General features: G+C 39.6%; 17 protein-coding genes and 1 long non-coding RNA gene across 36 annotated transcripts in view; 8 read left to right on the top strand and 10 right to left on the bottom strand.

Moving 5' to 3' along the window:
• LOC306820646 (protein sidekick-1-like) overlaps positions 1-13,836 on the bottom strand; it is a 190,070-nt gene extending 176,234 nt beyond the window's left edge. For 2 of the 3 annotated variants that reach the window (XM_079338555.1, XM_079338556.1), the window contains exon 1: positions 11,688-12,785. In XM_079338555.1, the coding sequence (XP_079194681.1) occupies positions 11,688-11,871 (184 nt within the window). In that variant the 5' untranslated portion in view covers positions 11,872-12,785. Of the gene's footprint in view, positions 1-11,687; positions 12,786-12,892 lie in introns of those variants that run through there. The other variant, XM_079338554.1, reaches the window with a different exon arrangement.
• A 46,971-nt stretch (positions 13,837-60,807) lies between these two features.
• Positions 60,808-82,935, top strand: gna12a (guanine nucleotide binding protein (G protein) alpha 12a). The gene is made up of 6 exons (XM_079337045.1): positions 60,808-61,602; positions 67,411-67,629; positions 76,331-76,381; positions 76,468-76,668; positions 76,967-77,173; positions 80,097-82,935. The coding sequence occupies exons 1-6, from the start codon at positions 61,285-61,287 to the stop codon at positions 80,256-80,258; spliced, it is 1,158 nt and encodes a 385-aa protein (XP_079193171.1). The 5' UTR covers positions 60,808-61,284; the 3' UTR covers positions 80,259-82,935.
• A 5,615-nt stretch (positions 82,936-88,550) lies between these two features.
• Positions 88,551-99,523, bottom strand: ern2 (endoplasmic reticulum to nucleus signaling 2). The gene is made up of 24 exons (XM_079333613.1): positions 99,164-99,523; positions 98,364-98,481; positions 98,250-98,283; positions 98,082-98,154; positions 97,933-98,005; positions 97,008-97,130; positions 96,818-96,919; positions 95,488-95,547; positions 95,158-95,374; positions 94,628-94,706; positions 94,287-94,437; positions 93,946-94,097; positions 93,548-93,736; positions 92,882-93,029; positions 92,554-92,658; positions 92,360-92,450; positions 91,935-92,124; positions 91,732-91,828; positions 91,361-91,560; positions 91,053-91,200; positions 90,688-90,815; positions 90,358-90,481; positions 89,905-89,972; positions 88,551-89,803 (listed from the first exon to the last, which is right to left on the bottom strand). The coding sequence occupies exons 1-24, from the start codon at positions 99,242-99,244 to the stop codon at positions 89,621-89,623; spliced, it is 2,934 nt and encodes a 977-aa protein (XP_079189739.1). The 5' UTR covers positions 99,245-99,523; the 3' UTR covers positions 88,551-89,620.
• A 796-nt stretch (positions 99,524-100,319) lies between these two features.
• LOC306820374 (carbohydrate sulfotransferase 12-like) lies at positions 100,320-106,751 on the bottom strand. Its single transcript, XM_079338194.1, has 6 exons — positions 106,606-106,751; positions 104,147-104,800; positions 103,126-103,268; positions 101,815-101,943; positions 101,465-101,657; positions 100,320-100,935 (listed from the first exon to the last, which is right to left on the bottom strand). The coding sequence occupies exons 2-6, from the start codon at positions 104,687-104,689 to the stop codon at positions 100,663-100,665; spliced, it is 1,281 nt and encodes a 426-aa protein (XP_079194320.1). The 5' UTR covers positions 104,690-104,800; positions 106,606-106,751; the 3' UTR covers positions 100,320-100,662.
• A 1,237-nt stretch (positions 106,752-107,988) lies between these two features.
• On the bottom strand, positions 107,989-115,315 carry eif3ba (eukaryotic translation initiation factor 3, subunit Ba). The gene is made up of 19 exons (XM_079337356.1): positions 115,099-115,315; positions 113,805-113,997; positions 113,591-113,710; positions 113,442-113,499; positions 113,192-113,320; positions 112,929-113,086; positions 112,482-112,613; positions 112,298-112,364; positions 112,166-112,212; positions 111,872-112,082; positions 111,711-111,783; positions 111,495-111,617; positions 111,326-111,404; positions 110,997-111,135; positions 110,764-110,889; positions 109,931-110,008; positions 109,633-109,741; positions 109,416-109,528; positions 107,989-108,528 (listed from the first exon to the last, which is right to left on the bottom strand). Exons 1-18 carry the CDS (start codon positions 115,196-115,198, stop codon positions 109,428-109,430), a joined length of 2,043 nt encoding a protein of 680 aa, XP_079193482.1. The 5' UTR covers positions 115,199-115,315; the 3' UTR covers positions 107,989-108,528; positions 109,416-109,427.
• Positions 115,316-115,459: 144 nt separating this feature from the next.
• Positions 115,460-121,550, top strand: brat1 (BRCA1-associated ATM activator 1). 2 transcript variants are annotated; one of them, XM_079337355.1, is made up of 12 exons: positions 115,460-115,708; positions 115,988-116,136; positions 116,227-116,374; positions 116,501-116,960; positions 118,238-118,357; positions 118,495-118,586; positions 118,675-118,778; positions 118,875-119,061; positions 119,373-119,446; positions 120,027-120,111; positions 120,196-120,479; positions 120,595-121,550. In XM_079337355.1, the coding sequence occupies exons 1-12, from the start codon at positions 115,585-115,587 to the stop codon at positions 121,438-121,440; spliced, it is 2,673 nt and encodes an 890-aa protein (XP_079193481.1). In that variant the 5' UTR covers positions 115,460-115,584; the 3' UTR covers positions 121,441-121,550. The 2 variants fall into 2 exon arrangements, with proteins under 2 accessions (XP_079193481.1, XP_079193480.1); XM_079337354.1 differs by having other exon boundaries at positions 118,235-118,357.
• A 1,846-nt stretch (positions 121,551-123,396) lies between these two features.
• Positions 123,397-128,428, top strand: LOC306820383 (GRB2-related adapter protein-like). The gene is made up of 5 exons (XM_079338206.1): positions 123,397-123,624; positions 123,742-123,839; positions 124,310-124,429; positions 127,325-127,625; positions 127,709-128,428. The coding sequence occupies exons 1-5, from the start codon at positions 123,547-123,549 to the stop codon at positions 127,886-127,888; spliced, it is 777 nt and encodes a 258-aa protein (XP_079194332.1). The 5' UTR covers positions 123,397-123,546; the 3' UTR covers positions 127,889-128,428.
• A 312-nt stretch (positions 128,429-128,740) lies between these two features.
• Positions 128,741-150,424, bottom strand: slc5a10 (solute carrier family 5 member 10). Its single transcript, XM_079338070.1, has 13 exons — positions 150,353-150,424; positions 148,983-149,087; positions 148,327-148,386; positions 147,822-147,926; positions 147,594-147,699; positions 147,114-147,319; positions 143,948-144,083; positions 134,004-134,111; positions 133,764-133,914; positions 133,454-133,622; positions 130,734-130,949; positions 130,152-130,245; positions 128,741-129,987 (listed from the first exon to the last, which is right to left on the bottom strand). The coding sequence occupies exons 1-13, from the start codon at positions 150,365-150,367 to the stop codon at positions 129,794-129,796; spliced, it is 1,665 nt and encodes a 554-aa protein (XP_079194196.1). The 5' UTR covers positions 150,368-150,424; the 3' UTR covers positions 128,741-129,793.
• fam83gb (family with sequence similarity 83 member Gb) lies at positions 135,289-145,839 on the top strand. Of its 3 annotated transcripts, none has more exons than XM_079338068.1 (6): positions 135,289-135,838; positions 136,028-136,743; positions 138,381-138,548; positions 139,499-139,623; positions 142,196-143,552; positions 144,730-145,839. In XM_079338068.1, exons 2-6 carry the CDS (start codon positions 136,213-136,215, stop codon positions 145,099-145,101), a joined length of 2,553 nt encoding a protein of 850 aa, XP_079194194.1. In that variant the 5' UTR covers positions 135,289-135,838; positions 136,028-136,212; the 3' UTR covers positions 145,102-145,839. The 3 variants fall into 3 exon arrangements, with proteins under 3 accessions (XP_079194194.1, XP_079194195.1, XP_079194193.1); XM_079338069.1 differs by having other exon boundaries at positions 135,289-135,860; XM_079338067.1 differs by having other exon boundaries at positions 135,289-136,743.
• Positions 150,425-153,369: 2,945 nt separating the features above from the next.
• Positions 153,370-168,412, top strand: chtf18 (CTF18, chromosome transmission fidelity factor 18 homolog). Of its 2 annotated transcripts, XM_079338281.1 has the most exons (22): positions 153,371-153,638; positions 154,616-154,693; positions 154,777-154,921; positions 155,627-155,816; positions 155,920-156,012; positions 156,751-156,803; positions 156,894-157,035; positions 157,142-157,366; positions 157,442-157,539; positions 157,651-157,774; positions 158,308-158,444; positions 158,561-158,654; positions 158,872-158,970; positions 159,060-159,190; positions 159,788-159,902; positions 160,059-160,283; positions 160,418-160,567; positions 161,641-161,771; positions 164,151-164,295; positions 164,438-164,533; positions 165,809-165,875; positions 168,137-168,412. In XM_079338281.1, exons 1-22 carry the CDS (start codon positions 153,551-153,553, stop codon positions 168,256-168,258), a joined length of 2,748 nt encoding a protein of 915 aa, XP_079194407.1. In that variant the 5' UTR covers positions 153,371-153,550; the 3' UTR covers positions 168,259-168,412. The 2 variants fall into 2 exon arrangements, with proteins under 2 accessions (XP_079194408.1, XP_079194407.1); XM_079338282.1 differs by lacking the exon at positions 154,616-154,693 and having other exon boundaries at positions 153,370-153,638.
• gng13a (guanine nucleotide binding protein (G protein), gamma 13a) lies at positions 168,346-171,809 on the bottom strand. Its single transcript, XM_079338283.1, has 3 exons — positions 171,630-171,809; positions 169,079-169,186; positions 168,346-168,809 (listed from the first exon to the last, which is right to left on the bottom strand). Exons 2-3 carry the CDS (start codon positions 169,174-169,176, stop codon positions 168,704-168,706), a joined length of 204 nt encoding a protein of 67 aa, XP_079194409.1. The 5' UTR covers positions 169,177-169,186; positions 171,630-171,809; the 3' UTR covers positions 168,346-168,703.
• Positions 171,810-172,578: 769 nt separating this feature from the next.
• Positions 172,579-174,382, bottom strand: LOC306819684. Of its 4 annotated transcripts, none has more exons than XR_013778591.1 (6): positions 174,185-174,382; positions 173,714-173,800; positions 173,468-173,518; positions 173,221-173,272; positions 172,941-173,015; positions 172,579-172,787 (listed from the first exon to the last, which is right to left on the bottom strand). It is a non-coding gene; the product is annotated as an uncharacterized lncRNA (long non-coding RNA). The 4 variants fall into 4 exon arrangements; XR_013778592.1 differs by having other exon boundaries at positions 174,194-174,382; XR_013778593.1 differs by lacking the exon at positions 174,185-174,382 and adding an exon at positions 173,983-174,151.
• An 861-nt stretch (positions 174,383-175,243) lies between these two features.
• On the bottom strand, positions 175,244-207,127 carry LOC306819669 (uncharacterized protein). Of its 5 annotated transcripts, none has more exons than XM_079337103.1 (22): positions 206,455-207,127; positions 199,162-199,213; positions 197,233-197,330; positions 193,587-193,732; positions 193,268-193,363; positions 192,537-192,658; positions 192,110-192,218; positions 191,139-191,247; positions 190,909-191,003; positions 190,300-190,414; positions 189,436-189,726; positions 187,332-187,430; positions 187,058-187,242; positions 186,148-186,229; positions 184,786-184,853; positions 183,331-183,438; positions 182,720-182,821; positions 182,427-182,565; positions 180,701-181,491; positions 179,943-180,603; positions 178,252-178,846; positions 175,244-177,196 (listed from the first exon to the last, which is right to left on the bottom strand). In XM_079337103.1, exons 1-22 carry the CDS (start codon positions 206,546-206,548, stop codon positions 177,100-177,102), a joined length of 4,254 nt encoding a protein of 1,417 aa, XP_079193229.1. In that variant the 5' UTR covers positions 206,549-207,127; the 3' UTR covers positions 175,244-177,099. The 5 variants fall into 5 exon arrangements, with proteins under 5 accessions (XP_079193229.1, XP_079193230.1, XP_079193231.1 ...); XM_079337104.1 differs by having other exon boundaries at positions 183,331-183,435; XM_079337105.1 differs by lacking the exon at positions 183,331-183,438.
• Positions 207,128-208,559: 1,432 nt separating this feature from the next.
• On the bottom strand, positions 208,560-214,912 carry socs1b (suppressor of cytokine signaling 1b). Its single transcript, XM_079338138.1, has 4 exons — positions 214,784-214,912; positions 212,372-212,782; positions 210,607-210,794; positions 208,560-209,702 (listed from the first exon to the last, which is right to left on the bottom strand). The coding sequence occupies exons 2-4, from the start codon at positions 212,588-212,590 to the stop codon at positions 209,378-209,380; spliced, it is 732 nt and encodes a 243-aa protein (XP_079194264.1). The 5' UTR covers positions 212,591-212,782; positions 214,784-214,912; the 3' UTR covers positions 208,560-209,377.
• A 1,333-nt stretch (positions 214,913-216,245) lies between these two features.
• LOC306820486 (uncharacterized protein) lies at positions 216,246-220,732 on the bottom strand. Its single transcript, XM_079338337.1, has 4 exons — positions 220,607-220,732; positions 220,446-220,516; positions 216,532-216,624; positions 216,246-216,411 (listed from the first exon to the last, which is right to left on the bottom strand). The coding sequence occupies exons 2-4, from the start codon at positions 220,512-220,514 to the stop codon at positions 216,310-216,312; spliced, it is 264 nt and encodes an 87-aa protein (XP_079194463.1). The 5' UTR covers positions 220,515-220,516; positions 220,607-220,732; the 3' UTR covers positions 216,246-216,309.
• Positions 220,733-227,716: 6,984 nt separating this feature from the next.
• On the top strand, positions 227,717-257,855 carry LOC306819672 (protein kinase C beta type). 2 transcript variants are annotated; one of them, XM_079337115.1, is made up of 17 exons: positions 227,717-228,180; positions 228,615-228,646; positions 238,511-238,593; positions 241,949-242,060; positions 245,670-245,798; positions 246,436-246,592; positions 247,467-247,601; positions 247,756-247,852; positions 247,968-248,108; positions 248,210-248,383; positions 248,508-248,599; positions 249,314-249,376; positions 249,740-249,878; positions 249,956-250,036; positions 250,133-250,240; positions 251,238-251,378; positions 256,841-257,855. In XM_079337115.1, the coding sequence occupies exons 1-17, from the start codon at positions 228,017-228,019 to the stop codon at positions 256,991-256,993; spliced, it is 2,001 nt and encodes a 666-aa protein (XP_079193241.1). In that variant the 5' UTR covers positions 227,717-228,016; the 3' UTR covers positions 256,994-257,855. The 2 variants fall into 2 exon arrangements, with proteins under 2 accessions (XP_079193241.1, XP_079193240.1); XM_079337114.1 differs by lacking the exon at positions 256,841-257,855 and adding an exon at positions 251,811-254,854 and having other exon boundaries at positions 227,926-228,180.
• A 3,061-nt stretch (positions 257,856-260,916) lies between these two features.
• Positions 260,917-265,552, top strand: cacng3a (calcium channel, voltage-dependent, gamma subunit 3a; the record flags this gene model as incomplete). The annotated part of the gene is made up of 4 exons (XM_079338327.1): positions 260,917-261,127; positions 264,466-264,549; positions 264,648-264,788; positions 264,962-265,552. The coding sequence occupies 4 exons, from the start codon at positions 260,917-260,919 to the stop codon at positions 265,528-265,530; spliced, it is 1,005 nt and encodes a 334-aa protein (XP_079194453.1). The 3' UTR covers positions 265,531-265,552.
• A 2,253-nt stretch (positions 265,553-267,805) lies between these two features.
• LOC306819666 (uncharacterized protein) lies at positions 267,806-281,649 on the top strand. Of its 5 annotated transcripts, none has more exons than XM_079337098.1 (21): positions 267,806-267,964; positions 268,750-268,866; positions 269,197-269,296; positions 269,413-269,452; positions 271,774-271,815; positions 271,922-272,010; positions 272,153-272,249; positions 272,369-272,511; positions 272,627-272,799; positions 273,204-273,307; positions 273,639-274,000; positions 274,087-274,150; positions 274,313-274,370; positions 275,225-275,279; positions 275,363-275,692; positions 275,933-276,031; positions 276,167-277,769; positions 277,990-278,822; positions 278,949-279,019; positions 279,145-279,232; positions 279,358-281,649. In XM_079337098.1, the coding sequence occupies exons 2-21, from the start codon at positions 268,800-268,802 to the stop codon at positions 280,346-280,348; spliced, it is 5,409 nt and encodes a 1,802-aa protein (XP_079193224.1). In that variant the 5' UTR covers positions 267,806-267,964; positions 268,750-268,799; the 3' UTR covers positions 280,349-281,649. The 5 variants fall into 5 exon arrangements, with proteins under 5 accessions (XP_079193224.1, XP_079193223.1, XP_079193221.1 ...); XM_079337097.1 differs by having other exon boundaries at positions 267,806-268,009; XM_079337095.1 differs by having other exon boundaries at positions 267,806-268,866; positions 275,936-276,031.
• Positions 281,650-285,636: the final 3,987 nt, after the last annotated feature.

The raw sequence follows: 285,636 nt of genomic DNA, 5'->3' as shown, positions 1-285,636 counted from the left end.
TTCGACTCAATGGACAGGAAGACCAGGGTAAGAGGAGAGAAGGTAAAAGGAGAGAGGGAGACGGAAATCAACATCAAGTCACAATGAAAGAGAAACTATACAGACTGTGTGTGTGTGTGATGTGAGAGAGAGAGAGAGAGAGAGAGAGGGAGAGTTGTGATGGGGAGGGACTGGAATTCTTTCAGCAGTGATTGTGTCAATGTGTTGAAAGCAGGTGGTTTAAAAGCCTATTCACTTTCTAACACACAGACACTGCAATTATCTGCACACCTGAGGCACAGATAAACAAGCTACGAACACAGCCCACACACACACACACACACACACACACACACACACACACACACATAGATGTGCAAGTGACAGCCTAATAAGCTCCTCTGTCAGATCAAGTGACTGTGAAAAACACATAATCAAGTACATTTTTTTTTTTTTGCCAAGAACTATGAGAAATGCTCATTTTGAACACAGACACACATAAAGACTGTTTTTGCCTGGCATGAAGAGCTGTTTTGATACGATGGCTGCAGAAATCAGCATATTGTTCGCCTCGAGCCGCGGACTGACATTTAGTGAATTGGTTTATTCGAGCAAAACCCACAAACAGCACCCTTCACACAACACAATGATATCATTACACAGCGCTATTACAAGGGGTGGAAAGTTTCCGGTAAATTTCCGGAAACTTCGGTACTGTATGGGAATAAATGAGAATGTATGGGTATTAACTGGAAATGGAGGGTAATACAGTCTAACTGTATCACATCCAAGCATAAAAATAAATATTTTGCTTTGTCCTAACATGACATTTCAACAAATTCTCATCCCATATTACCCTATAATATAAAACACAGTGCATGGGGGGGGCGTGGCCTCAGTAGCCATGCATTAAGCAGTGGTTAATTCTAACAGTTACAGATTATCGTTATAAAGCTAATGTTACAGCGCCTGCATGACAATTCGAAATTTCAATCTATAATAGTAATAGAGACTCTGTGAATGGACTGGTACAGGTAAGATCTCCAGAACTGAGCATGTGGGTGTCAGCATAAAGAGCCTCCACTGATACAGATCACAGTTGATCAGTGATCCGTTCGGATCAGCTCCACGGTTCCAGGCTCAATTGATCCACAGGTTGATGATTCATGTAAAGCAGTGGTGTCCAAACTTTTTTTCTAGCGGGCCAAAATTGTCGCGTTAGAATCGCTCACAGGCCACAGGGTTTTTTTGTTTGTTTTTTTTAAATATTGGAAGGAACTTTTTGTATTTTGACCTCTTCAAAAAATAATGTAAATACACAATAACTAATTGCAGTGGGAAACTGTTGTGTTCTAATTTTTTGGAAAGAATAGTCAGGCTTTTATAGGTCTGACTCGCTAACATGAAAAAGAAAAAAAGAACGAAATATGCCATCTGATGAGGCCTGAGGCCAAAATCTTCTGATTCTTCGATTTGAAGTCAAGGGCCACAAAAAATCCACTCAAGGGCCACAAATGGCCCCCGGGCCGCACTTTGGACACCCCTGATGTAAAGGCTGGGGGGTGATGTGCTTTTGCCCCCATACAAGTGCATCATCATGTTTGAAGAAGCTGACCCTTTTTGTCGATCAATCAGTCAAATATTATCTCAAGACACTTTGCAAAAGTCCTTACTCACTGTTATGTTATTTATAAAGAGCCAACGTTAATCCACCTTGAGCACTGGGCAGCATTCAACAAAGTGACAGTTATTAGTGAGAAAATGTTGACAGGAAACGATCAACACGAACCATCTTAAAAAGCAAATGGTACGTTTTTGACTCACAGCTTAGTTAGTGTCTAATAAACCCTCCATATAAAGCAGGCTCTGTGCACGCTGCCACTGGAGAACAAAGACGTTCAGGCGTTAAATCGTCTTAGAAACGTTCCTGCCCAGTCAGCTGCCTCATTTTGTGCCTAATTTTGGTCTTTTGTTTCACAAGTCATACTTTTCTTCAACTTTGCATAAGATCATTAAACGGAAAATTCATTCAAAACTTTTTTTTTTTTTTACGCTATCCTGCTGCTACTTTCAAACTAAACGATGCATCACAATGCATACACAGTTATAAATGTTACATTTCAGTTTAACAGCATTGTAATTAAATATTATTGCTTATTATTATAATAATAGCATGAATAATTCAATCTTAAATATCATGTCTGGTGTGGTGGTTGAAAGATAAGAAGTCAAACCAAGCGCTGCGTGCCATTGTTGCCTGTGAGTAACATTCTGCTGAGTCAAACATGGCAGCCATTGCTCCACACAGCGTAGCCTCCAGGTTCCACCATAATTCAACATGACTGAGGGTATTAGTGTGTCTGTATCGTCGTGTCTACGATTGTGTGTGTGTGTGTGTGTGTGTGTGTGTGTGTGTGTGTGTGTGTGTGTGTGTGCGTCCTGAGATGCTCGCTTGTGTGAGAAAGCATACAACAGCAGCTCGGCCCAGGAATACTGACGGCTTTGCACCGACAGGCAAACAGGAAAAATTAATTTCTCTTTTTCACTCCAACGCGTTCGTTTTATTTTCATTTGTTTGCCTTTCTCTCTTTCTGCTCCCACATTCACAAGATGAAGTGAATCCTGCTGGAGATCACTGGAAGTTCCCTCAACACACACACACACACACACACACACACACACACACACACACACACAACCATGGTGCTACAGGATAACAATGTGTGTGTGATATGTGTACCTAAAGAATGAATGAGTGTACACCTCTCTTCACAATTACAGAAAGTGGAAGAGAGACAGAAGAGAAGGGAGGGAAGCAGAGAATCATTTTGTGCAACGATTAGGATTAAAGATGAACGTAGGAGAAGCTGAATACGAAGTATGGTAAATGCACTTTCGCTCTCTTCTCATCTTTCCCTTTGTTGGACTCACTTCATCAACTTTTGCAAACCGAGTTTGATTAACTCTGTTAAAGTCTGCGCTGTCTTTACTTATCCATCGTTCTACTTTAGTGACACAGCTGACAGACTATTATCGCTTTCCACCTACTTTCTCTTTGAATTACTTTGACTTCTTTTCTTCATAACTGCATATCTTTTCATCTACCTGGACTGTGTCCATTCATTTCATCAGCCATCAATCAACACCACCTTCCGTCTCACTTGTGAGACGCAAAAGTTCATCCTGATCTGCTCGACTTCGAGTCCGTCCAAGCATTTCTTTTAGGATGTATGCAAAAGACAGTTGAGTACTCACAGAGGCTTAGCCATTGGTTTTCATCATGCCTTGAAAGTCATCATGTATTTTTCGTTGGCTTGAGTCCACTCAGGGTTCAAGAGTATATTTAACAAATGATCAACGTTTTCAGAATCAATTATCAAGTTATGGAAATTGAAGATGGATTCAAGCTGACTCATTAGCAGACCTGAAAACATGAGTTTCCAAACAAAGTGCAACGAAGGTAATGAATACTTGAAGTGTTCAATGGACACTGACTTGTCATTTACAAACTAACTAATTGGAACCAAACAAGAGCCTTTTAGTCAGGATGTCCCAAGCTGCTTCTTGGTAATAATAGTTATCATTGTAATCACTGAATCTGTCTATTAGGCTCTTTTACATTTACAAAGTAGAACATGGTCTCTGGAGCATTATGGGTGTGTTGTTTTAAGCACCACATTTACATACTCTGCTCTACGTGGACGAATGCCTCCTGATGCTGCTGTGCTTCACTTCAGTGTTTTTCTTGTTGCATAGTTTGTTTACCGGCTACAAAGTGCCCATCTTTTCCATTCGCTTTACTTTTAGGAACACCTTTTTTTCAGCCAGGCTAAGCAACACTCACTGGGTGCAGTGTTCCTGCACTGCAAGCCATCGCCTTTCAACAACTCTGCTGTAGATTCCTGCAGGTTTCAAACGTGGCAACAGTAAAGTAAAATCCCCCTTCATGTACATAAAGGATCCCAGTCTGACTCGTCTCAAGATTTTGTAATTGTCTTATTGGAACGTGATTGGTGCTTATGATTACTGGTAGTAAGAGTGAGGTCATACATGTGATGGTGTGCACAGTTTCAGAGCTCTAAAGCAGAGCTTCATTTTTGTCTAAAGCCTCTTATCCCTGCATGGAGCTCAGAAGTGGAATTAAGGCAGTGGTGTGTGTGTGTGTGTGTGTGTGTGTGTGTGTGTGTGTGTGTGTGTTTGTGTGTGAAATTGCAGCTACACCAACTTAAGCCAATGACGGAACTAAATCATCGGACAGCTCGTGTACTGTTTTTGTTTCATTTAGTGAAATCAATTAAAACAGTGTTTATAAAAAAGCAGCAAGTCTCAATACAGTGAAATAAAGTGTATTACCTTGAACAACCAGTGCAGCACCTTCAGTTCCTTAAGACAAAGGCAATATGAACATTGATGTCCCTGAGTTGAGAACGAGACCCCCTGAGATGATCCCATCCCGGGGCTTTTACAAATGAGACGTCTAAGGATTTGGTGCTCTGTTGAATATCTGCTTATATTTGTTTGTATTAAACTCTCCTAACAATTACAAGAAGTCACTATTTCCCTAAAGCTATTTTAGATAACAAGCACTGTATGAGGCAGACACTGTGAAACAGTGTGGAAAATTAGTTGAATGAAGACATCAAATTATTGATGAGGCTTATCCCAAAATGCAAATCAGCAGGGATTTGGCTGAGTTCTGCAGACGCACTGATGCACACCTATGCATGCAATTTAAAAACAAGAGGACAGCGTTCGATTCAGGCTGTGCACCGAGATGTCCAGTGCACTCACACAAGTGCACACACACACACACACACACACACCTTTAGCACAGGCTAAGTCAACATCCTGTTGGTCGGCTTCACAGAGAAGTATGCCCACCTTTGGTGTGGATCAAAGGACTCTGGTAAAAACCTCTAGCAAGACACACACACACACACACACACACACACACAGCACACTTGCACATATACAGTAGAGTACTGCCTGCCTTTTCTTGAGTGAGATCAAAAAGGACTCGAAGCAAAAACCAGTGTACATACACACACACACACACACACACACACCCTTCCAAACACCTGTGGCAGATCAAACTCAGCAAGATGAGAAGACACACCTGCAGCAGGTTAAATCCCGTGCACTGAACAAGTAAATCATACTGCTCTGGTGCAGACACCACTCTCACCAGGTCAGCGCAGCCCTGACTTCAGTAATGTTCCGTGACTGGCGACTCACTATGCAAAGATCACATACAAATAGTCTGAAGGCCAAACCACAGTCAAACAAAGACATTTAAGCCAGGTGCTGAGGCTGGCCACTGTATGGAGAACACAGAGTTGGGGCAGGGGCATATTTGACTAACTAAAGAAGGAACAGTCTTTACTTCATGCCCTGCAAATGTCACTGTAAAAATGGCTGAAGCTACACTGAAAACAGAGGGGAAAAGCACGTCTGAGGCAAAGGGGAGATACGATCCAGTGCAAAGTTGTCAGCTAGCATTTAAACACAGACAAAGAGTCAGTGAAGAGAGAGGACAGAGTCACAGTGTTTGACCCCCGCTGATGAACATCAGACACATAAGTTTACTTCTTCACACAATTATGAACGATCTATTGTAACATAATTACATTTTTGTCATTTTATAGCAGTCAGATTTTTTATTATGGTCATTTTTAGGATTTAGTAGTAGTGTGACCTGACATGATGACTTTCTTCATTAATTCTTCCTTAAATGGATTCAACAACTTTGCAAATCCATCATCTGGCGCTACAAGCGAATGACAACCAGGAGTCAATAATAACATTAGAAAAATACATGTATTTGTTAAAAGAGAACACTTTGCATTGAATGAATGACTACTGAATAGACCAAAATTCGTCCCATCCCTACTTGCAATCCTCTAAAGCACAAAAGAAGAAGCAAGAATTCAAAAACAGTAGATACATTTATTTTTTACAGTCAACTCTGGTATCTTTTTTATCCTCCTGAAAGAATCTGAAAAACTGACTTTAATGAAATGTACTTGATGGCATGTTTTCCAGAATGTACCATATTCAAACGCATGTAAACATTTCTCGGAGGCGGTAGCTGAAAAAGCTGCACTCAACTATTTCTTTCAACATCTGCAAAAATCAACATGTCCACAGTTAAGTGTCTCGTCTCTTCCACGGAAAGGAGGAGGCTGCAAAGAAATAAAAGAGAGGCAAACAGAAAACATGGATGTGTTTTTGTTGGTGATAAATAAGTCAACAGGTCATGTTTCATATAAATGTGGAGCAAACAGCAGATTAAACAGCCTGCAATGATTTGGGCAAAGTTAGTCTCAAACATTTCTCCACATGGAGAGGCCACGTAGTCATTGCCTTGATTAAAGATTAATCCTCATGTTTCTGTCTTTGGTCGCGTACACATCCTGGCTCTGCGTTCTACTCTGCGCTCCACTTCAAAGTCCTTATTAAGCTCCATAAAATATATGTTATAGTTTGTATTTACATCTGTGACTCATTGAAGTAGTTTTGACAACAACAACAAAAAAAGAGAAGACCATGACGTTTTCACTTTTTACAGACAAAAAAAAACTGGACTCATATTTGGAGTTGTTGTTGATCAGATCAAGACAAAAACCAATAAGGACTTCGATGTGATTAAAACTGATGAGTATTTCCTGAGACGAAGACAAAAATTAAAAGAGCGGGAAAAAATTGACTCTCAAAACGAGGTCAGAGTGAAGACACTTAGCGAGGAAGGAAAAGTATCTGTTAAAAAAGACGTCGAGCATATATCTGTTATGTGTCAGTTCACGAACTGTCGTTAAACCCATTCCACGATCCTGTCGACATTTAGTTTGTCATTGAGTTGTTTCTTTAATCATTAAGCTAATTTAGTTTAAACTCCAACAACGTGTCGTTTGTGCACTTTCTATAACAGCTGTCTTTGTAATAATGTTCTGTATTAGACTTTTTTTTTTTTTAAATGATCACTGGTTCTTAACTGGTCTAGACCAGGACCCAAATTTCTGATATTTTTTCAACCAATCAGGTCCTTCTAAAGAAACAGGTAAGTACAGGTGTTTTTTTTATTCTTGAGCTGCTAAACCTGCCATAAAGAAAAACATAATAATTATCAGCCATCCATGTCTAAAAGAGACAAGACTGCATCCAGTAAGAGACTTTACTGACATCATTGACATTCAACGTACTCACTTCACAGCTGACAGCCAGTGAGCGTACAGTCCTCTCTTTCTATTGCCTGCCAGTTTTGATATTTGTCTGTCTGTCTTTTCGCTTTGCGATGTCTTGCAGCTCAGTCAATCGATAAGAGTTCATGTTTTGCAAGTGTTCCGCTTAACTTGGATCTCTCGCTGCAAAACCATCTTGAAAAGTACAAGATAAGCTTTTGTGCAATTTCCCCCATCCCACCCGCTCATCCCTCACACATGTACAAACAGCGGATCAATAGAAACGTCCTCCCCCCTGTCTTTAATAAAAGACACAGAGACCTAAATAGCAGCTTTTTCTACGTGTGCGGCCTGCAGCAACGGATTCTTTGGTTTCCTTAAGTCGAGTGAGAAATAAAGAGGAAGAAGAAAACAAGACAAAAAGATGGAGCTGATGTGCAAAAAGGAGCCTGTATGAAAAAAGAAAGAGACCTGAGTGAATCCTGGCTGGCACATATTTCAGCTTTCTTTAAGCAGAAACGTCCACCACGTCTCACATTGAAGAGTTTAGGTTAATTAACGTTTAATATGGAAGTGACGGGAATCGCAAAAACATTTCAGCTGCAGCTCAACTCTTTCAGACCTCATCAACAAAACGCACAGTCAAAGTCATATCAACTACTGTAAGAAGTGTGTGTGTGTGTGGGCACAATAAAAAAGAATGATGGATAGGATAGATGCACTTGCTGCACTCCTCTGCACACACAAACACACTTCTGTCACACACAGATTATTATTTTGCATTAGGAGACTCTGGATGCTTCTATAAAGCTGACACTTCTATTGCTGTGCGAAGAACACACTTAGAGCTGAGAGAGGGTTAGCAGCATCACTGTGACACACACACACACACACACACACACCTGCTGGCAACACTTTCTCAACGCATTCTGAAATCCTGTCACAGACTCAAATCTCTTTCTCGGTCCATACACTAGACAGGTAGAGTCAGACACACACACACACACACACACACACACACACACACACACACACACACACACTGTGTCCCACTCAAACATACAGATGATTGCACACACACACACACACACACACACACACACACACACTCTGAAAAGTGTCAGCCAGCTGTGGACATTTGGTGATTTGATTCTCCCCCTGACAGACAGAAAATTAGAGAGCTGACCAGGGATCTCACTTCCTCTTCGAGCTGCCCAGCCTGACGTCTATTACACACACTGATCTCACGCTGTCTTCTCCTTGTTGCTCATTCCGCTCGTAAATATGCACCTGCGCTCCATTCATTGGAAAGGCTGTCCCCAGGTCAGGACTCAAAACTCTCTGAAAGAGGGATTCAATTAGCAAAAGCATCTGTGAGCAATGAAAGAACATGTAAACCTCTCAGACAAATGTGTTTAATAACATCACAACCTTCAGTAATGAAGCCTTACAAACTGTTCTCAAACAGAATGGGTTCATACAAGAAATACAAACAGCTGCTGCAAAAAAAAAGGATGACAATAAGTGAAAAATGAAAAAGAAAGACATAAGATTTAGTGTCCAAGCAGAGCGACAGTCACGCAATGGTTGTTCACTACAGGATGAAAATCAGTTAAAGAAGGTTTTTAAGTGCTCCTGTCCTTTTTAAAAGATGACCTTCAACAGTTTGATAATAATGATTTGTGTGTGGGTACATGTGCAATGTTTCAAATGGCAGGTTTCTATTTACGTTTGAAGACTGTCCCAGCGCACAGACCACCACACTGATCAGTGGGCTAAATTAGCTTAAGGATGTTTCCAAACAGGATCTATCTCTGACTTAGAGGGTAGAACAGGCACACCAAGCCTCATCACAATGATGATGATGCACTGATTTGCTTGGCTGCAAACTTCAAGAAAGTCAATTCATCTTTCTTTCTTTCTTTTTTTTTTACTTTTGGTTGTTTGACCTCAATTGTTATCCTTATTAAAAACCTGACAGAATGTGTTGCTTTTTAAAGCTAATGGCGTCCGTTTTCATGTGAACATCAGGCCAGTTTGAATCAAATGTTAACATTTAAGTCATCTATTACTTGGATTTGGAAAAGTGTCGTTGAGATTTCCAGTTAAATGAAAGTAAGGATAGAAAATCATGATGGACCACGTTTGGTGAGAATATTCTTTACAATGTGACAAAAAGTAAATGCTGCCCCCCGTGTTAACGTCAGTCTATAAATGAAGTCGAGAACGAGGCTGTCTCTGTGGCCACACTTGAAAACGAAGTCAAACAGCTGTGGAGCAGAACCCGCTACATAACAAGGAGGCACTTGAGGTGTGGAGTTGGGGGGGAGGGGGTGCTGAGGGATAGCTTCTGAATGCAGAAGGGAGGGTGGAGAGGTGAGCATATGAGAAGCGGAGGAAGAGAGGGAGGAGGAGGAGGAGGAGGAGGAGGAGGAGGAGACAGAGACGGTAAAAGGCTGCCATCACTTAAACTCTAAAATGAAAGATCGATGAGCTTATTTAAATGTGCTCCCAGTGAGGAGAGCTGGCTCCTATAAAACCTTGCATTTATGAGGACGGGTGGGGGCATTGATTGACTAAGAGACAAGGGAGGGAGAAGATGGAAAAAGAAAAAAGAAAAAGGAGGGAGAAGTTTTGAAGGGGAGAGAGAAGGAGAGAGAGTGGGGTGAGGGATCAGGGAGATAAGCCTTTGCTCATGAATTTCATCCTTTTTCTACTAAAATAAAACATCCTAATAGATGCTGGGGATAGCGGGGTCAGAACATAGAAAATCTACAGCCTTCGATTGGCTGCTTGGCACAGATTATCAAGTCAATAACCCCAGTCCACCCCCTCATCACCTCCACCGCAAGCCCATCTCCTATATCTGCTTCACTAATTTCAAATTCACCTCCTATACCCTGCCTAGACACTATAAACAGAAGGCCTGACAGTTTTCCATGGGCAGCAAGACACCTCCACCACTCTAGTGGAGACAGCTGGAAAGTTGGTGCATGAGCGTCCAAGGGTTCGAGTGTTTGCATAGTAACTTGGGTGAGTACGCTGAGACCTTGACACAAGAGGGAGGACGGAAGGAGCTGACTCTGCAGCCACACCATCCCTCCATCTCCCCATCTCCTCAGCACCTGAGAAGGGAGGGAGGGAGAGTGTGACGACTGGAGGAAGAAGGGGAAAGACAGCACCTTCTGACACACACAGAGGTGTTGTCATGCTGTCTCCATCGATTGAACTGCAGGCACAGTTTTGTGAGTGACAAGCATGCTGCATCACACACCCCCCCCCCAACCCTGCCTCACTCATTTTCTTTTACATCTCACCCCCCCCCCCCCCCCGCCGCTCCCCCCTTCCGTGCCGCTCCCCTCTTACACCACAGCCTTATATCTGCCACACTCCCTCCCTCCTCGTTCCTCTTCTACCTGTGCCCCCTCTTTTCACACTTTCACTTCACTTAAAGGGCACACAGGCATTCTCCATGTGTTCCCAAATAGCTCACCCCCACCTCTGACAGACAGACACGTACACACACACACACATAGACCGAGACATTCCTAAGACCCCCTCCTCCACATGACCCCGAGTCTCAGCCGCACATTCTGCCCGACAACGCCATCTGTGACCCAGAGAAAACCGAGAGCCGACACCAGCCTGACCTTTACTGAGCCTTTGTTTTGCCTCTTTGACACGATCCCAGAGGTACACGCAAACATACAAAGAGACAAGCACACACACACACACACAGAGATTCACACAACATGCACTGTTTCTCTCCCAGCAATATGAAAGCTTCTAAATACACGCCAACCCAGAATGTCCACAAACAGCTCTGGTCAAGAATCAATATCTCATCATACTCCTCTTCTTTCACTGTATTCAACAATTACCCAACACAGTTAACCCCTCAGCAGCCACAAGTTTCACAATGATCTGGACACCCAGAAGGGACAACAACACAGTACCACTCGAAGCCAACTTAAATTAATACACTTAATGCAGCTGTGTGTGTTTGTGAATTTGTGTCTAACCAGGAGATGTAGTTAAGCAGGTCATTGACTAAGAGGGGGATTATCAATGCTTGGAAACTGTAACAACCCCTCCCCATACACATGCTCAATACCTTAATCCTACAATCATCATAACAATAAGAGTAATTTTATAAATGCAAAGCACTATTTCCCCCCTAATCTGTCTGCTTTTAACAAGCCATCAACCTCCGTCAATTCACCAACATAACATAGTTATTCTCTGATCTAAAAAAAAACACCCACCTCGTTATACCCTTCCAATAATATAAGGACAGGCACAAACTAAGAGGAAAAATGGCTACTTGCTCTAATGAATCACACCCCTTCTCTCCACTTGAAGAGTCATTATTTCACTTTCCCCTCTTCATCATGGTCTCAGTGACAAACGAGTCTGGCATTCATGGTTTTCCAACTAATTACACAAAATGCAGTGGGTGAATCTAGATGTAGCCTACAATCATTCCTTGGTGGATCATCTGACATATGAACCCTGCAGGTCTCTCCTTACCTTGGCCGTGCAACATGTGGCAGCAGCTGCTGAGAAGAAGAAGGAGAAGGAGGAGAACAAGAGGCGGAAGACGGTCTCCACTCCGGGTCGACTCTGTCCCCATCCTCTTCTGCCGGTTGGCCGTTCTGGGTCCCTCCGTAAGCTCCGGGTAGCCCTCAGGGCAACGAACTCCCTGATCGTTCATGCAGTGCCCAGGTCCACTTGTGCTTTTATCTGACTCTCTTTTAGCCTACGCACAAATCAGAAGTGCATGTGGAGAGAAAGGGTTACCGCTAATCTCCTTCGGTAAATTTAGAGATCCCAGGTCCGACAGTCCCAGACGAAAAATCTCCCCGGTAGTAACTCCCCAGCTCCGGAGTCCAAAACTCAGCAGCCAGCCGGAGAAAGGAGGGAAGGGAGTCGGCGGGGTAAAAGGGGGCTGTTGCCTCCCCAATAGAGATATTTCCCCCCTCTCTCTCTCTCTCAAGAAGTAACAGCACGGTAATATCCCTCTTCTGCTGCGGAGTCAGTGTGTCCCTGCGTCCAGAGATGCCTCCTTTTCATTTGGATTGATCCGAGTGAGGAATTAATACATTGGAGTGTGTTTTAGACTTATCGGCTTAGTCCCTTGCTATCGACCTCAAATCCGTGCTTGTTTTGATGTCTTCACCGGGGATTTGTCCCGCGGATCATTTGGCTGTCCAAACGGTGCTCATATTAACATAAAAGCAATAAGGACATTTATGTTATTCATCCATGGATCATGCTCTAAAAAAAAAAAACAATCCAGTAATTGATTCTCAAAATGCCTGTGGTTTGTGCCTGCAGACGGACTGGAAAGACAAGCTCAGAGAAACGTGGGTATATAAAGCGTTTACAACTCTGCCACAGAGAGGAGACTCGCTTCTCGGATAGCAGAGAGAGGTTTACTCCGCGTCGGGTTCAGCGTCTCGGATTACACGCGGTTACAACAGGTTGGTAGAAACGAAAAGGCATTTGAAGTTTCTCTGTTGTAAGTTTTTCCTCTTTCTGTGCATGCAGCGGTAAAGAAGAGTTAGCACAAGTCCGAAAGTAAAAGCCCCGTTACAGACGTGTCTCCTCGTCTTCTTTGAACCACGACTCGACGCTCCTCCTGAAATCCTCCGCAGCGAATATGAAGCGGTAACTTCAAAGTGTTTTTTGTTTTTTTGTTAGTTTTTTTTTTTTTCGTCTTTGTTCAAACTTACGCGACGTCGTTTTAGCCTTTCTCGTTGTCGGCGCCCTGTTGAGGCTTGTGTGAAGCTGACCCAGGCGATGTTTCTCCCTCAAATGAACACCTGCCACTCTCTTCCACACAGACTTTTAGGGAGAGGGAGCTGCTGTTGTCTGACCTTATTCAAGTAGCGTCTGGGTTTGAGGGTAAACTTTGAAAGGAGACATTCAGTGTCTCATTACACTTTTTTGGTTTGTACCCTCATTTCTGAATCACTTTCTCTGTTCGATCTCCCTCTCGATCTATCCCAAGCAAAAAGACTAAACTTCTATTCACTATCATCCGTAGTCGCTGATTGGTCGAGGTGAGTGCTCCCGCGGTTTCTATTGGACAGTCCAAACCAGGGGGCGTGAATTGCCAGCACTGACAAGTGTGGTGGACCACCTCTCCCCTAACCATTGTCTGGAGATTTGATGTGGATTGTTTGATTAATCGATTTTACGTTACAGGTCATTTGTGTGACGAGGGAGTTTTTAACAGTCAGAGGTTTTTTCACCTTGCTCACTTAAAGGGGATGTGGCTGTATATTGTTTTACTGAAGAGGACAGACCACTGGTGGTCCAGCTACTCCCACAACCACTTTTTTGTATTACAAAATAACTGCCTGGAGCGATAAGTACAAGTAATAACCTAGTTTCTTCCACAATGATGGACAATTGGCACATTAATATTAAATCCTACAACACAGTGACCTTATCTTTTATTGGCTCAATAAATCCTCTGAGACAGCCTTACCATCCTGAGTGGCCAAAAAGTCTCACTATAAGCTGTCCCCAACACTTTCTCCTTTGGCTCCTTCACCTTAACTCATCCATTTATCTTTCCATCAAGGTTCATTTGGTGATTGGCTTTCAACTTTCTCTTTCAAGTGAACTACAGTATATAACGCAGTTTGGAGTTGCAATGAACACTCAGGTTGCCGTGCAATGCAATCCAAATTATATTAAAAGTTATACAGACTGATTGTAATTGTCACTGTGGGGAATGGGAATGAGAAATACCAATAAATAAAAGAGCGGATGTACTAAAACTACTATTCTGAATCAGTTGTATTGCTTCAAAGTATGTTATGTATTATAACAATGATATTTTGTACTCTTAGTGCATGAGACTTCCGGGAGATAAAGCAAGCTACTCTAAATCTTTAATTGAAATAAACATCTTTGTTTATGCAATTTTGAAAGCTTGTTATATCAAGTTTAAAGAAAGTGTAAAGTGAAATATAATGTGAAAAGGATAAACACTTTTTTTCTCCTCTTTAGAAGAATTTCAGAAAACTTGTAGAAACGTATGCCAACAGCCCTGCACCTTTAATATGATGCTGGTTTTGTCACTCAACTGCATTTGTGTCATAAATTTTAGTGCTTTTCTATATATCCTCATTATGTATTTACTGTACTGCACAACATAACGACTCCTGTCAAATCCCTGCATTTCTTTCCTTTAGGTTTCAAGTTCTCACCTTCTAGGTGCTAAAACTTGAGCAGCTGTACCCACACCTGGCTGACCTGTTCTGACCCTACTACCCATCCGGTGCTCTTTGCACCTTTGGATCCCACCCACCCACACATATACACTCAAATTGTAACATTTGTTGTTTCAACATCTTCAGTCCTCTTTGGATTGCATCTTTTTGTCTTCCTTTAAAGCTTTTAAAATTGTTTATCACACTTGATTTTAAGATATTTTTTTAAATGTGAATGCCTTTTATTCCCACACTCCAAATGCACCGATGTTCACCTGTGACCTCTTCATTGAATTTCCTTATAACTATTTTTTTTTTCAGATTCTCTGCAGTAATCCTCCATAAACTCAAAAATCTAATGCAGCTGTGTAATTTTCTCTGTTCCCTTCTCGGGGAGGCAGGTCAGATGAATGTGGTAACATTATATTATTGAATGTAAGCAGCATTTTAAAATTTTTAGCTGCAGGGGAAATATTCTCTGGAACTGACCTGATTCATAAATTGAAAGGAGGTTTTAAATTCATAAAGGAAAATGTTCAGCGTAATAAGTTGTCCATGTTTTACCCTCTGGTGTATTAGACTTGATTTGATAAAACCCTGTTTTATTAATGAGCTGAAGGAAAGTCTGAAATTCCTGTTCAGTTATTCATGTGTGATATAACTACCCATTGTCTATTTATAAACAGGGAACATTTCATCCAAAGCGTACTGATATACCAAGACGTGGTGGTATACCCAAATAACTAACTTACACTTTCTGCCACTGGGTTCAATAGCCAGACGTGTCACTCTGCTGATGGAGGGCGCACACAAAAAGAAATTACAAATTAAAGGCAAGTACAATAAACTTAAATGCAGCTCCTACACCAGGAAATGAAGTTTTTATTTCTGTCCATGGCCATCCATGGAACAACCTCAGAAGGCAAAGGGTGAAAAAAAAAGAGTGAATATCAACTGACATTAACTCAAGAGCTGTGGGAAAACATTTAGATTTATTTTGCATTATGTCCACTAAATAAGTAAGTTGAAATGTTTTTAACCTGCTTTTATCATTACAAAGAGATTGAAGTGTCAAATTCAAATTGGGATTATGGTACGATATGGAAACGTCAGGTGAAGTGGGGGACAGCAATAAAACATAACAAAACAGTGTTGCACTAAATCCTTTTATTATTCACAATTCTGCCATTATGAATTGAATATGATGACATACACCCACCCAGACACACACAAACACATTGAGTTGGTTATCTTGTTCTAGAATGACTGAAAACTCACAAGTTCTAATTCAGAAGGCAATTTAGCTCCCACTTACCTGTGTATCCAGTTCAATTGCTATTGCACTTTCTGCCTGCGTTCATCTTTTGCTCTATATCAACACAGCGTTCTGTTAAGGCTTCGCACCAAGAGACAGAGACACATAGAGATACAGAACTAAAAACATACATTTGAGCACACAGCATTGATCGTCTTTGACCATCTCAGATTGACATACACGTTGAATCTCTATACTATTTCTCTATGCATCTAGTGCTGTCTCTCGAGAACCCCCCCCCCCCCACACACACACACACCCTCTCTGGACTCAAATTCCAGCTCAGAGATGATCTCTGCAGGGGCCTCTATGATCAGACTGAATGATGACACCAATCTATGTTATTCTCTCAGAGGCAAACACTGGGACTGTCCCCTGTCTCTTTAACACCTGTTTGACTAGGCTAATGCATGCAGTCCCTGTAATCAACACGGACCGGTGCGTACACACACTGACTGAAACACGCATGCACGTACAAGCCCATGCAGAGCTAATGAGCTGCTTCCTGCAGTGGTGGAGGGAGATAATGTCAATATTAACTGACCTGTCATAGCAGTGGATTGCTGGGAGGATTCACACAATAGGAGAGAGTGGTTTCAGATGGAGGTTTTTAAGCAGAGCAATGGGACATTGACTAACAACATCAATTGCTTATCCCTTTTGCTTTTTGAACTTTGGTTCCCATCAACATAATGGCTGTTTTTTCTCTCTTTCACCTACATGTAGTTGCCCTAGGCTACTGGATATGAATCAAGCTTTGACACAGCCTGTGCCACACCTAGTCTGAATGAATAGCCTCCATCAATACCACATATGTCCTCAAATGTGAGTAGAAACATAAATTGGCCATTGTGATTGCCTTTGTGTTGAGGCCTTGCATGTTGCCCGAATGTGGTTGCCAAGGCCGTGTGGCTCTTTAACATGTTTATTCATTGTGAAATTAGCTTCAGTTTGTCTACTAATGCTTGTGTGTCTGCACGCCTCATGAACTATAAAAAATGTCTTCTCTTGTTTATGAAAAAAAATGCTTAAAGGAAAATGATTAACCATGAAAGCTCATCAACTGAATGAATCGAGCAGACTTTGCTATTCTAAACACATTAACAATGGCTTCACCGAGTCTCTCTTTGTGCGCGTTTGTCATGAGGCTGTGAAGTATATTGTTTGGTTTCATAGAAGCCCAGGGTAATGCTGCATTCTTGCATTTCAGATGGTAACTTGATCCCAACAAAACCAGTGGCTCCACCTGTTATCCAAGCTTCTCTTGGGGCTAAAAGACAGTGTGAGGGTGCTCTAAGAAGAAAGAGCAGGGATGAGGGTGAGCTCAGGGTATAGCAGGAAGCCTTTCATGTCAAAAAAGGAGGGAGTAAAAAAAGATGAAGAGGGAATTGTAAGGACTTAGGTCGCACCTGAAGTGGACTCATAGAGAAGGGGAGGGATGTGGGGATTGGTGTAACACTATCAGGAGAAAAGGAAGATTCGGTGTAGCGAGGGATCACTTTTTAGTGAGTCAAGCCGATAGAAAGGGTTGTGAAAATCATAGCCTGGGGTTTCAGGGCTCTTTCATTGAAGGGTAGTGAAGAAAAGTAAGTGAGAAAAGCAGAGGGAGTCAGGCTATTGAAGTTTTGAAAAATATAGCCAATGATTTCAGGGTCACTGTGGGGAACGGGCAGAGAGAAATACCAAACGAAAGGCTCACGCTGTGCGCTAGTGGATGAGTCTGAGTGTCTATGATTTTTTTTGTTTGTTTTACTTTCTTTGTGTGTGTGTGCTTGATCTCTTAGCTCCTGCTGCGTGTCATCCCCACAGCAACAAAGCTGACAGCGGATCTGGAGCTCCACCTCACCTCACGTTGCCTGGCTCCTCATGAGTCTGGCCTGTCTGCGGGGCATCAGGACTGATCTCTGAGGCTATTCTCTATGCACCTGTAATCACACACAAATATCCAGCCTCACACTGAGAAGGAGGAGAAGATGGAGTTGACACTGTACCCTCAGAAATCGCACATAAAAGCAAAGCAAACACTAGAAGAACACAAAAACAGAACTCAAACTGCTCCAAAATCTGCAAAAACATAAACAACCACTTAATTAGTATTTATGTGCATGCCTGTACTTGCAACCGCATGCCTTTCAGAGCATGTGTTCAGCCACACACACTTGTAAAAGAGGACCCCACAGGCACTTTCTCCTGGCTCTTCCAGTCTACAGGGGTGTAGACAATGTTGCAGTGATCTTACAGAAAAGTGATGCTGTGCCCTGAGGGGAAACCCACCATGAGCTTTAATTTCCCTCTTTTTCCATCCCGCTATTTCTCTCTCCACCTCTCCACCGCCACTGCCCTTTACTTGTCCTCCCGCAAGCTTACTTCTTTTCTTACTTTAAATCAATTCCATCTTTCCACCAAATGTAATACATATACTGCATCTTTTCTATTGTTCACTATTATAGTCCCTTCTTCAATTTCTTGTACCTTATCCCTGACATACATGTAAGGATTATATACCATATCCACAGAACAATATAACAGTTAAATTGTTCATCAGCTCGACGTACGGTGCCTGTGCAGACTCTGACCTCTCTCTCCTTGACTTTCTATTCTATTCTATTCACAGTACTCTCAAATAAAGGCATAAAGCCCAAAAATAAATATTCCAACAAACTTTATGGCTTTTATTCCATTCTGTGGGATGCTCCGTCTCCATGGGAAAACACATGAAAAAACAATCAATGCCACATAAAAACATTTGGAAATGCAGCACATTACAAGAATTAATGTCTTCTCAAGTCAGGTACAATTCATCCTGACTATTCGTCTGGCTGACTATTTGTGAGAAGGAATAAGAAAGAAAAACGTTTTCAGGTCTTTAAGGGGAAAGTTAGCTTATTTTTGTTACAAAAAGAATCATTGTGAATGTAGAACAGAGAAAAGTTGGATAAGTCCGAAGTTCCTCAGTGTTCTGCTATTTAAACTCATGTCCAGAATCCAGATCCATCAGTTTTACAAATATTGATTAGCTCAGTGGTAATTATCTGGCTCTCATTAGCCTGGACCATTATATCTCTTCATTTCTTTTTACTCATATCAATATGTTTCTGCACAAACTAGAGCTGCTTAACATGTAGTTTGAACAACTGATCAATAAGTCTGAAAACTAAGACTAGCTGATGGTGTCTAGACAGGGAGGTTACTGGCAAGACGTACAATGCAGACCTTTTTCTATTATAACGCAACTTGATTGAGTTTTTTCATTGACCCTATTATTAAAAGACTATTTTAGTTTGCACATAAGGGAGATGAAATAGATACAAAACAATACTAATGTGTCCAGCACTTGCCAAGAAACCACTTAAGACAACAGGAAGTAACAGACAATAAAAATGTGTTCTTCAGAGAGCTTTAGTGGAGCAGAGAAAATATCACATATACACTTGAGCATCTTGATGTTGTCGTTGTTGATACTGAATGGCTTCTTATAAACCCTTTTGAATTTTAGATTAGCAATTTTATTCTGATTTAAATAAATGTGTCTGTTTTTCCATATTGCATAACAAGTAGTACAACAATGTTTGATGTTATAAAGACTGTGGTAAATGACAATGTTACATTTCTTTTAAGTTTCTAATAACCAGGTTTTTAAAAAAGGGAAAACGATTTTATTTAATGTCATTTGTATCAGGACAGCATTTAAAACAAGTAAAATGATGCTGCACTCTACACAGCACTTGCAGCATAAGCTCATTATCAATGCTCTGACTCTGGATTAGCTTTGAGAGTTCATCACAGTTGACAACAAACAGTCAAATGATAAAGAAAAAATTATAATAATACAGGATATAAAATATTATAAAATAAAACGTTGTAAAATAGAACATGACTAACTCCTCTTTGAAAACGGTTGCAGTTTGAGTTTAAAAAGATACCAGTCAGTATCCACTTTTTATGTTCATGATGTATCAAATCATTACCCCTTGATTCTGACATGCTTGTTTGCATTTTTAGTTTCAAATGGACAGTGTCAGACTGACTAAAATAGCTAAACTAGCGTGCATGTTACAGTGCAGAGGTGAGCGTTGCATCGATTTTTTCATCAACCCTCAGCCAGAAAGCCAATAACCATTGCTCCCAGATGAACAAACTGTTCCTTTCATTCAACCAAGTAATCTGTTATGTATATGTGTGTGTGCACACGCACATGCGTGTCCGTGTGTCTGTGTGTATGCATACGGAAGATGCATGGCTTCAGGGTTAATACCTACACAAACACCAACTGACACATATTTATTTGCAGTGCTTATGCATGCACCTGGCTGAGCTGATCACTGGTGCATGTACACCCCTGACACGCTGTCTACATGTACATCTGTCACTTACTCACATCATGGCACCCTGTAACCCCCACCCCTCACTGTATCAGCAGTAAACATGGCTTCTACCCCTTGAACACACACACACACACACACACACACACACACACACACTCACACACACACACACACACACACACACACACACACACAAGATGCATGTTAAAATGATCTCCTGGAGACGAGCACAGGTTAATGTCTGCCATTTGAATAGTATATATGATAAAGGAAAGAAACTTTATTTTCTGCTCAAGCTGCTGATAAATCATATGAAGAACATGGTCAAAGTCATTTATTTGTTCACCTGTCAAATACTCGTCTTTGATTTATTCTGCCATGAAGACTCAACACAGTATTGTACTTGACCGAAAGTCCTTAAAAGCAACACAAGTTAATACCATCATTTTAGTATCCGAGGGACAAATAGAACTTCTGAGACCTTGAAGGAAGCAAAGGGAAGACTGGTGGGACTGTTTTGACACTGTGCATGTTTAGAGGCAAAACTTTGTGTGACTCCAAGAAAACAGGTTAAAGTAACAAGGCAAGGATATTTATCTGTTATCATCTTGTATCCCACTGGAGCACAGAGGCACACTGCCCCCTGCAGGCCAGACAATCCTCATCCCGATTCAATGTCTGTTGAAATCTGTCTCCTAAGAATGTCTGGAGTATCCTGGATGCATTAAATGTCAACAGGTGTGTTTGTGTTTGTGTGTTGGGCTACTAATCAAAAGCCAGCTTACAGGAGCCAATCAGAGCCCTTTTCTCAGTTCATGACCTGACTCTGAAGGATCAACACTGGGACGACTGGTTGATGGCTGAAGTAATCAGAACATGCCTCATGTGCACACAAACACACAGACACACACACACACCCACGAACGTGCGCACACACACAAGGTCTCTTTGTTTGTTTGATTCAAATTCGGAGTAATAACAACCATGGAGTGTGTCTATCGATGCATGATGGGGTATGTGCAGTTTGAGAATGTGTAAATAGAACTCCTTGTACAGTATGATACAATGTGTTAATTTCAATAATCAGCTTTTTTTCCAACCATCTCTGTTTCTGTAGCATGGTGCTCTCATCTGCACGACTTACACACATTGCGGAAACAAATGCACACACAGTGTGACAGATAAATACCCACTTTTAGCATAGAGAGCAGGACAGCCAGTGGATTTAGTGCTCATCTTTTTTTTCATCTTTTTCATCTCATGCTCTTGTTAGAGCATAAATAGATCAAATCCTACAGTTCAGGATTTTCGGTGTCTGAAGGTGAAAATCAAAAGAGGAAGAGATTAAGTGAAAGACGGACAGAGGGAGAGAGATAGTCGAGTGAGAGGAGGAGATACACAGACCGATAGAAGAAAGACTTTTGAGAGATTTAGATAAAGAATATAATAATAATTAATCGAGCCCAGCAGTGTAGTCTTTTGTCAGTGTAGTTGAAGTCAGGCGCATACATCATTTTCCTATAGGTAAAACAACCTCTTTTTATTTAAGGTATTTTACAGTGTTTAAAGTTAATTGGTTCTGACCCCCAAGATTCACCCGGCTGATATCTCTGTCATGTCTCTCTCTCTACTGATCTTTTTGAACAATCATACATTTCAAAGTTGTGAGGGTTTTAGTAGCCTGAAAGTAATTTTGTAAATCAGAAAACCTATTTCCTGTTTGAGCTCATGTGTTGGCATTGGTAGATTACAACATACCGTCATGTTTTAACTTTGCTGTAAAAGTGTGTGTTTTGTTTGTGTAACCATTGTTTTCCCTTTGCCAGAGGCATCGTGTCATATCTGGCATATGGATTACTGTTGAAACATTTAATAGTTCTGCTAAAACAAGCACAGATGGAGCACATGGAGTTCCCCTTTGTTTTGTAGAGTAGTTGTCAAGAGCCATTGATCTCTCCAAAGCTTTGGCATCTCTGAATACCAATCCACTTCTCTGTAGCTCTTGGCTCCAACACTGCAGAACAGAATTTTCAAGTACTTTTTATTACATACAAAAGACTAAGAAATGCATGTTTCTCCATATGTATCTATGACATGAATAAAATAGATAGATAGATATATTTATATATAGGCTTTAATGTTCGTTGTTGTTGATTTATTAATGTATTTTCTAGTGAGGTCTTCTTAATGTAGCCTTCATAAAGGGAAGCACATATTAGAAAGGATAAAAACAAAATTACACCACTTATCAACTATATACTACGAGAGATCTATACAGAGATCTTGTAACATGTTACTTGCAGTTCCCTGTTTTTGCACACAGTTTTTGTCTTGTCTGTTATCTTCTCACCTCTTTCATTTTCTGTCCATTGGGACACCAAAATGCTTAGACACCTCCAATTTAAAAGATGGTGGTGGTTCCTTAATTCAAAAATCTGCAGCTGCTGCTGTGAATCTTGTCACCTTTGAATCGATTTATCACAATTTTACGATTAATCTTTACATCCCTGGTTGCTGACAAATTCGACAGGACATTCACTTACTTTTTACTATTTTGTGTTTTATAGGGTAAAACACATGTATTTGATTGAATTGAAATGGAAAGTGGCTTTCAAGATGCACGTGCCATCATCATCAAAACAGTCTGTAAACCTCTTGACAAGCTACTAAAGACCCAGCAGCAAGCTACTTGTGGCTGAAGTTGCGAGTGACGTGTTGGAGATTCCTGTCATCAAGTATCTTGGATGAGCCACTAGGCCCTTCAGCGTGTGACAAAGCCCTGTGCAGACACACTCTGACACTTTCTCTGCAACAGGGTGGTAATGGAACTGAAGTGACTTCATTCTTATCTCTCCCTGCTGATCAAAGACTCTTTCACTTTAAATCCCTCAGCTCCACAGCTCTTCCTGAGTATCTGTTTTCTGTCCATACTATGTTTTTCTTTTCTCCTTGCCACTTCCTCTCTCTTTTACTTTAACTGTTTGAAGCCAAAAGTCATCAAAACTATGCTATTAGTAAGTAGCACATTTTATGTAGCTGCAGCTATCCTCCTCTTTCTGTTGCCTCTCTGATCATACAAACACATGCACACAGCATATACACACTTGTCCGTTATACTTGCATGCCCTCACACAAACAAAGAGACACAAGCACACGTCTATACCCACCATTTATATTCCAGTTCTCTCTTAAACAAAACTGCTCTTCATTAAAGAACTCCTAACCTCTCTAGAGGAGATAAAGGGTAATTACGTAGCTATCGTCAATTCAAAGGGGTCTCTTTCTCTGTGAGTGCAGGGACTATAGATAACGCTGTTTAATTAACTTAAGTGCTTCTGTTTCATCACCTCTCAAGCAGGGACCCTCTAACGTCTGATGGAAGTGCAGAGAAGGCTCCATTATACAGACATATTAAATCATTTGTATTGTCACATCTGATCAATTTCACAGTTAAACTTCGGAGTTCAAATTACTCATTGAAGCTATTTCTCTATTGTGTGGAATAGACCGGGGCCAAAGAGGAGCTCGAAATGACATTTGAGCTAAGTAAGAAAATCACATAAAGCAGCGTGATAAAGTCTGACGATGAAATATGATTTCCAAAAATAAGCTTCCAAGTCAGCCGTTGCAATTTGAGTAGGAAATCTTAGTTCAGTTGTTACAACAAAACGTTTTTAAAAGAAGGAAAAGTCACAAGAAGTGGATAAAGTTTGAAACAGGGGTTTCTGGGATGCAGCTTTTTGAAACGTGTTATATTGTTCTGTCTCACAACTGTCTTTGTGTCGTGTTCATTTTTTAAAGTTCAGGTCAGAGGAAAGAACCAAGGCCCCAATACCCTTTATTGGCTGGCCTGGGTGGTTTCAAGGTTTTCCTTTAGTTAATTCTGGCCAGCCCAACAGACTTCCCCTATATGTTGTTGGTAGAACAATAAATGTAGATTTTTGTTATTGAAATGACTTGATACTTTTGGAAATGGTAGTCCCCTTTGCAAATGGGGAACTGCAGCAAGTGTATTTCCCAAAATATAACGACTTCTTTAAAAAGTGTGAACAGCATACAAGCAATTATTGGCCTGGGTGACAGAGAAGAAAAAGATTGCAACTAGGGACTGCTAAAAATATATATTTTTTATCTTTTCATATTCTCAAGAAATCATTGAGGGCAATCCTTCTTTTACAATGATGTCGAAAGTACAAATAAAACGACTTAAAGACAAATACAACAAAGACAGGTACATAGATTATAAGAAGAATAAGGGGCAAAGCAGGCAAATGTAGCTCTCGCGAAAATTCAGTCAGGAAGAATATATTTTGCACGCTCGTTCTATTGTTTATTCTCATACCATGTCAAGTCACTCTTTCAGGCATGCTCACTCGTAATCAGTTATTCACATTACATGGTCACATCTATAGCCTTGCTCCACTCCCTCATCGTCAGCCTATCATAATTGCTGCTGTCTTTTTTGAAAAGTGTCTCTCTCTTCCATTAGTTCATTCATGCATTCATTACGAGCAACCCTCCACCTCCCCATTGCCACCAAGTCTTTGCAAGTTCATCACATTCTTCATCCCATCAGGTCCAGATCACAGCATCAGCCATCGTTCGGTCAACGCAGTCTGCCTCAGGTGACACCATTAACCATCTTCTCATCAACTCCAGTCTTCACAGTTCAATCAACTTCTTCATCCCATCAACCCAGACGACACCATCCGCTAACACCTCCACCACCAGTGTCTGGACTCTATGGGCTCACCCTTTGTTCCGAGAGTTCAAGCGGCAAAGATTCTCCAACCATCATTCAATATAACATGTAAAATAAACCTTTCGTCTTTGAATCATATACTTGTCTCTCCTGACTGAACAACAGGTAACCACATTTACACTCATGAGCACAGTGATTCGTGATCAGATTTTAAAATTGAGTTTTAATGTGATTAGTATTGTGTTCCAAATGAGCAGCACAAAAGGTAGAGGATGTTTTCCCAACATCAGTGTTCACTCGTGGGACCCTCGACATTAACCAGTCACTTGATGTAGTCAGATACTGATTATCAACCCAGATTATTGTCATAGAGAAGTAATAGTGGTTAGTTTACCGGTAAGTGCTTACAAATAAAATCTTTATAAATGTACAGCTGTATTTGAAATGCTTTGCTTTACTGTGGACCATCTATTCTAAATCTTCTCTGAGAAACTCATTTGTGTCTCCACTCTTTTCAATTCTCCTAACTTAATCTCTTCCTTTCTATCTGCTCTCTTTGGGAATAAAGTGGGATTATAGAGGCTTGTCCTGTGTCCTATTAATCCTGACTACATACACCTTTCCAACACCTCCCTCCTGTCACTCCCATCACTTACCGTATCATTCCCTTTGCACCTCTTGTCCTTCCATAATTCATCACGCATATCACTGTCACCATTTCAGACGATCTTTCTTATTTCTCTATTCTTTTCTTACTTTTCAATTCAAAAGGATTAACCGCAGATGCCCTCAACCCTCCTCTACATTTCTTACCTGCCGTCCCACTTTAACTCCCTCTCCTTTAATCACCCTTTCATCTTTCTGCTTGACATACCATGTACCTCCCACTGCCCTAACACCTTCCTACCTTCATTTTCAATCCCTTTGTCTTCCTCTCACACTTAATCTTCCCTATGTTGCTCCATCCAGCCCTCCACCTCTTTCCTGCTAACCTTCTGCCTCACATCCACCCACATTTAACCTTATACTGGGCTGTGTGAGTGTGTTATTGTCTTTGTTTGCATATGTGCCATGGGGGCTTTCTCTCCAGAGGGAGATGTACGTTCTGTGGAGTTTTTAATGATGACACTGGTAATAAAGATAAAAAGCCTTCAGAAATATACTGATCAAGCACCTCCCTGTGGCAGTGTGTGTGCTTACATGTGTGTTTGTGTGTGTGATGTGCCATGTTGCTTTAGTGAAATATTCCCTTTATAAAAGACAGAATTAGAGGCATCCTCTTTTTAAAGTCGTTGAAAATTTACAAGCAAAGAAGTTTGCTATTTTTGGTTTTAGTGCGTGTTGCTGTTAATTGGAGTCGCTCCAGGCATTCCTCAGGCTATTGGAAGTGTACATGTGTGTTTGAGTCTGTATGCATGTAATAGTAGTTGTTAATGAAACACAAGTCACAGGGGACAGAGAGTGAAATTCACAGAGATGCTTCCACCACTGCTTACACACAAAGTGACAGCGGTGTGAGGAAGCTCGCAGCATTGGAAATTATTAGGAAGAAGGAATCACACTTACAATGGAAAAAAAAACAGCACACAGGATTTTAGCAGCACATAACTACAGCAGTCATGCAAGGAAACTAATAATTGTATATCCATTTTTCCATATATATGTTCCTAGATGTGCATAAGCACTTAAGCTATTTGCATGGCTTTTTATTGGCATCAGGTCTAGCATCATCTGAAGAAACCAAAACAAATGCTGGGGGGATGAGAAACCAGCGGCCACTGACTGTCCACTTACTGCAGCACTGAGAGACAGAACTGATGAAATGCTGATGCCACAGGTCAGCTAGAGTATGAAGTGGCTGAGGGCGAATGTTCCTGCTCTCGTCAATGTTGCATCAAATGATTTTCCATATAAAAAAAACAAAAAAAACTATATGCCCCTTATTTTCCTGCACAAACACAAACTGAGAGACGGAATCTGTGAGAAGCTCTCCTGGAGGTGGGAGTTGAAGACCTTACTAACAGAAGGTTCAGCCAGACGTTCCCAACAGACCCTCAGTACAGGTTTGGGCCTGCCAGCACATCCAACTCACCCCGCCCCTCTCTTCACCCGAGTGTCTGAGACACACGGCCGGAGGTCAGATGACATGACCAGGAAAATCTAGAATTCAGAACAACAGGTTCAGATTGGGGAGGCCGTTCATCCCAATTACCCCCCTACAAGTCTCACTGTCATTGCCCTCGTGGGTGTTGAAGTCCCAGAGCAGAACAATGGAGCACTGTCCAGCACCCCTCCCAGGGACTCCAAGAAGGCTGGGTACTCTGCACTGGTGTTCGGTCTATAGGCAGAGACAACAGTCAGAGACCTGTCCCCTACCCGAAGGAGTAGGGACGTAACCCTCTCGTTCACCGGGCAAAATCCAACACATGCGTGAGGTAGTTGTCTTTACAGTATTTACAAATGTGTGTGTAGATGATCATTTAGATTAAATATTCATTCACCGTTTCATTCAACCTCAACACACTCCCTCTAATACTTTCCCTATCTCAGCCTCTGGTGTTTAGCTGACTATGGGCATGTATCATCTAAGTATTTCACCAACCAGACTCTGCCTCAACCTTTCTCAACCAATCCCCCTGCTGCCGTCAAACGCTAAAATCAGTCGCTCTCTCCCACAGCCATTCTGTTGTTTCAGTGCAACCGCTGCAACCATCTTCCGCCCCAGTCACCTCCATCCAGATTCCAGATCCGGATTCAAGTCCAGATTCAAGCTGTAACCCACTCCTTATCACAGCCTCCATTCCCCTTCACCACCACCAGTGTCTAGACTCCAGGGGGTATCATATCCTACACCCCAGTACATGAAGTTGTCATGATGAAGTCTTGTCCCCCAGAAGACTGCACATTTCATTCTAAATTCATTGTTAATAAACAATTGTTGTTGTTGTTTTTTTTAAAGAATCGCACTGCAAAAAGTTTTTTGAATAACCAAAAGCAGAGAGTGAGACACTGGAAAATAATTTATAATCGCATAATAGCTGTGCATAATAGCTGTTCTGATTGTTTGATTGGCAATCACACAGACAGTTTACCTGCTTCCCCCCTGCAGCTAAAGCGTTGGTTGACTAATCAAAGCAGATGTAATCAACAATAAAAAAAGAGGCTGAATGTGTCACTACAGCAGCTGAATTGTTTTTTGAATGACAGCATGAGGTAATTAGACAGTTTTAATGATTACACATGCAGGAAAAGAGCACACCATCAAAGAGTCTTACTAAGAGCACACTGTCAACCTCTTCGGTTGAAGATCAAAGACAATCACCACAATTTATTGCATCATGCTGTCATCCAGCTCTGCAATGGATTTCCTCCTGACTGTATGATTGTTGTGATTGCTGTACTTGGGTGATGGTGAGCCTTGAAAGAAGCCCCTTGGAGTTTTTTTTCCAAAGAGACTAAGGTCAAAGAAAAATATGAAGGCATGTTTTCAATGATTAAAATGTTGATGTTATGGCTCTTCCTTCTACTCTCTGTGTATCAAAGATGTCTTCCTGACAGTGGCCTATTACTTCAATCATTGTCCTTTTTTGTATTTAAAGAGTGTGCAAATGTATAGTTTAAATTAAAGTCAGGAGAAAGGCTGAACAAAGTCTACACATTTGGAGATGATAGCTAAAAATATGTGTATGAAAAAAAATAACCAGTCAAAAATGTATCATCCTAAGTGCTAAGGTACTGACCATAGGCAATATGCCTACCACATTGTTTAACTCTTGATTTTAGATATAACAGAGTAGTGAGTATACAGATTTGAAAATTTGGATGAAAACAAAATTAAAACAGAAATAAAATAGACAGAGGGGTCAGACATTTTCTGAATGCCACATGAACAGAGCAAAACATGTTGCTGGTGTCAAGTGAATGTGATGCATAAATTCTAAAAAAAAAGCTGTAAACACAACACTGGAAGATTATCTCAATGTAGAGTTCAGGAATAAATGTACAAACGTTGATGTTAATTGGCGATTTAGCGATTTATCATAACTGTCTCAAATCTGGAAAAGCAACAAGATCTTGGTCCTAATACAAAAGTTATGAAGACATGCTTATTATATCAGACGTGGTAAGGTTTTTGATACACTTTCAACTGTAGTCTTGATTTAAAACACAAATATTGACACTTTGCATGTAATATATAACTTCTAAACAGCTGTGTGAATATTGTTGACACAACCAAATCCAAATTACATGTCATTCATTCACATTGTTTTTCACTAAAACTGTTGCATCATGAAATTAGGTCTCTGACTTCTGACTCAGTCAGAGTGAAACTGTCTGACTGCAAGACCCCAGAGTCTGTATTCTTCATTCACTTTGAGGATGACCTACTCGGGGAACGTGCAGCCAAGTAATTACATGCATTGCATGAATTTTCTGGAAGTTGTTTAAAGCTCAATTAGGTTAGCTAGCAGGAAAAATAAGTATAACCATAGCAATTGTTGAAATGAGGGTCAGTTGAAGAACTGTGATGCAGTAGTTTTACAGTGTAAAACGTATAAATGGACATTCTTTCAGATTGTGTAGACGTGCAAATTTGATTTCAGGGTATGTGTGCAAACTATATGTTGATGAATAATTGAATATCAAGCCATATGTTTAACATATGCGGATGAGATTCAAACCGGGATGCTAAAGGCTCTGGACAGTGTTGGGCTGTCCCAGTGTGGTGGTTCCCATTCTCAAAAAAGGGTACCAGAGGGTGTGCTCCAATTACCAGGGTATCACACTTCTCAGCCTTCCAGGGAAAGCTTACTTGGCTGAAATGAGCTTCCTCCGGAAGGTGGCTGGGCTCAGCTTTAGAGATAGGGTGAGGAGCTTGGTCATTCAGGGGGAGCTCGGAGTAGAGCTGCTGCTCCTTTGCATCGAAAGGAGCCAGTTGAGGTGGTTTGGGCATCTGTTAGGGATGCCCCCTGGATGCCTCCCTTGCACTCCCAAACTGGAAGGAGACCCCGAGGCAGACCTGGAACACGCTGGAGGGATTAAATATCCTGTCGAGCCTGGGAATACCTCGGAATTCCCCTGGAGGAGCTGGATAGTGTTGCTGGAGAGGGGGAAGTCTGGGTTGACTTAATGCACCTGCTTCCACCGCGACTTGATCTTCGATAAGCGGATGAAAATGGATTGATGGATATTTCTAGATGTGTGTGCCATTCAAAGCACATATATTCCTGTCAGACTTTGAAAGAAAGGCAGCAGATTTTGCTTTCTTTGTAATAGCTGAATTTGATGGGATATATATGTGTGTATATACTGTGTGTGTATATATATATATATATATAAGCAATAGAAAAGAGGGGACAAATATCTTTCAGGTTGATTAACAATGGTCATAAATTGAGACAACAGCTAATTCAAGGAAATTTGAAAATTCAGTGATGCAGAGGGGAGAGCAAAATGTGTTCTCATTATAATCCCAATGTCTGTGTCATGATTTGGTTCGGTTAGTGCCCTCCCACTTGTGTGTGTTGTCTGTTTTCCCATGTCTGTCTGCTACTAATCATCTCCAGTATACAACCCTGCTCTCGACACTCAGTCTCCGCCGGATTATTGTCTCCTCAGTGGTATCGTATCCTGTACTCGGCTCACAATAATTCTGCTCGTTGTAGTTCTTCATTGGATGTTTTGTACTTACCCTCCTCGTGTCTCTTCCCTGCGATCAGCTTCCAACAAGACTCACCTGCTTCCCTGTCAACCTGTCGACCCTCCTGCCAGCTGCTTGTCAAGCCACTCTTCGCCTCACGCGTTTGGGATTTGGAATTTGGAATTTTTCCACGAGGATGACACTCTCACACCGCTCACGGATGAGCGAGGACTTTTGCACATTTCACATCATTTGTGTCACCATCTCGTGTTTGTTAAGTTGCTTTATTCACTGTAAACTTGTCTCTAAGTCGTGCGTCTGGGCCCAACCATTATACACACAGTGTATCGTAACAGTCTGCCCTCTCTGGCAACAAGTTATTGTGAAATCGGTTTTAAATATGGTGCAATTCGAGAAACACCAAATTAAATGTTTTGGTGTTGAGCATGAAGAGTTAAGTAGGTCTTCAAATTTTTCGAAACATAACTCCCTGCTGCTGTTGGATGTGAGGCTGAGCACAGAATGAATCAACACATTGAAGTTGTTGCTGTAAAACCAAAGTAATCAGCTAATACACTACGAAGAGCTGAGAGATACTACAAAGGTCACTTATAACTCATTGTAGAAAAGATCAAGGGCATGATTTTGAGGGTATAAATGTTAGGCTTCATGTAAAGCTGTTAGAAGAGAACATTACTGCTAATTCAATTAAAATCAATTCAGTGTCATCTGCTCTCGAGTTTAAGACTTTTTTCCCCATGGAAATACATCTTCACAGATCTAAAGAAACGCACACTCAGATCATCCTACTCCCTCACAATGCTGCATTATAAAGATTTGTTTTTTATGTTTCAAAACAATGTCAGTTTCCTTGTGTTGGATACAAAATAGAAACATGTTGTTAAATCCTTAAGATTGTAAACCCAGACTACTGCACTACTGACAAACAGATCCTTTGGTTATGTTTCCTCAATTATGTCGTCTTCGTCACCTGCATTGACTGCATTGAGTCTACTGTATTTATTTTTATTTCATCTACTGTGATGCAGTAAATGAACAAACGTTCATCCCCTTTATGAAAAACATCCTTTTTCACACATAGCTGGAAGCCATTTATAGTTTATCCACATTTTCCTTTAATTTGGAAGTTTTAGTTTCCCTTTTTTTCTTTTGATAAAGTTGTGATAATTCTGTTTTGGTATGGTTGTAGGGGTTTTTTTTTTACATGTCTTCTCCCACTCCCTTCTCTGCTCTCTTTCTCCCACAGGTGTGTATGTGTGTGTGTGTGTGTGTGTGTGTGTGTGTGTGGCAGGAGGTGTGGCAGGCTTCTCCTCTCAGCAGCAGACGAGGCACTCCTGGATCCACTCAGCTCATCAACCTGACAACAAAAGCCTGCTCTTTACGCCACTACTCTGCCATAGATAATTCCATCTTGTTCGGTAGTGCTCTGTTTGCTCTCTTTCAGGGTTTCTTGTAGAGCCTGTTCTCATGTTTATCTGCCAATTTTGCAGTATTTTTGTCTCTTGAGATTTTTGTTCTTATCTGGGGTTTTTTCACTTTAAAAGAACCTCTTCCTCTTTAAAAAGAACATTTTCCTAAAAAAACAAACCCTCTTCCCAGCAACCACTGCCCTTAGGTCTTGTTTTATGCTACGGTTTTTTTTTGTCTGCCTGATTTTGTCTATTTTCTATTGTTTTTATGATACTGTTGCACTTTGGAATTTTCTTTTAAAATAAGATCAGATAATCATTTATTCATCTCGCAAGCGGAGAAATTTACAGTGCTACAGCAGGATAGCAGGTTAGCAGAAGAAAATCATACAGTTCAAAAATGTTTTTAAATAAGCTGCATTATAAATAAAATGTATCATTATTATGTACTCGGGTATTCTCCTTCTGTGAGTCTTTCCATCTTCACTTAATTTCTGTCTTTAACATAGAGGGTCAAATTAAACCAAAACCTAACAAACTAGAGTTAAAAAGAAAAGGTTAATATTGGGTTAAAAGTCTTAACACTTTTTACCTGATTTTATTTATTATATTTTATTCTTGACCTTCTCTTTGTTTTGGATTAATCATTACATTTTTGTTTTCAGTGAACAACCATTTGGAATCACATTAAAGCACTTGTAATTTATTTTTTATGCTTAAAATACAACAATTGATATGCATGATTTATTTTTTCTTTGTCAAAATAAGTACAATAAGGGATTGATTGCTTCAAGCATGAAAGGATAATGAGGGAGAAATCTAATAAAGCAGTTGTCAGAGAAGTACGACCATGACTCTGTTTGCGGTCTGTGGGGATATTTTCAAAACACAACTGGTCTGTTTGTCTGGTGCAGAGGCTGTGAGGTTGGTGCAAGTGTTCATACAGATAAAGTTGTGAGACTGTTTCATATTAGAATGTCTCTCACATGCAAACGGTTCATTTCAAATCTCACAAGCCACTGACTCTTTACTCACTTGCCTTATGACTTTGCTCTGTGAGGCAGGTGGTGTATTTCTTCTTTCTATGGGTTGAAAAATGTCATGTACAAGATTTCTGGAAGGCAATTTAAGAGCTGGAGAGGCTCGCCTGACCTGATACCTTTTGCTTCCTCACATATAAAAGGCATGTAGCCTTGCTGTATGGGTTGTATGGACACTGTTGTAGTTTTATTACCCCAATTATAATCTGCTTTCCACTGACTTTAGAATGATATATCTTTGGGGGAGAGCATATAAAATCTTTAATATTGTTTTCGGGCCGCTGTTTCAATCAAAGAGCAATACAAGCACACAGACAAACAAGTGCACACACAAACGCATACACACGTTGATCAAAGCACAGAGATTACTTTTCCTCTACTGTGGAAATCAATGAGAACACTCCATCACTCAATATAATGTGCACACCTTCCCTACCGCCTCAGACACAAATAAACAATACAACAAAAAAAGATGATAGAACAAGGCAGTTAGGTGCATGTAATTGTGTGCACTGTGGTGAAAATGGATAGGAAACATACTATACTGTGACAAAGCACACTTCTATGGTGGCCCTGAAGGTCAACTATCTAAATAGTTCACCTGTTGCGACATATATTTCATAAACCAGAAAGGATATGCCCATAGTTGCTTGTGATTGGACTGAAGTCACGTCAATACAAACATGAGGCTCTCTTCTGCTGTACCGGTGTGTCGTCTCCGGTGCTAATTTATTTGTCCGGCTTCAGGTCTTGACTGTTGACAGGAGGGATTTAGTGTGGGAAGACAGGATTCCTTAAAGTCAATTTTCTAAATAATTGGATACTTGTTGTGCAGCCAGAATTGTTTAGTGCTCCAGTGCAGGACTTGGAGCACCTCAAGCATGAAGGACCCTTCTGCTTAGTTGTTGATAGTTTGGATTATCTGCTACAATTATGCCCAACCACAGTCATCTAGATAAAAGAAAAGCAACCTGATTATGTTGTTGGTTTAACTTTGTTGAAGACAAATTGTAAAAAACCCCTCAAGTCTCGAATCCGACTCATCAAAGTAGAATCTTAAGTCCCCAAAAGCTGAGTCTCTGAGCTATTCTAATAAACAGTAGGCTTCACTTTTCCACTTACGCACATAAGTTTTATTTATTAAAATGATTCATTACTCCAAGCTTAGGCTGTCTTCTCTTCTTTGAATCTTAATGTTTAGACTGTACCTATTTAAGATGTGGTATTGTTAAAATCCAGGGCCATGTGATCCTTACATTATTATAATAAGATGTGCAGGCTTGTCATCTAGATAATTCATTGTTTTGTATCGCTGTATGAAGGTCTTCTTAACTTTAAAGATTAGAGAAGCTGTGCACACAAACTATAAAGATTAGTGTGCAGTAATAGTGCGGGGAATATGATTATATACATAGCCTATTTTGTATTATGGACCTTGTGTGGTACATTTTGGATGTGTAGAAAACAAGTTTCATTTCTTCACATTTGATTCTGATCCTGTCAGGGTTAGCCCCAGCTCTGCTCATGGCAGAAGTTTGTTTTGATTGGCCAGCATGGTGGTATGTGAGTGAGACAGCAGATGATTGATTAAAGAGTACTGGCTCTGTTCTGTGGATTTGTTCACAGTTTTTTGTATTACTATTAATATTGTATTTTTGCTACTCAAATGTTTGATTGAAATATTAAATACAAGTAGGAATGGCTTTGTAACAGAATAAATGCACAGAATGAGGCAATAAAGAGAGCTTCTCATACAAACCACAAACCATTCATTTTTGGTCAAGTTAAGCTAAAACAAGGCTGCAAAAGATCCTAAATTAAGAGCCGACTCTCTGAAAAGAGTCTAACTTCACTACAGTCACATGTTTGTACTGAAGTGACTTATTTAGTCCAGATATTTAGTCACAAATGTAGTATGGGCATACCCTTTTAAGTTTGTGAAATATATTTGAAACAGGTGAAATACTTAGACATTTGAACTTCAGGGCCACCATACACATCAAATAATATTATTTTTGTTTTCTTTCTTTAAGTTAAAACAATTTCTCTGTAACACAGATTTCCTCTGCACTCAACCTGTCTCAACGTATGTTGTATTCCAAGCCACCTCTTCTTTTATTCACTGCCCTTTGCTATGGAGAGTGTGCTGTTACAAGTCATGTGGTGTTCTCAAGTCACTGTGGGTCATCATTGAGTCGTGTGTGTGTGTGTGTGTGTGTGTGTGTGTGTGTGTGTGTGTGTGCGTGCGTGCATGTGTGCGTGCGTGTCAGAAGCACTGAGCCAGAGTAATGGGTTTGTTCAGCCGTCCGTTGCAGTTGTTTTGCCGCTGAATGATCCCGCAAACCAGTCAGAATCCCTAATTTCCCACATGCACACAAACACACACACAATCTCTTTCTCTCTCTTATACGCACACAATTACTCACATATCCCTCATTGTATATAAAAGCGTGTGTAAATAAACCAATACCAAATGTACACATAATGTTGTATTTACAGTTTGTGCCAGAAAAGCTAAATGACATTCAGCAAGACAATAGAGTGTGAAAAGCGGACAGCACTGCACTGTTTGAATAGTCTTCAGTCTTTAAGCTGCATACAGAGTCAGCAGTCCTCCAATATGTACACTTGTGGGGAAAGCAGTCATTTGGGGATCAATCCCTGTAACAATGACATGCACAAATGGAACTCAAGGTATCTTAAAACTATGTTCTTTCATTACAACAGGGAGGATGGAAGTGGTTTTCTTTAACCATTAAATAACCTTTATCAGAGATAGTAGTTTAAGTAAACTTCTTAATGATTGGCTGACAAAATGAATGATCAAAAATCAAATGTTTGTTTAAGTTGAAGAGGAAAGGTGTGTTTTTTGTTGTTGTCGTTAATTAAGATTTCTGGCAACATTTGAAATGTTTTCTGACAAATCTTCCTTGTGATCCCAGTATGTTTAACATTATTACGCTTTTGTATAGTTTGGTTTAGGCAGAAATGGTTAAAATTAGGTTCAGAATATTGATTTTTATTTAAAAAAAAGTTGAGCATTTCTACTGCTTCAGCTTTTGGCCTTAGAGTGTAACTGGTAGTCAATAGTTTGACCTTTTAGCCATCCAGCAGCTACGACCAAAACAGGAGAGTGTGTACAGAGAATTTAAAGAAGCATAGAGCTTCAGAGGAAAGAGAAGGAGAGATGACAAGAGGAAAGAGGGTGCTTGGCTGTTCTTACTAACCCTGTCTCCACAGACTGTCATCTCATTGAATCTCTACTAGGGATGTATCGATTCACTCACCTCACGGTACTGGGTTCACGATACGATTCCTTCTCAATTTTTTGTACAAAATGAGACTGAAAAAGAAATTACGACTGAAAAAAGATGCCTTTAATTTTTAATGAAAACACCGGTGCACCTCGTAATCTCTTTGGCTCTTTGCTTTTGGTTTCTTCTCATTATGTTTTACAGCATACTTCCACTCACCAACACCTTACACTACTGACTTCTGAGATTTTGAAAAACTACAGTACATGATTTGCCAGAAATTCTGGGCCCTGGGGAAACAGAAATCCCCACCCACCCCACCCCCCCAGCATTTTTTACAGATAAAATTTAACCCAATAAAACAACAACATACACATTGAGTGCATGAGGGGCCCTAGCAAATTTAATGTATGTATAAAAAAAGTAAAAGTTTAAAAACCGGTCTGCTCTTCTGGGCCCTTAGAATCATCCTAACCTTCCACCCCATTACTACGCTTTTGGTGAACGGGGTTACAAACCTGCTAGTCTTTGCAGCTACCACGGTAAAGCATGCTTGTTACAACCAACCACCTCTGCTCTACAGCTGCAGACGCTCACCATATTACTGACAGGGTCCCAAATTAACTTATGGACTCATCAGCCAATGTGGCAGGTAGATGAAAAATACAGGCCAAACATGTTTTAATGGCTGAAATAACAGAGTGTTTTTGTGTCACCTACACATCTGTTACAGTACATTTAATTGGGAAAACATTATGTTCTGTTGAATCTATTACAGATTTAAGATTCGGTAATTTTATCAGATCGGGAAATTGAGAAATTTAAAATATTTATTTGCTTGCCTTTATTTATCAAATAGGTAGTTCCCAGAGCCCCCTGCTCTCTGACCCCCATGCAGTAACATTACAGACTAAAAACTAAAATCCATCAGAGAATAATAAATTATTATTCCACAAAACAATTTCTCTCTTAATTTAGCTTCACCAACATTAGACAATTAATACAATCAGCCTGTTCATTATTAGACGTGTATCTCTGTCTGCTCCTGCTGTGCGCTCACAGACTGAGATGAGACAGCTGTGTGCTGATACACTAAAAGTTAAATGTCATGTCTCTCTTCAGGGCAGCCCCTCCTTCTCCTATTGTGGGTTGTCTGTCTTTCCCGGTCTGTCTAATCCTCATGTTTCTCTCCCTGATTGAGTGTGGTGGGTGCAGTTTCTTTCCTCAGGAGGCTCCAGGTGTGCCACATCTACAATCAACCTGGGCTGTACAAAACCCCCAGATTGTCTCTCACTCAGTGCTAGATCGTTCCGTCTACCACGTGTAGGAATTCAACTTTGGCCATAATATAACCTTGAGATGTTTTTTTGAGTTAGTGTGTGGAGCCAACTTTTTGTCTTTGCTCTGCCTCTCAGATTATTTGCTGATCTTCCACTGGAGCACCTCGTCGATTGTACCCCTCACAACTGCTACCCGCCGGATCCTGGGACTTCTCACCACCCCTCCCCTTTGGCACCATTGTTTGAATCACTTTGTAATTAAATCTTGCTCACTTATTCCCTCAGTCTCTGTCGTGCTCTTGGGTCCAAATCAAGACAATTCTTAACATTAAATGTAAAATCTACCCTCATTTGGCACTTGGCTGGTGTTGATTTCGGAGGCTGTTAGTGCAATTCATTTTTTTGCGATTCAAGTATCGATGTGAATCGTGGAAACTTTGAATCGATTTTTAACTGCCCCACCGTTAATCTTTAAATCCCTACTCTCTACAAATAGCAGTGCCTCCATTCTCTCTGACCATCAGCTCATTTGACCCTGAGTGGCACTCTGCAGTCACAACACTGCTGCAGTAATGATCTGCAATCATTGAAGAGCAACCTAACAAAACAAAAACAATGTGCAATAATCTATAATAAGATTGTCTGATTAGTGGAGTGGCTAAATGACACTTGATTAAAAGTTTGTGTCTCTGTCCCTCCCTCCAAAGATGCAATAAGATGTGCTTAGAATGAGCTTTAGAGGCAAGGAAGTCTGCCCATAGTATTCTCGCTCATCAGCCCTCAACTTCCCTCCTCTGTCCTCAATCTTCTCTCCTTCAAGCACCTTTAGGGGCTTTGGAACCCTCCTTAAATGTCACATATTATGGAAAATACACTTTACCATGTGTCCCTACCCTGTCTACAATAACCCCAAATTCTGTTAAAAGTCCGTTCTCTCTGTCTTTTGCCCTTTTCAGACAATTTAAGAAATGCAAATAGTTTAGTTTAATTTATTAGTTTATTATTTTGTGGACCTTTTACATTAAAAGGAGCAGCTTTAGCATTTGCGACTAATTTCTAACTGTAGTCCCCACAACAAAGACAGCACAGTGGAAACATGAGAACAATCACAGAGGCCACATTCAAAATACATACAAGACATAACATGGAGGCGGCAGCAGCAATGACCATGCCACATTGAACATACATATCACGTCTGACAGAGATTAATGTGTGCAATTATACTTGTCAGTAACCCATGTTGTAAGGTGTGTTGTAAAGGTGGAGTTTATCTTTGATAGTGCTGGGCAGTGAATTCCAGTTTTGCACTCTCCATTCTAAAGTAGTATATTGTTAAAAAATCTACTTGGCTGCTTTTCAAAACTTCATCTTTATAAACTTCTTTGTATCAAATCTAAGATCAGAATTCGCAAACCATCTCACAGACTAAACTTGCGGTCATTTGTTTTGTTGTTGGTTATATCACGTAGGATTAGGGCATTTCAAAAACTGCTGGAAAAATATGCTTATGTTTGCTCACTTGCTCAATACCCGACACAAATAATATATAAGATAAATGAAAGATGCATAAACATTACATTCATCAATACATCAGTACATTTAGTAAACATATCTCTTAAAGGCTCCAGGATTAAACATTTCTACAAGGAAGATCTTAGCGTTTTCACAGAAAGGGAAGCTCAGGCAGTGAGCCTTATTGTGAATAAGAGGTATTTTTCCAACAATGTCTAGAAGTGAGGGTTGTGTTTTCTTGGGTTCGATACCCAAAAACTTTAACTTGCCTTTGTTTCTCCAAAGTTGTCTTCCCCTGAGAGCCTGAAATACACCAAAAAAGGTTTAAGCTACTTTGAGGATTGTTTTTATTCATTATGAAATGCATCTCCAACAGACAGGGAAGAAGATAGAGAATGTGTTTATGCCTTTTAAAGCTGCCTCCAGGTAAGGTGTGGGTGAGCAACCCAAAACACCCTCATTTCCCATACAGGAAATGTTCCCAATGAGAAATACCTTGGACTGTTTAAAAACAGTATTAGATGATGTGTCAAAAAACACACCTTCATTTTAATTTTACCTTTATTTATTCTCGAGAAATCATTTACAATGCCTCATTTACAAAGCTGCAGAGAGTACCCAAATAAACGACAAAACAACAAAGACAAATACATAGAATATATAATAATAAAAAACAGCAAAGCAGGCAAATACAGTTAATAACATTTACACTCATGAGCAATTTGTGATCATGTTTTCAAATTGACCTATGTAAACCATTGTACTGAGTTTCATTGTGTTTTGTATTGTGTTCCAGGTGTGTGCAGCACAAAAGGTGAAGCCTGCTTTCCCAACATTAGTGTTTACTCGTGGAACCTTGTCGTACAGGATACAATGAGTGGAATATTTATCAGCAGTGATAAATCTGATGGGCCTAATGATTTTAAGGTGGTGGCAAAGGCATATCTATAAATGACATCTACGTAGTCCAGAACAGACAGGAATCTTACACATGTATCAGTTTTACAGCCTGGCTCTTACTCTGAGACAAGATACTTCGTAAATCAGTAAATTATTGACAAGAAAATGATCGAAACTAACAAATCATGTACTGTAGTTTTTAAAAATCTCAGAAGTCAGTAGTGTAAGGTGTTGGTGAGTGGAAGTATGCTGTAAAACATAATGAGAAGAAACCAAAAGCAAAGATGTTTTGTCAAATGAGGTCTCTTTCTCTCTCTCTCTCTCTCTCTCTCTCTCTCTCTCTCTCTCTCTCTCTCTCTCTCTCTCCCTCTCTCTCTCTCTCTCTCTCTCTCTCTCTCTCTCTCACACACACACACACACACACACACACACAGCCCTAAAGACAGAAACAGCACCAGAGTGTATAATGCAGAGGGGCCCTCACACAGAAAACCAATAGCAAAGAGAGACAACTGCCTCTACAAACTGAGCCACACCTGCTCCCAGGAGGAGAACAGAAATAAACAGTTTTTTAGATGTTTAATTTAAACCACAGCTGCTCTATTACACCACTGTTAAGACAAAGGATAAAACAGAAAAGGGAAGTCAAACATTGTTCCTGACTGTGCAGGTCTCTGCACTCAACTGCTTTTACAATATTAACAACCACTGTCTCTTGTATTCATGATTGAACTGTAGCCGTGGTGCTCATTCGTCCAGTCAACTCTTCTGCTCAGTGTTGCCGTTGACACAGCAGACCTGATCTGAGAAACTGACACCATTGATCCTGATACCAGTTCTCTGCTGCTGCTGCTGCTGCTGCTGCTGCAAAAAAAAAAAAAAAAAAAGTTAGACCTTAGACCATGTGGAGGGCAAAGGGAATCTTTGATGATGAATGGTAGCAGTAGCAGTGGAAGCATAAACATTACATGCAAATAAGAGCATCTGTCTGCTGACTTCTCAAGTGTTAAGAGCACAAATGAATTCCTGCACATACACAAACATAGCACAACAAGCAAAAATAAAAAAGGAAACACGCAGAAAATGTGATAAAACACACATGCACATGTGCACAGTAGAGGCAATACGATGATGCATGAGAGCTCTTAAGCCCTGATCCAGAGCCTCCTTTACTTCCACTGGTCTTTCTACCCAAGAGCGTGACTGTTTGTTTCTCTGTTTCCATCATTTCTCTTTTCATGTCTCCCTTTCTCCCCTCAGTGGTGTTATGATTTGAACGGGTGGATGTGGGGGTGTTTGGTTGAATCTAATGAAAAGAGGAAAGAAAGAGGCATAAAACAGCTTAACAGCTCTAGCTTTGTGTGTTTACAATCAATGAATAACTTTCAAAAGACTCCTTTTCATCTATTTTTAGTTTTTCTTTGCCTTCCTTATCAGGACATTGAATTTAAGAAACTGATTTAAATGTTATAGTTCATACCTAGATTATACTTTTTAAATGTGCTGTCATCATTTGCAAGAGGAAGACAACGTCGGATGAACAGAGTCAGATGTTAATGATTAAATGGCTAGGGAAGAGGAAAAAATGTTAGATATGAAATTCCATGTTCGGATGAATTCGGATGAAACAATCATAGTGGCTTATAGGAGAAAATCGCAATTTTTTTTAAGTGCTCTCAAATCATTAGACACATTCAACCTGTGACAAGGGTATCATAATCAGACACTGCTACATTTTAAGGGCTACCCAGACAAAAGAGGAGCTAGGACTGGTTCTTTTATACAACAAGTAGGTTTCAGAGAAAGTTCATTTTATAAGGAGGTGACCACAAATGTCTCATTCTTGTGTTTTTCACTGAAAAATGTTTGTACTTTCAAGGCACAATTCTTGTACTCCCTTTACTGCCTGAAGAACTTCTCTGATAGCATATAATGTCCCTCTTAATCAGCAAAAAAAAAAATTAACATTTGACATTCCCTGTTAACCACAGTCAAGGTTGCAAAAAAAAAAAATCTTGACAATCTTTTTTTCTAATTTGGAATCATTTATCTGTGATAAATAAACAAATCAAACCCACAATGGTTCAAAAATAATGCAAGGAGTCATTATTAAATAATTATATAAATTATATACTATTTTTTGTATGTCATGTCATGTCATGTTGTATGTCATGTTAAACACCTTGCATCTCACATAAGTAAAAAGAGTTTTCAGTTTATGTATTTATATATTTTACTTACTTACTTATTTAATCATCAGCTACATAATTTTCATCCACACTGAAATAAATGATTGACAAATTTACATCTAAAAGATCTCACTTCTCTTTGAATCTCATGTACCTATGGAAAGCTCTATTGATAAACCTTGAATCTCTGCACTTATTAATTGTTTTAAGAGACTTATTTTAAAGTCATCATAAAACTAGCAAAGGCAGGACACAATTTTATTGAATTGTACTGTGTATTTAAGTTGTCTTGATTTGTCACTCATGTTGGCGTTGCAGTCATTTTTATGTAGCTGTCAATACTGTTTCAGTTTTATATCAGTTTTTATTGAAAATATTAAGTATTAGTTAAAGACATGCATACATACACTTCAATGTCAATAAGTTAACTGTTAACTTCAAAAATCTGAAGTGATCTGAGAAAAGGATATGAGACACAGAAAGGTAAATCTTCAGTGATTAGACGGTTGATCACAGTTAGTAGATGCAACAATTCTTCCCTTATTCACTGTATGCGCACACACTCAAGCATGCACACACGCACACACACAATGAGGGAAAGAGAGAATGATGTTTTCTTGTTTTTCTTCTCTCGCCCTCTCATTTGGAAGCTGTTTTATTCAAACACATCAAATATTCTGTCAGAAGTTGTATTTCAAGACTTTTGCGCAGCAGCTGCTCTGTTGTCCTTGTTTTGTTGATATTTTTCTTTCAAAATGTTAATGTGACGCTCATGTGCTGTTTGTGCATTAGAATGAGTGGATGTGATCCCTCGGGGTGAGGTTTACAAATACAGCCTGAAACTGCCTGACAACTGTCTTTATCATCATGTTCCAGCAATAATTAAACTCGTAGATAGAAGAAACATGTAATGGACTGTACAGATGATGAAAAAAATTACAAAAAATTAAATCTTCATAGCTTTTTCAAGGACTCATAAAGGAATCAAGAAAATCAAGTGTATACGATATCTGAAATCAAAAGTAAATGTTGCATGTAACAGAAGCTTAAACTAAAGGTTTTGCAAATGTGTGTTATTGAAAATGTGCTGACTTTAAGACAGTGAAGGCCTATATAACCTTTAAAAAGAGACAGACACCTGTATAGGCTATCAGCTAAATTGTTAATTTTAACCAGGGATTTTGTAACTGTAGTATTCCCAGTCAAATTGGAATTAGTAGAACAGTAAAGCCTGGATTCAAAGAAGGCCCCTGGTGTTATACGCTTATTACACAGGATTTATAATGGTTATTATTTGGATAGTTATGAGAATTATTTAAATGATGTGTGGGCATAACTGGCTGCATGTATGTCTAAAGAGACAGGATTATCTTAGATCCCCATAATAACAAAGCGACCCAGTTTCAGGCCGGTATGAAATGATTTTAAAGAGTCAAACTGGGTTCAAGATCCAACTGATGAGCCGAACTCAATATCAGACAATTAAGACAGGTGAAAGGTGGCTCTATTTTAGGTTTCCTTCCTTCAGTATGCAGTGATTTTAAGTTAAGAGTCAATAAGTGACAGTTTCATAGTTAAAACGTTTATTGCACTTTTACTATATTACAGGATGCATTCTGGGTGTTGCTCTCAAACCCATTTCTGTCTCTCTAAGGTCTCATATGTTTGAAAATTGCATCATCTGTGTCTAAGGTGTTCATGTGTGTGTGAGTGTTTGTTAGAATTAAGTAAAAATATATTCAGGATGGCGACAGGCACTAATAACAGACGTGGGTCAGAGACGGGTGTGTTTAAAAATGTTGTGGGTTACTTGGACAGCTGCATTGTGTGTGTTCAGTCATGCAGGAAAACTAAAGCCTTTGCAGAGCAGACAGGGGAAAGAGGTCATACATGTGTTTATATGTGGCACACAGGTCCACAAAAACATGCACACCCACAATGAATACCTAAACCATGCATACGAAGAATGCTTTATAAGTATTAATTGAGTGAAAAATTAGGCTATCAGAGCTGAAACTGATTTCAGCTCCAAAATAAAATTTTCAGAACCTTTAATGAAAACAAATACTGTACAATGAGTCCATACCATTAACTGCCCCATTACACTGTAAGCAATTGCTATTACCATTAACAATGGTGTGATTGTGTTTGATGGGAATTTACACTGCAACAGCCTATCACGGACTGACTAAAAAGAAAGCTCAACTCTGTGCGTCTGGATGAGTTTTTGCCGGCTTACTCATTTAATTTTGCCATGGATATCCGTATAAATCCAGGCTATGCTGACTGTTCTCACAGCACACACCTTTGCCCTAACTTTAGGAGCTTCTACAGCCATGTGTGAAAACTAATTTTCCATGCTCAGAGCATCCGCGCAGTATACTGCTCGGAAGCAAGGCCCAGCTGATTCAGCTTGCTTTTAAAAAGAACCTTAAACAAGTTTAAGTCCGGATGGAAGGATGAGAAGGTTCTCTAACGCTGCATCCAGCTGTACTGACAGGACTGGCGAGAGGACAGCGCTGCACTACTGCCACTCAAAGTACCGGTAGTTTCAAAGTCTGTGTGTATGTGTGTGTCACATGTCAATGCATATCCCTCTGTTGACTGCTTTAAAATGCAATGTTTGAGAGATGCTTCTGGTGTTACATCTAATATGTTGTATTGTCAAGTGTGTTATGGATACTCATCATAACATTGCTATGTGGTGTAGGCTCTAGGCTACACTGTAAAAAGAGATACACATTAACTACTCAATAAAATTGAGGCAGCAGATTGCACACTTTATTATTAATTACATCTAACCTTGTTAAAAGTTGAGTTAATATAACTCAAATCAGTTGCTAAAGAATAACCTGTTTAAATTGAGTAGATAAAAATAAAGCACACAAACAAATTAAACAAATGTAAACAAAAATATTAAGTAGCTATCACGGTAAAGAGCTGGTAGCAAAGACGCCATAAATATATCAAGCATTTGTCTTGATCTGGATAAAAGATGTCAACCAGTCGAGGGATGATAGTGGCAATAATGATGACACCCCTCTGTTTTTTTTGGGGCGACCTTCGTTGAACCCGCCTGCCTCCCACACCCACGATGGAGGACCAGCGGGGAGGTCAGAGGTCGCGGCGACTGTAAAGAACTTTTATGTTACTTCAACTTATCACAGTTTACAACAGATCCACTATAGATAATAAAATAACTAAAGTCTGCATTTTAAAGATTAATAATATCAGTTCAACTAAGAATACAACTTCATTATTCTGTAGACTACACACAACCGCCTAAAATATGCTTTAATGTGATATACAAAATAGGCAATACAAACTTATAAGCGATTTAAATAAAGTTAGTGTTATTTGTAAGGGCAATGTCAACATAAATGCTGCTACTGTCAAATTGAAACAACAACACTGTTCGTCAACTAAAAACTGGCTAATTCTATTGAATTGGATTCATTAAAAAATCTCTGACAAAATTTTTTTAGAATTACATAAATATAAAGATTATATTTAATACAACCAAAATAATCAGATACTATCTGAAACATTTTTGTTTAAAAGTTACTTAAATAATTGCCACAAATATAGTGTATAGTATATTTTATCAGATATATTAAGTTAAATTCACATGACTACAGAATCATTTATTAGTGTACCGGGTCATATTTCTGTTGGTTATGTTTAACATGATGTTTGCGTGCTGCGCGATTACAGTATAGGATTATTAAAATATGCGTACTGGCTGATAATAATTGTGCCCCCCCCCCCCCCCCCCCCCCCCCCCCCCAAGACTAAGGTCTGGCGACGGGTCTGGTGATTCGTTAGGAACTATTAATCTTTTGTTTCTAAAATTATATGCTACTGCTTATTTTTCACAGTTTTCTTTATTAAAATACCCAAAGCCATCAACCAAAGGATCATTTGAATTGCAGTTTTCAGAGGTCACACAATATGGAGGACATGTGCTAAACATCAACGAGACCTGCTTCATCAACATGCATCAGATTTTGAAGCTACAAATAAGACTGTAGATCTTATTGAGATCATATTTTATTTTTTAATATCTATATTGAGGAAGATGTTTGATACAATCAGATTCTCAGGAGCAGTATTTTGTTTAGCTATTGATTATAATATGTAATTTATGAGTGAAGCTGACATATAGTGTAAAATATTACTTCTAGGCAGTTTTTGCTGTTGTATTAATTCAAATTAATACAGCCTAACAGTCAGAGGACCGAAACTCGCTAACCTGGTAAAATACAACATACAGGCCGAGCCTCACAACACTTTAACTCTAGCCTGCTGGTAATGGATTTATTTAAACCAAAATGAAATGAAGTAATTAGAATTAGGTGGAAAGACAGGATGCCTTAAAGTAAATGTTCCAACATGTATCCATATAGTGAAATATGTATAATACAAGGTATAGAACACATATAATCATATTTGCTGCATTATAACTGCACAGAAACTATACAGTTGTGTAAACAGCTTCTCTAAACTTAAAAGTTAGAAGACCTTCATACAGCGATACAAATCAATGAATTAACTAGATAACAAGCCTGCACATCTTATTATAATAATGTAAGGATCACATGGCTCTGGACTTCAACAATATCACATCTTAAATCCACAGATGGGTCCGAGTGTAAATATTTCACAGAGGAACAATTCAATGACACTGCAGAAAAGGATGGAGTTTATCTCATCCACTTCAACAGCAGAAGTTTAAAGAGCACTTTCTGCAATATTAAGGATTATTTGAAGCGGCTGGAGAGGACATTTGATGTCATTGCAATTTCGGAGACATGGTTAAGCAATGATAATGTTGAAGACTTTGGAATAACAGGCTATGAAATGTTCTTTGTAAATCGGTCTTTAAAGAGGGGTGGTGGAGTGGCCTTATATGTTAATACTGCCTTGCAATGCAAGCAGGTGGTATCTATGTCAAAAGAAGGTGATGGGAATTTTGAAATAGTCACTGTGGAAATTGAGATGAAAACAAGTAGAAATATAATAGTTAGCTGTGTGTATAGAGCTCCGGGGACATGTATTGACAAAACAAAGGATCAGTTAGTTTGTATGTTTGAGAAGGTGGTTGGTAAAAAAAAAGTTTTTGTTTGTGGAGACTTTAATGTTGATCTTTTGTATTCACAAGGCCACAAGGGAACTACAGACTTTATTCATACAATGGACAGCTTAGGTTTATATCCAACAATCACAAAGCCAAGTAGAATTACAGCACATAGTGCTACACTAATTGACAATATCTTCTCAAATGTTGTTGATAATAATGTTGTAGGGGGACTGCTGATTGAAGACATTAGTGATCATTTGCCAATTTTTGTTTATTACAATTGTAAAGTAAATGCAGAGGCACTTGTAAGGAGGATGATGGAAAGGAGGCTGAGGACTCCAGAAACCTTGAAAGCTTTAAAGGAAAATTTGTTGAGACAAAAATGGGAAAAAGTTTATGTTAATGATGCTAATGAAGCGTATAGCTGTTTTTTGAATATTTATTTAAAATTATATGAAATTAATTGTCCTTTAAAATTGTACATTAACGAAATGAGGGAACAAAAACCATGGATGACAAAAGGGTTGATTGATGCATGTAAAAAGAAGAATAATCTATATAGGGTCTTTTTAAGACAAAGAACGGAAAATGCTGAGATGAAATACAAGTTGTACAAAAACAAACTAACAAAAATACTTAGGATAAGGAAGGAGACGTATTACAGCAGTTGTTTAGAGGAAAATAGAGGAAATATGAAAGGAACATGGAAAATCATAAATGGCTTAATAAAAAATAAATCAAGTGAAGCTACATATCCTAAATGTATAATGAAAGACAATAAGTGCATAGACAAAAAACAAGAAGTGGCCGAAGAATTTAATGATTTTTTTGTTAATGTGGGACCGAATCTCGCAAGGAACATTGTAGAACCAAAAGAAAAAAATGGATTGGATGAATTAATTGAAAATAATCTGCAAAGTTTGTATCTAAGTGAGGTTAGTGAATCGGAGGTAAGGGAAACGGTTCTAAACTGTAAAAGTAAAAGATCACAAGACTGCAATTGCATAGATATGTCCTTAGTGAAAGAAAAAATAGATGAAATTATCAAGCCATTGACATACATATGTAATATTTCCTTCAGGACTGGAATATTCCCTGACCAGATGAAGGTAGCAAAGGTCATACCGTTGTTTAAAGCAGGTGATAAAAAAGATGTATCCAATTATAGACCAGTATCACTCCTTCCACAGTTTTCCAAAATATTGGAAAAACTTTTTGTTAAAAGGTTGGATAGTTTTATTAATAAATATAATATTTTGACTGAGCAGCAGTATGGTTTTCAGGCCAAGCAGTCTACCGGGCTTGCGATAATAAAACTAATAGATGAGTTAAGTAAGGCCATTGATGAGAAGAAAGTGAGTCTGGGTGTCTTCATTGACCTAAAAAAAGCTTTCGACACTATTGACCACAATATTCTCTTGGGGAAACTGTTCAAGTATGGGGTCAGAGGGGTGGCATATTCTTGGATTTGTTCATATATAAATAACAGAACACAATTTGTTTCAGTTGAAGGAAGTGTGTCAAGTCGCTTGAAAATTCTTTGTGGGGTGCCACAGGGCTCTGTCTTGGGCCCAAAACTATTTATTTTGTATTTAAACGATCTCTGCAAAGTCTCAAGTGTTCTAAAGACTATTCTTTTTGCAGATGATACAATTTTTTTTTATTCTGGTAAAGATTTAAAGGATATGGTGAGACATGTAGAAAGGGAAATGACATTGGTTAAAAAATGGTTTGATATCAATAAGTTGTCACTGAATATGAGTAAAACAAAGTTTATGATTTGGGGTAAAAATAGTGACAAAGATGTGAAAGTAAAAATAGGGGAGGGGGAAATAGAAAGAGTAAATGATATCAAATTTTTGGGTGTTGTATTAGATTCCAAATTGGGGTGGAAAAAGCACATTGATTATGTGAAATCTAAAATCTCAAAGTCAGTCGCAATATTCTATAGGATTGGGAATTTATTAAATAAGCAGGCATTATTTTTGTTATATTCATCATTAGTTGTTCCATATTTAACCTATTGTCTGGAGATTTGGGGTAGTACATACAAGACATACACCCAACCACTTTTTATTTTACAAAAGAGAGTAATACGAATTATCACAAAATCACAATATAGGGATCACACAAACGATTTGTTCTTTAAGTTAAATATTCTGAAATATTATGATTTAGTGGATTATAAGGTTATACTGACAATGTATAAAGCATTTTATAATATGTTGCCTGATAAGATTTTAAGTATGTTTGAAAAACGTGACTGTAAGTATGAGCTAAAAGGAACATGTTTGTTTAAAAAACTGAAAGTAAGAACAAATGTTAGATGTAGAACTATAGCAGTAAGAGGAGTAAATTTATGGAATTGTTTGCATAAAGATCTCAAAGTGATTCAAACAATAAGTGGATTCAAAACGCTCCTAAGAAATAACATGTTACTTTCATATAGATAAATTCGGAAATCAACTTCTAAGACTTATTTTTTATTTAGTGTTTGTAAGAAGAGCATTGAGCACTGTCTGACTGTTGAATATTTGAGAGGGATAGGCGATAATAAGCCTGGAGCTTCAGCCTATACCCTTTGGTTTAAGAAAGTTATGTTGTATGTGATGGGTTGTATATATTTGTTATTTTTTATAAACCAATAAACTCAACTCAACTCAACTCAAAATAGGTACAGTCTAAACATTAAGAAGAGAAGACAGCCTGAGCTTGGAATAATTAATCATTTTAAATAAATACAACTTATGTGTGTAGACACTCAGCTTTTGGGGATGTAAGATTCTACTTTGATGTGTTGGACTCGAGACTTGAGATTTTTTCACAATTTGTCCAAAAAAACCAACAACATAACCAGATTGATTTTCTTTTGTGTGGATGACCGTGGTTCAATCTTTCCCATCATTTTTTTATGGTGTAATCATTCAAGGTATTTGTGATTTGAATAACAAGTTTGATTTCTAATTGGCTACTGCAGCCTTTAATTAATCATGTTGTTAACCATGTTGTGTGTTTGATAACAGTGAAATGTCTTTCAATAAAATCCTTTTAACTGATTAGTCATTATTTTAGGGAACTCTACTGTCTACTGCAGGATTAAACCTCAAGATACACGATTTATTTGCCAAAGAACTTTTAAAGTTGAAGTGGATGTGTGATCAGTACTTACAGATGTTTCCTCAAATGGTTTATAAGACATCTAGTCACAACAATGAAACCAAAAATAGGCAAACGCAATATGTCACAGTGATTACAAATACCTGACAATAATTGACATACAAATATCTGGGTGTTCACCTCAACAATGAACTGGACTGGTCACACAAAACTGACGTCCTGTAGAAGAGGGGCCAAAGTTGACTGCACCCGCTGAGGTGACTGAGGTCCTTTTGGAGTGAGCAGGGGCCTTATTTATAAAACAGTGTGTAGAATCCATTCTAAAAATGTACGTGCGTCAAAAACTCAGAAATGGTGTGTTGTGTTTATGCCTTGTGTTATTTAATTCTATTGTATTTTTTTCCTTTATTTAATTAATATAAACTTGCTCATAGCTGTTTGTGAAACTTGTGAACTGTTTGTATTTCCTGTTCCCTGAAATGTTATTTCATCTTATCAGTTGAGTTAAAGTGGGTTTAAGACGAAATAACATTTCTTCCAGGACGTCTTCAGATATTGTGATATCACAAGAAGCTGAAAACATGATGTCTTAGACCGAGGACGTCGCTGTTTGCAGTCCAACAATAACTTCCTTAACAAGCAAGGAAATGCACAACATTTCCTTAACAGCAAAGCTTCCCTGCTGAGTTTTCTTGTAAATAAACATGTTTTCCTAAAAAATCTCACTCTTTCCAAGAGGTCTATAAGAACAGAATAATGTTTTTTCTTCCAAATAAAAAATGTATGTGTGGAGTCCTATTCTTATCCATATTAAGAAACTTGCAGTCTTCTTATTTCCACAATAAACTCAAGAGAGTATCATGGCATTTATTGTTTGTCCTTGAAGAAGGAGGAGTGCCATGGATTCTAAACATATTTTTTATGTTTACCAGAAGTCTCCTAAACACCTTAACATTTGCTTCCATTGTACATTTCAAAAGAGCATATTTCGAGCTGTTCCTTATATCTAAAGACAAAATAGGTTGGTAATTAGTATCTGTCAAAGGGACCCATGTGACCGAAAAACAACTATTGAGCTCTTTTTTATTAAAAGACAAACTAATGGGTTCATCACATCAGCAGGATGGTGAGGGAGAGACTGCTCCAAGAGCTGGACTGTGGAGGAGGGAACATTGTTTGTACACATGTTTAAGTCTCGATATCCAAGTTCCCCAGGCAACACCCACTGTTTTTTTTAAAAATGTTTTAAAGATTTATTTTTGGCCTTTATTATAGAGAGAGGAAGGTGGATAGAGTCGGAAATCAGGGAGAGAGCGGGGAGAGACATGCGGGACAGGAGCCACAGGCCGGACGCGAACCCGGGCCGCCCACGTGAGGACCACAGCCTCGCTACATGGGACGGACGCGCGCGCTGCGCCACCAGTGCCCCGCAACACCCACTTTTTAACAGGATACTGTAGTGTCCTGTAATTTAAAAAATCATTTGACTGTTCAGGGCCTTGGTCCTCTTGCTTCAAGGTGAGCATCACAGTGCATTGCTCACTACAGTTCTTAACTGTTATAGATCAAAACAGTATTTTAGTGTTAAAAATTGGACGTAAATTAACAGCAATTGCTTACAGTGTACATAGTAAACATAAATGTTAAAAATAACAAATGGACTTCAGCTTGTATAGCGCTTTTATAGAATCAAAGCGATTCTACACGGCAGACCACACCTAACCATTTACTCACTGATGGCAGATCGAGGCTGGCAGTGTTTATTGGTATCAAAAAATTCCATTCATACACATTCACATGCAGCCGATGAAGCAACAGGAGCAACTTGGGATGTATTGTCTTGTCAAAGAACACAACTGACATGTGACTACAAGAGATGAGGATCAACCTTCCAGTTGAGAGAGATTCCAAAGAAGTGTTTGTGTATGTCTAGTCCCTACAAACAGCTCTCATCAATCAAAGTGGAAACACCTGTTTCTCTATCTGTCTGGCCATGTAGAAGCATTTAAACAGCTCTGACTAAATCTCTGGTTTCAGTCTCTTTGGCTTTGTTCAGACTTTTCCCCAGATCAGATTAGAATCCAATCAGAATCAGAATCTGATCCACATTGATTTCTATGGTCACAGATAACACCCAGATAAAACAACAGCAAAATGGATGGTAGAGAAGTGTGATTATTTCTGATGCAAAAAATCTTGTTTAGCAGTCTGTCCGCAGGCTAGTTTTACTACGTTTGTTTGATTCTTGCTGTTGTCTTTCACTGACCAAAGTTAACTTCCGGCTTGCCGGATCTATGTCATTGTTATTTTTCGACGCTGTTGCGTTGAGAGTGACACAGAAGACACATTGAAGCAACCAAGACGTTCAGATTGACTTGGATATGTAGGAATCAGATTTGAAACCACCTCCGTATGTGGTTTGAATCAGATTTGGAAAAATCTGATCTCAAATGGTTTTTTTGAATGTTCAGACTGGCAAAAAATCAAAGAACATACAATCTGGATGTGTTAACAATCAGATTTGGAGGTGCAATGTGAACAAGGCCTAAGTCCCCTTTCCCTCTCAAAGTCACAGAGCAAAATTTGTTTTTTCTTCTTTTCTTTGTTGCATTAAATCAGACGGCTCCACCCAGTCTTGTCTTTTGCATACTCATCATCTTTCAACAAACAAATCCACCAAGGGACACTTCATTTAACTAAAAGCTGTGTCCCTAAGAGGACACTTGACAAACAACATCTCAAAACCCAAATCACATTTGCTTTGTTCTCCTTTTCTTTGTCTTCCTGTGATAAATCAATTGTCTTTTCAAGCACTTTTCCCTTCACTCAGTGGCTGTATCATCACAAATGAAATAGCATGGTAAGAACACAAAGCTCTCACTTTGCATGCCTCTCTTTCTCTTCTCTCTCTTGTGGGTGGTGGATGTTGAAAAATAACGTTCACATGTTTGTGAAGAGTTAGTCAAGAGCTTTTGCTCCTCTGTGAGAAAATCAACCTGTCAAAGTATTCAAAGTTCAGTTTCGATGTTTGAAACAATAGTTATTGTATCAACAAACATACTATCACCAGTGAACATCCACAGACATGAATCTGCATCAAACTACACCATATTGACATATCAATACATCTGCAGCTGAGGCCTATTTTCATACTCCACTTGTCAAATACTTCTCAAATTCATCAATAATCCCCCACTCTATTACAAGCCACTTTAACCGCCACGCCAGTTATATCATATGTTAAACATTTTTTTAGGAATTGTGGACTGAATTTCTCCTGTGATAATTCTCTTTCAATGATGATAGGCTAATTTCCTTTAAAAAGCTTTTTATCTCCCTTATTTCCAATGCCTGCTCATAAATGCCACTAATCTAATCATCTAAACGTTAATTTAACGGAACATAAAGATGCAAATTTCATCTTATCTCTTGATACCTTTAGGGTGCAGCAATGATTTAAAGGCTTGTATTGAAATATTAACTGTCCAAAAAAAATTGGCAGCTATTGCTGTTGTTTTTTGTATTTGTATATTTTTAATTTACTCTAAGCTTGTAAAATAAGCCTCTGAGATGCCAATAAATGTTACCATGTTTCATATTGGTTGTATGCTGCACGCCTTTTTTCAGAACTAAATTACGACTAGATCTGTTAATATTAACTTACCCAAATAACAACTATCCCCATATGACAACTTAGCCTAATTACTTTTGTGAGGTTTTAGCAAAGATGGACACAAAGATGATATAGATTGGCACGTTGAGCTTATTCCCTTGTACAGGCCTCGAGTAATTTGGGCTTGGTGATGCCAAAAATTTGGCGATGAGAGTGGAACATAATCGGGAAACTATGGGTGGAAAAAATTGTGCTTAAAAACACTTGAATGGTGGACCTCCAGTAGAGGTGACTCTTTTCAAATTGCAATTGAGTTTTTTGGCTCATTGTTATTCCAAATATTGTTGAGGAAAGCAATTTTGAATCTGTTTGTACAGTGTCAAAATGATGGGGAAATCCATAAACAAATTGTCCTCTGATGTAAAAACAAACCCTTCAAATTCCAACACAAAGAACAGTTTCTTATCCTCAACCCTGTCTGCCGCTCTGCACCTCTGCCATTAGAGAGAGGAGAAGAGAAGCATGTAGCACTGACTGGAGAGTGGGCCTGTCAATCACCTCTAACAGCTGCATTTGGCATTTCAGTCAGGTACAAAAGGTGTGTTTGGTGCCAAAATAACCAAGTCAGACAGGCATTCAGACAGTGTGCCTGAATAACAATATTTTATCAGAGCAAAGTGGGAAAAACTGACGAAGAAGAGGAGGGGTGAACATAGCTGCAGGACGAAGCTGCAGACGTGTTATGAGCTAAAACAGACACGTCTTCAAGGTTCTCCATCTGTAGTGACTCATGACTTTTTCTCACATACACAGACACACACACACACACACACACACACACACACACACACACACAGAAAGATATAAAGTGAGGGGCTGAACACTAGTCCATGTGCTCTTCCAGATTCATTAGCATTTAAATAACTCATACAAACGAAAAACACACAGCAAGGCAATGGTGCCATTACACAAATGGTTTTTGCAGTAGTATTAAGAGGTGAGTGTGGAATATTAGTGTTTAATGTCGCTGTGGTGGTATTTATTATGCATCGTGTGTGTGTGTGTGTGTGTGTGTGTGTGTGTGTGTGTGTGTGTGTGTGTGTGTGTGTGTGTGTGTGTTTTCCCAGGCTTTCAGGCTAATTACACAGGAAAAGTGTGTGAACCTTGTTCTTTCGTCTTTTTTTTAATCAGTAACAAATAATGTGTTCAGAGTGCAGACACTTGCAGCAATGCTTCAATAGACTACACCAGCTGTCAGATCGTTAAAGTGGGTACTCATTTTAAAAAAATAACTTGTGTCATGGTTTGGTTTTGTATGCGTTATATTGCAGAGTTTTGAGTTCGGTTTTATTTATTCCCTAGTGTTTTTCCATGTTACTGTGTTCCCTGCCTCTCTGGTTTCCCTCCTAAGTTACCTGAAAGTTTATTTCCTGTTTTGTGTTTTAAGTCTAGTCTTTGGTGTTTCCTGTTTTATTTTGTATATCTGGTATTGGTGTTGCCAGTGTTGGGTTTTACTTTGCACTTGTCCTCTAGTGTTCTGGTCTTGTGTTCTTTGTTCCTTGTGTTTCCCGCCTGTGTGATTACCCTGATTGTCCTCACCTGTCTTATTATTAGTCTCACCTGTGTCTGATTACCCCATGTCTATTTAGTCTCTGTGTTCCTTCCCTCATGTTGTTGGATCATTGTCTTTTGGAGTCTGTTAGTGTGGTCATGTTTGTTCTGAGCCTGTCGTTTCATCTCGCTGCTCCCTGGATTTACTTTGTTTCTCCTTGTGGTTTTTGGACTTTTAGATTTTGTTTTTGAGTAAGTTTTGGCTTTTGTTTAATACATTTTTAGCTGCATTTGGGTCCTCCTTCCCTGTTTTCCTACCCGCAAAACGTGACAACTTGTCCTACTTGCGTGTGTATTTGCAGTCTTCCACAACACTAAACTGAAAGATTGAGTCAATAAAGAACAGGATGTTGCTGACTTGTTTGCGTTACGTTTCATTCAACATCCTTCATATTGTTTTTTTTTTTGTTTTAACTTAGGAGTAACAGAAATGATACTACTTTTTTTTTAATTTTTTTTTTATTAAGGGAGGCAACCGCTTGGTTTTGATTTTAAATCTGATCAAACAGCACCCTCTGTCTAGACAAAGTGAAAACTGCAACAGAACTTTTGACAAGTCTGTTTTAATTGGTGCAAAGTCAAATCAGGCAGCATATGTCTCAAACCATGTACGCAGATTTTTGAGCAACGTATAATGCCAAAAAGACAACTTGTTTTCTGGGAAGGCCTAACTTCTTTTAGCAAGATACCGACCCACATTATGGATAATATTACAACACCATGGCTCTGTAGTAAAAGTCAGGGTGATAAAGTAGCCTTCTTGTAGTCCTAAATTGCAACCTTTACAAATGTTTGGAGCATTATGAAGTGTAACATCAGACAAAGGAGACCCTGAATGGTTGAACAGCTGAAATCCTACATTAAGCAGGAGTGGTAAAACTTCCATTCATCCATCCTCAATTCCCAAAAGGCTTACAAAGTGAATTGAAAGGTAAACTTTAAATGATGCAACAGAATAAACTCTTTTAAAATGTGCTGCTGACATGTTAACATTCCAGCCCAATTCAAAATGAGCGAATCATTTTCCCCAAAACAATGACATTTCTGCGACGGTGTGTAAAAAAACAAGTGGATCCAATTGCAACAAATATATTTATTAAACAAAAGATCAAAAAGGCAAAGGATTGATCTGTATAAAAAAAAGGTTCAATGATAAGTCCAACAAGGACCACAAGAAAAGAAGTGGTTGAGACATGAACTGACACAGAAGGGAATGAACATAAACATGGGGTAATCAAATCCAGGTGTGGCAAACAAAACAGGTAAAAATGAGGAAAAACAAAAGGGCATAAGGTTAAACTAGATTATAAAACAAACGTGCTTTCATTGTTTTAGCTCCCACTCTTTGGAATTATCTCCCACAAACCTTCAGATCTGCAGAATATCTACAGAAAGCTGTCCTTTGTATCTAACTTTGTTATTTTGTATTTTAACTGTGTACTAACATCTGGATACTTATTCTTTTGTGACAATTTATTCTTATGACGCTTTATTCTTTGATGAAAAGTGCCCTTGAATTACCCCCCAGGGACAAATAAAGTTTTTTGAATTGAATTGAACTGAATCTTTGGACATTTTCAAGAAGCATGGACAAGCCTTCACATGTAACCTAATACCCCTTTTGTGCATACTTTTTTGCATGTGTGTTTGTGAGTATATGTTTTCCTGTCATTAATCTTGCCTTGATTGTCTCTGTTCCATTTCTCGCACTGTATGACTTGTTTGACTGTTTCCATTTGTGAAGAGCCTTGTAACCAAGTTTTTTAAAACTGCTATATGAATAAAGGCTTACTTAATTAGAAAACAGAACGAGAAGTAATACAGATCAATGAAAATACAAAACTAAACCGGAATTTCTCAGTTTCACTACTTGATATGTTGTATGAAGGAAAACTTCTGGAGCATACTTCGGCAATTTTGTAAAACTGGATTTTGGGGATTTTTTGCATTTATTTAAGAGACAGGATAGTGGATATTTTTAGAAATCAGGGAGAGAGGGACTGGGACATGAGCCACAGGCTGGATTTGAACCTCAACTGCCCACTTTAAGGACAACAAAATGGGGTATGCAAATTTACTACTAAGCTGCTGGCGCCCAAGTTCAGTAATTTCAAAGGGATACTTCACCCATTTGCATGAAGCTTTGGTAGTTGTGTGGATGGTCGTGAATTCAGCCCTCATTTTGCCCTGAGATGAGAAAAACATATTTTTCTTTGCCTGGAAGTTTTCTTCATGTGATGCAATATGACGCTTTTTGTGGCTTGTCCATGTTTCTTGAAACAGCTTCATGTAAATGGGTGAAGTATCCCTTTAATATGATGCAAACACATAGCAGGTATCCTCTTCTGAGAAAAGGGTAGGAGTCTTTCTCCGAGGAAGAAATTTCACTGTTTGTACGATATTAAAATTCTCCATCAGAAGTTTTCCTGCTGTGATTGTATCGCTGTTCTGGGACTGCGCGGCTTGAAATGTTTGTCAGCTGATATGTTGTCTTTGTGCTAGTTTCATTCAATAAGGTTTTTTTTTTAAATGTTTTAAAAATAACCAATTTCTGGTTTGAGTAACATTGTAAACAACATTATGTGTATCACATTATGACACACAACCAATGTGTATCATGTATTTAATAGTTTAATTACCATTAGCTCATCCTACTTCACTGATGATGGTTGGCTGTGACTGTACATTCTCTTATCAAGAAGGGAAAACATTTATGTAAAACTACATCAGTAAACAGTCAGAGGCACAAACAAGGTTGTTTTCAACATATTCAGTCACATTGTTAAACCTAAATCCGATCTATATGGATTTCTAATATCTGATTCCTTTATTTTCAGGGACTGCATTGTCTCCTACCCTGATGACTTCTGTTTTTTCAAGCTTTTGCCACAACTGAGCCATATTTTCTAATTTATTTCTTTATATCTCTGGAAAAAGAAGGGTTTGATATGAAAATGTTTTATATGGACTAGATGAAGCCATGCCAATTCAAATACTCCTAAATAGATTCTGACTGGTGCACCCTTCTCCCTCTCACGCCTCCTCACCTCCATGTCTGGCGCCTCTTCCAGCTGGCTGTCATCTGCAGGGACCACTTTCTTTGGCTACAGCAGAGAGTTAGGTGAGCAAAAAAAAGGAGTCTACCGGAGCATTCAAAGTTTGGAGACCTTGGTGGCACGAGATGTGCAGTTTATTCTTGTACTTTAACTGGCGCTGCAAAAGCCTGGATTCAGCAGATGATTAGTTTCTCTGGCAGGGAGGCTGTCATGCCGAGGGTCTACTGGTGCCTTTGCTTGGTGAGAATCTGAGGAGTTCCAGGGACACAGGCTGTTTTGAACAGGCATGGACTTTTCAGGCTGTTTGAAGGGAAATGTGTAGAGACATGATAAAAAAGTGACGATAAAAAGACATGCTATTGCTTGTGGAACCAGCTTGGAGATACATATAGTTCAAGTCTTCATTTCACTATGTACTCTTTCTTGACCTTTTAATAATCCTGTTGTCATGCTCTCCACAGCTTTGATCACTATCAGACCTAATAAGAACAACCCAGTCGGAGGTCCTATGATTCCTAATGCACTTTGTTCTTATACATTGCATAGATTGTTGATATCCCATTATTTATTAAAGTAAAATGTGCAATATAATTGGAATAAATATTGCATGACAAAGGTCATGTATGATTTTTGTACAGGAAGTAGGAATGTTTTATGCATGTTGCATGCTTAGATTTCCATTTAACATGATTTTTTTGTCATGTTCAACACTTTGAAAAGTTGTGGAAGACACCAAGTGATTATTAGTGGAGAAGTGTTCAATGTTGTGAGTTCTGTTATTAGTTGTGTAGTATGAGCTGGGTTCAGGGCTTGTGGCAGGGTATAAAAACTTAAAACTTTCATACTTGACGGTTTCCATCAAGTTGCTGCAGTAGTCAGGACCATGCAGACCTGATCACAGAGAACATACTAAGGGTCCATGTCTGTTATCACCTACTGTATATATGAGTTCATGGTTCAAATAAACACCTGGTTAGTATGCACTTCTGGTCACACCCCTGCATGCCTCCTGCATTGATAATCCATAGGTCACCTTATATGATTATACTGTATATGTATTATATAATCTTGAAGGCTCTGTAGAGCTGTCTCTTAAATTTGCTTAATTTGATATTGAAACATGTTATTGGTAAAATAGAAAAAACTGAAATATCACGTGGTCATAAGTCAGACCCTTTGCTGTGACACTCATATTTAACTCACATGTTGTCATTTTAATCTGAGCTTCCTTGAGATGGTTCTGCTCCTTCATCGGAGTCCAGCTGTGTTTAATTAAGCTGATTGGACTTAATTAGGAAAGGCAAACACCTGTCTATATCTGTTCCTTACAGCTCACAGTGCATGTCAGAGCAAATGAGAATCATGAGGTTGAAGGAACTGCCCTATAGGAGCTCAGAGACTGAATTGTGGCAAGACACAGATCTGGCCAAGGTCACAGAATAATTTCTGCAGCACTCAAGGTTCTTAAGAGCACAGTGGCCTCCATAATCCTTAAATGGAAGAAGTTTGGGACGACCAGAACTCTTCCTCGACCTGGCCGTCCAGCCAATCGTGGGAGAAGAGCCTTGGTGAAAGAAGTAAAGAAGAACCCAAAGATCTCTGTGGCTGAGCACCAGTCGGGGCTTTATGGCAGAGTGGCCTTAGAGAAGCCTCTCCTCAGTGCAAAAAATCAAAGCCTGCATGAGTTTGCTAAAAAAAAACACAGACTCCCAGACTATGACAAAGAAGATTTGTCATAGTCCAGGAGTCTGCTCATCACCTGCCCAATACAACCCCAACAGTGAAACATGGTGGTGGCAGCGTCATGCTATGGGGGTGTTTTTCAGCTGCAGGGACAGGACGACTGGTTGCAATTGAACGAAAGATGAATGCGGCCAAGTACAGAGATATCCTGGAAGAAAACCTCTTCAGAGTGCTCAGGACCTCAGACTGGGCTGAAGGATTGATTGAATTTGAAATAAGAGATATTCCTTTTTTTGACTGTTGAAGTTGTTTTCAAAAAAGTCCATGTTAATTATTCTTTTGGTGTGCTTTGATTTTAGTCATTCTGTTTTAATTATTTCTGCATTTCTTTACAATCTTTGACTGCATATTGGCATAGTGTTGATTGATTCAAACAAAGTAAATACATTTAATTCCAATTTACCAGAACGTCTCTCACAGACTGGTACAGCACTACAGTTAGCATTCTGTATACTGACCTGAGGGAGGGCGCCATTGAGCCAATGATAAAAATAAAATAAAATAAACATAATTTGTCGTAGTGTCACTAACTTTCTACACTGTAGAGTCCCTTTCTCGTGATACGTCCGCGGGCGCCTCCTGGCGGTGATCCTCAGAAAATCCCCGGCGCCCTCCCGTCAGACCGTCCCTCCTCCGCCCGGAGAAGCTCCACTCTCTCCGCTGCTCAACTTCACAAACTCGCTGGCCGTGTATGGAGAGTTCAAATGGGCCGTGCCAGTGTTTGCGTACCGTCCTTTTTACTTACTTTGGATTGTTAAACTTACCGGTAAACTTCAAATCTTTCCTCCAGGTCCGTGCGAAGACTAAAAACTTTCAAACTTTGTAAACATTTCGCCTTTTCTTTCCTCTTTATCCAGACATATTTGTTGACGGCGCGGTCCAACCAAGATGGACTCGGGTTGTCTGCCGTTCGGAGACTAGATAACGGCGTCACTCATTAAAACTGGATGTAGATTTGATCTAATTATCCGCAGTAAAACGAGCTCTGTATCAACTGGATGTAACTGGACTGGGTCTTTTCCTCCCCAGAAGTCGCATCCTATAATGAACATTTTCCCACCGAAGTTTCGGTGAACTTTACCCACGACTCGCCATGTCGGGAGTGGTCCGCACCCTGAGCCGCTGCCTGCTCCCGGCCGACGCCAGCCGGGACCCGGGCAGCAGCAAGGAGAGGAGCCGGGAGAGGGACGCGGCGCAGGAGCGGGAAGCTCGGAGAAGGAGCCGAGAGATTGACGCGATGCTCGCCCGGGAGAGGAGAGCTGTCCGCCGGCGGGTGAAGATCCTCCTGCTCGGGGCCGGAGAGAGCGGAAAGTCCACATTCCTCAAACAGATGCGCATCATTAATGGACAAGAGTTTGATAAAAAAGCACTTCTGGAATTTCGGGACACCATCTATGAGAATATCCTGAAGGTAAGAACAAGGTTTGATGGAAATAAATAGCCTACAATCAGGCCTGCACTTCAGACAAACTTTACAGCCATGTGTCTAAATGTCTGATTTGTAATTTGTGCTGTCCTCACCTGTTTTGTTATTCAAAATGTTAAATGACATTTCACAGTTTGGAAAACTCTCTGAAATTTTTAAATGGGCTGAAATTGAAATAGTTTTTTTTTTGTTATGACATATTTCAACAGGTTTCAGATTCTTCAAATTATTGATGGGGCGTTTCTCAACCTTGAGTGTTTGAGAACTGATATTTTGAGCTAAATGATCAGATTTTCAAGGATTCAAGCCAACACTTGAGAATAATTCAGCTCGAGTTGTGAAAAATAAGCATTTCTCACCAACAAACAAAGAATTGTTGATGAATGGAGAAAACAATCAGCATATTAATCAACATTTTGAAAGTCATTTTCTGATCTTATACTGACATTTATTCAATAGCTGAGGTTAACTCACTCACATACTCAAACACACAAAGAGGTTTGTTGACATAGTACATATTTTTACCCTGAAGTCTGGTGTGTGTTTGTCTTAGTGTGTAACTATAGTGTGTGCGCAGTCCCTTTGTTTGCTGTCATGGCTGGGCCTCCTTTACCAGCTAACAATACCAGACTATTCCTGAGGGATGAGCACATCCGCCCTGAGTGCCACACAGCCCAGACAAGGATGATAAGAACTGCACTTCTGCACAGACAAGGCATCAGTGTACAATAGACCCCTCAACCCCCCCCCCCCCCCCCAATTCCAACATACAGTGGTGTGGCTGTCTCAAGACTACATCCATCACGAACAGGAGCTCCCCCTTCAACACATTTCACCACTACTTATCCTGCACAATGCATCATGTGGAGAAGGAAACAGGAGAGGCCAAATTAGCAAGAAATCATATGATATGCCTGTCGTCAGAGATATCAAGAAGTGCCCTTATTACACTGAATTTAAGTAAAGTATACCAAAGTCCCGTAAAGCCTTGTTCAACCTTATAGAGATGCAAGTCATAGTTGCGAGTACTCATTTCATTAATTGAATCCACATTTTTTTATAGACTTAGTAAAATATTAAGAAACATAATTAAATATTTCTGAAATTACGTTTTCTTTAGCTTTTTGTTGAAAAAGGTTTGTTGGAAAATTGGACACTTGTTTGGAACTTGAAATAGGCCTAAAGTAACTTAAATGTTTGCGAAACAGTGAAGTGTTTCCCAAAATATTCTGTTTCCTGTTGAAAATGAAGAGAAGTGTTTTTTATGTTGTTGACAAAATGAAACCAGTGGACTCAAAAGAAAGACTAAGGTATTGTCTTTACAGTTGAGGATGTTTTGTTGAGTATTGAATGGTTGTCCTAATAAATCATTTACCTTTGTGTTATGTAGCTTAAAGGTTGTCATCATTCTTCTTTACACTGTCCAACAGTGTTTTATCTAACATTACCCTGAGTTCAGGTTTTGATAGATTACCCGGGTAATCGGTTTATTTTAATTTATACACCGACAGCATAAAACTCAAAGACATTCAGTTCACTGTCACGTAAGACCAAGATAAACAGCAAACCATCACATCCTCCCAACCTCCTGCTCCTGAACCAGAGATTATACTTTGTTAATTTACTTGAAAAATGACTTTGATCATAATTGTTCTGATGATACGTTTTTCGTAAACCAAGTCTTACACAGTCTGCATGAGATATTTCCCACTAAAAGACACTGTGTGTTTTATGACTTCATAAATAACCACAGTACTTTAATGTCTTTATGGCTGTCTTTATGGCTGATAAAAATACTTGCCTTGTATTACGACACCCAACATGTTTGGTGTCTTAAGAAACATTGTGTTTCCATATAGGGCTGACAAGTCCACCTTCGCAGCACTAAAGTCTATGTTTCGTGAGATTACTTTACAGATATGTTTAAATAGACTAAAAAATAATGAATGTCCAGAAAAATCAGGAGTAATGAACGGAGCATCCTCTCTAGGCAGAAAGAGAATGCTGCTTAAATTCGCAAACAAACGCTGCTCCAACGATGATTCAATAAGTCAAGCATTTGGAGTTGGTTGGATGTCGAGTGAACAGTACTATCTGGGATTTGGGATGTTGGTGGAGGATTAAACTCACCTGCCAGTGGTAGGGAAATCCCCTTTTAACCCTTCTCTTTCAGGAGGGTGAGGAAAGAAAGCCAAGCAGGAAGGAAGCTGTGATTTATCTGAAAAGAACACACAGAAATCAGATTATAAAGGTAAACTACACAGGTGTGGTCCTGCTCTCTTTATCCCAGTAATTATACCTCGAGTAACCGACATCTCTGCTGTACTCCTTGTGAAAGATGGATTATTTCTTTCTTGGAATTAAAATGAAACTAAAAAAAACCTCATGTCAAGACTTGTACTTCAAGTCTTGGTTTGATAAAAAAGAAAACAAAAGTGATCTCCATTTCTCTGACTGTATGTGTTCCCAAACAATTCTCCAACAAGGGGGATAACCAAAATGACAGTTTGAACAGCTTGTTGTATACAAATACGACAATTTGCAGATTTAGCTAGACCCCTTATTGGTGTTAGGTGTTAGTGTTAAGAGTAAATAAATCTTGTTATTGCATGCTCTCAGTTATATATACTCTACATAATTCATAAGCTCATCCTGGCAAACTTGTTTTACGACATAAAGATAAGGGCTTACATTTAAAAATTAAACATTTTCTGATTTCAAGTCTTTCTGTGCTGATTATATATTACAGAACAAAATTGTAACAGAATTGGGGAAAGACAAACTTTTCAATATTTTGAAAGTTTTTCATGTCTGATGTCCAAATGGGGATGTTTTCTGTTGCCACATGTTCTGACAAAGGATTGACAATGTTGATACAGGAATTGAGCAACTTTATGATGAACGATAATGTTTAATGTCCCGACTCCCTCTGTGAAGACTCTTATGTGAAACATTGTCAGATACTACAGAGGGTCAGTGACACATGAGACAAATACCAAGAGCCATCATTTTGTCCATGTCGTCTGGCTTACAGGGGACAGTATAGTCCTGCAGAAGTGCTTGTGAGGAGGACTAATAGCTAGTCTGTCCATGTCTCATCAGTCGTCTCAAATTTCCAGAAACTGACAATCCACATACTCCCTTCACACTCTGATTGGTTAGTTTTAATTTATCTCTCTGGCACTCTTCTTTCGAGTCCACACTCGCTGCACGTTCTTGTGAACAATTTGGTGCTCAACCCCATCTCTGAGAAATCAAGTTTGCGAAACTAAACTGCTTTATGTCAAAGGGTTCAGGGCTGGAGTTCAACACTATGGATCTCCTCCTGAAGTGAGTGTCTGAAAATGTGCAACAACATCCCCATATTTAAACATGAACACTTTTTATTTACTAAACTGTTAGACAAACTGGATTCTTTTAATATCCTTAACAGCCAATAGAGCATCTATCAAGAGACGATGAAACAGTCAAGTACACCAACTGCTGTTTCCAAGTTTTTTGTTTTTTTTCAAGGACGGAAGAAGTCACCTCTGATTTGATTATTGTCAAATTGTGAGTGAAAATGTCGGTAGTGTGGCGGGTATTACAGAGTTTCTGGGAAAGATCAGCAATATGCAGTTTGTGAGTCATTTCTAAAGGAGGGACTTCTCACAACAATTTAAATACCTCAAATCCCCTCGCTCATTTAAAAAACGAACAGGCCTGAAGAATAACTTAGAGTTGATGGAAATAAACATCAGTATCGGAATCTGCCTTGATTTTCACAATCATTGCATCTCTAAGGTCAACTGACCTATAAATAGACTAGTCGTTGTAACTCTAACCAGCAAAGCAAGGAAAAAAACAAACAGACAAACATGCAGGCTTACGGAGGGAGATGGTTATGCAACAAATACACAGAGTAGTAAACAGATGAGGTTCAGGTCTGCTCTCAGACAGGAGAGATGGAGATGATTACATGAGTTCATGTGACTCAGAGCGTGCTCACTGTGACTCTCTGTTTGATGTTTTTTCTGCACTTCTCTCTGCATGTGTGCCTCTTTACCGTGGTTACTTGTGTTTCTTTGTATTCAGCACCAGTTTTGATTTGTCAGTCTTACTCATTCAAAGTGCAAAAACAAAGACCAGACAATTCTGACAAAAAGTCTTAAATGAGGGATCAGACAAACTTAGTCATACAACATCAGACTGAACACACACACACCCACACACCTCAATCTGTCACACATAGAAGCTGCCATAGCGAGAAATTCTTCCTTCACATTTTGCTTTTATGTTTTTGTAATTGACTTTTCACACCCTGTTGTATCTGTCTTCAAACGGGGGGATTCTCTCTTTGGGTTTAACGTCTGAGATGTCTTCCAGATTTAGGAGGATTTTTTTTTTCCTCGTCTTTGTAGAGACGGGGCTGAAATAGGATTGCAGCTGTTTCTGTTGTGGGTTTTTAAAGCTCTCCGTATGTGATATTAAGCTATGCAAATGAACTTGAGCAGACTTGACTGTGACTCTCTGACACACACAGATACTCACATCCCTCGACCTATTGTGACCTTTGAAACACTGAGGCGTTCTCTGTGCGTGTTTGCTGCTGAGGCCTCTGTTGTATGGATCCATAAATGAAGCAAACATGCTCTGATAATCGGGCAGACTTTGAACCTAAAGATGCTGTTCAGCATTATTCGAACAGGAGTAAAGTATGAATGTATACATGTATCTTCAGAATAGTGGAAGTATGAAGTCACAAATAACAGAGGACGTTTTCTGTATTGTTATCCAGTTGACTTTTTTTATTAGTGTTGACATCAGATTTTGTTCCACATTTTAGCTTTCACATGAAATGTTTTATCTTGATCTGATGCTATCTTTTATGTCTTGTTTTTGTTTGAGAGGCTCTAAAACAGTCCCTGATGAGATAAATCAAGTTATGTGACAGACTAAATATGCTGAAAATCAAATCATGGTATGTTGAACAGGACAAAGGGAACAAAAAAAAAAAGATGGTTTAAGGCTCCTATCACGTCCTATCATGTGTTTGGTCTGCGTTGAATCTGACGTCCGCTGTGAACAAAGTTGTACATTTCTTTATCTTGTTCTGTGCATATGGAAACAATGTTTTCAGAAAAAAACCCATCTTATCCTGGTTTCTTTGAACAGTCACTCACTGTGAATCAGTCACTCAATCAATCATTATTTGTATAGCGCAAATTTGTAACAACTGTTACCTCAAGACGCTTTACAAAAAAAGCACATGTGATAATATGCTGATGTCGTTCTTCTGTTGTATTCCTCGCGTTCTTGTTATGTATGCAAATTAATTGTCTAGAAATGATCAGCCTTGTGTTAATGGTCTTGTGAGCCTTTGTAGGTCAGGTTGAGGCATCAGTGTTAATTTTGAGCCTGCTTTATAAGCAGATAAAAGCCCTTTTAAAAAGTTTCATTAAATCAAAGGGAAAGAAAAAGGGGACCCAGATTTGAAACATTCAATGTCTTTCTCTCCCTCGCTCTGTGTTGGTTAGTTTGATCACTCAGGAGAAGACCTCCTACAAAGATCACTCCGCATGTTTCTTTGTAGAAAACCACCAGCGAACACACATGCACATCTCAGAATGTGTTTGTGTATGTTTGTGAGACTCAGTGTTGACATTTTTTTCCAGGACAGAACACACGCAGTATACATTTCTTTTTTTCTTCCTCAGTGTGGCTGCTGAATATTGCTGATGTTTGTTGTTTACCACTGCACCACTTTAAGCCTCGTGGGTTCTGAGTGTGCTTTTTTTTTTTTTTTTTCTGCAGGGAATGCGGGTGCTAGTGGATGCACGGGACAAACTGGGCATCAGCTGGCAGAGCTGTGAGAACGAGAAGCAGGGAATGCTGGTGATGTCGTGGGAGGGGCGAGTGGGCGGCTCGGGGGTCGAACCCAGTGAATTTCAGCTGTACGTGATGGCACTGAATGCACTGTGGGCTGACACGGGCGTACAGGAGGCGTACTCAAGACGCTCTGAGTTCCAACTGGTGAGTAAATTGTGCCTCTTCATCAATAGTTTATGTGCCTTTAAGAAGAAGTGATCTGACAATATTTTCCCTGATGTCTCGTGCGTCATTTTCATTACAACACCCTGAAGTTCACATCACAAGAATTCATCTGGTTTTAATGCTAAAGTTGTCTGTTTGCCAGAACAACACATTTGAGCTGTTTTAGGATGATGTGGGTGGTACTCTGACAGGAGATGTTTTTTTGATTAATTCAGGCTCATACGCTCTAAAATGATAAGTACCACTCTTTTTTTTTCTTTCTTTTTTTGCAAAAAAAAAGCAGTCGTGAGGTGGTCTAAGGCAGTGGATCCCAAAGTCAGGGTCAGGACCCCCTGGGGGGGTCAAGAGCTACCAAGAAAGGTTCTCGAGATGTGTGACTGTTTATTAAGTTCATTATGTCCACTCAGTGCTGAGGACTCTACATGGAAACGATATTCCTTCCAATGAATAAAATAGTTTTTTTTTGTTTTTTGTTTTTTTTAGCAGTTTTGTTATTTTGTGTAGTTCTTTTCTTAGCAGTGTTTCAATAAGCCTGTTAGCGCATATGTGTGGCTGTGCGCTACAAGTCATAGCCACCTCCAGGGACAGTGGGGGGGTCCCAGTCCCAGTCTCAGGCACCCTTATTTTAGGGATCACAAGCTGAAAAGTCTACGATACCTAATCACTCAACATTGACACAAAGTCCTTAAAGCTCAATATTTCAAGTGAGACTCTTTAGCTCAGTCATCCCACGACTGTCTGCGTTAAAAGTCCGCCTGCTGTTCATTCTCTGACCAGGAGTCATCATTGATCAAAGATTACACACAGGCTGACCTTATGCTTCACAGTCGCTAGACAAAACATTGAATGAGTGTCATTGTTGGCGAACACATTTCCCTTAGTTTGTTTCAACACAAATCACTACATGCAGATTTAAACAGATACTTTCTGAAGTGACACATAAAAATGTCAACATCTACATACTAAAGGCTCTTCAGAGAAGTTATTATTATTTTTTGGTTGGTGTAGAAAACAGTAAAAATGAATAGCAATAACCTTTTAATGACCTAAAAAAAGATGGCAAGGCTCTCAGGAAGAAGACTGATTATTTCTGTGCAGTCATTTTAAGTTCCTGCAAACCAGTCAGTGTAACAGCACGCTGCTAGGACTGGTTTCTATTTGCATTTTCCACAGCATTGATTTTTATACAGTAGTAGACAACAGTGTATGATTTTTGATGCATAACACTCCTGACACACGTACAAGTACAAGATATAAAGAAGCGCTTTCTCCACAGGGGGCACCAAAAAAGCAAGCAGCACTTCCTCCCTGCAGCTTTCAACATCCCTGGCTGGTCTTAGATTTTCGATCATATCGCGTTTATTCAGACCTGACATGTGCCTGGTTCGGTTACTTATCTTTTAAACAGAAAACGAAGACATGGACATTTGGGTAATTTATTTTGGAACAGAAAAAAGTAGTAGCAGCGAAACTATCAAAGTTGCTGTTTATCTAGGCACACAAACAAACCCCTTTCCTCTTCTCACCACTTGTCTTAAGTGAATCATTCTCTCCGCTGCCTAAACGGAACCAAACAAATAGTAATTTTTTATAGCAGCCATTTCTTGTGGTTTTATGAACTACAGAGCAGCTGGAGAACCACTTCATATAGCAAGCAACAAGTCTACAAATCTGCTGTAAAGGACCGGACAGATTGTCAGTGACACTTACTGGTTCAACAGAATGTCATGAATGATCAGTTACCATGATGTCAACATGTTGAATGTCTCACTGCAGCTGGTCTTAATGAGCTCTGTTTCGAACGTGAGAATGCAGATTGACTTTCCCGTCCAGGACCCTACGTTTTGACCTTTGACCTTCTTGTTACACATTTATCAGTGACAAAACTATCTGGAGTCAGACATAAGCCACTTTGGTCTCTCTCACTTAACATACTGTAAGTGTGTGTATGTTAGACATCACGCACAGCTCTAGGTCAGATTGCCTCATCTTATCTATATGATAAAGCTGCTACTATAGTACAACTGCACAGGCTTTCAGGCTTTTTTCAGGCTTAAATGATTATGCTGGTGATATTGTTTATTTTCCTTATTGTGAGCAAATTCCATTTTAAACCAAAACTAACAAGAAGTTAAAGAATTATCTGAGTATTCAGAACCTGATGAAGCGTGTTCCTCTCTTCTTAAGAGCTTGATAGTTGTATATAATCTTTTTTTTTCTTTTTTCCAAACACATCAGTGACCCTCCCTGTTCTACTATCTGATCCAAGTATTTCAAAATGTGGAAACGTTCCTATTGAATATAGCACAACAGCAGTATATCTCTTCCTGTGGTTCTGTTATCCTTGCTCAATATCGTTTTGCTGCCACACTCAGGAACACTTTTTCAGCGGTTTTATATTCTCAACAATGTTTGTCAAATGTTTACTTACTATCTCCTTTCACACATTCTCTCGTGTGAAACACACATCAGGGAGATTTTTCAATGTCTGGTTGGAAAGCTAACAATGTACTGATGTTGTTCTCCCTGAAACTTACACTTTTTAAATATGTAGTCCTGACCGTTTTCTTGACTTCAGAAGTTGAAATCGCTCAACATATCTTCCACATTATAACATAATTTGGAGAATCAATTTTCCTTTATTCTTAAGCATTTTGAACCATCAAATAGTCCTAAGAAGGGAACAGAGATAACCTTTCACTGACTTGGTCATAGCTAACAACAATAAGCATTGTACTTTTTTCCTTTTCTCTTCAATTTCTGTAGTACAGTATACTCTTATCAAAGTGCCTGTCATCAAATACTGCTCCAACAGCATTTCATCGTACTTGTACAGTGACAATAAAGATGTGTGAAGTTCTTTATAGACTGCTGTAGTTCTGAGCTAATTAAACAACTCCCTGAGGCACACTGTTATTGTGTAAGCTAGCATCATTGGAATCAGGAGTTCTTCGTTAACTTTGGATTGATAAATACAAATGTAGCATCTTTCAGCACATTGTTTTGTTTTTGAAGCCCTTTGGTTTCACTTTGACCATAACCCACTGTACAAAACACCAAACTGCAGACATGAAGTGATGAGAGTATTGGAGCATATAGAGAGACAAAAGGCAATATTCTCCAAAATAAGGTGGTGGAGACTAAAGACAGAGCTAAAAGAACTTTAATTTTTGTACTAACCCACAATCTGTGTTCTTTTAAAAAAAAAAAAAAATTATGCAAAATTTCCCTGCGCTTGTGTCTTGATATGCAATTCTATGTTCCCTTACAATAGAAATTTGTCTGATGAAGAGTAAAACTGGGCTTTTAATACAAGGATCCCTTTGCAGCTCTAAGGCGGAAAATACTTCTCAAATATGATGTATTTGTTTTTTTGTTGCTCATATTTAGGCTGGATTGAAGGCTTTCTTGCAGTGAATACATTGAGTTGGCAGAAACAGGCTTTAGGGAGAAATTGGACACAGTATTAGTGGGTTTTGTTTAACATTAGATTTGTTGACACTAAGAAAAACAGACAGTAACATCAGCCTTATCCTATCAAAGGAAGAAAAAACACTGTGAAGTGAATGTGAGTTTGATATCTCCGTCTCCTCTCTCTCTGCTCTCAGAGGTTTTCCGGGGATACCACAGTCAGCTTTTCCCAGGCACGGCTGGAGCTGGGCCACAGGCTGACAAGAAGAGCCAGGGAAGATAGAAAGACATAAAAAAAAGAGAGGAGGCAGGGGATGAGAGTGGAGGGCGGAGAGAGAAACGCACTGAGGGAGATAGCAGAGAGGAAAATAAACCAAAAGCCAATACATGCAAGAATTTTGTTTACTTGCAGACTTCTCTGTTTTACCACCACACCCAGATAACACACAGTTTGATGTAGGATACACACACCAAAAAAACTTCCACTGCTTTACGAAAAACAGACTGCATGTCCTGCTGTGACAGCAAACTGCTGCTGTTGTCTCCAGCCAGGGAAGCATCCTGATTAAAGGAGGTGCGAGTTTACTGTAAAGGGAACTTTGAAGCCCTACACAGACATAAAGAGGCCATAAATGCTACACACACACTTCCCACATGTGGTCAACTAGATGATCTTACCGCCTGGTAGTCTGCTGTTTTGGCTATGGTGCATATATACGATGTTTAATGTTCAGTGTTGAGTTAGTGGAAAAATCTTTTTTCTGCAAATTCCTGCGTCTGGGTTTGGTTTTGTGTTTCCTTTTTTCACATTGCTAGCTCTTAGCTAGCGTCCTCTCTGTGTGTTTCATGATGTGTGTGTGTGTGTGTGTGTGTTATGGACTAAACGTCGTTTCCAGAGCAACCAAAAATAGATTAATATGTACTGTATTTAAAGAGCAACTTTCCTTTTTTGAGTTACAAAGTTAAAAAAGTTATTATATAGATGACGGATGTTGTTCCAGTCATTTCTCGCAGTTTTGACATCACTGTTCCCACGAAGATAATCGCAGAATTGTGATGCAATGAAGGCCTCATAACACAAAATGAGTGCAAACATACAGAATGGCTGACAGATTGAGTCGCAGTTTTTTGATCGTTTTTGATTTGTTCTATCTCCCTTCAGAAATATGTTAAGTTGTCACTGACAGACCTCTATTGATGTTGTAGATTTGTGCTGATAACCTGGCAATACAATGTTCATCATTACTGAACGAGACAATGACCAAAACTAAGACAACTAGCTTCATGTTTAGGAATGAAAGGATTCACTAAACTCAAGATACGATTCAGGATACGATTCGCTCAGGATTTATTTTACAAAATGAGAGTGTAGACAAATGATGAGTGAAAAGATTCCTTCAGAGGCTGCAAACCCACCTTTCAGTGTGGTTTGGTCTTTTAATGTGTTTTTAATCTCTCAGCAAGGGGAGATGATTGGAGCTTCTCATTGGGGTGTCGATTAAAAGCTGCATCATGTTTGTTGTGCTTTTTGTGTAGTTCGCTGTCTTCTTGCAATATTATACAACATATAATATAATACACACATAGGTGGCAATAATACTGTGCTGAAACAGTCAGTTGAATGTGATTTCTTTCTCAGTCAGTTTACACTTTTTGTCTGTAATTTTGTTTTTTTTAAATGTGTTTTAAGTTTACACTGAACATTTAAAGGGGAGATTTCTGATCATACGGCATTCTTGTCAAATGTAAGAAATAAATTCAGAGATTTCAGATTAAAGCTAAAATTCAAGTTTATAGTCATAGATTACATATCTTTGCAATACATGTTGTTTATTAGCCGAAATATTTATAGATTTAAAAAAAAAGAAAGAAAGAGAAAAGGAATGTAAGACAGCCGTCCCGAAATGTGATAACACAACACATTTTTTTCTAATTGACCTGTTAAATACATGCTGTCCTTGTTAATTTACTATTTGAATGTTGAAATTTGGGATGGATGAAATAAGCAATCTGAATACAGTCTGCACAAGAGGAAATTGTACCCGTGGTCTCACACACACACACACACACACACACACACACACACACACACACACACACACACACACACACACACACACACACACACACACACACACACACAGACACACGGATGCATACTCACAGACAAACACACTCACTGCAAAATGTTAGCTTACTCAGGTCTTTGCTGTGATAAAGCCCCTAATCTGCTCATACACACCATGAATGGAGACATTCCTCTAGCCTTACTCAACCACACACATACACATACACACACACACACACACACACACACACACACACACACACTTACACACACACACACACACACACTCACACACAGCTATACTTAACCATTGTAAAACATATAAATCGAAACAAGGCACTTAAGCTCACTCTGTGTAATGAAAGGAAATGATTCTGATTTAGTTTCATTTATTGCTTATTTGCAGTTTCAGCGTCTGTGGGAATCATGTGTGTACATGTGTGGAGCATGCGTGTCTCTGTCTGTGTTTGCATATCCCTTCATCTATGGGAATTCCCCTCTCCCTGCTTTTCCCTCCGTTCAGCCCCTCACCCTGTTCACGTCCAGCTCAGCCAGTTAGAGACCTCGGCTTTGTATTTCCTCCTGCGGCGAAACTGTAGGTCAGCGGTGGGGTCGCAGGGTCACATCTCACCAGCACAGGGGTCTCATTTCCTGGTTGTTGTGCGACATGTCAGGACTAAAAGAAACCCATTTTGCAACCATGTGAAGAGAAAGATTTCTCTGATTCTGTCTGAAACAAACTAGAAATCAGAAAAAGTTATTTTTTCTATCGCATGTTAAGATAAATACTTCTATATTTAAGTTAGCTTCAAATGTTTTTATGCCAATCTCAAAACGACTTTGTGTCTTTGTTCTGTCCAACTGGCTTATCCCTCCCTCCCCCATTTCTCCATCATCTGTTTTCACACACACACAGCTGTTTCCTGTTGTGTGTTTGTGTGTGTGTGTTTGTATGTGTGTTTAAGACAGAGAGAGGAAGAGAGAGATTCCCTTTTTTATGTCAAATGTGAATAATCAGGAATCACAAGAATAAAGAAGTTAAATGAAGATCGAAGTTGATTCTTTTTGACTTTAAGCACAGTCAACACCTCTGTCACTGCTGGAAACGCCCACTGGTTTCCATTTGTGAAGAGTATGAAAATCAACACCATACTGATGTATACTTTACGTCGAAGATAATCCTGCAGCTCAACGATAGCTCAGTATTGATTTTCACTTTGATGGATCACAGGCTTAGAAAGCCAGCTTATTGAGTTTCACAAATAAACAGAAATAAAAGGAAGTGGACTAGAACCCTGAAATGAAAAGACTCCCAGCTTCATCCCACTGTTTTAGATGAACATATGTGTGTCAAATGTAAGGTTTTCTATTTGTTACGGGTTGACTGTTTATCAGCTTGGCAGTTTCTTCAGCTATTGGCCAATTATCTTGATCAGCGTTTTATTTTACCAATCACCGTTAATAATAATAATTATAATTAAAATTATAATTATTATTATAATTAAAAAGTGTTCTACTTTGGCTCTGCTGCAGGTGTGTGTCCTTCCCATAACACACTGTGATTGGCAACATGTCAGACACATTACAGCCCATCAATATCCCAAAGATCGGCACAAGTCAGAAGTTCCTGACAAGAGCTTCCACTTTGTATTGCAACAGATCAGCTAATTCAGTTTAATTAGCTAATGTAAGCTAGCTATAGTAGGATATAATCAGTTTTCTTTTTTTCCCCCACATGTTTGACACATTGAACAAATGAATAATGGTGCATGCATATTATATTCTGGTCAATAATGAAAAAAAAAGGAAATACATTGCAGGATCTAAACTTTACAGCCTTCTGTAGTCTTGAAGTTATTTTAGGTTAAATACAAATATCAAAACACTTTGACATGTTTATGAATTTAATCCTCAGTGGCTTCTTTGTGGGCAACAATCAGGACACTTGATGGGCTGACCTTAGTTTGTTTTGAGCCTCAGAGCGGAGCAAAACAAGTTGAACAGAGTGCGGTTCAGTCTAGGTCAGAGCGGGCAGACGATCAGCAGATAAAAGAATAAAATGTGAAGCTTTTTAGGATTTTAGTAGATTAAGGTGCTGCTTGTCATTAGCATAAATAATAATGTAAATGTATGCATCCAAGTTTCCTGCTTTCTATATCTATATGGGAGACTTCCTACTGTTTTCTGTAAAGAAACTGGCACAACAACTTTCGATCAGCTCTTTGTTAAGTAAGACTTTTATAGGGGATTTCTGAGGTTTCCTTGTAAAACATTTCATACTATAGTCTTTAGTAATCCACTGTGTGTCAGTAATTTGATAAACTTGCCCTTGTTGCTCTCTTTAATTTTAAAGCTGCATAAATAGTTTTGGGGTACTTAGCAAAGACAGCAGAACAGTGACAGTCAGTCTGTTTTCTGGCCACTTTATGAACACATGTGAATATATGCTGTCTTATTTTGGTTTCTCTTTTGCTGCTGAAGCGCTCCACTTTGTTTACAGACTAGTTGCTTATTCTCTCCCTGCTAGAGACAGAAATGATGCATGATAACTTCGAGAGGCTCTCTTCAAATAGATGTTTGATGTGTTGTTCATATGAATATTAAAAAGTGCAGCTTAAATGTCTGTTTCCAGGTTCATGCCAGTTTTCTGTTTTGCAATGCAAAGAGGTTAACATGATGGGATTATGAAACAGGGACCTAGTTTAGTGCGCGTCCCCACGGATTGAGGCACAGTCCGCGTGCAGATGGCCCGGGTTTGCGTCCGGCCCGTGGTGTTTCACCCGCATGTCTCGTCCCACTCTCTCTCCCACCTTCCAACTCTGTCCTCTGTCCCCTCTACAATAAAAAAGAAAGAAAGAAAGAAGGAAAGAAACTACAGCACTGTTGACGAAGCCTGTCCATGTACTAGAGTTCAAAAGGGGCATTTATTTAACAAGAAAACAACAAAGAAGGATAAGTGTGTGGTTGATGTGCATGGTTTCTGATCGGATTTGAGAGAATGTTTTATTAAACCAATAATGGCAGTGTGACAGCTCCCATGAAAATGCAATTAAGAAGAGATGAAATACACGAAATGAAATTGTTCCAGTAATCAAATGAAGGGTTTTAATGTGATTATTTGGGGCTTTTCAGTTGCATTAATCTATAAAGAAAATGACTCAGTTTCCCATCTGTAATGATTCTCTTTCTTTATCCCTGCAGAGTGAGTCGGTGAAGTACTTCCTGGATAACTTGGATCGCATTGGTCAACTGGTGAGTCACAGTGTTGAGTTAAAACTTTATTTTTATTCACCTCTGTCATTTTTTAACACCCCCCCCCCCCCCCCCTCTTTCTTTAGAACTACATTCCAAGCAAGCAGGACATTCTGTTCGCGAGGAAAGCCACTAAAGGCATCGTCGAGCACGACTTTGTTATCAAGAAGATTCCTTTCAAGATGGTGGACGTTGGAGGTCAGAGATCGCAGAGGCAGAAGTGGTTCCAGTGTTTTGACGGGATCACGTCGATACTCTTCATGGTTTCATCGTCGGAGTACGATCAGGTAGCGCACCGGCATTTCTCATCATGTAAGGCTGTGATATTTAAAGGTTAGTCACACAGCCTGATCATTAATCACTTGACTTGGCTTAGGAAATGCACAAAAAAGATCAGAGAGGGAGAACATCTGAGATTTACACAAAGCTCTCTTTGTGTTATGTTCTGGAAACTTGATTGTTCCCTCAGCCGTGGCAGCAGTTCAGATCGACAGTCATATGATGACGGCTCAATCCATAATTGGTGCACAGATAAAACCTGGAAAAAAAACCCCCCAGAGACAATAGTTGTTGTGTGTGTTTCAGGTCTTGATGGAGAATCGTACAACAAACCGATTGGTGGAGAGCATGAACATCTTTGAAGCGATTGTCAACAACAGGCTCTTCCTTCACGTCTCCATCATCCTCTTCCTCAACAAAACAGACCTGCTGGTGGAAAAGATCCGCACGGTGGACATCCGCAAGAACTTCCCCGAGTTCAGAGGAGACCCCCGCAGGCTCGAGGACGTGCAGGTACACATACACACTGAATGAAAAAAACACACACTAGCTGCATGAAGCAGCAGCAGCAGCAGTTACCTTCCTCATCATAGTGCTTCCTGTCTGCTGCACTTGAGCTCGCTGTGCTTTCTTACACCAACCATCATGTTACAGCCTATCCTGCTTAGAGTCACAGGGGGCTGGAGCCCATCCCAGCTTTCAATGGGTGAGAGGTGGGTAGAGCCTGGACAAGTTGCCTGTTAATCACAGGGCGGACTTACTGAGACAAACATTTACAGGTTGTCTCGATTCACTGATAAACCTAAGAAGCCTGTTTTTTGTACCCAGAGAGACGCCACACATGCACAGAAATAACACACACAAACTCCACACAGGACTTTACTGTACTAAAGGGATTCAAACCAGGAACCTTCTTCAACATACTTACACAATAAAAATAAAAGTGTATTTCACACAGACAAAAACACTTCAGTCAGTCAGTGCTGACATGCAAACGGAAAACCTCCTCTCAGTCGGACGACTCATATTTGTGTTGGTTTTAAAATGTTTATTAAAGCAGAACATAGATTATGTTTGGGGTCCATGCTCTGACTAAATCAATGTTATTCTACATTCAGAACTGATGTCTTGAATCCCTCAGCTGGATGTTGGGGTGCTGATAGTGCTGAGTGCAGTCCTGGTGTAGGTCAGAGCTGGCGACGAAGGAGCAGAGGGAGAAACCGGAAATCTTGCAGCTTAAATAGACCGCTTATTGGAAGGAGCTGTTGTCAGGAGATAGTGTATAATGAGGCATGTCGAGTGTGAAATCAGTGCAGCTCGAGTTGAGGGCTTGAACTAGCTGGCATGCACCGCCTCACTAATTAGGAAATGGAAGCAAGTGTGTGTCGTTGTTGATTGCTGCACCTCAAAATTCAAATCAAATGAGAGTGCAGAAGTTGTTTAAGAAAAAGTGTGACGTCATCCAAGTTGATCAATTTGTTACATTGTTTTTTTTTATCATATCACTTTGTCACTTTTCTGTTCACTTTAATGTAGTTTACTAAAAGAGGTTTCTTCTCCTGCGTGTGATTGTGATCTGTGTAATTACCTTCGCCTTCACATGAGCTCGATCTTTTCTGTCTTCCTCTCTTTCTATAGCGCGTCATCTTCAACCCTTGCCCCTTGCGTTGATGTTTCTTTGTGGCTCCACTCGTTTTCAATTGTTTTTTTCTGGAGGTTATGTAAAACCTTCATGTTCACTACTTTATTGTAGCAGCTAAATACTCTCTAAGGTCTTAAACTATTCAAACTAAAGTAAAGATGACCTTACAAAGGAGCATTACTGCAACATTTCAGAAAGAAATCTCCTTGCCCTAAATGCAGATCATATGACCCATCGCACACATGAATACACTTACAGATTTAAAGAGGAATAATGCTGCTGGTTATTGAAATTGACGCAAACTAAATGAAATTACAGCTTGCCTCCCACGCAGGCATAAAGTCGTTGCATCATTTAATACTGGATTTTACTGGACAACAGCTCCAAACAGAGATAACAAGGCCAATAATGTCTGTGTGTCTCTATCTACGTTGAATAAACAAGTTGAATTCAGGGCTGATGTTTTCCTCAGTGACGTAAAAGAAGCAGGAAGAAACATGTCATGACTGATAAAAGGGAAGCAGATGTGGTTGCGTCATTTCAGGAATATACAAGCATAAAAACATAACTTTGGAGTTGTTGTGAAATAACAGCAGCACCTTCTTTCCAGGGTTACCGGCTGTTGATGCACAGAGAAAGTAATTATCCCAAAAGTGAGCTGTAGCTCTGCAGTCATAGATTGTTTTCATGGAGTGTCGATTTTTTATTATTGATTTAAATTAATGATTATATCATCATCTGTTAAACTAATTCAGTCTCTCAATCTATGTTTGTAAAGATTCATAACAAATTAACCACTTTACAGAAAAGTAGTTCTACACCTTACTCTTTGTTATGCATTACAAACTTAAGCAGTTCATAATACTTGGGTTTTAAAGTTGAATCAAAAAGACAAATGGATTTGATAACATTTCACCTATCATCCTTTTTCATCTTAATTTCATTCAAACTAAGCTTCCTGATTTAAAATGATTAAATTAAAACAATTTAACATGGGGAGAAAAGACCCTTCTGGGACAGCCTTTCCTTTAAACACACATGTACAAGTATACATTTATAAAAGGCTCACTAGTCTACTTTCAGAGCAGATTTTCAGATCAAATATAAATGAGCAGCAGCAGGTGAGTGCTTATAAACTTCTGAAAACAAGATTCGCCTTTCAGTTTTACAAAATGATAAGCATCTCAAAGCTGATGTGGTTGTTATATGTTTGTCTTTTTAGGCAACAGAAACTTCTTTCTTTGGTTTGGAAGGCCTGTTAGTTGTCTTTCAGTTGTAATCGTGTGACAGCACTCCATTATATAATAGTAATAGTCACAGCTTCCCGAAGTGGGCACAGCTGTCTCTCTTCCCCCATGGGGTGGCAGAGCTCATAGTTAGACAGGAAGAGGTTTACTCAACAAAAAACAGCAGTTAGATGAGGTTATAAAACATAAAGGAATCACGTCCCATCCACATGAGCACCGATCTGAGAGAAACAAATCCAGAGGGAGTGAATACACTTTGAGTCTCACATGTCTTCAAGATAGAAATATGCGTGAATGAATTTTAAATTTGTTGTCCTGCTTTGAAGTTTATCACCCATGCACATGGAAAAGAGCAGATTATATACCTGGCCAACAGGCCCAGAGATGGACTTTTCTTCAGAAAAAAAATTGTCTAACCAAAACAGATTTTGTCTAGTCACTCTCCCATATCACAGCTACAGGGTTTTTCCTGTTCATGATGACTTCTAAGAAATGAGATAACTGTCAAAAGCAGACTGTAACTCTGTCTCTGCTCTACTCCGTCTAGGCGTTCTTGGTGCAGTCGTTCAGCCGTAAGAGGAGAAACCGGGGGAAGCCACTGTTCCACCACTTCACCACGGCCATAGACACCGAAAATATCCGTTTTGTCTTCCACGCCGTCAAGGACACCATCCTGCAGGAAAACCTTAAAGATATCATGCTGCAGTGACCTTCACTCTGCAAACATCATTTAAACTGAGAAGATGCCATAAACGGCGGCCCCCGGAGGACTACAGATTAGGCCTGCTTTAATCTGACACTACGGCCCATGAGTGCATGTTAACACTGACCTGTGGAGATTTAACCTGACTCTGAACCTGAGGAACCACGAGGTGACTGTGGACCTGCTGGTCTACCTGTGGAAACTGTGAGGGTCACTGTGGACCAGACCCTGCATCTAACCTTTTTAAATGTGTGTGTGCTGAAAAGACAGTTACCTTCCTGATTTTAGCTCTCAAGTATGTTTTCATACACAAGTTACAAAATGCTTTAAAAAAAAAAAAAAAAAGGAGCGAAAAGCACCGACAACACACAACCTTGGCACTGAAAGTGTGTTGTTTCTCAGATGTATATAGTTTTCTTTTATTTTTAAATGACAACTGTGTCACTAAACAAAGTCAAACTGCTGCCGGTTAAAGTTCAAACTGTGTAAAAAGAAACAGGGAAGACAAAAAAGGGCAGTTTAGAGCGAGTAGAAGAAGAATGCCTTATCTTGATGTACACGTGATGGAGGAGCTGAGGGTTTGGGCTCCGACTGGTCATATGCTGTGTTATGTGATAAGGTTGCACAAGTGTTCCTATCAGTGAACTTCAACAGAAATGAATCCCTCTTTTGGTTCACTGCATTCCTTCTTCTATCTTTACCTCTCCTCCTCTGCCATCGTACAATCATACAAGAAATGAACAGCTGCACAATAGACGGATTATTGGTCTCCTCCTTCTAAAGCAGAAACAGTAGACTCTATATTAAGAGACTGTAATTGAAACACACACACACACACACACACACACACAGCTCCTGCTGTTTCATGAATTATGGTTCTATCCACGTCTTCCTATGTTTTCCACCCGTTAAAGTAGAATAGCAGCCCGGACTTAACCTGAGATATACCGTCAATACCCAAATACGCAAAAACTTTTGGGAATGTTATTCGTTTGGGTCCTTTTTGAGCTTTGACTGTGAAGAGAACAGGATAGTATAGACAGGGTTAAACTGTAAACATCAGTTTGTAGCATACAGCCAGCAGACATCTTTGAACTTCTGTGGAAGTCAGGTGTGCTTTGCTTCGAAGATTAGGGATTCAAAAAAATGCTAAAAATATAATATGTAAAAATGAAAAGTGCTGTACAGTATACTGTATGTATACTGTATACAGGTAATTCTTTTTATCTGTATTTTCTGGTGTAAACTCTGTTCACTTAATAGCAAGCAGTGATTTAATAAAAACTTTAACAGAGCCAGTTTACAATCCCCTTAACAGACCCAAACACAGCTGAAGTGCCTGATAATAATCCTAGGAGTTGGCTGAGATCATGATTTGATTGGTGTTCAAAGGCAATTATGGGTAAAAAAGAAGAATAAAGAAAGAAACTGAAAAACTGAACTGAAAAAACAAAAAGCACTATTCTTTGTTCAAATAATCAGATATTCTGATACGTTTCCCCATACATCTCATCCTCCCTATTTATTGATTTTTTTCTGTTCTAATAGTGGCATTAACATACTGTAGTACAAACCATGGCTAAATAAGGGGGGGATATTGACATAATATTCACGAGTTGAACATTCTGGACATATGAATAAGAAGCTGTTGTCCGATACACTTATTTGATCTTTATCATAGACCTGTTGGCCTCTAATTAGGAGCTGTCCACCTTCTCTCTTATGAGCTTCTCTAATGGCAGCCACTGAATATATTAAAGCGTGCAGACGTGGTAAAGATTGTGGATTGGTTGTTTGAAGTGAACATCAGGGGTCATCACTAGGCGTATGTTACTATTGTATTTACAGTTTGTTGAATAAGGTTTAAATGTGATCACTAAATGATTCATAATTAATTGTCTAATGTAAAAAACAATCACTAGTTGCAGCTGTATTATATCCTGGCACTGATTTATCACGGTGGTTAAACTGTTGACTCGATGTTTTTCTGAGATGACCTGATAGGAAGTTTTAGTGGCCAGCCAAACAGAAACATTCAAATGATGTTAAAATGAGAGTCCTTATCCTCTCCTTTCCTTCAATTCACCTCCTCTTTCAGATGTTTTCAGTCATTGAATTTTATTCCCAGCATTTCATTTCTGGTACGCAGGTAGTACAGGACAAAACTGGGCCACACCCCCCACCCTGAAGATCCCCTCGGGGGGCTTTGAGGCTAATCAGAAGCACTTCCACACTCCTTTTTATTCTTACTGTATAAACTGTCATTTGTAAGTATGTCTGTGGGTTTTCAATTGTGACTAGAGACCTTTATGTTCATGTTTATACATATTGTACATAGAATACTGTAAGTATGTGACTGCCACTGTGTGTATACAATACAAAACCACTCTGTTAAACAGTACCACTGTAACTGTAGAATTGCTGTAAAATGTTGTCCTAAACTAACCTACCTTTCCCACTCACACAAATACTTTTGTAAGTTCATTGCACTGGAAAGAAAACAACCAGAAAAGGAAACAATCTGGAGAACGAAGTTAAAGCAACCAACAGGCAGCGGGCCTTAATGGTTGAGCAGAATGGAGTCAGAAGATGAAAAGAGGGAGGTCTTCTGCTGTATTTTTTTTGTTTGTGTCCCAGTGTCTTGGCTCTGTGCTTTGTGGTGAAATACACTGCCGTTTGCTGACATGCTGTTTCTTTATTTTCTCAGTGTGGGCGTCTGTGTGTGTTTGAGCGTATATGCTGCAAAGTAACGGGTCAAAATCTCCTGAGCTGCAGAGATTAGCAGAGAAGGGACGTCAAAGGAGATGGAACAGAATTTAAAAAATGAACGTCGAGACATGGGGGAAGAGAAAACCCAAACATGTTTTTCTTATGTCCGGGGGAATGCGAGCCCTTTTACAAGACCGGCAAGGAGAGGCTCTTTTTTCCTGTTAACTTGTGTTCGGCTGATGTGCAGTCTGAAGGCTAACCGTAGGCTTTAGTTGCACATAATGTAATATGAGGCTCATCAGCAAGATGTATCAGACGACTGGGTATGAGAGCAGAGCTAGAGTCAGTCGATATCTCAGTTACCAAGCAGAGTCTGACCTTTGCTTTGGCTTTTAATCACAGCAGCTTAGATACATAGCAGACTGAGAGTCTCGAGAGAGGGAGGGAGCCCAGAAACAACCAGAGCAGAGCTTTAATGCTGTTTTAGGAATCACTGGTTAACTTGGATTTATTTTCACAAGATGGGTGCAGAATATCATTTATAGAGACACACAAAAAGACCCTGTGAATGTGTGGGCACAGGCAGGCGGAGGGACAGACAAAGGGAGGAAGAGGGAATACAAGAAAAAAGTAAGAGGAGAGAGGGGGAGGAGGTCATGTTTCCTCTGTTGAGCCCACTTCCTGTCCTGATCCCAAAATGGAGAGACTGTAAGAACGACATCCCTCCGCTTTTCTTAGTCCCCCCCCCCCACACACACACACACACACACAAACATCAGAAAAACCCAAACCCGCCTCCTGCGGTATGATACAAAGGAGATGAGAGGGAAAAGCAGGGAGCAGAAAAATATATCCCCAGTGGTCTCTGAAACATAAGGAAGCCTTGGTTTATAGAGGCAGAGAGGCGCAGGACATTTTGTCCTCAAGTTGCACCACACTATTCATGTGGAAGGCCTGCATGTTTGTGTGCCTGTGTGTGTGTGTGTGCGGTGTTAAATGAAGCTTATCTTTATTTTAGGCTCATCACCAAAACTTAAGAGTTCAAAAGTTCATTTTAACTCAGTCTTTTTTTTTGTTTGTTCCTGATTGTATGTTAAATTAGACAGACTCTTAGCTTGAATTGAACTTAAACAGCTAATATAACAGCTTGTGATAGAGTATGCTAGTGCTAGTCTATGTGTTGTAAAAACATATCTTTATTGCACAAATGTTTTACAAATTAATCTATAAATATTAAAAGATATGAAATCCTTGAGACCTAAATGCACACATAATTCTTGTATGATAAAAAATACATTTAACTTAAAATATATACATTATGTCCAAAGATCTAAAAAAAACTCATTTATGTCCAATAAAGCAGGGTGACAGACACCAGATCAACGCTATATCAATATGGGCGCCACATTAAAAAAAAAAAAAAAATGACACCCCTTTTACAACAGTGCTGGAAAATGTCAACTGCTCAAGAACATCTTGGCGACCACAGAAAGCAGTCATAGAAACTAATAAGGTTTTGTCAGGAACATTAAATGTTTCCGAAAATCCACCTTAAAAATAAATATTTCAAAATTACGAAGAACTGCATCAATAACCATACCTAAAAATTTGAAGAAACTCACCTTTAATTGAAAAATACCAGAAACACCTTTGCAGGCGTCTGCCTTACATTCGGCCTGCACGGAACATGAAAGCCATGTGCCATTACAAAACAGCGATACGAAGATTAAAAATCAAGTTCTAAAAAGTAGATTCTTCTATATTACCTATATTTAAAACATGCCCCTCTTAATGCCAAATACATCTCTTACCTCTTAATGATCACTAATCAATCAGAAGGAAGCAGATGTAGCTTCATCTGACTGCATCAAAAAGTCACGAGAGCATGGTCATTATATTCAGGCCTCCATCCAGTTGGTAAAATGTACACGTGCCAAGTGAGCAAGCATTGCTGGTTTACATTAGACATCAGTTGTCTGATTATTGCAATGAATTCAGACTTTTGTGATGTGTTAATTGCGAGTGCTCTTACTGTGATAATGATGAATTGTGAAATATTGTGCAGACTATATAATGCTCTCAAAAACACCTTGTAGTTTTAAGAATGTAATTGTAATACCAAAGAAGCAGACACAGTTCTGATTGTCCTACAGTCCTTCTAATAAGTGTCTGCCACTATTTAAAGTCTAAAATGTTTTTCCCAAAAAGGAATTCTGCTCAAGTTTTTCTGTCCAGTTCGTCTGCATTTCGGACAAGACAATCCTTTCGACTTGAACACTGCTGAAAAGGTCGCCGTAAAGCATTATTTTTTTGTACCGTTTTGTTACGAAAAGCACAGTAAACTTGACCCTCCAGAGTCTCTCAGAATCAGCCTACAATAAAAGCATGCTAATGCTGGCAACGGCGTCACTGAAGATTGACTATAAACTATTTGCATGAAATCTGACATACAGGCTTCCTCATTTCAACAGGATCAGACTGAAGGACTCTTTTGTGAACCAATCAATCCTAAAATAAAATCAGGAGCACTATCCAGGATCAAGCATTTGTTGGAGGGGCTTTAAATTAAAGTGTTTGGTGTTTAAAATGTGTTTTATCTTTGTATTTTGGCATTAAGAATAACCCCCCAGAAGCCATCACAAACTGTATGTTAGCAAGTAGTCTTACGTTTGAACACCAGATTATCACCTAGCAGACAATTTGGAGCAACCAAAAGTTGAAATCTGATGATGCATTTCCTTATCTGTACATTACCAACCCCTAACAATTATAGTACCTACTAAAGTATAAAATATTCCGTTATTGTAATTGAATTGATTGAAATCATTGAATAAGAGGATAAGAAATGTTTGAGGAATATGAGGATCTGTGGAAATCGTCTCAAGTGTACATTGACCTTAGTTGTTTGTGAATGAGTGTGTGTGGGGGTTTTGTATAGGGCTCAATGTAAGTGAGTAAATTTTGTCTCATGACTTTGGTTATGCTGGTTTCCCTGAGGTTGTTTTGATTGGACCTACAACTGAACTCTTATATTTAATAACAAGACAATTACTCCCTTGGTCTCTGACTTTACCCTCGCGCACGCACGCACGTTCTCTCTCTCTCGCACGCGCGCGCGCGCGCGCGCACACACACACACACACACACACACACACACGCACCAAAGTGAGATATAAACAGCTATGGGTTCATTAGTAGATGATTTGGCCATGACGCATCATTGGACTCCAGGCCTCTACGTCATTAAAAAAAAAAAAATCTTCTTCTGACAGTGAATTTAACTTTATGATTCCTGGCATCTTATCTCTGCAGGAAGTGTTTTCTCTGTTAGAGCAGAGCCTTGTAAACAGATTTATTTGTTAATCCGGGGAGATGATTTATAGATGGATATGATCAAAATTTAGGGTTGATGCATTCACAAATATTCTTACTATAACAATTCAACTGAAGATATTGAATACATTACAATCTGTAAAGTAGCTCTAAACTAACTCTGGTACAATGCATCAAATGACAAAATGTATTTTTTTAATATTCTACACGGTCCCCTAGAAATAAAATGAATGATCGTTCGTTTGTCTTTACACTTACCCTTTTACTTTGTAAGAAAGCTATTGTGGGAACTGGGTGACAGAGAGATACATTTGGTAGATGTCTCCCTCTGATGGTACAAAATGAGTATTGCAACATTTTAACAAATTTGAAGGCTGTCTGGCAGTTTCGGCACTTTCTTTCATAATAAAAAGAAGAATCTCACAGCTCATACAAGAATGGATCACATTATCCTAACCAAACAAACAAACAAACAAAACCCAAACAAAAAGAAGCTGAAATATACACTGTAAAAAGAGATACACATTAACTATTCGATACAATTGAGGCAAGAGATTGCACACATTATTAATTAAATCTAACTTTGTTAAAAGTTGAGTTAATATAGCTCAAATCAGTTGCTAAAGTTGATCAGTTGATTAAATTAAAGCACACAAACAAATGAACCAAATTTAAACAATTTGGCAATAATGATGATACGCCTCTGATATTGTTTTGGGAGACCTTCGCTAAACCCACCTGCCTCCCACACTCATGATGGAGAGCCGGCGGGGAGGACGGAGGTCAAAACTGTAAAGAACTTTTACTTTACTTCAACTTATCACAGTTTACAATAGATACACTATAGATAATAAAAGAACTAAATTCTGCATTTTAAAGCTTTATAATATCAGTACAACTAAGAATACAACTTCATTATTCTGTAGACTACACACAACTGCCTAAAATATGTGTTAAAGGGATACTTCACCCATTTACATGAAGCTGTGTATCATTAGAAACATGGTAGTAGTGTTGAATGGTCGTAACTAACAGAATCAAATGGCTTCAGACCAGTAAGAACATAATAACAGAATAAGTGGAGTAGTGCATCAGACCAGAGTAAACATTATAAACAGAATAAAGTGGAGTAGTGCATCAGACCACTAGTTCACAGCTTTGAGGACAGGAGTGGAGGTAGTTAACCAGTTCGTATGACAGTTATCTGTGCATTTTCTTTTGTCTTATAGTTTTCACTCCTTATTCAATCTGGTGAATAAATCAAAGAACAACTAACTACCTGACTCACTCATCAATAAATGGAGTTTGGCTGACTGTCAAACTATATTAAGAACATAGGGAGGACTGTTACAATAGGCTTCATGTAAGCACATCAGTTATATGAATTGAAAAGCAGAAAAAGGCGCAAAAAAACATGAAGTGCTCGTCAACTGAAAACTGGCTAATTCTATTGAGTTGGATTCATTAAAAATTCTCTTAATTTAGCAAACCAAACCAAACTACACTATCTCTAAAAGAAAGACCTGATGTTTTTGTCCCACGTGGCTATTGTAGAACAATTAAAGCAAACTCAGTCTTCAGAAAGTCTACAGAAGCTGGCCATGTTGAAGAATTAAATGAATCTTTGGCAAACCGAGGGCAACACAAACCTTATCTAAATAAAACAGGTCTGAAATAAAACTTTGCCATTTTCTTGTTGCCATTAAGTGTGTCCAAATATAAGCTACGTGTGAAAAACAAATGTTAGTTCATGCACAGTGGGATCAGTTCCATTGGAGAGAAATTGATGCTTTAGAGGTATTTTGAGAAGAATATTTTATGTGCACTATGGAGTTTTGTTAGAGAAATGTTAAAGTTGGAGCAATTCTGATTCTGTAGTGTACTGTATGTTCAGAACTCAATGCACAAACTATCCTCAGAGATAAATGTGGTCCCTGGAACACTGTTTGAAGATAAAATGCCACACGAGAAGTGATGGTCAGGGTCCGCAACAGTGAAAATGTAACTCTCCTGGTAGCTTAGATCCTAACAGCGTTCAGGGATCCATTTTTTCCTTTCAGATTTTCAAATGTCACTACCAAATCTATATCGTGCAACTTTAAGTTAAGATTAGCCTTCGATATAATTCTGCACTCAAATTTGCCCAAAACTTAAATTATTCAAATATTGTTCTTAATTGATCAACCCATTTATCTCAAATCAGAAATTAATGTTTCCTTTCTTCTGTTGTGTTGACAAAATGACTACAAAACTTCATTAACTTCATTCTTTGGCACAACCAAAGCATCAATTTCATTTATTCATTCAAAAAAGTACAAAAGTTCAGTTCTTCATCATTCGTTGTAATCTAGATACAACCCTTCATCCCTTTGTTACAGGGAGACATTTCACATGGCTCTGAGCATTTAGTGGTATTTTAGGATGCCAAATAAAATCAAGCAATGCCAAAATAAAGGAGTTCTGAAATCTATTTCAACTGTTTTATAAACAGGACTTTAAAAAAAGGTATTCATTTAATCGTTACGGACAATACACTTCCCATTGTTGCATTTGTGGAAAGCAAGTCTCAGTACAATCATCAGTCAGTGTAGCTACATTACATAATGCAGTGTCAGACACACACACACAAACATTAAATTCATAAAAGCAATGTACATTTTGTGGAGTCTTTGGCATTTTCCAAAGGAGTGGAGAAAAATACAGCAGTGACGAGGACATTGAAGAAACACATTCTTAGTCACCTGTTAAACAGAGAATTTCTTTTTTTGACATGCAGCCTTGCAACACTGCATGTGTAACGGAAAAACAAGATCATCTTCAGATAAAACCTGCAGTAGTGCTGGACTTATTTACAGTGCTGTGACAAATTTGGTGCTTCTCACACATGGGCTGTGGTGGTTTTATATAGCCACTGTTTTACATTTGTTCCAAACGAACATATCTTTATAAAATGAGTTTGCCCTCAAACATTAAAGTAACATTATGTCTCATTCTTTTTAAGGTCACACAATGATTCATGTTACACCTCACTCTACTTATCCTTTAATGAATTGGGTCAAAGAAAAGGGAAAATTTGTCCAGTATGGAGCATTTTAAGATTATTCTATTAAATTCCTGCAATTGAGATTTAAAAAGTTGCTTTTATTTGTTTTGGGGTTTTTTATTTACACCTAGGGTGTTTAAAAACTATTTCACAGCACTGCCCCCCCCCCCTTAAAAAGAGTGTTAGCTTTACAAAAGCAATCACATGGCACTGTAAGGAAACACTGTAGCTCAGAAAAACAGTATATACGGTGTATGTTTAGGAGTGCAGGGTCAAGCTAACGCTATTTAGAGTTGGGGGGCAGATAGTAGGGGTGAAACAGTCTCTCCTGTGCGCAGATGTGCAGTGCAGCATGTGTGTGCATCAGTAACCGTGGAAACCGAGAGGTGAAATAGCTGATGAAGCCTTCAGGCAGCTCGCCGAGAGTCTCCTGCACCTCTGGGGGTAACTCATGGTAGTGGTGTTTCTGTAAACGGCAATGTGAACACAAAAAGGTGAAAACATAATGATACTGAAAACCATGTCAATATAAGCATCAACTTCCAGTGTACAAATATGCAAACTGACCTTATTCCTCATGGCTCTCAGCAAATCTCTGACTGAGTTTCCCTTATATGTCCTGAACCGCCTCAAGTCTTGAATGTACACACACAAAAATGGATAACAAAACATTGGTGGTCCTGTAGTTGCAATCAGTGTAGTTTTGTGAAAGTGTATCTGAGTTTCTACAAAATAACCCACTTTTAGTCTCAGGGGTTACTTTTTATGGAAATCAAGTTTTTTTAAGCCAACTTTATTCATTTCCACCAAATCACACCTCTTCCTCTGAACGTTGCAAATGTTGACCAATCAAAAGTGTTCAGTTCAGTTTCATTTTAAAAAGTCCTTGTATTATGTGGAACTACTGTCACATAGCAGAGACTCTTAAGATGGGTAAAACAAAGTCCTCAAGTACCAAGTGAAGCCCCAAATAGCTGCTAAAAGTCCCTTCAAAGGAACCCTGGCTTTTTGTGTTTGTACCTGTCTGAAGCGGCACAGAGATGTGCATTCTCCAGTTAGTTCGAACCACTGATCTTCCAGCTGTCTCCAGTCTGATCACGATTGGACTATCTGCTGGTTCCTTCTCTATGCGGTCACTCACATCCTGAATACACAGAAAAATGCATCTGATGATTGTTTCTGGTGCTAACCCAAAAAGACAAACAGCTAAACAGACTGTATTAAAAAAAAAAAAGAAAAACACACCATACAATGATACGCTCAAAACATTGTTAACATATTTCCTGCTCAAAACGTATCCTAACAGAGGCGGTCTTACTTAGTGTATTCTTGATGAAATGAAAAACACACCTGGAAAAAGAGCAGCTGCTTCTCAGGGCTCCAGAAGAACGGATGTTTGAGCACACAGGCGGTAGAGGGGCGGGACTCGACCTCAGCATGAATCATTTGCTCAATCAGATCCTGCGCTATGACGTCGTCTGTTTAGACAAAGTAACATTGAAGGCACATTAACACCATTATCGATATTATTCATGTGATTTGCTTTGACTGAGCTCATGTTTGTCATGTCTAGGTCATTCAATGCAGGAAAGGGATGTAATGGTGCATTTACAAGCGAAATCTTTCTATTAGATATTTTCGCAGAGGTATTGTGGGATCAAATGCTTCAAATCTTGTGCAAAAAAACCCCCCACATTTATTATGACCCTTCTCACCATGTATATCCTCCATAAAATGTGAGAGTGAATATTCTCCTGACAGGATGTTGACCTGTCTTCTCAATGAATCACCAAAAGGGTGCTGCCCCCTGCTGACCACATAGTAGAACACACAGCCGGCTGAGAAAACGTCCACTGCTGCCGTCTGGAGAGAGAAAACACACAGCCTTGACAACTGAGGAGTGGACTCGCTTCATCATCTTTAAGAAGACTGTATTCATTTCTCAAGAATGGTAGTCTTAGCTTAATAAGTTAGGAACATTGACAGAACAACATTTCCGCTATATTATAAATGTGCATTGTACCGGTTTGTTGCCAGGAGTATCCCGCAGTACTTCAGGAGCTATCCACCCTTCTGTTCCTGGTATTCCTGAGCGCAAAGAGAAACTGCAGCGACCATCTGGTATCTTCTTACAGAGTCCAAAATCAGAAATGAGAGCTCGGACTCGACCCAGCGCACCGGGAACAGAGAGGAGGATGTTTCTGGGCTTCAGGTCACGATGAACTAAACGAGGAGATGATTGAGGGAGAAAAAGGAGGCAGAAATAATAGCTTTTTATCAGTTACGCTGATTTCAAGTAGTCAACTGTTTCCTGGCACTAAGTATTGAGAAACATTACATTTTGTGTGCACATGTTAACATTTTTATATTCTTATTTATATTCTTTATTCAGACCTATGTTAAGTGAGTGGAGATGTGAGAGGCCACACATGGTCTGCTCCAGCAGAGTTATAGGACTCAGCTCTGGAAAGCGAGATGGATCCTCCACGTACTGCAGAGGAATACAAACACACATCAAATCATATCAGTTGTGTTACACAAGGTCTGACTCATTTCAGGAATACTAAGACAACTAAACAGGACTCTTCAGGTCTGACCTGTTGCAGGGTTGCAGCACACAGCTCGATGGCAATGTAAGAGAAGAGGTGGTCTCTCTCTGTGCAGAAATATCGAATGACGTTGGGGTGTGTGTCAGACTCTCTGAGGAGCTGCACCTCACGCTCGGCCACCTCAAAACACTCCGGCAGTATTCTCTTAACCGCGACTTGACGTCCATCAAAGTTACCCCTGCAAAAACAAAGTGTCATAACATACTACAACCGAAGGTGTCGTGGCTTGATGAGAACATACCAGTAAAGCCAAAGATTTGGTCATTTATGCCATAATGCAGGTTCTCCTACAAGCAAATAAAATTGAGACAGTAATAAACATACGCCTACCTGCATGTTACAAGTTGATTTTAAGATATGCACAAAATGTTTGAAACGTGTCTAAAATTAAGCGTTAAAACCACATACAGTACCTGAAGACAAAAGTTCCTGCTGAGCCATGTCCAAGCACTTCAGAGGGAGTGAAGGAGATTTTACCCACAAGCACCTCCTCACTGTTTCCTTCTGAGATACATAGACAAAAAGAACAAGGCAATAAGACATTCATTTATTTAAATAATGAGTACCATCAGAGAATAATGTACACATAAACAGTTCAGTTTCTTACCTTCTGTTGGGTTAAGCCAAGCTGTGCCATTTTTATTGACATCTGGTGTGCTGCTGCAGTGGGAGGGAGGACTCGGTGAAGGGTCAGCACGAGCAGGCAGGGAGTCTGATTATAAAGATATCCAGTTTCATGTGTCTATAGCAAGCATTCCTTAAAACTAATAAAAGGAATTAATAATATTTGTATGATTTTAGACATTTGAATAGTTTTGCGTTTCTCAAAAGCAGTGCATGGCTGCAATAATTTAAAGTAATCCCTCCGGGGAACCCAGCACCACTAAATACAAAAAATGCTGCACTGTAGAGAGCTTGTTTTGCCAGTTACTTACTGTTGGAAAGGTTTGTGTCGGTAGAAATGGTTGTGTCTGAAGAAACCAAGGTCACTGTCTGAGTGTTTGTTTGTGTGTTTGTTCCCCTCAGACGAGACTCCAAGGCCTCCTCCAGCTGCCTTTGAGCTTTAAGCTGCTGCGCTGCTCGCTGCAGAAACAGAGACACACCAGATGTAAGAAGATCCAGTTTGAGGGATAAGTATTGGGAATATTTAGCAGGATAATAAAAATAAAGTTTTTAATTGAGGACAGATTTTGAAAGTTTTCCCCTTGAAAAAAAAAATAAAATAAAAAAAGTGTGGAAAAAAATGAATGAAGTTCAGCATGCCCAACAAAATATAAGACACAGGCTCAAACACAAACAACTGTGACTCATTAAGTGAGCTGATAAATGACGAAAATTATGGTTATTTTACATTTGGTACATTAAACCACCCCTGCAGTCTAGTTTAGTTATCAGCTTGCAATATGTTGACTTCAATAACACTTTACAATAATCTTATAAACACATTTCCATTTTGGCACCTATTATAGCTGCCAAAAACGTTCCACCTCTTCCTCTACTTCTAAATGCCACTACATCAGTGCTGATGCCAGTGTTTTAGCACCACAACTAAACATTAGTCACAGACTAAAAAAACAGCTACGGTGCACACACACACTTACAACAGGGTATGTGAGTGCAAAAGCCAACCATCCTCCCAGCAGAAGAGTCAGAACCGCCAGAGTGATACGATCTTGAGTTATAAAGCCTGGCAGGACAGCTGCCGGTCTTTGCGCCTGCTGAGATTTCTTCCCATACACTCCTTCTCTGTCAGCATCAGTGTCATCTTGGCCACTAGCATCAGTCTGGAACTGAAGGACACGATAACAGGATTAGTACCAATGGAAATACTGTGATTATTCCATTAGTGATATTTTACAACTAAAGTTTAAATTGCTAGCAATAGATGACATCAACACCTCAGGTTATCACTATTTTATCTTAGTCTGATTAGGGGGGTTTGTTATATGACATTAATCCTGGGATTTACAGCCTAGACACACATGTATCTCAGACTCACATAGCGCTTGTGATAGTACGTGGCAGGGGAGATAGGAGAGGAAGGGGAGACGGGTCGTCGAGGGGGGATGACTGCCTCATTAGAGCGCTGCAGGCCGGCTGGGAATTCTCTCAGCATGGTAGTGTGAGCGACCGGGGGGAGCTCGTGATGGCCTAAACCACACAAAATACAGAAACATATTTAAAGATATAAAAAGTAAATGAAGGATATATCTGTTCTGAGGATACTTGAATCTTATGCGATTTTACCTAGCCTACAGCTTTTGAGTTTATGTTGTCAACCATGACATCCATTTAGGGTGGTATGGGAACTGTGTGTGGGCAGTGGGAATAAGTGCTTACCTATGAACAGCCAGTGGTTTTTGTGGCTGTATGTGCTTCCTGGTGGATATCGCACATCGGTGGATGGTGTGATCTCACACTCCCCTCGCTCTCTGACAGTTACCCCAGAAGTGACAGGACCCTCAATTCCAGCCAGCGTTAATCCGCGAGGCTGCAGCGGCAACACAAATGGATCACATAACAGCTAAATTGTAACCGCCTGCATTGTTATCATTACTATCTGACACACTGTAATAACTATCGCTGTGAAGTGCAACAGGAGATATGATCAACACAGATGCAGGACATGGATGTTTCTGGGTGTCTTAACGTTTTTCAGTAAGTTACATATTTCAACTTACCACCAATGAGACCCCATGGTGGACAAGAGAAGTGGAGGCATAGAGGTGAGAGTCCAATTTACCCACATAGAGGGTTGGTCTGAAAGGTAAAAAAAAAGTTTTTTTTTTTCCCTTGAGTTAGTTAAGTGACAAAAACGGACAAGAACTAGATTATTACATAAAATAACAGAAGATCCTCCTTTATTCATCTCACAAACAGAGACATTTACAGTGTTACAGCAGCAATGATAACAGAGGGGAAAAATCACACTGTAACTGGTTCTTTTTTTTTTTTTTTTTTTTTTTTTTTAAAGAACCAGTTACAGCGCTATGGTTGTTAAAGCTGTTATAGTATGAACACTATCTTGCACACAGTGCATACTGTCTAAGGATGGGCATGTTATTGCACAAGTGGTCCCATAAATGATTACTGCAATGCAAAATTAAAAAAAATCAGGTGGCATTTTGGGTCTTTCACATCAATACAGTAAAGCAACTGTATAACAAATTAAAAAAAGAACAGCCAAAGCGGCTCCTGCGATTTCTCTTACACGAGTTGTGTCTGTGCACTGGCCTGCTCCTTCACAAACTGATAGCTCCACTTCAATGTAGAGTGGGCATCTTCCTGGTCGTTGGCAGAGGAGAAGGTGAGGAAGCGAAGAGTCTCCATGGCGAGCGACAAGTGTGGAGCATGTCTTAGTGAATCACCAGAGTACAGGTAAACACCCACAACAGGTGAGCCATAGTTCTGACTCCACAAGACATCACCTGGACAACAATAAAGGTGGACATATTATAATGTCAAGCTCAACATAAAGAAACACTCACACACAAACGAAAAAAAAAAGATATTCATGTAAAAACCACACACCTCCCCCTACCTGACTCTCTGTCAACCGTCACAACCAAACCATCACCGCTCGACACAAGATGAGCCATCTCTGAAAGTGCAACAGACAAGTCAGACAGTGTCATTTTCTGGATTTCTTACGAGATTAAGAGATTTTACAAGTTCTTTTACATACAGTATTTCCTATGTTGAGTCAAGTCCATTTCATAAAACTGCTCATCATAAATCAATGTATGTGGTTATTTATATGAAGCTGAGTATCAAGCTGGAATGTACATTATGTTTCCACACAAACACTGAAAAAAGAGAACATTTTTTGATTTAGGTAGAGGAAACAAAGGATAGAGTCTAGAGCCTGCACACAAACTTACCACTCGGCTACTGAAACCGTATCTATAATGTTTAGATACATTTTTTAAAAGTATCGCATTTCATATAAACTTAAAGGAGTCTAACTAATAATTATCCTGAGAAATCCCTTAAAATCATTATCAGGAAACTGAAACTCTTATTGAAGGCCAGTAAGGACAAAGGCAAAAGCTCATATCCATGTCATCATCTTTTCTCCTTCAGTGAGCATGTCAACAGCCTGGATGCCATCACTGATTCAGATTGAAACTTTCAGAACCAGATTACTGCTATTACAAAGACAGCCTTCAATCATCTGAAGAACGTTCATGACCAAATCTGACACTGAGAAACTGATCCATGCATTCATATCCAGTAGATTAGATCCATGTAATGCCCTCTATGCTGGTCTTAGCTAAAAAAAAAAAAAAACAATAAAAAAAATAATCAATGAACAAATTCAGACTCATCCAAAAAAATGCAGCAGTCATAGTGCAAACTGGGACAACGAAAACAGAACACATTATACCAATTCTGAAAAATCTTCAATGGCTTCCAGTTCAGTACAGAATCAAATCTGTTTGTGACCTGCTCAATGATGAAGCTACAGCCTGGTCGGATCCCTGAGATCGGCAGATATCTAACAGGTGAAAGATCATTCTGGACATTTTAATTAAATCTAACAATGACTTTGTATGTTCATCTTGTATGTAACTTGTAGTTATAGATATTTTTTCAAACTTTCTACATTTTATACAAATTCTCCTCAAATTCATTTTACACACACACACACACACACACACACACACACACACACACACACACACACACACACACACGTATATACATACTTTATAACATGATATTTGCCTTGTTTTTAAAAGCTCTAGCACATAAAAAAGCAGGTTCTGCAAGGCTTTCATCGGTTCATGTTGTAATGTTGTTTAATAACCTGCCCCATCCAGTGTGTGTCTCTGCCAGTGTATGTACAGTGGTGTGTGTGTGAGACGTACTGTAATCTTGTTTCTCGTCATAGGGTGGAGCAGAGTAATCGTTGTATGTAGCATTCCATCGAAGCTCCTGTGTCTTAGTGTCAAACATGGTGACCATGTATTCTGAAAAAAAGCAGATGCATAGATTCACAAGCGGAAACATGTGTGTGTTTGGTTTGTGTGTGTGTGTGTGTGTGTGTTTGTGACATACCTGTGCGTCCAATATAAAGCAGGGGAGTGTTGGGACAGATGGATTCAGAGGCAGATGTGGTTAAACTGGTTTGCTTCTCACCTGTCTCAGGATCCACCACGAACCATACATCCTGCTTTTTACCTTCATGTACACAAAAGACAGACAAAAAGACACACACACACACACACACACACACACACACACACACACACACACACACACACACACACACACACACACACACACACACACACACACACACACTTAGTATCCAATAGCAATGAGGTCATATATAATGAGGTTATGTATAATATCAATTTGAACATGACATTAACTAGAAAAATCCCTCCATGGAAAAAAATAAAAAGATTTCGTATTGTCCCGTTAGAGTTCCGAGGATACACAGGCTACATATTGATCCATTTGTAAATCAGATTAAGCCTGAGCTAGCTGTTGGCTATCCACATGTTTGCTAGTGTCAATGTCATGACAAAAAGGAAAACTAGCGCAAATGATGAAGACCTTTTTGTAATAAGGAGCAGCAACTCAGCTGATTGAATTATTCTGTGTACAAGAGGCAAGGTGTACCAAACACATGCACTTTTTGTATGCATACTAGCAGGGATTTTAAAATACTATTCTGCAGGCCTAGAACAAAAAGCATTGTTCCAATTCCAATTTAAAACACCATTTAGTATGACAGAAGAGATTGAACGTGTCTAAATACATTCATGTCAAATGTAATTTTACAACAAAAAAACATATTTTGGTACAGTTATAGATGGGTAACCCGGGTTGGAGCACAAGCAAGAATTATATGACAAAGTTATACTAAATGTTCTAATCATATTGCATTCAAGCTACATACCCTGTGAGCCAGCGACAGTCATTCATATGGAACAAGAAAAGGTTTGTTATTTGGACAACAGGGTCAGGGTCTCACCTGTATAGAGTATACCGTCAGAGCTCCTGCAGGGTGCTGACTGAACCAGCTCTGGGATAGTAAAGGGCAGTTTCTGCAAATGCATCCAAAACAGGGGTCATTAAATGAAACAGACTAAAAAAAACACACAAATGCACTGCTCTTTTTACCATCAGGCCTTCTTTGTGCTTGCCGCCCAGGATATACAAACTGCCATCGTTCGGGTCTGGGAGGAAACCTGGCCTAAAAGAAAATGTCAAATTGGACCTTTTTTACCTTTCAACCAGTAACCATCTGATCCAGGACACACTTTGTATGTACGCATGTTCATAACTTACTCTGTGAGGTAGACTGGTAACTGAATAATGGGGTCTGCAATAAATCAAAGAGCAATCTCATGAGATTAAGTGAATATGGAATATGGCGTAATGTTGACATGAATGTGTTTGAACCTTCTCTTAGGGTCCACTTGATCTCTCCTGATTGTTTGGAGACAGCATGAAGATTACCATCCAGGGTCGAGACGAACAGGAGGGATTCTGGGAGAGTGACTGACCTGACCCCTTCAACCTGAAGAGTCACCACAAAGAGTTAAGTGACCCTTTTTAGACCAGCTGTCTGACAGGGACTTCAGTCACAGTGTCATGTATCCTACATGACAACGACATGTGATTGTGTGTGTGTGTGTTGGTTTGAGTGGGTGTGTGTGTGTGTGTGTGTGTGTGTGTGTGTGTGTGTGTGTGTGTGTTGGTTTGAGTGGGTGTGTGTGTGTGTGTGTGTGTGTGTGTGTGTGTGTGTGTTGGTTTGAGTGGGTGTGTCAGGGTACCAGTAAAGTATCTCGTCTTTCTGTAGCAGGATATCCTTACACCCCTTACAATGAGCACGTCAGTTTATTTAAGTTTGTTCAGCGCTCCCATATTTACCCACTAACGGATAGCACCTGGAGACAGATCTTTAACTCTGGTTCAAGTACGCCATAGCAAATAAATACTTAGGCCAGACGTGCAGAGAGGCGCGCGCACTCGCAAAAGACGTTTAAACATAAACGCGCGCGCGCACAGGCAGTATTAACTTTCTTCGGGCATTTTGGACTAAACGACCTATCATATCATGGTCTCTTTACTCGAGCCTGAAATAGACACAGAAGTGCAGTGAGATGCCAGTCGTAGAGTTCCCCTCCCTCTCCCAAAAAGCATAAACAAGCAAGAAACAAACAACAAGCAGCAACAGAAACTGACGTTACCAAGTTTACCTGAAATAGTTTGTCTTCCCAGGACAGAAGAAGAAGACAAAGCAGCAGTCGCCTCATGACCCTGAAAACTCTTTCTTTCATGGCTCTGAACAAACGCGAGGACTAAAAGCTATTTAACTAAACAACAGAGGGCGAACCCTCTCTCTCCATTTCCAGAAGCAGAAGTGTCCATTTGTTGGAAAGTTAGCACTGGTCGTTTAACATCATCCAAACCCGCAGCGACGGCGCAAAAACTCTTTAAGACAAGACGAGTTGAAGTGTTATTAACCCACAATCACAGGAACACAACCACAGTCCATATTTCCGTGTTGGGACGGAACCGATGACGTCAGGTGCGAACTGTCAAGCAAAGCGGTAGGCGGGGCTTCACCCTGACTGGCAGCTGAGCCAATAATGCGGAGATATTTCACACATAAGGGGAGGAGCGGTAGAAACGGCTGGAACACGTGGAAAGAGACAACAGGGCAGATGTGAACACAACAAGAGCGACTTTTTTGTGCGATAGAAAGTAGTGGAGGGCGTCATTGTTTGTCCTCTTCACTGTCTGATTCGCAATTCACTTCATTGGTGGAAATTATCTACACACACAGGTACCATATCTCGTTATTATAACTCTATGTAGGCTACATGTAAGAGAGAAATATATATGTGAATTGTACTACACAGATTTAAATTATAATATACATAACATTGTTGCATTGTATCTATGAGATATGTGGGCTACATTAGGTAACTGTTTGACTAACATACTTATATTTACTTTGTGTCAAATATATTTTACTCCTCAATATGATGTATACCTTTAAATAGGTTTCTTTTATTTATTTTACTAATGATATAGTTTAAAGTATTTCTACTTTTTACATTCTTTTGGTTTATACTTTTGTGCATGAAAATGGAGAACAAACAGCCTATATCGTATAAATTGAATGATCGGTATTCACCAGGGATGATCAGAGTCCAAGATATCTGGACTTTAAACCAGAAGATACAAAGCCATTCAAATGTTTTCAAGTTCTTTTCTGGAGAAAGACTGAAACCTCAGATTTTTGCATACAGTTAGCCACTTTTCCATTGTGGTATTCCAAATACTTACAAGTATAGACCAAAATACCTCTTCCCTTTACAAACCATCACATTAAAACAATAAATTCACTCATCTTCTGAAAATTCTTTATTTTTCTGCAACATGTTTCCCTTCAGAAATGTCAGCCAACTGTTGGCCCTGGCCTTGTCCGGCCTATGACTCAAAAAGACATTTCAAAGTACATGGGGAAAACTCACTGGGGGGATGTCAGCAGGTGTGCTTTAGATATGTTTGCTGACCACAAAAATAAAACAATACTGGCAGGCACTTCAGTCATTTGAGGTACACACAAAACAAATAAGACAAACAGCATTATAGACCAGTCTTTAAAGGCATACACAGGTTGTGCACAGATAGGTGAGGTGTGGGCTCTTCACACAGTGCAGTGCCCAGGCCTTTGGCTTGGTGGGGTCTACTGGTGGAGCACACTGTCAGGTTTAGGATATCCAAACAGCTCAAAGTCTGGTTCATACAGTTTGTACAGTTCTCTTTTCACTAAAGTGGGGAACTGCTTAAACCAGTCTCTCTCCCAGCTGGCTGCAGTACGGTTTCGGGCTCCTGAAGGGAAGTGTACAAGATGATCTACCTCTAAAAGCTTCAGTAGGTGCTCTGCGTCTGTTTCCAGGGTTTCTAGTCTCCCAATAAAATCATACTTCACCTGGCAAGGATGGCACAGACGGTACACCTGAAAAACACAGATAGCAAGGAAAGAAAGTTATCGATGGTAAACTACATCAGTTTGTACTCTCTTCTTTGTTTGTTTTTCAACAAAATGTGAAAGTTAAATGGTATTCTCAAAAATATATATGTTCACATGAAAGAATAGACCAGTAGAATAATAATTAATTGCATTTTTTTTTTAAATAAAAGAATACTATTTACTAAATATTAATATTTACCTGTCCCCTCTATATGCATTCACACAAACACTAAGATCATTTTCTTGCCCAAGGACACTTTGGCATGCTGAATGTAGGAGCTGGGATTATACCACCAACATTCCAGTTAAGAGATGACTGACTCTATCACTGAACTACTTGCTGCCCCCAACAAAAAGTAATGCTGGTAGAGTCTTTTAAAATAGACAGGGAAGTGGCATATGACTAAAGGGAAAGTATGCCAATGTGAATCTCTTTAAATCCAACCACCTCAAAAGTAAGGTCAACATTTTATTAGTGTGTGTTTGAGTTCATGCAGCTGCACATCTCACATACCTGCCGCCAGTGTTCGTTAAAGATACTCTCTTTCTCTGTCTCTGGATCCAGCAGGTATTTGATGAACTGCTGAAATGTCGGTTTTATTCCTGCTGCAAATGCCTCAGCTGCTGTCTCTGGCAGACTACCAGAGGAATTACCATAACGACGCAGCATTACTGAGCCAAACTGCCTGTAGAAGTCCTCGTTTGGCCTTAAACACACATGAATACACACACTTTAATTATTCAAGAATGATAAGACTACTCTTTTCACAATTAGCGAAGCACATTCCCCAACTCTTTATACAGGAAACACGCTTAAACACTCACACACCAACTCTCTGTGTATTCCTGCACTAAGACACACACCTTCCAAACTTGTTCCTAAAGGCTGAGATGAGTCGAACAAAGGGGTCCCGTACAAAAAGAAACTTGGTGTAGTGCTGGAGCTTGAGTGCCATTAGGTGGCGCGACAGAGAACCGTAATGGCGCCAAAACCTGTGAAATACAAACAGAAACACAAAGCAGATCTTCCATTTTATTTGTTGTTTGTTTGCTGAAATCCATCTGCTGTCTTTTTTTCTGGTGAGATACTGAACTAGTGAAATAGAGCTGGATTGGTCCTCAAGATGGAAAAAGATTTGTCAGTACAGATGGAAAAACATACACACAAACACAGACAGCTCCCGAGGGGTAGAGAAAGGTCTATCTGTGCTGCAGCACCAAAGCCCCGCCTGTCGTTTCCACTCTCCTTTTCCAAGAGTCAACGCAGTAAATAACTCCATAACCACAGGGATAGTTTCTGCAGTTTCTAATGAATATTAAAATGGAGTTAAAATTACTCTCTAAAAAGTGGAGTATTTCTGAATTATCAACTTTTTTTTTTCATTTTAAACGTAACAAAAACAACAGATTGTCACAGGACTCATTCTTTTGACTGTTTAAAATAAAATAATTCTTGGATTTTTTTTAAAAATTCCGACAAGTCTTTTTCCACACGTTGTAGAAATAGAATATTTTGAAAGAAGAAGATACCATCTGCTTTCATTGCAAAGCAAAGTTGTCTTTTACTTCTGGCTGGACACCCTGATTTAATGGTTGTTTTTTCCTCGGTTATCATTGTGGTAAAGAGGTCAGTTTGTTTGGACTTGATGGGATACATTCTTCACTCTGGTTTCCATGCTGACTTGGTCAGAAGATGTTTCTAGTGAGTTGTTAAACTTTTTTAAAGCAAGTGTTAGTTCCTCTGTGTAGGACATTGGATTGTGATTTTGACTTTGTTTTGCTTTTTTATGTTGAAAGCTCAATTTAAAGACTCTATTCATTGGTTTGCTCTAAAACATTCAAAGTGTAATGTTGCCCAAATCTCGTATAATCAAATGCAGGTGCTCCAATTCATCAAAAAAAAACTATATGGTGGACTGAATATGACGTGGTTACCTCTAAACAAGGTGACTCTGTAAATATCTAGCTCAGATAATGTCTTGATTATTTAAGTATCAGTAAAACTTTCTAAAAAAATAAATGTATTCTTTTCATGTATTATTTATTTTTATAAATGAGCTAATATTCAACATACAAGTAAGTGAAATGAATAACATACAAATGCAATTAAACTTTTTGTCTCTGAATATTTAAATCTATATATTACGTGTATTAAGTGTTTTTTGTGTGTCATACTTGGCAAATGTGAGGTGGAGAGAGGAGTTGTGTACGATGTCAGGAGGTACAGCCTCTGGGTCAGTGTAAGGTTTTCCTGAGGAGGGGGAGATGACAGACTGAGAGAGAACCACCATCACTCTCTTCCAGTTGGTACACGCCACCTGAACCAAAACAACAATGAAAGGAGAGAAAACAGAGAACAAGGTGAGAAGACAACAGCGACTATAAACCTGTGGAGTTGTCTATACTGTAGGCTAATTTCAAAATGCTGCAGGAAATGCTGATGTTCTTGTGTGCTATTTTCCCCAAACAAAACAAAAACAAGGGATGTAGCCAATATGAAATAGACCATTGGTTTCTGAACCCTACTTAACGCTGCCTTTAGAAAAAATTGTTAAATAAATACTTCAATACATTCCTCTTATTAACCACATACGAATACTGCACTAGAAATTTTCTCATATATTGTCTCACTGTCATATTATATTTTAGCTTCTTTGTTGTATGTTTTTCTACTTTTTCTTTGATCTTCTTTTGGGCCTTTTAATGGTTCATTTAAAAAAAATGATTCTCTATCAATCCTATTTTGATTTGATTTTCCTTAAATAAGTGCCTTGTTGCTGAAGTCTGCTGTATAAATAAACTTAATACCTTACTTTGAATAGAAAGAACACTTTGACTGCCTCATCTTGTATTTTTGGAACCGATAGCAAGTGCCCATACTTGTCATCAGATTGGAAATATCTTGTTAGCCTCTATCCTGGCTGACAGGCTGCTGAGGTTTTGTCCTTTCAATCACAGGTAGCCATGGCCTTTTAGTATACCCTGTTTTTATCCCAGATTATTTTCTTACTCTTAAAACAATTATTACATAATTAATAACATAGGCCTAAAGTGCTTAAAAGGACTTGAAAATACTGGAGTCGCCCCCTGTTGGCCATTGAACTTAGTGCAGATTTAATGTGCTTCTGCATTGGCTTTTTTTAAACAGAATGTCACCACCCACAAGTTCACACACACACACACGCAGCAGCTGTACCTTGGGAACATAGCAGTAGATAATTTGGTGAGTGTCATCGACAATCAGGTGATCCAGCTCTCTGTTTGGGATCTGCTCAAATGCCCGAGTCCTACCAGGGAATTCCACTGCATCCTTTCCTGAGCACACATCCATGATCCTCTGCTTCCTCACCTCTTGTTCCCTTTCCTCCTCAGTAGCACTACTTGTTTCCTTCTCCTCATCCTCTCTTATTTCCTCATTCTTCCGTTCTTGTGTTTTCTTCCCTTCATCATTTGTTTGTTCCTCAGCTGCTCCTCCTTTCTCCTCAGGGACCAGTGTTGTATAGGGAGCAGTAGTGTAGCTCTTCAAGGCAAGACTGGTGTTAGCTCTGCTTGTAAACAAAGATCGTGGCTGACGTGTGGTCACCTGAGGGTCAGAATCAGAGTGCAGAGACTCGTGTTTGGGGTCCTGAAGCGGGTAGAGGTTGAAGCCCCCGACGTCATCCCAGTACACGATGATCAGCAGGATCATAAACAAAGACCCAAGAATGAACGCCACTCGGAGACCACGCCATGTTCCCATGGTTACACTAAATCATGAGCGCTGACTGGTAAAGATAAGAGGAGGACGTTATCTCAGCTCCATGGTGGCTGTCTTTGGAGGAAGGAGACGCTTCCTGCTCACCAGTTGAAGCTGAAAGAAACAGGAAATGTGACTAAGACCCCTGTTCCCCTTTCGATGTTTTTTTCAGAAATGGTGATCAAGAAACTACAAAATACAAGAACTAGATACCAAAGAATGTAAAAACAAAGAAGCAGTGCTAAACCAGATTTAGAACTTCTTTAATGGTTTCGTGAGTTAACTGTACTATATTTATACTGCGCTACTTGTACTTCTTCCACATTTTAAACATGATGATTCTACTTATTTATATGATACATTCAGTGTATTATGCATTTTATTTTAAGCATTTCAGCCACTTACAGCTCTGTTAAACAGTATTCTTTGTATTATGCTGTGGTATTCAAACATTATATGCACTTCATAAATCAGTTATATTGGCCATTGTTTGTTCATAAGAACAAATTTGGGGAAGAAAGTTGGCGAGAAATCCAATTGGGCTGGCCTTTGTTCTTTGCGTTGTAATAATGAAGTCACAGCCACTGTGTTAACAAGAAAAGGCAGGCTGTAATGACAGTTTCAAACACACTCAAAAACAAGTTACATTGAGTTGTCATGTTAGTAACTCTTAATGTGACAGGTGCTTTTTTCGCTGAAAACTGGAATGCAAAATGAACAGGTGAGGGAAGGGGGTGTTCATAAATGCCAGCACAGTGAATAAATACACAGCATGAGGGACACGTGGGAGTTGGTATTCTGTTCACAACTGAGCGTCAATAATATTTCGCTGGAGTCATTTTAACCCATTGTTTCCATAACTAATTCACATTCAAATGTAAGCTGCAGGACTTTCACTTTTGCTGTGGTATTTATGTAAACATGGTAATATATTGGTAAAGGACATTACGATCTTTTTTTGGGGGAATCGTTATTTGCTTTTTAAATATGAGTACAATCCTTCAGCGTGTGTCCCGGGGCGTGGGAACCTCACGCTCTGCCCGGGTCGCTCAGCTGTCACGGGGACGTGAACAAACGGGTCTGTGGGGGTGGGAGTTGTTTCAGACCACAGTCTGTTAAGAGGGTTTACCCCACTTATTGTCTGTCCCTTAAAACATCTGCTGTTCGGGATGTGTAGAGGGGGAAAAAATGACGGTTCACAGACAGTGTGTGCAGGTCTGAAGCAGAACAGCAGCCTCCCTTCTTTTGAGGGAGTAGGCTAAATTACCATTTTGACTGTGGTGTTTATTTCCACTAGGTTTTAAATCGTAACTCCACGTTGACTGAAGGGGCCTATTTTGAGGATCCCACAAACTCGACCGTGTCTTGGCACGCGCAGCACACAGACTCAGACGTACACACATACACTATAGACACTATAAAATGGAAATAGACGTTAAAATACTATTTTTGTTTTACTTTTGAATATGGGGTGAGCTATTAATAAGTTGTAGTAATTCATTTGATAAAGGCACTGTGGTTATTAAGTATGGGAGGCATCTATGTTTCAGTTCGGTTAATAATCCTTTTTGTTTGCAGCCAAATCTCCGGTATGAAAACTACAATGCCTTCATGCATACAGTAGCCAACACAGGTAACAATGTGTCCTTTCACCGGGCAGTGCCCCTCTCTCATCTCACTCCTCAACTACAGCACAGGACAAAACCCTTACAAACTTATTCTCCTCTACAGTCTCCACTGCCCTTGTTCTCCACAAACCTCTCGTGCTTCTTTGAGCAGGGAAAAAAAAGCCCGGTTCTGTTCCCTCGGTGCCCTTCACACCGGGAGCATCCCGGCGATAGTTAAGCCCATACTGTCTGAACATGAATCTCTCTGACGAAAATGGAACAAAATGGCCCGGGTGTCATGTTTGGTCTTACCCGGCAGATGAGCTCCATGGTGCAGGGCGGTCAGCCCTTTGTCGCCAACACAGTGACCCTGTCTCTGTCTGTTTCTGTGATACCAGTGATGATGGGACCGGGTGGGCACGACAGAAATGTAGTGGTCTGCGCTCACGCTGAAGCCAAAATCACGCGAGATCTGGGAATCCAGCCACAGATTTTTTTTTTCCACACAGGCTGTCGTTTTACACACTCACAGATTTGGCCCCGAATTGAAGCGATGAAAAAGACCCGCCTTTGTCATCGGTTCCGAAAATAAAATCCTGGGATTATGGCTGCCACAGGAAGGAACACCAAATAAGCACTTTTTTGTAAAATAAAATAAATAAATCACAAGGAAATCACTGAGGACACTGAGAAATCCCCTTCCAATTCAGGAAGGAAAACAGACATGTAGGCTTCAAATGAAATACTTAAGTTTAGGCTATGTCAAAATTAAGATAAACTACGTTAAAGGACAAGCTATGCTCAACGAAGTGAATAATAGCATATATTAAAGTTAAATTAAATTATATATTTATTTTCAATATACCCAAATATTCACATTTTAAAAGTCTGTACACTTTCTTTTCTTTTCCTTATCAAGTTTAACAGTTAACTAAATAATTAAATAACAGAATTTTAAGTAATCCAAAATGAAAACAAGAGTAGCATATCATAGGCTGTCAAAAAGCCTGACATTTTCTGAAGGACTCAGGAACTTTCTTTTAATATCTTTAAAGCAACAGGAAAATGACATGTTGACAGTCCTCTGTCTCCACATCAAAGGTCTCAGCAGCTCAACATCAGGAGCCAAAAGAAAGGACCACACACTGATCATGCAACCAAAAACAGTCAGAAATGTCAGTGAAGGGCTTAACCTGTAGGAAGAAGCTTGAAGAAAAAAATAATCTCAGAAAAGATTGCACTTTAAAAAGTCTGTTTTTCTGAATTGCTGAAAAGCTACAAAGTCCTCTGGTGTCAAGAACATAATTACAATACCAAGTGTTTATGTAAAGTCTAGATTATATCTAGATCAATATCACTAATCACTAAATCAAAATATAAACTGGAATATAAATTGTGTTTGTCTGAATTAGAGCCTTTGTTTGATCGATTTTGAGATTTTAGTCTCATAAATCAAAGCTTTATTTATACTTTTCATGCAATTCTGATATTTAGTAATCCATTTTATTCAGAAAAACAGCTTCTTTGGGATTGAATCTTTTATATATTATCTATTCAACATTATTTCTTTCAGCTCAGATGAAAAAACACCAAGTCTACAACATTCATTATGTACTGAAGTTCAATTTCCCTACAAGGGTTAAACAAAGACAGGTGCCTCTCTCTATATTAAAGAACGACAACAAAAACAGGTAGTACTTTGTTTGATGGTTTATTGAAAGTTTCCCCGCTGCATGCCCTCTCCCTGTGTGAAAGCAGAGTCGGAAAGGAGGAGGATACAGGCCACTATAGCGCCACATCAGCACAATTTTTAAGATGGTTACTTGTTTGGTTAGAAAACCTCCAACCCAGACTGGTATGGCACTCTGTGCTGCCCTAACTAACATGGTGATGTCGAAACAACTCCCCCTAACAAGAAGGTCCAATAAAAGATTAGAGAGTGAGTATCTCCAATTCATGAATAGAAAAAGAAGGCAGTATTGTCATATGTTAAGTTCCAGAGAGAAATAACAAAATGGGGTAGGTGATGGTGAAGAGACAAGCAGAGAATTTTCAACACAAAGTATTATCTCTCTCGTTTCTTGATGTGGCTGCAGTAAGGCGCGCTTTGATGATGTCACTTAAGTTAAACGTTGAGGCTTTTGATTTTGAACCTCAAGATTCACTGGGTGGTCGTCGTCCTTCTCCAATCAATGATGCACTTCTTTCTCCTCCTTCCACACAAAATCGGATGGACTGTGGGATAGAAAGGTCGATTCAGGTCAGTGTCTAGACAGCAAATAATACATAAGCAGTAATTGTCGATCTCAATGGCTCAATTCATGAAACAAGGAGGATGCAGGAATGTAACTTCATGTCTCTCCTGTGAAGCCCAAAGATTTCGTTAGAGCACACAGAAGAATGCCTCCATTCATCCAATTCTGCAGCTGCAAAAGGGCTGAATTAATTGATACCCAACAGATGCAGCTAGTGTCTGTTGAGTCAATATTCAATTCAAATATTGCCGTCATGTTCACGTTGTTATCTGAGGGATGAGAACATTCCTATTGAAAGACATGGCCGTGTTGAAATCTGCTACAGCTCATTGTATTGAACAGCACATTTTAATTTTTTTTTAAAAATGTAACACCCATCTCCTCCATGTGACATCATCAGCAACCATGTCCAAACTGTGGCACTTAAAACTATCAGAGTGGTCAGGTACACATTGTACATGTGTCTGTTCTAAGTCTTGGCTCTTGTTACTGTTATATTTAGCGTACAGATTTTTGGTGATGGACTCTAAATATGTTGAGAAAGAGACCCAGGAATGGAATTGAAAATATGTTATGACAACACTACAAAGCCTGACCGTGTGACAGGTGTTATTCTATTTTTGTAAACAAATAGGTCTTAATTAATTTTACTCCAGCAACTAGAATAAAAAAAGAACTAGAAAAAGCTGGGTACCGCTCTGACGCTGTTTGGTTGTTAAAGCTTCACTGCCAGACTGTAACACACAGTGGCAACAATCAGCTGTCAGCACCAGCAATGTCTGTTTTTTCATCTCGCTTGTGCAATCTAGTTACAGTAACACAGGCAGCTCTTTCAAAGGGTTAGGGTGAGACTGTGAGCTTGTTTACCTGCGTAGGGGACTACAGATCGCCAAGGGGAATGATTTCTTCGTTGATAAAAAACTCAATGGTCTCCTCCTCCCAGTCGTCCACATTGCTGTCCAGTTCATCAGTGTCCACTCCTACATGGCACAAAGGAGTGTCAGTATTTATTTATTTTTTTTTTTAAATTGGAGAGAACAGCCATCAAGAGAGGAGAGCAAAGGTTAAAGGAGACAGTTCCCACCTGCTCTGAGCTCAAGGCGGACGTCCTTCTGTTCCTGATAGGTCTGCAGCGCTGTCTCCCTGTAGCGACGGTAGTCTTCCATCATGGATCTGCGCTTATCCACCAGCTCCTACTCAAACAAACAAACATTTAGCTTCCAAACACTCACTAAGTGATAGGACTGTCTATATGCAGCATGTGTTATGTATTTTACTAAAATATATTTTTTTTTAAAAAAAAGGTGAAAACAGAAACGCTACACATTAAAAAGAGTGAGACATGAGTGGAAACAGTCTGGGTTAGGAAAAACCAAACAAACCTTGGAAGCCTTGGACTGGCTTAGACGATCCTTCTGCTCAAAGATCTTTGAGTACTTCTTCAGATCCTTCTTGATCAGCTGCAAGACACAGAGGGACAGGAACCATAAAGGAACACTTCACAGCCAAAGTCAAAATGTATGACAAATAAAATATCAAGCATGCGTTGAACCAGTAGAGACGATGTAGTATGAGCCTCAGATCAGATTTAGAATCAGAGGCTGCAGTGCAGCTCTCATACGAGGTGTCAGAAAAGTTATTTAGTTTTTGTCATCATTGGCTCCAGGTACACAAACAACTCTTTTCCACTGCATGGCACAGTTTAGAACTGCAGTTTCACTTGTTTTCCATTCGCTAAAAAAAAAAAGATGTCTGGGGTTTTTTTTTGTCCTCATCTCTGTCTGGATCTTTTCTGCAAGGCTGAGTGAAATGTGATCACAGCACAGTAGTGAGGGACAAGCAGCACAGCTGGAGGGGAAATCCACTTTACTCAGAGCCTTCCCATTTTGTACATTCGACTTGGAATTTTTAAGATGTAAAACTGTAAATAAAGGAAGTGCGGACATTTCTCCGTGTTTCTGAAGCACTGACAACAACATCACAGTACTTTGATGTTGTGGTGTGATGATCAGCTCAAATAAAGGATTAAAGTCTGTGTGCATTAGAACAAAGTCACCAATGGGTGCGGCAGTAGCTTATTTCCCTTCAGTTATAAATATCAATCTCCTTCTTTTAAATAACTTTGCACTAAAAGTGTGTTGGGTTGAACTGAACTGTACCACACAGTGGAAACAAGATTATACAGTACAGTATAGAAACAAAAACAAAACAGAACCTTGATTTGGTCTGAGATGAGCAGGGTGGGAGGTCTGGGTCTCCAAAGCAACTGACAGAACCGATCTTTGTTGTTCTTCTGAAGCAGACGGCCCTGGAATGTCCACAGCCAGTACGCATTGTCCACCTAGACACAAAGATGAAAAGGTGAAAAATATATTTTCACCAATTGACAAAAAAATTCTTTTGGGGTTTTTTTAAGCAAGAAAACATAGGGCATGAAGCAGCTCTTACCTTGTGGCTCCACCAGGAGACAGAGGTGACGACGTAGCGACCGGTCGGGTCCCACTCCACATCAGACGCCATGTAGTGCTCTGCTATGTTCATCATGGTGCAGTCTGACGTGTCCACAAATGCAAGAGCTCCATTCATACTGTGCGCACACAACAAAAGAGAGGTTAAACACAGTGAAAGAGGAAAAACAAATGCGACTAAAATAACACTGTGAGCCTCAGAACTGAGATAGAATCAGGAGCTTAGCTCTCATACGAGGTGTCAGAAAAGTTATTTGGTTCGTCATCAGGGGCTTCTTACATCCACAAACACACAAAGATTTAACTGACCTCCTGAGTCCAGCGAGGACCAAAAACTGTCCCTGTGGGCTCCAGAAGATGCTGTTGGCCTGCTGCTTGTCAAACATTTCTGGAGAAAAAGGAAAAAGTGTCACGGTTTTGTCTTTATGTGAGACACATGGCCAATAGGAAATTTAACGCATCGGCTCAATCCACTCACTTATGAGCTCGATCTTGCCGTTGTTTTTGACATGATAGAAGGAGACACTGATTCTGGGAGCCTCTCCATGCAGAACAGCAAACTTGCTGCCATTTGGTTCCCATGCAAATGCAATGATGCCCTCTGGAAAATGGATACATAAGTATTAAATCAATGTTCACTTATCAACATTAACAAATCAATGAAGTAGCTTTGTGTCGTTTGATTTGGCCTTACCCTTCATCTCCACCACATCAACAGGAACCTGCTTCTCTCTCATGCGGAAGATTTCAAAGTTGGTGACCACACCCTGGGAACAGTTTCAAAAGAAAAGTTTACCCTTTGTTTTACATCAGAGAGCTCTGAGCTATTAAGCCTCTTTTTCGTCGCTTGTGTACCTGTGTTCCTTTAGGAGTTCTGTCCACTTTCACACATAGGTAATCTCCGTTTCTCTGCCAGTGCAGTTTGCAGTCGACAACGTTGAAGAGGTTGCGGACGCGGATCTCCTGACGGGACGGCATCTGCATCAGAGTCACTCTGGCTGGAATGTCTTTGTCTTCAGGCACCCAGAACGCTATGATGTTGTCCCCAGGAGACCAGGAGAAGTCCCTGCACACACAGGTGGTTGTTAAAATCGCTATATAGCAGTTTTACATTGAAAGCATTTAACTCAAACAATCATGGACACTTACTTGATCCCGCTAATCTTGAGACTCTTTTTGTCTAGCAGGCCCATGGACTGAGAAGAGCGAAAACACGGCTTTAGTGTCACTTCCACAATTTACAAAAATACAGTCGATGTGTTTTCTTGGAAGTCAACTCACTGGAGTCTCATAGATGCTCAGAGTGTCTGCGGTCATCCTGGCAAAGAACTTCCCATCATGGCTCCATCTGAGAACAAACACAGCTCCTTATGATATATTCATTCACTGCAGGAGTACACTTATGAAGTTTTGAAGACGAGAGGGGAAAAAAAATAAAAGAAGGACAAAAGCAAAGAGAACTGACTTGAAAATTGGCCAGTGTGCAGAGCTCTCGCAATGGAAACCTCTCTTCTTCTGCCCAGTCAGGATGTCCCAGATGATGATGGCCTGAGGGTCCTCTTTGGTGTCCATCAGAGGACTGAAGGTCACCACGTACCTAGAGGGATCATAAGCATAGGTGGAGTGTCAGAGAGATCAAATACTTGTCTTGCAAGCTAAATGTGAGAAAAAAACACATTTAAATTAAGAGTCAAGTCAAATGTGTCTCGTCTTTTGTTTCGACATATGTTGGAAAACTGATGACATAAATGTATCACATAGGGCTCATTAAACTCAAAAATCATTGTTGAAAGCTGCAGATGGGGGGCCACAAATTCAAGTCCTACGTTTAAAAAAATGCAACCATTTTTATCTCTTAGTACTTTATGCTAATACTTTCAAATATCAGTAAAATCTCTCAAGTGTTGATTACCTTTCACACGGCGAGAAGTCAATGAGGGAAACCCCCTGATGACTGAACCTCTGAATCTGCTTGAACTTCTCTCCGCCCCACAATGCAATGCCCCGTTGGTGGAAGGTGGCCAGGTAGGTGCCTTTAGGAGACCAGCGCACGTATGTCTCTGTCCAGCGCTACATCCAAGAAAACACAATTTGTTAGTTCACGAGCAAACTGCAACCAACGCATAACATTTAATGCAACATGAAAAGTGCATTTCAAAGTGGTCTCCTGCTTACTGCTCTCTCTTCACTTATGATTGGGTCCTTTGCGTCGTTGTTGAAAATGGCAGTCCTTTCTCCAGCTTCGTAGATCACGCTGTACTGGTCACGACAATCTGGGTCCTCAATCCAGTGACGCATGTTTCCCTGAGCAGACAAAACATTCAGGGTAAGAGGGGATGGGGTACATAGAGGGCCAGGTTACCAAAACTTGCTAACCTTCTGAAGGGTTAACACTTGTATTTATTAACAACAAAAGCAAACTCACAAAGTCTTTGAAAGGCTGCTTCTCTGGAGTTTCCCACTCATCACTGATGTTCATGTACCTGGACGAGTTGGCACAAAAAATGAATCTAATTGATCCACATTCTTTTGTGTTGCCTTTTGTGCATTTCTTAAGAACAGCTACACACTTACTTGTCAAAGTCGGTGAAGAGATTGACCCTGAACGTATGCTGTTTGTCCAGTTTGTATCCGTCTGCGTTCTTTACAGCCTCAAGGGCCTGAGAAGGTCCACCATACTCCAAAAAGATATACCTGCATGAGAAATGAGTCACAGATGAGTCTTTTTCAACATTATCTTCATATCCTGACATTACAAAGACAGACAGTACAAGAAGAAAACACAAACCCTTTGGTCAAGCCATCAGCCTCTGGGTAGAACTCAGTGGTGATTTTCCCAAATTTGGAGAAGATCTTGTGTATGACATTCTTGAGTTTCTCCAAACGCTCCGGGCCAACCTGAGGGACGTTGTCAACCACAACCACCGAGTCGATGCCATCAGCCTCCAGAGGCTTCTCTTTCAGGATGTCGCCGAGGAGCTCTGAGGAGAAACAAGAGAGGTGGGAAAATCAGGGATGGAAATATAGCATCAATCACTAATTCAAAAGAGGCCTGCTTGTGATCATTGTTGTGATTAACAGCTGATTACTGTGCAAGATTTTCTTTTTAAAGAGTTTAAAGGACAGGGAGAAGAGGACATTCAGGAAACATGAGGACAGAGAGAAGATGCTTCATGCAACAAAGGTCTTCAGCTATCCCAGTCAGGGGTGTTGCAAGATTATTGTGTGAGATTAAACTACTAGTAATACAACAGGAGGCCTCGTACTTTTCTAAAACCTAAGTGAAAAAAACCTCTGACAGATGCACACACATCTGTGCCAGTGTGTTAAAACTTGTGCAATATCATGGTCTAGATTAGTGCTGATCCAATTAATTACAGGTATGTTGACATTGAATTAAATTGGAGGTTTAATTTAAAAGCAGCCGAGTGTGCGCGTATTACCCAATTTCGTTCATTTACATAAACCACTGCCTTCTGTTTTCCACAACAATCCTATTAAAAAAACACGGCTTCACATTAATACATTAAGGGGAGATTCTTTGTACGTTTAAATAAGCTCATGTTTTATATATTTATTGCAAACTTGGGGTAAATCATGAAACATACTCCCCCCAACCCTTTGCTAAAACACTTGAAACTGAAATAAATGCTGGCCTATTTTACCAGCTGATTCATGAAAACCTGACACTGTAATTGTGATCGTATTTGTCGTGGTTCCTGTTATCTATCGAGAAAACGAGAAGATCCTGTGGTCACTTTCAGACATTTCTAAAACGATAATGACAAGGCCTGAGTGAGTGTTTGTCTGAGGTCTGAATGAGGCATGCATTAACGTTCAATCAAACGGTAAGGTTATATCAATGATATGTTACTGCAATATTCAAGGAAGTGGCGATTTAAGTCTTCAAATTCTTCCACTTGGGGGCCCCCCATCATTTGGACATTGAGGCTACAAAGGCAAAACGACAAGATAGCTTTGTAGCATGTCTTGTACTATTACCGCTAAGCCACATTAGTTTAGCTCTTAGCTAACTGTTAGCACCAGGCCTGAAAGCCGGTGTGTTTCCTGCTGCCCCTCACCCTCATCGTCGACGTCATCCTCGTAGTCCTCTGGGTCGCTGAAGGAAGGCTCTTCCTCTTCATACTCTGGGTCGTCCACCATATCCACCGTGTCTTGCATCTATCGGGGCTACGAGACGGATTTCTCGCCACAAATGAGCAGAATCCTGAATGTGAAGAGGCTGGTCGGTCCTCGGCCGGTGCGGCACCATGTGCGAGTATGTGAAAATGGACGACGTGACGGAAACGTAACACCGGAACCAGTTCGTAGGTTAGCGCTAGCTGCACGGAAAATGTAAAGTTGTAAAGCACATGGATGGGCTAAAATAAATAGGATTTAACATGTCCACATATATATCGAACAGTTTGAGACGCAGGTGTCAAAGTTGTAAATCACAATTATACTAAAAAAGAAAGAAGTGGGAAGCCAGGCACCGGTTGATCTGAATCCATTTCCCGCGAATGGCAGTATGATAAACATGGCTCATTAAAACACACGCTAGCATCATGGACAGAGAGTGTGTAAGGCTGCTGCCCAGGGTGTGTAAGGTGCTTGCGGACTCAGGGTCTCTGCCGGATGACACAAGCCTGGAGAAACTTTTGGACTGGTTCACAAAGCTCATGAAGACAGGTCAGTACTGTACAAGCACTTTCTTGTACTTTTTGTTTTGTGGCTTATCCTAGCCACAAGTCGGGTGCATTTAAAACAGCTCCAACTTGTCCCCTTCTAACACCCATGTAAGTGCATGCTAAAAGACTGCATGCACAGTTTCATTACATTTACCCTGCGAGGAGCTCTAAAGGCTAAATTTTATAATCACACAGCCTCTGAAGGTGAACTGATGAATGTATTGATATGTGGAGAGTAGATCTGCAACACTGTCTCACCTCCAACTTCTTCTCTATAAAGGTGAATCTCTGCTGGAGTCCTGCCCATGCCTGATTGAATTCATCTCCACTGTGGTTTGCAACACAGCGTCAGAGCCATGTGTCCTTTCCTTTACTCTCAAACTCACCGGCTTAATTGCAGCTACTGAGGATGGCTTTTTAACACTTCAGGTAGAGTCAAAAACATTTGTACATTAAGTCATTGTTTTAGACTTTTGAACACTGCCTTTACTGTTGCATACAAATGTTTACTTTTTGCAGGAATGCTCTGCTCTGGAGCAGGCCTTCTGCTTACAGCACTGGCAAGGAGCAGGTCTCTGGGAGGATCCCTGTTTAAGGATTGGTTGGATCCAGGGTTTAAAAAACTCTCTTTATCATCCAAAGGCTCTCCGTTTCTTTGTACAATCAGGTAACACTTTATTTTTAAAATGTGACCATCTCTTCTCATATATTTGATACTATAAGGCAAATTGAAGGAATGAATACTTAAAATTGCTCCACTTTGTAACTGCAATCTGTTTTCCCTATTCCCCAGGGTTTATAAAACCACTGCTTCAGCTCCAGACTGACACAAGCTTATTTGTTGCTTCGGCTGCTATTCAAACGCTCGCCCACGTCCTGCTCTTATTCCAGCCGGACTCGTCTTCAAGAAGTAACAGCAAGGATAAAAAAGAAGAAAAAATTAATGGGAGCACACGTGCCACAAACTTGGACTTAGAACAACCAGCTGTCACAGTGGAAACCAGTGCAGAATACACTGCTGTTGTCAAGGTGGTATCACAGTACCTCAAGGAGTCAATTGTTCCTAAAGAAAACACACAGCTCCATCAGAGTATGCAGACCCTTAAGCTACTTGCCCTTCTGCTGGCCCAAGCTGGACCTTCTCTCCGGGATGAGCTGCTCCAGACTGTGTCGGGGTTTCTGGAGGAGGCGGTGACAGCGGGCTACAGTCGGCTCACGCTGCCTCTGTTGGACGTCATTCTTGCTGCATACAGGTAGATTACAGACAGCTTACAAATACAATGACAATTCATGTTATAATTAAACCAACATTTTAGTCACTGCTACAATTAAAATTCAACTAACTTTTTTTTTAACATTTTATTTTGACAAAAGCAAATAGATGCTGGATTTAATTACCGTATCATATAGCGTCAGTGACACAGTTAAGGAGTACAAATCTTGACCTTGATTGAGTAAAGGTTGTTGTGGTTTCAACACAATTTTCTGGGCTTTACTGTATGTGTGGCTCTGATTGGATGCAAGCCATAAAGACAATTCAGAGAGACTTCTGTGACTTTAGAGCAACATTTTCCCCAGTAGGAAAATCTTTTGTACACAGACCTCATCACCCAATATGACCATGAACAATAAATGTAAGAATGCAGTTGTGCTCATATAAAAACTATTAATTTAATTTAATGATTAATTCCAACATAAATACAGCCAAGTGAGGGCTGCAGCAAACCAAAGTAAATTACCTGTATTTGTTAATGGATCCCAATTTTATTAGTTACATGAATAATCATTAGGTTACAATGATATCAGAATATGTATGCTTTATAAAAAATCTGAAAAGCCCTCTGAAGCAAATTGTCTTTTGCATTATCAAAGGCCAAATTAGATTTTTTAATTTTTTTACCAAGCAGGTTTACAAATACAAGGAGGATTAGGTTGCCTTGGTGGTTTGGTGCTCAACAATAACCCCAGCAAGTGAATAATAAAGCAATAAATAAACGTGCATGATATAGTAAAATTATAAACAGTTTCACGTAAAAGAAACGTTGCATGAAATGTGTATAATATATCTTTTTTTTTAAATGTAACATAAGTCATTAAGTTTGTGCAGAAACGTGCTAGATACTTGAAGAAATGTAACAGTACAACATAAAAGTGAAGTCTTTACAAGTAAGAATTGACTTAACTTGAGCCAACAGGGAGCAATGGGTTGGGTAGAATACCAATGGAAGATCAGTATAGATGACAGTTTGAGCTTGTTGGTGTTTACAGTAACACTGCTATTCTACTTTGTCACGCTGCAAATGCTGAAATTGAATGAAAAATGATTGACATCATTGGGGGAAAAAAAAAAAAGTCCTTGAAAGCTTTCATTTATAATGAAATTGATTATGCTGGAAAGTGAAGGCAGGTTGCGAAAGTTTAATCCAGTCGTACACTAACAGAGATCCTGTTGCATAACTGTTCAATGGGATAATGATGTGATATAACTTATCGAGTGTTTGTAGTGTAAAACACAGTTTGTCTTCAGCAGCTCCAGAGCTGAGAGCCTGTTAGTCCAGCGTGTCGGCTCGCTGCTATCACCCCTGTTGAACATTAACAAACCTGCCGACGTCATTCAAGCTGCTGCTGCTTTTCTCCGTAGTGGTCATCAGTGAGTATCTGTACAACACACAACTTCACACCGTCATGCAGAATTCATCACGAGTATACAGTATTAGTGTGTAGAGGCGTTTAAAGAGGTGTTTATTGACCTAGGTTTTCATTGTTCTTATTTATGTTTCTTTGCAGTGATACTACCCACACGCCACAGGCTGTAAGAGTACTACTGCTTCCCCTCGACATTATAACTGGTCACACTCTGTTGGGCGCAGACATATCTGGTAAAATACATACAGGAGGAAAATAGAATAGAAGTATTTTACAGCTAATTATTTTGAAGTTCTTTTTTGTTTTGTTTTTTTCCTGCAGGGGATGATCAGCAGTTTTCAAAGGCAGAGCATCTGATGAATAAAACCTCCTGCATCTCTTTGATCTGTATTTGTCTGACAAACACAATACACATCACAATCCTGGTGAGATTAACTGAAAGCACAGCTGAGGGAAAAAGGCAGTACATGTGATGTGAAGCAGAGTTACATCACAGTCCCTCTTTCTGTTCTCCCCCACAGCCCTCTGGCCTCCTCCCTTGTCCTCCTGCTTTAATTATCACTGCAGTTCTGTCTTTGATGAGGATCTGCAGAGGCTTTTCTACCCCATCCTCCTCTGCTTGTAGGGAAGTTTGCAGAAACGTGATCGGAAGTGGTAAAGTTCAGAAATGTGCTCTGGAGGCGCTGACATTTCTGAGCAGCAGCCCAGGTGAAACTGTCTCTCTATGTGAATCGATCCAATTTTTTTTTAAAAAGAAAGAAACATGTTTTTCTTTCCTAAATGCTTTTTTCTTCAGCTTAATGAAAAAGTTGATAAAAGGCAACTGAACCGACTAGAACTGAAGCAATCAATTTAAAAGTGAAACCGCAAGGAGGAAGTCAACAAATTTTAAATTTTATCAACAACATAGAAGAAAGTAAAATGAAAACATGGTCATATACCGACACAAATTCTACAACATGATGAGCAGTTTGTTTGATGAAACTTAATGCTTGAATCCTTCATCTTGTGGGTTTCAGGAGCGAAGGAGAAGATCACTGAAGTGTTCACAGTTCTGATCACATATCTGGAGAATCCAGATTCTGAGCCCACAGTGAGTACAAAATGTTTTTATTCTGTCACTGATCTTCCATTATTAGCAAACTAAAGACAAAAGAAAAGGATAAGAAAAAACATCATTACTCACATTTCTCCCCCCGAAAAGACTGAAGTTAAAGTATGTTTGGGTAAAATCCTGAAGTTTTCAAAATATATGTGAGGAAAATCCTGTTTTTGTTTTTGGAAAGTCATTATAAGGTTACTGCTTTGATATATATATATATATATATATATATATATATATATATATATATATATATATATATATATATACTTGGATATATTTTTTTAAATGATTTGAATAAAAATGATTCAATATGATATTATACACTTTATTGCCCTCTTGGGGGAATTTGTGCTGCACAAGTTGAAGTGCTTCCACCAAACATCTGTTCAAGATGTTCAAGAGGAGCTTGTGTCCTGTTATTTCATTCTCCCCATGACAGTTTCTCTTGGTTTTAGTCTTTAGTTTGGATTCCTTAGGAGGATTACTTCATGTACTTTATGTAACTAGGTCTGTTAATTGTTGTCTCTTGTTTTTCCCTCTCCTTGTAATGACTGTCGTTCTTTGTTAGGTTCTCCACAAGTCCTACCAGGCCATAGTGAAGTGGATCAGTGTGTGCACAGACCTCTCCTTTATAACAGACCAGCTCAGACGAGGTAAAGTGCATGGCAGATCAATAATGCACTCCTCTTTAAACATTATCTTTGGCTACATGTTGTGTTTCTGTTTATCACGATCAGATCTTGTGGAGGTGGTGAAGAAGCGTGTGTGTGACATGCGCTGGGAAGTGAGAGACTCAACCGTCGAGTTTCTGGGACAGCTGGCAGGTGTCAGGGTCTCTCTTGAATCGGCAGAGGACGCGTGCTCTGCGTCAGAAGCTCTGCTGGGAGGCTGCTGTACCACTCCTGTCCTTAGGGAGGCGCTTCAGGACACAGAGAGTTATGTGAGAGCCAGCGCTGTCTCTTCACTGGCAAAGACCCTGACACACAGCTGGCAGCAGGGAGCAGCACTTACTCAGGAGGAGGTGAGCAGACTGTTTAAACATTCTCAGTATATATATATTTATACAGTAAATGCTTTCTTCTAGCATTGTACCTGTCCCGTCCTCATACTCGTGTATAACTTCTGTTTCCTTTCAGACTGAGATAGTGAGCCGGCTGCTTGAAATCCTCTCTGAAGACACAGAGGGATTCGCCAGGAGGGCTGTGGTACAATACTTCATCTCCTGGTTCTCCACATCCTCCTCCACCTCTAACCGGACGCAGAGCGTTCGCTCCGTCCTCTCACAGGGCAGTGCAGATCTGGACTGGGAAGTCAAATTTCACACTCTGGAGTTGGCTGAACTGCTAATGGATGAAGTTCTTTCAGGTTGGCATGGCTACAGGAAGAACTGGGACACGCATCACAGTGCACAGCACCCTTACGGTGTAGTTTGTGAGCAGCCCTACACCCTCCACACTCACACGAAGGGGTTGGCATCAGACTTGGGCAGAGTGTTGAAGAATCTGGTCGAGCAGGGAGTTGTCTCAGTGCTGTTGAGCGGTCTAGTTGACTGTGATCGGCCCGTGGCACTGAAGGCCTGTCAACTGCTGATAACACTCAGACAGACGGTCTGTCCTCTGTTGCTAGGCAACCAAGATGCTTCCACAGAAACCATTGATAGAGTGTCCTGTGAACTTCCTGGCTGGGGCTGGGGGCAAGAGATCAGAAAAGTACTGGAGATTAAAAAAAAGAGCAGTGAATCCCAAGAGATGGACTTTATGGGAGAGGAGAGTGCGGGTGAGGGGGGTGACAGTGTGTCTGTTGGTTTGTGTGAGGTGTTGGGCTCTCTGGGTTTAGACAACAGGCTGGACATCTTGACGCAAAGCAGCGACCACATCCACAACTCTCCCCTCTCTCTGCTGCAGGACATTCTGACTGCACGGGGAGCGAACACGGATCCAGACAAACAACCAGGGCAGGAGGTCATAGTGGACTGCTACTGATATACAAACACACACACGCGCTTGCTTCCTTATTTTCTGATTTGTAAATCAACACTGTTTCTATTTTTATAACAGGAAGATCAATAAACTGTCAGTGTTTTGTGGGTTTATTTGAAGCTGCACTTGTCTTTGCTTCCATTAGAGGTCAGTCACAACTAACTAATGGACTTATACATGTTCAGAAGAATTCAAATGCATCTTTCAGGACTGAAAAGTCAACAAAGGCAGAAGTATCTTCAATCCACCAGAGATCAACACCACTGGTAAAAAAAAAAAGAATCATCAGCCTATACTGAAGTAGGGTTGTTATAATACCAGAATTTTTAACTTTGATACAATAATAATGGACTTTCATAAAGTCAATCCCTGCTGTAATACCACAGCAACCAAAATTGAATATGAAGCCAATATTCGGTCATTTCTTGTTTTTAATTAGCAAAAAGTGCAGGTAACCTCTTGCATGCTGTCTAAATACTAAAGACTACTGTTTTAACATTTCAGTAGTTATGTGTTTGTTAATTAAGAAAGCTTCACGTCCTCTGCCTGATTGTAAACTACCTCAATTACCGTACAACTTTATAGACATAAATGTTTGTTGTGGGAGTTGGAAGGAACACAACTGGTCATTCATTTGCAGCAGTTTTTGGTTAAAATATGAAGATCTGCATTGTTTTTTAAGCTATATTAAAACTGATTATTAAAACAACGAATATTAAATTGCTTTTGACGTGGTGTTGAAGAATAGAAACCCTAACCCTAAGTATAAAGAGTCCTTGACAACCTGTTTTCAAGGGACAAATGTCATTTTATTTATTGCCTCAGAAAACATTCTCCATGCTGATGTGGATTGCTACCTGTGCTTTACAAAATTCAGTTTAACATGGCCATTAGCCTTTTTGTAAAATGTGTTTCTTCTGACCACTGAAAAAATGAGATAAAGTAGAATGCCAAACTTGAGACTTAAAAATTGCTGTCCAGAAATCCAGGAGTGAAAAATGCATGCATTTAAAATCCTACCTTAGTAAAAGTATTACTTTTAGCAAAAGTATTAGCAAAGTATAAATCATTTGATGTGTGACTGATATATTATTAGATCTGACTAGCACTTGATTATATTGATGCATCAATCGGGAACAACATTTGACTCTGGAAGCAGCCCTGGGGGGTAATTGTTTGGATTTCTTTGGGGCAGCAGTAGCTCAGTCTGTTGGGACTTGGGTTGGGTACTGGCGGGTTGCGGGCTCAAGTCCCGGGGTGGACCATTATACAGGAGTTGATCTGGTAGCTGAAAAGGTGCCTGGTCACCTCTCAAGCACTGCTGAGGACAAACAGCTCCCTATGTAGCAGCACCACTCTGACAACTTTCCACTAATGCATGTCCATGTGTGTGTATTATTACTATTTCTAGTGAGAAGGGAGTGTAACCAGAATTTACATCAGGGATTTCTAAAGTATATAAAATTAAAAAAATCTTTTACAACAATAAACTAGATTGCTCTTCTGTTTCATACCTCCAAACTATACATTAGTACTTTAAAAAAAAGCAAAGCAGTTGAAATAGTTCTTTTTTTTTGTCTAATAAGCTGTAAGAGAAGTTAATTGCTGTTTCAGTTCATTTCAATCATTTAAAACTTGTTAAAAAATAAAATGGTGATAAAAAGCTGTGAGATATATATTATATTGTTATGGAGAAAGTCATAAACACCTCAGGTCATCACACTCTTTTCTGGATTATTTTTATTCCTCCCCTCTTTTCTTCCGCTGTCTCTGATTTCCCCTGAGACAATGCTTTGTTAAAGGAGTTTGAAATGTGTGTAGACTTAAACGATGGAGAGTTACCACGTGTTCACACACTCTCTGAGCAAGTCACATGGAGGAACAGAGGGACACACGCGCAGGGCAAAACTCTCCTCATTAACTAATGAGCAGAATGTGAGCCGCTCAAACACACACACACACAGACACACAATGATTATCACACAACGATTATCTCATCCTGTAATAGAGTGTCATCGTCCTGGTCTTCTGCACTCACACAGCTGTATTGTGTCACTTCATTCATGAAGTCAAACTATTTCTGAAGCTGACTCTTCTCATTTGTTCAGCATGGAGGCGGTGGCTCTTTTCTCCTTCACAGCATCAGAGGCAGACGAGATCAGTTTCCAGAAGGGCGACATCATCAAGGTAATGTGTGTCTTAGTTAGTTTGTGTGTGTAAATGTTTGTTTGATCTGAAGTGGCCGAAGATAAGGAAAAGATTGCATGTTAACAAAATAGGAATAATTCTGCATGTGTGTTTTAGGTGACCGAAATGGAGGATGATTCTTGTTGGTTCACAGCAGAGATCCAGGGGAAGCGAGGCTACGTACCAGAGAACTACATTTCCCTCCTTCCTTATTCGTAAAGAAAATCAATATATTTTTTATAAATTCTAAAAATGTATCCGATTTGGGATAAGGAAATGCTCTTTTGTTACACAGTTACACAGAGTTTTTGCACATGTGCATTGTTTAACTAACACCTTTGATAGTAGTGTTTCCCAAACCTTTGGCTTTTAGCCCTGTAATAAAAAAAGAAGAAGCAATGTCTACTTGTGAAACTTTATCTGCCTTTAGCCGGCATTTTCAGGCCTTAACAGATTAAAGGATTTTACTCTTTCACAAAACAGACAACAGGAAGTTTAACGCTTTTTGGGGTCCCAACCTGAGTTTTGTAACCACTGATTCATTACATGTAGTTCCAAAAGCTACTCATGCTTGATACATATACCTGTTAAAAGTGAACCATGATGCCCTCTAATCCTTAAAGTGTATTTCAGCTCAGGACAAGACAGCCAATGACCTGTTTTTGTGTGGGTTTCTTTTTTTCAGGTGGTTTGCGGGACGGGTGTCAAGACTCGATGCTGAAAAGCGTCTTCGCTGGCAAGACACCGGAGTGTTCCTGGTGAGGGAAAGTGAATCAGCTCCTGGAGAGTTTTCTGTCTCTGTGAGGTCAGTAAACGCAACACAAAAACAAGCACACATAAACAGAAATGAAGTGTGACCAAACCTCACGCTGCAAACTGATGTCACCCTCCTGTGTTGTCTGTTGACACGTTCTGATCTCAATGAGTGATGAATGGTTTCTTTGTGCAGCAGTTATATTTGTCAAATCTGCTGCACTGCTTCCTTCACAGCTGTGTGTCTTTATGACCAGAGAGAAACATCTGCTCTTTGCTCTGATCTTAACAACTCAGTTTAACACCTTAAAGGTAGGATACATTGTACAACCAGATTTATGTGAGAAGAGGCATCTGAATGTTATATTATGTGATGCTCTTAGATTTGTGTTTTACTTCACATAGAGCACATTCGCAAGTCGGAGCATCCACGTGTTTCTGAGTGTGTGTCAGGCTAAGTCAGACTATTTAAATACGCTCTACAAGAACCCAGTGCACTAAAAATATAACAGCGGCACAGTCACTAAGAGTTTGTGTGTGTGTGTGTGTGTGTGTGTGTGTGTGTGTGTGTGTGTGTGTGTGTGTGTGTGTGTGTGTGTGTGTGTGTGTGTGTGTGTGTGTGTGTGTGTGTGTGTGTGTGTGTGTGTGTGTGTGTGTGTGAAAGAGAGAGAGAGAGAGAGAGAGAGAGAGAGAGAGAGAGAGAGAGAGGGGAGGTCTAATGTGGGTCACCAAAGTGACGTGGGACACATTTAATCATTGAGGGTACACTCAATAATCAGGGCATTGCATAACAGCACTCGGTCTTTAATTAAAAAAAGTTCATTATGCAATTGACACTTAACACATTCATGGACAACATGTTTATGACATACTGCTTATATATATATATATATATATATATATATATATATATATATATATATGTATGAATGTTTAATGGGTCAACATCTGTCTGCATAGAGGGCTGAGAGCCAAGATTGGTCTCTTCTTTAGCCCGTGAGCACATCACCAAGTGTAATGCTGAGAAACGTCAATAGAGGGTGACAATGTTCTAGAAGCGTTTGTTGGAGTCACAAGAGTGTGAATTTTATGGTTTAAAGCCGCATGGACTCATTAAAGCAGATTCTTTTAGTTTAAAACACAGCTATGATTTTAATCAGATCCATCCTCGGGTATTTATTTCTGCCCGTTTCCAAATCCCTTTCTCCACACCAATTTTAAAAATGCATCAAGACAAAAAAGTTAAGAGGTCACAAACTCTCTGTGTGCGTATACAAAGATTCATTTTATTATTTACTTGATTTTTGGTGGACACTGATGTCCCTCTGTGTGTTTTCCCCACATGGGAAAATCATGTCATCTTTAACGCAGAAGAAAAATATACATTTTGGAGACTTTTTTTTGTTGCTGTTTTTAATTCCTTTTGTAGTGACAGTTTTATTGATCTTTGGAATTAGAACGTCGTAAGACAATAAATCATTCTGTAAAACACTTATTTGGGCAATTCTGGAATTTAACCAGATGAGAGTCTTTGCATTGGGAAGAAACTGTCGAAAAAAGAAGTTCAAAACTCTACTGAAAGAGGATGGAATCAAACCTAGGACCTTTGTTGACCTCTCTCTTCTCAGCAAACAAACTGTCATGAGAGAACCGGGAGTGGTGTCGCCCTCCTTTCAGAGTTATGAATAGATTATTTCAGGCGTGTAAGGCTGGGACACGAGAGTTCATTGTGCTAAATTGTTTTGAAAATTAAATGCATTTAAATCTTTAGGTCATTATGCAAAAAAACAAAAACAATACAGGAGCAGATACTCCCTAAAAATAGCACAATAGTAAACAAAACACATGTAACAATTAAGTAAAGTGTTGACTGAAGCTTCGGCTCAACTTACATGCTCTTCTTAAAAAACAACAACGGATTTCCCTTTTATTGGGGACAAGAAATGTATACAGTCACAAATGGTATCATCTTTGAAAAAGCATAAAGGTGTTGCAAATCATCACACAAAAATCAATACATCTATTGATGGGACATTTAGCCCAATTTCTCTGATAATTACTTCATGAGGAATGTCATTTTTTTGCAGCAAAAGAATTAAATTTATCATTTGACAACACCAAAACCAGATAGTTCAAGATGTCCGTGTGGACACTGGAATACGTTTTAAATCTCTCTACGCTAAGCTAAATGACCAAATGCACACACACACACACACACACACACACACACACACACACACACACACACACAACACAAACACACACACACACACACACACACACACACATACACACACACACATACAAACACAAACACAACACACACACACACACACACACACACACACACACACACACACACACACACACACTAGGAATATTGCTTCTGTGAACTGTGCTCTCCATGTAGTAAAGTAAAACATTTGATGCAAGAAAAGAGATTAATATAAATCAGACTTAAAGCATAGTTAAGCAACAGATTCCTGTATCTGAGACACTATATTTAGCTTCAGCTTAAAAATAACTAAAAGTCATGAATGGTCAAGATGATTGAAAATGAGTCAGGTTTGTCCATTTGTGAATAATAATGTATTTATTTAGCTGTGCCATAGTCCTCATTCTTTCAGTAGCTTAAGTATGAACTCATTCACATTCATAGTATCAATATAAGACAAACAACTTGCTAACCGCTGAAGTACTGTGAGCTTTTGAAAACCGCTCAGACCAGATTAAAGAGTCTTTATTCCTGTGTTGACGTTTGAGTGCCAGAGCTTTTGAATTTACCGCCTGTGATGATTTAAGACAAGCACCTTTACACACCGTTCACTGTGGTACTATTTCCCACAATGACATAGGTGTGCTCTGTCAGAGGAATGAAAACAACAGTAATCCCATTTTCTGAAGTACTTCATACCTGTTTAACTTCACCATCTGTCTTACTCTACAGCTATGGTGACAGGGTGGAGCATTTCCGGGTGCTGGAGGGGGGCGGTCAGTACTGCATCTGGGATGAGTCCTTCTGCTCTCTGAACCGTTTGGTGGATTTCTACAGAACTCACAGTATTGCTGTGGAGAAAGTGGTCCTTCTCAGAGACCCTCCCATATCCCCCCGCCTGCTCTCCCACCCTGGAAGTAACCCTTACCCCAACCCTTACAAAAGCACCTCTCAGGAGTCCATCCCCTCGGCCCGCCTCTCCTCTCACCCTTCTCACCCAGAGAGAGAGCGTCAACTTGAACCAGTTATGGCGGTACGATGAATCACTGTTCCCCTTAAAATAACAGGCTTGTGTGTGAGGCTTTGCAGCTTAGTTGTCTTTCTTTCTGTGTGTAGAAGCCTCGTCTAGCCCATGCCCTCTGTGACTACACCCCTCCTCACACTGCCCACCTCCACTTCCTGCGTGGTGACATCGTTGACCTACTGGACTGCTCAAGCCATCTGTCCTGGAGGGGGCGCTGCAGAGGTCGAGTAGGAATTTTCCCACCAGAATATGTCCAGCCGCTCTACCACTGACACCATATCAGACTTCAATACCATGGCTGTATCATGATTATTATCCGTCCGTCTGCAGTGACCTTCCTGATTTCTCCAGTGAATGAGATAGTGATGAAACAATAAGTCCTTTAATGAATTAACCAATGACCAGAACTCTTTAAAATATGTCAATTTCTTGATTGAAAGTGTTGAAAATAATTTTTTGGGGCCCAATCCCAGTCTGAACAGTTTGAAGTGGGCTGGTGTTTCATTCAGAAAAAGTTCACATATTTGACAGAAATATAATAACAGAAACAAATGTTCAACCAAACTGTAACAATGGTGTTGCTTTGTAAATAATGTAGGTTGTTTTCAGGTTGTAACAGGAAAAAAGATGTTTTTACTGCTCGATTCTGGGAATTAATGCAGTCGATTTAAAACAAAGCTTTCAGGGGTTTAATATTAATGCCAATCCAAGCATCAGGCAAAAATGAAAGATGCTACCATGAACCTTTTCTTTTGTCCTTCTAAGATAGTTTTATTCAAAATCAGCATTTGAGAATTTTCTCATATGAAGAAATAAAATGATAAAGTCTTAAAGCTATAGAGTGAACCTTTAAAATCATTTAAGCAGTACAGTCCTCTTTTCATGTACAGCTTACATTGACATTCATAAACATTTAATTTACTTCTGCTTTTGTTTCTCTTTTATTTTGACTTTTTTCTCTTAGTTAATGTAAGTAAACTGAACAGAAGAAAAACTAAGAGTTACATGGTTCTAAATCCTCTTCCATGGATTCATTTTTAGACAAACACTTCACACACACACACACACACACACACACACACACACACACACACACACACACACACACACACACACACACACACACCATTTATTATTTTTATTGAATTATGCACACAGACTCACAAAGACATATTTACACAAGTCACATAAAACCAGAACAACACAAATTTATTCTCAATATAGGGTATAATCTTACTTTACTTACTTCACAACTCATTTTATTGACCATAAACAGCATATTTCAGCTTCAGTGTCATTTCTACTACATTTAAAAAAGTTTTAGATTCAGCCACAAAACATGGGAATGGAGTGGTTTCATAAGAAAACCAAAAGTCTATTATACATGAGTTAAAAGAGAAAAATCATAAGAACAATACATGACAGTAGAAATACTATATTGGTGTTTTTACATATGCAATACTTTTCACATCATTTCACACATTTTCACATCTAGTGTTTTTGTTAAGTTTCAGTGAGAAGTTGACTGGTGGTCAACCAGTGTGATTTGACACACTTTACACGCTTTTCTACTTGGCAATATGTTCTTTTCCACTTGTTAGTTGGTACTGTGAATACACACATCATTGTTACAAAGTCATAAACTGTCAACATAGCATCAGGCTTGTGTGAGTGGTCCATTGTTTCCGCACTGCGTTTAGCAAGTGTAAAGGGATTAGGTCTAGTAAAGGTTTTTTTTTTCTTTTTTCAAATACAACCATGCAAATAACAATGTTAGAAGTTTGTGGCACTTGACTTTATGCTACTACTTTATGAAAATATCCACAACGTGATTATTATCTGTCATTATGTTTAATTTGACTGAAATGTGGAGCGGATTAAAGAAAAATGCAACTAAATAAGACATGAGATGTGTGGAGCCCTTAGCAGAGAGGTATGTGCTGTCAGAAACATGTTACATCAGCATGTATGATTCACTTTAAATACAGTATACATTGCCTTGATTTTTGAGAGATATGCATAAAATGTGTACAAAAATCACAGCTTGCTTCTACTCCATAAAGTATCAAAAGAAATCAGAGGCTGCTTGGCAGGCAGGCGGAGTTTTTGGGTTCATTTCAGAGTTTGGCAGAGGTTCAGCAGGAGGGTGGGGCAGGATGTTAAATCGGATCCTTGACTCAGGCAAAGTATGCATACAGAAAAATGTTAATGCTGACCAAAAGGAGAGCGTTAACACAGCAGAACCTGGACCAGAACACACTCTCTCTGACACTAAGCACTCTGGGAGCTGGAGTCTCTTCTGATCGCTGAGCTGCTGACATACACAATCCTGCACCATGACCACATGTCACCCGCCGAGTTGGCTCAGAGCCTGAAAGACACACACGCACACACACACACACACACACACACACACACACACACACACACACACACACACACACACAGGAAGTTACTCAAGCAAAATTTTACAGAGATGACTGTAAATCACATGATGTCTGGTTTTATTCCAAGCTTCACTCTTGAGTATCTTACTCTGGGAGCTACGGTGACTGACAGTGGACACTTTCTGTAGAGGTATTTCTCTTTGAGGTCCCTCAGTTATAGTCCACCATGTCAGGTTACACAACTAAGGGAGAACAAAAAAGACATGTAACCAAATTGAATTAATGAGAAGAAAATCAACTTGTTTTAAAGTATACAATTGTAAAAAAACAAAAAAACAATCAACTTTGTTGACAAATTTATTTTCTATATTTTAGGAAGTATTCTTCTAAAAAGAGTTGGAAGTAATGATGGATTCTATGAAGCTGGAGCTAATAGCACTTTCAGCTTTGCTTAACTTAGCCAAGCACAAAGACTAGAGAAATGGGGATATGATATGGCTAACATGTGCTAGTTATCGTGAGTTTAACAGCAAGTTTTTGTGGTCCTTGTAGGTATTTTTTTCCATTTTGAATGTCTTGGAGACAATCTTTTAGATGATGCTTCTTCCTTTACCTCAGATGTATCTCTTTTTTAATGTTTGCAGATAAAAGTACAGGTATGTCAACTTCAAAATACTTACAGTAAAACTTCCCTATTAGTTCTGTTGTTTTCTGTTTGAAGTTTACGCACCTGTTCATGGCTGGGTGGTGGTGTAAGCAATGATACTATAATTACAACAATGGCAGTTAGCCCACACAGCAAGATGGCAAAATGGAGGTAGTGGACATCACGCAGCACTGCAGGAGCTAAGTCCACAACGCCACATCTGGGAGGTGGGAAGGCAAACTCCAGGACCATCCTACACACACCCACCACCAGACCCACCATCAGGCCCCAGAATGCTCCCTGAATGCACACAAATAAACACACTCAGGTTAGATTGCTTTTCTGGATTGATTTGCTAAACCTTCAGCTTCTAAATGTATCAGTGTAATTCCTGCAACAGGCCTGGCTCGCACTTGGGTGTGGTCGCCTCGCAGCGCTCTCACTTTCCCACCACGGTAATCTGTCATTGTCGTGTCATTTCTCACTTCAGTATACACGTGCTGCAGTGACACAAATAACTTTCTGTCTCCTTTTCTATTCAACCTTCAGCAAAGAATGTGATCTGTGCACATTGACTGAACGCCAGTCAAAAATAATGAGATTTTCAAAACAAAGAGTAAAGAGCAGTGCATTGCACTGTTCTGCTTTCTGGTATCAGTTTCAATATCAAAATGTAAACAAATCCTGCACTTTTCAGAGCAAAATCCTTGACAGAAAGTTTTATGGGTTAGATTTGCAGCTGATGTACTTCAAAGACACGTCATGTTCTCATTAAATAGTTCTTTGTTGTTTGCTCGATGCAGTGTCAGACTAGTCAGCGTGTGACACATCCTGTGCACTTACGAGCATCAACATGAGTCATGGACATCAACTTTCTTACAGCCATATGCTCACTGTGTTTATATGGGTTTAAAGTAAAATGTTAACAGATGACTGTGACATTTAACAACCCCTCTAGTCCAGTCCCAGTTTGGGACTTCCTTTGGCTTAGAGATGTTGGTGCATGCAGATTTAAATTGAGTACTTTTGTAAAATGTATAAATATTAAAGTTTTAAGAAAATTCAGTTAAGTAGTATTTTGTGGCAATTGTATTTCATTGATTCTTTTACATGTGAAACTATATTTTACTTTGAAAAAGCTAGTCATGCTAGCAAGCAGCTGCATGTAAAACTAAGCATTATAGGTCTAATATCAACATCCTCAATCATGTTCACAATGACAATGCTAATCTGGTGTTTAGCAGGAATAATGTTTCTCATCCTCTTGTTTACCGTTTTGCATGTTGAAACGTATATCTATTTAAATGACTATGCTGCTATCCTGTTGTACCACTGTCACATTGTTTTTGTGTTAGCACACAAACCAAGCTTTAACTTCTGGTGTTGAAAAATAAAACCAATGCTGAAAAGTAAAAAAAAAAACTGCAGTTTCATCGAGTTTCCTCTTGAGGCTGCCTGCAAAAGCCAATTGTTAGCCATAATAAAAAGCTCATTTTACAGCAGACATAAATGTGTTTACAGCCTGGTCCAAAAATAAATCCACTTATCATTACATCATAACTTGATACACAATGTACAAGTGTACATTTTTTTTATTACCCTTACATTTTGATTTGAATATATACTGCTCATAAGCACAATGTCAACATCCTGTTTTTAAGTCGTTATTTTATAATGTGTCTATCTTTAATCTAAATTCTAGCAACAACAATTTAGTTTAATATATATCGTTGATTCTTTTGAATATAAAATGAGTAATCCTGTTTAAAGAAAGTGAAAAAAGCTAGAGTGTTTGCTGGGCTCCTGCCATCCCCTGTCATAATGCATTAAACTGTAACCTTACATAGACTCTTTAGGCTTCATTCACAGTAAAAAAAGGAAAATATTTACATTTCATTACAAAAAAGAGTAAGAACCTTTACATTGTGAAAAACCTCAGAAATGATAATAGCTTAACAGCATGTCCACAAGGTGCAGACACACCCAGGACTTGCTCTAATCTGAGTTATTGACTATCCAGCAGACTGGTCTTCACTTGTAGAAAGAAAGATGTTTCAACATGTGTTAGCTCTAGGCTCATACATATTCTTACCACATAAGTATTATCTCTTTTGTCTCTCTCTGTTCATCTTTGTCTTTCAATATATTTGCACTTTGTTATCTGCCAGTATCAATAACTCTCAGTTTTCATGTGAAGGAGCAGAACAACCATGTTGGTGACTACAGAGAGAAAAATAAACAGTACACTTCATAAAATGTATGGGGCTATCACACACACAGATATGCATGTAAGTGAGCACACACACACACACACACACACAGTACTCCAGACCGAGCAGCAAGGGTTGTTGGCAGCTGGAACCCATGTGAGGATAATAAAACCATGCACCAGTACAGGGTGGGAGAATGGACAAGCAGAGCAATCAGGAAAGACTCAAAACACTAAGAAATTCTGACTGTTTTCCAGCATCGAGTACATTTTGTTCTACTGTTTATTACTCTGTGCTGAAAATAGCAGCAGGAGCTGTGTTTGTAGCAGTCTCAAAAAATGTTCATGGAATGAGTTTTATGGCAATTGTAGAGTAATTAATGCTCTTAGTGGGATGTTGAACAAATATTTTTGTTCAAGTGATTTATCAAGTCAAAATATTGAACTTAGTGGTTCCTTTTTCTATTAGGATTTGCTGCAAATTCAAGTCACTCCACTTAGGCATTTTTAACTTAACTCTAAATAAAACTAATGACAAATTAATCCAAAAGGGAAAAAAGGTTAGTTTGAGTACTTAGTGTATCATATGTGTTACCTGCTCGTTGGTCCTTTTCCAAAAGACAGCCAGAGTAAAGACAGCAGTGACAGGTGGGGCGAGGTAGCTTGTCACTGATTGGATGTAAACATATAGCTGACCACTGTTGGCCGATTGCAAGATGGGGATCCACACCACACTCACCACAACCAAGATCACAGTCACGATCCTGTAGCAGACAGAAAACGCCTTTCAATTTCACTGACCACAAATATCCTTTTTCTTTATTGATCCTAGTGCTAAGAGTGAGCTCTAGCATTTACAGAGTGCACATTTGACTTTTGGGTCAGGCAGGCTTAAGAAGTCTTACCTGCCGACCAATAGCAGCTCTCGTTCTGAGGCACGTGTGCGATGTTTCTTCCAGATGTCCATAGTGAAGAGTGTGGAGCTGCTGTTGAAGATGGAGGTGAGCGAGGACATCAGCGCAGCCATCATCACTGCTATCATAAGTCCTCTCAAGCCTGTAATACACACATGCAAATGAACAGACTCAAAAAAATGACACAGTAAGAAAAAAAAATACTTTGTTTAATGAGGGGAATGTTCTCACCACTTGGCATGAGTTCAATGACCAGTTTGGGAAAGGCGATGTTTGAGCATCCCACCTCAGCTCCACACACGCGCACACACTCCTCTGGATCCACACATCCCACAGAGTCTGAAATATGAAGACACAGTCACAAGAGTGGAAGTGGTAACAAAATATTCTACTCATGCACAATTCATGCTTCTTTGCTCCATTTTCTACTCATGCTGAGGCAGGGGCAAAATATTCATTTAAGTTGGACAGCATAAGTAGCTCTCTCTTTATCCTAAATGACCTCTACAAAATTAGTGTTTTCAGCGCTCTTATTCTATTCTCCTTCATCCTGGAAATAGAAAAAAATAGGACAGTCAACACATTTGGGAGTAACAAGTTGTAAAGCTGCACTTTATTAAAGGAAAAAAAAACAATTTAATATATGATGTAGACCTATACCTATTTTACTGTATGCAAAACACACGCATTATTTAAGATATCTGTTTAAACATCCTGAAGTAACTTTTTCAAGTTATGTTCTGTACTGATGCATGAATTGTTTAGTACAAATTATATCATCATTGTTTATTTTCTAACTCCCACTGTTTTTGATGTGGAAAATTAATTAAAGACTCTTTTGGCATCATGCTGTTAATACCTTTTCTGACACCTACCTGGCAGCAGGGGTGACGTGCATATATATTACCAACATCATGCTTATGATATTGTTTGTTTTTATAGTTTGTACAGATGCATCACTTATTGATTTCAGGCCATTTCATTACCATAATTACCAAAAGCATCAAGTTGTTTGCATTGTATTGTCTTGCCTTTAAAAAAAATAAATAAAAAAAAACTGACTACAGACTACTTTCTGTTTTTTTTTTTTTTTTTATTATTATTATTTCATTTCTTGCTGTTACTTGTTTTATCTGTATCTTGTACTGTACCTCAGCCCCTTGCAAATGAGGATTCTCTCTCAATGTGTTTTCTGGGGATTTTAACGAATAAAAAAATAAATGATGAGGATGAAGTAAAGCCTAAAACGTTTCACTTAAATGCACTGCAAACAAGTAAAAAAAAAGGGGTGGGGTAGAATTAGTTGAGAAGGCTTCTAGTTGTACTAGCAGTCACCACTCGACTAATACTCTTAAAACTGTTATTTTCCATCGACAGGGCTTTATTGAAGGCTTCTCCTGTCTGTGTCGATCATTTAAAAAATCAGCCAGTCCTATATGGATGAGTAAGCCTACCGTATTTGATAACATGGTGTTAACTTGTCAAAATGGGTGAGTTCATAAATTTCAAGATTTCTCTTTGTGCAGAGGGTGGAGTTTGAAGCCTTTCTAAACTACCGGGCACTCCGCCTTTTTGTCCCGGTATCAGAACTTCCGCTGGCAAATACCAGGGTCAGACACTCATCGTCTGCTCCACACTGGACCTAGGGGGGGGAGTTTCAAGAGGAAAATAAGGGGAAAGATTAACCGACGTGATATAAACGCAAGGAAGTTTGGGACACTAGCGCCACGTCAGAGATCTGGACGTTTTTGTGTTTCGGGGAACTCATCAGAAGTTTCCATTTTTTGTGCCTGTAACAGCTGCAGCGTTCAACTCCAACAAAACGAAGAAAAGTGACTCGTCAGCGAAAGAGCTTGTCTGAACCCACGCTCTGTTTCAACACATCTTAAGTGGAGGATTAATGACTTATTTCTTTATCTCAAGTATGTTTTCCACTACAGCCTGACTCACTGGCAGACACGCTTAACTTATCAGCCGCCTGTCTCCGTGTTCGCCGCCGCCGGGCCCCGCGGACAGAGTAGCGGACCCGGGTTCTCCGCCGCTTGGAGTTCGCCTGATCCTGTCAGGTGAGAGAGGCGGGGCTCTCAGGTGAAAGGCTTTGTTCTCAAACACCTGAATGTGTGTGTGTGTGTGTGTGTGTGTGTGTGTGTGTGTGAGAGAGAGAGAGAGGGACTGACAAGAGAGCGGGGCTGGAGCACGTTTAGAAGAACGGTGCTGACGGTGTATCTGATTCGCATGTGAATGTTTTCACACAGGGTCTCTTTAACCTACTTTCTCACAGTCCCATGTCACGCGGACACCGTGGACATGGACAGACATGAGAAGTCATACTTTTTCGAAGTCTGACCTTTTGGAGTGACGAATGGAAAGTGGGTCAGAGTGTTTCCAGTAGGCTACTTTACTATTTACTACAAACTAGCCGAGTGGATACATTTGGGCCATGGCGTTGTCACAGATCCAGTGTCTGGACGACCACCACGTCAACTGGCGCGTGAGCGAGAGCAAACCAGAGTTTTTCTACAGTGAGGACCAAAGGCTGGCCCTGGAGGCGCTCATCACCAAGGGCCGCGATGCGTTCACGGACTACACCCGCGAAAATAACATTCGGCAATTCCTCTCGGAACCGGAGCTGGAGCGAATTGCACATATTGTGGAGGCCTACCGACCTGGGCACGAGCACCACCTGAAGCTAGACATATCCAGTCCGGGGAACACTACCCCAGGAGTGGGGAACACTACTCCAGGACTGGGGAACATCACCCCAGGATCCGGGGAAGACGCTGACGGTCCGGTGTCCCTCCAGTACTGGCCAGACCGGTCTGAGGCCTCAGTGGCGGAGTTGGACCTCGGTTGGCCCGAGGCCAATTCTTACAGAGGGGTCACGCGCGTGACCGTATACACCCAACCTCCGACCGACGGACACACGCACATCAAAGAAGTGGTGCGCAAGAGCATTGCATCAGCCCAAAGGGTAAGTATGTTCTAAAAAGCTTGGTTTATGTGAAATAAAGACTATAAAAGTAAGTGTTTGCACTGTGTGAAATAATGTTTAAATATAAAACTTGAGTTGTTGGAGGATTTCCTTATATTTACTAGGTTTTTATTTGACTTGTGTATGCAAATCTTGTGGACAAAACAATCAAATAATGAAAAAAAAAACACCGTTCCTACACCTACTAGAGCCAACACACACAAACTTGCAGAAAATGTCTGACAAAAACTTCATTAAAGTTTAGATTTGTTCTAGTGCAACTAAACCAGGACAACAAAGAGAAAAACACAGTCCACTTTCACTCAAACATAAATTTGTAGAAACTGTTGAAAAAGAAAACCTTTAAGAGACCAACAAAGTTATCTAAGGACACTGTTGAGGTCTGATACTACCTAACTGATTGGTATGTTTGGTTTATTGGAAAATAATCAGCTGATGTTTTGATATCTAGATGTTTGGTGAAAAACACCAAACAAACAATCTCTTGTTCTTGAGCCATTTCAGCTGTTGCAGTTGGCATCTGTTAAATGCAACTTTTTTTATTTTTTTTAAAATTTGGCTGATAGCGAGATAAAGTAATCCCATTGTGTTCTGAGTTATCTAAATATGCATATTTCCCTGATGAAGAAAATAATATTATCACCATTAACATTGCTCCGAGTTATGTCTTTGCACACCAGGCTAAACTGTATCTCCTACTGCTGAAGTTGGACTGTATGTTATATATGTAAATTGTCCACAGACCTACTTCCCTGTCGCTCCTTTCTCACACGCACTCACCAATGCAAACAGCAAAGTTTTAATACAACAAGCCTAATCTTTACACGACAGTGGGGGAAAATGCTGACGTCATTACTTATACCAACCCGCTGTAACATGCATAAATGGCACATGTCACGCTTTGGCCTGGATCAACAAGTACAACAGACTAAATTCCAAGCCAGACTTTTTTTTTTTAATTATTTGGAAGGCATTTAAGGCAAGCGATCCAGGCAATAACTTTCCCTCAACGCAGCTTTATTGCTCAGCTTACCTGAGCTTAAGCTGCTCTTGTTTTTATAGGCATGCACTATTGTGTTACTGTAAATGGGAGCTTCTTTCACCTTCTACTGTTTCTAACTTAATTTACATTGAAACAACAATCTTTCACCACACACAAGTACACTATATAATACAAATTTAAAATCTGGGGTAAAACCTCAACTACACCTTTTCCGGAGCTCTTTTGCTCTTCAGATAATTTGTCAAGTTTCCAGTCTTTGGTGCAACAATTGTTCAGTTCTAAAAATTCAAACTGGGTCAAGTGAGGAGTGAATAGACGGCACTGTGTGAAAAGGTGCCATGCTGTCACTGTGCCCTGTTGTTGAATTCACATTGTCAGCCTCTTCACAGTCTAGAACCAATCTGCAAAGCTCTTTGTGTCTCCTCATGGGACACTCATGTTCGGACAAGTACTCTCACTTTGTTTCATTTACTTCACCATCTAGTTCTCACATATGCAAGGCTTCCTAGAGGAGATGAAATATTGTTTGTAGGAGCAGCACAAATCTAAATAAACCTCACAGACCAGGAAAAACAAACCCTTTTTCTGGTTTCCTCTCTTTGGGTTTTTTTAGGTGATCGCCGTGGTGATGGATGTGTTCACAGATGTGGATATCTTTCGAGACCTGCTGGATGCAAGCTACAAACGCAAAGTTCCTGTTTACATTATCATCGATCAGGCTGCAGTCCCCTGTTTTCTTTCCATGTGTGGCAGAGCTGATATGCACCGTGGACACCTGAAGGTTTGTAAAAACACATACACACAGATGATGTTTTGATGTGTGTGTGTGTGTGTGTGTGGGGGGGGGGGGGGGGGGGGGATAGATGGCTACTTCGACAAGTATGTAATAATAGAGAAGGGTTTAGTTTTAAAAAATCCCTGTGTCAACATTTGAAATGAATTTTTTTCCATTAAAGACAGTTTAAAATAACACGTCTATCACTATAAAAGGTAATTAAATGAAAGTAGGGCAGATGAGGATAAAGGTGTGACATGTTTCAGCCTGCAGGTCTTGGCAAAGTGCATGCACTAGCTTGTCACCATAGGCTGAATTTCTTTATTCTCTGCCTTTAGTTAGAGTTAAACTGGTCCAGGCACTAACAGAAAGTACTTGATATGTAATGGGGGATTTTCTAAATATTCACCAGAGGCCAAAAAAAGACACCAAGCACATTCCCCTCTGTGCTCCAGGCAATTAGCCGAACCATGCACACAATTTGCTCTCTGTGACATTATAATCCTTCCTTTCTCCTTCCTCCTTCCTCATAGCATCAACCGCCAGACCCTCCTTCTCTTTTAACTGCTTTCTTATCTGCCATCTCTCCTGTCATTATGCGCAGTTGCGTCTTCTGTGCTAGCGTCTACTGTGAGACTTCACACAGAAAGTTTACTTTACGAGGTAACGCTGAGCCTGGAACCACACCCTTATCACAGGGCCAAAGACAAACACAGCAGGGTGTGTCAAACAAGCTTGCACTTATATCAATTCAATGTACCATGCTCACACCTGTAAGGTCGTAAGGTTATGGTGGTATTACAGGAGAAGAGCTGTTCTGAAAAACTTGTGCTTTTCTGCCGCCTCATTTTCTTGATGCCTTTATTTGCTTTTGTGCACTCAAATCCTTCCTCCCATTAACAATACACCCCTAAGAGCCTCCCTTTGTACTCCACTTTGTCTTTATGTTTGTGTAGAATCTGCGCGTACGATGCTGTGGAGGGGTGGAGTTCTTTTCACGAACAGCACAGAAGGTGCGTGGATCACTGAGCCAGAAGTTCCTCCTGGCTGATGGAGACAGAGCCATCTCAGGCTCATACAGGTGAGCAGTGTGCTTTACAATGAGTTCTGAATGTCCATAAAAACAGTGACATTTATGTGTAGAAAGGAAGAACTGCAGATAACGCAGATTTTGTGACTTTGACACTATTGTAGTCAAAATAAACCAAGTCATGGCCCCCAATTTCGGGTAATTTCTCAATTTTAATTACAAAAACAAAAATACTGGCAAACATCTGCACACTGTCTTAGTTTTACATACAGTATAGTTGGAATTGCTTAGTACCAAAATCCTGCTCGTGTATTTGTGCCATGTAGACAGGGTTCTTTCTCTTTTGCTCATGCTAGCTTTGGTTATAAATGTGACTGAAGATCAGAATTTATTTTTTAAAGCTTCTGTGCTTTTAGATACTTTAGACCTTTAAACAAAAATTGTACCATTCAAAAACAAGTGGTTTAAAAACATTTAGCAACCGAGATCATTGTTGTTGTTGCTCCAACTCACAAAACAGTAAAAATGTCTTCCTACTGAGCACACCTTCTTGTGCCAGCTGGTTTTTGATAACAAGCGGTCGTGTTCATGATTTAATTTTAGCCTCAGCATCAGATGTTTGTGTAAGTTCTGAATAAAAATGTTTTTCTTCAGTCTGGCACATTATGAGAATTACTTAAAAAGTTAGTGCATGCTTACATATATCCAGAGCTGAGATGTTTTGCTTCAGCTTAGACCAACATAAACAAAAATCTAGACAATATGTAATGGTTGGAGCAAATGCAGATTTTTGTGTCACAGAAGTATGAAGTATTGGTGAGGTGAGTTTCCTTCTTATTTGTGTACTATATTAATGTTTTGGGTTCGTCTTTTCGAGGGTTCTCTGTAAAAGGCTAACCTAAGACCCGATCCTACAGTGTCCCTTTACTCCACTGAGCAGTTTGGTATCTTTCAGTTCTTTGTTTTGATGTTCTGGACAGCAACTCTTCTGTTTAGCTTAACTTTCATTGTTCAGTCTCACACAGTTTTGGTGACAGCTGTTCGGAGGCAAACATGCATCTTATGATCCTATAATCCTTAACTTGATAACAAAAGACGATGTGTCAATATTTACTTTGCAGCATGGCAAAGGCTGCTCCCAACAGGCCAGAATTATGAAACCATACTTGTTGCAGCATGCTGACCTTTATCTTCCAGTTTACATTTCTCATTAAATTGATCTTTCACTATCATGTAGAAAATCAACCTTAACACCTGCACAAACCTTTATTGTGGTCATAATAAGCTACAGCCTTTTCTAACACTCTGTATTACTCACAGACGTTATCCAAGGAAGTTGAGGAATCCCAACTTGAAATAAAGATGAGATCAAAGATAATCATGATCATAATGTGACACATGACTTCAAGGTACACATGTATGGTGGAGTAATGATTAACTTGTCGAGGGTTATTTTGTCAGTAGGAGGCTTGACATAGAAGAACGAGTTGAGATGGAACAAACCTGCAAAGGGGGCGATGTAGCTGATGCATATGAAATCTAAAAACGTTTTTTTGGTCTACTATATTTCGGTGTATTCTCCCCTTTTAGCTGCATTCCTTTTCCTTTCTAAGTACACTAAACTTGACTGGGGAAAAAAAACTCTTGTATCCGCACTTATACTTGGCCAATATTTTTTATGACTACAAAACACCTGTTATGAATTGACGCTATAAAAATAAAGATTGATAAAATAAAGATTGAGTATTTAAACAGGGAGGACCATTGAGCTCAGTCCTTTAGTTCTTCTAACTAGAGTTTCAGAATAGGGGGGAAGTGGGACACAGGTGCGAACCAAGGTGTTTCTTAAAGTTATCCAAGAAGCATAACCACAAAAATTGCAATCGATAGAGTGGAGAGAGGAGGGAACAAACAAAAGTATAGAGCCAAAACACCCTTCTAACCTAAATGAAAATGATAAACAAAACCACTGCTGCCAAGCAGCTGGCTCGAAACTAACCTGTCCAGAAGGCCATAACACTCCCACAAACACTATGGACCCAGAAAGTTATTTGTTTGTGTTTATGAACACACTGACAACAAGAGAAAACACAGTGAGAGACTCTCACTTCCTCTGAAGGTGGGACAACGAGTCGGCACATAGTGCTGCAACTCAAGGGCATATGTAAGTTTGATACACCTGGTCCAAATCAGGGGAGAGGATTACTCTCCCACACTCAGTGAGAGACCAGATTGAGCTCCCTCACACTATATAACAAACAGAGGGGGGCAGGATGGCTTAGCAGTTTGGTCCCTTGTACAGAGGATATAGGTCCAGGTTTGAGTTCGACCTGTAGCTTCTTTCCCTGTCATTTCCCACTTTCTCTACCCGTTTCCTGACACAAACAGATAGCGGTATGGTTGAAAATTACTTTCAATAGTAGAGGCGGTGCATATGAATACATTTCCATTGTACGTAGTGGATTAAAAGGTTATCTCTTATTGCTTTCTGTAGTTCAGAGCATTAAATACTTTATTTGTAGTAATAAACGTCATTTTTGGATTTGGCCAAACAAATTCTAACTATGACCAGTAGGAGAGTCACAGCTATGAATTACTATTTCCATTGTCTGTGTTTTCCCAGCTTCACCTGGTCCTCGTCTCGTTTGGACCGTAACCTCATCACTGTGATCACAGGACAGGCGGTGGAGACCTTCGATTATCAGTTTCGGGACCTTTTCCTCTTGTCCAGAGGTGTGTCTCTCCACAAGGTTCCCATGGAAGATGAACCAATCCCTGACCCTCTACCTCAGATGGCCCCTGCTCCAGTTCCAGCTGCTATTGCTCGGAAATTAGTCAATCCCAAATATGCCCTGGTTTCCACAGGAACTCACCCAAGTCAGGCTTCTTCTGAACAAAATCCGAGCAAACAGACTCCCCCTGGGCTAAAGATTCTCAAGGGACGTTTAAAGAATGTTATTGAAGAGCCACCCATACATCCTGGATTGGCTAATCTGGAGAAAGCATACCTGATCCCGTACCTGCCCACCTGGCCAGAGCCAGATCCACCAAGCGATGTGATTGGATTTATCAACATCAGAGATGAAAAGCGAGCCCATCAGGTTCACCTACAGAGGTCTGAGAGGTTTCAAGTGAGCCAGGCTGTACGCTTCACTTCACCACTGACAGCACCTGCAGCAGCTGAGACGCCTGCTTCAAACCAGGATGTGAACAAAGCTGGAATAGCAGAAAATCCTTCTGGGAAAAAATGTAAAGATACCTCTGCTCCTGTGAGTCCAACCAAGAAACAGCCTAAAAAGCAAACGCAAACAGCTGTGTGTAACGATGAAATAGATGGAACCGATTCAAGAGGACTGCCTCAGCAGCAAAACGCACCTGTAGGGCAAGACACAACCAAACCAAATACAACACAACATACATCACCTACATCACAACCCAGCGTTACTGCTGATTCACAACCAACAGACAATGCTAAACAAACTCCAGAGGACGCACAGACTGCAGCCCCTCCTGTTCCTAAACCACGCACGTTACAGATAGTCTGCCAACCACAAGTCACTCTGATAAAAATTGACCAATCAGATGAGGAGGAGGAGGAGCTGAAACCAAGACTCAGCAATTTAACATTAAAGGACGACGGACCGGACTCAGGCAGCAACGGTGATGGTAGCCAAGATAGCACAAAGGTTATATGTGACCGAGCTGCAAATGATGATCCTTCAAGCACCTCCACAGCATCAGAAGAAGAGTTTTATGATTGTGACCAGCCAGAAACAAGAGACCAAATGATCCAAAGGGTGACGACAGGGTCTGGTCATGGGCAACGTCCTGGAGATGGGATTAACGTGATGGCCCGCTTCTCCCAGAGCATGCTAGACCTACGGGAGCCCAGCAAAACGGATGATAGCACTGATCTAATACGCCAATCACAGCAGCTCCGCAGACAAGGCCACTCCTCACCACACAGGCACATAGGACAGGTGAGCACCCTGCAGATATGTTTTTTACACATGCACTTCTTAACACTTCTCGAAAATGTAGCAGAGCCCTTATAAGTTGAAAATTTGTGAAGTAAAGCAGTTATGTCCCTTGTTAAGTTATCTTAACCTTTGATATCTTAACTATTTCCAATATTCTGTCCTGGAAAATCACTGGAGGAGTGCACAGGATTAACATTTGTTTAGACGGGTAAGAGCACAGAAAGGCTGTCAAACAAACACATTTATACAATCCTGCTGAAAAAGGGTGTGTTGCACCAGAGCTGTCAAAGCAGGTTACTACTTGCTTACAGTAAACATGTCACCCCTTGTGTTTGTGTGTGTGTGTGTGTGTGTATGTTTGTGAAAATTGTCTGCCCACATCTGTGTGCATGCACCTGGATAGAGAGCTCTGCTGATCATGCCAGGAAGGATTATGAAGATGAACGGCAGCATCTTCAGATAGGCAGCCAGGATCGATGCTCCTTTTACATGACTCATGTTTTTAGCAGACAGGGACCTCTGTACAATCACCTACAGAAACAAAAATAAGAAGAATAGTAGTGATCAAAAGTGATCAAACAAAGACATTGTTAATGCGAAGTGTGACTATGACTGCACTTCCCAGCAGGAGACTTTGACTTGTCAGGCGGGAGGAATGCAGGGTTTCAGGAGGGCAGGACATGACATGATGATGAAGTCTGTTAGGATGAATGTTTCTGACTTTATATCACTGCTATTTGTTCAATTTGATGTATTCCAAGCCTGCTTGCTTATGGTGAAAGTACCTGAATATCAGCTGCTGCACAGCTCACCCGGATTTCATGCAGAAATGTTGTTGGGGGGGTTAATAGGAAAGATAATGGGTAAACGGAGAGAAATATTTTTTTAGTATTTACGTGGATGTGTGATTTGTCTCTCTAGTTTCCCAGGACCATTGTTACCAAATGGAAAGTAAACCTAGGAATCAAATACGTTAAAATGGAAAGTTTGGAAGTTTACTTCTCTGTTTATACTGTATCCTATATAGTAATAGTATACAATATATAATAGTATAGTATACAGTACTGTATACTATACAGTATAGGCAGATAATAATGAGGAGCCAAGGATTGATCCCTGAGGTACTATGGGACTCTGTGATGACCTATTTGTCTCTCTTCATCCTCTTTCTGTGTAGTTGTTTCAGACCTCAAAATCTCCGGGTCGTGATGGACGACTGAGGGGAAATAAAGTAGTCCTTGCTAAACCAGGAAGTTTCCACCGCCCTTCCCGAGCAGTTGGCCCTGTGATTGGAGGACATCGTTACTGGCAGGGCCAAACGCTGCAGCCTGATTCGTCTCGGACGCCTGGCGAGACGCGCTCCAGCCGATCACCGAGACGTCACAGCCCTGGTATCAGGAAGGCAGGCCATGCAATGTCACAGCCACCAGCCAATCCTGCTGGCTTACTGGGAGTATCTTTCTCCAAAGTGAACAACTTAAAACATTTAAGGGCAAAGGGTGGTTCACCGCAGAAAAAAACATCTCAAAGTAACATGCCCACCCGGTAGAACTGTGAGCAAGTACCTGCAAAATGGGGATTTGATTTTAAGAAATTAGTGACTCTTCAGTGTGTAAATCTTCTCTATTTCTTGGATGCAAAGTAATTTCCTGTTTTTAAACCTTTAGGCTCAACATTCAGGACTTCTGTAGCTAGGACAGTTTGACAATGTCAACAAGGGTTGGCAGTTTCATTAAAGGAATTGTTTGATTAAGTTTTGCTTGTAAATTAATTACATCTCCTTCCATTGGAGTGTTTATTGTGAAAAACGCACATTTTAGCATACCTTGCGCCAATGTACTCATCCAAGAGTTGTTCTGAGGGTTTTTACCATAGGCAGGGTATATACGTGTAGGTGATAACAAGTCATGTGATATACTGAGTCAGTGTGATAGTATTTCTTTGAGAATTGTAAATAATGGTTTGAAAAAATATTTCTTCATTTACCTCAACTGCTGGTCTTTTTCATGTTTGTACTGTAACCAACACAAACAAAAGTGTTGTGACTATGACATATAACATGAGCAACTCACCCCACTGATACAGGAGTCATGCTCTAATGTTGATACAACTGTGATTGGTTACTGATTTTGCAAGGGTAGGCTACTGTTTTGATTGCTTTGACATATTGTCAGATGTGAAAGATTACATGTGCAGATAATGAGAAGTTGTATGTATGTAATTTAATCATTGATGTGGGACCAAAAGGGAATGTTGTAAATAAAAACAAAGATTGTTGGTGACCAAACGTGGTTATTGTCTCAACCATTTCAAGGGCATCAACAAGGGGTTTTCAGTAACCAGAAAGTTTATCTGGAAAACATTAAGAACAGTAAGATGATGATGACTGATTAGAGCGGCTGTGGCTCAGTTGGTTGAGATGGTTGTCTCTAAACCGGAAGGTTCGGGTTTGATCCCCAGCCACATACTGTATGTCCTTGGGCAAGACACTTAACCCCAATTTATCCTGCTGCTTTGTCTGTGGCATCTGAATGTGTATGAATGGGATTTGTTACTTCTGATGGTCAATTTGGTAGAATGGAGTTGTAGGGCAAATTTTACTGTAACAGTCAAAGTTCAATATTTCCCTTGAAAGCAGTTGTCAAAACAATTTTACCGCAAGGTTTATTTATCACAGTTTACATTTCTTTTGTTGATTTTGACCAACCTAATAACTGTAGTTAATTTTTCTTCCAAAAATATTTTGGACATGCTTTCTTTCTGATAAACTTCCAATTTTTTTTTTAACACAAGACCAAAGGAGTCAAGTATATTTGGAACCCAAGAGGCTTATTTAATCAGAGAAGCATGCAAGCTCATTTTCTATTTGATCAAGTCTCCATCCTTCCTATTTTAAGTTTCTCATGCAGCCTGATTCAAATCAGGCACTCGCAAGTGTGTACAGAGAGGCCCTTTTGAGGGATTTCTGAGAACAACCAAGATGAAAGACCAATTGAAAACAATTACACCTCTCTACTTGGAATTTAACCCTAACATTGATAGATTATGAATTGTCAAAGTACAGCACATATGCAAAAGATTTTTTAAAAATATTTTCCTGCACATTTAGATGCAAATGTTGTGTCAGTGTATAAAAACAAACAGCAAACACACAAATCAGGTGCTGAGTCACCACTAGATAATACGTAGACAGACTTGCAACACTATGGCTCCCAAAGATGTACTTATTTATTCACTATATGCATTAAGGAACAGAATTTCGTGAAGAGCCCGGTTGGGCTCGAAAGGTTTTGTTCTGTAATGCATGCAAGTCATAGTGTGTGTGACACTGTATAGACACTACTTTACATGTGTCACTGCACTTATTGGTTGTAGTGTCCAGTACTCAAACTATTACATTTATTTTGATAACACTTTTTCATTTATCTAAAGTCGAGTGAAACACTTGGCAGGGAGCCTCTCATGGCCATCAGTTGACCTGCATTTTACAGCAGAAGTTCAACAAAAATGTGTTATCCGCACTTTTTGTCTACACATGTTTATGTATGTGTATAAATGTACCTGGTCAGAGCACCAGTACCAGGTGGCCAGTATGGTTAGCCCCAGAGTCATGCCTGGCCAGGGTAAGTCTCCGGTGACGGCATTTCTGAACAGGTGCATGGCGTCCTCACGGGGAAGATGGCAGGTGCTGTTGGGAATGATCTTACTGGGCACCGCCATGCTGTACACACGCTCCAGGTTGCCATAGCCACCAATCTTATTGAATGCTGTGAACCAGGAACAAAGATCTCTGATACAATCCTTCAAATAGCCTAACCGTAATATGTTTAGTATATTATAATAGTAAAAACCTGTGATTGTTAAGATGATTGCACCGATAATCATTACAAATGTCTGCAGAGTGTCGGTGTAGATAACAGCAGCCAGACCACCTGAAATGAAAGTTTGGCATCTTCAATCAAACGTTATCAATCCAGTGATCCCACAAAAGGATAATATTAGTGAAATCTGATCTAACCATCTGTGTGAATGTTTGTGTACCTGCAATAGTGTAGAGAGCAGTGACCACCAGCATGAGGACAGTGGACAAGTAGAGGTTCCATCCGAGGCACACCTGAACAAACAAGGCTCCAGAGTACAGGTCAGTCTGGTGATAGAAACAAACACATCTGTCAACAATGCCGGCATAAGATTCAAGTTTATTGACAAAGAGATGCAAAGTGGTAAAAAAAAAAAAGTTTTTTATTTGCATGTGTGAAATTGTCATACTGATATTTTTGTGAAGACAGACAACAGCAGTGAGAGGACAGCCATGTAGGTTCTGATCCTCTCTCCTCCAAAACGACGGCCAAGGTACTCCGGCATTGTCACAATCTGAACAAACACATTTGAGGAACTTTATATTAGAGCTACACAGAAAGGGCAAAATGAAGAAGCTCCAGACAGTTGTAGGAGCACAGTATGGTCTGTTAATTTTTTTTATTTGATCATACTTCCTGTTTTTAATAAAGTTGTTATGTACCAATAGAGTAAATTATGTTTCCTAGAAGACAGTTGTATGTGTGTAGTATTGTAACACCTTGTTGGGGAATTTTAAAGGCGGGGAATTGTGATGAGAATGTCCCTTGGCAACTAAATGTACCTACTAAACCAGCCTGAACAAGCATCAACAGTATGTGCTTGTCAGAGAGTGTGTGTGTGTGTGTGTGTGTGTGTGTGCGTGCGTGCGTGCGTGCGTGCGGAGGCATGCGTGAGTGTGTGCATGCAAACTAACCCCTGAGGAAATGTAGACGGGTACAAAAACCCAGGCCAGGGCTAGCAGCACATATGTGGCCTAAGAGAAAGACAAAAAAAAAAGAACATCTAAAGAAGTTAAACCACACATTTCCTAACTGACTCCCTATAAAAATATAAAATATAATGGTAAATATATATAAAATATAAATGTTTTCCTGCAGGCTAAATGTTTAGGCTTTTCTACTGTTGTGCCCCTTCCAGTATGCCTGCATGGCTTTTAAAAAAAATGTTCTGCTGCCCCCTGCAGTGGGCAACCTGCTAAAGCTGTTGAAGGAAGAAAATCCAAATGCATCTGCAAAATCAAATTAAAGTCTTTGGTCTACATAGCCTTGTTCATGGCAATAATGTGATTATTGATTTTACAATCATCACAAATAAGTCACTGTGACTGTGTACATGTAGTTGATGTTGATCTAGCCATTCCTATAAATAAGCAGACAAGCCCAGCTCCATTCCAGACTAGGCTGCTTTTATTGAATATTAATAGACTCATGTTGTTTTGCTGAAGCTTTGATGTTTATGGATGTGTGTGTGTGTGTGTGTGTGTGTGTGTGTGTGTGTGTGTGTGTGTGTGTGTGTGTGTGTGTGTGTGTGTGTGTGTGTGTGGGTGTGTGTGTGTGTGTGTCTACTTACATTCCATTCAAAACCAGTGACAGCAATGCCTCCAGCAGCTCCGGTCCCAGCCAGACCAATAAACAACCCGGAGCCCTCTGAACTGGCAAAGAGAGACGCTCCAATCTGTGTACACCAGTGATGGAATCAGTATTAAGGGTATCGAAACAGAAATAAAAAAATATTATGTTATACTTCAGTACAGTACACATAATCTTAATTTAAAGAAAGTATTAGCAGAAAACATCTTTTCAAAGTAGCACTTCTTTCAAAAAAGCACTTATGTACTTTTAATTATTTTTCATGCTGATACATCAATGTAGAATTTCATTGTTGCTACTTGTTGAGGTGGAGCTTGTTTTCAGATGTTCCTCAAACGTTCAGCCCCATCTCAAAGTGTTTTTGAATGTTTAATCTGACAGGAAATAAATAACACATCACATAAATTAAATCTTAAGTTTTGGATTGAATGGTTGGACATTTCCTTTGCATCTGACAATCTCAGTGTTTTGATTAATGTCATGTCAATGCAATGCTATGTACAACAGCCTTGTGTTGCCTGTGTTATATGAACAGTGAGGTCGGGAGAATCTCCGGAGCAGTCCTCTCGTAATTATCCAGATATTATCCAGAGTGAATACTGTACGTGAAAACGGCTTTCATGTCCTCAAGACGCCACAAACACAAGCAAGAATTTAACAATGAAGAATCATAGCAACTCAACCAAATGTATCATGTGAGATTTTAGAGAATAATGACATGACACTTCTGTAACAGATCAGTTCTCTGCATTGTTTTCGCTTCATATTTTAGAATCAGCTTTGCATGCGTGGAACCTCAGCAGAGGAAGTTTGAAAAGATAATTTGGGCTCACAGGTAATGTACACAGCTTGTTCCAATTGAAAACCAAAAACAGCAGATCCAAGCAAATCAAGACAAACTTTTCTTTGAAAAGACGGAGAGAGACATCACAAGGGGCTCTGAACAGTGAGTGGTTGGGGGTCTATTGTTAAGGATCACCATTTCTAAAGGTTAGAAACAGCTTATCTAGTCTTTAATGAGGTCATCCCAAACTAGCTGTCGGATTGATTTTAAGGAGTTAAAGTAGAACATTTCACCCTGAATCATATTGCAATAGAAGAATAAAGTAACATGAAAATAGATCCTTGCAGTAATCAGAGTTCATGTGTGTTTAAGATACATTTGCCAAAGAAATCCCACCAGCAGTTTATCTGTGAATATTCCACAGGCTGTCCAAAAATTAAGTCTCAAATCTTTACAATCAAATTCAGGTGAAATGATGTTTGCAAACAAGGGTAACTGCTTGGTGGGTTGCAAAAGAACAACATATTTTATCTACATAAACACCAGTAGACTCATGTCAGACTCACCGGCCACCAGGCCATGTCTCGTCCAGCCAGGAAATATCCGCTCAGGGTGTTCCTGCTCACCCTGCATGATGACTGACAGAGAAAAGCGTTACACATACACATCAACCCAACATCCACACACATTTACTCCTCCGATTCTCACCCAGATGCCAACAGCGAGGTTGAGAAGAAAGTAGGTTGCTATGACGATAATGTCAGAGATGCTGAAGGACTGAGGCAAGTCATAGAAGTTGGTGGTGGAGTTAGACATCCTCAGGGTTCACAACAGAACAATTACACAATCAAAACTCTCTGAATCACCCACATAGACACATACAAACTTTATGTACCAAACTTTTACACCTGTGCTGTCAGTCTTACTGAATTAACCTTCTCTCATAATCTGACACAGAAGACCAACACATTCCACCAGAAGAAAACTCTAATTTTAAGTTCTCCTACACTATAAAACAAAAGTCTTTCCAATAGGAACACACACACAGTCAAACACACTCCAGTCCTTGCTAAAAGTCCCTTCTCAACTGGTCTACAAGCAGTTACTAGCTTGGGACGTAGTGTTTGTTGTATGCGTGAAGAGGGCCGTCCCCTGGCTGAATTGATGATTAAACACATCACCTTAATGTGGCACCTGCAGCGCTGACACATGTGCTGTGCTAGGGGATAATGGAGTGTGTAGTGTGGCTGAACAGTGGAGTACAGCAGATGCTCTTGTAGACCGGAGTCCATGCTGTTCACACACACACACACACACACACACACATACACACACACATACACACGCACACACTCACACGGATCGCTGGTCAATCATTGGCGATGACAAGTTTATAATCATTAGCGTCTAAACACACAAACATCTCCTGGTAAGTGCTAAGTACAGGGAGTCAAAGTGTGTAAGACACAAACATCAGGTTTATTTAGTTTTAATTATTTCATTCAATAACTGAAGGAATTAATTAATTTAAGGTCTCATTAATAAGACAGATATAAATTAGTTTTGGAAAAATTACAAATTAAAAAAAAAAAAAAATAAACAGCAAAAATCTATAAACAATTAGAACTTGTGTTACAAATGAGAGCAAATACTCTTTTTCAAATTTCTTTTTGGCTCTTTGTGCCTTTATTGGAGAAACAGGACCGTGGATAGAGCTAGAATCAGGGAAGAGAGAGAGAGAGAGAGAGAGAGAGAGAGAGAGAGAGAGAGAGAGAGAGAGAGAGACTTCATCCTTGCTGTAGACTAGATTCTACCTGTACTTCTTCAGATTTTCATGCTTGCTATGCTTCATTTTTGATGAAATGAATAAGATTCACTCTAAACTATCATTTCTTTACTTTTATCACACTCATATTCATATTGAACAACCCTATTCAAAATACTTAAAATTATTAATCAGTACCTACTTGGGTAAATTAAAGAACGTGTATGAATTCTTTTCAGGAAATGTTATGCCTTCAGACTTTTTAAATCATTCACAGGTTTTAATATTTCAATTTACAGTTCTATGGTCCAATAGATTTATCCTTTTAACATGATTTATATGTTCTCATATTTGCAGTCTTATCTGCTTTGTTTTAAAAATATGGCACAACATTTTCTGCAGAGGCTTAATAAAGTTATTGAAGTATCCTAATTCCCCATTATGAAGTATATCTAAATTGTTGTCCGCTTTAATGTAAGTATTCAATAAGTACTTATTGTATTTTCAGGGGCATTGACTTTTGCATATAAAAATTCACTACAAACCCAGTTTTTTCATTATCATAATACACATTACAAGAGAAACAGTGATAGCAACAACACACACAGCTAAAACTATCTTTTTAAAAGTACTTTTCTGTTTTCATATGAAAGAAGATAACATTTTTGTGACTTAATAGACACCACCTTAACAAAGGAAATGATGCATGTTCTGTTAATGTAGGCTATAATGTGATGGTATTACACCACGATATCAAACTGGCCTGATCACTTTTCACAAGAAAAAAAACAACATTTGAGAAGAGAAGTCCGAGAGGAAGACATGAAGACCATAGAATGAGTTCGCTTTTGTGCTCTCTGATGTGAAATGAACTTAGTGCTGCACAGGAACCGCTGTTCAGTGTTTATCTGCTGTAAGGAGCAGATGGTGGCAAAAGAGGCACCCTGACGTCACACACATTATCATCAATCTCTCAAACTAACATACTGGGAACAAACTGTCAATGCCAAAGATTAGCGCATGAGATTTCATGGGCAATGAGACATGTTTGTAAAAGGTTCAGAATGTAATCAAAAGAGAGACATTTAGTCATGTTTTATTACAGTAGTTTGTCATTTTGAACATTGCTTACTCCTGCTTAGTTAATATGTGAATTACTTTCACTGTAATTGATAATACGAGGTTCAAAGATCAGTGTACTGTAAAAATTCATAAATAAATGTCTGCATTCATTATTAAACTGTGTCCATTGTCTCTACTATATGCATGCATACGCCACTGACAAAGCAGGGGGCACAATCCAAGGCTAAGTATCTTGTCCAAGGCCATGTTGGAAATGCTGCTGAAGGAGTTGGGGATCAAAACCTTGAACTTTCATTTGATAGATGACCGTCCAGAGTTACTACATAAAATGCATTAATTAAGAGTTAATGGTTCGACACTAAAGTGAGTATGTTAATTTAGGGCAGACTGGAAATAGTTTGATCAATAATTTAAATGCAAATAAAGCAAGGTTTATATTTTCTTAGGGAAGAAGCTACATTTAGGATTTAAAATATGATGATGAATCATGATATTGATTGTAAAATTGGAGTGTTTACTTTAAATAAAGCAAAGCCATATACCTTTACCATCGTTTTATAAAATGTCTTAAAAGTCTACCGACACCCTCCAGTCAATAATTTCCGTTCACAGATGTCTGTTTGTTTATTCCAGCACTATATCTCTCTATGCAACTCTGGTTTATTCTAAATTAGGCTTTAAAAAAATCCTCGGTGCATTGTGGGAAAAGACGAGAAACCGTTCAACAACCAATCAGAGAACGATAGATTTTGCTAACCCGGAAGTAATACATCACAACAAAGATTTGCCGGGAAATCTGCTTCGTTTTAGCGGCTGGCAAAGTTACGAAGGGAATATTTATGAAGGAAGCAGACAGAGTGTGTTTTTCTTAAGATTTAACAGAGTCTCTGGTTGTATTGAGTATTTTTAAGTCAATATGGATGAATATGACGAACTTTTTGACATACAAGACGACTTTGAGGATCAGTTCGCCGATGAGCTGGAAGTGTTGGCCGAGATTGAGGGTTAGTATCAGTGGGTTAACTTTTGTTTTCTTTTTTGACATTAAGATCTGTTGTAATATCTGTTTTTAAAACTTATTTAAACAGACATGTTCAAAGATTATCAAACTGATTGTTAACCCCTTAAATAACTAAACATAAAGTCACTACCTCTCTCAATCTACAACTTCCTATCGTTATGTACACAACTGAAAATACATGTTTATATATTATTATTATTATTTAGATATCAATATATATGACCAAGATGCTGCTGCACAGGAGTGCTGCATTTAAAGTTTCGTTGTGTTACTAAATAAAATAACAATAAATCGCCTGTTTATTTATTTTGTAAAAAAAAAAATCTAAAACACTTTTTCCTCCTGATGCTTTGGGTTGTGTTAATGGAGTGATCTTTAGTAAGCCCCTACAACACATCTATTTATTCTTGTATTGGGGATTACATCAGGGAATTGCAATTTATTTTATATTCATTCAATTCAAGGAGAACAATACAGTTTTCCTCAAACTGTGTGATAGCTGGTACTGTAGTTTTTCCTGGGTAGAAGTGGGTATACTCTTCATTTCCCCACTAAATGTTTTTTTTAAATGAACCATCCAGTAGAGAAAACAGCGTCTGTTATGAATAATAAAAGGCTACTCTTGCTTATTTAGTAAAAGGCAGGGAGGGTCATCCCTTCACCATCCTTCAAATTGAGGGATAGTACTGAATATTGTCAAGCAATCATCAGTGTAAATCAGAGGAGATTTTAAAGTTTATATATGCTATGGAGACTAAAAAACAAGTGGTATACCTGCATATAACTTGCACTCCACCACTGGTGATATCCATACTTGAGAAGCAGGCAATGAATTTCTGTCACATTTTCTTAGCAGAGACTAAATTGATTAAAAATAAATAATTGCCCTTTTTCTTCATGGGTGACTAACTTCTTACTGAAGAATATGAATATGTGTGTGTCTCTGTTTGAATGGATTAGTGGATAACTCCAAGCCGGCGAAATGCCAGCGGCAGGACATTTCTGAAATAGAGCATCTTCTGGATGATCAGCCCATCAGTGAGTTAACTTTCAAGGCGCCTTTCTCTTTGTTTGTGTGTTTTACGTTTTCTCTCTTTAATGTGACTTCGTCCTCCTCTCAGCCCCTAAGGCAAAGCGTCAGAAGCAGGATGTCGGAGTGGTCAAACGACTTTTCAACTCAACCAAAGAGACCAAACCTGTATCACAGAAAGATGACATCACTCCACCGTCCTCGCCAGAGCAGTATGAACCTTCAGTCCCCATCAGGTAATGGAGATGCATGATGATCACATGGTCATCACAGTGTCAGCAGAGGAGCACATTGTTTTCTGATTTTCCGGACAAGAAACAACGTTTAATATCTTCTGACTTGTGGGGAATCAGAATATTTTGTTTCACAATGATAACGAAAGAAAGAAAATCCAACTATAGACATTGCAGAAGGAGTTTCTAGATGTGAGCAATGGGAAACCACTTCAGTGCAAGTAATTAAAAATGTGTTAACAGTCAAATCAGAATCAAATAAGAAACCCTGGAGAAGAAAATTTTTTATTTTTTAAACTAAAAGACACTATTCTAGGTCTCTGCATGAGAATAGGATACAGCATCATGTATCATCAGAATGCAATGCTTGTCTTTTTTTGTGTGGTCTTCTTTTATGGTTTTCTTTTCATTTGATCAAAAACTAATAATAATCTAGCCAAATTCTTCTAATGAGTTCAACAACTAAAACCTTGACTGTTTTTCTGTTACATGTTAATTATGATTTGATAAATATTATTGGTGTTTTTGGTCATTATTTGTGAGACAAAAGGCAAGAATTTACAGGAACAGAATTGGCTAATTTTAATATGGAATTTACCATTTTTTCATATTTATGGATTTTATGGATATCTTTTACAAAGCACGTATTGCATGTTTGTAACTGGGCACATTGTTTTTTTGACATGTCTGTCTCAACATGTGTTTTAGGACTACCTCAGCCATGTTGGATATCAGCGGCTTTGCTACGATCCCAGACACTCCCGCGCGACCCCCCACAGTGACTCCAGCATCACTGCACGTCCTGAGACGACCTCCTTTAGAGGGAGAGTTCATCACTGTGACAGACTCATCAGGGAGTCGCGTCTACCTCAGACAGAAAGAGGAAACGAGCACAGAGGTGAAACGAGCACACTGTTCATCTGTGATGTTGATGTTATGCACTCACTTTTTTTTTTTTTTTGCTGAAATGTTATAACTCGGTAGTCTGTGCTTTAATCTAGGGGGTGGAATCCAGGATGGTACCAAACTCCCTGGGTTCACTGGGGCTGCTGGCAGTGCCTATAGGAGTGTTGAGAGAACAAGAAGCTGACAGGGTGAGTGAACAGGCTGCTGCTCTTTTGGTTTAATCCTCAAAGTATCCTCAAATAACCACACAGTAATCACATGACAGCTCAATCAGCTAAAGCACGTCCCTATAGCCAGCCATTTAATTATGATAATCCAAATACAGAGAATAATATGAGCATATTGATACAAAGAACTGAGTGTATCCGCAGCACTGTTGCATTATTAGTGAAAGAGTATTTCTCTGATGAACAAAATGTTACACTTGGTAGAGTAATCTCGTATTGTGCTATTGTTTCACATATTTACATAGTAGAAGCCTATAATGCTGAATTATCTGTAGACTTTTATTTTGTTTAAAAAAGTGGTGGTTAGGTTAATAACTTCCACACAAATAGAAATATGAGTATAGGCTTCACACGTAACTTTGTTTTGTTATTTTAGACATCCTGTATCTAAAACTGTACACAGTAAGCTCAGTGAAAAACTATGAAGAGGAGTATATGATGGGAAGGATGTCACTTTCCCTTCAGTCCAAAATGAATCATCTCATCTGACTTAAAGGAGTAAAGATGAGTGCCGATATGTCCGGATTTTTGTTACTTTCTTCCAGTTCAATAAATAGGCTATAATGAAGATATAAACATTATAAAGAGGAATGTATGAAAAGATTCACATGTGAAGTAAACTGTGTTTGCAGAAGGGAACTTGAGGGCGGCAAAAAATGCAAAAGGGGTTTAATTTCTTCTCTCTTTTTTTGTGTGTAGCGTCACCAGCAGGTTGTCGAAGAATCTCAGCGTCTTACGGAGCTGCTAACGAAGTAACTGTCTCTCTGTCTCTCACATTTATACTGGCCAAATAAAAAATGTCAAATTTTTAACTTTGTTTTCTCATTTCTGACACATAACAGTAGTGTGAATGACGTGATTGTTGAGCCTGAGAGCAGAGGAGAGGAAGACAACGATGATCCTGAAGACACAGAGGGCCGAACCTCCAGACTCTGGGTGGACAGATTCTCTCCTCGACACTACACAGAGCTGCTCAGTGATGACGTGAGTTCCTGTGTGTAATTGTTGATGCCCTGTGAGTACATACAGACATACTCCCTGAGAATAGGTCTCCTGCACTGATGTCAGCTATGTGTCTGCTCTGTTTTAGTTTACCAACCGCTGCCTGCTCAAGTGGTTAAAACTCTGGGACACTGTTGTGTTCGGGAGAGAGAGGAAGTCCCGCCCTGTCCGCTCTCAGACACAGGCTCCCAACCAGAACTCATTCAAACCTAATCAGCCCAATCAGAATCCAAATCGCTTCAAGAGTAAGATTGAGATAACTGAGGAGCTGCTGGAGGCTGAGCTGGACCAATACAAACGGCCCAAATTCAAGGTACACCAAGGGAAATATCATTCATGTAACTTTTATATGTTTTGTGAGATATAATTGACTTAGCTCTTTTTGTAGGTGGCGTTGTTGTCTGGTCCTCCAGGCTTGGGGAAGACGACCCTGGCTCATATCATAGCAAAGCATGCTGGGTACAATGTGGTGGAAATCAATGCCAGGTAAGAAAGCCCAAATTAAAAGTGATCAAACTAGAGTAATGAGTGATTTTTAGTTCAGGTGACAAAAGTCCTCCTGTCGGGAACACTGTGGTGCTGTTGATGTCTTTGCAGTGATGATCGCAGCGCAGAGATTTTCCAGAAACGCATCGACACAGCGACACAGATGAAGTCAGTTCTTGGAGCAAATGAGAAGCCTAACTGCCTGATTATTGATGAGATCGATGGAGCACCAGCGGTATGTCCTGGACACTGAACACATCTACTGCAACTCTACATTTTCAAGATCTGCTGACAATTTCCAACTCCATCTTACTACTAAAAGTTGGATTTCTCATATATTGAGCTTGTTGATTTGTGGAACTTTTTTTTCGTCATCTTGCTCCAACCTTTATTATGATAAACTCTGTGTTAAAATAAGTTCTGATTTAAGGACAACAATCACAGATTTTGTAAAATGTCAAATGTGTACTCACAATTACGGTTTAAAAAAAATATAAAAGTACGGAAGTAATTTGAGTAATCATCCTTGAAATGTTTTCCTTATTCAGAAATCCTGACTTTGATTTTCTTTGAAAGTATAGTATTTCATATGATCTGAACCTTTCAGAGTTGTCCAAAGTACTTCTGTACATCATTTGAGGACTGTCGACTAATCAGAACAAATTGTGTAGCAATTATCTTCACACCCTAAATGTTAAAAAGAGTTAGTGTGCTCCTTAAATCCTGCTTAACATTGTTTTTGTTTCCTTCCTCTTTGGGGTTCGTCAGGCTGCGATCAACATTCTTTTAGCAACCCTAAACAAGAAAGACGGACATGGCGGGGAGGCTGGAACTGAACCAACGAAGAAGAAAAAAAAGAAAGAGTTCATGCTACTTCGACCAATCATCTGCATCTGTAACGACCTGTAAGAGAAACTGTGGCGGTTAACAGACGAGTTTCTTTCTGGATGTTTAGTCAGTTAAGTAGCTAAATGTTATTTTCTTATTTATGTATCGTCTGATCACATGTCTTTTCCTTTAGTTATGTTCCAGCTCTCAGACCGCTCAGACAGCAGGCTTTCCTTCTGACCTTCCCCCAGACTCAACCTTCCCGCCTCGCACAGAGACTGGCAGAGGTCAGTTCTCTCGCCCGCACACACTCACTCACACACACTCACACACACTCACACACACTCACACACACTCACACACACACTCTCTCTCACTCTCTCTCTCTCTCTCTCTCTCTCTCTCTCTCTCTCTCACACACACACACACACACACACACACACACACACACACACACACACACACACAAACAAATCCAGGTTTTTATTGAGTGTATGTTTGCAGATCTCCCTCCGGCAGGGGATGAAGGCAGACACGGGGACTTTGATTGCTCTGTGTGAAAAGACAGACAACGACATCAGGTCGTGCATTAACACACTACAGGTGAGTGGCCACACTGAGGGGAAGATCTGTCTATTGAGTGAGGGGTAAGTTATATGTGTATGACAATATATATGCTGTTGTGTCTGCAGTTCCTACATGGCCGTGGGCTTAAGAAGGTGGACACCAGGACCATCCAGTGCGTCTCTGTGGGTCAGAAGGACCAAAACAAAGGCCTGTTCCATCTGTGGCAGGAGATCTTCCAGTTGCAACGTGTTAAACGGTACTTTGTGTCCCGCCACAGTTCGCCATAAATGTTCTACTGTATTTACTGTTAGCCGACAAACTCAAGTGCAGTCAAACATTCTGCAAAGTCGTTTACCATGAAGCTGTGCTCCTGCCACAACACAATACTCTCTGCTTTGTTCAGTGGTATCCATACCAATACATAGGTTTTCTTTTATTTATAAATGTTGACTAAACTGACCTGCAAACTTTTCAGAAATCTATTTTGTCCCTCTAGACCTCCTATGATTATTATTTAATCTTTATATCTTAAACTATTGTACCATTCTGCAGGGAAACGAAACATAAAGTAAATGCACTTGTTCAATTATTCACTTCATACACTACATAAACCTATAAATTCACACATGGTTTAAAAACTGTCTTTAAAGTCTTAAATTCAACTGCAGAAACTTGTTTGTAATCTGGACAACCAAGAAAACAGTGCAGGCTGTCAGAGTAGTAAACCTTCTTTTCTTTCTGTTGTCTGTAAATCCGATTTCATTTGTGGGTTTCATTTTTGCACAACTTAAAAAAAATAAAATAAAAAAAGCAACAGAAAGATGCCGACTTGATTCTTAACTCGTTCTTCCAGGAAACGTATCGGTGAAGGCTTTGAGGAGGCACCGGGTTCAGGAGGTGGAGCTCAGAGGTTTCAGCACATTTTACATTTGGCCTCATCAAGCGGAGAGTTTGAAAAAGTTTCTCAGGTAAAGAGAAGGTCCTCCTCATGAATGAACAAATTTTATTAAAGATGAGTTATTTTCAAATATCCTGTAACAACAAGCATAGCTGCTGCTTATTAATGTTGTGTAAAAGACTGTATGTTATATGTGTGACATCCAGCTGAACGTGTGTGTCCTCAGGGTCTCTATGAGAATTATCTGTCCATGCGTGTGAGGGATCCAAACCTGGAGAGTGTGTGTGACGCTCTGGATTGGTTGTCGTTCTCAGACAGACTGAATTACGTGATTCTGCACGGGCAGAACTTCTCCCTCATGAGATACCTTCCCTTCCTGTCTGTTACATTCCACTTCCTTTTTGCCCACACACACGTTCCCCGAATCAGTTATCCTCACAGCCAGCACGAGGTACAAATCAACCGCTTTCGCAAATGTTGTACGAAAAGAAAAGTTCATGTCTTGATTATTAAAATGACAATATGTGACTTGAAAAGGATAAGAAGTAACAAAATCCTTGAGTCATCGTTCTGTTTCCTTTCCAGGCCTCCGCCCGGCTCCTCAGCGGCAGGAACGCTTTGTCCACCATGTTGGCTGACATCCCAGCATGCATCAGAACGAGGATCAGCCATCTGAGCCTGACCCTCGATGTTCTCACGCTGCTCCTCGACATCATCTGCCCCAAACTAAGGCCTGTACGTCAAAAAACATGCACACTGAACCGCACATCTTTTTTTTGTTTTGTTTGATAACGTAGACTCATCAGCGTTCTGTCATCTCATCAACTTTAAACCTGCGAGAGAAAAAAACACATGACGCTTGATTAAACACTTTAGTTTATTACACGTTTTCCTGAATGTCATTGGCTGTCACTGTGTGTTAACCATGATCTTTAGGTGACTAGAGCTCCGTCCTACTGTAAGTCTTTACACCCAAACTGGAGAACTGTATGTGAGGATAGATTCTTTTCCCTGTGGTCTTCATAGTGAATATTAGTTACAAACACTTTGCAGGAGACATGTTTGGTTTCTTATAGAGGATCTTTGGTTATAGATTTTTTTGTAAGGATCATTTTTTGCTCTTTTTTCCCTGTATTTGATTGCTGTAGAGAGGCAGGTAATGTGAGGGAAAGGAGTCGGGGTTGTCATGCACCATATAGCTTAAGGGCCAGTAATCGAACCTGTGTGACGGGTGCAGAGAGAACTACAGTCTCTGTATATGGAGAGCTTGCTCTACCTCCTGAGCCAAACCAGTTGACTCAGGTTGTAAAATGAATTGTCACATCAAATGATTTAAGCTAAGGCCATAATTAGATAAGCACTTTGCTACTCGACTGTGAGAGTTTTATTTTTCTGTGTTGAGTCTTTTCATCCTGGTCGGCTCAGTTATAGACCAGGCCGTCTCAGGTTTTCATGGTACACTCACTGCTCACTGTATTAGGCCCAATACTACAGCCCTCATATATCGTCTGTCTTCACAGATCATACTGTCACATTTTGATTGACTCAGAAATGATGCTGTTAAATAAAGCAGCCATGTTTTTTTTCTTGGGCTGCTTCAGGTTCATCAACAGAGACAGGACAGTTAAAAATGTTTGGTTGATAAGTCCTCTTTTTTCCCCCGAAGTGCATTGAAGCTCCCACTGGTCTCTACCTCTTTTTGTGTGATCTGTAGCTCAAATAAAAACGGGAAAGGGAAGTAAGTGTAGTCACTTTAAGAAGTCATTAAAACTTCGACTATGATCTAAAGTCTTGTGCCTGTCCTTCAGGTGAATCCTCAGCTCTTCAGCAGCAGAGAAAAGGAGCAGATGCGAGAGCTGATAGACACCATGCTGGCTTACAACCTCTCATACAGGCAGGACCGCACGCCTGAGGGACAGTACACGTACATGCTGGAGCCGTGAGTACGCACACACACGCACACACACACACACACACACACACACACACCTACACCTACACCTGCAGTGCAGATGTGTGTTTCTGGGGTGTTGAAGGTCACTGCTCCTGTCCGGACTGTGGTTCGCTGCATGAGGGCTTAGAGAGTAATCCCTCAACTCCTGGTGTGTCTCGGTGTGTGTGTGCGCGCATTTGATGATAAGAGAGCAAACAGAGCATCAAGCCTCAAAGCCTGTCAGGTGGGGTACAGGTGGATTAACAAGAGACAAAGGGTTGGGAAAAAAGAGGTTTCAATTAGTAGAGGAGAGAGATCGTAGAAAAACATCAATGCTTTTGACAAAACGAGACAAAAACTCATCGTAAGCGAGCGATCCTGGAGACCTAGGAGACTTTTGGTTTTTCTGGAACTGCCTTTTTGTGGTCCCCGAGGACATTTGAGGTGTTGGTAAAATGGGATAAGAAGCTCGCACGTCTCTGCTATGCCGTCCAGGGCCGATCAGCAGCCGTTATCACATGGCGGCTCCTTTCTGCAGGCCCGCTGTGACGAGGTGCTGGTCACAAACGACTGGTGTCTTCCTCTAGTGTTAGCTTTACTGCTTCTTCTCTTGATCTACGCTTTCCTGTACCTGCCCTCTCTGGCTCACCACAACACCACCCTCTGACGCCCCACTGGGATAAACACTCGGAGTAGCTTCATGGATGCCAACTTTCAACATCGCAGGCAGCGGACACGCCAAGCTCCAACTGGATTATTTGTTTGGACTCCTCCCTTTTTTTTTTGGCAATGTTGTTTATTGGTCAGACTGTGGCAGAGGTAGAGTTGTAAGGTTGAGAAATAAAAAATAAAAAGCTGGAATAAATGTTGCAACTTCTTTCAATACTGTTATTCTGTTGAAAGAGCAGTTAGCAGGATGCATAGGGTTTAGGTCATGTGTGTATGTGTTGGACTTTAGGATTCATTGCTGTAGTTCAAGTTTAGCTGTTTTGACACACAAAACAATTCCAAGATTTTTTTTGGATTGTTTTTCAACCATCCCAGGTTTTTTTTGCCAGCTCTCACTGTTTCAGGGTTAAGTCAGGGTGAACGCAGCAGGAACATTCACCTCCAGAAACAGGCAGGTAACAGGGCTTAACACCCCATGATCGGTTCGATCGTTGTGCATAAAGATGCTTTTTTTAATGATTTTATGCTACGCAGTACATGAACTAAACACAGCCAGGTCTCCTGTATGATGAACGATGAATGATGTGTAATTATTATGAAGTACCTGTGTAGCAGAAGAAGAGAGCTAAGTCAGGTGATCTTGAACTGATCTTGAATTCTTTTCAAATTCTGCTTTATCACCAAAGTCATAAGACAAAGTTTATCCTCAAAAACTTTTGTTTTCTCAAAAATAAATAAATAAATGAGGATTTACAAAAAACGTTCCAAATTGAAACTGTATTGTTTGTTAACACAACAAACTAGGATAACATAAAGAAAGCATTTTTTTCTAAATCTTAGTCAATTTATTCTGTACAAGTAGTTCCCTATAGTTTGTCTTCAGAGGGGGGTTGTGGTTGTTAATCTTTTTTTTTTTCATGGTTGGATGTTTGTCGGGCTCTAAGGAAAAAGATTTTGAACCCTTCTTGAGATGACGTGTTAGTCTTTGCTTTCAGTTTTCATATCTAAACAGATACATGGGCTGTAAAGTTCACTGTACTCCTTTATATTGGCTGCACATTGTGTAACCTGTGACGTAAGAAGGAGGATGTGACTCTTCAAAGCATTATCAGAGTCTCCCAAGCTCGGATGGAAACCGCGTCTGATTGTCTCTGGTGACAGTCACACACACTGTTGTTATCTTATCCGTCATATATTTAGGTCGCTGAGGCATTGAGTGACAGTCGATTGGTACATTGGTGTGTGTGTGTGTGTGTGTGTGTGTGTGTGTGTGTGTGTGTGTGTGTGTGTGTGTGTGTGTGTGTGTGTGTGTGTGTGTGTGTGTGTGTGTGTGTGTGTGTGTGTGTGTGTGTGTGTGTGTGTGTGTGTGTGTGTGTGTGTGTGTGTGTGTGTGTGTGTGTGTGTGTGTGTGTGTGTGTGTGTGTGTGTGTGTGTGTGTGTGTGTGTGTGTGTGTGTGTGTGTGTGTGTGTGTGTGTGTGTTGGAGAACGATGGAGATCAACTATAAGAGGATTAAGGTTTTAGAGAGTGACAGAATCAGGGTTTGATTCTGCAAAACGTAAACCACGGCATGAAAACAAAACTCCTTTATGTCCTTTTATTCTTTCATCAAAAGAAGCTTCCCTGTGTGTCCTCCTCGTGCTGCTGTGACTGTTTGTGTCAAAGTTGTACGTTTTGTGTCATGCCACTACATTCCTGCGTATGTGCGTGTTTGCAGGCGTGTGGAGGAGGTGGTGAGGTTCCAAGGCCTACCTACTCGCCGTCAGCTGACCTATCAGGCCAAGCAAACGATCAGCAGAGAGATGGAGCAGGAGAAGATGAGGAGAGCTGAGCAAATGATGCTGCTGAGAAACCCCGCAGGGGTAACACCCCCAAACACACCCAACAGATTGTGGAGTTATGATGCACAGTGCGGCCTGATGTTAAATCAGGTCACCGTGTGTGTTAATAATCCAATGTCTTTTTATAATCCACTGTGTCTGTGTCTGTGTCTGTGTGTGGCAGAGGCAGGGAGAGAAAAAGAGCGCCGGTGCTAAGCCAACAAGGAACCACGAGCAGAGGCTGGAGAACATCGTCAAACAGACCACAGTGGAGAGCAGGGTGAGACGCACGCACGCACACACAGAGCTGCCGGTGATGAGCCTTATCGGGTTGGGCACGAACATAAACCAACCAATCACATGTGAAGTCAACACCCTGACTTTCTGAACAGGTCAGCACTTTCTTAGATTAACCCAACGAGACACATCTGCTTGTGTTGGCTCTATCAGACTGTGATTCCCAGAAACTGGGCCTTCACTCAGGATGTCGGTTAAGTTGCGAGCCCCACACACGAGAGGCTTCTTTGGCACCTTTCCCCTCGTGTCTTTCCAGACTCTTATCTTCCTGATGTCCTACTCCAGCCACTGTCCTGTCCCCTAAATATAAAAAGGCACAAAAAGCCAAAGGAGTACGCAACCATAAAGGACAGAAAACATAAACATGAAACAAATCCATCTGATTGTTCTTTAAGTTCTAACTTCATAGGGATGTTCGAGATTCACTCTGCAGAATGACTCATGAGCAGGAGTTTCTTTCTCCTGACGACGAGGTTTTTTGCCTGCATCTATAGAAATTCTTTGCATCATGAATGTGATTTAATCTGTTCATCATGAGACTATATTAAAGTCAGAGAAGTGCCGCTGTTTGTTATGTGAAATAAACAAATCCCTGAAGTCGGTGGAGATAAAAATGGGTTCAGATTGTTCCGAGTAAAAGACACCACGGGTCTCTTTTGGCAGCGAGAGGCTCATAAAAGCAATTAAACTCAAACACCTTCATTGACCCTTCGAGGGATCATTTTTTAGAGCAGCTTGTACTTAAAAGACTTTAATTTTAAAACAGCCACAATAGACAACAACAAAATATAACATAACATTTGAAAGAAAAAGCAGATTACTAAATGAACAAGTAGACTGAGACTGAACTAAAAGCATGAAAACAAACAAACCTGGGGATCGTTTGGTGTTTTCACTCCCCCGCTGTGTTAGTTCATGCCTTTAGGTGGCGCCAGAGAGGACCGCAGAACAATTCACATTGAATATGAGCGCCTGAGCTGCAGAGTTAGAATAGATCAGTAATGAGTGACAGAGAGGGATGGAACCTCTAGAGGGCAGAAACGAGGATAATGAGGAGCTACTGGGTTAAAGCCCCTGATGGTTAAACTGTGAAATGAGGCTAATGAGAGGTTGTGTGTGTGTGTGTGTGTGTGTGTGTGTGTGTGTCTGTGTGTGTGTGTGTGTGTGTTCATTGTCACTGACCTCTATGGAGGACAAAACTAAAAACTTTATGATCAGCTTGAACCTCTCTGTTTCTTTGTATGTTTGTGTTGTGCAGCCGGAGGTGGATTTCTTCGGACGAGCTCTTGCCCCCAAACTCCTGAAACCCGAGCCGTCTGACTCAGGTACAGTTTGACATATTCCAAGCTTCAGTCATTCAAACCTTCACAGGCTGTTTAGTGGAAAAAAAACTGCCTTGAGGTACATCTGGTCGAAACACACAGCAGAGGTGATTACTGATGTGTGTTATGTAACACTGCTAATTTAAATCTCCCGTGGCTCACTGCAGGCAGGAGATGTGGTCTGTCTTACAGCACTGCTGACTGCTTAATGTAGGAGACATCATATTTCTGTTAGCAACTAAAAGACTTGTCATGTCTGATCTACAGTTTGGCTCTCATATTAGATCCCATCCCACAGAATTCACACTCTTTATGTAACACAAATAAAGAGTAAAAGAGCAACCATAAATTAATTCAGTGATGTATTTCAAAATGCCTGGAGTCATTTAAGCTCTAACATCCGAATGAAAGTTTAGAGATTAGTGGCTGCGGTCTGGACTTCCAGTAGCTTTGTGCCACTGGAAACAAACACGAGTGCTGTGTTCAAATGCATCACAGTTCTAGTCTAAAAATAGCACATTTGCATAAACAATAGAGCTCTTCAACAGAGTCACGTAGCTCCTTCTCTCTCTATCACAGCCAGCTGAGGTATAAAAAAAAAAAAGCACATCATTGGTCCAATGCTCCTGAAATAAATGCAGAAGTTAGCATCCAGTGAATGCATTGTGATGCATTTTAGTGGCATGGGACCAGATTAAGGACTCAGTGGATGTTTAAAATTAATATGTTTAAATCACTCACCCTGCTGAAAGCCCTGCATTACTGAGATTGATCTGATCACGTCTGGAACACATTTTGAAGTAACGTTTTGTTTGGGCTAGATGATCATTCCTCTTCTAACTGTGTTTAATTTTCATTCCTTCTGTACATAATACTGTCCCTAAATGTGTTGGCATTTTCATATACATCCAACATGACAGTGCCGAACAAGAGTAACAAAAAGAGCATTAGAGATCAGAGAAATACAAAAGAGAAAATGCATTATAAGTATGAAGTGGACAAGGGTTCAAATCGGAGAAAGCATGCCTAAAACAGGATCAGTAGTTGTATAATGTAAGATAAGCATGAGAGGAATGGCATTATAGACGGCAGCAGTGCTGACAGTTCAGACACACACCCAGTCTATGCAAACTCTAGGTGACTGATGCTTCATAATGTTCTGTCATATGTTTTCAGTCTGCGACATCCATAAAGCCCGTCCATGCATTAGTCCCATTCCCTCTCTTGCTGTTAGTACAGGTCACGCTCACTCTCTGTTTGTTTGCATTACCTTCCTGCTAGTATTCAGCCTACACCTGTGCTGTGTAGAAAACATCTTTCAAAGGATGAGATAGTTCTATAGAGAGTGAGATTTGTGAATATTTTAGTATTTATTTTCTCAATTATAACTCGAAGACAACTGACGTCTTGTCGGCTTATTTTGTCCGAATCACAGTGACATTTAGTTTAAGTGTTTTAAGCCTTTCTTTTAGAGACAGTACAGTGGATAGAGTTAGAATCCGGGAAGAGAGAGTGAGAGTGGAATGCAGGAAAGGTAATACAGTTCAGATTTTGAACCTGGGCTCAAGGGGTGCACACATTACCCGCTGGGCTACCAGCGTCCCGTGCAGTGTTTGTTTTTTTTAATCCGTCACAAGAGAGTTGAATTATTAATTTTTAAAATAACTGTTTGTTGCAGCCTTTAATTCAACTTTCATGGTTTCCTAAGACTATCCTGTCTTTTCATGGTTCATTGAGGAGTTTAACCTGTTAAGACACTGTTGTTTCTCTTTCTTTTTATCAGCTCTGCACACAATGCTCACCTGTTGAAGTTTAAAGATCTCGTTCAATTCAAAACATTATTATTGATGTTTAAAGCTAAAAACAGACCATTACTTGACAGTATACAGAAGACGTTTGTGTTCGAGGATTTTTAAAAGCCTTGTTGCACATACTTCCTTCAAAACAAATGTATTGAGTCAAACTATTGAATTCTCTGGTTAATTATAATGCGGCTCGAATATTCTTCAATTTACAAGAAGTCTGAAGAAATAGTTATGGGAAGGTTGTGATTTTAAGTAAATGTTGATTGTTTCAGTTGGCATGGTTGACCTGATTTGATTCTGCATTTACACTAATTTATGTCAAGAAAGGAGCTCATAGGTTTCTCTTCTTCAAGCGCCTGTTTGGACTGTGTTGAAGTAATTTGAGTTGTTGTTTAGGAATCACACACTGTAATGAGCCAATACATCAAATATGAAGATGCCCTTATCCCCTCTTTGCAGGTGAGAAGTGTCCGGTTCAGTGCATGGGAACGGCTGTGGGGAACAGCGACGTTTGGTTCCGCTTCAACGAGGGGATGTCCAACGCTGTCAGACGAAATGTTTACATCCGAGAACTGCTGTAACACCCAAATTACACACACACGTACACACTTTGACCTATATTTCTCTGCCCTGTCTAAAGAAATGAAACAAAAAAGAAAATTGCGCTGTTAAATTCAAAACAGTCTTTATTTTGATTGACAGTGTAAAGAGCCAATAAAAACATGTTGTTGAACATTTCTCAGCAGTCCTTCAAAAACAAACCTCGAGAAAGCTACTCAGTGCTGAACGCTCACACGCATACACTCAAACACACGTACACGCACTCATGCATACACACATCCAGTAGTCTAAACATAAATTAAAAGCATTTAGGAGTCGTCCAATAAATAAACATAACAATAGCAACAATGTGTGTGAAGAAGAGAGTTAGTGCAGCGTGAATGTGTTTGTTGGGAGAGCACGATTCTTTCGTTTAGATGCATCCGTGATTGCGTGTGCGTGGGCGTGTCTGTGTGTGTGTGACCATTAGAGGATCACACACTTGCCCTTCTCCACCCAGGGGTTGGCTCTCATCAGCTCCGGGTTCAGAAATGGATCCTCACACACACAACCCTCGATCCACTTCACCAGCCTGCAGAAAAAAAACGAGCACACACAACATCAGCATCAATCTTGTGCTTTAGAGAGATTTTATGAGCTGTGTGTGTGTGTGTGTGTGTGTGTGTGTGTGTGTGTGTGTGTGTGTGTGTGTGTGTGTGTGTGTGTGTGTGTGTGTGTGTGTGTGTGTGTGTGTGTGTGTGTGTGTGTGTGTGTGTGTGTGTGTGTGTGTGTGTGTGTGTGTGTGTGTGTGTGTGTGTGTGTGTGTGTGTGTGTGTGTGTGTGGACACACCACACACTCACTCAGTGACGGTGATGGAGGATTTCTCTCTGTTGATTGCCAGCTGATACTGAAGGCTCTCCACCTCTCTCCTCATCTGTGGAACGTCTAACTCCTCCATGTTGCTTCTGCTGTTCTCACACACAATGGAGAAACGGACCGCTCATTCCCTTTCAAACTGTTTCATTACATTTTTCTCAAAATAAAAAAACATACCGGTAATGAAAAGTCCAAAATATGACCAAGACAAGGAGACGAACGACAAAAACAGCAGACAACAGATTGAATCACTAGAGGATTAAGAGTAAAGACAGGCAACTAACAAATGGAACATTTTTAGGGATTATGAATAATTAAATAACTCTAAGTCACATCTTTGCAAATTTAAGCTGCTGTGTTGTGCTCCCAGAACAACAGAGAAATGACAGCGTAGCAGGTTGCATATGTTTACAGATAAAGTAATTCTCTCATTGTTGGTTTTTTCACAATTTTACGTTTTAATGAGCCAAACGAGCTACACAAGTTTGATTTGGGGATTCAAACCAGTAAAAACATTAAAGCAGAATTAAATTAAATGTTAAAATCTTGTCCCTCCTTTTTCTCCTTGGTGGATCTTTTGGGACTGCTGCTAGATTTAGTGCTGCTTTTTTTTTTTGCCTTAATCTATAGAACAAAACGTGATGACATAAGATTCAGCTGTATGATCTCTAATCAGGTAAAGGATGTGGTTCAAAAGGACAGTGACCTGGTGTCAATCATAATCAGAGCGAGTTGAGATTTTTTCGCAAAGTCGCGCACACACAAGGAATTTGTCTACAATAAGTTACATTTTAAATAAGTTAGAGTAATAAAAGCGAGACCAGAGTGTTAAGGATTACTGATAAAATAAAGTGTTGATGTAAGCACCTCTTTATGCTGTTTTTACATTATTTTCTTTAAAAAAATCATGTTAATTGTTGCCACATTTTGACACTGTAGCATTGAGCTAACCTGAGTCAATAAATAACAAATGTTTCTCTTTTTGGGGGATTAATAATGATCTAGTGCTCAGTTAGATATCATTTACACTATTGTGTATATTGGCGGGACTACAAATAAACTGATGCGCATCAGTCATTCAGTGCAACAGTAAAATAGATTAACTTTATTGATCCCAAACTGGGATTGTGTTACAGCATGGAATAAACTATATAAGACTGAAGCAATTCATTCACTATGGTCATTTATTGGATTTGTTGAAAGAAAGGGGGAAAAAAAAGTGTAGCCTATCCTTTGGATCAATTTATCCAACCAAGAACATGAACTATTACCCGGTATAAATGTCTGACATGACATATAGAAGATTTAAATTGTAACTGATGTGTTATCCTTTACCACAGTTTTCAATGAAAGGTTGTTTTTGGTCCTTTTAGCGTTGACTTCAAGCTTCTCTATAATAGTGTATTTTCTATAAATAAGATTTAAGGTTTTAAGAGAAACAATTATAGATGGATGGATGGATGGATTTATAGAGACATGGGGAAAATAGATCCAGATATAGTAAAAAATGTTTTGTATTTAAATGGTTACCTACCATTGACCATTGCATTAATACAGCAGTTCCGCAATGTCTTATAAATCTTCATGGAGGTGATAATCAAATTGTTTTGTTTTGTTAACACATACGTTTTTAAACCATGTATTCTGAATATTATAAACTGCATGTAGGCTTGACTGCAGTATGTTATACTGGTCATAACTTTATTAACAAGATAGAAACAATGCAGACTTGGCGAATTCTCTCAATGTTTGACAAATAACAGATTGCATATCAGACACATTTAGCACAGTTTACCAAATTCAGAAACATGTTCTCTTTATATTAACGGAGAAACTATAACATCAGGTGTTACACTGAAGAGCTGGTCCACATCAAAATACTCAAAGGCGAATCAAGGTATTTATACTCAGTGTGACCAGAGGAATTTGCACTATGTCGTACATCTGCAGCTCTCCGGAAGAAGCCTACTAATCTATACGTATCTGGGCAGCTTAGACGTTTTATCTTTTACTCCGATTTATTGTAAGTGTGCCCCACCCTGCATCAGACCACATAACATCAGGAAGAGAGAGGGGGACGGTGAGCCTGAGGAGAGTTCAGGACCGACCATATAGATCAGTTCAGTCCTGTGTACTGGAAACAGCCCCTTCCTCCTCCTCCTCCTCCTCATCCTCGTTTAATGGATACTCGTAACTCTGCTACCCTGTGCCCATTTTCCTCCAGTAGCATCCATCCACCCAGCTGGAGCCAACTGTTCTATAAAAAGGCCTCCATCCTCCTCCTCCTCCTCCTCATTTAATTATAACATCCACGGAATGCGCTACAGTGACACATTATCTCCATCACTCAAGCGTAGATATTTGAAGCACATAAGCGCAAATTTATGGTAAAATAAGTCGACTTTCCGTCAATAAAAGGAAATGGCGAGTATAGATGCTAGCTTTGCACTTAAAATATCAAAACCATCGTACAAACGAAGATGTGTCGTGATTCGATGAGCATGAAGACGCGAGAAATCTGCGCTCCGCTCTTACCGTCAGACCTGCTGGAGAGGACCGCTGGAAGATGGTGTTTCACAGGCTGATGGAGGATGTAGACGGTGACAAAAACAGCTGATAGTCGATGGAGTACCCTGGCAGAGCAGTCCAGCTTCTATGCAGGCAGGAAGAAGAGGAAGACGAAGAAAAAGGGGGAGGAGGATGTGTGTGTGTGTGTGTGTGTGTGTGTGTGTGTGTGTGTGTGTGTGTGTGTGTGTGTGTGTGTGTGTGTGTGTGTGTGTGTGTGTGTGTGTGTGTGTGTGTGTGTGTGTGGCGCAGGGCACTCCCCTGCGCTCCTTTCTGCTGGCGACTGGATGCGGGATGCGCAGGGCGGAGTGAAAGCAGCTACGCCGCCTACTTTGACAGTCAAACTCTGCAGCCGAGCACCTGTATGGAAATCTGAGAGCAGCTCAGGGAGCCGAGAGGCATTATGTACGCAAACAAGGACGCGCTCCACAGGGAAAACAAACCCGGAGATCATTTTCCATTCAGATGAGTGGGCCAGATGTTGGTTTCCTTGTTAAGATTCCCAAGAGAGATCCCAGGAAATGAGACGTGAGGTTAAAGACTTCAACTGCTGAAAACACTCACGATTTGTTCGTTTTAATGTTTATATCGGACGAATTTTACGTCGACTCCAATTAATGTGATGAAAGCCCTTTTCAGTGTAACTTACGATATTAAATATTGAATCCCTCCTCCGTCTATGACCTTAATCTTTAACAGCTAATGTGTTTGAGGAAATTCTAACATCACTTTATGTAGGCACTTTTAATTCAAATAGTGATCAAATGGGTTGAAACACAACATGCATATCCTTCTACTCCAACCAAGACTAACATGCATGCAAAATGCAGTAGAGCACTATTAAGTCAATCTTGTGTAATGCATCCTTATTTTATATACTCGTGGTCTTTAACAGTAGTAACACAAACCAAAACAGGCCACTGAGAAAGTAACTTTTATTAAAACAAGTAGTGAATATCTTCAGTAAAGTTACAGAACATAAATTCTTTTACATCGTTTTCACTTCTTTCATGTGCATTTCAATACTCTGTAGGCCGGTTAGGGTTACTTTTCAAATAGTAATCTGGTTAAGCTTTTTTTCTCTCAGTTCAGACGTTCTTTGAAATGTAGTTTCAACCTTTGGATTGCCTGAAAGAGACAAGATCACATGAGAATGATATTTGCAGAAACAGTAATATGATAGATTGTATCATTATAGGTATGAGAAACAATCATGTTACATCAGATAGTTTATTTTATTTGCTTTACCACAAAAAAAAAAAAAAAAAAAAAAAGAATTACCTGCATAATAAACAAGACCACAAGATGTCAGTCACACGCAGAATCACTCGCTCATTTGACTCTTCACACGTCAACCTGTAAGAGTAAAGTTCAGGTTTAATTAATTCTCAAAGAAAACACAAGTCATGTACATGTTTTACTGCAGGAGCCTCAGAATCAAGTTAGAATCAGGAGCTGAAGTTCAGCTCTCATAGTAGGTGTCAGAAAAGTATATTTTAGCTTGTCATCATCAGCTGAAAGAATAACCACTTTCAAAAACAGACATACTTAGAAGACTCACTGACTTTTAGACCCAGAGACGTAGTAGAGCCCAGATTTTGATCCCCAGACCTCTGTGGGAAGAGAAAAATACTTAACTCAAAATATTCAGTTCAAGCAAACACGAGTACAGTAATTGTGAAGCCTCAGAATCAAGTTAGAATCAGGAGCTGAAGTTCAGCTCTCATAGTAGGTGTCAGAAAAGTATATTTTAGCTTGTCATCATCAGCTGAAAGAATGACTTAATGCAAGAATAAATTTAGACTCACCAGCTTTTAGACCCAGAGATGTAGTAGAGACCCCATTTTTGATCCTTAGACCTTTGTGGGAAGGGACAAATGTTTAACTCAGCAATATTCAGATCAAGCCAACACTAGTGTATTAATGATCAAGCCTCAGGATAAAGTCAGAATCAGGAGCTGATGTCCAGCTCTCATAGTAGGTGTCAGAAAAGTATATTTGCGTTTTGTCATCACAGGCTGTACATCATCAACATGCCAATTTTTTAAACTTACCACAAGCTCTTACACCTGGAGATCTATCACTTTGAAATCAGCTCTCATCCAATCCACAGTTCCCACATGTTCAGGTAATACCAGTGTCTAGAGTGAAAGCAGAGGTGATTTAATAAAAACACAAGATACATACTTATCATTAAATAAAATTCGATTTTTTTTAAGCTTGAACATGTGCAGAAGCAGTTGCTAATATGGAAAATGCATTGGCTTAGAAATACCCATTTGAGTTGATATTAATGACCGTGGTACAAAGACAAACGCCAAACTTTTAAAACATCTCAGGTAACGCGACGGGACACAGATCAACATATATAAAAACAAAGATTAAGTCAAAAGAAAAACCACGCGGTGCGCGTTTGGTTTAGTAGCTCTGGCTTTTGCAGGACTGCCACGTGCTGCTGGTTCAGAGTTCAGACCATACCAACGTGTAACGTAAAGAGCAACATAATGTCGTAATAGGATACTCACTAGTATTACCTCAGCTGAGGACCAGTTTGGACACATAAATGGCCTGTTGCAGTCATCTTTACTGCGGTGGGACGAAATTATTCACCGAAAGGAGTGAATGTGATTCATTCCCTCTCGCGCCATGATGTTAACAGAGACCGTATGAGCAAGTACACAGCTTTATAAACGGCTTCAGACAACTCCTCCCATTTCCGGTCGACCCTTGCGCCCCTTTTACTGGCACGTCTGCAAACTCTGTTCTGTTCTTTTTAATTGAAAAACACATTTAATGGGATATTTTGAGCATGTGTTTGTTGTGTTGGCTGCCTTTTGTGTAACCTAATGTTTAAACGAGTAGTTTAAGGCAACATAGTACAGCGACAAGTTCTTTACCCAGAAAACTGCATCTCCCATGAGTCTCACATGTAGATTGTTTGTCAAAGCCTTGAGGAAGTTGTAGTTTTTTAAAGGCAAAATCAAAGTAGTTTATGCAAAGTTAATTTATTAGATGAGAGGTTTTCCTAAGTGACAGGTATCAACTTTGTTGCGAGTGACACATTTATGCAGCATTTTTTAAACACAATTTGGAATGCTGGAATTTGAACTACGGAGCCCCTTCAGATACAAAAATAAAAAAAAATAAATAAAAAAAAACTTGTGCACATAACAATAAATTGTTGGAACAAGGTAATTACTCAAAAATACAACTGGCTGTTAAGTTTTTTTAAAAACTTTAATAAACCTGATATACTGCTAATACATAAAGGGAGGGATACGAATATTTACCTCTCACATGCGATATAATCCCTTTAGACCCCTCCTCCCAAGTCCTTAAATCTGAAGGACATTAGTATCTGACCTTTAAAATGCTACTGATTGTAGAATGAGGTTTATTATGTAAAATATTGCCCTTCATTTTTTTCCCCCCAGCTGGCCAGTCGTTACTACCTAACCTCACAAAGCTAAAGTGACTGTCTGGAAGCTAATTTCTGGAGCCAGAAACAAGAATGTTTCGAAATACTAAACCAAAAAGTCAAAATGAAATGTAAAAGAAGAAACACATAAAAAGTCATGCAAGACTTAATTTATACACTTATTTATTTTGATCACAGCTGTACAGGAATGCATTGTCACAGCAGAAACACAACCCAACCCAACCATGGCACAACAGCCATCACAACACATCCAAAACTCAACCAGAAATGTACAGGCTCAATCATCTTACCTCAATTCAATATCTATAACTATCATCATAATTATTATTATTCACATAGAACCATCTGTCTCTCAAATATATCTTTGTTTTCAAAGAGCATAAAAATACAAGTTGACGCTTCATTGGGGTGAACACTGTTGCTTGATCCACTGTTTGGCCTACATGGGGGGACCACTGAAAACTGGGGAGCTGAGGAGGAGCAGAGCCAATTTATTACAGCTTACAGGGGGTCTGCATGGGCGCGATGGAGCTCTTACAACGCTGCTCAATGGTTACAGGAGGATCGCAAACAGGTGATTGATTGTTTAGGACACAAAACTCAACCTATAACCTACTTCTGACATCACACATATACACAAGGAACCAGAAAAAAACTTTAAAAATATGAAGTGGTGGGGGGGGGGGGGGGGGGGGGGGGGGGGAAGAAAAAGGGATGAAAGTTTTAATTTGAATATATGAAAAAAACACTACCAAGGCACAGAGCGATGTAAAGTTAACAAAAAGGTCACAGAGGGAGATAAAAAAGAGGCAGGGACAGGATGGAAAGTGGGCAGAATAGAGGCAGTTTCACTAACCAACACTAGAGGGAGCTCTTAACAGCTCAAATACCCGGGTATATTATAAACTATGTATGTATACTGTATTTACTATATAAAGCATTGAAATATGGGATTATCTTTTTAAAAACACTGTTCACTGCAGCAGGACAAAGGGAAACACCTCATAAGTGTGTGTGTGTGTGTGTGTGTGTGTGTGTGTGTGTACAGGTGTGTCTTTGCATGTTATGTGTATGTGAATTTGTAGATTCATTTCCAAGCAAATCTCCATAGATGGAGCTACACACCAACAAAGCAGAACACCAGCAAATACACAACCAATGAAATGTTTATATGCATATGTGTAAATGTGTTATTGTCTCAAATTTCATGGACAGACATATATATCATCTTGCTGATTGTTAGAATAACTACTGAGGGGGAGGACAATGACATGAGCATCGGCAGGGACTACACACACTCGAAACGACAACAACAGCAACAGTAACAACATCAGCAGCAACAACAACAACATGAAGATAGACGACACACAAGTCAGGAAAATCCAGCTAACCACAATCCTCCACTCACACAGAAGAGAAATCTGGAAAAAATGCATCTTTTTTGACATCTCAGGAGTGAGACAGACTTAGAAAGAAGCCTGTCTTTCTGTGTGCTTTTTAAAACTCGCTGGTATCTCGTCTGTATGCATCCTGTCTATCGATCCAGCTACCTTATCCCCCTGTCAGTCAGTTGTGCTTATTTTTGCAAGCAATATGCTTATCTGTCTGTCTCCCTGTCTGACTGGGTTTGCATCTCTGTCCTAGCCAGAGTCTGAGGAGAGAAAAGGATGAGGAAAATGATTGTGCTTCTCGGTCCAGGCAGCTGTCTCAGACTCGGTGATGATTCGCTGGGCTGCAGAGGTCAGAGGTTGTGTGGGAGCGGCCTCCTCACATCAGGAGGCGTTCTAGAGCTACCCCACCAAACGAAGAAGACTCCCTCCTCGGTATTTTTTCTGTACAAGGCTACATAACAAGTGCTCAAACACACACACACACACACACACACACAAACAAACACTCTCTCAGAGCACCAGCATCAAGCCTTGAGAGAGTTTTCTTCATACATGATGAGGAAGAGGAGGGGGATAGAGGACTTGAATGAGATGGTGCGTGCGCCGCAGATCAGTCAAGCATTGCATCCAGTTGGTCTGCCAAGTCATCAAACATGCTGCCGATGTCATCCAAGATGGAGACTGTCTCCTTTTTGCTAGAGAGAGAGCTGCAAGTTGGAGAGAAAGAAAGACATTTTTTGAAGATGGCAGGCAAAACACCGTTGCAGAAAATAAAAGATGCAGAGTGTGAATTGGGTTTTCACACATTGTTTATTTGCAATTTAAAGATCCTGTCTAATGATAAGCACAGTGTTCTCCACAAAGATACGCAGGAATCTACAGGATCATTTGAAAATGCTCTATATTCCTGCATGTACTATTTTTGGGACATTCAAGGGGCAGTGACAACAGGTTGTTAGCACAAAAGTGACAAAGAGCTTTGTAATAGTGTAAAATACAATCTTTTAACACTTCACTCAATTTCAGATTTAAAGCATTTTTTTACACTGCCTCTGTCATTAGCAACTCAGTGTTACACCGTTCTTCCACTATGCTGAGTCTCTGAATTAAACTTTTACTGCAGTGTTTTGTTTGAGTTTGGGACTGTGACCAAACTGGGCCCTGATGTCTGAGGAGGCTTCTGTACACAGGAAGTAATTCATTCTTTTTTTGTAGCTTTCACTTTTCAGCATGTTCATAGTTTACCTGGAGTTATAATTGCATTACTATGAACTTTGGTAGCATAGGGAAGGGTAAGGTTTTGTGGAACTACACCATTATAGATGTTGTGTTGAAGAGCAACATTATTATTGATCAAAAATTTGTATAACCTCTGGAATATGACTCTAATATTAACGGTTTAATCTCTGTTTTTGATTTCCGTCATCTACTGAGGCAAATGTGAGGCTCATTAGCTGCTAAATGCTAAAAGTAAAAAATGCCCTTTACTAGAGTGTCCTGGCCGAGACAGTCAGCAGCACATTATAGTTTTGAATTTCCTTCTTAAGCATCTTTCATGTCTGTTTTAAGACATGATGATACAAACAAACAAGTCCCTCTGTTGCTGCGTCGCATTAAACACAATATTCTTAAAAGCACAGGGGCTCTTTAACTGTGTGTGTTAGCTTGGTTTAGGTTTAAACAGATACACCTGTTGCTCTTCTTTAGGCAAAAAGTGTATCAGGTTGAATGCAAACTCGTCTTTATAGGAATGAATACTCACTCGTTTTGTGTGTCCTCTTCTTTGATTTTATGTTCCACAGCCTGAACAGCTGCAGCCAAGGTGGCACTGGTCTCCTCCAAACGATGTTTAACCTCCTCCTTTTGCTCCACATCCTCGGCTTGACCCTCCACCTCTCCGAAATTGTCTCCCTCTGCTCTCTTTCTCGCTTCCTCCCCTTCCTGCTCCCTGTGCCTCTTGTGCTCTTTTTCTCTCCTCTTATCCTCCTCTCTCCTTCTTTCCTCTTCCTCTTCTGCCTCTCGCCCTCCTATTAGATCAATGGAGAGACCAGCAATAGAGGAGCGGGGAGGCTTGACAGGGTGAGGAGAGGGGGTGGAGGGGCTCTGGGCTGGAGAGGGGGAGGCGAGAGTGAGTCCTGGAGAGAGAGATGGACCAGAGGGGGTCTCAGGGGCTGGGAGAGGAGCAGCAGAGAGAGGAGTGGAGGGTTTGGGGACTGGGGTAGGGCTGACTGCAACTGGGCTTGTAGCAGCAGGACTCGGGCTCTTTGTAGCTGAAGCTACTATTGCTTTGCCTGGTTTAGGTGCAGTTGGAGGCCCGCGGGGTTTAGGGGACACAGGAGGAGGGACACGCTTTGGCTCTGGTTTAGAGAGAGAGAGAAATAAAGCAGCAGTTGTCATTATCACATATACAACACACACCATTTCACTGCAAGTCTTTAGCAAATAATATTAAATGATCATGCATTTATTCTGACAATACCCACACTGTGGAATTCTCAAAAGTATTATAAGACTCCAACCTGACCAAACTGTGTGGGTGGGGATTAAAGTTTACAGACAGGTCTCCTTTCTTTGAGGTAAATGTTTTCCGAAAAAGAAAGTACTTTGATGTTATTTCCTAGATGTTCTACATTTATATGAAATTAAAGGCTGATGATTCAAAATAGAAATCCTCCAAAATTATTTGTGGAGAATTTTTAATGTTGATTGAATTTGAGAACTTTCTCTCACATATTAAAGAAAGAACAGCTAACTTTGTCATAGATCCTGGGAGTTAAAGGGAAGGGAAAGTTAGGGCATGCTTTTACCAGACACAACTACAATAAATATCCTACAGTGCAGTGAATATTAAGTATTTAAAAACTACTGTTTTTAATTTAATATTAAAGGAACAGATAAACAGCAAATCCTTATAAACGATAAGCTAAAACATCAACGTGATTAAAAAAGAAAATCACATCACAACTGCAAATCCATTTTCTGTCAGTCGGCTAATTATTTCAGCTCTAGTTTATCCCCAAAGATGCTATTATACGACAAGAACTCATTAGAAATGAATTAATGAAAGTCAGTATGCTGGGACATCCTCCAGCCAATTAGTGAGTAGTAATATTCATAATGTAACTTCAGTATTTCCTGTTTGTATCTCTAGTTCTGTCAAATCAAGAAGAATGCTAAAAATAATAAGCTCAACATTTGGCATTGATCTTTAATATCACTCATCTTTTCCAACATGATGATACGGATGTGAGAATGCTAGAAAACAGGTTTGTCTTTCTACAAAATTTAACTAATCACAATACTTTTAACAATCATGTTGTTGAAATTGGCATGCAATGGCTTTAAAGTGTATACAAAAAAAAAGATCTATCTGAAAAAAATCCTGACACTTAATGCAAGAAATGTTTATGAAGTCATCAATTTTGTTTGCTCCCTTGTGTGTGTGTCTCTTACCTGGGCTTTGTGCTGTCTCTGTATTGTCTGGTCCTGGTATGGGGACCCTGCGAGTTGGGGTCGGGGGGTCAGCTTGTGTCTTTTTAAGGGAGACTGTGGATGGTTTGGGTGAGACTGGAGGCTTTAGGGACCTTCTGGCCTCCATCCACTCACAGCTCTCTCTGTTTGTCTCTGTCCTATCAGAGACCTCAGACACTGGCCTCCTTCTCAGGACCACGCCCCCATTCTGCTGCGGCTCACCCTGTGTTTTCCGGCTACTGTCTGTCTGGCTGCTGGGACTGTGTAATTGCTTATTGGTATGAACAACACCTTCTGTATGCTCAGACACATGTTGTTTTCTGCGTATGGTGTCGGTGCCGGTTGTCATGGTGACAACAGTGGTAGCCACGGATGCCGGTGCCTGAGAATCTGCTTCTAGAGGGTTTGGCTTCCTTCGGAGCGTCATTGTACCGTCTGCAATCTCGGATGTTGAGGAGGAGACCACAGTTGAGCGGGGTCGGGGCTCTGGACGCGGCTTTGCTGGTTGCCGAGGTAACACTTCAGTCTGGTCACCAGGAAGGGCCTCTGGTCCACTGATGGTCCTGCGCCGACTTAACACATCATCCTCCTCAGATCCAAGACCACCTGCGCGTTCCTGCCGGCGAAGCATAGGTGGACTCACCTGGAGGTCAAAAGACTGTTAGACTGTTAAAAGACTGTTACATACATATTAAAAAATTAAATAAATAACTATGATTCTTAGAGTAGGACACACCCACCTGCAGGTAGTTGGTGCTGCCTCCCAGATTCCTTGGCAGGGTTTTAGCTCCGCCTACCATAGATGTTTCAAGCATGGCAGCGAGGCTGCGGACACTCCCAGAACTGCCCTCTGATCTCTCCAAGCCCCCTGACTCTTGAGATCTTAGGCTTCCACAGTCACTGGCTCGCCGCTCTCTATAGGTTGGAAGCCCGAGAAGCTGCTCTCCTTGTGCCTCTTCCTCCCCGTCGCCCCCTTTAATGGAAGAACAGGACCGTTTTGGTGGAGTAGGGGGCCGTCCTTTCCGTCGGGGCCGGAGTGTGACGGACGATTGGCTGCGGTTTACAGTGACATCATTTGAGGCGGCAGTACGTACAGAGCTGCTGCGGCACACAGTGGCGTATCGAGAGTCTGATTCTGAGCCAATCAAACTGTGAGTTCTCCGCCGCTCTTCCTCCTCACAAGGCAGGCGTAGCAATGGAACTGATGAATCTATCGCTGCCATCTGGGTGGAGGGACGCGGTCGTGCTCTGGGGGAGGCCTGCTGTGTGTGGGTGTGTGGGGGGGTTTGAGGTGGCGTTTGTGTAGGTGTAAGGGGAGGGGTTTGAGAATGTGTGAGACCTGGACGAGGTTTTGCCAGCGGGCTTGGGGCACCTTCTCTCAGCTTTCTTGCATCCTTATGAGACTCTGAGCCTGTGCTGCTACCAGGGCTGGAAGGAGGGGTGGATGGGCTCTGAGGAGGCCCAGAGCTGCTCTCTCCTCTCTGTAGCTCCTTCAGTCTCCTCACTCCCAACATCAGCTTCTTCTGATGGCCTGAGGAGAGGCAGAGTGAGGGACTGTAATATCAGTACAACTGATATGATTATGGCTATGTGAACTGTACAAACAAGACTAATAAAACAATGCAACCAGAAGTAGACAACAAGGCCAGCTCTTGTAAAGACATTTTAGAGTATTTTTAATTGCTTATTTTTAATAGTTGAAATCCAATTGACAACATCCTTTCCTTTCAAAATGGCAAATTTTGCTTTATGACCTTTTAGGTGATTATCATGAATCTAATCGGGAGGTTCTCGATTCTCAGACTGCAGATGGGTACAAGGCCTCAAAACTCTTCTTTTAGAGTATGATGACTCAGCAAAAAATAAATAATTATTACATATTATTATGTGCTATAATGTGTTGTTTAAAAAAAATCACAGTAGCAAAGATTTAATGTATTTTAAAATTTGGAAGTAATAGCTCTGACTAAAGAATCAGTTTGTGTTTAGTTAGAGTCACAGAACTCTAAAATAATACATCAAAATAGTTCAGATAACTATTTCCATATAGTTTTGAAAAGCATCATAAATGACTGAGTGAAAAGTACAGTACAGCTTAAAATAATAGCTGTACATGATTTATTGGGTTTTATCCACAAGCATAGTATTGACAAATTATCATTTTACACATTTTTTGTGATCCCTTCCGAATGTGAATGTATAAGATTTTTTAGTGTGAAAGAAAAGTTATAATTCTGCACATAAGAAAAACAATATGCTGATTAAAAATATATTTTGGATAGGCCAACATTGGTCTAATAATATCAGCCACCACCCAATATAGTTGTTGACCTCTATTTAAAGGCAATGTCAAAGAAAATTGATTTTATTATATAACAAGATACCAATCAGGATATATAAGAAAAATTATGTTTTTAATTTAGAATTCATTTTATCTTCATGGTTAATATCTTAGTTGTGTCTTACCAAGTTTAGAAATGCCAATCTCTTGCAGATCCTCAAGGCTTATGTCAGAGATGAAGTCGATGTTTTCATATCCATTCTGCACCAGAACCTGATAGTACTGACTGAGACCCAGGTGAGACAGCCAGTCTGCCAGATTGGCCTAAAAAACATTGGAGATATAAACATGAGATACCAGAGTATTATTCCTTGCACTGTGGTTCTGAAGAACTGTATGTATGCTTGTGTGCGTGCAGCTGCCAAAACTCTACATCTCCGCTTTTTTTGTTGTTATATAGAACACATGCGAGCCTTACAGGCTTGTGGTCCAGCAGCCAATCTGTGGAGGGCAACTTGCTGATCTCTGATGTCAGCTTCTTTCGATGTCCAGGCTTCATGACCCCGATTGCCGTAAGGTCCTTCAACACAGAGCAGTTAGTCACATCAGGAATTCAAAAACTGTAGGTGTTTTTGTTCTCTTTTATATGTAAGCAATTCTATGTGTTCATTTGACATTTGTATTAGAGTTGCGTGTGATGTGCCTTCAGGAATATTTTGTGTAGATAATCTCTCATGAGTGTCCCCGGCCTTTCGGCAGTCTACGTCATACCACTGTGTCCGCTTCGATACACACTCACTTAAACACACACTGGCACTGGAAACACACCCAAGGACAAACAGAGAGTAGCGTTTACAACACAGACTTGAATGCACAGCCATGTGTGGACACAGGTATGTACATAAAGCAGACAGAGCATGAGGAGTGACTGGTTGAGGCTCAGGACTCACACCGGGGGCAGGTGACAGAGACAGGAGGGTCATGATGACATCATCCAGTTCAGCAGGGAGCAGTTTTGAGAGCTGAGCTGGGCGGAGCCTTGACAGACAGGGGGGCAGGGCGTGAGGGGGTCAGGGGTCATGACCTTACCTCAGGGGTCATGCGGCTAATGGTGTCTAGATCATATCCCGCCGTGAGGAAGTGGGTGGTGTAGAACTGCAGCTGAAACTCACCCAGCCACGCCACTACTGCCTGCTTCTAGAACACAGAACACAGAACACTACTGCCTGCTTCTAGAAGAATCCACAGGCCTCTTCTAGAGTGCGGAACACACACATGCCTGTTCTAGAACATGGCATAGCAGCCTGATCTAGAACACAGGAGAACACTGTTCTAGAAAACAGCAGAAAAACGTCCAGTGTATCCCCACAGTGTAGCCTGCTCTGAGACAAAAATCTGAGAACATTTTTCAAGGTAGTGGAACCTCTTTTGTAACAAAAGAGAGGTCTGCAGATTTAAAGGTTGTTTTAAAAAATTTAACCCATTACAAATTACTGCTTCTAAAATACCCCGTAAGAACACTTTACGGGTTTTTCCACGATATAACCATCTCAATTCGAGACACATTACCCTCTGAAATGCTGCTTGTAATTAACAAGGGTTTTTAGAATGGCGTTTTGACACAATATTAATGTTAGGAGAGAAAAATGAAAATGTAAGACCGATCTGGTGACATTTTGTGTCAAGAATATTTGGCATTATGACACATTGCACACCAATTCTAATAAAAGTCTGCTTAGATGTAGTGCTCCGCTGCAAGTGCTGGAGACAATGTTGGGAGTATTTTAAACCGTTGAGTTGGAGCACTGTCTACTGGACAAAACATTTCTAAATCCCAAAAAGGAGGCCTACAGTTTTCTGCATTATGTGTTTTCTCCAAAAAATGTTCACATATTGCTAAATGTACCTTTGATAGTTTGATATTGGCCTGATAACATCTGAGAACCAATATATCAGTCATGCTCTACTTATAAACCATGCAAAGGAAACAACAAACTACCAGTATGGCTCGATGCCATGTAGAAAATCATTAACAGGTCGATTTAGATATTGGATTTGTGAATGAATTTAGAGTAAAAGGAAAAAAAAGCTGTATCAGACCAACCAGTACACATTTAGAGCACTTCACTGATGTTGCCTAGCAACCAGTAAATGCTTCTAGAATACATCATCTGGTGATTCTAGAACATACAGAGAATTTAACCCTCATCTTCACAGAACAAACACACTGTTGGCAGGTTCTAGAGCAGAGCAGCATGTGGCCTCCTGGTGTCTCAGCGTGATGTGAGGATGGCGGGCGTGACAGAAGGCAGGACTGACTTCTTGATGTGATTGTCACTCTGCCTGTCTCCGTGGTGACACAATAACACTGCCCATCCTCTGAATGTCATCTGTTCAGGTGCAACACAACCACGCCAGCTTACACCTCACTGAACCCATCCTTGTAGACGGCTGTCTCTCAAACCAAAGCTCTGGCTGAGAGGATACAGCATAAAGAGAAAGTGGAGGCCACAGGGTGAACCATTCTGTCATCCAAAAACTCACTTTCCCATCATCCTCCTCTGTCTTCCGTTCAAACGATTTCTGTTCATGAACCGTGCAACTGGAGGAGCCTTTGGATTTTCATATAAAGAGGAGACAAGGGAATAAGGAAGTGAGTAAATGTTTTATATACAATACATTACATCAAGCAGAAAAACACATTTTTGTTTTACCCATTTCAATTTTGTTTTTTAAATCTAACTTTTGTTGAGCCTTTCCCAAACATGGTGTATTTATCTAAAAGCAAGATTTCAATATCCTGTAGCCTTCTTTATCGTCCAGTTAATTGTGTAACAATATGTCATATGATGCACTATACTGCATGTAGATGTGTAGTATATAAATATATCAAATAGTTATTTAAAGACACTTTAGACAGGCTTTTACAATTCTTTACTTTTGGATCCTGTAGATTGTAATTATTTTTAGAATAGAGTTAAGAAATTGTAGGTTTTTTTTACTCATTGTACAACAAATATTTAGCTTCCTTGTCTGTTGTTCTTTTTAATGCAATCAATTAGAAATCAATGTTATTGCTGTTTGTATAGCTAATCAAATAAAATCAAACTACATTTTTGTCCAGGTAAACAATAAGAAAAATGAAGTGCTTCCTTGCTCCTTAACTGTTTACTGTTAAAGTCACACATAATGGTGTTATCTAATGACTACGCACATTCTCTTAGTGTGAGAAACACTGATGATACACAATGATTAACTGTGGAGTCCTTCATGATAGCTCTGGAAACAAGGCTTGTGCTTTGGCAGCTTTTCACACGATCAGTAGAAGCAAAAGAATGATAAACCATATAATCATTTTCAATGTAAGTATAATATTGCTTTATTAGCAAAAAGTTCAAGGTTTTATGTTTTCTTGTAACTGAATGCAAAATGAAGAACACATATTCCTGAGAGAATAACTACATTGAATCCCTAAAAGAGCAACCTGAAGATCAGCTTCCATAGTGATAAGATAACTAAAAATACTTTTAGATGAGAATGGGGGCAGCAAATGTTGCTTGTGTTTGATATGAAGGGACAGGTGGTCTTTAGGGGGGCAGGTTTACAAAAGTGAGATGAAGAATATGTCATTCATAAAAGCAGTGATCCAGACACGCCTTGGGGCAATTATTGTACTGGTGAACGAGCTTTGATCTTTTTAATTGTTATTACTACACTACAGACAAGCTCCCTTTGTTAAATCTCTGACTCATTGCTGAGGACACCCTGTTATAGCCTTTAAAATCATTGCTGTGTTTGATCACTGAACATAAGGCAGCAGCACAACAGACGTTTCACTTGAATAGAAATGACACAATATTTCATTATTGAGACTGAAGATGTGTGTGTGTGTGTGTGTGTGCTTACTTGCTGGCTGCTCAACAGACTGCGACTGCTCCAAGAGATGCTCTTTAGCTTTTACTGACTGAGACAACACAGTTGCCAGGAGCTGAAACACAAATACAAAAACACAGTAAGTAGGCTTATACTGACAAACACAGACACACACACACACACACACACACACACACACACACACACACACACACACACCTACACATACACACACGCATTTACTCAAGGATAATCATTCATATTCCCAAGTGTCCTGTGACTCAGCACGAGGGACTAAGTGAGCGTATAACAGACTGATTCTGGCCTTTTCCTCCTGCGTCTCCTGCAGTTTACCAGTTATGATTCATCAGACATCCTAGAATAAAAAGTTCTTAAAATAGATGGATGTCACTCCAGCATATGGAAAAACTGCTAAATTTAGCTAATTTCAATATGAGTATTTTCAAGCCACTTCCTCAAAAGACGTTTTTATATCCAGTAATGCAAATTCACAGAAGACAAACCTTAACTCACTTATTTTGACACCACAGAGCAGTTCTTGTGTTTTTATTGTTGGGTTCAACTACTTGGGAAACTATTTATCTTTTTTCCTGAATAATACCAAGCGGCAACATCTAGTGCTGAAAAATTAATGTTGAAGTGCAAATACTGTACTTCACCAAGTGCCCACTTAGGACTGGCTCCAAAAGCCAAGACATCCCCATTAGATCCAATATTCAATGCCAATTTTGACCAATGTTCGTTTGTTTGTTTTTTTGTTGAGCACCCCATCAAATATTGTCAACAATTATCACAGCCAGAAATCTGTAATTTCATAGTGTGGAAACACTGGATGTCACGTCAAAGACCGCAATACTAGGAAGCAGGAATTGCTACTAAACGCTGCCTCCATATAGCTGATATATTGGTTCTCAGATATTACCTTGACCCCTTCAGCTTGTGCATGCAAGCCTGGAGCGTTCAGGCCGTGTGTGTTGACTCCAGGTGTGTTTGCTGGGTGTGGACTGGGTGCAGGCGTGGTCAGAACATGTGTGTTACCAGAGCCCTGCAAGCTGCTTGATGAGCGAACACTACCGAGGCTGCCCACACTGCCGCTGCGCTCGCCACCTGCATTCACAATAGTAATACAATTTAGAAAACAACCCTGGAAACTCCTTTTTTGACATTGTACAACCCAAAAGACACTCTTGATTTACCTGCCAACGGTTTGCGTAGTACCCAGATATCTTCACCAGCACTGCTCTGCTGTCCGAGAGTGGGAGAGCCTTGGGGGCTCAGCTCTGCAGTCCGTGAACCTGCCCACACAAACACACACACACACACACACACACACACATACACACACACACACACACACACACACACACACACACACACACCTGTTACTGCCATTATTTTAGTATTTCTAAAAGAAAGTCTTAATCTTAACAAACCCATAATATAATGTGTTTAGTAATAATGTATATTATAATGTATGTATAATGCATATTTTATATTGTTTTCAATGTGTTTTAAGTGAAAACCATTAAACACTCAGGCTCAGAGATTCACTCACTCTGCTCCACATTCACCAACAAATCCTCACTCATGTTTGCACCACCTTTGCATGTTTTTAATTTTGAATATTTCAAAATTCCACAGACCCATTGCCTTTGGGCAACAACACACTGCATGTTTATCTGACCAATGTAAACAAATGTTGCAGACAAGCTCTGTTTAAAACACATTGGCTGTTGCAGCACTTGTATTATTTGCCTTTTGAATATGAATGCTCCAGTGAAAGGGTAGATTTATACAAATAGCAGTCCAGTACAACAAGTTGTATAGATGCTTGACTGAACATTTTACAAATGTTTTAAACTTTAAAAAAGCACAACAGCTTGTTCTGTTTATCATCAGATTCAACTGTAGTAAATGTAAATCTTCCATTTCAGAAGTGATTCCTTAAAAGGATACTTCACCCACTTGCACTAAGCTTTTTATCATTACAAACCTGGTAGTATTGTTAAATGGTCGTGCATCCCGTCCTCATTTTCCCCAAAGTTCTGTATGTTCTGTAAGTTCTGTATGTCTTGTCTGACAAGGAGCTTCTGATGATGCTAAAATTGTAATTTTGCTTCATCGGAGGCTGCTTTGGTTAGAGTGGTTGAAACTATATTGTTAGTTCTGTATTTTTTAATCCACTGAAGCTACAGACCTATTACAGATCAGTAGGTGGGACTTCACGAGCCGCAATATAGCGACGAGCAGTTGAGGAACGGGATGCAGCTGCTGCCAACAGGCAGGTCTTGTGCCTGCTTTAGCTGAGGCACAATAACTGCCTGTTACAGTGAGGCTGAGGAGCCCGGACCGGCTCCCGTTGGGGTGCACTGGTGTTGTTGGTGCTCAAGAAAGCACCAACTTCAACAATCCTTTCACATTTCTACTAGAATACAGATTCATGTTTCAACAGGTGAAGTATCCCTTTAAGTCATGCTATGTCCATTTCCTCTGAAAGACCTCTTATGTCACACACCAACATGTGTCTTATCATGCCTGAATCTGTGCTTAGCATGTCTATGAGACTGTGCACTCGATAATAGTTGCCTCACTTGTATTTATCACTGACTAGAGTGTTGTTGTCAACAGGAAAAGAAGGGCAGTGAATTTAAGTTTAGATGATCCAATCTTAATAATTATGAAAGGGAAGCGATGAGAGGCCGATAAACATTTGTGAGTTTGAGACACATTTTCTTAACAGTCAATTTATATCCATGAAACATCTACCTGGAAATATAGCTCATATCATAATATCTGTTCACATGGTTTGCTTTTGTCATTGTGACTACCATATGAATTTTTCAATTAGAACTGTTTTTCTGAAGTTTAATTACTTTGCAAAGATAAGACATTTGTAAAATTAAATAAAAAGAGGTTCCTGTTAGAGCAAATATCCTTAAAAAAAGGATTGCAATTCTGACGTAAAACGTTTTCTTAAAGAGACCCTCTGGTCAATCATTAACATTCAAAGACTAATCTCAGCATAGTTTACTGTATTTTTACTCTTTGCTAAAAAGTATTTTATAATGTCTGCAATAAATATAAATACACTTTTTGTCATTAGACTGACTCGATCCTTTCATGTTCCTATATATATAACATTTTAGCTACATAATCAATGCACACATACACACATGATACAGGTTTATATGAAGCCGCAGTGAAGGACTGGTAGAAGCAGATAGTATTCTACATTTGATCTTGTCAAACAGCTTGGAAAGGATTCTTATCTGTGATTTAAAGTGATTCTACAGTATGTACCTGTCTGACTCTGCTGCTCCTGAGAAGTGGAGAAGAGAGGAGGAGGAGGAGGAGGAGGAGGAGGAGGAGGAGGAGTAGACGACAGAGAAGGAGGAGAGATGGGAAGAGGAACGTACCCAAACGAGGAGAACCGAGGTAGGGACTGTGTGTTGGGATGGGAGGGAGGAGGGGGAGGCAAATGCAGGGGGAGGACTTTGGAAGGGGGGTATGAGTGTCCGTTGGCCGAGGCAATGGGACAGGGGTTGGGTCTGCGGAGGAGGAGGGTGTGGCACTGCTGGGAGGGGGAGTGACCTGGACACAAGCCATTAGGAGGAGGGAGGTGCAAAACAACAACAACAACAACACAACAGTAATAACTGATCAGTCAACTTGAAACAAAACAAATCTTAATAATGTAAAAACAATAATTGCTTAAATCAAAAATGACAAATAAATACATCCACAGATCCACAGGGAAGATTTCTCTCAAAATATAATATCACCACAGCAACAAAGCAAACAAACAATATGAAAACAAGCATCACAAGCTTGCAGAGAAGGTGGGATATGAGGTTCATAGACTAGGGGAGGGTGACAGAGGGAGCAGAAATATAAAGGAAGAGAGGAGGGTCAGTAGGGGGCAGTATTTCAGAGATGATTGACAGATTGGGAGAAATGGATGGACTACCTAAAGAGGCCCATACTGCTGCAGCTAGCTACAACTAATGGTCAGCTTTAGCTACAGAACAGTTGCTGAACTCACATACAGGCACGCGCGCACACACACACACACACACACACACACAAAGCATCCCCCCACAAACACACACACACACACACACACACACACACACACAGACACACAGCTGTGATGCGGGTGGTCACCTGCCCTCTTGATGACTTCCACCATGTTAGAGGGGAAGTAACCAACACGGTCATTGCCTGTGCGATTGTCGTGAATACAACCTTTCCATCGACCGTCAGAGTGCTGCTCTAAAACCTGTCAAACAACAAACACACACACGTTAAGTAAACAAAAGGGTATTTTGAGGTATATGTTAAAGTGATTGATAATTGATAACTGCTTGATTTATATTGAAAACAAAAATATAATTTTTGGATCAATGTTCAATTGTCGTATAAAATGAAGCAGCTAAAGATCATTAATCTGTTTTTTCTTCAGTCTAAACAGATCATATTTTGTCTAATGTTAGCTTTGTCAGTTACTTTATGCAGCGGTTTCACTTTAAAGTCAGCCAACAGACGTAGACTTTTGTGATAGCTTATATCATAGAACTAATTTAAATCCATCCATTTTAATAATGTGATCTTTTGATGTAAATCACCATTAAGTGAACACTCTGTGAAAGGTTTAAGGGTTTACTTCCATTTTTACAGACAGATGTGTGGCAGTTTAAGTACATGCTGAGAAATGTGCCATTTTATATGAGGACAACTCTTTTTTTTACCGATTAATGTCTACATTTTTTTTACCGTGATAATGTCCCCAGCTTTGATGTTGAGGCTGGTAAGGTCATAGTTGTTGCAATAATCCTTCAGGGCACGCACCTGCATTGCAGCTGAAGCATCTACAACACAAGAGTTTATATCGTGAGAAAACAGTGGGATGGGTCAAATCAAGTAATGGACCTGAACACAGCAGAGATTTTCAGGCCCTTGACAATGTAACTCCATCAAAGTTGTGTTTCAACTCATGTACTCACCTCTCAGCAGTTGTTTGATCTCTCGGCTGGCCTGCGTGGTGGTGAATTGGTTAACAATGTCCAAGGCAGTTTGACTCAGAGTGTTTCTTACTCCTGCACTGATGCCACTCTGGAGGGAAGTGGAGAGGAAAAAGTGACTGAAGCTGCAGTGTGACATTGTGTCACATAGTGTTCATAACAGAGATAAACTGCGCATTTTGTGTCAGTCTCCCTTAGTGTAGGCTACGTGTGTGCTTGTTGCATTTGTTGTGAGTATGCTGCTTCTGCATGCACATGAAAATAAGGTTCACTATGGTGAAAGAAACATACCGATCCTTTATTAAAGTATTTGTAGAACCACCACACTGTCACTTTATAGTTGTGGTTGTTTTAATCTACATCAGTGTCTGACATTTGTTTGAAATTTTATCCGTTGAAAAAAAAAAAAAAAAAAAGGAGCCTGTTTTCCTAAAGTTTATTTTGTTTTTTGATGGATTTTGAATTTTTAAGATTAGTATAGAAATGATAAATTTGCAACGTATAAAGTAACAATACCATTTCATACAAACTAAACACTAAGGCCTTAAAAGTACAGATAAGTCTAATGGTGCCTATTCTGAAATGTATTTTAATAGTACATGAAAAAGGAAATAATAGGTGTGTCAATGTTTGCACTTCAATTCAGCATTTATTCAGTTACTTTCAAAGAGAGAACAATAAATAATAATCCAAGGTGACAGGGTGGTTGAAAATGAAAAACAAAGCAGAGCTGGTTTGGTGATTGCACGACAGTGAGGCTGCTAGCCAGTCTGTTACAGTTTTTATATAACAAGCAGACATATCCCACAGGCTTCATCACACACATCCCTGGGATGAGAGCCAAGTGCTGAGGTGTAAACTTGCTCGGATGAGAAGAGGGAGGCAGCTTTAACAACAATTGCTTTTGTAAACACATTGGACAAATAGAAAGAGAGACAGGCAGATGGTCTTACATCTAGCAGCAGGCGTACTACCTCTGTCTTCCCACAGAGGGCCGCCTGATGTAGCGCTGTGCCAGACTCAGACTGTCTGTTTATATCAATACCAGCCTGAATGAGCAACCTGCAACACAAAGTAACAATTCACCTCTATACATCAAGGTACTTACATGAAATAATAAAATAATGGTAAAGTAACAAAAATCAATACAAACACATCCACATTCATGCAAATCCATACCAAGTGTTTCAATGGAAATGTTTCAGGGGACTTTAAATGGACAAAAAACTATGCAGACATGAAAATCTTTTACATCCAAACTGATTTGTAAAATAGAATCTTAATCTGGTCATATAAAAGGGACTGACAGATAAATAGAACAGGTTTGGGAACAACTAGGACTGACAGATGCAGGGTGACAAAGACAGGTATTTTTCTGACCGTATAACATCAATGTGTCCGTTCTTAGCAGCGAGATGCAGAGGCGACACTCCATTGGGGTCAGATGGTTTGGGTTCCAGCATGGCTGCACACATGTTACTGCTAAGCAGGAGCTGGACCACCTTAAAAAAAGAGACACATGTCAGGTTCATGTAAAAAAAACAGAGACATTTATAGCTGTGGCACATTTTTATAATTGAGTTTAGTCCCTGTTGATGGAGCCCATGTATGCTCAACTCCCCAGTGGACACTTTCTGAAAAGTTTTGGACCTTAACTCAGAACATATTGGACCTATGCTGCTGCACGTAACAATGGTTTTCTGCTGACTACTACTCCTCTGCTTGCCAACATTTCTGGAAACCTCAGGCTCTAAATGTGTACCCCTTATTGTTTAACTGTTGTAAAGTGTCTATGCTTATTTATAATTATGAGTTCAGTGCATGCAATTGAAGTTATTCTTTGATGTATACATTTTCCTGACCTTCATTAATCTGGTTTACAAAATATGTAATAAGACAACACACAAGCAAATTAGGAAAAAACACAAACATGTGCAACATTAAGGATGGAAAAACCAACAAAAACAATCCTTTTTTTCCCTAACATTGTGAATATATCCAGAGCTACCGGATGTGTGGTTTTCCAATCATTAATAAGTTAAACAGGGTTATATGAGAACATAGAAAATACATCTGTGAGTTGGTATTGGTTTAATGTAAAGTGAACTCACTCCAACTCGGCCAAATTCACAGGCCAGGTCCAGTGGTGTTTTCCCAGCTGCGTCTGAGATACATGGGTTGGACTGGTGTTGTAGCAACATCTCTGACTGCAACACACACGAAAATACATGCACACACAGGCACACAATTTTTACTGCTACTTCTGAATTTCCTAGCCTCGAATAACCACAAATCATGAATGCATCATCAGGCACACAACAGATAAACACACCTCACAAAAACACACACACACACACACAACTATACACACACACACACACACACACACACACACACACACACAGCAACTATACACACAAACACCGTTACCCCATCATAGTGTCCATGCTGAGATGAAAGGTGGAGGGGGATCTGTCCTTCGTCTGACTGTCCGTTGACAGACGAGCCTGCCTTCAGCAGCATTTTCATTGGCTCAGTCTTCCCCTGCCATGCAGCATAATGCAGAGGACGCATCCCTACACAGAACACACGTATCGACAAACACACAAAAACGCACACCCAACGATGACAGAACAATAAAACATAGATATACAAGACACCACCAGCACATGCACGCAGAGAAACAAGAGAGTATAAAGATAGACGAATGCATGCAAAGCCATACACTCTGTGATTATGATTTTTATAGACAGTCATTTGCTGATGGCCATCCAGCAGCCAAACATGGTTGACCCTGAATACATTCAAAAGTTATATAATAAACTCAATTACTTAATTCACTTACTTACTTGACACTTAAGCTGTAAAAATCAATAAAAAGAGGGTTGACCTAGAATGTAAGATTTAAAAATATTTGTATGTTGGAGCTGAAACAAGTAGTCAAATGACACAAAATTAATCAGCAACTACAGGGATAAGCAGTGGGTGTTAAAGCAAAATTAACCCTTTCGTCTTTTCAAGTCGTAATTTGTGTGTCTCGTAGTGATGTCAACTAAAATCCCTCCCTTCTGCGCTGGTGGTTTGACATAAATGTAGACATTTTTTAAGACTCCATCAGCCCTAGGAAACATTGATGGACCTTTATTGCTATTTTCTGACAATCTTTGAATAAATTGATAGACGGACTAATCAAGACAGCAATTTGTAGATCACTTGACAGAGATTACAAGCCCAAATTGCAGCCTGATGTGAGGGACTTTTTTTTTCTAAACAATTCAGTTTCACTGTAGCAGCACTTTTGTTTTTGCACTCTCAGTATCCTTTCGCATATCCTGGACATGCAATCTTATTGCTGTTGACGTCTTTGTGACCTTTTGACCATATTGTTTGTGGAAGCACTCATGGGACGTTCGAGACAAACGGCTTCAGACACAGGGCAAAATCCCCTTTAAGTGGTCTAACAAGTCCTCAGAGAACCTCAGAAATGCAGGATTGCAGCCCAAACCTCAAGACTTCCAGGAAACAAACATAAGTTTATTTTAGTTTAGGACGAAAAATCTACATTGGAGAAGTTTTAGAAGCCTCTAACTCAAGACATTAAACGTCACTTTTTTTGCCATTGCTGCAAGGAGCAATGAGCATATTTTTCATGGCAGAAGCCCAAGACCCCCAGACTTGATACCAGCGATGAGCCACATTGTGTAGTTAAATAAAGAGGCCCTGCAGGCCTGGCTGCTATGAGGGAGTCCTGACTCAGAAGAGTGGTGCTGGCAGGATGAAGAGGAGCAGTGGCTGTTTGAGATACAGAAGCTAAAGCCTCAGAATATGAAGAGATGTGATGGAAAATGATTTGCAGGCAGCAGACTCACAGACCCTCCATAGAAGAGCGGACCTCAAACTTGTTTGAATTGGCACAATAAAACAAACAAATCAGGAAGTTCTTTTGCAGGATTTTCTGTCCCATGATCAATGGGATTATTCATCCTGAAATACTGGACAGTCCATTGTGAGATATTGTGATTCATATTTCCTACGTGAATGTTGATATAGTGTTTAATTTGGCAAACAACTGTACTCATGAAATGTTTTTCTAAAAGCTCTGTAGCCACAGATAACAAAGAATCAGGAGCAAGTCACAAGGTTGTTATTTTGACTTTACGTGAACTTAAAAAAAACAGAAATGTGATTATCATCACTGAAATGGGATTTCCCATTTGGAAATGACCTCAACCATGACCCTTGAGTATCCTGGCAGATCTTCCTGACATAAAGTTGTTTGCTTTCTTTTCTTTGAAGTATTTTCTGGACAGGTTAGCAAACGCAGACGTTAAATGACCTTAAATTGACTTTGTTCACTTTGTAGCCCGTTTGTAGATGGGCTTTACAAGGATCCACATGTTTAAGAAGGAGAGACTGTTTCTGTCATTCTTAAAAGATTGATTATTCTCAAAAGTACAAACTAAAGCTAACTAATAAAAGACAAAGTGCAACATTATAAGTCATTTAGACGAATGTCTTAAGCAGGCTAACAAATTCAAAGTCTAATATTTACTCTTTTTGTTTTTCACTTTTAATATCTATTTTTTTCTTATGATCCAGTTGTGGTTTCTTCAGATTTCCATCAGTGATCCCAAGAAGCATACCTTTTTAAAAAGTCTGCAGTTCATGATTTGTGCAACAATCACCTAATTTTGCCAACTCAAGCTTCTGGCCATGTTTCGTTGGTGTTAAATGTGTTTTGATTTTACCGTGAGGAAATTGGTATCAAGTTGGAGCAGGGAGCATTTTCTACTGATATTTTTGCATATTTTTATCGCATCCTACTTTTTATCATCAAGTCGCAACAACATCTTCATATCTACAATGGAAAAACACAGTTTATTATCTCTTACATTTCCATGTTTCTTTCAATCACCAGTTACACAAGTCTAGAGCTCCTAGAACTCCTAAGGGAAAAGTCTGGCTTTTGAGCTTCTTAATTAGTGAGGGCCATCACCAGCAATAAACTATTTTTGTACAGGTGTTGTTCTGAGATTAGCAGGTACTGTACAGGGATTTTTCTTCCAAATAAATCTTAAAGCAACACTTAAGGTGTCAGGCCCCGACACACCTACAGTGTAGCAGACGGCAAAGAATTACTAGCGACGAATGCCCCCTATGTTGTCGCTTTACATCAGAAGTTACACACCAAACACACAAGAACACAAAGACTACAGCCTACGGCCAACCACAACATACATTCTGTGCATGCGCAAGAGGGAATAACTCTCCACACCAGCAGGCGGCAGTAGTCCATTGTTATGATACGAGAAGAGCATTTTCACACAACTGTAATATGTAGCCTACTAATTAAAAATAAAATGTCTGATGACAAGTTAAAATAGCACTGCCGTTGTCGTCCTTTGGTCTTTTTGTGAACACACAGCAAAAACTAGAGCGACGGCCGCTCACCAACAGTCCAACTAGGACTAACGGTCAACGACCTCTTTGGTTTGTCTGGGCCTTTAAACTCAACCCCAATCCTCATTTACAACTGCTGGAGCAATAGTCTGTTAAGATTCACTTTCACCTCCACAGTAAATCAGTTAAGGAAGCGAGACCACCTAGTGAGGATGCCTGCCAGTTGTAAACCTCAATCTAGAGCCACACTGAGCATGACTGACTGGGGGTATGGAGACAGTATAGCCTACTTTCTGTAGGAATTATATCTCCCATCTGCCCTGGGATTTCTTCTTCTTCTGGGATTTGGCAGAATGTGCTGTAGATATTTGCTGCTCTGCTTCCTCTTGGCTCTCAGTCCTGCAACCATGAAACACTTCTCTTCCATTGTCTATTGTTTGCTGTGCACACAAATCTGTCACTACTCATAAACACAGAATACTACAGTGGTGTTTATTTCCAACTGCTCACCTTTTGTTATATAAGATGGTGTTATTGGTCACATAGAAAACCAGGAGTCTGTCTCCTGTTGTGATTGTTTTATCATCTTGCTAAGATTTGTGTGCTTTGTTTCCTTTTTTATGACAGTTTAGTAAGTTTTAAGAACAATCATATTTTGTATGTATTTTTTTTTTACCTTTGTGGTCTTTAATATCCACTGCTGCCTGGGCCTCCAGCAGAAGAGAGATGAGCTCCTTGTTTCCACTCAGAGCAGCATGATGCAGGGACGACAACCTTCACAAAGACACAGAATATTTATAAAAATACACATATTCACGGATGGGGTGTAAAAGCAGAGCATAACTTTGCTGAAATAATCTCCAGCGTAGTGCAGCTCCTCCTCTCAGCTCTGTGTGAGCGGCAGGAGGGGGCAAATGACCTACTTCCATTAATAAGCAATCTCTCAACCCCAGAGCAAAGCGTGAACACAGCATGTCTGTGTGTGTGTACGTGTCTAATGGATCCCTGGTGAATATAAGGGCCAGGCCCTGGAGTCAAATCAACGAATCATCAGTCATTACACAAGGAGCTGAGTCCAATTATCTGATTCCAATCAACATAATAAAAAGATCTTTGTTATCTGATGGAGCCAAATGCAACACAATCGCAAACCAAGCATGTGCACATGTAAAAAGCTTAAACCAATCACGAGTCTAAATATAGCCAAAATCCATAGTTGTTCATTCAGAGATTTTATGGGACATTTATGAGACAATTAAAAGCTGGGAAATGTTGGCATTCCTTTGAGGTAGTTACAGATTTAGATGACGGCATATTTCAGAGATAGACATTAGCTGATAAAATTACGTGCTTTATAATATATTAATCTCCGAAGGATATCATCATTCTGCCTGCTTCTGTTAGTTTGGATGAAGCCTAGAACAAGTTTTGGATATGCTCAAGGCCACCTAACAGTGACATAATAGGGTCCTTCAGTATGCCTGTAAATCACAACAACAAGATGAAAAGTTAAACCACTGGCAGGTGGTCAAGACAATAATTTCAAGGGGTGTAAGGTACTTTTTAAGTTTTATAAGCTTGTAAAGAAATGGGTGATCTTTGGGCTGTGTTACTACCAACATTATCAATTTAACTTCAAAATGTCAGGCGGTTTTTATTCCCAAATTGCCAAATACGAATGCGCTGTCATATCCCAAACGTGGTACACATGTTAGCCTTTTGTATCTTCATCTAATCTTACTCCACTGTAAAGCCATCAGCAGTAATATCAAACCCTCAGTGCAACAGCTCTTAGTGACATTTGGAAAAACCAAACACAGTGGATTAATCAGACTATTAAGCACTACCACTCACAAGACAAGGACTCGAGTCCTGTGGGAGAGAAAATATCCACATTTAGATATTAACATAACTCACCCCGTTATGTTTTTACTAAACTTTTTTGAATTTGAGATTTTGCCAAACTTTACAAAACCAACCATTTCATGTTAATCAACTTTGAGGTAGAAATATGCTCCATAAAATAGCGGAAGTATAGGAAGGTTTTGAAATGCAAAGGTGATGAAAATGTGATGTTAAGTTGTGAAGTTGTGGGCTGAACAGATAAAAATGAGCTTTAAGCCAACTTAATTTCAAGAGTTAAGTATAGTCAGTATAGTTCCATCTGTATGTAACCCCTTTCATGTTATCTGATTGATTTCTCATTGACATACTGTGTATCGGTAAGCACAGCCAATCCTTCAGGCAATCCTTAGCCCCAAGGCAGGCACCCTTGACCTCAGTACTATTTGACCCCTCGCTTTACAGTGTTTCAAACCACAATACTATTTTATTTTGTATTTAGTTGCAAAATATTTTGATTTATATAAAGATTTCTTTTTAATATTTATTATTACTTTCTGTTAAACTACTGGATGTCAGCATAATCAAAACTTACAGGGGTGTTAAACTAATACATGATATAATAGAAAACAGTTGCTTATTTACACATGCAGCTAAAAATATAAATGTGTAAAAATAGTAGAAAGAAAGGCAGGAAAATAATGGAAATGTGCATCTGTACAAAAATATATATATATTTTTTTTCAAACTAGCAGTTCCTCACCCGTCTGCATCCTGGATGTTGACGTTCACCCGCTTTGCCGCTCCGAGGAGTTCTAAAACAAGACAAGGAGAAACATACTCATTAAAAACAGTCTTTTCATTTTGCATTGAATAAATTATATACTTTGCCTTGCATAGTTTCATATCTTATTCCCTGCTGGAAGTCACGGGCTAGACTTGACCATTTCCTGACTCCAACTACAACAAAACAACAACAGGAACAGAGGTAAATGAGAAGTGAAAACAAAAGAAGACAAAGAAAGTCGCACTGGGAAACTTATCAGAAGTCCTATATAAAACGGTATAATATTTGGAAGAGAAGACTATAGTCTGAATTGCATTAAAAAAAAAGTACTTGATATGAGCGGTAATATAGGCTTGTCTTAATTCAGTGACTGATTACTTTAGACATTAATACTTTTATTTTACATTAACAATACGCTAAACTAAAAGCCACTACTGACATCCTGAAGACTGTTAAAGAAAGCCTTCTTTTTACGATGAAAATAAAAATATATACTTTTCTGGGAGTTTTTTGCCTTTACTGTATAGGAAAGTGACGAGAGACAGCGTATATTGGGAGGAGAGAGTCGGGCATGACATGCAGCAAAGGGCCAAGGTTGGATTCAAAGACACAGATATATATTATAGCTTCTTTACGGAGTGCGACATAACCCCGAAACCATCCAGCATCACAATATTTTGCTTTTAACTTGTTCACTCTTGCTTGTTTACTTGGGCAGGCGTGGCCTAAAGTTTTATGTGCAAACACACACAAATACATGCACATAAATTATTGAGTCTTTCTAACTTAACCAATTATGTGAACCAATATACTTTATAACACAAGGTTACGGTAATTTACATAATCTATTTAAAATACTTAAAAAATTCCATGCCAACTCTGGCACACTAACTTAAAAAAAAAAATTAATTGGCAATGTCAGTTAGTTAATTGCATGTAAGACAGTGTGTATTAGGCTGCTGTGCACCTGTCTTGTGAAATAGATGTGCAAAGTATTTATTCACAATTTAAAGCACAAACCAAGTAATATGTGCTACATTTATATGTTAAGAAAAAAAGAGCACAATGCAAGGTTTTTAGATCAAATTTAAAGGGGAACCCATGTCACCCCTCTGGACACACCCCTGTCTGTTTTGCTCTGGCTAACGTTAAATTCTAAGCTAGCGCAATATTGTATGGCATCATCACATGATGATTTATTTGATCTCATATGAATTACTTATTATACTTTCTTTTATGTATTTGCTGTTAGTGACATACATTAAACAATTTAACACAATACATGACTGCTTGAGAATTTAGTCATTTTGTAATAGGTAATAAATTGTGATGCCCGACTGGTGAAAGATTCCCGTTCTTGTTATACGCAATGCATTAATGGGATAACTTATCATTTCTTGTATCATTTTTGTGAATGGGAGAAAGTTATGTCTGGAGATTAGACAAAGAAAAGACTTGGAACTGAATTGTAATAGTGGAATCAGTTAGCAATTTCCCTTTGAGATTAGTAGAATTAGATCATAAGAAATAGATCATACGAGAAATCATTAGTTATTTCCTGCTCTCCTTCTGTGAATTTGTTGAAACATTGACGCCATTGTCATGCCAGTAGCCTATATAGTAAGATTGTTGGAGTAATCTTTTGTAAATTGTTATGTAAATGTGTGCATCAGTGTTTTGGTAATAACCTTGACTTTGAAAGAACCCTCACAAAGATAAAGATTTTAGACAGCAGGAAAGAGAAGCACACAAAAACCAACACATACACACTCAGAAAAAAAGCTGCTTGTTTGTCCCTCTGCATCTACTTTTTTTTTTTTTTGGTCAAACCCTCTTAATCCACAGGCCATAATCTGTAGCTGTTCTGTAATCTGGGGAAAAGCTTCTCCCTCTCCCTGCAGCTCTATCTGGACTTCATCCCTTCATCCTGCTCTCACACTCTAATTTTCCCTGTAATTTGCTAAAGAGCGGCATGCTGATTGGTAGCTCTGCTGTTTCTGTTTACACTCTGCAACTGACATCACTCTCCTCTGCATGTGTGTGTTTATTTGCACATCTAACCACCATCCCAAACGATCTATCTTGGATTAGAACAAGAACCAACCTTCCCCCCCCACCCCCCGCCCTTCCTGAGGCAGATGAATCAATGACTGCAGATATCTGTGTCACCATCAGAGAGCCACATGACACCGGACAAAAACTTCAGATATGACCACCATATCCACTTGACAAAAATTATTCCATTTCCACTTTCTCACAAGATTATCCTCCCTTTCCAACATGAATTCTGGATCACGGCATTATTTAATAAAGCTCCCAGTCTGACCCAAAACCATGTCTATTTAATCACATATTCTGATGTAGTAGCTGCCTGAAACAAGGTGTCCCTCAACCCTAAACAAACCCATCTTTGTTGAATGTCCAAACGCTTGCTAAAAACACATTTTCATCTTTGACCATACAGTTATTTCTCTAAACTGCCCAATTGTATCATATATTTAAATTTGCATCCTTATATTTCAGATTTATATATTCTCATTCTTTGTTGGTCTGACAGCATTATAATAATGTGTCTCTGATGCTGTCCTTGGAGCAGGGTTCATGTTTATTTATGATAATTTCTAGGCAAAACACTATAACTGAGCTCATGTAACCATAGTAACCAGTTCTATGTGCCATTTGCACAGACTGTCAATCACTTGGCAGAATTATCATGATAGTATTTTGCAGCATGTCCCTCAATAGCAGCTATTTCAGACATATTTGTGGCATTAAAAATTCATGTTATTCCTATTCCTTTTAAGTACAATATTGATTTTAATTCTCAAATGCCAAACAAAATCTAGCAAACGGACATCAACTGTAAACTGCTTTTGGCTAACTGAGATTTATTTACATTTGTTGATTAAAGTAAGTTGCTTCTTTAAGAGAAAAAGTAAACTGAAATGCAGGGAAATGCTCTTTAATGCAGGGAGCAAAATGCCAACAAGCGTTCTGTCTAACCAAGCAGATTCCATCAACAACCTCAAGAAAAAAGAAGGAGATTTTCTTAGGGATTCTTATTATCAGAAATGTTCTGTTTTTAAGTCCACTTTTTAGCACCTCAGACTTTTCCTGTAATCATAAAATAATAGTTTTTACCATGTAACCTAAGAGCAAAAAGACATCCAGACATGACTTTTCTCTCTGAGCTTTAGATGATTTCATAGACATGTTAAAGTGACTGAACTCCTGGTCATAATTTTTAAATAGTCACGGAAATATATTATATGATGTTACTCAAAGAATGTAACGACACCTCTGATCATAGCATGAAAATAATATGCTGACATAAATTTAAAAAAAGCTTTGTATTTTGAACTCTTTTCAGTTAATTTGTATCAGTATTTGTTTAGAAAATTAAGCATTCAATAACTGCTGCTGCAAATATCTAAGTTGTTGTCGTTCCATTTTTTGTGGCGCTCCAGTTCTTATGGAGAGGATGGCTTGTCTCTTATGTTATTTGTCTGAGGTGCTTTGAGCTTTCTGAACAACTTGAGACAATACGAACAGAAAATGTGAACAAGTTGCTTTCCATGTCTTCATATTAAACCTTTTGAAATGGAGTTCTCGGCTTTAGCAGATTTGTTATGCATACAAATCATTTCAGCTTTCCGGAGAATCTAGGTCAGTAGTGGCAAATCGGAAACATGAAAAGAGAGTGCACTACTAGTGCCAAAGAGTGTTCTGAACAAACATGTCAGTAAGCACATGATTTAAAGAAACACATCAGACACGTTAAAGTCCTCTCTCGAAATTAGTTTTTTTTTTTTTGTCTGATAATCATCAGAATTACAACTATAAATAATGAAATAGCTTCTTTATCTTTCTGTAAATGGCAAACCATACAAATATGTGGTTACATTTTGCTGTCCACTGATAAGAACATTTCAAACATATACTGAAAGTAATTAATTTTGAATAAAATCAAAAGACTAAATGTGTAACAGAAAAATAAAGGGACAGTGCATCTTTATCTTTCTTACAAAAAGTTAGGAAAAAAATACTAATCTTTCGGCACAATGTCCCACTGTAAACATGGCCAGGGTTCATTTTAAATATCTTACTCATTTAGCATCCTCAAAATATGAACTAGAGCAAATACTGTGTATGAAAAACATCTAATGTGATTGAAGTTTGCACACACAATCTACCTTTTTTGAACACTTTTTAATGACAGGAACAAAATAACTGACGCAGAGAGCCACAGACAGCTCGGGTCGAGTGAAAGACTTGAGAAAAGCTTACTTGGTTTTGATCTTCAAGGAAGAATGTTATATTATACACATTAATACAGCAAATTTCAAGTATGTCCAATTGTAAACGTCTCTCTAAGTCATGACTATCTACAATGAGTGAAAAGGGTGAGTCTATCAGCTCTATTAGTGTCGGAGCAGTGTATACCTCAGTGTCATGTTTACATTGACAGGACGGTCTTGAGTATAAAGCTGTTTTAGTCAAGGACTAGAAAAAAGAAGTATAACATAGTCCAATCACTGCTTATTTGTATTTCATGTGAGTGTGTTTACATCATGGTCATAATGTAGTAATGTATGTCCAGAGTGTGCTAACATTAGCCAGCTAACACAAGAATGCAGGACACAGGTAATTGCAGCTTGAGCAAAATATAATTGTGTCCACTGCCTGTGCTTGATGGTGCTGGTGTGTTCTAATTCATAAGATATGTTAGAGGTGTGTGGATAGCTTTCAGAATAGCAGAGGTGACGCCAAACAGCAGTCTGTTTTGGTTTAATGCTAGTGCTCAAGGGGGGACATCTACTGAATCAAAAAGTCACCCATTCTTCCTTTAAGGAAAACGTGATTAAAAAAACTACATTTATTGCTGAAACTATTCATTTGAAAACTTTCTGTAGGTTTTAAGAGATCTGATTTGGCTAATTATAAAATGTAAAGTTGAGCAGCCCTAAGATTCACTTTAACATTTGTAAAAATGACAAATCGACATTAGAGTGTTTGGACCAATGCACTTTGAATAACACTAAAGAAAAGGTATTGGCTGTGAGCTAAATTATGAAAATCTTTTTTTTTTAAGATCTGGGTACAAAAGGAATAATCTTATAGGGGTCTCATTTATCCAGAAGATTAGACTACATTATATTTGATCTGAAAGCAACATCAATCTTAGCTTGTAATTATTGCATAGAAAACTATAAATGTGAAAAATGTGGACCTGTTGCTTCAGTCTTTTTCACAGAAGGAGCTTTTGTCCACGAGGGACAATGAAATGGACTCACATATCCCTTTCATCGCTTCATTTTCTTTTATCACTATCCTTAAATTGTGTCATTTCAACAGGCCAGATAGTCACAATAGCTCCCAACACACATTTTTATAATATACTTAATATCACAAATGCAGGCAGACATCAAAATCACACTTGTTACTTTGCATAGAGGCCTGTGTGTGTGTGTGTGTGTTAGAGGTGTTAGAATGTGTGTATGAAGACAGTGATTCTCCAGCAGAGAAACCTGTCTTCCTGTTTAATTATTCAAACAAACCTGTAGTCACGCTGTCAGACACACTCACCCACACCCAAGCACACACACACACACACACACACGCACACGCACACATATTGTGCATAACTCATCATTTAACCTTTCCCAATCATATCCTGTCTCTTTACCACCTGAATTCACAGTTCCTTGTCTCCCTTCTTCTGCACCCTTGCACGTTTCCTCTCTTATTCTAACTGTCCTCACGCCTCACTCCCCTCACCCTCGACCCTACTCCCCCTTTCATTTTTGTCAGTGTGCAGTGGACTGAGCACTCAGCCCTGATCTGTTCTGGCATTTGAGGAGAAGCATTTTGCTTTTCCATGGCACTGCTGGAATGTTCTGATACAATCGCACACGCAGGAGAGGAGAGGAGATGGGATGAAAGGAAGAGAGGACAGGAGAGAGGAGCAGTGTAGAGGAGGGGAGAGGGAGGACAGGCAGATAAAACAGTGGGGGTTTGAGGGGAGGACAAGAGAAGATTGAAGAGGAGAGGGGAAGATGGAGTGGCAGAGGACAGGAAAAGGAAATCTGAGCAAAACAGACAAGAGGGAAGGGCAAATGAAGAGATGACAAGGAAACTTGGGGAGGAGAGGAAACAGGGGAAAGGATGCCAGTAGAGAGGTGAACGCAGGAGGAAAAGGGGAAGGCAGGAAGAGGATGAAAGTGAGAGGAAAAGAGAGGAGAGGACAGGAAACATAATGATAGGAGGAAAGAAGAGAAGAGAAGAGGGAAAGAAAGGAGAAGAGAGGAAACAAAAAGGTAGTAAGGTAGACCAGAGGGTAGGAAAAGAAAGAAATGGTTGGGCAATGAGGATGAAGAGTTAAAGAAAAGGAGGAAACAATTTATTAGAAGAGAGGGAAGGAAGGGACAGTAAGAAGCATGAAGGAAGAAAGATGAGGAGAGGAGACGGAATACCGAGGGTGTTGGACATAAGAAGATGAGGAATACAGGGGAAGCAGAAGGAGGAGAGGAGACAGAAGGGAATGCAAAAGGAGGAGGTGAGATAAATTCAGCGCGTGGAGATGAAATCGGAGAGGAGGAGAGCAGTTTCAAGGCTGTAATTGAAATCTAATTATCACCTCAAGTCCCAGCTGACTCAACGTCAAGCAGCCGCACACATGCACGCGCGCGCGGCCTGGGCACCACATCTGTGCGCGCATGCAAATGTCTGCACGTGCGCACTTGCGATCATCACATTATTACCACTAACATCTGGCGTCTTCACACACTAATAATCAAGCCGTCCCGAGAGCGGTGTGGGACCTTCGTGTACTTTCACTTCTCACTCTCGCTCACACACACATCCTCGCCCCTGTTCCAGTATTCAAGTTGTCACACACGCACGCACACACACACACACACGCACACACATATGCGGGTGGAATATGTGTGACAAGCATTTCTAGCTCCTAATTATACTGTGACTCTTCTCACAAGCATGCAACGTCATCACTATCACACATCCAACGTCATAGCACAAACACATTAGTACCCCATGAATCAGGAGGAAAGTATTTACACATACACACGCGCACAGTGCACCATTCAGGCTAAATGGCATCGCCATCAGATTTTGCCTGCACTGTCCTGACATGGTAATGATAATGTGTGTGCGTGTGCGTGCGCGTGCGTGTGTGCGTGTGTGTGTGTGTGTGTGTGTGTGTGTGTGTGTGTGTGTGTGTGTCAGGAGGATGGATGAAGGGATACTGACTGGCTTTTCCTGGCCGAGGTCTCTGTAGAAGCCGCTGAGCTGTCAGCAAGTCTTCGGTCTTGACGGCCTGGAGCAGCTCCTGGTCCTTCCCCATGTCCCCTCCGTCCCGCCTCGGTCCGCTCGGTCCCGCTCTCTTCCTCTGAGCGACCCTCTCTCCTCCGTTAATCCGCTGCTACATCCTGCCGCCACTCCGGGCCTCCCGCTGGAGCCGAGGCGCGGAAGGATGGGTGCTTCTGCCGGGAGTGGGATGCTCCGGTTCGGCCAGGAGTCCAGGGCAAGACCCGTTTCACCTCACCTCTACGCGCGGTGCTTAAGACCCCACTCCGTATACCGACCGACTGGACCCCTCACTGTCGGGCTGCTCACCGGCCGCGCAGGAACGCTCGCGACAGATTCCACAGATTCAATCCGCGTGACGATTTCACCAGGTCTACGTGCGTGCCGTGCGTGAAAAACGGTGGAACGAGAGCGCCCTCCTGCCTGCCGGGTCAAATGCCCGCCGCTGAATTTTTCACCGCTGGCCCTCGACCCGTAGAATCAACACAAACCAGTCCCTTGATAGATAACGTGTGACCGCTGTCCTCGCCACTGCGCTGGACCAGCTCGCGCCGGCTCTCGCGCGCATACACACGCACTCACTCACTCACTCACACACACTCACATTCACATATGGCATTACATAAACATGAGCTACTTGAGCGCGCACCACTCCAGTGGTTGTAATCCCAGTCCGCGAGTCTGCGCGTGTCGGCAGAAAAGTCAGGAGAGGTCGTTTTGACATCGTAATAAAAATGTACTGACTCGCGTGCAAAGGGGGCACTAGAGCGCGAGACAGTGGCAGTCTGGGATCGCGCAGACCCGTGAGACCCTGGCCAGTTCAAGTCGAATTAGATCTTTTTAAATTTGGTTTAATGATTTAAAGGGCTTTTCTTCACTCTGAATCTTCTTTGTTCAAATAATGTTTTCTTTTTTCATTACTTTAAACAGTCTACACCTATGAACAACTGTTCTTGCTTTTATGTCACAGAGGTGATTGTCTTACTTCAACATCTTAAGGTTAATGAGAGAGATAATTTGAGGGCAGCCAACGTTTGTGTGTGTGTGTGTGGGGGGGGGGGGGGGGGGGGGGGCGTCCCTTGTGCAGGGCTAATTTTGACTGAAAAGGGTCACTGCCAGTCAGATTTAGGACAGGAAGTAGAACGCTGTCAGACAACTGGTACTTCATAAAAAATCAAAACAGCAGTGTGTGTGTGTGTGTGTATTTGTGCACTGACATTAAGTCATGTTCTGATTGAAATGGCTTATAGTTGTTCAGTTTAGTCATTTTTTGTGTCTAGAACCAGATTAACCTACAACATGGACCCTGGCCGAAATGAGCTGCACATCAGTACCTCACCCAAACCCACCAACTACAACTTGGCAATGACATTAAATCAAATTGAGGTTACTCTGCTTCCTTCGAAAAACAAAAGACTTAAATAATCACAGTCTCTTTTTAGTGTGATTGTTCTGGTTAAAAGGTAAAAATACATAAATCATCAGTATGCATTTTCTGCCTCATAAATTGCATGTGCTCTCCAATGTATTGCACTCCAATACAATTAAAATAAAGAGTGGAGAAGTTTAAAAAAGTTGAAAATTTGAATAGATGAAAACGATTATTTAGTATGTTATATTAAATAATTGCCCAGTTTGTTTTGGAAATACACATTAGTCAAAGGCTGGGCTTGCTCTGTGGCTGCAATTGTTTAAAGCAGTGATTTGAGCTGATTGCTGAGAAGCCAGCAGATAAAGTCACCTTACTGGTAAAAAATTAAGAAAAATAAACATCTTGAGTTGATGATATTTTAAAGATCACCTGTCATTCAAATATACTTAATCATAGTTTTTAGAACTCTAATGTGTCCCTGTCTGTCTCCCCAACTATGAAAAAAGCCAGTTGTATCATTCTTTTGACTGCTACAGATTTCAGAAAATGTGTGCTTTAAATGGTTCTTTGGAGATTTTCCTTTTGTGACATCACAAAGGGCAGTAACCACTCCCCCAGGTGGGTGTTTGTTCTGCCCTCTGGATCCTCTGAATGACACAGAAACAGCCTGTTCTGAGCAGGGATGAAATAGAGGGTTTTATAGGCATGATCAAATACCGGATCAGAGTGGATTGTTTGCAAGAAACTTGACAAACAAACAAAAGTTTTGAGGAGCCCTCAGACTTATTTAAACGTGTTGAAAAGTAGAATAAATATGCAACCTTTAAGGCACTGATGAAAATTACAACTACAATAGCACAAAAGAATCAAAGAACCGCAGTGTCTGCAAAATTGGCCCTTGTCTCATCTTTGGATAAGTAGTCAAATCCTACAATTGTTTCTTTTCTTAAGAAACAGTTGTGACACATGCACAGTCATTGAATGAGAAGACCACAGCTGCTTCAAGTGTTTTTCTAGCAGTTATGACAACATTACATTAAATACATACTTTATGAGACATTCAGATTACATTATTACAAGGCATACTATAACAATCTCAAGAGCACCTTTTGCCCTTTCATGAGGGTTTATTTTTCAAATTGCCTATTTTTTTATACAGATAATTCCTCAATTAACCCATTATTTCTGGATAACAACTCTCTTCTTCTGTGATGATGAGACAATTCGACATTGTTATGTGGACAAACAGACGTGATAAAACAGTGGTGTCGATAATTCAACATAAATTATTTGATGGAAATATGTCCTGTATAAATCAAAGATAAATGTATAAAAACATTATGTACCATGTTTTTCTGTAAAATATAATATTTTGATAATGCACTCAAATGACAATTAAATAAATGGAAATAAAAAATATAATTAAAACACAACGTATTATTATTACAATACAAACAAAATCTCCATAGAGCAAAAGACACTTTTAATATTTTATTATATAGGGTGAGGGTATGCCTGAACATAGTCTTTATCTTGACTGCTGAGTCCAGGTAAAGCACTGATATTGTCTGCTCCATACGCATTGGTTAGAGCCCTCCTGCACATCTGCTTCAGGCGCTCTGGTCGCTGCTTGCGATAGGGAAGACTCAGCTTACACGATGAGCCAGTGTAAAAATTGAGCAGAGAGAAGAGTGAAGGAAAAGTCCTGTGGCTGCCAAACAAACTGAAGAGCAGATTGTTTAACATGATCCGAACGCTGGTCGGTCCATCATCACTTTGGTAACTCAAAGTGAAGAAAACATCCGACTGGCCACTGTCCCTGCAACAACACAACAACAAGCAACAATTTGTGTAAACTTGGTATGTTTTTTGACATTGCTTTTTATGTTATTTTCAAAATGCACAATTTAACAATGTGTACTAGGCTAAATCCAGGCTAACTCTTTATGAAAGACCAATGAATATACATTTGGTGTGCCAAAATATTGCTTAAATAAATGGGCTTGCTGATGGTCTATAGCAGCCCTAAAACATCAACATCTTCTTTGGTCAAATTAGATGTGTTTGTGTTAGCCTCAATCATATTATCAACACCACTGTGAGGAGTTATGAAGTAGTGACGCAGCAAGAGAAATTGGTTGGGAAAACTAAAGAATGAATTTAACAAAAAGACCAAAAAGCAGTTTTATCCAGTTCAAACACAAGTCCATCAAAGGTCCAGGAACAAATCCAACAGCAGAATAAACAGAGCCATAAGGAAAATCAATAGGATAGGATAGGACAGGATAATACTTTATTGATCCCCAGAGGGTAACATGTTTGCAGCGCACAAAGACAGTAGAAGAAGGTCATACAAAACCAAAAAAATCAACAGAATAGATAAGATAAAAAGAAATTTAAAAAAGATGGTATGCAAGTATACAACGCAGGAGCATGGGAAAGTCTGACAAAGAACTGACACAGACGGTAAAGCAAACAGACATTAGAGGAAACAAGGAGACATAGGTGTGACAAACAAGACATGTTAAATTGGTGAGGGTAATCAAAATAGAGGGAAAACAAGACTTAAGGGAGAAAGTAAGTCTAAACAGGAAACACCAAGCACACGAACTACTAAAATCAGGACACACTAAAGACATGAAACACTAAATAAAACAGAAAATCACATTTAAGTAACAAAACCAAGGAACAAACAACTAAACTCCTTTTAAACAGAACTGTACCTGATGAGGAAGGTACCCTGGGGTGTTTCTGAGAGTTTGTTGTGTGCCACCTCCATGGTCATGGATCCCCAGTAGTATCCACTGTGTTGAAGCTGCCGGTAGGTGTGTGTCACTAGTTTATACTCTGCGGCGCTGCGGAATGGACGAAGGTGTGTGGGCAAGCACTCTGAATCAGCACCAGACAATGGCTTGAGAAATAGAAGGTGAAAATCAGTCAAATGAAGACATAACAATGCTTTACCGATATATAATTGTTACATGAAGCAATCCAAATTTCCCTAAAATTTACCCTGACAGAAAACCACTGAAGTTTTTTTCTCTCAGCCTACATATAGGCTAATCTATTTGTGGAGGCTGTTGGTGATGCATTTGAACCTTGGATAAGTTTGATTTCAGAACTTCCTGCCTCAAAGCTCTTTCACACAGGTGATAGCTGCTAGTGTCCCAAGAGAAGCCAAAAGTCATGGTTGAAGTTTTATTTTGGTCCAAACTATGGTATTTCATGCCTAACACTGAAAAAACGGTGGCAGTTTCACAAATATAGTGAGGTTTAAGAGAAGATCACGGTTGGGGTCACAATATTCTTTCGAAGGGGAAAAAAACAGAAGTCTCCTAAATTTAAGACTTATGTTCAAACCAATTACCCTGACAGACTGAAATAACCTCAAGGTCTTCTGGCAGAAAGGTCAACACATTTTTATAAACTCTGATTTCCAACACATTTTGTTTTTGACTTTAAAGTCTATGAAGAATGTTTAGTTTCACAGCTGTGAAATTTCTGTATGAATATTGATGATAATGTGATAGTATGTCCACAATAACTTTTAATAACGTAATCTACTCAGTGTTAAATACTTCGTAACAGGAACGTTCTGATTGTCAGCCCTGTGCTGAGAGGCTGCAGCCAGATTTGCGACAAAATATAAGGGTGAAAGGTTTGAAGTCAATGGATAAAATTAGAACTTGGTTGACTCTGTGGGACTCACTGCAGTTTTTTAACTTCATCGTTGAGTGTTACTTTGCATACTCAGATATAACAAAAAATAACTGCATCCACTGTTAGAGTCTATTTATATAATTGGTTCCTAAAAAGGGTTATTTTGCATCAAAGTTGGAATTCTTATGTTGAAAGGACATTTAGAAAACTTCTATAGTCACAAAAAGACAAAAACGCACGTTTTTCACAAAATATTTGAAAATGTTCATTAAACCATATGACACCAGAAAAAATACGCATTCACTGCTGTCACAAGAATCATAATAGATTCACATAGGCTACATGCAAACAGCAATTTTCTAGGAGCAAACTACATATTGTGATTGAATTAAAGCACAGTGCATCACTTTCCCTTTCAAAAATATCAATGATTCAAATTTGATTCAATGTCAAAACTTCCTGCATGTCAAATCCATCGCTTATCACCTTCAGCCGTTGATCCAAAAAGAGCTGAATATTGATGTTGAATACACACAATTTCACTCTTTCCTCATTTGAATGTTGAAACGGCACTGAGTGCTCACTGGGTACTTTCACTTTTGCTACTTAAATAATATTTTAATTTGATGCTACCCCCTCCTTCCCCCAATGTCTGTTTTACTTTTATTACTTCCACACCTGGTAGAAACATTAACTGAATAAAATCCTGTTGTTTGATTTTCTGGCTTAATCTCTCTTAAGCCATCTGTTAAAAAAAAAAAAAAAAACATACCAGTGTCATTAACTCGACAGACTGTGAGTCATCGTGAGTAACCTGTGGGTACTTACCTGGCGCCGGGTGTCTGATTCTTCTTCAAAGTTGTTTTTTTTCCACTGCAGTAAATCAAGCTGTCTCTCTGTCAGCTCTTCACTCTCTGCTTTAACTCTCTCTGGGCTCTTTTTTCTTTCAGGTCCTTCAGGTTCTTCAGGGTGATGATTTTGGCTCTCAGATGCTTGGTTCTGTTCCTTGCTCTTAACTACTGATTTATGAGGATTGTCTCTGACCATCCTACAAAAGAGAAACCCTTTCTTGACCGCCTGTTGCACCACTTCCTCCTCTCTTCACCGGCAGCTCTTCCATCATTCTGCCATTTCTGGTCAGTCATCAGCAGCCTGGCCCTCTTTGAAGCTTTTTGTTTACTTAAACAACAGCTTGAGGAGTTAGAGACTCTGCCTGCTTTGTCATCTGTCCCTTAAAAACTGAAACAGAAAAATTAACATAGAAAATCAGTCATAATCTATGACTCATCTGCCCTGCATTTTATTTTGTCTTCTTAACCCATTAACTGACTTGTTTTCCCCTCTAGGGGGCAGCAGACACGCATTATTTCACATTTTTAGGACTGTTGCACCTTTTTCTATTTGACATGGGATCAATGTAACCTGAAATGTTGCACAATTTCCCCGTTGGCTGTCTTGAATCATTTTCCATTTGGAGAAATAATCATAAATCAATAAAAAAACGATTAAAAAATCATTGTGTTGTACTAAAGAGTATAAATAGGCTATAATGATTACAACTGATAATAGTCGCTTAAATCTTATCAATTCCCATCCTTTGAGGATTGGTGGAATGGACTTCGAGGCACTCTTTCATTTTTTTACAGTTATTTAAATGTAAATTATAGCTTTATGACTTTATTGCACACTGTTGCAACATGTCATCAAGTGTGTGTGTGTGTGTGTGTGTGTGTGTGTGTACGCGGGTGAGTGGGTGTGCGTGTGCATGTGCATTTGTGTGTTCCTGAATGAGAACAAGAGGTCAGGTGACTAACCATAAAGCGTGTGTTACTGGGAAGGGCGGATGTAACTTAATTTCAGAGAGGAATGTTTTCACTTTCACACTCAAGCAAGAGAGAGAAAATAAGTAAAATACGAGTAAAAAATGTTTCACTTACACAGAATTTTTTACTTCCATACAATAAAAAAATGAAATTAAACTTGATAAATAATACTTGCACATGATGTGTATAAGCATGTAAGTATATAGGTATTGTAGTTAATATTCGATGTATTTGTAGTACATCTGATGGATCTTTACTTGCTCATGTATGAACATAGACTTATGATAAACATCTATAGCCCACATATTTCTGTTGTACATTTTTTACTTCTCTGTTTTATAACTTACAGTGTATTTTGTTTCAATAGAACTATTTGTTCATTTAAAATAAAAAGACGTTGAACAAGCTCTCAATCAAAAGTCTTCCAAATCTTGCAAACTGGTTTGGTTTCCTATCTCTTAAGGGGCTGGCTGTATGATGTACATTTACCTAAAGGATGTTGTAATAACCTTTGTAGATTGTTATTACATATTTAGTACTATACAAAGTGGTCTTCCATCACCCAAAAGAAACAATAACGAAGTTTCAACTTTCAGTTTAGTAACTCAGTGACAGAAAGATCCACTGTGCCAGAATATATTTTTTGCTGTTTTTACAGCTTAACATGTAATAAAAAAAACAACGTTTTTTTAATATATTTACAATATTAACCACTTTTTTCCCATATATCTGTACATTCGAGTGTAATGTTGCTGTTAACCTGTCTGGCTTGTTTTTTTGTTTTTAATTCCTATGAGAGCAACAGATACAATTCATTGCATGTTTTAACACATACTGCAAATACGACTGACTCCTAGAATGACTACACATCCATGTGGGGAAAATAGTGTTTTGTTAGTATTGTAGGCTTGCAAGCTGTGACCCCCGTTTGTTTACCCAAAGTAGATGTTACCGCAGTCTGAAGTTAATCCAGCAATATAGGCAACTGTTTCACTTATGATTCATTTTGGATGACAAATACATCGTTACAATAAAAGTCGTAAATCCTAATACTGATGGTCTGCACTTTAAGAAATGTTCAGAATATATTGGCAAAAATCGCTTAAAAATGCAACAAAAAATGGTTTAAAAATAATCTCTATTATGTTCTTTGTATCGCTTAAAGTTTTATCTTTATGTTACTCTGTTTGTACTGTAATGTTTGAAATGAATAAAGCTCCCTCTTTTGTTTTCATGCAATTTAAATGTTATTTTATTAAACCCGTATTTTTCTGTTTCTAAATTAGCCTACAACGCTGCACCGGTTGAGCTTAAATGAACTAAGATGCTTGTATATGTTGCTTTCTTTTTGGCACAAAAGAAAAATAGAATAAGATTTTTAATTTTATAGGTTACTTAAAGAATGAATTGCACCTACTTGTTGCCAGCGCCTGTCAAGTCCACACAGCGGTCATGGTAGCTGCTTGTTCTCGAACAAATAACTTTACTTTCGATTATGTTCTGATCCCTGGGTTTTACAGACATGCCCATCTCACGAAGATATTCGTAGATAAAAAAAACACTCAGGTGTTACCAGCTGGCCTTTCGCTTTCACTTTGAATAATGATGCCTTCCTGTGTTCCTCGTAAATATCGTGATTGCTCGATCTACGAGTTATGAGCTGGAAAATTGTGACATGTTGATAAAACCTTAGTTGTGTCATTTGCTTGACGTTTCAGGGTATCACAAAATGCTTGGAAAAAGATTGGAAAAATGTCAGTAATTGATGGTAGAAATTATATAAATTTGTATTTTGTTAGTAGCTATTGGCAGTCCTTGCTATTGGCATATCCTTCACTACAGAACCAGGCAACATATCAAGTCCTTTTAAATGAAACAACAGAAACAGGGACAACACACACACACACACACACACACACACACACACACACACACACACACACACACACACACACACTAGCATATAGCTAGTAAACATCAGCTAATTATGTCAAATGCATAACGTCAGTTTAATTCCTGATGCACGTCTTCATTCTGCAGTTGAACAACAAAGAATCTCTTGGTAATTAAACATCGGTTATTAAAATTAACTTTTATCGTCAACCAGGACTGCACACATGGTAAGTAAGATATTTCCGAGGGGCACCTGAAGGCAGCATTACAGAAAATCACGTGATCTGCCAGCAGTTCGTGTGGGTTTGTGTGTACATTTGAACGAGTGTGTATTTCAGCTTATTCGCCTTTTTTGTGGTTTGAAAAAAAACAAAAAAGAAACAAGCATTCATGCAAAATACATTAAATGTGCAAGACTGATGAATGCCAATGCATCTATTTTTTAAATGCATGTTATCTTATCTGTTGATGACAGCAATGCAAACTCAAAATGAATGTGAAACTATAGCATAGTATGTATAAATACATTTTTCGAGGGAAAATTGAAGTTTTGAAGAAAATATCCTTAAGCTTTAAGATATGGTCTGACAGCTTAAAAAAAACAAATCTTAAATAGACATACTTTAACTCAAATAAATCACATTTTACAATATCTACATGCTCAATATGATCTTAGTTATATTTACTAATTAATAGAAATAGACATTTGAAAACCTTAGTATTTAAAGCTTTGTTTAGGCAGTTAGCATAGTCTCAGGACAATTAGCTTCTCTTCCTTCTTCAGTCAGGTTTTCTTTCAAGTGAACACAGATTTAAAACCAGTAAAAAGTGTATAAAAATAAAACTTCAGTTTGGTTTCAGTTTCTTCAGCTGCACATGGGCTCCTTGTGGAGGGACCATTCTAGTACGCACATTAATACAAAATCACTCTGATGACGTGGCAACTTCTGATTCCCACAATGACTCAAAATAATGATCAGCCAGTGTTGCACATTTAAATAGATTTTATTAACAGAGTCCATGTAGTGTCACATCATTTTCATTCATTTTTCAGGCTGAAGAGTTGGACATCTGGTTTTCTTTTTTGTTCTGCCTGTGCAGGATGTAGGCCGCAGCAGTTACAGCAAAAACCCCATAGGTAACCAACACACACTGTAACAGAGAGGAAAAGTACATGTTTCTGTACGAGGAGGACTTTAAATGTAAAAGTATTATTCACATCCACTGCAGCCTTTGCATGTATATACTGTACTGTATGTCTGCATTGTTTACATTTCGGCGGCCCTGCAGTGTGTAGCTATTGAAGTATTTCCTGAAACCCGTCAGTTCCGCAGAAGTTGGAGTCTCAATGCCGAGCAGCTGCTTCTGAAAAACACAAAAACACCACCAGTAAGAGGAAATGCTACAGCAATAACGCTTCACGTTTTAAAAGCTAAAACATAGTTGTTGTTTTTTTAACAAAAACTGTTACAAGGAGGAAAAAGTACCAAATAAAACATACACACATAAACATGAAAGAAAAAAACAATTAACCACAAAAATAGAAGCAACTGACAGACTGCAACATCGTTTTCATGATTTAGAGTTTAACTTTATGTTGATGAATGACAAAAAAGGGGGGAAATGCCAACAAGCATCGTAAGCTATGACTCCTAACTTGCATCTTCTAATTGTCAAAAAAAAGTTATCTAGCTCAAAAATAGGTAAGTGAAAGTGAAGTGTAAGTGAAAGTAATGCTCATATTTCTAAGAAGTTGGCAGCAGCATTGCTTAAAAAAAACTGAAGACAATGAGAACATGTTTGATGGGTAAATAAGGTCAGTGTGTGCAGTGCGAGCAGTACAAACCCAATCTGAAGTATTTATTATTGTCCTTTTAACAGTTGACAGTTGAGGCCAAAACATAAAACAATAAGCTGCATGTACAAACAGGCGGATTTTGTTGCTTGGCATGATGAGGCAGAACTGAGATTTCAAAGCCATGCAAGTCACATTCAACACAATTCGATTTAACTACATTATTCATCAGATGACACTCCAGCTAATCATCTGGACTGGCTGGCAGTTATGAGCTCATTCTGCAAACTCTTCACTTTGGGTCTGCCATGAGACCAGTTGGAATTTCTGATAAAAGCTTAAAGCTTTTATTCAATTTTTCTTAAGATTTTCCTTTAACGCATCAACTGAACTAACCAAACAGTTAAATTCCCTGCATAAGCCTCCACCCAATAACATGACACCCTGGGAAAATTCAGTTTTTGTGATGCAGAGCACATCCTCATATTCAACTAAGACTAAGTCTTGTCAGAGAAATATGGATGTGTTCAGATGATATGCTTCCAAGCTATCAAATAACACGTGTTTGTTCGGTTTAAAGTTTGTACACATTTTGGCACTGTGCTGCATTTAGGTACAATATAATGTTGATATCATTCCCCTTTTAATACAGTGAATACATAGCTACTGTTAGGGTACTGCTAGCCTGTAGCTTAGCATAGAAAACACAAGGCAAACCAAATCAGTCAAACAACCCCTATAAAGTGTACAAATTAATGTGATCCTGAGTGTTTAAAGTTTTTTGCCTGAGGTTATGTGTCAGACCTTATGTAGTTGTTTCCCCTGCTTCTGGTTACTATGCTAAGTTAAACAAACCGTCTAGATGATTTTGTTTTTATTTCAAAGGGAACAGTTTGAAATTTGGGATTGCTTTCTCTTCCAGACTTAGCTGCAATGACTGATTTTGCAGTAGTGTTTGCACTAAACTTAGCAATCTGTCTTCTGGATCTTTTTTCATATTTTTATACACCTGATAAGGATTCAGGTTTTCATTTTACTCTCATAATTAACTCAAAAGGTACATTTCTCAAAACAACAAAACATTTATAGGCTACATCACAATATTCATTTCTAAGTCTTATGTAGGCCATCTCGTAGGATGCCAGTCATCTTCTTACAGTGCCTTTCTTTATTCAAATGCATAACATTCTGTTGAATTCATCATTTATCTGGGAGCTTAATTAAAAAAATAAGGGGGAAAAGCAGAATAAAAGGATTCAAATGAAAGAAACTATTTCTATTGTAAACACCAGTCTTTTATGAACTGTGCCAGGAGCAAAAGCAGAGTGCTGATGAGACCGCTCTGCTCAGTAATACTGATTTATCACCAGTCGGAAAGCCTCGCACTTATTGAACCATGACATGAAAGCACACAGTTGAATGGAGAGGGATTTATCTGAAGTTGGGTTTGGCAATCATTAAGAAATGTGACGTGTTATTTTAGTCAAGTTCATCTTTACATTCAAGAAAGAAACTGAGAGGGTGCTGCACCCTGACGTTTTCAGCAATATTACATTTTTGAGTTTCAGGCTACAAAATATTAATGATGCCTCTCATCAAAGTAAATAAAAGAAGAAGCTGTGCAACAGTCAAATATGTCCCAAAGGAGGTGGTAGAGACCAAAATCACAGCTCAATGTATTAGCAAGTGACATTAACAATAAATACATAAAAACCTTCCAACAAAAGATTTTATTACCCATCACACACTTTAGGGTCTGGTAACACAAACCACATACACTACTCACAATAAGTTAGAGATATTGTTATTTACATGAGTGCTTTTCCTATTTGGTCTGAATTTTAATGAAATAAGTAATAGTTCCCTTTGATATTACTATTGATGAAGAAGAAGAAGCACCATTTTCATTAGTGCAATATTTATTACCCCAACAGTTTAGACAATAACAAAGATAGCCCCAAATAACCAAAATTGACAAAGTCAGTATCGGGAGTTTCCCAATTTGCTGCAATGATAACTTGGCAGCGACGTCTCATGCTCCTAACTAGCCTCATGATGTTGTTCTGAGGCAATGCATTCCACTCCTCCACAAGTGCTACACACAGTTCTGCCCGGTCACGTGGGGGTGGTTTACAAGCATCCAGTTGCTGCTTCAGCTGGTCCCAGACTATGGGGTTCAATATGAGGCACTCCAACTTCCTGAAGTCGACCTGAGACAATTCTGGCACGATGTGGTGGAGCATTATCATCCATGAACAGAAAGTTGGGGTGTGCTGGTAGAATTGGGGGATGGTGATGGGTTCTGTGATGCCTCTGAGGTAAGAACGTACAGTAACTGATCCATCTACAATCACTAAATCTGTTTTGCGCTGATTAGTGATGCCTGCCCAGACTGTTGCACCTCCTCCACCAAAGTGAACCCTGGAGACCATGTTGACCTTGTGTATTGCTCACCTTACCCTCTCCAGCAATGCACAGGACGGTAGACCACTGCTGTATAATGCAGTTCATCATTCAAGCAGCCATAAACACACACCTGGACAATAATTTTCCAGGTGTGTGTTCATGGCAGCTTAAATGATGAACTGGGAATGACTGATTGACAATACCAGCTTTGTATACCCCCAGAATGTTGAAATTGACACCACACTGAAAAGGGTTGTCTTTTTGTATTTTTTAGTATTGGCCCCAATATATAAGGTGCACTATACACAGTGAGTCCATTACATGGAAAACACTAAATGAGGTGTGTCTATCAGCAGAATACAATTGCCTACCGACCCCCAAAATCACTGAAGTGAATCAAACACCTTATGTATGAAACCCACTGAGGATCTCACATTATCCCTAACTTATTGTAATTTTTTACCAGAACAGAGTTATATCATTCACAACCCATCTATTTTTTGTATTATTATTATTGTTTACCTTACTTTTTAACTTAATTATTTACACTGCTAGTTTCTAATGACAAGAATTACACATCTCAAGTTTATCTAGGTTTGAATGTCTTACTTGGTTACCTATTTCAATGATAAAACCATTGGTTCACCTGCCCTCCGCCTGTTTATTTTACTGATAAGGTCGATAAATTAATTAAAATAATCTTCTTGAATCTCATATAATTAAGATAAAGCAATAATGGCATCCTGGGATTCCGTTTAATTTTTTACATTAATTTAAAAAAAAAAAGTAAAGACATACAGTAAGTGATGCTGTAAAATAGCGTGTTTGTATTAATATAGCCAACATAATTTAATACAATATAAAACTGAAAAACGAAATTCTTGTTCTTGTTAATATAAATACATGTAACTACCATAACGGAAACAATGTACTTGTAATCCTTCCTCTGTATGGAGGACATGCATAATCCAAACCCTGCTCTTACCTTAACCTCTGTTATGAGATGACCGAAGCTGGTGAGGGGGATCCGCGTTTTAACAGGAGACGTCGGCATTACTGCGAACAGTTTCAAGTGAAAAACAAGTTTACTCCACCGTCCTACGTTTAATTTCATTAAACATTCTGTTTGTGTAGCTTTACACTTACTGCTGAGATGGTTGGGGTCTTGCGGAAACGCTGGTAGACACTTACACAATAATTGCACGTGTATGTTTTTGTTCCGGGAGCGTACAGCTAATTCTGTCCAATCCTGGTTCCAGGGAAAGCGCTGACCAATTGCATGTTGGATAGTGGGAGGGTCTCGAGACAATGTAGCATCCGCCTGTTTTATCTTTATTTAGCCACAAGAGGGCGGCATGTGATTGTTTATAACATATTCCTCTTGAGCCATGTAACAGCAAAGTTTTTTTTAAATACACTTTTACGCCTTTCTGTACCCTATCGGTAGCCTACCATAGTTTTATAACCTTTTTCTCAGTTGTTTACTACAAATAAATTGCATTTTAGAAACAATCTGATATTGACGGTATGTTTTGATCCTGAAGTATTTAGATGTCACTTGGCAAAATGTTGGCCTACCATATCATGGTCATTTACATCACAAGAGGGCTGTGTAAGAGAGAAAATGCCACTTAAATGTTTTTCAAAGACTTTGCTGTAGTAGCCTATACATTTGTGAAATTCTTCAATTTTGACTCCTTTGTTTCATTGTATGCTTTATTATATTTCCATTTAACTACAATCTAGAATGCTGTATTTTTCACTTTACAAAATATATTTGACACCATCAGGTTCTTACCAGATTCATATTGTCCAAACAAATAGGAATCTATTTATTAACTCAAATTAATTTGATGGATTAGGAAACACAGAAGATCAACTCTACTTTTACAGTGAGGAATTTTTAATCTCTCAAAAGTTGTTGTTTTGTTTTTTTTGTTTTTTGTTTTTTTTACAAAGTTTCTATTTCCACTTTTGTAGCAGCTCTTACAATAAAACTCTTGGCGAAGAACTTCCAGAAAGGCATTTGGTGGGAAGATTAAGTCCTTTATGAATAAGGCCCTAGGTCAAACAGCAGGACTTTTTATTACATGATTCACAAGCAGCAGAAACCCTCAAGGGCAAGCTTAGAGTTTTGAAGGGGTGTTTGTTCTGTGTCTAACGCCTGATGAATAAACCACAAGAAACAAAGCGTTTTAAATCACACCCACTTTCCACAAATCTTTTTTTCCCCCACAAACTGGCAAAGCTTCAAAAACAGCCGAAACCTCATCTTCTTCTTCCTTCTTCTTGCCACCACAGGATAATGGCTGCCAAACTGCACCATCACCACTGAGTTGTTAGTGATGAAGAACAAAAGTGCATTTTGAGAAAAAGGAAGACCGTGAATGAGACTGATTTCAAAGCCACATACAGCAGTAAATGAACAACAATGCAGATATACAAAAAAATTAACCAGAGATAAAGTGTCAACAAAAGAATAAAGTATCAAGATGTAAGTACAAAGTTAAAATGCAAAAGGCGAAATACACATATTTGCAGTCGTGAACGAATGTACACAGAACTATACTGCAGTAAATAGGAAATGATAGTGGTGCATGGCAGATAACAGAACAACAGACTATACAGTACTAGAGCTATATAAAAAATGATGAATTCTGAAAAAATAAAGTGACCGTAGTGCTATAATCGATATAAGAACTGATATCCAACAGAGTAAAGTGGAGTAGTGCATGACAACCAATATAAGCATAATAAAAAAAACAGGAGGTTACGGTGCATTCTTGAGAACAAAAACAAACAAAAAGTAGGTAGATAACAAAGTTCACCGCTTCGAAAGTCTGGGATGGGGGGTTGTTTTTGATTGTATGGGGTGGTCAGTAGTTGAGGAGCGGGACAGCCCTGGGAACAAAGGTTGTTCTTCTCCTCTGTGTCCTGCAGTAGGGACAGTGAAGCCACGTCTTTGGTCTTGTTTGACATTCAGCTCAAGGCAGGAGCTGTCACACCACTCCATAAACTCCTGAAGAGCTGGTTCATGGTGCTGAGGTATTCTGGACAGCAGCGACAGGAGACCTGTGTCGTCATCTTACTTCACCAGATGACAGTCAGGCTCTGTGGTTCTGCAGTCATCGGTGCAGAGGATGAAGAGCAGGGGTGAGAGCACACAACTCTGACGGAAGCCTGTTGAGGTGTGTTGGAGGTCAGAGAAGGTGCTGTTGACCAGAACTCTGTGATCTGTTGGTCAGAAAGTCCAATATCCCCAGGATTAGCAGGTGGTCCACATGGACGAGGGCTAAGAGTTTGTCAGCCAGGATGTGGGGCTGCAGGGTGTTGAATGCAGAGGAGAAGTCTCCAGGTGCTCCAGGTGTTTGTGGACAGTGTCTATGATGAATGTTTTTGCATCATCAACGCCTCTGCCTACACGATAAGCAAATTGGAGAGGGTCCATCTAGGAGTCGGTTTCTCTGATGATTTGTCGATTTATGATACTCTCCATGGCCTTCATTACAAGAGAGATGAGGCCTGAGGTCATTCAGAGATTTTATGGGGCTTTTGTTTCAATGCACTGCTACCAAACATTGCTAAGGTACCCGTTTCTGATTGATTTCAGCTTTTACATAAATTCTTAATGTTTGAGAGCTTGATAAGGTTTTTAATTTTTTTTCTGTTACAATTTTTTTCCTTTACTATTGTTTAGACCTTTTCATATATAATAATTGATGGACTTTTATATAAAAAAAATCCTTATAATAACACATAAGTCAAAATCTTTTCAACTTTTTCTTTTGTAATTCTTTCCTTTTTATCCCCCCAAATTTTTCCATATGGATAGTTTTCAAATCACTTACTCACAGTGATGAAAAAGAAGGACACTGCCACAGCTTTGAATGTCTCATGTCACTTTTTTTAAAAACCCTGCATTGTTGAAGATTTATAAATAATATTGTTGTTTATCCATCTTTTGATGATGCGTAGATGATGAAGAAATCTCCGCTGACACTGACTTGCTTGTATAATTAGAAGTTTATTTACAAAGAAAGAAAAACATCAACCAGAATTGCAATGAATCGCCTGGGAGAGAAATGAAGCCAATAACATCTCTATCAAAGACAAACAAACACTGATATGACAAACACATTCATGTCCTTTTTATTAGCCAAGTCAACAGTTTCTTAAACACCCTGCTCGCCTTGTGACTTCTCTGAACACAGGACTCTATACATTCAGTGTAGGGATGACTCTCAGATGTTATGTCTCCCTATGTGTTTTAAAGAGCATCACATGTTTTCACATGTTTTAAATTGAAACAATACCAAGTTGTAATCTTATGCAATCTAAAAAGTGCAGTACTAACGTTTAACTCCAAATAATTCACTTCAATACCCATTCTGTCAAACTTTTCACTTTTTAAACATTTCTTTTAGCTGTTTTCACCTGTTTAGTGTCTTTAACAGTGTGTAAGTTAATGTTGTTGTAACCTTTGATCTACTAGAAGGTCCTCACTATATTTCAAAATAAAAGTAGGGTTGAATTAAAACTGCAACTTAAGTACTGTCATCTTAAGACATGATTAACTGTTGACATTTTGTGATTAATTCAATTATTGTTTAACAGGTCTACAAAAAGCTTCAAGTTATGCAAGCCACACTGAGCCCACCAGAATCTGCTAAATACGGGGAAAAAATGGCAAAATACCAAAGATTTATCAATTCAGCTTTTGAAAATGTTCGTTCCACAACTTCAAAAAACAACACAATGTATAATGTTGATTAATCATAAATAAAAATACACTGAATATCATCAGTAGATGTGGAGAAGAATCACTAAACGCCATACAGGAATGCAAATATTGTGTGTGTGTTTTTTAACTGTTTTGTAAACAGAGATGGACACATTTCGTGATTGATGTATGGGTAATATTGTGTTCTGTGTTTTCTTGTGATGTTGTGTTTTTGTAATATGTTTATTATATGACATCAAACAAATTTCTCCTAAGGGAGGCAACTAACTAACATATCAGGCAGTATAGATCGAAACATGCATTTATGAATGAATGCATCTTTACAGCTGAACATTGTCTTAGTATAGTGGCCAAAATGAATAACAATAATTATAAGATTTGTCCAGCACTGTATTTGATTGATTGCATGATATAAAGGGGGCACATGAGAGTTTACCTTTATGGTTTAGATTAATCTTAGTTTTCTTGATTTGATTGATTTTCTTGCATCTGTTATCATTACTGTTGTTGTCTTTTTTGTTCTGCCTTGGACTTTTAACAATGATATTTATGTGGATTTTAATTTCTTTGTTTTTTATTTGTGGACCCCAGGAAGAGTAGTTGCTACTTTGTGGCTAATGGAGATCCAGATAAACCAATAACCAGCTGAACATTATCATTGTTTGGAGCTGTGGGCAGGTGACAGATGAACACCTTCTTCAGCCACCTTCTGAAACATAACAGGTTCAAGTACATGACAGAGACATTGGTTTCTGTCATTCACACATATCCTCCCAAACAATGGGCACACATACATTTGAAATAGCTCTGACATTTTAACATGCAGATCAAGCAAATCTCTGTCTTTCAGAGAAATAAAAACTATCAAGTTAATTCCTGTAATGTACAAATAGTCCATGTTGAACACATTAAAGCTGAATGTCTATTGACCCACAAAATCTGAAATAAATCCATCCGGTCATTTGTTAGTGGTGTGCATAAGTCTTACAGCACAGAGAAATTTGCTCCATTACAATTTTTCTCAACTTATGACATCACAAGTTGGACCGTGGTAAATAAATACTCTGCCCTCTTTTCTCCACCCAGGAACACACACACCAAAATAGAGCGTTCTGAGAGAACTGGTCAAAAACCTCCTCTGCTGCTTGATTCCTGTTATTTTTTTTAACCAAAGCACAGCAAAGATGTTTCATTTAGACCACAGGGGACTGTTTAAAAAAGTTGGAAAGGGCTATAATATGTCCTCTTTAATGTCCTGCTAAACATCTCTGTATACATTCTGTACATTTAATGTTGTTTCTTGCTTCATATAGAGCCTTTAGCAGCATTGCTGCCTCATATGTTTCATTGCTCTTGTTTGTTTCATCAACAGACATTTTTAGTCAAATTCCACTGAAAACTGAAGTCGAATGGAGAGTTTAAACTTTTTCACATTTGCAAATTGGTCTTGCAATTCCTGGCCAGACTATTACCAAAGTGTGCACACATTGAAGGATTTAGAGTTTCTTAAGTCCATCATGAAACAAAAGTAAGGAGCGGATATGAACACAAAATACAAGAAACTTTAAGGACCTTTCTTAAAGCGATTCCAGTTTTGGTAACAAATTATTTTGCTCAGTTGGATTTCCAGCTTTTCATGGAAAGATTAACCTGCCAGAGATCCATGCTGTTTCCTCACATACCTGTCTTTATATTATGTATATTGACCTTGTTCAGTGTGTTTTATATTAAAGGAATAGTTGACATCTTAGGAACAAGGATTTAGTCATTTGGGTGTCCCCATAGCTATTATTTTCAAGAAACATCTGGGGATTATTTTCAAGAAACAAAAATTGCTCTGGGGATGTTTTTAAGAAAATCCATAAATTAAGAAAAATCAAAATTCCTGTCAAAATAATAAATAGACCAAAAGCAAACAAAGACATCAGATACAAGGTTGTACCCTTGTCGAGAGCTTTACTACAAACTTTATATGGTGCAGTATTGCTTATTCCAAATTTTTTTTTGCTTTATAATTTTAATCATAAAAAAAGTTAAATAAATTTGGTTTACAGAGGTTGTTATGTATGGGACTTTCTCTTGGCTGCAGGGATCAGTGACTTTGAGTGTTAGGCTGGTCACAGGTTGTATTTAGTCTTTGCAACAGTGTATCGATTTATGAGAAGCTGCATGAACTGCTACAGTATTGAATGCACATTAAGCCATGGCCTGTTAAGACAACACTTCTAACTCTTGGCAAGGAAACAAATGCCAAATGTTCAAACTGTTTGTTATTCTTTTGCAATACTGGAATAACAAAGAAACAAACATTTGTTGTTTTTGTTGCTCTGATTGTCTCTATTCTTCTCCTACTTCCTCATTCCTCCTCATCTCACTCTCCAAACCCAACACAGTGACCGCAGATGGCTCTTAATTTAAGTTTTTCCTTTCCACTGTAACTCTAAAGGGAAAAATATACTTTTTATTTATTTATATAAATATAAATTCAACTTGCAACAAAGAGAAAATTGTTCAGTTTCAAATGTTTTCAACTTGAGACATCAAGTTATATCTTGGTGAAAAAAAAATCCCTCCCACCCCGTCGTGTTCTTCACCCATTGACTCCACTTTAAGCCGAGAGCACAACTTTGGTGCAGGTCTGCTACCAATGTTATTCTCACTACAGAGGAGTGATGTGGAAAACACACACACACACGAACACACGCACACACACACACACACACACGCACACACGCACACACACACACACACACACACACACACACACACACACACCATAACAGAGCATTCTGAGAAGGCTGGTTTCTACAGGGTCACGCTTGATTCATGTTATATTTTGTCCAAAGCACAGCACAGATGTTTCATTTAGACCGCAGGGGGACTGTGTGAAAAGATGAAAATTGGGGTGTAATATATCCTCTTTAAATAGTATGTAGTGCTCATGATGACTTAATATTGGGTCTTTGTAGATAAAATGAAAAAGGTAAATTCTTTACCTTTTACCTTAAAAAAAATCTTTACAATATATAGTCACAAAAGGAGGTCACAATAAATCAGTGGAGTTGATATAGTGTGTAAACAAATTGGTTTAGGGGGTCTACTTTGAAAAATATCAATTAATCAGACTACCTATAACCAATTCATACTGTGAGGCCCCAGGTGTCTCCTCCCACTTGACCAGGTAAGTGATCGAGTGTGTTTCTGTGTGTGTTTCTGTGTGTGTGTGTGTGTGTGTGTGTGTGTGTGTGTGTGTGTGTGTGTGTGTGTGTGTGTGTGTGTGTGTGTGTATCTCCAAATCATGTTTTAGTGGCCCTTGTGGTTTAACTTGTGTTGCTACTGACGCGGAAGGAAAGCTTCATAGGTGTAACCCACCCACCCATGTCAACAGCTGTACACACAGCTGTTGTAGTTTTGATTTTGAAGAGGGCGTGAGGGAAGGAGAAAAGAAGGGGAGACATTACAGAGAGACAGAGAGAGAGAGAGAGAGAGAGAGAGAGAGAGAGGGAGAGAGAGAGAGAGAGAGAGAGAGAGAGAGAGTGAGAGTGAGTGTGTGTGTGTGTGTGAGCAGTAACACATTGCTGAGGACGGGCAAGCAAGCAAGCGGGGACCCGCCGGAAGAAGGAGCGAGCGAGACGCAGACCGACAAAACACCGGCAGCATAAGCGACACCGAGGCGGCCAGCAGGGCGGAGAGGAGGAGGAGGCACCTGCACCGCGACTCGTTCTCCCCCGCTGCCTCCGTCGTCTCTCCCCTCCGTCTCGCTGTTCTCTCCTTACCCCTCTTATTTCTCGGACCGCCGCCGCTTCCTCGTTAAGATGGCTGACCCCAGCAGCGATGGAGAGGTACCGGAGAGCGCGCGCGGCTTCGCCCGACAGGGAGCCCTCCGCCAGAAGAATGTGCACGAGGTGAAGAACCACAAGTTCATCGCGCGCTTCTTCAAGCAGCCAACCTTCTGCAGCCACTGCACGGACTTCATTTGGTGAGTGTGTGTGTGTGCGTGTAAGAGAGAGAGAGAGGGTAAGGACACAGGTGATACACTTGCTGCTGCGCCTCTGCTCGGCCTCCTTCCACACTGCTCAGACACCGCAGTGTTTCATTCAGTGTCATTGTCAAAAACACCGCGATGCGCCATCTCCCCCACTTTTCTACAATGCGACAGCACCATCAGGCCTTACGGGGGGGATGTGATGTCGGCAGCCGCAGAACAGTCACTGCTGTTTGGCGTTTTCCGCATCATCAACCTGCCACCTATCTCTGAAACTGGAGGTCTGGTATAGGAATGCAGCTGGAGACCTACAGACACAGGGCCCCACTGTTGCTGCAGCAGATGTGTGTGCGTGTGCGTGTGTGCACTTGTCTTAGTCTGTGCATCTGTTTCCCAAAAAATCTCACATTCTTGTCTTGTGTCCACAGGGGCTTTGGAAAGCAGGGATTCCAGTGCCAAGGTAAGAGCTGTTCCTCCATTCACAAATCCCTCTGTTGCATATGGCTGTGGGTGTGTGGTCGGATGTTCACTATCTGCAGGAGTGTTGCTATCTTGTTTTTAGTGTGTGTTTTTGTTGTTTTCAGGGGCCTCTGGTCTGCACGCTGTTAGAGTGACCTGTTGGCTCTTTACAGAGACGGTGTGTTGGTGTTGTCAGGCAGGTGTCAAACTCAAAGCAGGTGCTTGCCAACAGTGATAAATGAGAGTGAGAATCCTCTGAAGAGGCTCAGGCAGCAGAGACAGTGTGAGATGTAAGAGTAGAAGAGTCGGCAGAGGGCTGAAAGCTGAGATGTCTGTGTGCCTCAGCAGAAATAAGAAGGAAGACGAACCAGGAAGTTACATTTTCTGAAGGTTTTTTCTCTTTTAATCTGAGTTTTAAATCTGATTGGATTATCAAAATGGTGTATGTGTGTGTGTGTGTGGGTGGGTAGGTGGGTGGGCTGTTGATTGTGGTGGGTGTCTAGACACAGACCTCTGCACAAAATGGTTTCATAAACAAGCCCTCGCAGCAACATAGTGACACCCTTTAATCACATGAATGCCACCGTACGACTGCAGTGAATTTTGAGTACTATCACTTCCTCTTCTTCACTAATCTATCCTCTTCTTCAGACACCAACCACTGCTCATCTGGTCCAAATCATGTGACCATATGAGGAGCAAAATGACCAACATTTCCACAACATTCTCTTGCTTAAAGCTCCATTGTATTAACTTTAGTTGTGTGTGGTGTTTTTTTTTTTTTGTAAGCAGTAAAAAGCTGAAGTGCCCTCGTCTACTTAGGCTCCAGACACGTCAACAACTCTGGTGGTAATACAGGAAATACAATGAGGGGAGAGAGAAAAGTTAACACTTTATGTGCTTGAGTGACTCCTGGACTGAAGTCACACACACACACACACACACACACACACACACACACACACATACACACATACACACACTGCACTGTACAGGTAGAGCTGTGGTCAGGTTGAGTTTCGTGGTCAGTTTCCAACAGTGTACTCTGAAGCTTCTTGTACAAACAAACAGTCTTGATGTAGTTTGTGATCATTTTTCACACTGAGGTTGGAGAAAATACTTAACATAAACGTATTAATTGCCATGTGAGCACTGATATAGGGATTAGCAAGTCAAAAGAAAGTATCCTAACACTGGGTTAAATCTGCCAACTTAATGTTATTTTTTAAGCTGGAGCATTAATTTGAAATCAGACAGTTTTGTTACATTTTGATAAATTTGGTGGAACTGCAAGAGGCCTTGATCATACTGCAGGAAAGATGCTCACATTTAGAGCTGTTTTGTTTCTCATTATCAATAATTGATCATTTGTTTGCCAATGCAGTGTCTATTAAATAGAAGAGAAATAATAATAATAATAATAATAAGATCCTGATAAAAAAGTGCTGATTTCAGGCATTTTGCTGAATGACAAAAACAATAGTGTGGTGCTAACAAGGGAATGCAATGTTGCAAAATGTCAACAATTTGGTGATAAATTGAGTTTGAATGTCTCACTTGCATAATGACAGTTGTGCTGGGGTTCAGTTTTGAGGTTTAGCTAACAGTAGTATTGTATATGGGATGGGAAAATTGGCCTACTGCTGTTAAACTATTGTGTGCACACTTCTATTTGTTTCAATGGAATTGGATTGGTGCTTCCTTTCAGCCGATTAACATTTTAAGGAATTGGAATCGGAAATAGGAGTAAAATATATAATTATCAATAACAACCCAAAGATATTGAGTTCAGCATCACAAAGAAGTAATAAAACAGAACATTTTTTACATGCAAGAGCCTTGAATTAGAGAGTTTTTACATCAGAAAAACATCTTAAATGGATTAATAGATTATCAAAATAGATGCCAACTATTCAATTCATTCAACTCTCAGCTCTAGAATAGAAACATTTAACATTTTTAGTTAACCATGTGACAGCAAGAAGATGAACCCTTCAGTTTGAAGCTTTATTACTGAACCAAATGAAAAAGAAGAACATCTTTGTCTGTCAACGTTTAAAGATGGGGTTCAAGGATTATGGAAGGAGTATGTTGGATTATGTGAACAGCTCAAAAAAAAAATCTTTTTAGCATGCCCATGGATCACACACATCTTCTCTACAAACAAACAAACAAGTGCTGGATTCTGACCTAGCATTTAGTTAAGAGGAGCTTTAACTGAAAACTTCTGACTTTGTATAAAGTTGATTGTTTTTTGTTTTTTAGGGGACTCATGGGTAACTCAAGTATTGCCAAATGCTAATAATATTATTAAAATAAAAAATACTGAAAGCTTAAGTTACAATGAAGCATTTTAATGAAATACTGTGGTGATGAAATAAGGCATGGTTAGACTAAATGTTGTTCTACATACATAAATAACATGTTTATCACAGACTCTAACAAACTTTTTCAAAAAGTTTTGTTGGTGAATTTAACATTCCCATTTGTCCTGAGTGGTTTTACTTCAAATATCTGTCGTAATATTGCGGTGTGATTTTATTTTCAAACCCCAATTTTAAATGTAACTTTTACTTGAGAGTAAGAAAAAACAAATATAACTAAATAGTCTTCTGTAAGCATCAGTTCTGTGATTTACAGTTTACAGAACATAACATTAGCTTAGCTAAAAACTGGACTTATTGTTGGCCGTGTTCTTCTAAAGATATTTTGTCCCTTAAGCAAGACAGGAAATGCTGGTAGGTGAGAGTGTTGGGCGACATGCAGCAAAAGGCCAATGTTGGGTTCGAGAACTTTAAATTTTGAGGACTTTAGCCAGTTTACATGGGGCTTGCATGTAACTGTTAGGCTATCAGGCTCCCCAGACTGTGAGGTGTTAAACACACGTTTAAAGTTAGCAAACCTATAAGTAGAGTAGATTTAGATATTTTCCGCTATCTGGTATTTAACCACATACTATTTTGACTGGTCAATATGTTGAGCTGATATCAGTTTCATTTGAGTACATCAGAAAATTAAATTTGTGAACATTAATTATGCAAAAGACTTCACATTCAAACACTCAAGACATTTAAAAAACAAGATAAGGTTAGGTTGTATCCTCAATGGACAATTGGTGGAGTCCCCAAAGCAGGTGGCCTGAGTTCCACCCAACCTTCAGCCTCTTTCCTGCTTGTCATTCCCCACTCTCTCCTGGTTTCCAACTTGCACTCTCTCTTCTTTTGTCCTCTGAAAATAAAATCTTGAAAAACTCATTCTGATGCCTCATCATGATCCATAGAAGTGAAAATATAGTTTTTGTTTTTTTCTAACTGTCAATTCGTTTGGACCTTTTTAATGTACAAAACAACAAATAGTTTTACTAAGAAAACAGATGACAGATTAACTGATAATGACAATAACTAACAGTTACAGCTCTAGTTCAAAATGGTTCTATATAGCTTTAACCTCAGGTTTGTTTGAATGTGTTTTTGTTGTATGCCAGATTAATCAAAACATGTTCAGACTGAAACCCATTCAATTTACTATGCATTTGGACTTTATGAGTCATATTAGAGTAGCTTGAAATGTTTTGACAAAACATCCAGTACATCAGTGACTTTTCCTTTTTTATTTTTACAGTGAAAAGATGAAAGAAAAAAACCCCCAACAACCTAGAAACAGAGATGATTGTATGAAGAGTGGAGTCATATAGATAACTACAGGAACAAGCAGGGCAGCATGAATGGGTGGTGCTCACCCCCCCCCCACACACACACACACACACATACACGCACACTCTTCCACACACGTGCAAATCATCAGCACTCATCCTGGTACAGAAGAATTTCAGACATGTGGTGCAGACTTGTTCAGACTTGAAGGCCAGGTTATTTTGTGTTTGTATGGTAATGATGCGATCTGGGTGTGTTTGGATACTTGTTCTGCAATAAGTTAAGATCTCTGCCCTTCTCTCTTACCTTTGCTTTTCTTTCATGTGTGTGTGTGTGTGTGTGTGTGTGTGTGCATGCCTATGTGTGTTAACCTTGTCATTTCATACTGATCGAGATGTCTGATCAGAGTTTAAGGACACAGTGTTGTAAGGCAATCTTTCTTTTTTGCTGACATATCCCAGGAGATGAGAGAACAGTGTATGAAGAGCTTCTTTAAGGGTTTCTATTCACCTTTCCCCACATTGAAAACAAACTATTTAAATGCTGCAAATAAAATTTGCATCTCCAATTTGAATTTTCTGTTCTGAGGTCTGAGAAGTTATGGCCATGGCTGTGCTGTATGCAAGAAAAGTGGATAGCAAAAGTGGACTGGACAATGCTGTAGTGACACCCAGGCTTTCAGGTGGTAATCTGCATATAACAACTAACAGTCTGTTCTAGGTCAAAAGTTCAAGTGGAGTGAGAAATCTGTCAATGCTAGCTGAGTTCCATCAGAAATGATTGGCCTCTATTCAACAAACAAACCCTTCTCCTTATCTTCAACTTCATGATATTATTTTAGAAAATCTGAGACCCCCTTTTTTTTAATTAAATCATAAGAAAAAAATGTGTTTTTGTGGATTATATCCCTCAGGTAAGACAGAGAACAGTCTGTGTCCCTTACTATTTATAGTTACACGTAGACTTGCTAATAAAACAAATGAACAGGCGCTTACATCAGTAGTATGCAAATGTGTTTCCAGTTACAGTAAGGGCTGCAAGAACAGTATGTTTGTCATTATCATGTATTATGTTCCACCAACAGCCAAGAGATTTATAAAATGAACTACTTGTACATTAATTTTTACTGGATTTATAGGGTTATCTGTGTTTTATCATACTGTTTTTTTTTTTTGCAAGCATGTATTTTCTGACTAAGTCATACAGAAGTTATTTTTAACCCCAAAAGTTCTCAAGTGCAACAGATGTTCTCCATTTCACAGAGGAGGCCTTTGATTTCACACCCCACCGACCCCATTAGTAATCTGCTGTTTAACGGTTTAAAAAAACAACAGTATACAAACTTGTAAAACTGTATCTCGTGTTTTAGTCCACTTTACAAATGTAGCAGTCTCAGTCAATCAAATACAGGAAATATGACAAAATAATGGCTTGTTTTCCCTGCTTGTCATGGTCATTGATTGTATGGAGCTGTGGCTGACATTTAATCCTGATCACTGATAAGTGGTTTGTTTGGTTGGTTCTTCATTATTGATTAGCAACAATGCCGCAGCAAGTAATGGGTATTGCAAGATATTTAATGACCCTTTTGATTTTGGCTGAGAAAACACAAGCAGTATTGTAGAGCAGAGTAAACCACAGTGAATTCGTTCACAATGAATTTTAAAGCGTAAAATGTAAATTTTGAATTCATTCAGCCCAGTTTTGGTTTTTGGAGGTCGGGTATTGTACCTTTGCAGGCCATCCACTGTGTAGAGTTTATACAACACTTGACATCACAGACTAGATGGCTCTGCTTAAAGAGGACAGATCTGTGGGTGACTGCGAGGGCATGGGCTCAAATATGACAAAACTGAAAAACATCATACACATTTCTATATTCAAGCTTTGCTTTTTCTGTGAGTTGTAAATGTTAATTCAGTGGTGGTTTTGACTGAAGACGGGAAATAGGAAATCAAAACTATTTACTGTTACAGGCAAATTTATGAAATTGAGCATCAGTGATTTTTCAAAATAGGCACTTTCTGTAAATGGATGTATTACTTTCTATTGTTTGTGGCTGTACCTCTAAAAGAAAGGCGATATGTTTTCTCACAATTATTGATCCGTACCTGTGATTTGTCTGCTGATCCCTGTACGTGTTTAATAATAGTACTTCACATTATAATCACTTACAAAACCCCCCCCCATAATAATCTTAAACGAGATAAAGTACTCTTGAAGCAATTCGATTCAAATGATGCAGACTGATAACACAAAACTGTCAATATCACAGACAAGAACAGAAACCAGGGGACATAAAAATGATGCATCGTTGAAAGGCTGTACATACAATAAACTGGCAATCATATCTGTATGGTTTTGTTCCGTGTCTTTGAATCTATTGCAATATTGTATGCATAGGGATATTGCACATAATATTGCACATCATTTTGCCTCTTCATTATTTTTGTTTTTAATGTTTTCGTGAGCTAAGTGCTTTTGTGAGGTTTGGCTTTTGGGTCCGCTTCCTCTTCACCAGGATGTTCCGATGCAATGATGCTGAAGCTGAGCCAATCCACCTGTCAATCTTGTGATCCATTATACCGTCCTCTGTAAACAATACCCCGAGATACAGATACAGACTTGAGCAGAGACTCACTCTCCATCCAGAGGAAGCAGTCCACCGTTTTTCAGCAGGAAACCATGTCCTCAGACTTGGTTACCAGCGTGATGATAGTCTTTGCGTTTTTATGATTTGATAAATCAATAAGTTAAATAAAAATTTACCAAATAACTGAAAAAGTACATTTTATTTCAATGTATGTAGTTTTTATACCTTCTCTTTGAGTTTAGGGTTGTTTACAAATCAAATAAGACATTTGATGACATCGTCTTGGGCTTCATGAAACGTGAATCTTTTCAGAATTGTCTGATATTTTATTGGCAAAACAATAAACTACAGATCAATAAAATACAAACCAGTGTTAGTTTTTAGTCCTACAAAAGTCTCTAGAGAGATTGTTCCTTTTTGCAAATGTAGTTGTTTGAGACATGTTGAGGTCTGAAGGTGATAATGAGTGTCCATCTGTGGGTCACAGTTCTCAATCGCAAACAGTCCTCTAATGGATCAGCTGTGATTTGCTGCTATCGCTGCCAGTCACCACAAATAAGGCGGTGTGTGTGAAGATTCAACTGTAGGGCTTAGCCTGGTTGCTAGGCAACAGAGTGAAGACCTCTTCGGCAGGTCACTATGGCTGTCTTTCAATAGTGTCTGTGTGTGTGTGTGTGTGTGTGTGTGTGTGTGTGTGTGTGTGTGTGCATGGCGTGCACAGGTGTGAGATAGAGCAGATTTATGAACAAAAAGCTTGAAAGTGCAACTGTCATGTGTCTCTGTCGCTCTATTTTTCTGTTCGAGTCTTTTCTGACTCGCTGAAAAAAACGGCACATAAATGAATTCTCCGCCCCCTCACATTGCCTCAAACCCAGCTGTGTCCCATCCCACACACGCACACACACACACACACACACACACACACACACACACACACACACACACACACACACACACACACACACACACACACACACACACTCTCTGTCTATCTGTTTGTCTTGATTTCTTCTTCACTCATTCTTTTTCTTCCTTCTCTTTCTCTCTGCATTTCTTTTTTTTGGTCACAGTCCGTCTTTTCATTTGCATTGTGAAAAGCTACAGATGGACACAATTCAACCGTGCTAGACAAAGCCAAACACCAAGCAACTACCGTCCTTATACTCTACTGTAAAACTGCACTTACCAAAATCTCCAGTGCATGTGAGGTGGTCCAGGTGTGCACAGACATAACATAATCGTCTCTGCTGTTCCAGCTTAAGCGCCTGAATCCTACAGAAGTGCTGTCAGTTGTCACGGCTGCCTCATGAAAATGTATTGAGTATGTGAATAATTAAGATCAAACCAGAACGTAATGTCACCCTGTGTGTGTTTTTTGTGCACGTGTGTGGTTCTCTGTTAATTTGAAGTGGCCGTTATTATTCATGTTTCATTATCAGGTTTGTCAGTTTGGCAGAAAAGCCGAACCAAAACAACTCAGTCTACTTTAACTCCATTCTGGAATTTATTACAAAGTGGAAGGGGTTCAAATCAGCTCTGTGATATGAGAAATGAACTTCTCTAAAACAGCAGAAATGAAATAACTTGCATTTCTGCAGTGTTGACATTTGACTTCTTTTTATTTGGTGTCGTCTTCCAATTTTCTATTAATTGCCCAGTCCTACAATATGTGTGTTGTGTGAAAATGTTTGCAATAATCATACACATTTGAAAAATAGATAGTGCATATTTGCATTGTTTCTCTCAAATCCAAAATAAATCTAAAAAGCATAGTTTGTTTTCTTTACTAAATTAGCACAAATTAATCTGAGAGTAACTGAAAGATAGCCTGAGCTTCATCTGACTGCATCAAACTGGTCTGAAAACACTTTTTACCTCCATCCAATAAATACAATGAACTAATGCTGGCTAAGCTAAAAGGCTGCAAACTAGCTGAGAGGCTATTTCCTTCGATTCAGTTGTCAGTGTTGATTGTAAAGCAAGTTTGTTTGAATAAAAATTCCTTGTCTATTTAGTTTAATTTCAGTGTGAACCTGAGTAATGTTATTTTGCTAAATTATGATTTTACTTTTAATGTAAAGTCTTTAATCGTTTGATATTAAATACAATCAGATTTGTGAGAAAAAACAGTCATCGTCTTTATCAGTCTATTAAAACAGACACAATTAGCCTCCCCATGGCTCCAGGTAGCTTCTATCCGGTTTCTATCCATCTGTAAAGAACTGCACTTTTCTTGGCCTGAGACTTGTGGCATCATCTGTATATATTTTTGGATTTAAAGACACCAGTCATATACAATACGTAAGTGAAATCAAGGAGTTACCCATGATGTTGTTGCACAGTAGAGGAGACTGAGCTGCTCTTTTTATCTAAATGGAGTTTTTCTGTTGGTCATGTTCACATCTCCATCCGTAGGAACAGACTCATGAAAGTTTAAAGGATCTTTATGTGACCTAGAATAAAATAACAAAGGGATGTCTTTCTTATGACTCTGTTCAGTTTTGAGTATCATACTGACTTACAGCTGGATATCTATAGTAGCTGCTGATCTTAAATGTATTAAACATAATCACTCCACTACTGAGGGTTTATCACGCCATTGTTAAGGTTATATTTTTAGAGCCATCATTACAATGACTCTGCAGATCACTTTCAAAGTTGCAAAGTTGTTTCCTTTACTTAAGATTTCTTTGAAAAAACAAACAAACAAACAGTGTCTGTCTTGTTTGAATGAACACAGTAGGCCCACACAACAAACGTTTTACTAATCTTAGTACTGACTTGAGCACTCATTGTTTCCACTGCGAAGTGCATACCCCTGGGAATTGAATTTCCTTCGGGATCTATAAGGTGTCTGTCTGTGGTAATTTTTTGTATCATATCTGAAACGGTGTCGACGTTTATTTTACAGTCTGACCATTTAAAAGATGGCCTTAATATGTCTAAGTGAAACCATAAGACTAGTTTTTAAAAATACACTTACTAAGACGGTACGTGCTTTGTAAACTCTGGCCTGAACTCCAATAAGGAAATGTACCATATAAAAGTGTGGTGCATTACCGGGAAACAATAACAGTCCTTTAATAAATGTTTGAATCATAATATTAAAGAAAAAATGTGGCAGTTCTGAAAGAGACACACTTCTTATATACCCAGCAATGATCAAGCATTCATTCTCCAAGAACCAGCATTTGTTGTCGATGTTCATGTCGAGTCGCCATCCAATCAAACCGCTTGTTTCTTTCAGGAGATTTATTTTGGTCGTTTACTACACGAATGATTTTGACTTCAAACACTGAAGTCTCCTGCTGTCATTTGGATCTGCTTGCATTGTTTTCCTGCAGCAACCTCAGTGCTATTGGCCATGATTGAATATCCCACTATGCTTTGGTTAAATATAATTCCTCCAGACTGAAGCTATAAAACTAAATATAGTTGTTGGCTGCACAGAAGAAACAAAAGCGAACTGCTGAAATATGAGAGGACTATTGTGCAATGACTAATGCCACATAATTGACATATTGATTTTTCTGTTTGTTGCCTTTATGTGTCACCTGATTTGGCTATGCAAGGAACCTGAGTTAACATTTGATTCATTTTTTTTTCTTCTCCCCCACAGTGTGTTGTTTTGTGGTCCATAAGCGCTGTCATGAATTTGTCACCTTTTCCTGTCCTGGGGCTGACAAAGGACCTGCCTCTGATGTAAGTAGAGAGTGTGTCACGCAAAAACACACAAATGCTCAATGTATTCAAACACTTTGAACTTTTTCATTATTGTATTCTCTTCTTTTAAAACAGATATTTTGAGGGGAACCAGCATTAAACGTTTTCATGTACTGAATTTATTGCTTTTACAGGTATCAATGGAATTACACAACTACACCTGATTCAGTCCAAGCAGCAACCTCAGATTTTGAAAGATTTACCCAATGCATTAAATGAATTTTAAAAAGTTCCTTAGGTGTGCACTTGAGGCATGCTCAAAAACTAAAGAATCCTCATTAGATCCCACACAGTATTTGCATGTTTTTACAACAAAGATGCACATTTTTGGTGACTTTAAAAATTGAGAAATCAATTTCTATTAAGGTTTGTGCATCAAATCTGTGTGGTTGAGTTAACCCACAGGTTAAAGCTGTTAACCAGGAAGCTAAGCTTCACTGACGGTTGGCTTTGTTTTCGTGCTGTTATTTTTTGGAACTTGCTAGCTTGTTAAAAAAAGTTGCAAAAGCTAGATGAGCGTGTTTCAGCCCACTTCAGCTCCACCTTTGCCTGTTACTAGATTTGCGGGAGGTTAGTTGCTGGAAGGAGCTACATAGAAATGATATTTCCAACATGGCAACTGCCATTGTTGGGCTTCATAACCAGTCTTCTGAAAACACTAGTTGATCACTTACTATGTGCATGTTTCTAATAGTGTGGTTCAATCCAAGTTTATCCAATTTTAAAGTATTGGAGTGCAACAAGAAGGAAATAACTACACAATCTAACATGTAAAAGACTTAAAGAATAGAGTCGAATTTAAAGATGCTCCAACATCCGGCTCTGTAAGTCTGTAAGCTCAGTAAGTAGGCGGTGCACCGCTACTGAAATATGACCACCACTGCTGATTTTTTTTTTTTTTTTTCCATTTAAGAGAACGGAATGGGGAGTCGAAAGCTTCATAGTATTTTATGCTACTAATGCTTCAGACAATAACAGGAGAAATTCAGCCAGAAAAAACACAATTGACTGGGTATTTAAACATGGCAGGGTTTTGTTTGTCTTTTAATGTCGCTGTCTTTCGGGACCAATCAACGGACTGCAGTGTTTAGCTGTCAGATTGATAAACTTGGCACCCCAACAGAAGGGTACCAAAAAATAGGACGATACGGGTCGGTAATTTTGGTCTGTTTGGTGACATTTCAGAGGGCTATCTGCTACAGAGCGGGTAAATGTTTTACCATAAAGTAATCAAAACTATGCTATGAGTATTAAACGCGTTTTATGTAGCTGCAGCTCCTCTCTCTGCTGTCATGACTGTGAGCATCGCGGAGCACGCTGAGACATACCAACATACTCCTTAGTGCAAACGCACATGCACAAAGGCGCACGGCCCGCCCTTTCTAACTTGACCCGTGATTCATATGACCAAGTCAGGAACACGTGATCAAACGGTCGACTTTTCTCCATTCAGTCTCACCGTGTCTGCAACTAACAGAACGATAACGTCATCTTACAGTCGCTGTAGTCGTGTGTGAACTTCTCCACTCAGACTCTGCGAAACACAGTGTGTATTGTGCGTGCTAAATGTACGTGCAGCAGGAGCAGTCACAGATACACGTCTAATAATGAGCAGGCTGATTATATGAAGTGTCTAATGTTGTCAAAGCTAAATCAAAAGAGAACTTGTGTATGTGACACAAAAACACTGATTTGTTATTTCGCCCTGTAAAAAATATGTTTGGCTGGCGAATTTTACCCGCAACCTTGGCCGGTCAAAAAATTAATTTCAGACCGTGCATCCGGTGAGCGTCAGCAGCTTGGTTGTTGTTGCATTACAATGGCAGCTGTAGAGACCAAACCATATTAACAAGCAGGTTCGCCCAAGGGGTTCAAGAGTCAAAGCGATTACGAGGTGTATTAGTGTTTTCATTAAAAATGAAAGAAACCTTTTGTACTCATAAATTTTCTTTTGTCTCATTTTGTAAAATGAATCGCATCATATAAGCAGTTGAGTGAATCTTTACATCCCTACAAATGTGTAATGATTGTTTTCTGTTTAAGGCTCATTTATGACATTAGCAAGGTCAGCATCTGCTTTATGTTTGTGTACTCCCATCTAGTTCCTGCACACACACACACACACACACACACACACACACACACACACACGTAACCTCTTGCCCTCTCTCCTGCTGAGCTGTCAGCCCCAAATCACACAGAGACATTTCAGTATGAGAGAATGTGCTGCCTGGCTGCCTAAGGTTAATGAGCCAGTATCTTTTATTAACATAGACACACAAACACAACCACACACTCGATTTGTGAGTCAGCATGGATTTAAGATTATATAACTGATGTTCATTAATCCCTAACTCTTCTTTCTTTCCTTGTTTGTGTTAAATGAATAAGCTCTTGTATTGTGTCCCCTTTTTCAGCCATCAGTAATTTGACTTCTCTCAGTTATTTAACATCTGCTCTGTTCTAATGTAGGAACTATTAAAAGGATTGCTTCACTTAAATAGGACACGATCCTTAAGGAATTCCCCAGAGAGGGAGTGCCGTTGTACTAAGTATCAGCATGGCTAATATTCGGTCCCAGGTCAAAGATAAGTATAGCAGTGAGGATATAAAGTACACCAGAACCTGATAGAGAAACAGTTATTTGTTTCATGAACAAAACTGAAAGGGCGTGGCCATGGCGGCCTGCCTAATTTGACGTCTGGCCATGAAAGACGAAGTGACTGTAAGTTAAAGCTTCTCGGTCAAAATTGATTCAACAAGTTTGATTAAAGTCACCATCTAGCCACAGACGTGATCATTTGCATTTCGGTCATTGTGCCACCGACTGGTGAGACATCCTTTTGGGCTTACTCAGTTGGTTTATATTGTGTCCAAAAACCCATGACGATTCACAAACAATTTCACTGTTTGTGATCGAAGAAACTGCAGCTGTGCCACACCCCGACATTCAGAATACCCCGAGGTGCACTCAGGTGTAAGGGCTCGTTCAGTTGTGCTTGCCGCCCGAGTTTTAAGTGTGCTTTATTTCCCACGATGTAATCAACACATATGCTCTAAACCTCTTACAGTAAATAAGGGAAAATCATAAATTGTAGACTGAAGTCATGTTGCAAGTGGAGACAAGAAGTAGTGGCAGTCACTGAGGATGGTATTGATAAAGGAAGGGCAAACATAAATAATTTTTGAAATTATCAGATTATTTCCGATTTTTTTTTAAATCTTTGTCCTCCCTGTCCCATCAACAGACCAGACCAATGATGAAATAACTACAATGAAAATGATGTTGACACTGAAAATAGTGATTTTTATCCTTTTGTTTCTGTCTCTGCAGGATCCTCGAAGTAAACACAAGTTTAAAGTTCATACTTATTCCAGCCCGACGTTCTGTGACCACTGTGGATCTCTTCTCTATGGGCTGTTACACCAGGGCATGAAATGTGACCGTACGTACAAGTCTGAGTTTGAGTTAAATCACACACTGTTTGAACTTGTGGCACAAATAACAACTTCTGTTTTAGAGGCAAAATACATGTACAATGACCTGCTCATCACTCCTGTCTTTCCAGTCCCTATGGTTGAGATACTTAGACTGAATAAAAGTGAAGTCTTAACTTGTACGTGTATTATAGGCAGTAGGTGTGTTGCTCCCAGCCAAAGATGGTGTCCTATGTGTAAGTGTAGTTATTGGTTGAGCTCAGGGAGCAGATCGTTGGCATGCATCCAAAACTAAGCTCTCGAGGTTGTTGAGCAGGAGAGGAGGAGCCAACTGTGAATTTTGAGTTTACATTGCATCTAAAAAATCCTACTCATTCAGCTTTTAATTTATATATTGCAATCAATGACATACTATTTTCTATGTTTTTGGTAGTTTTCTTGGGTAGTCTTGTGCAGGCTTTGCAGTCTAAAACCCACTGGATGGTTTTAGTCCAAATCAAATAATCTTTTTTTTTTTAATTCTTTTTATGAAAATGTTTCCACCTCACTGTTCAGAATGTATGCCTTTAATTTAAACATCCATTCTTTTAAAGTGTTGGTCCACTTCATTAGGATTATAGAGATTTTGTCAAACTGTGACTCCGTACACTCTGCAACACTTCACTTTTTGAGGTATCAAACCTTTGTCAGAAGACATTAAGCTACAAAATGTTTTTTTTATTTCACAACTGACCTGTGATCAACTGGTTGTTGACTGTAGTTCAGCGAAAATGTTATTTCATTTTAGATCACGTCCAACATTTATAATCATCACACTAATGAGTAATAATAAGAAACAGTTAAATAGATATAATCTGCTTAATGACAGCTGCAGAGATACCATCAGTGGTTTCTACCAATGATTGAATAGTTTTTACAGACCTGCTGTCGTGTCATATGTATTGCTGACTATTTGCATGTTGTTGGCAACAAAGACACTAAACAGAAAGTGGGCTTAACTCTGCATCTTCTGCCATAATCATCATTATTTATGGGTTAGTGGATTCTCATTAAACCTTTGTTTATGGACTTTGACTTGGGCTCTGCAGCAGTGTTCATGTCTTTATGTGAAGTCACCAGAAGATAAAGACTGAAGTATCAACAAAAAACACAAAGGTGCCGTTTGGTTATATATTAGCCTACATAGACAAACAACGTGAATAGACAGTCTGTGTTTTTTGCAAATTTTATTCATATGACCACCATACTATATCTATTTAGACTTTGCACTAAACAGTGGAACTGTAGTAGGTATCACTCTGAAATCAGTATGTGGTTGCTTGATTAATAACCTTTTTTTTAATCTTTTATCATTATACACAATATGAGGAAAATAAAAACAAGTAAAGTAAATTTGCAATTAGTAATAAGGAGAAAAAAAAGATAGGACTTTCTGTGGCTGAGTAGAGATGTAATGATTGACTCCTTCTGTGATGCAAAGATTTTTCATGTGTGATGTTTCTCAGTAGTGGGAAGCGAGACCACAATTGCCTGAGTCAGACCAACTCTTCCTCTTTTTATTACAAGACCCCAGAAGGGAAATTCCTGTATTTTAAATGTGCTCCTGTTTTAACTTATTATGCAGTCTTAATGACTGACAAGTCCAAAACGTTCATGAATTACTTCAGGAGTTTTGCTCAGCCAGCGGCTGTAAGTAAGACTGCAGTGGCTGAACCTTTGTCCTTAGGGGTTATTAATCTGGTCAGTGTATTAGTCTGCCTGTGCTTTCTAGTGTTTTTTCAGTGTCTATATCTAAACACCCACCCTTCACAAAAAGTTAGACTTGTCATTTTGTAGGACTTCTGTTTGCTGATTTTATAAAAAGAGCCCCTCTCCTAGAAAACATTCCTATTAGTTGGCTTGACAATTAGACTGCCGATCCACTAGTGATGTCACTATTGATAGTCCACAGCTCCTGAAGTCTTCGAGCTGAGCTGTAAACTGTGTGTGAACACAAACAGATTTAATACTGGACTTCTCCCACCAGTCCCTTAGTATTTTTACCTTAAGATGTCAGAGTGAGCTGATGTGAGAATGCAACAGGATATCAGGGGAGAATTCACTTTGAGAGAGTGGGAGGGGCTACTGCATTATGTTTTCTCTTTGGCAATATGTTCTATATGACTGTCCTACAACTACACAAAGCGTAGCAGTTGATACTGAGTTGCCTAGTAAATAAAATATAATATAATTTTATTATTATTAATATAAAATAATGATTAGAAAAATCAAATTCCTAATATTGGAATAAAATACATACAAACAAGTTATTTTATAAAAGTATTTATAACAGTAAAGTCTACAAACATCAACCTTCTCACACTCAACCAATGCACCACTTGCTTTGAGTGGAGGGAAATATACATCAGAGCAGTCTGACCTCTAGTGGACAGACTGTGGAGTTGCATAAGTTGCATTAAGAGACTTATTGATATTTTATGCACATTAATCCAATATGATCCAGGAGTTAACTGTTTTTAGATCTTTTTGTGTTTAATAAAATAAATATAATTCAAGCTTTTTTCATTGTTACATTTATCCAGCCTAATAATTAAGTGTTTCTTTATTTAAATGTTAATTCTACATGGAGGAATGTCCTTTCCTCTCCATGAACAAATACTGATATTTTGCAAATAAGGACCATTCAAAGTTCACGGCTGAAAAAAAAGAAGTTCTTCACAGACACATGTCTTCGAGATCTTAAAGTTGTAATGGATAGAATGCTGCTCATTTGTCCATAACAGCGTGTCCTCTGGTTTAAACTGCATTGGTCACATTTCAAAGATTGGTCAGAAACCATGAGAGATGTAGTTAACTAGTATATGGTACTCCACATGATCTCTAGTAAACTCATGTGATTATTTGTGCTTTGTAGGATGATGTTCTCACCAAGCTCTTTTTAAACTGTCCTGTTGTGCTGTCTTTATAATTTGTACTATTTATGTTGTGGTTTTACAATGTTTGGCTAACCTAATAATTATGCAGTTAAATTAAAGGTGAACATATTGTTAAATGAAACGTTTCATGCCTAGATGCAGCCAGAAGTGCTGAATAAAAGAAGATTGGAAACTCAACCCCCCCCCCCAAAAAAAACAAAAAAAGAACAACCCAATCACTTGCATATAAAAAATGAAATTAAGGCTTTTAAATAACATCAAGTTCAACCTCGAGCTTGCCATAAAAATAAAATGAATTTTTAATTGGAGGTCGTTCCTGGCAGCTGACTTCTGAAGTACTCTTTGTGAATCGCTTCTGGATCGCACTGTGCAAATGTCAAGTTAAGAGATGCCCATGTACAGAGGCTATTGTCCTCGTCACCGAATCTGTGGGTTCAAGTCCGACCTCGGTACCTTGCTGCATGCAATTCCCCACTGCCTCCTCCCACAATGTCCAGTCTCTCTACAGCTGTCCAACCCCATGAAGGCAAAAATTGGCTCCAAACATGTCTGAAATTGAAAGATGTCCCATTATTTTAAAGGTTTGGAGGGTTGCAGGTGTCATATGTTGCACAATTAAATGATTTCAGTACTGTACATATAAAATTAACTCAACTTGATGTCTGTATTTCTTAACTACAGACTGTATGATGAACATCCACAAGCGTTGTGTTGCCAATGTCCCGAGCCTGTGTGGGACGGATCACACCGAAAGGAGAGGACGCATCCAAATTACTGCCCAGATCACCGGGGAGGCTCTCTCTGTCACAAGTGAGTGCCCTCTTCTTCTGTCTGTCTTTATTCACTGTTGTACCTCTCAAACATACATACACACACTCACTGAGCCACTCCATCTGCCTAAGACTTTAACTGGAAAGTCCATTAGTCGATCTATGGTTCAACGATTGACCCACATTTCCACTGGGACATGCGTCCACGTGTTCTCTCTCTCTCTCTCTCTCTCTCTCTCTCTCTCTCTCTCTCTCTCTCTCTCTCTCTCTCTCTCTCTCTCTCTCTCTCTCTCTCTCTCTCTCTCTCTCTCTCTCTCTCTCTCTCTCTCTCTCTCTCTCTCTCTCTCTCTCTCTCTCTCTCTCTCTCTCTCTCTCTCTCTCTCTCTCTCTCTCTCTCTCTCTCTCTCTCTCTCTCTCTCTCTCTCTCTCTCTCTCTCTCTCTCTCTCTCTCTCTCAGAGACAGCTGTTGATTGATTATAGAACACAAACTAAACTGCTGTTAAGTGTTGTTAGATCTGAATTATTTAGGGCAGGACACTGGACTCACACCAACACACAAAGGTCCTGTTGTCTGCTTAAAAAGAACCAAATCTAATTTAAAAAACTGAATGTCTAAATGTGTGTATAATCCTGGGATGTTTTTCACTCCTTCACTTTTAAAATTCTATCCTCCACAGTTAAAGAGGCGAAGAACCTGGTGCCTATGGACCCAAATGGCCTGTCAGACCCTTATGTAAAGCTCAAGCTGATCCCAGACCCAAAGAGTGAGAGCAAGCAGAAGACCAAGACCATAAAGTGTTGCCTCAACCCCACCTGGAATGAGAGCTTCACCTTGTGAGACATCTCCCATTTTGTAAAAAAATGTTATGTACGATTTTGAGGCTCCAAACACCTAACTCGTAAACCCATCCATAAGCTTCTTTTTGCCACAACTCAGTTGGTTTTAAGTCTCCTTACTGGCAGAAATATCACTCGCAATGACATAAAGCTAAATCCAGTCTATGTGAGTAACCCAATCCCTATTTTGAGTAATGTTTGTGTTTGAAGCTTTTCTGGGTTGCTGTCTCTACTGGCAAGGACATATTTGGGTTATTTGCCAGTTTAAAAAAAAGCTCATTCCAAAACCATTGTCTTCTTAAGAGTGCCAGAAGAGCGCACATTTTGGTTTAATTTTGTTAGGTTTTATTGTCTTAACTTATAGTTTAAGACCAAATGATAGACTTTATTGGCCCCTTGGAAATTTGTCTAGAACTCAGAAATAGTGCTGCAAAGATTCAGCTGCCTTCGCAGTAGAATCAATCAATAAAATCAATTCAAACAATCCACAAACAGAAAAGCACATATCAATGCAAACTAAAAAACACAGCAACAAATTTTGCTCACCATCTATACTGCAGAAGATCTATATAATACACAAGATAAAGTATATAAAATATAAGAACACCTCATGCTCTTCATCTTAAGACAAAGCTCTCTCTACCCCGTTCATGCACATGAAAATGAATTTTCTGTATATTCTTCTCTGCTCTTCTGTTGATACTGTAGAAAAAAAGTGCACATGTGAAAGCTACTTTGTTTAAGTAGAGCTATATAAAAAGTATAATACATTTTCAAGATAAATTTTTGATCTTCATTTCAATTTTTTACCTCCCTTAAAAAAAAAACTTTTTATATTTAACTATCTTTCTACGTTTCTCTTATTACTAAGCAACCTAAAAGAAAGTGACAAGGACCGCCGTCTCTCTGTGGAGATCTGGGACTGGGATCTGACCAGCAGAAACGACTTCATGGGCTCCTTGTCCTTTGGGATTTCGGAGCTACAAAAACAAGGGGTGGATGGATGGTGAGATGTCAACATGAGGAAATAGGAAATATTTGGGTGAAATTACCCAGGTGTAGTCTAAGATAAATGCTTGAGGAAAATATTGAGAATATTAAAGGGCTCTATTGTTGTAGTATTGTGATAAAGCATTTTCAGTTTTTATTCTTGGGTTTAGGTTTAAGCTATTGTCCCAGGAGGAAGGAGAATACTTTAATGTTCCAGTCCAGCCAGAGGGAGAAGAGGGTAACGAGGAGCTGCGGCAGAGGTTTGAGGTACGACTCAAAGTAAAAGTCACAGGCAAAAGGTTCATGTATTTTGTTTAAGATGAGACTACTTCTATAACCTCCCACATTCAGATTGTTGTTCTCTTGTAACTTCTCTCTGCAGAGGGCAAAGGTGGGTCCAGGGAAACCCACTGACTCCTCTTCCTCCGCGGTGTGCAAGTATGACAGCAATGGCAATCAGGACCGGGTCAAGCTCTCAGACTTCAACTTCATCATGGTTTTGGGAAAAGGCAGCTTTGGCAAGGTGATGCACATAATCACATTCTTTTTTTTAAGATGGTGTTTAGGAATCAGATACTAAGTCACCCTGAAGCTATTTTTTCTGTCTTTGTTGTCTCCCTACAGGTGATGCTGGCTGAGAGGAAGGGCACTGATGAGTTGTACGCCGTCAAAATCCTGAAGAAGGATGTAGTGATCCAGGACGACGACGTAGAGTGCACTATGGTGGAGAAGAGAGTCCTTGCCCTGTCTGGGAAGCCTCCTTTCCTCACTCAGCTGCATTCTTGTTTCCAAACCATGGTAGGGCTCAGAGCCATGGCAAATAAACAAGCTGTTACCCTGACTGGTCGGAGCTTGTATACGTTAACAAGAACACTCATTTTACAGTGATTCTAACTCTTTTTTTTCTCTTCTTTTTTTTCAGGACCGATTGTATTTTGTCATGGAGTACATAAACGGAGGAGATCTAATGTACCAGATCCAACAAGTTGGCAAGTTCAAGGAGCCTCATGCTGTGTGAGTGCAACCACATACACTTAACAATTACACAGAGAAGTTCAGCTTTAAAAGAACACCAAATGAAATATTGTCTCACCAGCTAAACACTGCGTCGCAAGTTACAGAGAATCTTGGGTTTCTCGTGCTCTTCATTTTCTCTTTGTAGTAAAATCTCCTTTTTGTAAACATTTTTCTTCTGGAATCAGAGCACCGTACCCTTGACATATTTTGAGCTTTTGTGACGAACAAAAACGTTTAAAAAAGGTTTCAGGTGATTGTTAAGTTTTGATACAGCTGCTAAGATGAAGTTTCACTAAAGTCATATTTTTCATACTGGTTCAGCTCCAAACAGGCTTTTGGAACAATACAATAAATGTTATGGTATCAGTGCTGGTGACTTAACTAATTAACTAATGTCTTGTGTCCTGCATGTCTTATATACTGCTACTGGATGCCTTGAATTTCCCTCGGGATCAATAAAGTATCTATCTATCTATCTATCTATCTATCTATCTATCTATATATCTACGGTACTTAAAAATAACGTTTTTGATCATGGTGCTGAAAGTAAAACTCCTTACTATAATAAAGAGTTTAAATTAACAAACCAAAGTTTTTATCATCATAACAGTGCCAGAAAGTGTGATCTTTAATCCATATTATCTGTCAATGACACAAATTGTGAAACTGTGCTACCCTTCATTCATTTATAAACTGCTGTATGTATTTCAGGTTCTATGCTGCTGAGATTGCCATCGGACTCTTCTTCCTTCACTCCAAAGGCATTGTGTACCGGTGAGTCCATTTGTGAAACAGTTTGATCTATTTATAGTCATTTAAACTTCAGGTGTAGTGTTAGTGACTCGTGTGTGTGTGTGTGTGTGTGTGTGTGTGTGTGTGTGTGTGTGTGTGTGTGTGTGTGTGTGTGTGTGTGTGTGTGTGTGTGTGTGTGTGTGTGTGTGTGTGTGTGTGTGTGTGTGTGTGTGTGTGTGTGTGTGTGTGTGTGTGTGTGTGTGTGTGTGTGTGTGTGTGTGTGTGTGTGTGTGTGTGTGTGTGTGTGTGTGTGTGTGTGTGTGTGTGTGTGTGTGTGTGTGTGTGTGTGTGTGTGTGTGTGTGTGTGTGTGTGTGTGTGTGTGTGTGTGTGTGTGTGTTTTCCAGAGATCTGAAGCTGGACAACGTGATGCTGGACTCTGAAGGCCACATAAAAATTGCAGATTTTGGAATGTGCAAAGAGAACATGCTCGATGGGATTACAACAAAGACTTTTTGTGGAACACCAGACTATATAGCTCCAGAGGTGTGTTAGGCTTTGGATCTGCTTAGTTGCACTTTCTGACTTCTTAAAATCAAACACTATAACATTTTGTTTTGTAGATCATAGCTTATCAACCATATGGGAAATCTGTGGACTGGTGGGCATTTGGAGTGCTGCTCTATGAAATGCTTGCGGGACAGGTCTGTATGCATTAGTGTAGTAACTGCTGCGAACAGATGATTTTACCACAACAGGAAACAACAGGAAATGATGGAAGTATTTTTGTTCCCATTTAGCCGCCTTTTGATGGAGAGGACGAGGATGAGCTGTTCCAGTCCATCATGGAGCATCATGTCTCATATCCTAAGTCCATGTCCAAAGAAGCCGTTGCTATCTGCAAAGGGGTGAGAGAGTATAGTTATACATTCACTAAAAAAACTCAGTCCTAGCATGGCCCTTAAACCCTCTCCATTATCAAATTCAAACACTGGTCACAATTTGCAGCTCATTCCTGGATATCAAAAAGGGCAATAAAAGTGCAAAGTATTTTACAAAGGAGATGCACATGCCACCAATATGCCAGTATGGTTTAGTGGTAGATGGGTGTTGGGAGTGGACAAAATTTCCCTGAATTTTATTTAAGATACTTTTAATTATCAGATTAAGTTCAAATGAACCGTAATGCTCTTTATTGTCCTCCTTATGAGAGCTTTTATTCTACGTTATCTCTTTTTAGCTGCAGTAGTGCAAGTTAAGAGCACAACACTCAATTAAACATTACAATCCTCAAACATATCAACAGACTCATGATTGACAAAAATATCCAAATTTCCTTTTTGACTGAACTTTGCACTTTGATAATGAACAATGTTTTCAACCTCTGTTAAGTTAGAGATATAGGTGTAATATGCAAGTTGTGGCTTATGCAGTGTTCTAAAGTGGCCTAAAGCAGTTTGCGAAGCAGATTTCCAAATTTAAACCCCTTTTTTTATTTTTAAAAGGTTAGACTTACACTAACTTGATGCTAACTCAAGTGACATGACTAATCAATTAAAATATAGCTGCTCTCTCTTTACCCATAATACATTTCCTAAGCGTGGTGCAGTTAGCGCCATATGTAACTTGCAAGTTGATGGCATTTATTGAAATAATTACAATGCAAATATAATTGAAAAATTAAAACAATTTGATACATCTTTAAGGTTTATTGTATATCCCTAAAATACTTTAATTTCTATTTATCCCCTCCTTGCTAATGCATGATGACTGAAGAAAAGTTATCAACTTTAGCGAATGACTAATGTGTGTTGATCGGTTTAGAAAAGAGATGGATGAAGTATACACAGACACACACATGCATGTTCAAACTCCTTTCACTGTGTCTTTTTATGTGATTTTTAGCTGATGACAAAGCACCCAGGTAAGCGGCTAGGCTGTGGTCCAGAAGGGGAGAGAGACATCAAGGAGCACGCCTTTTTCCGCTATATAGATTGGGAAAAACTGGAGAATAAAGAGGTCCAGCCACCTTTTAAACCGAAAGCTGTAAGTATATTCAAAATACTCTTAGTCCATAGTTTGAACTTTACCTGCGCTGCACTGATTACTTTAGGACTTTGTCAAAGATCGGAAGGAAAAAACATGATATGACTTACAAGGTAAGTTATAAGACGCATTAGAGAGGGCATTCTTCCTAACCCGACCATCGCCTGCCATTGGTCACTACTCTGACAAATACAGAGCTGAGGTTTGTCAGTGTCGTCACCAATGATGAAGCTGAGATGTCATTGATTCATGTACGGACCAATGGAATTCCACAGTTTCGACTGTGAGTGATTTGATTGGTTGATGCCATGTTTTAGTTGTATTTCTCTTCTTTCTCTTTGTTGTTTGTTGTTGTCCTTTTTTTCTTCACAAACTCATCAAATTCACTCCATCCTGCATCCATCTCTCTCTCTCCTCTCCTCTTCACGGCAGTGTGGGCGTGATGCGGAGAACTTTGATCGCTTTTTCACACGCCACCCCCCAGAGCTGACCCCCCCAGATCAAGAGCTTATAGCCAACCTGGACCAGGAAGAATTCCAAGGCTTCTCATTTGTTAACCCTGAGTACCCTAACACAACTCAATGACCATGCCACATCTCACTGCACTGCACTAGGAACCCCCCACACTTCTGAGACTAAATACAAAATGAAAACATCCCCTTGTTGTCATATCCAGGCTGCATTCAGCGGGGGAAAATGTTAAAGGAATGTATCACAATTTGTGCAAACAGTTTCTTCTCTTCTGAAGGTTGGATGTGGACATTGATGCCGACTCATATCTTTGCATGAAATACAGAGCTGTAGCCAGGAGGTGCTTAGCTTTGCTTAGCATCTTGACTGAAAGCAGGAGAAAGAACTAGCAATGTTCTCTCCAAAGGTAAAAAGAAATTACAGTTCCCCTTAACTGTTAACTAATTTGTTGTTTTAAAACCATGCAGAGATGAGCAAAGATGCTAAACACAAGTGCTGATTAGACAAAAAAACCTTTAAATTGTAGAGTTGCATCGTAAAAAATGTCTAAAACCAGATTATTCTCCAGCAGCCACTAAGACCTGTAAGGCAAGGGTCACATGAAGGATTAAGGCAGCTTTAAGCTACATTTTGTTAGCACCATTATCTTTTCTACTGGTGCCATTAGAGGCCTATAGGTTCTTTTTTGTGTTTTAGCAGTAGCTTAATGATACCTTATCACTGTGATTCTATTTTCATCAAGGAAAATATAATCCTTAGCTTTACTTTTTTACTCTGGCATGCTTACATTTGCTTTATATGGCAATTTCACTCAACTAAGCTAGTGAACACTGTCAATCATGGTTTATACCTACATAACAAATGCAAGTTGACATTGCCATTTTGAGTTTCATAGCCATAGACTTTATAAAAGAAGTGGACCTACCAACGATGACATCTTGTTTGAGAATCTACATATGAAGCCTCCAATTTTGCCATTGCAAAGGCGGGCCAAAAGTTACCATAGCAGGACTAGATGGTGGAAGTAAACAAAATGTACACAGAAAGAAATGATATTTATGAAAAACGCTGGCCAGTATAAATGAATGCTTTACAAGACATTTTACAAGTTGCTGTAAAAGCTTAACAATACTTACCTCTATTGTCTTTTTTACTATGAATTTAACCATAGTGCTAAAAGAAAAATGAACGTGGCTATAATCTTCAAAACTAAAGTAAGAAGAAGGGTCACTAGAAAGAAGGCACATGTAAGGCACTTTTGCATTGGCTTCACTTAATAGGTCAACAGTCTTAAATTAAACAGTCTATGATTTACTTTGCTAACATTAGCATTTAGCTCAGAGCACCAATGTGCCTAAGTACATCCATATTACAGAGTCACTAATATTGTCTTAAATCCTGTATTTTTTTTTGTCAAATTCTTAAATGTAAAGGTGTGCTGCCTCATAAAAGAACTTTAAAAGTATAGAATTGCATACCCAGTAGAAGTTAGTAAGCTTGCTTACACAAAAGCTCACTAGCAATAGTCTTGTTCACCTATGTGATCCTTGCCTGTTTTGATTGAGAGTCTTCCCCAATTAAAACGTGTGTCATCACTTCAGCTCTGTACTTGATGTGACCACAAAAGCGTGGTATCAATCCTATCATCTCATCTTCAGAAATCAAATAAAAGAAATTAGTGCATCTCCCACAAAGAAAAAAAGCAATTTCTTCTTCTTTGAACAAGGTGCGGATGGAAGTGCAAACAAGTCCTCTAGTGCTGATTATAACAATCTCTTCATCATGTGTCAAGTTGCTGGTCTAAATCTGGTCATTTTTTCCAGCAAAGAAACAGATTTTTTTGTGTTCTTTGATTTAGCAAGTCATTGTACACTGCTGCTCTCATATCAGCTCTACTGGCTGTATTTCTATCTCAAGTGCAGAAATGTTGCTCCTCCACACCAGCAGGTTCATGTCCGAGTCTGACCTCTTGGCTGACCTGAACCTGTTTTCTGTGTCACCCTCCCTGTAAATGCATATTGACTATGACAACCTATCAGTAATATTGATAAGTGTAGTATGATCACATATTGATAATAGTCATACAGTGGAAGTGAAACTGACATCTTGCTTTGCTATGATTGTTTGATTACTAATCAGTTTATTAATGTTGATTTCCCTTCTCTAAGGACCAAATATTTCTACACTTTTTGTTCAGTCAGTGCTGTGGTGAGCTTATCTTAGAACTTTTGCTGATTTCATTTTCTACTAGTCAGAGGACAGAAGTCTGAATACTCTTATCAGTTCTTTAAACATTCACCACATAACACTGTGCTTTGATTGACAGAGGGTGTATCTTTTAGATGATAAACAACCATTTTTGGAGGATTTGACATGTGACAACGCTAGTCAAGTCTTGTGAGGCTGGTAATCTGTTAGCTTACAAACAGGATGTTCAAAAGTGCCAAAATACGATTAAGTATCACGAGGATGTTGACAATTACTGTCCTCAAAAACTGTGATGAAGTGCAGCCATCTTGTGCCATTTTGCAGTACATGTATTACTATTAGAATATGCATCTAGCTTTTCTGTTCAACAACACAAGACCATTACAAAGTTATTTTTATGTATAAAATGAATGTCTGACAAGATATGTTTTATTGTGAGGCAGATTGTATTTTTTTTTCTTTGTTACTTTGTCAGATGCAGCATAGTAATGTGTCAAATCTTGTTCTTTGAGCTTGTATCAAAAAGGGATGTGGCATTTCAGATTTGTTTCTGTTATCGATGCTCATTGATAAAGACAATAATTCTTACAGTTGTAAAACAAGAGCACTTATCGTGATGATGTTAAATCAGTAGTGACATATTGAGTGATAGAAAAGGGATAAATAAATATAAATAAATATAACAGAGAGATATTTGGATTAATTGTTCTGGATGAGAGAGATGCTTCTGTGAACTGTGTAATTGTCCTGTATGACTGGAAACTGATAATATACTCACTGGTGCCTGCCAGACTACATCTGTGTTTGCCTTGTCAATGCTGCCACACTTACTTGGGTTCTTGCTAAGCCAAAATAAAAATAAATATTATTTTTAATTTTTCATTAACCACAAAAGAAAATCTGTGATGAACAAGACAGCATCACAGTTAACAGAGTTAGACACACACACAAAAAAAAACAAAAAACAAATGCAAGAATTACATAATTTGACATTAGAAGTAACAAATAACACATTTGAACAGCAAATGTTTGACAAGATCGTCCACAAACACATCAGGGAGAACATCTACAGCCAGATGTGTCTGCATCATAACAAACTATTCATAGATAAACATGAAACTGGTTTTAGTTAGATTCAAGGCTGGGGTCTTATATGGTGGATAAATAATATTGTAATGTAGATTAATGTACTAAATGTTTCACATACCTTTCAGCTTAATCTGATGGGTTTAGTCTTTGATGGCATTTACTTAGCTACAGTATGGACTGAAAAGGAATTGGATGCTCAGGTTTCTAGATACAATGCAAACTTACCATTCTACTTCAAGGCTACTATCTACACTCAACAAAGGCTATATTATACATAAAATAAATGAACACATTTTAGATGTAAACGTTAAGGGTCACCCCTGCCTTGTAAACAAAAATCAGCTGAATGAGTACCTGAATTCATGGACGATTAAATGGGGATTTTTTCAGCATCTCCTCATTTCAGCTGGATTCCCTGTGATGAGACATATGGAGGAGGTAGGAAACTAAATGCTTTGTGTGTGTGTGTGTCTTAGACTCACTACTTCACCTCACTGTGTGAATCTTGGGTTAGTAGATTTTGGTTTGGTATGCAGCTGGTCTGTCTTTTTGATCCTTGTCTGTTCTTCTCTGGAACATTTTCCTCTCTGGCTTAGGAAGCTTGGGTCCTGTTGGCATCTTTTGTTGTCTGCGTTAAAATGTTTGGATGGGTCCTTTTCATCTTTGGCTTGTACTGCAGGGTGTCTGTTTTTTGTGTTGACTCGTTCCCCTCGTCCTGTATGGAGTCATTACTATTTTTGCTCTGTCTAGACTCCATGTGTTGCCACCATTTTCAGATGAGCAGAGGTGTTGAATAGAGTGGGCTTTAAGTAGACTTTAAGTCAACTCGTGAGTTGATTTATTACATAGCAACGCAGGTTTGTTACTAAGACTAAGATCTAAAAGATAGGTTCACATTTTTTCGAGTTTGTTTTCAGAACTAAAGACCAGGCTCTAGAGCAAACATTAAAACAAATGGTGCTCCCTGTCATCGCTATTTCAACAATAGAGAAATTACCCAAACTGACTAGAAACCCTAATACTAAGACATTATATTACCCCCCACCAGATCACATGGTCGACACACCTTCACAAGGCAATCACTACACAACAAAACAGCCCCTGCAGACCCTCCTGGGCATCACACATCCTTTAAAACTAGGCTATACCGCCTAGTACCGGACCAGGATTTGGTTTGTTATAGGGACCATGATTGCTTGGTCATGGATGGCGAGAAGCTCATGGTCATGGTGAATTGTTTTTGTTTCACATGGGACTCGAACTCCATTATGAGTGAAAGTCCAGTGCTGTGTTTTACAATGGTACACTGTATAAATCATCATAATAAAAAACAACGCCTCCATAGCTCAAGAAAATGTTGCATATCTAGGCAAAACCCCATTTAATAATGACTTTTTTAGGACTATAAACACAAACTAAGAACAAAAAGTTGATCAGGGACTTGTTAGTCTAGATTTAGCATTACTGTGACTTGCAAATCATTGTTTTTTCCCACCTCTGCAGATTGTGTCTTTTTTGTGCTGAAATAAAAAAGCTCTTCTTCTCTAGCTTTCATCTCTATGGTTTAAGGGGACAGTTAATTGTTTTGTCTGTCATCTTTGTACTTCCCTAATAGCCTTTTTAAGGCTGTGCAAATTACTTAATGACTTTATTTATCTGACACATTTTCCATCCTTCTTTTCTTTCTGCCACAGAAATCCCGCCGTGATGTTGGTAACTTCGACAAGGAATTCACGAAGATGGTGGTGGAGCTGACGCCCACAGACAAGCTCTTCATCATGAATCTGGACCAGAATGAGTTTCAGGGCTTCTCCTACACCAACCCGGAATTCATCATACAAGTCTGAAAAGTTTGTTGATTTGACACAGCTGGAGAAGACTTTTGTTCCCAGTTCAAAGACACATATCATCAAACCATCTGCACTCAATACCCTTAAGCTAAAGCAACAACCTCTTATTCCAATTCAAACCAAACCAGCATATTTATGGAAGAACATGAACCACCACATTTGATACATCTGCAAACCCAAAACAGTAGAATAAGGTAAAACTGCTGACAGATACACCTCTGGTTGTTGACTAAAGAACAAATTGACCAGTAACCAGAGTACTAGTTTTCCAAAAACTCTAAGCATGTGTAGTATTTACAGGACCTCATGGTGAGCAGGTCAATACACAGCCTGGTGATTATGAGTTACAGTGAATGTGCATCTCTATGTATGTGCTCTTATTGATCTTTGTTATAGTGTGCGTTTGTTTACTTGATTTTTCTTCTCTTTGACGAAAAAAAAGTTGAGTCATGAACATTCCATTATCAGTAAGCCAATTATGAACACACAGATGCACAAACATTCATTTATATACTGTTAGGGGAAATGAGGACCCTTATTGGTAGTACATGCCTCTCAACTTAAACCTAACCTGAACCTGAAAGAAAGTCAGAACTGTCAAACAGTGAGGACAAACCAATTTACTTATATCCACAACTTTTCCTCACTTTACAAAAGGTCCTCACTCTGAAGGTATAACATGCCTTTGATCCCCACAAAGATTTATGTACAAGTACACACACAAATATTTTCTAATTGAACTTTTCAAGACATATCGACTTTTATTCCTCTCCTGGAGCTCAGTCCTTACCATTACCTTAGCCTTGCTCTTATACTGGGGTAACAGGTCTCCAGTTTGACAAACCTTCCTAAATGGTCTGTCTACTACAACATGTCTCCAAAAGCAGACAAAGTCAGAACACCCAAGCGTGGTTATGATTTTTTTTTAAAAAGGAACATTTTGAATGATAGAAGTCCTGAATAATATGCCTATGTCTAAGTTAGTCATGAACTTAAGCATGTCTTGTCTTCCAAACTGAAGCAAAAAACCTGAGAGAAACTCCCTAAATTCCTGTTGACAGTGATATTAGAAATTGTCTCTGTCTTTTAGTCTCTTTCTCTTTTTTATGGCACTGTGTAAGCAGTGGGTAAGTGCTGTGTAGGCCTATCCGGTCTTTGTGGTGCAGCTCCTCTATGCATGCCTTTTTTGGTACAGTAGCTCCTTAAAATTTGCTTTTGACATCACAGAGGAAGAAATACCCTCGGTGTTTTGTATTCCTTGATGTAAGTGAGTATTGAAATCAGGTTTCCACTATGAATGCCATGTGCGCTGTTTCTAATAGTGTCAAAATATGTGTGGCTAAAGAATTTGCTTTATAAAGCATGGAACAGAGACTGTGTGGCAGTCCTTGTCAAGAAGATATGAGTGAAAAGAACATATAAATTAGATGTAATATTTCTGTATGTTTACGTGTGTGTGTAAATAGGAATGGGATCTGAAGCTAGACATGGTCTGATGTTATTGTACACTTCTCTACCATTCCACACTGCCCCATCTACCTTTCTCTCAGCACTTTATCCCTGCCACTACTCTGAGCGTTCACTGTTTCCCCTTCTACTCCTCCTTTTTCCTTTCCTTCAATCTTAATCTTAACCAGATAATTTATTTTTCCTACCCAAGTCCTTTATTGTCCCTAACTAACACTCACTCCATTTTAAGGAAGGGAACTAGGGAAACAAGAAAAGTAAGACAAGAGGGAGAGGGGGAAGAGGGGAGAATGAAGTGTTTCTATGCAAAAAGGCAGTAGCAGAAGAAGAAGAGGAGGAGAAGAGGGCAACTTTTTTTAAAGCAACTGATATTGTGTAACAGGACAGTATACATGTTTTGCATGCACTGTCTTTACCTGCGCGTGAGAGATACTCACAGTATAATACCTACATTAAAGTGATTCTAATAATATTATTTCGATATCTGGCTGGTGTGTTTACTGGTTTGAACATATCACCATAGCGGATTTGTCTGAAGTTCCTGGCATAATATCACAGAGTTCCTCCTTTTTGTAAAAAAAAAAAAAATAAAGGTCGGTCTACAGCAGATGTTTTGATTTGAAAATATCTTAAAATTACGTGCATCTACATAAGCAATATAATAACGTCTTGACAGCTACCCGAACCATTTCAGAGTGTTATTACTCTTAAAACATCTTTTACAGCGACTTTAGAGCAACTTTACATGCATGTTCTATGTAACAACTTAATAGTTGGAAAACTGCAAACAAACTCTTTTAAAAAAAGTTCTAAAATAAAAGGAGTTTTTTGTTTTGAAGTTAGTTGGTTCAAAATATTAAAGATACAATAAGAACATTTTCAGGCATGTCTCTGGATGGGACTGCAAGCTTAAAGGTTGCCATCCAGATACGTTTTCTGTATATTTTCATTTTGTTTCATTGCTTAAGTCTCATCAATCTCTATCCAAAACCTTGAAAATGTATATTCTGATTTTATATAGATTTTTCAAATAAAGGGGGAACACTTCTTCCGTTTCATATTGGATGGAATCCTGAGGATTTAGATATAGAAGATATGATAAATAAATAAATTTCATACATAACTCAAAAGGAGTTATAATGGCATTAAAATATTTAGGCTATAAATTATTGAAATTGTTAGTTTATTTTAAGTGTTATGTAATACAATTTATTAAGTGTACATACAAATGTTATGCAGTTCAACAGTTATTTCAACAGTGCTTATAAAAGCATAAATGGTTCAATGCATATATTCTTAACATATGGAATAAAATGTTGTACCTTGTACTCCACACTATCAACCCATTCTTTCAGTTGTAACCAGTAAAAATAAAAATAAATATTTCAAAAGTAAAATGTTATTTGTATCTGTCTATAACTAAATGTTTAATCACAATATGCATGTGTCCTTGTAAGTAATTGCTTAATGGTTTACTGAGGGTTCCTGTTAATAATATACCTCTAAACTTTGTCCACTTACTGTCAAACCAACATATCTCAGATAGAGCCCTGCGATGATCAAAATAATGAAGTTTTTGCCTCCTGATAAAATGTTCCTTGTTTGCAGCCTATTGACAGGCGCTGTTCAGCTGTAGGCAACAGCAAGCCCCAAAACCATTTCTCATCAATCATTCAACAATGCTCTTCACAGTTAATTTAGAATGCAATTAGGAATAAGGAAAAAAGCTGAAAATAGGCTAACATCAGACGTCAGATAAAGAAGTTGTTTATTCTTTATTTATATGATTTTAAGAAAAACAAGTTAATGTTATTTAATTTTCTCAATGCTGAACAAGCAATTTAAGTAGGACACAGAAATAATTGTTCGGCATGCATTGTGCAACTTCAGAAATTCCTGTTTAATCTGGAACTAAACCATTTGTTGTTACTGTGCTGCTGTCCATGGTGCTGAATCAGGGGATAATGTAAACTGAATGACTGGCTGTTCACTAGGCTACACCGGCTTGGACTGACTGTAGTAGCGTGGAACAAGAACCCAGACGCACACACAGTGGGAGGCGGGGTTATGCATTTAATGCAACCGAGTTGAGCTTCAATGAACTAGAAGCCTTCCCAGATGAGCGCGGATGATCTTTTTTCTTTCTTTTGCCTTTCCTGAAAAGAAAAACCATCTTTTGTCATTTTCACTCTTGTGAAATGACAAAAAAACAAATCCCGTGATTTTCTTCTGCGTCCTTGTCACAACTCGCTTTAAGATCAGGGACCAATGAGTCGTCACTAAACCTGCACAGTTAACCAAAAGAACAGCAAGGGGTTAAAAATGTGCATAAAATCCGAGTTTCCTTCAGCCGACTGGATCCACACAAAGAAAAGACACCGAGGGAAAGTTATGTAAAGTCTTTAAATCCAGTTGGTTTTTGTCCCCTCCGCGGCGAGAAGAAGGTAGCCGACATGAGGGTGTGTAACCGGGGTATGATGATGCTGCTGACCACGGCGGGAGCTTTCTGCGCCTTCAGCCTCATGACTATCGCCGTTGGCACGGACTACTGGCTGTACTCTCGTGGAGTGTGCCGCTCCAAGAGCCAAAACGACAACGACACCGTCCGCAAGAATGAGGAGGTCCTGACCCACTCTGGTCTGTGGAGGACCTGCTGCACCGAGGGTATGAAATACATTCCTGTCACAAATGAATAAACAAGGTTTCTACTGCTGAAAAGAATGACGGCATACTGCAAAAACAGCTGTACCTTTTGAGTTGCCAATATTGAAGTGGTTCCTACGTGCATGTGTTTTTTTTGTTATTGTTGGAAAGTAGCCTAAACCTCTTTCCTTTGTCGTACTTTTTAAAATGAGGATGAACTACTAAGGCCTACAGTATAAAACGTAATATAGATCCAAGTAACTTCTCAGTGGTGTAGAAAGTATTGAAGTTTGGTATATAAAGCAATACCACGGCGTAATGTAACTCTTAGCGAATATGCTGCATGCCCTGTAGGCTATTGGATTTATAGTACAGGCCACTTATAGGTAGCCTTTATGATAGGCTACATAATCTCAAAACTCGTACTCAAAGTTAATAGTTAAACATTTTAAGTGCTATAGCGTTAAAAAGTTCTCGATATTATTGTCTGAATTAAATGAGTATAACCTTCTTATTTTACCCTATATATTGAAGTAAATCCCCAAAATACATAACAGTCATCAAACAGTGGAGTCATAAGACAGATTTTTCCTAACTGTTATGGATTGGAAATAATATACATTTGGAAATAAATCAAAATCGTACACTCAAGTACAGTACAAGTGCCTCAAACATTTAATATACCCAAGGCTTCCTTTGGGAGAAAACAATTAACAGACAAAAAAAATTAAACAAGTCATTCCGTCAAAAAACTATTAGCAGGTATCTGGCTCCTTTTTTCTAAGTTGCAACATGTAACAAATGCTAAGACAAAATGAACATGCTGCATTGTACTTGTAAGCTGTTTGTTTTGTCACTATAAACATACTCTGTGAAAAACTTGATTTAAAATCTGTGGGCTCAGCTCTTTCTTTTAAAATCTTTTTTATACCTACTAAAATAGTTTGTTGGCACAAAAAAGGCTTTGAATGCTCTTGTGCCTGTATTTTACCGATCTTTTTTTATGGTGGGCAGGAGGGAGTTAAGTTTCGGATATGTTATCTGTGGAAATGACATTGAAAATATTTTATGTTTTCTCTCTCTATCATTTCTCTCACCTCTGGTTCTGCTCCCACTTCCTCTTAGGTTAGCTAAAGGTTTTAATGAATGGGGAAAAAATGCAAAGGACATCAATGCTTTCTCTGGTTCCTCTTTGTTGTTGTTGTTGTTGTTGTGTGTGTGTGTGTGTGTGTGTGTCAACATTTTTGACATACATTATCGAAATAATATTTTATTATTTCAGTTTAAATGTATTTGATCTTATTTTATCTGTATTAAATCATAATCACAAAAAAGAAAAAGACATTATAGGACATACAAAAGTTAAACAAGTTTTTGCAGACAGACATCCTTTATTACGTAAAGACAGAATCGTCCAGCAAATGAGCTGTAGTGCTTATTTTTTATTTCAAGCTAAAACAGAAGTGCCCTCCACATTAGCAGTCTGATGAATTCCTAATGGTACTTTGTAAACAAACAAATAATCTGCATAATAAACATCTATTCTTGGTTCGAGTGAGGAGAAAGGGTGCAAAACAAATGTTACCTCATCTATTAGTACCCTGACAATAATTAGAATAAAAGCCTTCTTAGTTTTGTGCTTTTCCCTCTGACCTGCTCATGATGGCTCGAGTTGCAGCTGCTGAGTGAGTATTATATTGGTAACCATGGCGACAGAGTCACACCATCAATAACTGGTCAATCAGCGCAGTGCAGAGGGACACATTTATCAATAAATCCCTTTGTGTGCAAATGTGGAAAGGCAGAGCTGGGCCAAAGGTTAGTGGCAACAGGAAACGTGTGCAGCTGGTTCATTATTTTTTACAGGATCAAAGTGTGAGTGAGAATATATAAAAGCATCCTCAGGTTATTATTAAGAGTTATTATTAGAGAGAGATTTTGTTTGGAAGCTGGATGATCAGAAGGACCGCTGTGTATTTGTGCTGATTTTTAGTCCCCTTAATGTCTACTAACTGTAGAAAGACCCTATCACATGCATGTCACTGTTCCATATGTTCCCATCTTCCATAAGTCAGGGGAAAAGCTTTATGGCAAAACTGTCCGTAAAAGCGGAAATGTAAAAAGGCACTCAATGGCATGACAAACTGTATAAAACTTTGAAAATGCATTTCAGGGCTTTTAAACCTGTCACCAGCATTAGTGAACTTTTTACGTTTTTTAATATATTAGGAGCAGTAGCCTCTATTTCATTGAGAAGAAAAATTAGAAAAATAAAAACTTTATAAAGATAATCCCTTTATTGTCTACATGTTTCCATAGGAAGGTGACTCATGACAGTAATTGGTCTTCCAACTTATACTGTATATGCATCTCAGTGAAAGAGAGTTAACTGTTGATGGGAGCTAACAGTTAATCCTAATTTTGGGTCTTCAGAGATCTTACAACCTGATCCTGAATTAGCAATATATATACAGTAAAATATGGAGATGGCTAACCCTGTGTTTTTTTGGTATTACAACCCATAAATCTAATAAGACCTGTTTACATAAGTATCCAGCGTTGCAAATTTGTCAGGCAAAACTGTGTCCAAGAAACAGTCAAAGGTCATTCACAGAGATAATCTATCACGAGGAAAAAGGCTGCATTGCTAGTCAAGGTACAGAGACAAACTGGCACAAAAAGTAGGAAGCAAACAGACTAAATACACAAGGTAATCAAGACAAGGGGAGATGGCTGGAGGGATTGCTGATGAGCTTCAGCTAGAACCAACACACTGACACTGTGGTGTACAGAAGGATGGTTAAACAGTGGAAGACACAAGAGGGCAGCATAGGGAACCTGAAATTAAAGGGAAGTCAAACTCACAAAAGCATGAAAAGTCATATCTAGAAAGAAAGAGAAACATAAGTCAGGCTGAACAGTTGGATATGACATCTGTTTGATTTATTTTGCTTGTGTTGTTTCAACTTATCAATTGTTTTATTTAAATAACACTCAATTGTTACACATCTAATTATAGATAGTTTTTTTTCTTTGATCATTTTGAATGTTTAATGTTTATAAGTAATTATGCTTTATGGCCATGTTTTTGCAGAAAGAAAGACCTAATATGAATATCAAATAAGTTAGTGAGTCCATATTTAGTGAACATATTTTGATAGCATCATATGGTGCATGTGAACATGAAAAAACATCTAGTTTACAGGGTTAAACATAATTTGCCTGCTAGAAATGTGTCAATATGTGTGTCTTGCTATATAGTTAAACAGAACAGATTAACCAGCCAAAGCTCTTATCAAATGAATTGATAATAATACACTATATTTTTTTGTGGGTTTTTTTCCTTTATTTTTCTGCAGGTACATTTCGGGGTGTTTGCAAAGACATCGACCATTTTGCTGAAGATGGAGACTATGAGCAGGACGCTGCAGAGTATTTACTACGTGAGTGATAAATGTCTATTTAACATCCTTAATAAAAGGTACATTTAGCCAACTCAAATGTTATAAATATCCCATTCCATTGCCTTACCGGTCCTCAGGAGCAGTACGAGCCTCCAGCCTGTTCCCTATCCTCAGTGTTGGGTTATTATTCCTTGGAGGAGTTTGTGTAGCTGCCAGCGAGTTCTACAAGTCACACTACAATGTCATCCTCTGCGCAGGGATACTCTTTGTTTCTGCAGGTTAGAAGCACCTCCAAACAAAACAAATAATCCTTTTTTATCAAGAAGACATACACACAGCAACAAAACTAACAACAGATAAACTAGACTTATAACAATGCCAAAAGTAATGTCATGCACACAAATTGCATTTTCATTTTTTGGACCCTCTATAACCTTCATATTTCTTACAGGTCTCAGCAACATTATTGGTATTATTGTGTACATATCAGCCAACTCCGGTGACCCCAGCCAGAGCGACAACAAGAAGAGCTACTCATATGGCTGGTCTTTTTATTTTGGAGCTCTGTCCTTTGTGTTGGCTGAGATGGTGGGCGTCCTGGCTGTGCATGTTTTTATAGAAAAGCACCGTCAGCTCCGCACTAAAGGCCGGCCCTCCCTCATGAAGCCTCCCGTCGCGCGCACCTCATCTTACTTTCGCAATCGTTTCTACCAAAACCGCAGCCGCAGGTACAGCTCGAGGAGCAACCACAGTGTAGGAGACAACAACTCACACTCCTTTCAGACATCCTTGGTAAGGGACCGAGAGCCATCCCTATCAAATGATTCTAAGATCACAATGGCAGGTTTGCCGTCACCTGTGACAGTGGGGTCAGAGTTCATGCTCTACACGTTGGCCTCACCTCTCAAAGACAATGAAATTGACATGGATGAAGATGATTTAACTACTGCAGCTGCTCACAACAACACAGAGATGCTGCCGGGAAACTGTGCAACCAACAGAAGGACAACGCCTGTTTAAGAGGCGAGGAACTAAGAGGAACTTCTATTAGAATGAGAATAATGAAACGTTTGTAATCTGAAATGGAGGAGGAGAAACTCATCTTTTTTTTTTTTTTTTTGCAACATGTTAATGTTTGAAATATTAAGAATAATAATTTCCAAAATCCTCCATTGCATTCCAAAAATGAAGTGACGTTTCCAGTCTTAAAACAAAAGACATTCAACTTACTTTTCTATAAAACAACAAGAAAAAAGGAAAATCATGTTCAGAATCTAAACACAAAGTTTGTTCAAAGTATCTGTAACATCAATTAATTTTGATGAGTTAAGAAAATCTGATAAACAGGAACACAATGTTGAAATCTGACAGTTTTGTGCTCATATATGTAATTGTTCTTGGCTATTACATTTGCTATATCTTAAATATGTTTTTGTTCTCTGTGTGTGAATGAGGGCATTTTGTTTTAGGAATATGAGTGTAATACGGACATGCAGAGAGACAGATTGCAGTCCATAAGTCACTATGACCAAACATTTACAACAAAGAATAACATTTAAAATCTGCCCTACTCTTCTGCTGTTTTCTCAGGATTGAAAACTACATTGAATGCTAGAAATATTTCTCTCTCTCTCTCCCTCTGTGTGTGTGTGTGTGTGTGTGGGGGGGGGGTGGGGGGGGGTGGGGGGGGTGGTTTTGTATTGTAAAAATGTGTATGTGTAAAAAGGTGTTGCCCTTATAGGTAGCCTATGTGATTAAATCTTTGTTTACATTAAATAAAGATGATAAATTAAAACACTACTGAATCCTTTGAGAGACGCAAGTTTGGTTCAAGGTGAAGTGTAAGTTATTTTGTACTGTACCTATCAAGAGTCTGCAAAAATAAAAGGAGGATATTCAAATATGTGGGAACAGTAGCAAATGCCGGGTAGCCTACAAAGAGATAAAAAACCAACATAAGTAGGCTAATAGATACCTCCTTTACTGGAAACATAAAGGACTGAACAGTATGTGTGTGAACATGCATAAGTAAGATGTCATAAGGATGATTGGGCAGTATGGGTAAAAGAACAGCATTTGATCTCAGAAACCTGATGTGTTGCCATGTCAGTAATGTATAACATTATTCAGATGAAGATCCGTGACTGTGTGATGACTATGCTCACAGTGCCATTTTTTTCTGATCACACAAAAAAATCACCTGACATCATGATTGTGCAGACATTATCAGGGTCCAGATTTTGTTGTGTAGTTATTTTCTATATTCCGAAGAAGAGGTCACATTAAGTGGGTTCTTTATAGTGTATGGATGATTTACCTTGGTATAATAATCACTGCTAATAAAAACCTGACACTCACATCCCCAGAGAAACATAAGGCCTCAACCACAAAACAAAAAGGGAAAAAAGCTTCAGCACATCTCTAAAGGCCTTTACAAAAAAAAAATCCCAAGAGGTCACAGGTGATGAAAACATGGCTCAGAGGCCCAGTTTGCTGTCTGGAATAAGCGAAAGTAAAGCCATCGACACTAGCACTAGGGGATCCTGATGAACCAAACTCAAAAGTTGGCACACACCTTTTAATGCATAACCCCCCTTAATTGTTATGGATAGATGAGTGAGCTATAAATAATAACCATCACATACTTATTATTACAGCTTGAATATGATGACTGATTCTACTTTGTTTCATGTCCAATAGGCTACAGAATGCTGATTAGGGAGCTGGCCTTGAGAAGATCTAAGAACCCAGTTTCATATGACATCGCAGGCTTCCTTGTACAATTGTTGTATGCAAGTTTATTGAGGTGTACTCCATCCAAAACCATGGCAGCGGTGGGATTCGAACCCACGCCCCCGAAGAGACTGGAGCCTTAATCCAGCGCCTTAGACCGCTCGGCCACGCTACCTCCCTCAGCTGAGCAAAATATTGACGTGTTAAGCCCCCAACAAATGCCTAAAGTAGACAACATTTGTAAACGTCCAATTTTTCCCCCCCATGTGTCATGCCAAAACTTAATTAAATTGCTGAGCAGACAAAAAACTAGACAGAAACATTAATAATGTTGTAATTTCCAGCATTATTATGTCCAGTTCAGACACTAGGCCTAATATTATGTAAAGAAATCAAAGAACACCCGAATTTATAAAATCGAAATATTTCCCCCTTGAAAATTATTATTGTTATATCTTTCAGTGGCCCTTATACGTGGTACTGTAGAGTGACGTCAAAATTCGGTTTGAATCAAATATAGTCACATAGGAGGTAAATATCTCGCCTTCGCGTTTACTTTTAGAAGTAAAAAAAAACCCTTTGGAAGGATCCGTGATACTTCCGTTTCCGCCCGACGCCATTTTGATGAAGCGAGGAGAGAAAACACCTCGGACAACAGGAACGGATTGTATGGATTAAAAGTCAAGCTTAAAGTGGAGTCGTCGATTTATTTGTACATTATGTAAGATACATCGTATATCGAAGAGGAATCTTGGGATCGCAGCAGGTGGATTTTCTAGACACTGTTAGCGTTGAGCAGCAGCGGCGGTTAGCTTTTTGTTTGGCTCAACGGACGTTAGCTCATCTCGACGTGTAGCATGTTAGCAGTGTTAGCTAACTGGCTAATTTAACTTTACTTGTTGAAAAATAAAAAACATTTGAGGACTCTCGGATATCTTCACACTCGTGGACGAGCGGAAGATATCACACGTTTGTTTTATGGACGCCTTGTAATCTCATTTTGACTTTTTAAAACAAACATACACGGACTCATGCTCGACGCTAGCGACATGGCGGCCCGTGCTACCAAAGGACAATTCACCACGGACTTTCCATTTACATCCAAGTATTAGATTTTCTCTAAACCTCCTGGACTCTGTTGGATTTCGTGACACCCTGTTATCGGACTTTAAAGAACTATCGAGGCCGCTCAATGGCGCTCTGGTCCCACATCTTTATTATTTTTCTTTGGCAATAACAAGGACTCTGTCGTCTTCTACGACCTGAACCCTTTCCCCCATTTTAGTCCCTTTCTTTATCTGCAGTGTTTCCAGCGAATATAAAGAAGGTTTATACATTAAAGTTACCAGATTTAGCCCTCTGTGTTTAGTGTTAACGCTGTTTCATTTCATTATAACACAGGCCTGTGTTTTTTTTTCTTGTGCTTGATTGACTTGAAGTTCCTAGAGCTGTAAAAAATGTCGTGTGTTCACTATAAGTTTTCTTCCAAACTGGAATACAACACAGTCACTTTCGATGGGCTGCATATCACCCTGAGTGAGCTGAAGAGGCAGATCATGGGCCGAGAGCGCCTCAAGGCCACAGACTGCGACCTGCAAATCACCAATGCGCAGACTCGAGAAGGTAAGCTGACAGACAACCAAATGTCTAACAGACATGTCATCTGTTATATAAGGAAAACAACAGTGTATCCAACACGTTCTTTTTCCTCTTTATAGTTTTGTTTCCTGTTATGGGTTGTTTTATGCAATAATGATTGTTAGTGTTTTTATAATTCAAGATATGAAACGCTGTGTGTTGATATTCAAATTGTCTGTTTTTTTCACTCCGTTGTGTATTTTATTAACAAAGGCAACAATCATTGTTATAATCACCCCAAACCCAAGATGGCTTCTGAAGATTTCATGTTTGTCATTGCAACAAATTAATGGATTCTTCCCTTGTGTTTTGAAGAGTACACTGATGATGAAGCACACATCCCCAAACACTCATCTGTGATCGTCCGTCGCACTCCAATTGGTGGAGTGAAGCCTGCTGGCAGGACGTTCATTGTGTATGTATACTTTGAAACATTAAATGATTACTGTAATCAAAATCTCTCTAAGTTAAACCCCTGAAGATAAGCCCTGGCCTTCGATTGATTTCTCTGCCCATTTTTTGTTTCCACAGAGATCGTTCTGACACAGCTGTGGTCGGATCTTCTAGACCCGTATGTAAAACAAACCGCAAATCAACACTCTCTTCTTCCCCTCCTCTCACCTCTCTCCCTCTCCCCTTTCTGGCTTTAGTCACCTTTCTTGAAAACATTCTGTCAACAAAGATCGAGTTGTTTGTATCTTCTGTTCACTGTGTGTTGGTAACATATGTGTTGAGATCTCAACCTCTACATGTGATTTGATGTTTTTTTTGTGAGGCTTTCTTGAGGTGCCACAGTTAACATGGTTTGTTGTTTCTCTATAATAACCCTGCCTTTATTTTCAAATGAGCAGATTAAAGTCTTTTTATTTTTGGCTGAGTGAGATGAGGTTGAACAGAGAAACAACAGACTAGCCACTATTGTTTGTTTTTGTTCTCCCAACTTATCAAGTGTTGAACTGTTGCCACTTTATAAGTGATTGGGAAACCATTTAAACTGTAAAAGAATGTATTTCCTAATGAAATGGTTTTGTAGCCTGCTTCAGGCCAGTTACATGTATTTCTTTAAAGAGAGTTGTAAAAGGAAAACATGGTTCATTTTTTATGAATAATTCATGTCATTTTATTTTCTGTGAAAATATCTGATTTAATATATGGTTGAAGACCAAACGGAGTCAATTGTGGCTGGAATTGATTGCATTGATCTTTTATTACAGTTACAATATGCACCATTGATATTATTTTGAAAATCTTTCTCTGCTAATCTTAGATTAGAGTACATTGTTCAGTAACATCTACCAATGTCTCATGTTTTGTCCTGTAAAATATCATCATGAAGCTGTTCTATTCTGCATTGAGTATGGACTGCACGTTACACCTAAACCTTAAAGGTTCACAGATTCTTCCTGATGAGTTAAATGTTTTGAAACAACTTAGATTTCTAAGTGTGTGTTTTCCAAGAAGCAGAAACTAGATCAAAGTGTATTGTTACACGTACAAATGTAGTTTGGAAGGACCAGTGAGAAGCTAGTTTTAAACACTGAGATGCTTAGACTTTGTCACTGAAGTAGACTTGATTTCAAAGTACACTGACACACTATCAGTAAACTAAATACCATGTTAATCTCTGAAAGCCCGTCCGTGGTTGCTGCAGTGAGACGTATACTGGTGTAGTGTGTCCTGTAAGCTGTAAGCTGCAGAACCTGTCAATAAAGTTGTTCAGTGGTTCAGTGTCAGAACCGTTTTCACCAGATCCATGTGTGTTCCCTCCACAGAGTTCTGCAATACCCAGTCTTTCCTCCGAGCCCCACTTTGTTTCCTAGAGATTTAAAGATGCTCCACTTTTCCACAGTTGCAGTTTTGTTTGTTGTATGAATAGTTTTCATTTTGTCTGTGCTTTGGACCGAATTACAAAGATGTTTCATGCATCACTTTGTTATTTGAGGGTTTGTTTAGGTACAAATTAGAAACAACTCTGGGCCTGTATTTATGTTTGTTTAAAGAAACATCTGTATGTAAGAGTCCCAGCCAAAATGCCCTTTTTTCATTGAAGCACCTCTGCACCGTGCCTTGCTGGCTAATTCATTTTTGTAGCAAGTTTGACAAACTTTTGACAATGTGATGCAAAAAAAAAATCCCTGGTGCTTGACAAAGAGAAATTGTGAGCTCAAAGTATATCAGTATTTTCTCTCAGATAATTGGCATTGCAGTGGAAGTGTTAGATGAGCGCAGAATAGATAGCGGCCTAGATTTGTTAGTATGAAAAGAAGCTGTTTGAAATCCTTAACTTTATTCCGCTTTATCACAGTTAAAATAGTTTTGAATATCCGTACAAAGATAATTAACTTTTTTAACATGTAATATCTTTGAAAAATGTCATTCTGGGTTTCTTTTGTTTTTAACAACTAATTGCACAAATTAAAAGCTGAAATACATTTGTATTTCCTAGCATTGGAGTAGACACTACCTTCAGCATGAATACTTATTTATTAAGGTTAAAATAATTTCATATTTTAAAGGTTACCTTCCTCTACATAGACAACATAACTGTTTCAGATATTTCAGTCTACACTTCAGATCTCGTCTATCTAAACGGATCGGAATAAGCACAGATGTAGATGAGGCTTTTTAAAAAAAATTCCAAAGTATGACTCAGCACAGGGAATATCGTCGCACAGCGGAGTAAACCCTGTCTTCATTTAAACCCTCATCCTCGTATACTTTCATATTTGAAGTACTTTGAGTATTTAAGTGTAGTGAGAAGAAATGGATGGAGAGACAAATGGACTGGACACAGATGTGGTGGAGGACTATCTGGGCTTATATCTTCCACTGTTTGTTTATTTATTACACAATGTGTTAACACTTAATATATGTACTTTGATTCTCCTGCAGACTGATTCTTCTCCTTCCATGTCACTTGCCCAACTTGCAAAGGTACTGTTTGTAGACATACTTGCCATACTTCCTGATTTTAAGTAAAGTTGAATTGTCTGTTTTTCTTGTCTGGTACACATCCAGGTTTTCTTTTTGTCTGTTTTAGACTGCTAACCTGGTTGATGCGAATGCATCAGAAGAGGACAAGATTAGAGCCATGATGTCACAGTCAAATCACGAATATGACCCGATACAGTTAGTATACACAAACCTAGTGCTTTTATTGAGTTAAAGTCAAATGCTTGGTTCACATTTCGGCCCATGTTTTAGCACGCTAACCAACATCACTTGCTAGTTGTTTATAGTTTTGAAACATTTATGCAACTTGTCTTTTTAGTTACTCCAAGAAAGCGGTTGGGCCTCCACCTGCCCACTACACCTGCTTCCGTTGTGGAAAGGCTGGTCACTACATCCGTCAATGCCCTTTACTGATGGTAATCATTGTTTGATTTCTGTAGCCTGTGGCATGTATTTTTACTGAAGTGTTGGGTAACTTGTACAAAGTAGTGATTTGCTTTTAAGAAGATGGTTGTGTTTTGTTGTAACTTTTCAGGTGCAGGATAAAAGTGTTGAGGGTCCTAAACCAGTAAGAACTAGTAAGGGCATCCCTCAGAGTTTCATGGTGAAAGCAGAGCCAGGCACCAAGGGAGCAATGTTAACCAGCACTGGAGAATACGCTATACCTGCTATAGATAGGTACGTCTTAACCAAGGACAGCCACAAATGCACATGATTAATAAAGTTGTGGAGCGCATTAGTGTTCAGTTTGTCTTTTTCAGCCCTCAAAATTAGAATGTGTCTGTTTATACAGGGAGGCGTATGCACAAGGGAAGAAGGAGCGTCCTCCGTTTGTTCCACACGACCAGTCGTCGTCTGAAGACGATTCCGACCCAATCCCAGATGAACTCTTGTGTCCAATCTGCAATGATCTGATGACCGATGCCGTAGTGATACCCTGCTGTGGAAACAGTTACTGCGATGATTGTGAGTTCTTCATCATAAAATGGAATATCCAAATTTGTACACGTTTAAAAAATATATACATATTTTCTAAAGCATAACATGTTGTGCTCTTTATTGAATCCACTTTGGAAATACCTCGAACACATTTATCCAACTGTGGGCTCTTTAAAGAAGCACTCCCCCAGGACATGATGCTTTTTTAAGAAGCTGTTGAAATTCAGTCTTTGATTTAAAAAACAAACAATTGTTTCTATTTCATTATGTATTCATATTCATTATATTGATTTAGTTGTTTTTGTATTAATCCCTTTGATGTTAACATGCTCATGAGAATATGTGTAGTAGGCAGGTTGGGCTGATGTCTCCTCCCTCTGAATTATATCTTATCTGCAGGTTGTCAAAAGTCTTTCTTTTTCTATTTTCAGGTATCAGGACTACCCTGTTAGACTCCGAAGAGCACATCTGCTACACATGCAAACAAGCCGATGTTTCGCCTGACAATCTCATTGCCAACAAGTTTCTTCGACAGGTAACTCCTGAAATTCACATATTTCATCGTAAGGTTCATTTATGACACATTTGTACCGCTTTATAGGACACAGCTTACTTATTCACAGGATTTATACTTGAACTCCTAAGTTAAACCCAGATCTGTTTTAGCTATCGGTAATTGCTTCTGATACTTTACTTTTGAGTTCTTTCAATTTTGGCTTTATTTCCCTTTTTTACTGTTTTTTCACCAATACACCCAAGACAAATTCCTTGTATGTAAAAATGTACTTGGCAATATAATCCTATTCTGAAAACAAAAATATGAACATCTGTTTTGAAAATGGCTTTGTTTTTTTGTCCTTGTGCAGGCAGTTAATAACTTTAAGAATGAGACGGGATACACCAAACTTGCGCGCAAACAGCTTCAAAATGCAGCTCCACCTCCACCTCGCCCTCAGTTGGTGAGGCCTCTGCACTCAAGACAGCAGGACCCACTGCTGGCCAACATTTCCCATCCGCCTCCTCAAAGTGTCCCGCTCACAGCCCCTCAAGCACAGCAACCAACTCCCGCACCTACACCTGCTCCGGCTGCCCCAGCTGCTGCTGCTGCTCCCACTCCTCCTCATGCCGCTGCTGCTGAAGAACAAGTGTCTTCACCAGGTCCTGCACCTATTGTTGAAAACCATTCTCCTCTTCACTCTGTCAGTCAGGGAGAACCACCTCCACCGGGGTAAGCTTAATATTTCATACATTCGAGTTTGTGCTCAATTTGTGAGATTTGAAATGAGGACCAATTTTTTTTTTTGCCTGTTTTAGTGAGTCCGATCCAGAACCTACTGTGACACCAGACTCATCGCAAAACTCTGACTCCGTCTCACAGGTGCGTTTCCTTAATCAGTTTAAGGGCCGACTTCATGGCTTTGAGATTGTAGATCTGAAGTTATTTGATGATCCATGACAAATTCTTTCAAATTTTGAGCATGAAAAACTGTAATTTAATTTTGAAGAGACATCATTTTTCTTACTGTGACATCTCCAACAGGGCTACCATTCAACCTTTGCTGGCCACCTGCCACCAATAAGACAACCTCACTCATCGGGTAAGAAGTTTAAAAAAATGACTTATATCGAGTTTTATTTGATGTTCATTGTCTTATCTCACACAGTGTGATTGACTCTGTAAATTTAGCGCTGCAGAGCCAATTTAGCGAGAAATGCGCGACAACTAGACAAACACCATTAAAAACTGCAATTCAGTAGTGCAAGTCAGTATTGAACCGGAGATGCCCTACCGAACGGTTCAATATTTTATTGAGAATTGTTGCGTGCCTAGTAGGCATGAATTTGCTGTTACGACAGCACAGCTACGTCTACTTGACTTTCGCTCTTTAATGTGCTGATTTGCAAGCAAATATGAGAATCTCGTTTTTTTTAATCTCGAAAAACAAGTGGCTTAGCCCCACTTCAGGAAGTGACCGTGAGGTTGTTGTTTGGGCACTGTGGGTGTTTTGGCTTCTCAATCCTACACGAATAGAATTAAACCCGTCAGCAGTAAGCCTCTGTAGCATGATGCTGATAACACCAACACTTTAGAAGTGAAACAACTTTAACCTCTAACGTAGCAAAACTAACCACATCACAAGCTGCAGGTAAAAGTTTTTATCAGCTATAAAACCATTTAAAATATTGTCTACCTCATCCTTATGTTAAGTATGACGTGCAAACAGTAGATGTTCATGAGAGAGCAGGGTCTGTAGCTTTTTCTTAAAGGTGCAAAGAGTGCAGTGGGCGGGAGGAAGTGTAGACTGGATGAGAAGGAGGAGTTGGTTTTGTCACTGTTTTGTAAGCTAGGAATGGCTTAAATAAAACGTAGGTAACTTATTTTCAGCAGAAAATGTGATCGGAAAGAAAAAAACTTCCCAGAAGCTAACACATTGTCTCTCATCGCTATTAGGTCACCAGTCACGACCCCACCACTCTAACAGAGGAGGAGGCAGACACTGGGAAAAGTAAGTCTTTAGGTCTGTCTGCAATTTGAACATTTGTATGGTAATACACAAGCCTCACATTGTTTCTGTTCTTCTCTTCATAGCAGGCCTTTCAGAAGCAGAGGAGAGCGTCCCTCCACTGCGCTCCATACAGCTCCGCCCCCTGCTCCGGTTCCTCCAGTGTACCCAGCTCCGTCCCTGTACCCGCCTCCCCCGCAGCCATACCCTCCACCCTACACCTCTGCCCCTGGCCTCCTCCCTCCTGCCCTCAGCTACCAGCCCCAGCCTGTTTATGCACCTGGACCACCACTGCTCAACCCTCCATGGGTTGCCCCCGGTACCCAGCCCCCTCTTCTCCCTCTCCCTCCCCCCCTCTCTCAACCCCCCCTCTCCAAGGAAGAATTCTACAGACAGCGGCACCACAGACAGGACAAGTGAGTCTCTTCTATTTTGGACTTTAAGAGCTTCTATGACTTTTGAGTTTTATCGTGCAGAGTACATGTATTAGAGCACTTACCTGCATCATTCCGTCTCTTGAACTACTACTTTTCTGGTGAACTCAGTTGTTTGTAGATGTCAAATATTGCTGAGCTTGCTGTTTCATGGAACTTTAACATCATATAGAGTGGAGACATTTGGAAGTTAACATTGTTTTTGTTCTTTTTATCTACCAGCAGAGTTACATCCAAACTGGATGAATTTACGAAAGACTTCCACAAAGAGCTTATGAAGTACAGAAATGCACCAAAGAGAAGAAGACCATCGTATTCAAGGTAACTTCAAAAGACAATGCCAATCTAATTTGGTTTTACTTCTTTACCTGAATTCCACATGTATACGTTTATTTCCTTTGCACAAGCTGCTTTCTTCACGTTTCCTTCTGGTCTTCTCAATCCTTTCCTTTCCAGATCACGGTCATACAGTCGCTCTCCATTCAGCCGTTCTCCTTACTCTCGCTCTAGGTCAAGATCTAGATCCAGATCAAGATCCAGGTCTTACTCGTTTTCTCCCAGTAGATCCCGCTCCCGATCACGCTCCCATGGCCGGTCTTACCCACGCTCGCCTTATTCCAGACGTAACGGACGCAGCTATGGACGCTCGCGTACAAGATCCCGCTCTCGTTCGAGGTCTTTTGGGTATCAGCGCTCTGGCTCGCCACGGACTCCTCCCCCCTACCGTGGAGGAGCCTGGGAGGGAGCAGAGGGAGCAGGACCCTTCAGGTCTAGGTCTCGTTCCCCTGGTGGGTACAGGAGCCGAAGCCCCGGCGGGCGAAAGCCACCTCCGCGGGAGCCTGAACCGTATGAACTGAATGGTCCGGGTCCTGCAGGCCACGAGCGCTGGGAGAGAGAGAGGTATCGACAGTGGGAGAAGCAGTACGCAGACTGGTACAACAAATACTACAAGGACTATGAAAACCAACATCCCTCTCATCACAGAGGTCGTGGCAGCAGAGACAGGGAGCGAGACAGAATGTCCCCATTACCAAGAGATTATTCTCCACAGGGGAGAGGGCGAAGAGGGAGAGAGGAGAGGGGTCCTCCACCTCACCATCCCCCAGCCTCCTCCTCATCTGGGACTAAGTCCAGCGCTAAAGTCTTAAAGGCAAAGAAGGTAAAAAAGAAGAGGAGCGGGGACGACCCAGAGCCATCAGAGTCAGTCGACAGAGGGGATGCCACACCAGTCCGAGACGAACCAATGGACGAACTTCCTTCACTTATGAAAACATCCCCCAGTTCATCCAAGCCCCCAGGTGGCACTCCAACCACTAAAGCTCCAGCCTCTAAAAGCTCTTCTTCATCCGTTAAACCCTCGACCAAAGCAACATCCAAGACTCAGTCTGATAAGTCCAAGAAGGACAAGGGACTGAAGGTGAAAGCTAAGATCAAAACGGAGGGTGTGAAGGCGAAGAGTGAAAAAGTGAAGAAAAAGATGGGTGAAGGGTTGTCCACAAAAAAGAAAGAGTCCTCCTTCTCCTCCTCCTCCTCTTCTGTCACAAAACCGATCAGGACTAGTAAGAAAACAGACGAAGCCCCCAACTCCACACCTAAAAAGGAGAAGAGTAAGAGCTCTTCAGTGAGGCCTCCCCTACTTAAGACCCCTCCTCTCCCCTCTCACAGCCTTCCTCTCCTCCACCCCTCCCTTCACGACAGTCCGAGACTGAGCCATGACATTCGCGGCGGGAGGAGGGATCTCCCACAGGGCGGCGGTCTCCTCCCTACCCCCCATCAACATGGACACCCACTCCTCCATAGACCCCCCTCCCCAGGGGACAGTCGGAGAAGGATGGGAGTGGACGGCCGCTCTTTGCTCGGACCACCTCCTGGCAAGCTGAGGAGAATCGATGGATTAGGCGGCGATGTCATGTCGCTCTCGCACATGGCTCATCAGCCCCCACTCCACAGACTCCCACCCTCTACAGACAGACCTGGTCTTCTGCCCATACCAGGGAGCCGTGAGATGAGTCGGGATGACGCAGATCGAGGGTCAATCAGACCTCTAATGGATCTTCAGGTGAGTCTACTGCTTCATCCTTCCCCACAAACAGCAGGAGCTATGTGCAATTCTGATTAACTTTAAGATGTTTCTGTTTGATGTATTTACTAAGTCACATAAGTAATCATGGCTGGGGCTCCAGTGGAGTATTAACACATTTTGTTATCCACCTTTAGTGTCCAGTTTTTCTGATGAAACACCTGGTAAGTTCTTCTCTCTGACTCTTGTCCACATTCAGGTGAAACCCTCGGCCCAGAGGAGGATAAAGCTGAACAGAGACCTGGGGAGAAAAGGCAGCACTGAGACGCCACCTTCAGACAGGACACCATCAGCTTGCGAGAAGACGTCTTCAACTTCGGATCGATCTGCTGCCAATCCTGAAGGAGACAGACTCGGTAGCACAGCAGAAAGTGCCGGAAGAAAAGAGCGATCATCGTCTGCTGAGAGGGGTGTCTCCAGAGAAAGACAAGGAAGTGCTGGAGAGAGACTGCAGGGCTCTGATAGGGAGCACAGCAGAAGCTCAGGACCAGACAGAGACCGAGACAGAGTGTCAGGATCAGACCGAGACAGAGTGTCAGGATCAGACCGAGACAGGGTCTCAGGATCCGACAGAGACAGGATCTCAGGATCCGACCGAGACAGAGTGTCAGGATCCGACCGAGACAGAGTGTCAGGATCCGACCGAGACAGAATCTCAGGATCAGACCGAGACAGATTGTCAGGATTAGACCGAGACAGATTGTCAGGATTAGACCGAGACAGAGTGTCAGGATCAGACCGAGACAGGGATAGAGGTGTGGTATCTGACAGAGAGAGGGACCGGGTCCCTGGATCAGGCTCACAGAAGGTCTCTGTAACAGTGGACAGAAACTCTGATGGAGAAAGATCGGTGAGAACGGAGCGAAAGAGCTCCAGTGCTGGAAGTGCAGGAGGCAGATCTGTCTCTCTGGATAAAATGACCATTGGAGAGAAATCAGCTGTCCCAAGGAGAGCAGCAGACCATCAGGAGAAACCGAGCGCATCTTCCAAGGAAAGAGGAGAGGGATCAGAAAGAGCTTCAAAATCCGACAGGTCTGTTACATTCAGTAGCTCCTTCTTGTCAAAGCAACATCCCTGGTCTCTGATAGGAAGAAGCCTGTGACGGTGGCTCTGTAAACACATTTATTAAATGTAATTACATTCTCCTATGTCTCCCAGGAGTGTTTCCAAGGACAGAGCAGAGAGGAGTGTGCCCTCAGGAGAGAAACCACTCGCTGCTAACAGAGAAGGTAATTTGAATCTGCGTGTAAGGGCATGCCTCTGTGAAGAGATAATAACGTTGATTTCCTTTTGTGCCGCCTGGTTAACCGTTGATTAATCGTTTGTCTTTTCCACGTCCCACTTCCTCTTCCAGCGGTAAAAGATGGTGAGGAGACTGTTGTGAAACGCAAACCGAAGATCAGCCGTAAAGCCCTGACAAGCCACACAGCGAGCTCCACGAGGTGAGACGGTTGTACCTCTCTGTTACTTACTTTAGTTTAAAAGTCCACACAGGCATTCGTGCAGTGTAAGAAATGCTAAATGCTAAACCAGCGTATTTAAACGACGGGTTTTCGCTCCGTATTAGGTCAACTCAAGAAACAAAGAAGGACTCGGACAAAGAGCCGAAGAGCGTCGGCGCCAAATCTGCAGAAGAGCCCCCATCCAGCCCGGTGAACAGCAGAGGCTGCAGCCAAACTGTCAGCCCCCCACCCAGCCCTGCCAGAGAGGAGCCACTCATTCAGCCTCCTCCTCGCTCCAAATGGGAGAGAGAAGACGACGAAGAGGGCCAGGAAAACGGAGCTAGTGCTCCCAAGGAGCCGTCACCAGTGCCCCAGAGGTTAAGAGGCAAAGAGGTTCAGGCTGAAGCACAGAAACCTGGCAGAAGTTTAGGTCTGGAGACGACGAGGGAGGAGAGGAGAGGAGTCGTGAGAGAAGAGAAGAAAGCGAGGCCGACGAAGGAGGAGGGGAAAAGTGGCAGGACGACGCAGACAAATTCAGATAAACAAAAAGTCAAGCTGGTGAGGGATGAAGGGAGAGGAGCAAAGGAAGGAGGAAGAGCTGCAGGACGAGAGGAGGGAAGAGGAGGAGGAGGAGGAAGAGACGAGGGGCGAGCAGTGGCGGGAAAGGAGGAAAGAGCGGCTGAAGGGAGAGGTGGAGGAGGACGAGAGGAGACTCGCGGCCCGGAGCCCAGGAGACAGCGTCTGTGCTCTGACCTGGGTCGCGAGACTGACGAGGCTGCTTTTGTTCCCGATTACAGCGAAGGAGAAGGATCTGAGCCGGAGAGAGGGAGGAGTGGCAGCGTCAGTCCCTCTCTCAGCCAGCCCTCCAACAGCCCCAGCTTGAGCAACCACAGTGGCTCGGCAACCACCACCACTACCACAGCGGACAAGAAGAAGAAGAAACACAAGAAGCATAAAAAACACAAGAAGCATAAGAAGCATGGGAGCCAGGAAAAAGAAGGGGAACACAAGGTGCATAAGCACAAACACAAGAAGAAGAAACACAAAAAGAACAAAGATAAAGACGCAGAGGAAGAGGAGAAGACCGAAGAGGAGGAGGAAAGGGCTCCATGTTAATAGGCGAAAAAACTCTGTTACTTTGAGATAATGATGCAACTAGGATTAACGGCAAACAATGTCATGCTGCTCCATGTGCGACTCAAAGGGAAGAGATGAAATGGATCTGAGACTGTCCTTGACACTGGAGGACGGCTGTGTGACTGTAACTCAAATAGTTCATGTCGCTGCAGGACCCCAACTCTCACACAGTTTAGTTGTGCCTGGCTTACAGCTGCTGCATCTTTTTTTGACTTTGGGTCAAGAAAAACTCGACAGACATTGCCGTACTGCACTGTTGTGATCAACTTTAGAGCGAGCCAGTAAAAGACTGGAAGTTAACTGATCACCCACAGCAGTCTGCCAGAGCGACTGGAATAAACGTAGTGCTCAGGGATGTGATCGCTTCTTTGCAGAGAAAGAATAGCCTTTTCTTTGTACAATTAATGTGTAAATAGATTCACGGTTGCTTCACATGCAAATCATTTTTTTCCTCAGTTACTTTTGCTCACTTCCCTGTGTGCTGTCCAAGGCTTAAATGCTGAATAACCTTCATTGGAGAGGGGATACTTGTATGATCTTTATCAAGGACTACTATGCGTTTTGCATGTTTTAGCACATTGGCTACAAATTAATTGCGATCTTTCTGCTGACCATTTCCAAGTTGATTATTTCATTTTTACCCTGCCATCATTTTCAGTTGATGCTGGCGCAGTTTTGATTTGTTTTCAAGTAAGTTGCGATGTGAATAAAAGAAGGCAACGAAAACATAAAAGTTGCTTAGCCAGGTTTAATCTCCATAAATATAACATGTTTTAATCCAGTTAAAACCTGGAAGATTATGAAGCTCTTAGGAAATAGTCAGTAGTAAAGAATTTGTGATAAATGTGCTAATACAGGCAAACTCACCAGAAATGTCTTCACAGTTAAATCAAACCTGTATGCATTCATGCTTCACTGGATTGTAAACATCTAAGATGTGTTTATTAAGAATTGAAATCTGCATGTTTTTGTTCCAAAGGTGCAGTAAATGTCCACCACATTGTCTGAGTGAGTGAAAGTGTGTGAGGTGATGTGAACATCAAGTGTGATTTTTGGGCAAAGTGGAGGATTAATGTTCTTACAAATGAGGAGTTACTTTTTTTTTTTTAATTAAAATGTTTTGACCTCATAACACTGTCCAAGTTTTACTCTAATCAGTGTTTGTATTATTAGCTGTTTTGTGACCTGACAATGATGGTACTACATTGACAACGTTTAAACAGATGCATAACCAAAACTACTTCTGGTACGTTAAAGTTCATTAAAATACTTCAGTTGAACATTTTTGACCCTTTTCTTACATTTCACAGGAATAACAATAATGGTCCTACATGTCTTATAAAAATAACCAGTGATGGCATTTCCTGTTAACATATTGTTTGACATAATTTAAGCATACACACAGTAAATGTGAAACGCGATAAATGTGTCACTGTCTATTTTAATGATAGGTCAATACGAGAACATAGGCAGTAATATTAAGTCATTGGGTTCACACACTTCTCACCATTACAGATAAACATCTCACAATTACTGTTACAGCTCAACAATGGCTTGAAATAAGTAAAGCATGCACTTAATAATGATTGAAATGATTTAAGGGATAATAACATAGTACAATCTGAGGATATGATGAGGATTATCCAATGAGAGGCCAGTTTTAATAGGAATGATTCGATATAGTACTCTATATCCAAAGCATATGAAACAGCTAAATTAAAGGTACGTATTTGAAAAGTCCTCCATAAACCGTGATCAGGTATTTTAGTGATCTTTGACACGCTAAAAGTCAGTGTCACAAAAGGATCATTGTTTTACTTGGTGAAATGAACATGGCAAAGAAGACAGAGACAATGTATTAAACATGGATAGTGGTGTTATAAGAACTGGATAATCTGTAAATTTTTTCTGCAAATGTTTTTTTTCAGTGGCTGTCCAACGTAAGATTTAGTTAAAATGCAGCATACTAAACATTTTCATTAGTATGATTCAGAGGGGATCTGGAAGTGGGTGTACCTCATAGAGACTGAAAAATAATTGGGTATACATCGTATACCTGCGTATAATCTGCACTGTACCCCTGGTTATGGATGGATCTGGATGGACAGGTCTAGGATTTAGAGATATAACATCAGTAGATAATCAAGGGAAGGGAGAGAGGGAAAAAAGAATACAAAATAATAGAATTGAATAAAACATAATTATTGTCATAAATGAATTTGTCTTTTAGTTAGTATAATATCCAAATTAATACACATTCATACGTAGACGTGTAAAAATATAGCTGTGCAGTGACTGTGTAGTAAATATGTAACTATGTAAACTTCTACAGCAATATTAGGGGGAAAAACAACTTTATAATTTTAGAGTGCTTTCATACATAGTTGTGAGCCAGGCCACCAAAGAGGCGCACCACCAGCAACCCCAACTAGTCACCCCAAGCATCACAACTTGTTTTCAGGCAGTCTATTTGTCTTGAGCTGCACCCAGACCAGGAGCAGCATTGCCAGTATCTGAAACAGCCACCCACTGTGTAAATTCTCCTTAGTGAACAGTGATAGTGATCTCCTTTTTACATATACGTGTGACTATGCTTCCCTTTTCAACAAAGCATTCTAAATCCTTTTGGGGTTGTGATTAAATAACAAGAAAGCTACTAGGAGGTTCATTACTCAAAAAAAAACGATTTGTTTTTAAATCAAATGTCCTTTAATTGTTTGTGGGTGCTTTTGACTTCAAAAATGCCAAATATGTGTTCATTCCATCTGATAGATGAATATACTTTATTTTATGATTAAAATACAATTATTTCTGTTCAAAAGGCAGAAGCTGATACAGCAAATAAATACACACCAACGCCAAGTATAACCAACACCTATGGGTGATAAAAGATGAACAGCAGCATATCCCATGGATAACCAGATATATTTAGAGATAATGAGATTTACCTGGGACGATGTCCTCAATGCAGCTCGCCGACATAATGGTGAGTTTCATGGTCGTTGGCAGCTCATTCCTTTACAAACATGAATAATTTAAAGTAAAAGGTCCCAGAGGGAAGCACTTGCAGTGAGAAGGACTGAACACTGTGTGGAGCTGTAAGTCTTGCAACCTTTAACTTGGGAGGGGAAACAGATTAACAATTTAAAAAAAAAATTCTACAAGCATCGCTCCAAAATACAGCCCTTTCTACCAGTCCCTCTCTTTCCCATAGCGCACAGCAATAAGCTTCATTGTTTGTGCGTGTGTGTGTGTGTGTGCGTGTGTGGGTCTGTGTGTTGTGTGTATCCAGTTGGGGGGATGGCGTGACTATGGATCACAGATGAAGGAAGTCGAAGGCAGTAGTTGAGTTCACAGGCGGGTTGAGTGAACTCTGAAAAATGAAAAGGCAGCAAATGTATTGTCGCTGACATAAAAGCATATTCCCAGCTTAGTTCATGCATTTAAATGGGTGAGTGTGTATGTATATCTCAGGTCATCCTTAATGGAGCCATGGATCAGCGAGACCATTAGAGAAGATTAATATATTGTTTTAACCCCTGCCCAGATTATCATCACAATGCATTATTCCTCTGAAATACCAGCCCTGCGAGGGTCACTTTGCGTGTGCGCATTTAGGTGTCTACACGTGGGCTTGCATGTGTTCACCTGTAAACTGCCAGTGCATTTGTGTCTGCTTGTGTTTTGTCTTACAAGCATGACATCATTTCCTGTCACCAAGGCCAAAGGTTGCTTAGCAACTTCACTTCTGCCAGCTGTCAGAAAAGATGCTTCTCCACTGACTGGCTTTATCTCTCTGTCATAAATGTACTGTTTGTGTATACAAGATGCGACTGTGTGTGCATGATTGCCCATGCATCTGTATGGACCACAGTGCATTTGTGCTAGTAAACACAATGCAGACAAAAGCGGAGAGAGACTGAGAAAAAGAGAGACAGGAGAGTGGTTTGTGAGATTGTATTGAGAGTTGATAGAGTTGATGAGAACTGATAGAGTTATGTTTTTCCTACAACTAAAAAAAGGATGAGTCAGTTATATGCTAGAATCACTGATGTTGTTTATAGCCTATCAGATGTGACTTCAACTTGTTTTTTCATTTTAATTGCTTACTTTGATTAGGAATGCATTGTTTTACAGTGTTCATTGAACATAACAGTGTATAATAAATATCTGGGAGACTGCATTACATTTCATAGTATTCAAAAGGTTGATTAAAATGTTGTTGTTGTTTGGAATCAATAATAGCTTTTTGTATTTATGATGGGTGTGGCTGCACATGCTCAGGTATACATTTTAAGGAATCATGCGCAATCTTGGGAAAGAGTAAACATTTTTTAACCACTTTGTTATATTACAGTTTCCTTTAGCAGATGATTTCTGTGCAAACAAACAGCTTCCAATGAGTTCGGACATTGGTGCTGACAAGCAAATGTACAGAGGCAATGCACAGAGGGTAAAGAAGAACTTCTTTTTTTTTTTTAATTCTTTAGCATCAACAACATCCTCAATATCATCATCACCAATAAAATCAGTTCCATCAATATCAAGTGCTGGATTTTGATCTTTTCCTGAAGGTTGTAAAGGGACTCTGCATATTAAATCAAGTGTGTTCATTTCATTCCACCAACAGAGATGACATCCAATAATATAGAAGAGTCTAGCTTAAGGCTTAAGGCTCTGTTGGTAATGTGTAAAACCAAGTGCCTTCCATTGGTAGAGGGAAAGGTTTTATTCTGAAGGAAAAAACAAACAAACCTGGAACTCTTTTAAATGCAATGGCTGGCTAATGATCACTAGTGAATGTTGATGACTACCATTGATAAAGTTCATCAGCGAAGGCACTTCCTGGCCAGTTCTCCTTTAAAGACTATTTTAAAAATGTTTAGCTTCAATACAAAGTTTATGAATCAATTAGGTCATTAGATGAAAATGTTCAAATTTTTTAATAGCTCATTAACTGTCATTTTCAATCAAAAGATATTGACATGGGAGTGCTGGTAGCCTAGTGGTGAGGACGCACACCCTATGTACAGAGGCGGTAACCCCTCAAAGTGGGTTTAAATCTGACCTGCTGCTCCTTTCACACTCCCTAATTTCCAACTCCATCCCCTGTTCTATCACTACCATGAGGTTTTAAAAAGCCCAAAGACAGATTCTGCCTGTTGCTTCTTTAATTAAAGGATTATCTGATTTAGTTTGTCATACTGTATGTGAGAGATCCAAATTACTTTTTTGGTTTTGCAACGTTGGTTCGACACTGATTTCAT

Source organism: Symphodus melops (genome assembly GCF_947650265.1).
Source record: "Symphodus melops genome assembly, chromosome: 2".
Lineage (NCBI taxonomy): Eukaryota > Metazoa > Chordata > Actinopteri > Labriformes > Labridae > Symphodus > Symphodus melops.
The sequence above is the reverse complement of the archived record's forward strand: the minus strand, read 5'-3'. Positions and strand labels throughout refer to the sequence as shown.

What these genes read in the sequence shown, in the direction of transcription:
- fam83gb (XM_079338068.1), top strand. Translation starts at nt 136,213, where the DNA reads ATGGCGTTGTCACAGATCCAGTGTCTGGACGACCACCACGTCAACTGG. An exon ending in TGCACCGTGGACACCTGAAG is followed by an intron (nt 138,549 to 139,498) that starts GTTTGTAAAAAC and finishes ATGTTTGTGTAG; the next exon opens with AATCTGCGCGTACGATGCTG. An exon ending in GCCATCTCAGGCTCATACAG is followed by an intron (nt 139,624 to 142,195) that starts GTGAGCAGTGTG and finishes GTGTTTTCCCAG; the next exon opens with CTTCACCTGGTCCTCGTCTC.
- LOC306819666 (XM_079337094.1), top strand. Translation starts at nt 268,701, where the DNA reads ATGTCGTGTGTTCACTATAAGTTTTCTTCCAAACTGGAATACAACACA. An exon ending in CACTTGCCCAACTTGCAAAG is followed by an intron (nt 271,816 to 271,921) that starts GTACTGTTTGTA and finishes TGTCTGTTTTAG; the next exon opens with ACTGCTAACCTGGTTGATGC. An exon ending in CACGAATATGACCCGATACA is followed by an intron (nt 272,011 to 272,152) that starts GTTAGTATACAC and finishes TTGTCTTTTTAG; the next exon opens with TTACTCCAAGAAAGCGGTTG.
- LOC306819669 (XM_079337103.1), bottom strand. Translation starts at nt 206,548, where the DNA reads ATGGGGAAGGACCAGGAGCTGCTCCAGGCCGTCAAGACCGAAGACTTG. An exon ending in ACTACGCAAACCGTTGGCAG is followed by an intron (nt 187,243 to 187,331) that starts GTAAATCAAGAG and finishes TTGTGAATGCAG; the next exon opens with GTGGCGAGCGCAGCGGCAGT. An exon ending in GAAGAGGACACACAAAACGA is followed by an intron (nt 177,197 to 178,251) that starts GTGAGTATTCAT and finishes TCCAACTTGCAG; the next exon opens with CTCTCTCTCTAGCAAAAAGG.
- LOC306819672 (XM_079337115.1), top strand. Translation starts at nt 228,017, where the DNA reads ATGGCTGACCCCAGCAGCGATGGAGAGGTACCGGAGAGCGCGCGCGGC. An exon ending in CAGACTATATAGCTCCAGAG is followed by an intron (nt 249,879 to 249,955) that starts GTGTGTTAGGCT and finishes TTTGTTTTGTAG; the next exon opens with ATCATAGCTTATCAACCATA. An exon ending in ATGAAATGCTTGCGGGACAG is followed by an intron (nt 250,037 to 250,132) that starts GTCTGTATGCAT and finishes GTTCCCATTTAG; the next exon opens with CCGCCTTTTGATGGAGAGGA.
- gna12a (XM_079337045.1), top strand. Translation starts at nt 61,285, where the DNA reads ATGTCGGGAGTGGTCCGCACCCTGAGCCGCTGCCTGCTCCCGGCCGAC. An exon ending in TCTATGAGAATATCCTGAAG is followed by an intron (nt 61,603 to 67,410) that starts GTAAGAACAAGG and finishes TTTTTTCTGCAG; the next exon opens with GGAATGCGGGTGCTAGTGGA. An exon ending in GACGCTCTGAGTTCCAACTG is followed by an intron (nt 67,630 to 76,330) that starts GTGAGTAAATTG and finishes TTATCCCTGCAG; the next exon opens with AGTGAGTCGGTGAAGTACTT.
- LOC306820383 (XM_079338206.1), top strand. Translation starts at nt 123,547, where the DNA reads ATGGAGGCGGTGGCTCTTTTCTCCTTCACAGCATCAGAGGCAGACGAG. An exon ending in AGAAGGGCGACATCATCAAG is followed by an intron (nt 123,625 to 123,741) that starts GTAATGTGTGTC and finishes TGTGTGTTTTAG; the next exon opens with GTGACCGAAATGGAGGATGA. An exon ending in AACTTGAACCAGTTATGGCG is followed by an intron (nt 127,626 to 127,708) that starts GTACGATGAATC and finishes TTCTGTGTGTAG; the next exon opens with AAGCCTCGTCTAGCCCATGC.
- brat1 (XM_079337354.1), top strand. Translation starts at nt 115,585, where the DNA reads ATGGACAGAGAGTGTGTAAGGCTGCTGCCCAGGGTGTGTAAGGTGCTT. An exon ending in ATTTCTGAGCAGCAGCCCAG is followed by an intron (nt 119,062 to 119,372) that starts GTGAAACTGTCT and finishes TGTGGGTTTCAG; the next exon opens with GAGCGAAGGAGAAGATCACT. An exon ending in CAGCACTTACTCAGGAGGAG is followed by an intron (nt 120,480 to 120,594) that starts GTGAGCAGACTG and finishes GTTTCCTTTCAG; the next exon opens with ACTGAGATAGTGAGCCGGCT.
- LOC306820486 (XM_079338337.1), bottom strand. Translation starts at nt 220,514, where the DNA reads ATGCCGACGTCTCCTGTTAAAACGCGGATCCCCCTCACCAGCTTCGGT. An exon ending in ATCTCATAACAGAGGTTAAG is followed by an intron (nt 216,625 to 220,445) that starts GTAAGAGCAGGG and finishes TGTGTTTTTCAG; the next exon opens with AAGCAGCTGCTCGGCATTGA. An exon ending in CACTGCAGGGCCGCCGAAAT is followed by an intron (nt 216,412 to 216,531) that starts GTAAACAATGCA and finishes TCTCTGTTACAG; the next exon opens with TGTGTGTTGGTTACCTATGG.
- chtf18 (XM_079338281.1), top strand. Translation starts at nt 153,551, where the DNA reads ATGGATGAATATGACGAACTTTTTGACATACAAGACGACTTTGAGGAT. An exon ending in GTGGTGGAAATCAATGCCAG is followed by an intron (nt 157,540 to 157,650) that starts GTAAGAAAGCCC and finishes ATGTCTTTGCAG; the next exon opens with TGATGATCGCAGCGCAGAGA. An exon ending in TCGCACAGAGACTGGCAGAG is followed by an intron (nt 158,655 to 158,871) that starts GTCAGTTCTCTC and finishes GTATGTTTGCAG; the next exon opens with ATCTCCCTCCGGCAGGGGAT.
- slc5a10 (XM_079338070.1), bottom strand. An exon ending in CATTGAACTCATGCCAAGTG is followed by an intron (nt 133,915 to 134,003) that starts GTGAGAACATTC and finishes TGTGTATTACAG; the next exon opens with GCTTGAGAGGACTTATGATA. An exon ending in GAGCTGCTATTGGTCGGCAG is followed by an intron (nt 133,623 to 133,763) that starts GTAAGACTTCTT and finishes TGTCTGCTACAG; the next exon opens with GATCGTGACTGTGATCTTGG.
- ern2 (XM_079333613.1), bottom strand. Translation starts at nt 99,244, where the DNA reads ATGAAAGAAAGAGTTTTCAGGGTCATGAGGCGACTGCTGCTTTGTCTT. An exon ending in GCTTTATATTGGACGCACAG is followed by an intron (nt 96,920 to 97,007) that starts GTATGTCACAAA and finishes GCTTTTTTTCAG; the next exon opens with AATACATGGTCACCATGTTT. An exon ending in GACGGTTGACAGAGAGTCAG is followed by an intron (nt 95,375 to 95,487) that starts GTAGGGGGAGGT and finishes ATTGTTGTCCAG; the next exon opens with GTGATGTCTTGTGGAGTCAG.
- gng13a (XM_079338283.1), bottom strand. Translation starts at nt 169,176, where the DNA reads ATGGAGGAGTTAGACGTTCCACAGATGAGGAGAGAGGTGGAGAGCCTT. An exon ending in TCCTCCATCACCGTCACTGA is followed by an intron (nt 168,810 to 169,078) that starts GTGAGTGTGTGG and finishes TTTTTTCTGCAG; the next exon opens with GCTGGTGAAGTGGATCGAGG.
- socs1b (XM_079338138.1), bottom strand. Translation starts at nt 212,590, where the DNA reads ATGGTCAGAGACAATCCTCATAAATCAGTAGTTAAGAGCAAGGAACAG. An exon ending in AATCAGACACCCGGCGCCAG is followed by an intron (nt 210,795 to 212,371) that starts GTAAGTACCCAC and finishes CTATTTCTCAAG; the next exon opens with CCATTGTCTGGTGCTGATTC. An exon ending in CAGGGTACCTTCCTCATCAG is followed by an intron (nt 209,703 to 210,606) that starts GTACAGTTCTGT and finishes GTGTTGTTGCAG; the next exon opens with GGACAGTGGCCAGTCGGATG.
- eif3ba (XM_079337356.1), bottom strand. Translation starts at nt 115,198, where the DNA reads ATGCAAGACACGGTGGATATGGTGGACGACCCAGAGTATGAAGAGGAA. An exon ending in GACTTCTCGCCGTGTGAAAG is followed by an intron (nt 112,614 to 112,928) that starts GTAATCAACACT and finishes TGATCCCTCTAG; the next exon opens with GTACGTGGTGACCTTCAGTC. An exon ending in CTCAAGATTAGCGGGATCAA is followed by an intron (nt 112,083 to 112,165) that starts GTAAGTGTCCAT and finishes CTGTGTGTGCAG; the next exon opens with GGACTTCTCCTGGTCTCCTG.
- LOC306820374 (XM_079338194.1), bottom strand. Translation starts at nt 104,689, where the DNA reads ATGGGAACATGGCGTGGTCTCCGAGTGGCGTTCATTCTTGGGTCTTTG. An exon ending in TCTACTGCTATGTTCCCAAG is followed by an intron (nt 103,269 to 104,146) that starts GTACAGCTGCTG and finishes GTTTTGGTTCAG; the next exon opens with GTGGCGTGTACCAACTGGAA. An exon ending in TTTAGGAACAAGTTTGGAAG is followed by an intron (nt 101,658 to 101,814) that starts GTGTGTGTCTTA and finishes TGTGTGTTTAAG; the next exon opens with GCCAAACGAGGACTTCTACA.